A 267,075-nucleotide genomic window follows, 5' to 3' on the forward strand; every position below is an offset into this window, starting at 1 on the left:
GTGCGGCTTGATGGTGGCTGGCTGGTCTCTGGGTCGGGAGTGGGGCTGGAGATATCCTCTTCGGCGGTGCAGGTGGTCCATGAAGATCCATTTTTCTCCAGCACCCACTCCACGAAAGCGGCAAAATCCTCTCGGGGACCGTTCGCTGGTAGGCATGCCTTACACTGCTCGCTCAGTCCGGTGTAGTAGAAATTGGAGAGCAAGCGGTCGGGGGAAGTGGGTAAGGCACGCCAGATCGAGATGGTATGGTCCTCCAGCGAACGGTCCAGTTGCTCCATGCATAGGAGACGGACTGCTGGAATGGCCATTCCGGGAGAGGGAAAAAAAATAAAAAACCAAAAAGAAAGAAAAACGCCGCTAACTAAACTATACTGTTTGGTCTGTGATTCTGTTACAAGTTGGGTGTGTGCTAAACGTAAGACAAAGTGCACGAGGAGGATAGTGATCAAAATGAGGAGTTTACTGGATGACGACGGAGAATACAGACTATACACAACACCACATTAACTTAACAATAGGTTAAGATACAAAAACATTAAGTTACATTCACATTCAGATGCACATTCAGGTTAGGTTACAATACAATCACGGACCAGGAGGAACTAAACAGACAGGGTATTTAAGCACACAGAAGATGATGAGGGAACTGGAGACAGTTGGGGATCAATCAATTAACAAAACAAGAAAAGGAAGAGGACCAAATAAGGAAACAAAAGTTCATTAACGTAACACCAGTCAAAAGAGGCACTTTTTTTTGGTCCCTGTTAGGTATCTGGCAACAGCATTTTACACCAGATGTAGAGATAACTGAGGCAAATTGACATAAATCACATTACAACAGTCAAAGGGCATGATTCATGAATCACTATTTTCATGTCTTTCTTGGAAAAGAACGACTTTAGTTTAGTGATAGCCCTGAGATGTAAAAAGCTGCTCCTGACAGCACCCATTTGCTCTTCAAATAATAGATGTCAAACAAGACTCTGGTCTGAGGTCTGAACATTAGATAAGTGTGATCCTAACTGAATTTGAAAAGCTGAGACAGAGACTATAGGATCAGCACTTTGAGATTGGAATCATTTAGCTGCAAAAAGTTCAAATTAATGGCAAGGGGACCAAGCGATAATTTTAACCCCCTATTTTAGAGATTTACTACTAATCTTTCAAAACATTTATATTTAATGTAACTGCCACAGGTCCAAAGTCACAATTGTCCATTTTTTCTTGGGAACCGTAGTAATTACAGTTTTTTCACCCCACTGAGTAGGTTTACAATGCAAATATATAGATCTGTGAAAAATAGGACAGAATGCTGGATTAAGTCATTAGCAAGTTTTTAACAAGATGGCAGTGATTCCATCAGAACACATTGATTATTTGGTACATAAACACCTTTAAATATAGAACAAACTATCCCAAACAGCAACCAGTGTCAGCCCACATCTGGCCCGCATTGATTTCATGCCGGCCACATGTGGGACGGATCTGGGCCAACACTATGCTGCTGTCTGGGATGTGTGTGGCAACATCTAGTCTTTGATCTGAATTGCATATAATCAGCCATTTCCTCTAATGGTGACTTAAATCTAAAACATTCAGATCATTAGCTCTTTGCTGATTATTACTAGTTATAAGCCTTTTATGTAGGGGTTCCATTTTAGTTACTACTTTCATAGTGTCCCATAATTTCCTGGAATCCCCAAAGTTACATTTTTTTTATTTTTTTCCTAGCCTCCTTCAACAAAATATTTAATTCATTTCGAACTAATTTTCATTCAGTTTTATCTTGGTTGATAAAAGCTAGGTTCTTCCTATTTAAACACTCCTTAATTTCCTTTGTTATATAACTTTTGTTATTAGGAAAAACAGTTAAGAGTTTTCTCCTCAACCACTGTTTCCACACAAAAGTTGTTGTAATATGTTATTGGCACTGTGGCATTCTCAGTGTCCTTTTCATGAAACAGTTCCCAGTCTGTAGAAAGCGAAGCAGCTCTTTAAAACTTCAATACTGTCATCGGACCAAACAGTCTTTGTATGTGCCTTTATCCATTTTAAAAGTGTTCTTTAAGTAGGTTAAACATATCTAAAATCGTATTTCCCTGCCGATATCACATTTTATATACTGTTCATACCCTAGGAGTGAAAGGTCCAGTCTGCAATGACTAAAATCGGTAAGAATGAACATCGGAGATTCAGGAGTAGGCTTAGTACATATAAGCAAAGTGGTAAAACACTTCTTTGGCATTCTGTAACCAACCCCCACACAATACATTTGAGTTTCTGCACTAGAGCTCTCCACATGCTGCTGTGTGTCTCTCTGCTGTCAGGTATGAATCTCTTAAATTCGTCTTTGAGCAATTGATGTTATGTATTTTTCTTAATTGGAACTCAATTTAATTCTGAATTGTCTTAAAATTGATGATGAACATGGAGCTAGACTTCAATTGATCCTGATAAATTAAAGGGATAGTTCACTCTCATATTAAATTTTGGTATGTTTTAGCTTACCTCAAGGACATCCAAGATGTAGGTTTCTTTGTTTCCTCGGTATTTCCCATTTTGATATTTTTAGGTCCAACCGTTCTTGTCTGTGACTCACATAATGGATGTCTATGGTCACCACCTCAAAGAGCATGCACAGAGGAGTCAAAATTAAACAATTCCCCATCATAAGTACACATTGATGACCTAATACACGAAACGAGCGGTTTGTGTAAGAAAACGAACAGTATTTATATCTTTTTTACCTTTTGTACACAACCACGTCCAACTGATCTGAGTTCGCGAGTGCTTCCCGATGTGACGTGCATGCGTGCTCTGGTTTAGTTTGCGCAAGCGCGGAAAGCCCCGGATGTGAACAGTAAATAACAGGATAGTGTAAGAATAAATAAATATCCAAACATTAAAAAAAAGAAAAAAAAATCTAATAAAAACAAATATATAAAACAAAATAAAAATAAAGATTAAAATAAAATGTATTGCACTTTCTAAGGACAGTATCGTCTCAGTTTCATTAATGTATTGCTGAATCATCAGGTATCATTAATTATCTCAGGGCATTTTTCATTGAGCAGGGCTCTTCATTACTATTTAGTTCTTCTGAATGACAATCCTACCTTCCCATTCTGGTGTGTTGGGCTCATGACTGGAGCTTGGTAACGTTACTGGGCCTTGCTCTTCACTGTTAGCAGAAAATTGGACTAGAGGCGGCTGCTGCTGAAGAGCTACAAGAAAAAGTTTGATACATGAGCGGTGGTTTGCAAACAACGTTGTTTTGCAATGTCGCTAGCATCTTGAACTGCTCCTAACTAACGTTACCTTAACGTTAGCTTACTTACCGGCCTCGTCGTCTCCGTTTGTTTTTTTTAAGGAAGAATGTGCTCAGCTTAGAACATTTGGTCGCGTCCGTTTCCAATGCTTTCTTCTTATTTATTCTGGACTTTTCAGCGCCGCATTTGTTTTCTGTTTCTGTCCATTTTCATCTCACTTTTTTTTTTTTTTTGAGCAACTTGCAAGGTGACGTGTTGGGGGCGGGGCCAGGGAGTCAACAAATAATCACGTCATCAATATCTTGCAGGCTGCACTCTGCAAGAAAATATTAAATACAAAGAGTGCAAGTCTCGTGGGTACCCCCGGCCTGCGAGGGGCGATGGGGGTATGTGAAGAGTGAGGCGGGCCGAGAGACGTGGGAACAGAGCGAGGCCGGTGGAGTGATTGGAGATGAGCAACACCTGCTCGACCCACCGGTCTCGAGTCCCACGGAGGAGATGGAAGGATATAAAACAGGAGCGACGACAGTGACGGACGAGAGAGGGCCTGGGTTTTTAGTTGTGTTTGGTTTTTATTTGTGTGCGACAGTCGTCCGCGAGGGGCTGTTGCGCTGTTTTGTGTTTATTTTGTAATTAAAGTTTCTGTTTGATTGTCCGCCGGTTCCCACCTCCTTCTTCCTATAGTTATGGAGTTTTTATCGTTATAGGGTCTTAAATCAACTTATAGGGTTGAAAATCAACAAAGACATTTGTTTCCCACTCCCACACCCCAATTCCATAACAAAAGAGCCATTTAGAATTCCTAAGGGGAGGACACAGAGGTGCTGATAAAGATCATAGCCTATATAAGCCAAGATATGTATAATGGAGGATCTTCTAATTTTTAGTACAGTGGGAAAAGCTGTCGATTGGTCAAGTTGAATGTCTCAGATTAGGTTTTTGGTCACATGGTCAAGAAAGGGATAAACAATAATTGTAACGGTGCTCTGCTTCTTTCTATTTTTGTATACAGAATTAATATAGTGCATAAACTCAGATCAATGAGGTCCCTAACCAGTAAGTTCCAAAAAGAAATACAAACCCTGTGTGAATCCAATATTGGGTAATAATAGTATAATTTATAAGCATTTTAAGTTTCATTTTTGTGTAAGCCAGTAATGTTTGACCGGAAACACCACACATTTAACAAGCTGGGGGAAAAAATTCTGACAAAGAACAAAAATTATGCATTTGGGAAGCTGTTATTACCTGTATAAGCAAAATCAGTAGATTTCAGTGCAATATAATGACAAACAAATCCTCTCTAGGTCAGAATGACTGGAACACAACATGAGGGATCATTTAAAAAGGAGGTGTTTGTCCATGAGAAATCAGAGTTTAAAAATGTATAAAAATGTGGTTAAATTGAAATTATTCTCCAAGGCCACTTTGGACTTAAATTGAGCATCTGTTCTCGATTATGAAGCTGATGTTTATGAACACCACATCTTCTTAAACATCACTGGGAAATTACACAAGAAATCATTGAGCATATTTATTTTCCTTTAATGCTTCTCAGTGATTTTCTACAAACTGTACTCCAGGATCTGAATAAAGAGGCAAAGTTAAACCATACTCTTAATGGTCGTAGTGCTTCGTGGCTGCCCAAATGTTAATAAAAAAAGGGATTTTCTAAAAGCCAACCAGTGTGTCACAAAGTAAATACAAGATTATCAGCTGCCGAGTTGTTTCTTGGCAGATTTTTCTACTGGAACTTTTTTTACAATCTGAATATACTTCTAATATACTTGTCCTTAAATATGTATTTACCTCATATTTACTTTAGATATGTGACTAATTAAAACTGAACACAAAGATTTAATAAAAAAACTTTACTGTCTAAACAATTATGCACCCAAAACAAACAATTTTAAAGTACATTAAAAACAGACAGTGATTCAACACAGGTTCAATGCTGATGCAAAACCCAGACATGAACAGTAAAGGTCTTTTGGAAGCTCTGATGAGTCTCTGAGGTTTTGAACAAAGTATTACACAATCTGCCACAATATTTTAAACTTGCCAGTTCTCAGGCCTAAACATAACTGTTTTCAAATAAAAATGGCCCTTTAAACAATCTGACTAAATTAAAGCCTGTCCAAATGTTCAAAGTCAGTAACAGTAAGGAGATCATTTCAAATACACAAATATGAGGTATGCTGTTCATTAATTAGGAACATCTATACAATTTAAGTATATAAAAAAAAAAACATTTTATATCCTTCAAGTTGTGGTCTTATTCAGATATGCATGAATGTAAAGTCGCATACTCTACATTCCTGGTGACAAATGAAAATAAGCTACTGATCCAGTACAGATGTACTGATCCATACATCTGGAGGTACTAGAATGAGATACTGTACATGATCCTAATACTGTATATAAAAATTTTAACACTGAGAAAAAGCCTTAGTTTGAACTTCATTTTAGGGGAAACTTAAATAATTTACTCAAGACTTATTCCAAATACAGTGGGGAATATATTTATTTGATCCCCTGCTGATTTTCTAAGTTTGCCCATTTACAAATGAAGAATCTGTAATTTTTATTTTTGATGATTTTGGGGGGGGGGGGGGGGGTCTGTAATAGAACTCTACTAGGTTCTCATGCTTGGCGATTCGAAAAACACATTTTTCACATAATTTACATTATTAAAGTACCTTTCTCCCAAGCCAGGCACAAACGGCTTGATTAGTTCTGGGTTTGATGAAGGCCCACCCTCCGAAAAACAAAATAAGTTGTGATTGGTTAGCTGTCCCAGTGCGTTGTGATTGGCGAACAGCTTAGAAACCCACCGATTATTATTATATATATTTCAAAAGTTCATAAATTCAAAATGTACATACTATGCATTGGGTGTCGATTTTAATAGTTACTTTATGTATTATAAAACATGAAGCACTTATTCATTGTCGTCTTCTTGTCTGATGCACTCAACCATAGATATTACAGGTGCATGTCAAATTACAATGTCGTGGAAAAGTTCCTTTGTGGGTTTTTGTTAAATGTGAGCCAAAATCTTTACAATTAAAAGAACCAAAGACTTAAACCACTTCAGTCTGTGTGCATTGAATTGATTTAATACAGAAGTTTCACAATTTGAGTTGAATTACTGAAATGAACTTTTTGACGACATTCTAATTAATTGAGATGCATCCGTATATACGTAGATGCCTCATTAGTGATTGTTTCTATGGACCACTATACGTAACGGCTCAACATCTCTGTGAGATCCTACAGTTTGGAGAATGATGTCAAGTTGACCGTTCAAATATGGCGGTCGCATATATTTGCCTGAAGCCATTAAATGGGGCATCTATACATATCTATGCACTCTACCAAGCGTTCTGACCATGACCTCACCCCTTCCCGATCCCCCCAACCATTTGAGTTTCTGTAGATGGGAATTATTCTAATGGGCCGCTTTGTGACATCACAAAACCCGGAAAACCGCGCTGTAGTCCAGACGAGCCATTCGCTGTAGTTCTTGAAAAGGGATTTTTTTTTTCAAACAAATTATCACCTTTTGGAGTGGACTTTGAAATTTGCAACTTTGTAGATAATTTTTATGTTAAAACATAGCCTACACAATACACACTGTCTAAAATTCAAATAGTGAAAAAGCATAATACTGCCCCTTTAACGGATAGAGACAGAATATCAACCCAAAAATCCATAAAAAAACCACATTATATAAAGGTTAGAAATTGATTTGCATTTCAGTGAGTGAAATAAGTATTTGACCCCCTACCAACCAGCAAGAATTCTGGCTCCCACAGATTGGTTATGTGCCCATGTGGAACACAGATTGGTCCTGCCACTTTAAGAAGTTACTCCTGATGTCAGCTTGTTAGGTGTATATATGGGGTCGCACATCGGACGAGAAGCGCAGCGCCACGCCACATGTAGGACAACTCGAGGTATCACACACCAGACATGCAATTTCTATACGCTGGAGCTCAATATCAAATCAAGTTCTGAGCAGCAAGATGAATGAGATTAAACCTAATTTATTATTATTTTACATATATTATTTTTATTGATAATAGCTGAGTTTTGAACGTTAATTAATTAAAAGAATCTGTAATAAATTAGTCTAGATTATCATTAGCAGATTTCTAGATTGCCATTCATCAATTGTTTTGTATTATTATAAGCAATTTCAACATTTCTAATGCTGTAGCTACTAATACTGATTTGTTTGCTCAATAAAAACAAAGAAGCCACATTTTTGTATACAGTAGGTATGTTTATTTCTTAACGTTTCTAAGGAATGTCACTGAACATTTTACCTCAGATCGAAAATTAGACATTCTTACCTGAAAAACCGATGACAAACACTATCTTTCTTCACGTTTATGACTTCCTTATGTTGTCTTTGAAGAATCTATGGTTGGTCGCATATAATTCTGGATATTTCCCTACGTCGTTGATTAGTTTTTCGTCTTTTGTGGGCCGCTACTCCGCTATTTAAATTACAAGATTGTACATTTGCACAAGGCTGGAATAGGCTACAAGACCATCAGCAAGAAGTTTGGTGAGAAGGAGACAACTGTTGGTGCGAATATTCAGAAATGTAAGAAGTACAAAACAACCATTAATCAGCCTTGGTCTGGAGCTCCATCCAAGATCTTACCTCATGGGGTAAGGATGATCATGAGAAAAAGGTGAGAGATCAGCCTCGGACAACACGGGAGGAGCACGGTAAATGATCTTAAGGCAGTTGGGACCACATTCACCAAGCAAAACATTGGTAACACATTACCAATTAAATGGACTGAAATCCTGCAGCACCCACAAGGTCCCCCTGCTCAAGAAGACACATGTACAGGCCCGTTTAAAGTTTGCCAAAGAACATATAATGATTCAGTGTTTGCTTGGGAGAAAGTGCTGGGGTCAGATGAGACCAAAATTGAGCTCTTTGGGATTAACTTGACTCGCCGTGTTCGGAGGGAGAGAAATGCTTTGGGGCTGTTTTTCTGCTAAGGGAACAGGATGACTTCAACGCATTGGCTGACAAATGGATGGGGCCATTTACTGTAAAATCTTGGAAGAGAACCTCCCTCCCTGAAGATGGGTCTCCCAGCATGACAATGACCCAAAACATACCGCCAAGGCAACAAAGGAGTGGCTCAAGAAGAAACACTGGAGCTGAAACTTTGAGTTGCCAACAACAGCCAAGAAACCTTAAGGATTTAAAGAGGATCTGTAAAAGACCAAACTCTTTCCTGAGATGTGTGCAAACCTGATGACCAACTTCAAAAAACATCTTACCTCTGTGCTTGCCAACAAGGGTTTCTGCACCAAGTACTAAGTCATGTTTTGCTTGGCGAACAAATACTTATTTCTAACATTTATATAATATGTTTTTTTTCTGGATTTTTTTGGTTGGTATTCTGTCTCTATACCTTAAAATAAACTTACCATAAGAATTACAGACCCTTAATTTCTTTGTAAGTGGGCAAACTTACAAAACCAGCGGTGGATTAATAAATATTTTCCCCATTGTATGACTAACAACATCAAGCATAATCAAACACTTCCATGAGTGAGAAACAGCCCACATGCTGCTTCATGCTTCAAGTTCAGTGGTGAGATAGCGACAAAGACCCTTTTTTAATGTAGTCTCCCACATCCATAGAAACATGAAAATGGCTGGAGAGTATATGCGATTACACTCCTCTGGGAAAAAACTGCACAAAATTGATAAAAGTGACATATGATGCTGAACTTTATATTTAACAATAAAAGCAATATGCTACACCATTTTCAGATGACCTTACGATTTTGTAGGTTTATACAACCATTTCCTCACTATAAATTGTTAACTCTTGAAAGATTTTCTCAGTACTTGGACAGATTGATATTGTTCTTGGATGGTGTTCTAAATGTTCTCTGACTCAATGGGGGGAAAAAAGGACAGTCGGCCGAGTCAGTAAAAATTCAAATGGCAATACAATTAAGAACACTATTCTAATCCAGTCCATATTCTGTTTTTAATTCTGTAAATCCCTGAGGTATAAAAGCCTTCAAGACACTAAGGTCTTGAAAGAACATCAAAAAATTTCCTCAGTGTAAAAAAATGAATGCGTCTTTAGTTTTACAAACTTGATGCAACTTAAAACATTTAAATCATGCACAAATGTCTACATGAGTTCTAATCTCACATTCAAATTCACATTCCCACACACTGTTCTACTTAAAAGTCTTATACTCTAGTTAACCACCACTGGCTTGTGATCCACTCACCAGGGTACAGTTGCAGGTATAGTGTTTCGGTCCCACTGATACAGCACCGTGTTTCTTTACTGAAGTGGTTTCAGCTGCACTGGCTGTACCAATGCAGTCTAATGACTTGCCATTCGTCTCTTTTACTACCTGTTAATTTATCCTCAGTGCTACAACACAACTTCTCTCATCATTCCAGGTCCAGTATGCCCTCTGAGAGGGCGTCTATAGCTTTGGAGGCAGCTGAGGAGGAGCTTCTCGGTCCCAAGTCCATGAACATATGAGGGATCTCACTTCCAAAGTACATCTTACTATTAGCTGCTATTGCCTTAAATTTCATCAGCTGGAGATATTCAGGGGTCAGCTTCAGCTGTGAGGAGAGGAGATTCACTTAACAATGAGCACAGTATTGATGGGGTGCAGATGTACTAGAAGCTTACCTTGTTGGCCTCTGCTGCTCTCTGTGCGGTGTAAAACTCTGCATCTGCTTTTGCTTTCTGCCTAGCAAGGAAAGCGCTGTCTATAACATCATAGACACAAATAGGAAAGCAAAATGAACACAACAGAAACCACAGCAACATTCAAAGCTGTGTAATGAGGGATTGTTAAAACCATTTAAACCCATCCTAAGCATCCAATTTCACTCTTATGATTAGGAATACATTAAGGCGATTTGCCGATTAAACCTCAGCATCTCCTATCATTCTACCATTACTCATGTCTGTGACATAATCCTTCAGAAATCATACTAATATATGCTGATTAGGAAACATTTCTTATTGTCAATGTTGAGAATGGTTGTGCTGTTCGCTAATTTTGTGAAAACTGATGCATTATTTTTATGAATTTTTTTATTAAAAAAGTAAATAAAAAAAAAAGAATAATAATAATACAGCATTTATTTCCACAGAATCTTTTTGTAACTTTATAAATGTCTTTACTGTCACTTTTTATCAATTTAATTGCTGAATATCAGTATTTAATTATTTTTAAAAAGGGGTCATTTGATGCGATTTCAAAATGTGCCTTTCTCTTTGAAGTGTTAAAAGATCTTGGTGAATAAAAAAGATCTGTGAAGTTGAAAAGACTAAAGTCTCAAATCCAAAGAAATTTTTTATAAAAGTTACTCGTTTACAACCCTCTAAAATGGCTTGTTCTTACACGTCCCCACATTCGGTCAATCACAGCGTGCTGGATAGCTGGCCAATCCCAGCACACCTCACTTTTCAGAGAGATGAGCCTTGTGAAAACGACATTTCAGAAGGCGGGGAGAAACAATAATGTATGTTACCTTAAACTGCATGAACACATTTCACTACAACAAATACAAAAAATTATGTTCTTTTTAGAAGCATCATATGACCCCTATAAAAGAATCTACTGCACCCAAGCTTTTGAATACGACTTTTGTATGAGATTATAATTTATTTATGAACCAGGTACTGAATAAAATACTATGAGGTAATTTCTTCCAAACATTTACTGTTCATTTTGACAATTCTTTTATATTTTGATAAGTTCAGTGCCCAAATACCCCATATGTTCAATCAAGGCTGTTTTCATTTTCCTGCACTGCTGTCTAGGATTTCAGAGGGCACATAAAAACACATTCACCTACCTTCAATTTCTGAGATCTTTTTCTCTGTTTCTTTTTCCATAACTTTCTGTCCAAATTTTATTTCAGCTACCTGAGCCACCTTCTCTGCCTCTGCACACATTAAAAAAAAACATAGTTTTACTTTTATATAAACTGCAGCTTCATCAAAATCTGACTCACAAGACCAAACCAGCTCCTCAGTCTGAATACTAAGAAGACCATCTTTGTTCACCAATGACAGCCTTTTTCCTCTCGGTCTCTGCTTCTTTCTCTACAACCTTCTGAGTCTGAGCTGCAATCAGTAACTTCGTTCTCTCACTCTCCCTAAGAGAGAGAAAGACACACACACACACATATATAGACACACACAGTAGTGACATATTCTTTTTCAATTAAGTATAAGTATTGACAATTTTCTCACATAACACCAAAATACAGTTTTACAGAAATAGAATGACAAGAATGTAAGCTCTAACCAGGGTCCAAAATTAAAACTCACCATGAACCATATGTGAATACAATGCTACTTGCCAGTTGGCTGGTATCTTTATTAGGAACTACAACATACATTTAGTTGAACTTATGGAAGTGGCAAGTGATTCAAACACACAGAAAAACACAAATGCAGAAAATACAAACTTTTCTAATATATCCTTAACCACATTTTACCTCATTGTTAACTATTATTATCCAATTAGTTGGACATATATGTGTAATATTCCTCAAAGTTAATTACCAAAGCAAACATGGGGGGGGGGGGGGAATGTGGTGAATCACATTTGACAGGGACTGGCTCATTTTTGTAGTACACTAATTTGCAAGATTATGCAAGAAAATAATTATTTGTAATAGAGACAAAATATTTAAACCATGGCCAATAAGAAACATTTATTACCCAGTCCACTGATTGCTTGGAGGTGTTAAGTTAATTTTGGACCCTTGTAGCAAAATCATATCATAAACATCTTTTACACACGAAATGCAAGACGTTCTCATAAACCCACATTAGTTCATAGTTCCTGCGAATGCTTTCTGGAATGTTTGGCTTGGTGACACGGACCGCCTGCTTAGGGAGACGAACAGAAAAAAGATAAAGGAAATTGAAAAGAGATGTGAAAAGACAGACAGACACAAACATTGCTTGTGCTAGTTAACAAAAATCTAATTAGATCTTTGACTTTAACTCTTTCCCCACCTTTGATGAGTTATCTCATCATTTAGAAGACAACGCTTCCCCGCCATTGACAAGTTTTTACGGCTTTTCGTGTTTTCACCCTAATACACTCGGGGGCGCATCTTCTAAACGAGTACAAAAATGTTGATCCAGGAAGTGGTATATGTCTGTTCAAGCTTTGGAGGTAATGATGGAAGCAATTTACTGGATTTATGCTTTGATAATCATACTGAATATTATCCAGGTGCAGTTTTTGACAAAAACTTCAGCTGATTCACTGATTTTCTCAGCTTTTTGCTCAAAATTATGCATTTTTATTAGGGATGGGCGATATACAGTATCGCATGCGATTGTAATGCTCATTTCGTCAGTAAAGCCAGTTCCCTGATTAGTGCTAAATCGCCATCGCCTGCTTTCAAATGGAGAGCCATTTAATAGACAGAACCGTAGAGCACTGACAAGCTACGCAATATCACGTTCATTATCGCAGATGAATCGCCTTCTGGAGTATTACTTCTGGAGTATACTCGATGATACTATACTGGAGTCCATCAAATTTGAATGGAAATCATCAAAAATGCGGGTAGGGAAAGAGTTAAAAAGACAGAGCAATCTTCTCCCAAAAAGACCTTGTTACGCAACATCTTTTTTTTTTTTTGCTGGAAGAGCCATGGGAAAGGAGTTAAAACAGCGGGATGCATGAGTGCACACAAAACCAACATAAGCACTGATCTCAGTGGAAAATGAGTAAATATGGTCAAATACTCCTGATGTGAATAAGCTCAATGTCCATAACGTGAATGACACATTAGGCACAAAAGCTTACATAATTCAGGCCACCAGGAAACGTGAATCAGTTTACTGATGATCTGAGTGTCATCTCAATGAGCTGACGGCTTGCATATTTTTAGTGCTTCCAGAACAATGGAAATGTACTGTCTGCACAGCTAATTATGGGGAAGGCTGTCTTAAGAGTCTTCACTTGAATCTGTAAAAACTTTGTCCAGCACCAAAGGGATTTGGCTGAAGGAAACCTGCCAAACCAAAGCTAAATAAAGAAAGACAAACACATGCACTTATACACAAAGAACTTAAATGCCACATCATATCTTAGGTCTAATGGTTTCCTGAATTTGAAAGAACGCTTAACATATAAACCTGAAGAAAACAGAATGCTGACAAGAATGTAACTCACAGGAATGGAACAGAGAATAGAATGCATAGAATGGAAATCTAAGCTGAGTCCCACCTGAATGATGAGTCCGGGGGCCATGCTGGTGAGATCCTGCTGCAGCGTGAGCTTAAGATTCTCATCTATTTGATCTAATAAACAACAGGCCACTTAAAGAACAACAGGTGAACAAAGAAATGACACACCTAACTTTTTGCATTCTCTTTGCACAACATCAAGTGCATATAAAAAGCACTTGAGAAGCTTATGCCACTAACAACATGTCAAGCATCTTCACATTACCACTAGAGGGCTTTGACTACCCTCACAACATTGTGAAGCACATTCATGGACCAAATCTAATGCTATTATGGTCTCACTCTAAAAAAATTCTCGAAATGTATTTCTACAAATTCAAAGTAATAGCTAAAAGAAGTTATTTGAAGGAGTTATTTTCTGATTCCTAAACTTTTCTTGTTAAGCCAGTGTCTTTACATTTTAGCAGGGACAAATCTGCATAAAATGATTCAAATATTAAGGCACATCACTTACCGAATAGACCTATGTAGACCTCCTGAAGTGTGTGCACACTACAGAACTGATTCAGCTCATGGTGTACCTTGTTGAAAAGCAGAGCCTTGTCGTAGTCGGCAGTGAAGTTTCTCACAATGCCATAAACTGCAGTAGAGTAGACAATGATGTTAAGATAGAGATGAATAGGGCACATAAAATAAATAACAGTCATAGTCTGGGTCGTTGCTAAAAATCATGGGGAGCAGGATAAAACAACTACTGGAGAGCAGGCTATGCCAAAGGGCTCTTAGTGGGCCCTCGCACATTACAGGGCCCAGGGAAATGTTCATCCCTAACAGCCTTTTTAGTGGATCTACAGTACATTATAAATGACAAAATAGTATTTTTACCTGCTGAGGGAACAAGATAGTTTACCACCTCAATGCGATCAAAGTAGATCATCACACCTCCACTGCAAAGCAAAAAAACATGTTGACATATGAATGAGTGTAAAAATCTACTCCAGAAAGCAAAAACGATAAAGGAAATCCACACAGGGTCTCTTCTAAAAACATGTGTCTGAAATGATCTTTAATACAAAACTGACAATCTGTTTCATTGAACGTATCGTAGTTTGCCCTCAACTCTCAAGTGTCTGCTCATAAATTATGTTCTAACTAGGGCTGAAACGACTCGAGTAACTAGATTACAAAAAATGATCGAGGCAAATTCCTCTGCCTCGAAGCCTCTTTTAATTTATTTTAAATCTCACGTCAGGTTCTTTCACAATGATTTTTTTTAATGTGACAACGCGTTTACGTCACCCACAAAGCGGAAGGAGACACAATCACTGCGTCCGAAATCGCATACTGCAAGGAGTCATATGGAATTACATTTGTTTCAATAATAATGAACGAAACTTTATAAAACTGAACGTAACTTTTTCAGAAAATATAAAAAATATGGCATTACAAAAGAAGAAAAAAACTATGAAAAAGAAAAAAAATGAACTCAGTCGCACAAATTTAACAGGCTCTTCAAATATACTTCATTCTTTGTTAAAGTTTTTCAAAGATTTGTTTTCGCTAATCGTGGATTCTGAATTCATTGCCACAGATTTCACTTATGGTTCTCTCGTGGGGGCGGGCTTAACAGTGATCTGCTCTGATTGGATAGTGAGCTTTTGATGGACAGGTGCTCTCTGACCAGGAAGTACAGACGCCACTCAGTGGCGCGCATATTGGAAAGCTCTCGTGATTGTGATTTGTATTACTAAATATGTAAATAATATTTGACCTTCGATCGTCTCAGTCTGTAAAGATGAGCTCTTGTCCTTCAAGGCAGCCTGAAGTAAGCTTGTGTTACTGAATGACAATAATAACCCGCAACAAACTGTTGCACACTGTAACATTAAAAACTTGTATCGATGTTATTGGTTACTTCAGTAACACAAGCTTACTTCAAGCTGCCTTGAAGGACAAGAGGATGAGGAAGATGATGCCGCTCCGTGTCTCCTGAGAGCTCATCTTTACTGAGACGATCGAAGGTCAAATATTATTCATATATTTAGTAACACAAGGCATGACGTATTGCATACAAATCCCAGCGAGAGCTTTTTTTTTCTTTTTCTATTTTTATTGTTATTTATTTATTAATAACGAATAAAAAGAGGGCCAAAATCTAAACAAAATTAAACAAGGAGATCAAAGGCAGAGCAAATTAGACACTGAGATTACATTCAAATAGTTTTCCATTTCTTTTATGGAAACAGAGAAGACAGGTTTTCAGTTGGAGAATTTGCATTTGTGAATGTGAAATTTGTTTAGGATTTTTTTTAATTAATAACAAAACTGTTATTTTCGTTTGTGGGGTCAGAGTCATAAAACCCAAATATAATGTTTTTCATATGTACTGAGATGCCTGGCAAAATCTTACACTTGACAAACACACCAATATCATCCCAAAGTTTCTGAGTGTAGTGACATGACTAAAATAAGTTTCTTCAGAACTCGAACAAAACGAGCATTTAAGATCAATGTCATATTTAAATCTTTGTATACACTTCTTTACAGGGTAGAACCTGTATATGAGCTTAAAATAAATGTCTTTCACTTTGACTGTGAAAAATATTTTTTTGCGGTAGAGACCAGATTTAATCACTGCGAGAGCTTTACAATATGCGCGCCACTGAGTGGCGTCTGTCCCGGTCAGAGAGCACCTATCCATCAAAAGCTCACTATCCAATCAGAGTAGATCACTGTTAAGCCCGCCCCCACACGAGAGGTTTGTGTCAAAACACCAAACCAAAAACTGCGAAACGTATGCGAAATCTGTGGCAATGAATTCAGAATACACGATTAGTGAAAATGAATCTTTGAAAAAGATTAACAAAGAATGAAACATATTTGAAGAGCATGTTAAATTTGTGCGACATAGTTAATTTTTTTTCATTTTCATAGTGTTTTTCTCTAGGTCTCTCACTGTCGTTTGTGCCTACGGGCCGAACGGCAATGCAGAGTACCCAGCCTTCTTGGAGTCACTGGGAGGGGTGCTGGAAAGTGCTTCGACTGGGGACTCCGTCGTTTTACTGGGGGACTTCAACGGCCACGTGGGCAACGACAGTGACACCTGGAGGGGCGTGATTGGGAGGAACGGCCCCCCTGATCTGAACCCGAGCGGTGTTCAGTTATTGGACTTCTGTGCTAGTTACAGCTTGTCCATAAGAACACCATGTTCAAGCATAAGGGTGTCCATCAGTACACGTGGCACCAGGACACCCTAGGCCGTAGGTCGATGATCGACTTTGTGGTCGTTTCATCCGACCTCCGGCCGTATGTCTTGGACACTTGGGTGAAGAGAGGGGCGGAGCTGTCAACCGATCACCACCTGGTGGTGAGTTGGATCCGATGGCGGGAGAGGAAGCTGGACAGACTCGGCAGACCCAAACGTACTGTGAGGGTCTGCTGGGAACGTTTGGCCGAGTCTCATGTCAGAGAGATCTTCAACTCCCACCTCCGGCAGAGCTTCGACCGGATCCCGAGGGAGGCTGGAGATATTGAGTCCGAGTGGACCATGTTCTCCACCTCCATTGTCGAAGCGGCCGCTCGGAGCTGTGGCCGTAAGGTTTCCGGTGCCTGTCGAGGCGGCAATCCCCGAACCCGGTGGTGGACACCGGAAGTAAGGGATGCCGTCAAGCTGAAGAAGGAGTCCTATCGGGCCTGGTTGGCTTGTGGGACTCCAGAGGCAGCTGACAGGTACCGGCAGGCCAAGCGGACTACAGCCCGGGTGGTTGTGGAGGCAAAAACTCGGGCCTGGGAGGAGTTCGGTGAGGCCATGGAGAAGGAGTATCGGTCAGCCTCGAAGAGATTCTGGCAAACCGTCCGGCGCCTCAGGAGAGGGAAGCAGTGCCCTACCAACGCTGTTTACAGTAGAGGTGGGGAGCTGTTGACCTCAACTGGGGATGTCGTTGGACGGTGGAAGGAATACTTCGAGGATCTCCTCAATCCCGCTGTCACGTCTTCCATTGAGGAAGCAGAGGCTGAGGGCTCAGATGTGGACTCGTCCATAACCCAAGCTGAAGTCACCGAGGTAGTCAAGAAACTCCTCGGTGGCAAGGCACCGGGGGTGGATGAGATCCGCCCTGAGTACCTCAAGTCTCTGGATGTTGTGGGGCTGTCTTGGCTGACACGCCTCTGCAGCATCGCGTGGCAGTCGGGGACGGTGCCTCTGGGATGGCAGACCGGGGTGGTGGTCCCTCTTTTTAAGAAGGGGGACCGGAGGGTGTGTTCCAACTACAGGGGGATCACACTTCTCAGCCTCCCTGGGAAAGTCTATGCCAGGGTACTGGAGAGGAGAATCCGGCCGATAGTAGAACCTCGGATTCAGGAGGAACAGTGTGGTTTTCGTCCAGGCCGTGGAACACTGGACCAGCTCTATACCCTCTACAGGGTGCTGGAGGGTTCATGGGAGTATGCCCAACCAGTCCACATGTGCTTTGTGGATTTGGAGAAGGCATTCGACTGTGTCCCTCGCGGCGGCCTGTGGAGGGTTCTCCGGGAGTATGGGGTCCGGGGCCCTTTGCTAAGGGCTATCCGGTCCCTGTACGAACGGAGCAGGAGCTTGGTTCGTATTGCCAGCTGTAAGTCAGACTTGTTCCCGGTGCGTGTTGGACTCCGGCAGGGCTGCCCTTTGTCGCCGGTTCTGTTCATGATTTTTATGGACAGAATTTCTAGGCGCAGCCAGGGGCCGGAGGGGGTCAGGTTTGGTGACAACACGATTTCGTCTCTGCTCTTTGCGGATGATGTTGTCGTGTTGGCCTCATCAGGCCAGGACCTTCAGCATGCACTGGGACGGTTTGCAGCCGAGTGTGAAGCGGATGGGATGAGAATCAGCACCTCCAAATCCGAGGCCATGGTCCTCAGTCGGAAAAGGGTGGCTTGCCCACTTCAGGTTGGTGGAGAGTTCCTGCCTCAAGTGGAGGAGTTTAAGTATCTTGGGGTCTTGTTCACGAGTGAGGGAAGGATGGAACGGGAGATTGACAGACGGATCGGTGCAGCTTCTGCAGTAATGCGGTCGATGTACCGGTCTGTCGTGGTGAAGAAAGAGCTGAGCCGCAAGGCGAAGCTCTCGATTTACCCGTCAATCTACGTTCCTACTCTCACCTATGGTCATGAGCTTTGGGTCATGACCGAAAGGACAAGATCCCGGATACAGGCGGCCGAAATGTGCTTTCTCCGCAGGGTGGCTGGGCGATCCCTTAGAGATAGGGTGAGAAGCTCAGTCACCCGGGAGGAGCTCAGAGTAGAGCCGCTGCTCCTCCACATCGAGAGGGGTCAGCTGAGGTGGCTCGGGCATCTGTTCCGGATGCCTCCTGGACGCCTTCCCGGGAAGGTGTTCCGGGCACATCCCACTGGGAGGAGACCCCGGGGGAGACCTAGGACATGCTGGAGAGACTATGTCTCCCGGCTGGCCTGGGAACGCCTCGGTGTCCCCCCAGAAGAGCTGGCGGAAGTGTCTAGGGAGAGGGAAGTCTGTGGTTCTCTGCTTAGACTGCTGCCCCCGCGACCCGGCCCCGGATAAGCGGTAGAAGATGGATGGATGGATGGATAATCAAAAACAGGTCATTGCACACATCAAATCACGATATGGACTAATATATGTAAATATTAAGCTGGAACAGTCGATTTAAATAGGAATCCTGCATGTTCTTCGTGTCTCTGTTAATGAATGGAGCAGAAGCGCGTCTTCATTCATTAAACACACAGAAGCGCGCGTGACGCTCCGGTGATTTCAGCGTCTTTCCTCTCACTAATACACGTGAACACATGAGGAACATCTCCAGAACTGCAATGAGAGTCACTTCATGAGCATTTGACCGTTTGATTTGCGTAAAACTAGCGTCACATCACATACACAGAACTGTAAAGGTAACGTCAACCCGTCAAAATAAAATTCCGATTAAAGACTATTGTTCAGCAGAATGTACATAGCCTACTACTAAAAAAAATCCAACATTATTTTTTTAAGGTTTAATCACACAACATTTCTTCCATGTTTTATTTTTAATAGTAAATCCCCTTTGTTTACCAAAAAGTTAAGTTAATTTTCAATAATTAAAAGATAAATTAAATTAATGATTTATGTGTTTAATGTGCATCTTAGAAAATGCTTTATTTAAAACTTTATTGTCATTGTTCACAGTACAAGTACATACAGAGAAACAATGGGTAATAATTAAATGTTTATTTTTGATGTATGCATTGCATTCTATGCATTTAAAAAATAAATACAAAAAATTCTAAAAAAGGAAACTTAGTTGTTAATTTTAAGAGACCCAGGAGTCTTATTTTCTCTTGCATAATTAATATTGCACTTTAATTAAAGCAAAAACACATTTTACCCGATTACTCAATTAATCGATGGAATTTTGGTAGAATACTCGATTACTAAAATATTCGATAGCTACAGCCCTAGTTCTAACACAAAGTTGCAAACTTCAGTCTAGGATTCTCCTGACCTGCTGTGTTTACAGTCTTTAAACTTTTGCAAAAAACAAACTCTATATGATGTTGGCTAGACAGAAATGCAGGTAAGAGTTCACCAAACTTGAATTTGGTATGAAGCAACAGAGGAAACCGAATGCCAACACTAATGTAGCTCTCACCATAATTTTGCATGCATCTGAATGGAACACAAAGTCTATTGTGACTGCACTTTATAGAAGATATGATATATGAACAATTTACCTTACCTTGTGCCGCATGGAACATTCTTTACTTCATCTGTTTGTAGGGTTGTCTTTACAAAATGAGAAAGGATGCAATTAGAAAAACTATGAAGTTTAATTATACATATAAAGTCTGTCATTTACCTGTACGGACTTGAATGAAGTAATGAACGGCAGCATCAGATGAAAGCCAGGACCACTGGTGATGGTCAGCAGAGCTCCACCTCTGAGAGAAGAGAAGCACACATCTATAGTACAAAGTAGCATGCACTGCAGCATAAACTTGGTTCTGGAAGCAGATTATTGGAAAATGTTAAGGAACTGACCTGTAGTAAACACCCACATGTCCTTCTTCAATCTTATGAAGAGCAGAAAACACTGCGGCTCCTCCTATGGCGAGGATCACAGAGGCAACAGCTCCCAATGTCATTCTGAACAAGAAAGAAATGTGTTAACCAAAATATGTTAACCTATTAACCCCACCCTCAAGCCATACAAGATGTAGGCCAGATGAGTTTGTTTCTTCATCTGAACAGATTTGGAGAAATTAAGCATGACGTCAACACTGGATCCTCCTCTGCAGTGAATGGGTGCCATCAGAAATAGAGTCTAAACAACAGCAACTACAAAAAAAACTACAATAATCCACAAGTAATCCAAACAACTCCAGTCACCAATTAGCATCTTGTGAAGAAGAAAGTTGCATGTCTGTAATAGATAATTCACCCTTAAGACATTTTAACCTCAAACCATTGCTTTCAGCTAAATATACGAGTTCTCTCTCCAGAATATTACTTTCTCCAGTTAAAAAGTTGTCTTGAAAGTAAAACGCCTTATCTGATTTGATATGATTTATTTCTTACAAACACACAAATTTTGACTACACAAGATGTTAAATAATTTTGTGTACTGGAGTCCTGTAGATAACTTGTGGATAATTGTGATGTTTTTTATCAGCTGGTTGAAACTCTCATTCTTGCGGCACCCATTCACTGAAGAGGATCCATTGGTGAAAAATTGATGTATTGCTCAATTTCTTCAAATTTGTTGCGATGAAGAAATCGCTGAAATCGCATGTCATATTTCAGCAAATTTTCATTTTTGGTTAAACTTATCCTAACATCTCCATAAATGTAAACATTTTAACATGTAAAGTAGCGTGTCAGATTTATTGTTCACTTATTTATCCCAAAACAACTTAATAATAGTTATTAACCATTCTTAATACATGTCATGTTTTACTGTAGTCTGCTGAACTATTCAAAACAACCTGGAGTGGTTGCTGGTCCTTGCCAATTTTCCAGCCTGGTCAATATCTGTTGATGATTAGAAGAACCATTATTTATTTGTGTGCGTGTGTGTGTGTGTGTGTGTGTGTATGTGTATTTGCATTTATTCATTTAGCTGACGCTTTTATCCAAAGCGACTTACAATTGCTATATATGTCAGAGGTCGCACGCCTCTGGAGCAACTAGAGGTTAAGTGTCTTGCTCAGGGACACATTGTGTTTGTTTGTTTTATGGTTAACAGCTAAACAACATTATTAGTGTGAAACCCAGGGAAAAGTACAGTCGTTAGAGCTCATGACAGATTGAGAGAGCATGTGAAACACTGATATTGATGTGACTTTGCTGCTAAGAGGATTGAGAAAACCAAGCACAAAGACCGGCATGCAACTGTCCACTTCATTGACCGTGTAGGCTATTATTTAAAAATATCACAAACGAAAACCTCAGTTTTGTGAACCAGCACTACAGGGTGCATTCCAGGGTTTTAGAGACAGAATAACAAACAGTAACTTTTACACTATTTTTCGTTAAATGCATGACTTGAGTGACCAGAAGTTGCCGCCGGATGACGGTTATATTTTCGCTTCACACAAACTAATCTTTCCAGTTCTGTAAATGTGTTACTGTTATGTCAAAATAACATAATAACACAATAACATTCTCCCGGCGAAAATATGCAATCTTACCGATAGAAAACATGACTTGCTAGCTTAAAGATGTGTATACAGACAAAATACATTAGATAGCCTGTCAACTCCACATCACAACACGGAAAAAAAATACTTTGTGGATGAATACGAACAAACGGAGATGTTACCTAAGTACGTACTGTAACTCCTTCCAGATGGCCGGTAGACACCTGCGATCGATGAGGAAAATACAGCGACGCTCTTCTGCGTCTGACGTCACTACAGTTTAACCTAATTTTCCGCTGTTGTTAGAGCATCACACCGTTAGATGGCGACAAATACCTTTTTATAAAAACAGGATCGGCGCTGACCCTGATTCATTTGCCTTGGTGTTATTTGAATAGTAATTATAAACTGTTGTAGCATTTATTGCAGCTATTTTGAATTTTTATTACAGCTATTTTGAATTTTTATTTCATATTTAGTTTTTTTAATTGTAGTTCTTCAGCGTTTTACTATTTACATTTTACGTTCATTGTTTCCTATATTTACATTTTTATTTCAGCTTTTTTCAGTTATCTGAAATTATATTTAGAAGTTTGAGTTTTAGTTAAAAAATAACAACACTGTTTTGCCTGTAAAGGTAATCACAGAAGGAAATTACAGTAATACAAAGCCACGAATGAGGGCTACAGCAAGCATAATTTTTTTTTTTTTAACTGCAGTTTCCTTTTAAGTTCTGCTGGTCTAAGAAACATCTTGGGAAGCAGAACTACATCTGTAGTTGGTCACCATGCATTCCAAAGATTTATGTTCATCAAATAATTCTATATATGGACACAACCAAACAATACTGATTTTATTTTCAGTGTGAACAAAAGTGTTTATGAGGCTTAATATCAGACACTGTAAAATGTATAACATTTGGATTATATATTTATAATTTCTTTATATTATGAATTACATAACTAGGATGCATAAGAGAATAGGTCTACAAACGTTTACACAAGAACAAACATTTGTGAAAATGAAACGTAAAATAGAAACTTCTTGTATCCTCTAACGGATGCTTCATGCCGTGTCCTTAAGTTTAACTTATTGTTGTTTGTGGTTCAGTGGGATGGCATTGGTTGTTGTAGATGACCATAGATGCTCATCTGGTTGCATCTCATTTCGAGTGTTTCTTAAAGATGGAGATATACTCCTGTACATCATCAGGGGAGCCCAGCACTACAGGAACCCTCTGGTGGATTGAGTCAGGTTTGATGTCTAGAACATTCATGGCTCCTGTTGTTGCCATACCGCCGGCTTGCTCCATGATGAAGGCCATGGGGTTGCACTCATACAACAGCCTCAGCTGGAGCCCAGAAAGAAACATGAAACCAGTGAGATTGTTGCCATAAATACACCACTTTAAAATCAATTTTAAACTCTGTTTCTCCTCACCTTGCCCTTGGGGCTCTTGATATTAGCAGGATACAGGAAAATTCCACCATAGACAAGAGTCCTGTGCACATCAGCTACCATTGAGCCCACATAACGTCCTCCATAGGGCGAACTGCCATCCTGCAGGTCAGAGTGGGAATGTTAAATTCACTGTCAGTGGAAGAGGCTAATTATGATGGAAAAAACAATTTACTGAGCTGCATTTTACAGATTTTATATATAATGTTCTACTGTACATTTAAAAGAGAAAAAAGATTTAATTAAGTCAAAATATGTAACCATACTTGAGTGAAAGTAAAAAAAAAAATAAAAAAAAAATTACATTTAACTTTGAGTACTTTTCACCCTTGAGAAATAATGTTACAAAAAGTATAGATAGATTTGAGTAAAGGCTGCTAAAAAATTCAGCTTTGCTATTACAGGAATAATTTAAATTTCAAATATATTAAAAAAGAACTAGCATTATTAATAATTTTTCACTATTTTTTTGTTGTAATAACATTTAACAATATTACTATATATACTCTATTTTTTGGCCAAATAAATGCAGCCTTGGTGAGAATGAGAGACTTCTTTCAAAAACATTTTTTTTTGTTTTAAATTACCCCAAACTTTTGAACAACAGAGTATGTTAAGTCTTAGAGTTCGGATCTGACTGTACTATGATAGTAACCATAATTGTTATTAAACAGATAGTAGGATGTTTCTCTAGTTTAGACCCTTTAGTGACATATTCTCAAAATCTGGAGCCTCTTACTTCTGGGAATTTCTTCTTTTTCAGATATTCTGTCACATCTGGGTAAAAATGTGCTGCGTAGCCTTCATTCAGACTGTAGATCTTTCCCTTCTTCTTAATCTTCACATCCCGGTCTACAAGTATAAACTCACCAATGGCCTAATGATGGCAGAGGAAAGAATGCACACAGATGAAGATGCAATTCATCTATTTAAAGTTAAATAGGATATAAAGTATGTAACATAATTCTGATTTACAGGATCAAGCATGAAGCAGTTGACACCCTGGCCTGTGGAAAGAACCAGCATGGTAGCACTGCCATAAAGAGCATACCCTGCTGCCACAATCTCTCTGCCACTCCGCAAGGCATCCTTCTCTGAGGGTTCATCATCAGTTTCCTGGAGATCATGTGCACAAACAAACAAAAGCATTTCATTAGTCTTTAGATGACTGTAAAGAGATATGTTTGTATTGCAAATGATATGAAAGCCTTTACTGTACCTTTCTGTAGACTCCAAAAATGGTTCCAATAGAAGCTAAGCAGTCAATGTTTGAAGAGCCATCCAGAGGGTCAAAGCAAACCACGTATTTTCCCTGGGCAAAAAAAAAAAAAAAAAAGTCAGGTAGTTTATTGGCTGTACAGAAATACATCATTACATCTTTACAACATCATTTACTTTTACTTTAATTAATTATTGGTTAAAACAACAACAAAACCAGTGATGCACACACTTACCCTTTTCTCTGGTTCTATGATGATGGCGTGATCATTTTCTTCAGACACCAAAACACAGGATGTAAAGGAGGATTTAATCATGTTTATAACAAGGTCATTAGACAGGACATCCAACTTTTTCACCTGGTCACCTGTAACATTTGTGCTCCCGGCAATTCCATAGCTGAGAAAAAGAAAAAGATAGAACTCGAAACATATTCATGGAGAATTATCTGGTCTATAATATGCTTTCTTCACACAGTGCTGATAACTTAGGAAAGTTGCGACCTTTGCCTCGTATTTCATCAAGAGACAAGGTCTAATCATTGTCTCTGTCTGCAGTGTTTGTTTGCAAAGTTGCTGAAATGAGCAGACGTTACAATAGTACACTGGTGTTTAGTCAATATATATGTTCAAATGTGCAAAAATGATACATCAGAAAAAGCTTTTTGCACAGATGGAAATGAAAGTTTAAACTATTGAAAAATTTCTAATCAACAGACAATAAAACACATTGTATAGTCTGGGAAGTGATTGTGTGGCTGCACATTCAATACCAATAAATAGAGAAAAGTTTCCTCACTTTTTATACTATAAGAAGCGAAAATGACAGAAACGGTCAACAACATTAAAATGGTGGTAAAGATGCATTAGCAGATACTCACAGATTGGCAATGCCAGCTTTTCTGACTGCAGTAGAAATGGCTTTGATGGCCGTGCACATGGAGTTGAGAAGGGTTGTAAGCTCGCCCGTTCCTTTGGCTTTTCTGCCCTCTTCTAAGACAAACCTGGTGAGGGTCACCACATTAGTATCGAATGCACCTCTGTCTGACATGATGACTGACTGCTAAAGTGTGAGTTCCTGTTGATTCCTGTCGGAAAGGATTTATTAGAATTAAGTGTTGATATATGACTGGGTTTAAAGGGGGAGTGATGGTAGTTCAGCCAATTGCAGATAGAGTTAGAAGAGAGGAGTGTTTTTTGCAGATGTATGAATGCAGGTGAGGGCCTGGCCAAAGTCCATAGAGTTTATCAGAGATACCACCCCGAGTGCAGGGGGCCAGTCTCTTCAAAACAATGAAGTGAAGATGATTGTATTAGATTAGCTTATTTGATCTGTAATTGATTGATTAACATTTTGCAATGTAAATCTACTTTATGCAACAAATTGCATCTAGGTCTCTATAAGATCTATGCTTACAAAAAAAGTATACAATAAAATGAATCACTAACTATAGCTATTCTATTCTACAGAGAATTTTGCAACATTAATTCATCTGTTTACCTAAAGACCCATATATGACATAGTTGTACTGACTAATCATTTATCAGTAATGCAGAACCGTCAGCAAAAACAGTTCATGTGCACGAGGTGTCCGGGATCAACGTGTAGTTCAAAGGTAAGTGTGCTTGATTCGGTTCTGAAGGTTAATTGGCCACAAAAGAGTAGGCCAGTGAGATTCTTACGCAAGATTTTACAAACATGCACTAAATAGCTATTCATGATCCTCAATGGTTCATATCTGATCTTTTTAGGTTTTCAGGGCTAAAATGATGGTAGTCTATAATATAGTACAATAATAAACTTAATAATGATAATGATGAAGATGAGAATTCAAAATGATTAAAATAATATTTTACTATAAATAATCAAAAGCACGAGGAAATAGACAAAGAGTTATCACAGCTCTTGATTAATAGTTGAAGTTATGTCCACTGCTTCAAAAAAAGAGAATTTACAAACTATTTCTCTTGTTTTATCTACAAAATAAATATCCCTTTTTTTCTTTTCTTTTTTTTTTTTTTTACTAAATACAGTAACAAAAAAAACAGGATTCAGATCCATCCAGTCTCCGTTGTCGAAATGTTTAATGTCTCTTAAAACCGCCCCTGTACCTTTAAGAGAGTTTTACAGTACTTCCGGGTTAGAGAGCTGAGGGTGGACAAATCCAAAACATTTGTGAGTAACGCATAGATGAAAACGCAACGCGCCATTGGTGCTGGGGTATTTTGGTTTCTACTTATTAATCAGATTTGGCTTTTTAAACCATTCATTTTAATTTAACGTTAGCATACGTGTTCAGCCGTACAAGCAAACGTAAAGATTCTTTAAAAAAATAACAGCTCAGAAAGTGCTTTATTGACCGCCGCCTTCAGTTTATGTTATCTCACACAATTATGTAGCCTGTGCAGTAAATCACACTGGACCGTTAAATAGCCATGTGTTATTTCAGAGCTTCACCAGCTTACACCTGTTATTAAGTGCACTTGTCCTTCTTGCAGTTACAGTTCAATATGAGATGACTGAACCTAGAAATTTACAATTGAACTTAAGTCATTATAAATGCAAAAACAATAATGCATAATGCGTTTGTTTCAGTACAGACAACAACCTAAATGTGTTAAAAGATTTGTTTATTTATTAATATATTATTTTATATATCTTCTTTGATTCCAATGAAAAATATAGTGTGATACAGTATAGTTATGCTTTTTTTTTTTTTTAATCAGAGATTAATTATTTTGTCAGTGCTTTTGCATGGAAAAAAACAGTGTAGTATTAAATTAATATAAAACAGTATTTAAAATGAGATCATGTAATAGTCTAACAAACAAATAGATCTAAAACGTTTATAATACATTGTATACAATACATGCATTGTAGAAAATACCAATACCATCAGAGTTTGTCCTCAGAATAGTTTTTTAATGTCCTTCTCGTGACTTTTACTGAAAATTTACAGTTAAAGGATACAAACAGACAATGTCTTTACAGTTCATATAAATATTGTGAACTTGTTAATGTATTACATGTAGTATTTTTCAAAGAATATGGAAAAATAGCAGATCTACCTTGTGAATCATCATTAGCAGTGCTTATTTGTATTTTAATATATATATATATATATATTCTTTTTATTAATTTTTTATTAATTTTTTCCCCCAGAATGGCCTCCTTTGGTTGGAAACGTAAGGTGGGGGAAAAAGTTTCCAAGACAACAGTGCAGCAGTTTGAGAAGGACTCGGAGCAGGCGGATGATGAGGATGTGGAGAAGGAGGGAGTTGATTGGCTGCATGTCATCAAACGGCGGCGTGAGGTGCTGCTGGAGGATTGTGCTGCTAAGAGCAAGAGGCTAAAAGATGAAGGGATGCTGCTCGCTGAGCAGGGCAGGTAGACTTCTGTTTGTGTGCTTGTTAAATCCAAATGTCTATATCCAGCAGTCTTAACAGAGGGCTAAATATTACAAGTTTGGATGAGCTATTAACCAGCTTATGCTGGGGAATAGCAAAAAGATTGTACAGAAAGAACCAGGTGTCAAACAACATTGCTTCTACTGTTTTTATTTCTTAGTTACAGTCTGAAGCATTATATGTGGTATGAGTCAGAAAGTGAGTCAGTGAGTTGAGATAATGTAAAGATGTTAAATGTTTCCACAGTGTTTTGTGGGTGCTCCGTGGTAATCTACTCTGTGTTCTGGACAAAAATTCCCTTGCATATGTACACGACTGTTTGAAAGTAAGGGTCAGAAAGATGTTTCGAATGAAATTAAAACTTTCATTCAATAATGACACATTAAATTAATCAAAAGTGACTGTAAAGAGATATATAATGTTACTAAACACTTTTATTTCAAATGAATGTTTTTTTTTTACTTTCTATTCATCAAAGAATCATGAAAAAAAAAACTATTAAAGTTTCTTCAAAATAATATGCAGGGCAATGGTTTTCAACAGTATATTTGTAAGTAAAGTTTCTTCAGCACCAACTCAACATATATGATTTCTGAAGGATCATGTGACACTGAAGACTGAAAATTCAGCTTTGCCATTACAGGAATAAATTACATTTTAAAATGTATTAAATTAGAATACAGTTAATTTAATTTAAGGGGGTCACATAATGTTGCTAAAAAGAACATTATGTTGTGTATTTGGTGTATCATGTTTTTATGAGGTTTAAGGTTAAAAAAACATATTATTGTCCACATAATGTACATTATTGTTGCTCCTCTATGCCCCGCCTTTCTGAAATGCGTCGATTTTTACAAAGCTCATTGTTCTGAAAAGTGAGGTGTACGCTGATTGGCCAGCTATCCGGTGTGTTGCGATTGACTGAATTCCTCAAGTACGTGATGGAAATGTTTGACCCCTTAACATACTGTGATCTCCCGGCACAACCAGACAAAATTATGGGTGCATGATAAATATATCGGCCGATAATTAATGCGCTTCTCGTCAGTAAAGCCGCTTTTCTAATCAGCTGTAAATTCCATCAGGTGTGTGATTTCACATAGAGCAGCTGTTACTACAGAGAGTTGTTGTTAACTGACAAATCCATGTTGTAATAAGCTACATGTTGGCCCATGGAAAACCTCTCTCATTTTACCTGATTTTCAGTAAGTCTCTCTTGTTTTTTTCAGTCTGGCTGCGTGTGCCAGCCAAATTCTTTCCAGGAAAAACTGACAGCTGTTTTGCCTTTACGGTTATTCATCTAGTTGTTATTTAAGCAGGTCAATGCATTGGCCAGAAATATGACAAAGCAGTTATTGTCAATGATAGAAACAGAGTTCTTAGAGTCAGCAACAAAGAAGATAAGTGGTGGGTCTTATGGTGTCAATTATAAAAGTGCCACATTCATCCAGCAGATGGGACTGTGGTTTCGCTATGGACTTGCTGCATGTGGATGTCACTTGTTTAACCTGTTTAACCAAACTATGCTGGCTCATACAAACTATTACATGGCTTCAGAAGACTTAAAATTTAGTGCAGAAGTTGTATGGCATATGATACTTTTTATGATGCCCTTTTTGTAATTTTGGAACTTGACAGTAAAGTCAAATTAATAATATATAGATTTCTGGGTTTGCTATGCTTTTAAAAACATTTACTTACAAACAACTATTTACATTATTCATCCTGAATGAAAAATATAAACGGAGCACATTTTAGCAGGGATAAAGCTGTTTATTATATCACTTTTCAAAACAAATATTGTGTTTATTTTCAGTTTTTTATTTATCTGTCTACTTCTTTTGGAATTTAATCTTGTAATGACGTTCATGAAGTAAGCCTGAAACCGGCCGGAGAGGCCTAGACAGGACTTCAGTACAGTATGAAGAAGCTGAAAATTTTAGCACTCAAATGGGACTTTTGATTTTAGCATATCCGTGAAAAGCTCAACCAACGGTCATGAAGCGCAGCCAACCTGAAAGGTGATACACTCCAATTTGCTCTTTTTGCTTTCATTATTTATTTTCAAAGATAATAAGTAATTATTTCATTGTTTAATATACACCCTCTTCTCATGGAGGCAGCATTTCTTATATGAATTAATGTAGCAGGTGTGTCCGTATAAACCTCAGGATGAGCAGTCCATCTCTTTGAGCTGAGTGGGTGTTAGGAAATATGAGATGGAGAGGTAAAAAGGGCTTCTTTCTCAAGTTTTCTCATCCTTTAACCGCTTAACCGGAACAATAAGTCAAATTAGGCCACTTGTTTTCTCAGTGTCCAAAGAAAGGCAATAAAATGTCATAGCCAGCAAGCATTTGAAGAGGATAAGAGAATAGCTTGAACTTACTGGAAGATGGTTTAGAGGCGTGTATTAAACTCAAGCTGCTGTTATTGCAGCCTTACTCTGCAAAGCCTTAACAAGACCAAGAGAGGTCAGGGTGAAGTGTCACTCTTCATTTTTACAACCTTTTATCTCCTTCTTTTCTTCTCCACTCTCTTTGTCTCCGTCCTTGTTTGGATTCCTTTAAGAGCTGTAGTTTGAAATGTTTTTAATGGCATGATTAAGCAGCACTTTGGCTCGAACTGTGTAATAATGTGCCGTGGCTCGTTATGTGATTACCGTAGCTGTATGCCAATATTTTTTGCACCTGCTTTTTCAGAGAAATTAAAGGAAGGCCTGATAGTGTTTGCTAGAAAATGTGATGATGTCTCTAAAGCATTTGTAGCAGCTGGTCTTTGGTGGGTGGTTTAATCTATTTATTGCCAGACCAAGTAAGGTAAATGACAGGGCCACAGGTTTTAGTGTTTATGTATAATTACCGCTTTGGCTCTGTCTTGCTAAAGGACCGGTTGTCCTTGTAGTGTTCTTTGGCTGCAGATTTGGTGACTTGCATTTGGTCTTAACAGTCTTGCAGTTGGGCTCATAAAATTGACTGAAAACAGCAGGTAACCGTATAATTTGTAAATAACCTAATAATTTGGAACAATGCACTTATTATGTTACATTACATTTATTAGGGGTGCACCGATCAAGATCGGTCGATCATTAATGCGCATCTCGTCAGTAAAGCCGGTTCTCTACTCAATGGTAAATTCCATCAGGTGCGTGATTTCACATAGAGCAGCTGTTACTACACAGAGCCGTTGAAAACTGACTGGCTGCAAAAACAAATGCTGATAATGAACGTGGATTTGCGCAGCTAGTCAGTTAACAACAGCTCTGTGTAGTAACCCTAACATTTATAATTACACTGTTGACCCATCCCTTACATCTTAACTTACCCTTAAACCTACTCATACCACCAAACCTGTCCCTAACCTTAAATCATATCCCACCTCAATTGCACTAGAAGTGCAACAGTTTATTTTAAGGTGTCCTTGTTTCACATTAAATATATTACTATTATAATAATGATTAATTATTACATAATTACATGCAAATAACCCTAAGCCGAACCCTAATCCTATTATAGTAAATACATGTAGATAATTAATATTATTCAGTACATAAATGTATAAGTACACTGTAAGAAGGACACATTAAAATAAAGTGTAACCATGTTTTGCAATACAGTATGAACACAGTAAGTACATGGTACACAGTAGTTAAGGCCACCTATGATATGGGACCATTTGCTGTACAATAGTGCAGATGCTACAGCAGGTAATTTGAAGTGACTCTGTCTCATTCTCACAAAAGACTTAAACACCTTTATTACATTAAATCACCTTAGCATTTCACATATTGTAGTCATTATAGCTGGGGTCAGTGATGATGCTTTGTTAAACGATGGTGCGTTTTATTTTTTGGAGAATAAGTGGATTGTGATAAGGAAATTACATGGAGCTGGAGGAAAGTGTGTACAGGTCAACACAGCATTTGAAACTCACTTTGTGTTTTTAAAACTGAAAGGGTGAAAAATATGAGGTCAAGAATCACCACTGCTATCCAACTGTAGTGCCATGCTTAGAAGATGCATTATATTTATTTCTAACCCAATATAACAAGTTAGATCTTTTGCAGCATGGGAGTTTTGAAAGCTGGATTTTCTCAGCAGTTTGCTTACTTTGCCATTTAACCCTGAGACCAATTATTTATCCCAGTATTAACATGACTTTCACTTTGTTTCTTTTACTTTTTGGTGGGGCTTTTCTTTCTTAGAAATTTCCACTCAGATCAAGGATTACAGCCAGTGTTACTGATTATAAACTGCTGATAATGCAACACTTTAACAATTTTAACATGTGAAAATAATTTGGATATGTATTTGATTTTTTTGGCACGTGACTTAAGTGAGCCCCTTTCACACTGCACGTCGGACCCGGCATATTGCCGGAACATTGCCGGGTCGCCCTCTGTGTGAAAGCAACCACGTCCGGGGATTGATTCCGGCATTGAACCTGGGTCGGGGTCCTAGTAACATTGCCGGGTTCAACTCGGGACGAGCGCTGTGTGAACAAAAGCCAGATCTAATGCCGTGTCGAAGTGATGACGCACGTTATCGCGCTACTCTTTTACCAGCTGTTTTGAAGGAAGATCAACGTTCGCAGCGAAAAAATATGTGCAAACTGTAATGAAGCAGAGATCAGTTTGTTCCTCACTTTCCGCGCTGACGCCGAGATCGTTCGCTTCCTTCAGTGAAAGTATAACGTGCCTAACGTTTTCGACTCGTACATTACACGTCACGCTCTGATGTCATGTGTCATAACGGGACCTTTACGGGTTGTGTGTGAAAGCACGCACATATCCCGGGTAATCACTGGCAGTGTGAAAGTGCAAAATCTAGCGACCCGGGAACAATTGCCGGAACACTTTACCCGTGTATTTGCCGGAATGGCAGTGTGAAAGGGGCTGTGGAAACTTAAGTGGAAATTTTTTTTTTTTTTTTATCTCACTCGAAACTCTTAATTATCTATTTGACTTCTCTCTTGGTGTGAATCATAAAATTTAAATTTATGATTCACAGAAGTTGAAGTATTACACAGGTACCATATCTATCTTTCTATCTGTCTATCAATGAATGAATGAAATCTTTATTTCGAACAATTAAAAAAATGACAGCAATGCGTAGAAATATCCTTATAAATAAAAATAAATAAATAAATATAATTTTTTTTAGCATAATAATCAACCTGTTCGAAAAGGGGTAGGTAGGCTTATCAAGACCTACCCCCAGTAACTACCCAAACCAATTCACAATCGAACAAGATAAATCAAACATAACGTTTTAAATAATACAAAAAAATACTAAATTAAAATAATGCTTTATCTTAATATTAAGATGAAGAAAAAAAGCATATACTAAAGCCATTATCAAGCAGCATTTACCACCATGATGAATTATCATTCACCCTCTCCACTTCTATACTTAACAAAAATCAAACTTTTGTACCTTTTTTTAAATTGCAACATATTAACACTTTGTTTGATCGAACTGCTCAGACCATTCCACAAATGCACCCCACAAATCAAAATACACATTATTTTGAGTTTTGTCCGAGTCCTATATTGACTCATATTTAAATACCCTCTCAAGTTATAACCCCCAACCCTATCTGTAAATAACTGTTGTATGTTTCCAGGCTGTTTATTTATTGCTTCATAAATTACTTGAGCGGTCTTAAATTTAACGAGATCATTAAACTTTAGAGTGTGCAATTTTAAATATAGTAAATTAGTATGCTCATGATATCCTACCTTATTTACTATTCTAATTGCTCTTTTTTGTATTGTGCTTAATGTTTGTAAGGCTCTAGATGGCGCAGCCAGACGGGTTGTTAACGTAACTGATGATATTCAGAGAGCTAAACGACTTGGAAGAAGCTGATTGGTCCAATGAGTTTACTGCCCTGCATTTATATGGCTGGCTAGCATTCACTTGAGATTCTTGCAGCACGCTTTCTCTAAAACCCTCCACCTTCCCCAGCTACACCTGTGTAGATCTGCTATGGGTTATTTTATATGCTATTTGTGCAGCAGCAGCAGCATGTCTTAAATACTCATGGCACCGTATTGCCATATGCATTGGCAGTAGCAAGTTCCTGTACTTGCTTGCAGCAGCATCAGTAATCTACAGCAATAACCAACAGCAGCAGCAATTCAGCAGCAGCACCAGCAGCGTAGTAGAACCTTTCATCAAAGTTAACCTAAAACAATAAAACAATAAAATCTCTTTCACAGGAGAGTCCTGGCCAAGAATGGACAGCAGTTACAGTCACAACTTACAAATTGAAACAACAAATGTACAATTTAAAACACTTAAAAACAATTACAAATCAATGAGTCTTCTTCGAATGACCGAATAATAGATTTAAAATTTTCCATAAGCAACAGAGTTTGTAATTTCAATTTCGTTTGGAGTAAATTCCATTCAAATGGAGCTGCGTACATAAAAGCCCTTTTTCCCAGTTCAGTTCTCACAAATGGGACAGAGAGAGTAAAACAATTATCAGATCGGAGGGAATATTTCCCAACACTTTTCTTTTGAATTAGACAACCTAGATATGAAGGCAACACCACCAGAATAGTTTTATAAATGATTAAGTAATAATTAATTTTCCTTCTAATAGACAAAGATGGCCAGGATACTCTATTATACAATATACAATGATGAGTTAAAGGTTTACTATCTGATATAAATCTTAAAGCGCTGTGATAAACAGCATCCAAAGAAGAAAGAAGTTGAGAAGAAGCAAATTGATAAACCACATCACCATAATCGAGTACAGGCAAGAAAGTAGCAGAAACTAACCTCTTCCTTACATTAAATGAAAAACAGAACTTATTTCTAAAATAAAACCCAAGCTTTATTTTTAATTGTTTCGTTAAATTATTTATATGAGACCCAAAAGATAATTTATCATCGATAGTGATACCAAGATATTTATATTCTTTCACTAACTCAATCACATTACCTTGCAAAGTCTGAAGAGGAATAAGATTGTCTACCGCCTTTTTCGAGCTTGAGAATAATATGATTTTAATTTTATCAGCATTCAGAACAAGTTTTAGTGTATGAAGCCGAGACTGAAAAACATCAAATGTCGCTTGAAGTTTAATCAAGGCTTGCTGTTTTGAAGGTGCACCACAATACATAACAGTGTCATCTGCGCCCTAACACGGATCCTTGAGGAACTCCTTTAACAATCTCCAATAGTCCTGAATTTTTGCCCTCAGCCTGAACACATTGGGTTCTATTAATTAAATAATTTTTAAACCAAAAAATAACATGTTTTGATAAGCCAACACTCCTTAATCTATGCAGCAATATCTTATGATCCACTGTGTCAAAAGCCTTTGATAAATCGATAAAAAGAGAAGCACAGTAATCACCTTTATCAACTAATCCAATGATGTCATTTAAAACTTTCATAACGGCTGTAGTGGTACTGTGTTTTTTGCGAAACCCAGATTGATTACTAGATAGAACTTTGTGAGCATTCAAATAACAAGTCACTTGATCAATAATAAAACTTTCTAAAATTTTTGATAGAACACAAAGCTTAGAGATTGGCCTATAATTATCTAGTATAGTAGAGTCTCCCCTTTTAATAAGGGGATAACAAAAGCTGATTTCCAGATTTCAGGAATAACACCAGTATCTAATGAAAGATTAAAAAGATAAGTTAAAGGGGTCGAAATGATATCAGCTGCCATTTTCAAATAGATAGTTTCCACACAGTCAGGGCCTGGAGATTTATTTATATCAAGCGATTTAAGTGCTTTATGGACATCAGTACTCTTGATGTGAACAAAAGAGAACTCTTCCTTTTTAAAACTAGTTTCTGCACTAACAAAGTCATTATTTGAGGGCCAAAGATTGTATGACTCAAATAAAGACCCAGAATCAATAAAATGCTTATTAAAATGGTTAAGTATTTGCTCTTTATCAGAAATGATAGTGGAATCCATATTTATACGTGAAGGAAAATCGGATGATTTTTTTGTTCCCTGCTATATATTTTATATTCTGACAAGAATTTAAGAATTTTAGGATTATTTAAATAGTCATAGTTTTAGCAATAAAGTAGTTGGCTTTAGCATTCCTGATGGCGACTGTACATTTATTTCGAAGCTGTCTGAAACAAATCCAATCAGAATCTACATCAGATTGCCTAGCTTTTGCCCAAGCAATATCCCGCTCACATATAAGAGTAGACAATGCTGTAGAAAACCAGGGGTTATTCCTGCCTTTAACTCTTTTAATTTCTTAATTGGTGCATGCCTATTAAGAACCGAAGTAAGTCCATCATAAGTAAGTAAGTCCATCATAAGTCCAGCACCCCATTACTCTCCTTCCAAGCAGACTCGACATCGGGTATGAGGGAAATCCTTTCCCAGTCATGAGTAGCAAGGTCATGGAGAAAACATTGCTCATTAAAATATTTCAAACACCTTTTTGTAATGATACGTGATTTCTGTTTAGGTAGTTTTGTATCTCTAACTATGGCGACAACACAGTGATCACTAACATCATTTGCAAATACAGAAGCCAATGAATATTTGTGTGGAACATTTGTAAAAATAAGATCAATTAATGTTGACTTTTTATTGTCCTTCAAATTTGGTCTAGTGGGCGTCTCAACTAGCTGAGAGAAGTTAAGAGTATCACAAATTAATTTAAGACCATCAGAAGCTGACTGCAACCAATTTACATTAAAATCACCCAGTATAAGAAGCTCCTTATAATCCAATGATGTCACTGTGTGCATCAGAGATGAAATGGCATCCTTATTAGCTGAAGGAGGTCTATAGCATCCAACTACTGTAAGATGTACAGTTTTAGAAACGATAAGAGTTAAAGCTAATAATTCATATTGTTTAGCCACTGATTCAGAAAGTAATACAGTAGCTTCAAATCTATCCTTGATATAAATTGCTACCCCACCACCTCTTTTTGGCCTATCGGCCCTATGGACAATATAGCCATCGATACCAATAGCTTTGTCCGGAACGGATTTATTAAGCCACGTTTCAGATAATACTATAACGTCAGCATTGGTATTTTTTACCCATATACGCACCATGTCCAACTTAGGAAGCAAGCTTCTCACATTAATATGAATAAAACCCAAACCTGATCTAGATTTGAGATCAGTAGGAACATTAAAAACTGAGGTACTGAGGTATATATATATATATATATATATATATATATATATATATATATATATATATATATATATATATATATATATATATATATATATATATATATATATATATATAGTGAAAGGGTTTGAAACAGTGTGCTTTCATTATACATTAAACAAAACATTGGTAAAACTTTACAATAAGGTTCCATTAGTTAATGTATTAGTTAACATGAACAAACAATGAACAATACATTTAATACAGTATTTATTCATCTTTGTTAATGTTAATGAAAATACAGTCTTCATTGTTAGTTCATGTTAATTCACAGTGCATTAACTAACGTTAACAAGCACAACTTTTGATTTTAATAATGCATTAGTAAATGCTGAAATTAACAATAGCTAAGATTAATCAATGCTGTAGAAGTATTGTTAAAGCATTGTTCATGTAAAGTAGCCGACTAATATTAACTAAAGAAACTTATTAGTGTTATTAGTAGTGTTACCATCATATTACCATATGCAGTTCAGTTTAGGAGAGGTTTTCCTGTTTTGACCATGATGTGAAATCAGCCAAATTACATTAAGTGAAATTAACACCCTATAATCCTTATCTCATTGATGTTCTCATGAACAAAGTGACAAGACAGATGGCTTGTATCTCCTGTCAGTTTTGTTGACCCATGTCAGAGCTTTTCCACTATTAGTGGGACTATTTCCTGGGTGACATTCATTTAGAGTTAAACTTTCCTGCCATACTTTATTAAGTGGGGTGAAATGAGACCATTTGTAAGTTTCCATTGCAGATCTTATTTTACAGATGTCTGTACATCTGTAATTTAAGTTCTGAAAGTGCTAATAGTTCAAAAGTGACAGATTTTGCTACCAAACAACAGATAGTAGGTGACTTTCCATGTCTCGCTGATAAATCTGCTCTTTGTTTTTGATAAACATATTCTGCGATATTAAGACTGAATGTTTATACTTAAGAGAGAAGTGATAAGATGAACACGCTTGACTCTGTGCTTTCTCCATGTCATTTGTCACACGAAAAATTTGTGGTTTCTCAAAACCACACCCAAGCACGCTTTTACACTAACACATGCAGCACATGGCTTGCAATTCGGAAAAGAAAAATGACAGGATGTTTTTTTTTGCAAACACTTTTCTTACTGTTTTACTACACTGTACTACTAATAATGTACAGTAAAATTGTGACAGAGCATATATGTAATTGCAAATTTATTACATACCCGGCTGACCTTTGTTCCCATAACATTACCTGAGGTGTTCCAACATATTATATTATGCTGTTGAACTTAATGTTAAATAGTGTACATTCCATGTATAGTATCAGTAAAACTTTTTGTGCAGTCAGCTAATTTTATGTTACTCTAGTGTGAGGTACTTTTGAAAATATGAACAAGAGTACACCTTTCAACATACCTACGCTACGCCCACTTTTGCAGGTACAGTAACACTATGTACTCTTTCCCTTTCCATAGCTTATGACGTGCTTCACAATCATGTACTTGGAAAATATCTCATAAACCGACTTTGAGGCCTTTTTTTTCTCCCCCTGTGGGCGCATTTATGAATTCCTTCGTAGGAAGCCCTTATCTCACCAATTACCACAGGTCTCTGAAAAGTATCTCATGCTTCCGTTTAATCACTGTATATTATTTGCATGATAAACACAGACATAGCACAGCCTAACGAATCAAAACCATTTTTATGGACTCTTAGAAAACTGGCATGTTTTATTTCTCCAGCTGATGTTTAACACTAGCTTATTTTTTACTAGCTTGCATTGTGTAAATACAGGAGCTGCTTCTGTGAAGAGGAGGTGACTGCTTGGTCTGAAGTATTACAGGAATTTATAAGGGTTTCAAATTCAAAGGCTTCAATTTAATGCGGTGATGAGGTCTGACCCTCATTGCCAGCATTTCTAACAAGTGATATGTTTTGAAATTTGAACTTATCATTTCAAACTTTGTGACGTAGGTACAGTAATTACTTTGGTTTTCTTAGAAGGCTGCATGTTCTGACATAAAGCATTCCAGCACACAATGTACCTGTACATCTGTTTTCAAAACAGCTGATCAATTAACCAGCAAACAATTCTCAATTAACAAGCCTTTTGGGTTTTTTCACAGTGAAAAAAATGCCCTGATCATTTACTGTCAAATTGTCTACGCAAGATCAGTAGTATGCCAAGAATCTGAACACAGCCTAGTGTCAAATAACATTCAGTCTGACTCCTTATTTTGGGAAATCTGACTCCTATTTCCCCAAGAACATTCCTTTGCACCCTAAAACTTTTAAACTTATGATGCAAGTATCTGAAATATTCAAATAGCTCTTAATTGCTCTATAGTTATAGGCTGTAGACTTGTTTTCTTTTGTTTAATGGATAAGAAAGTGACTTTTTTAAACCCCATATTCTGATAAGCTATCAAAACACTTATTATACTCTTTCTTCAGTTAGCATTTTCTGGAGGGAAGGAAAACAAGAAGACTTGCAGTTGCATGTATTAAACCTGTCATCAAAAATCTTGTTTTACCCCATACATACCTCTGCCTGAATAGTCGTGGGGGTCTGTGTGTGCATACATCAATATTCTATAGTATATGATATATTTAGCAAACCAGAAAGCTCTCTGCTTATGCTTAGAAATATGTGTCTTGCCTTGATGATTAGCCACTCAAAATGCATGCTTTCTTTAGTCATCGCAATTGCTTTTTTTGTGTTTACTAAAATTGACTCTAATTACTAAAATTGACTTTTTTTCTGATCCTTACAAGTTAACAGACTCGCTAGAGATGTGTTTCAATCATCCATTGTATGAGTGTGAATTTGATTTTCATTCAGCCCAACAAATATTTGTTGTGCTCTTGGTACGAATAAGACCAGTCGCTGACAATTAGTTTAGCTTTTTTGTTTACTGTAGGTGCTAATCATTTAAATTCCTTTTTTCATTTAAATCCACCTTGCTAAACAGATTTTGCATGCTAGACATTTGGCCTTTGATAACAGTGGTATTATAATGAAGTGATTTAATAAATGTGTGCAGCAGTGTTTGGGTTCTTGTACATTGCATTGATGTGTGTTTAAATATACTGTAGTTGTTATGCGTGTTTGATAATCATTTACAGGAGTATTTTCTGTATATGTGTTTTTTCTGTAGGAACTGGGAGGCATTGAAGAGGTGGGATGAGGCGATTCAGCTCACACCAGACGATGCTGTGCTGTATGAGATGAAGTCACAGGTATAAAAGAAAATTTCATTCACACTATACAGTTTATTTGAATGTAAATGCAAGTCTGCTATAGTGGAATTTACCGCAGATGTAGAGACGCACAGCTGTTATGCTGACACACTATTTTCCTCTCTTCTCTCTTTCTCTCTGGCTGTTATTTTCATTTCCTCCTCCCTAAATTTAACTGGCCAAACACACTCCCTATTTGTGGCTTTATAACAGAACGTTTTGACATCTAGGTTTTTTTTTTCCATATTGTACGGTCTCTCACCGTCTTGTGCTGTTACCACACAAACTGTATCTTACATTGAGAACATAATGGACATACTGTATCTGTCCTTCACTCTGGATGGGATTATTATTCCTTGAGGACACCACTGATTTTAGATAGTGATCTGAAAAGGCAAGCCACATCAACATAAATAAACGATGCCATTTAGCAGATGCTTTCTCATGTCTTAATGTAGGGAAAGCCCCTTTGAGTTTAAGTGTCTTGCACAAGAGCGCAGTGGTGATCTGACAAAGCTGTTACACTATGTCATTTACTCACCAGTTCATGAGTCACATTTGCTTGGGATCAGACATGGGATCCTTCAAGTTAGTAACCTAGATATGTGGTAATCATCTGTCTACCACCTCTGTATTTGTGAGGAAATGCATTAAACACAATGACATTATATAAAATGCACTGTAAAAAATAATTCTGTGGCTTAGTAAATATTACAGAAATTTTTAACTTTATTAACTTAATAAAATCTCTGAATATCGTGTACTTGATTGTTTGAGTTAAACATACCAAAATAATTGAGTAAAAATCCAACAGTTCATTTTATCTAAAATTTACAGATATATTTAAGTTGTTTTCAATAAAATTATTTAGTATTTGACTAACCAATTATTTCTTTATAAAATACTTAATATATTTGTGAAATTTCTATCAAAATATTTGAGAATGTTGAATTAAACTGATCTGTTTCAAGAAACAAAAATATTACTTAATTCAAATCAATATTATTAATATATTTAACACACTCTTAAAATTTGAGTAAGTTTACTCAATTAAAACAATGCACCCCTCCCCCACCCTCTGACGTTACGACAACTCGACGGTTGGTTGAGTCAGTGAGCGCGGGCAGTTTGAACTCTCCAGTCTCCAGACAACAGCTCTCTTCTCAGCGTCGCAGATTTGGTGCATTTCCTCTGTGAAATTCAGGTTTGTGTATGTTTTATTTTATCTATAAAATCTTTACTGTGCTTTAAATAATATTTAGTGCAAAACAACATACAGAGGCGTGATTCGACACCTAAACGAGAGTCGCGCCTGTCTTTTTGCATGATTGAAACGCTTTGCATAAACACATGACTTCATTCCTAATGATAATAAATATAATTATTATCATTTGGATGATAAAATGTCCTCAGAACTGTCACTGTTTGTTTATTGGCAGGTTATGTCAGTCAATCGCAGTATCTATCGGCTGTGAGTGAAACGCAGGACGGCGGTATGAAGTTCAAAGTTCACCCGCAGAGGCGAGTCTGTCTCCGGCACGAGGACCAGCGCTGATCCGGTGGATATTGGGTTGATTTGATTACACTTGAATTAGGCTACCTGAATTTTTAAATATTTAATTTTTACTTATAAAATGTTTGTTAAATGAGTTTAAATGTAGGCAATATTGTATACAGTGTAAAATGTGCTGTATTGCTGTACTCATTGACAATAAAGGCCAATGTCACATATACTGGTGGTTGTGTGGAGTACTATTTTACAAAGGTTTAGAGAAAATAAAAAGTTAATATTACTCATAAATATTGTTTTTAAATGATCAATTATTTCTACTCAATTTTATTTGTTAATGTACCAGATGCAGTTACTCAGATTTACTTAATTTTTTTACTTGCATTTACTCAATTCATACAGTATATTTCATTGATTTCACAGCTTTAAAATTTACTCAATTTTTTTGAGTGTAAAAATGTTTCACCAATAAAATTGAGTAAATAATAGTTAAACTTTTTACAGTGTGTGTTGAAGGAATGCTGTGTTTCTTTTATTACCCTGCCTGACTCATAAAAAATAACTAAAATTATATAATTATATATAATTGTATTTTTGTTGTTCACTGAATGTTTGTTAAAATAATGTCATGAACAGGATCATGGAGTTTGCTTCAGCTGATGGTGGGCTGTTTATAAAAAAAAAAATGTTTACAGATCACATTAATATGTTAACAGCTTGTAATGAAAAGTAAACCCGTTTTATGAATGATGAATGACAGCGTTAAGACCATAAAAGAAAGAAAAGCACTTTGACGACCCTCCAGGCGGGCTGCTCGCTCATCGTTTAACAAGCCAGAGCAACGTCTTCATCCGGTGTACACATGGGAAAATGTTTGTAAGCACCTGCTTTTGTACAAATCAGATGGTGACTGAAACATTTGCATAATGCTCACAGAAAATCATTGATTAAAATCATGGAATAGATCATATTATTGTTAAGATGGCAGAGCTGGTAGAGCAGATGGTGGTTTCAGGTTATGATGAGCCAAAGATGGCCATTAGTTTCAGTCAACAAATGACCTAATCAGCCTTTTTATCTGCTCCATCATTCGTTACCTCATTCATTCATCTTACCTTTTAATATCCTGTCTTTCACTCTTCCTGTCCATTATCCACTTCTAGCATCTCATCTCAGTTTTAGACAATAAAGATGAGAGTCTGCTATCAGGACATTACAGAATCTTGGATCTGGCAGAGGCAGATCGACTCAAAAAATCAGTTTTTCTGTTGAGCATTTTCTTCTCTTTGACATCTTACTTGAAATAAATTTTACACTAAACACAGGGTATTGATAGATTGAAATGTTATGTAATTTATTTGACTTGTTTAGTTCTTTTACTTGTTTAACAGGATCTTAGTTACTATATGTTTTTCAGTTGTAGGCATTTGAAATGATGACCAAGTTCTGTGATTATAAAACAAAGACCAATCTAAGCTTAAGACTTTGATGATTTCAACATATCTGCAGTGTAAGCTCGTCTCAGGAATTGTCTTGGATTGCATCATTTGGATTTCTCCTTTATTTTACTTTACTAGTCTGTGCAGAATTTGCTGAATGGCCCTTAATCTTGACATAGATGTTTGCGTACGTGCTTGCCTTACTCAATCATACTCAAACACATATGTGCTATAGAGCCTGTTCAGTGACTTACAGTGTACAGTGGCCAGTAGTGCACAACGCCACAAAATCACTACAACATAACACTTAGTGTTGTGCTGTCATTGTGTTGTGTTGTTGCTTGTTTCAGTTGTGTTGCATCTTGTTTCCATTGTGTTGTGCTAATTTTGTTGTATTGCAACTTTTTTCCATTGTGTTGCAACTTTTTTCCATTGTGTTTTGCTAATTTTGTTGTATTTCAACTTTTTTCCATTGTGATGCAACTTGTTTCCATTGTGTTAATTGCTTTTTTCTGTTGTGTTGTGACTTGTTTCTCTTGTGTTTAGCTAATTCCATTGTGTTGTCTTGTTTCCATTGTGTTGTGTCTTGTTGTCCTTGTGTTGTGCTAATTTCATTGTGTCTTGTTTCCATTTTGTTGTGCTAATTTCATTGTGTCTTGTTTCCATTTTGTTGTGCTAATTTCGTTGTGTCTTGTTTCCATTTTGTTGTGCTAATTTCGTTGTGTCTTGTTTCCATTTTGTTGTGCTAATTTCGTTGTGTTGTGTCTTGTTTCCATTGTATTGCGACTTGTTTCCGTTGTGTTGTGCTAATTTCAATGTGTTGTGTCTTGTTTCCATTGTGCTGAGCTAATTTCTTTGTGTTGTGACTTGTTTCCTTTGTGTTGTGCTATTTAGTTTTGTTGTGTTGAGCTAATTTTGTTGTTTTGTGCCAAATTCGTTGTGTTGTGTCTTGTTTCCTTTGTATTGCTAATTGTTTCCTTTGTGTTGCGACTTGTTTCCACTGTGTTATGCTTATTTTGTTGTGGCTTGTTTCCATTGTGTTGTGCACTACTGAGCCACTGTATAGCTGTTTACTGAAATGAGTGCACACACAAACACAGTTGTTTGCTCTCTTATTTCACTAACATAGGACAGATTACATCCAGCAGCCATCATTACATCTTGTTACTTAATCTGTTCTTTCTGTCTTAACCCTGTTTTGTCTTTCTCATCTTTCACTGTCTTTTTCTCTAAATTTCCATCCTCTATTATTTCTTACTTTTAAACTTCACTTTCATCACTCTTTATCTTATGTTTGGCACAAGTGTCTTGGCTTTGATGTCTGTGAACGTTGCGGTTGTAGTTTTGTTTTTCATGGCAAAGACGAGTGTGAGTGAAATGACAGGTTGGACTTTAAAACTCCTTTCGACTGATTGATTTACTGATAAAATTTTCGATCAAAGCAACAACAGTCTGTTCATGTTCTCATCTAGCACTCTCATTCAGAGATCTATCACAGACTCGGTATGTGGGTGTTAACTTCAGGAACAGGATAAATCCTAAATCAAATAGTCTTTGCGAAACTGTGAATGTAACAGTGATAGAGCAGGTTTTATAATACAATTGGCTCTCTATTATAGGTCATCAGAATGAATAAAGATATACGTACATGCATAGAAACATTTCTTTGCAAAAAACTGCATCTGGAAAACCTATAAAGTTGTTTTTCTACATGCTATAAAGAGCAAGTCAATAGAAAATGGTATGAAATTAATTAAGGTCATTAAGTTTAATAATAAATAATATTAGTTAAAAATATATAACAAAGCATTGCATTTCTTATTGGTTATGAATGATTGGCAACCATTGCATTCAGTGAAGCTTCATTAGAGGCTGAACATCTGTTGGTCATGTCAGAATGATTTTTTGAGTTGAGTGCACATGAACAACTCCGTAAAGGCATAATTACCAGAAGAAAACTCTGCACTTTCTTTCAAATTGCTATTGATCACAATTACAATACGATATACAAAATATATATTGTATTTCATAGACAATTGTCTATTGTATAAAATGTGCATACTGTTTTTTTTATCTTGTTGCTTGTACTGCCATAGCACCGTGAAAGAATTTCACCATCGTTACACTATGTGTGACAAAGAGGTTTGATTTGATACATTACCATGAATGTTGACTTTATACTTGTAATTGTTGCAGTTGCACCTAATGTGGAGTTTTTTTTCTTCCTGCCAATAATAAAACTGTCCAGGCTGTCCATTTAATTAAAAAAAAAAAAAAAATTACTTGAAATCACATCATATAATTATGACTTCCCAACTCATTAGTGGGAATTTCCCATACGCACTTGAGTGCAGGATAGGTCAGGTATTCATTTCAACACTGGCTGTCCTTATTTACTCCTCCTTGTAGTGACCTTTTCCTGACTGATCACATGATTATATGAGGTGAGTCACCTGAAAAGATTGATCATTGAGTGTGTCTCTCATTAGTAACCTGATCGCATTGAAGTGGCAGGTTGGCTCTGGTCTTGCCCTGATCCATCTAGAAGCAATTTCACAACATGTTGAGTTTGCATAAAGTTTATTTTTAAATCGTCCTTCTCAATTTGTCCTTTCTTCTCTCTCACCGTGTTCCCTGCATCTGCTTACTACACACCTGCTTAGCAGTGGCTCTCACCTCATCGTGAATCTAACATTTTTCAGCCTGCCTGCAAAGATTCAGAGCCAAACCTGCTGGAAACTAAGATTACAGCCCAGTTTTGTCCTTTAACTGCTGTTACTCTGGCAACACCCTGCCCTGTATAAAGCTTGTATTTACTTTGATTGTTGGGCTGACCTGAATTTAAAAGCTTTAAGTAAATAAAACTCCATAATGGAAACATCTGTGATGTAAGAACATCCCTGTGTTACCACGTAGTGGAGTGTTTGCTCACCCGTTGTCATTATATAGTCTCTCTCTTATGGTCCAAGTGGATGCTTTGTGTTGTGATAACACTTTATTGATGTTTAAAATAAAATGTTAAATTACATCAGCTTGGGAACTGTTGTAACTGAGTAAATATGAATAGAGTGGCTCATTCTTGACATTTAATTTGTAGACCAAACCTGGAGGCTAATTAACCATGTTCAGTCTGGAGAAGTTGGTTACCATTGCCAAAAGTAACAGCCAGTCTGAAGATTTTGGCCAGTTGGAGGAGACCGATTTCACAGATGGGCACAAACTCCATTTTTATCTCTATAGTTTCAGACTGTGATCCCATTCATTTGGAGGAGTCCGTTTTAGAGCTCATAATGTTGTGATTTTTCATGCGTCTACTAGCAATGAGGCGCGTTTTCTGTTTGACTTTGTTGTGTTGGAAACAACCGGTAGTCTGGTAGATTGTGATCATCATTCATTTGGTGTATGATTCCCAGTCAGCAAGTGTTTGATGCCTAGGCTTTTAAAGTGCTCCTATTATGCTATTTGAAAGCTTCATAATTTGGTTTTGGGAGTCCCCAAAGTCAAAAAAATTTAATTTTCTTATAATATGCATCTAAATTTGTCTTATTTCTCAGCAACGCTCAAATGATTTATTTAAAGATTCATCTTTCCAAACCCCTCCTTTGCATGAAGACAACTCTGATTGGTCCAGTGACCCAGTCTATTGTGCTTGGTCTGCTGCATACAGTGCATGCTGGAAACGAAGTGTAGTACAGACCCAAGTAGCAATTATGTGAATATGTTAACTTTTGAAGTGTGAACTTAACGGAAAGGGAATTCGAATTTTAAATGACTCAATTAAGCCATTCAGAGTCAACTCCATCTTTTATGAGACAATAACTTACAATTTATGAAAGTAAATTTTTTTTTTTTATTTATTTGAATAACTAAACAATCTATGATGCACTTTCAACTTTACTTTGCAAACTGTTTACATTCACATACCGCTACACACTGCATGAAAGGTTATTTTCAAAAATCTATAATAGGGGATACTTTAAAATCTAGATTTCAGTTTAGATTCAAAATTAGATTTCAAAATTTCAGAATTGAGCCTGGCAACTTCTAACTTTGTGATGTGTAATCCTTAGGTGTTGATCACCCTTCAAGAAGTGTTCCTGGCTGTGCAGTCTGCAGAGATGGCCACCAGACTCCGCCCCCTCTGGTGGGAGGCGTGGCAAACTCTGGGCCGCGCCCAACTAAGTCTTGGCGAAGTAGAACTTGTAAGTAGATTTTATGTAATGAGTTGCAATTACGCCAAAAGTATAGAGTTAAATGGGCACCTTTCGGATCCTACCGTAATAAATAAATAGAACAAGCAAATAATGTTATTTGTGTAAAATGTGCATAAATGTGACATTTAGTCCAAAGATATTTTTTTTTCTTTTTCTTTGATTGAAATTAGAGCGTTCATGCTTTTTTGTTTGTCTATTTTTTATTATTCTATTTTCTATTTATTTTTGTTCCTGTTTGTTTAGTAATGAACATCATTGAACAAATGTTCTCTTTTATTGAATCCTGTCCCACAACATCAGGGCTCTAGGCGACAACCTGTATAGCCTAAATGAAAGCCGACCTTGGGAGTCAATTTATTAGGTGATGAGTGATGAATTTCCACACAGTTTATTCAGCCTTCTGAAGCATCGCTTCCATTTTTAAACTCCAGCATCCCTCCATGTTATGCTATCAGTGTCCTTGTCAGTCAGTATGACGTGAATATGTCAGTATGAGTCCTCTTGCCATTTGTCCATCACACAAATTGAGTGTCATTGTGATGAAATGTGTAGTTCAGTACATCCAAGCCCAGGAGCATGGAAGATTACTTGAAGAGGAACACTGCCACACCTTACATGCCCCGACCTGTGTGTGATTGTGTGCGTTAGACAGACCTGCTTAATGAAAGAAAACCTTGCAGATCCTGCAGTTCTCCAGCTAGTAACTACTTGCGTGTGTGTGTATAGTAATCCAAACACTCATTGCACACACTGAGTTTGACGTCTTGGCTAGAAGTTGAATAAATACTTTACTATTTTGGGCTAAGCATGCCTTGTCAAGTCATTCACCAAAGAGAAAAATAACCTGAGGATGGAGAGGGACTGAAAATGTTGAAATGTTAGGACTAATGTTTACGTTCTGTGATTTTTAATAGGGCTGTAGTTATCTGCAGGATCATGGAACACATTTTCTTAGAACTGCTGAAATGATATTTAACTTTTTATTAAAAGGTTGTTCGCAAAAAGGATAACTATTTTCCCACCCAAAGCTTTAATTCATATCACATGATATTTTTTTCAAGATTTATTCAAACTGTGCCAGTGTTCATTCTCAAATGAACATGTGTAACATCAATAAGAGCTCCTGCGTTTATTTTGCTCACATGTAAATGATTAGTTTTAATACAATTTATGTCTGTTGGGTCAAAGTAGAGTTCATAGTATCAATGTTTATGCATTGTTGAAGCTTTTGGAACCATTGCTGATCATTTGTAATCATTTTAAATGAGGCCTTATTAGCATTTTCTTTATTCTGAATCATAGTATCCGCACGATATTGCATAATTTAACACATTCTTTAAAGAAAAACAACTCATTTTACATTGGGCAATTCATTCCAGCTCGCAAAAGATTAAGATCCAATCAATTTTACCCCATTTTGAGCACATTTTACTGAAAATCATGCGGTTTTCTGGAAATCTCCAGGTCATTCCAAAGGAATGTTCTATAAAGTTTGAGTAATAAATAAAGAGGCTGGAGAAGAAGGCTTTGTTTTTTCCGTCCCCTTAATATTTTAATAAATTCTTAAAAAAAAAAAAAAAAAAACTTCGTCTGGAGTTAAAATTTTTTATTATATGCAGAATTGTTCACAATAAGATCAATAACATGCATTTATAAAATTGATAGGATGAATTACCCTTTCATGCCTACTGTTGTTGTTATAACCACATAAAAATGTCAAGTAACTTTTGCATTTGTACAAAAAAGGAAAAAAGTCATCTTACAGGACTCAGCACTTTTCGGTTTGTACGTTGGTCACTTCTAATGGACGAGGCAAGATTGAATGAGTCTATATCATGACTTCAGCACAACTGTTGAAATCATCTCTGCTAAATCGATCAGGACTCTGGAAGAGGAAGGGTCTCCCGAAGCCATCAGATAGCTTTATTCCTCATTAAAGGTCTCCCTTTTTTCTTTTTTTTTCTTTTCCTTCTTGACAAGGGCTTGAGATTCTTGGTTCCTGCTCACACTGGCTCTGATATTCTTCCTCTCTCTGATACGTGATAGTGTTTCTGTTGAAGAAGTCGACTATTCCTTTTAAGATTGTCAAGTCAATAGGGCAATTATGAAAGTAAAATGGCTTGCTAAATCCTATTTATGAATTCATTATTTTCCCAGGGGATGAAGAGAAAGCAAATGTCGTTCTTTCTCTCCCTTTCATCCTCTCGTCCCCTGGGTAACACGAGCAGGGTGACTGATTCACAGCAGGAACTAGGCTTAGGACCTCATACGGAATTAAATGAACATGTGTTAGATCAGTTCTCCATGGACTGAACGACCTCTTCAACACTCAAGCAGCTGTGATACTGTTTGCACATAAAAGCCATCTTCAGTAAAGAAATATTTAGCTATCTGACGGTCATTTTAATACTTTGGATACCAAATATTGAGTGTAGAATAAATCGGACACATGTAGTTGATGTTTCATTTTTTTTTTGTATGCAATCATGGATGATGTGATTTGTTAGGGCTTATTATAAGTCAAGCTTATTATAAATTGAGCTGAAACCACATGCATGTTTCTTTTTAACTTATTTCTTAAAGTGTTTTTCTGGCTAGAAATGGGAAATGACTTTTGTGTAAATAAAGTTGTTTTAGTACATTTTCATTAGTTCCAGAAGGCTGCTGAGGTTTATTTTATTATGAGAACTAGCAGGGAGTCATGAATGCTCATTTGGTTTGATTGAAACATCTGTTCATGTTAATTTTGGACTGTAAGTTTTGTGCTCATGAAGTGCTATAAAGTCCATGCATGTTATGTTTTAGCAAAACACAGCAGAGGGCAGAACTAGCATTCAGTGTGCCACTGCTTTTGGTCATATCAAACATTTAAGTTCAAATAAAAACATGAACTAATTTAAATGAAACTGGACTTCTTGAGGTAGAAGTTAGACTTAAAGATTAATAATGTTGCAAAAGATTTATATCTCAAATAAATGCTGCCTTTTTGAACTTTCTATTCATTAATGAATTTATTATTAGGGTAGTAAACCATTTTCATGAATGATTTCTGAAGGACCATGTGACAAGACAGCAAAGGCTGCTGAAAATTCAGTTTTGCCTCAGACGAATAAATTACATTTTGAAATATTTCAGATTTCACAATAATAGTGTTTACTGTATTTTTGTTCAAATAACACATTTACAATAATGTTACTTTGGTTAACCTTAACCTAAGAATGATAAATACTTCTAAAGCATTTATTAATTTGATGTGAATTCCCACTTGTTTCATGTTCTCTCTGTATGTTCCAGGCTGTACGGTCCTTCCAACTGGCATTGCACGTGCATCCGTCTGAGCGCCCCCTCTGGGAGGAAGACCTAGGCTGGGCTCTACAGCTCCGGGAGCAGCAAAATGCTCTCCGTGAAAGAGAGAAACAGGAAGAGGAAGCCCGAAGGCTCCTCGTGGAAGCTCCTGAGCTGAAGAGTGATTATGATTTTGAAAGCGATGAAGTGATTGAGGCTTGCACTGCCATGGCTGAAAGACAGAAACAATATGAGGACCTAAAGAAAACAGCGCTTGTTGTGGACACACACGGGGTCACCAAAGAGGTGATTGTCGAAGATGACAGCGAACCCACTTCATCCTCTCAGAGTGTTTTAGTCAAGGCACGGGGACTCTGAATGAAATAGAGGCTAGTTTTGTGTCTCCCCATGTGTATATTGTTTAGATTATGTATGTATTGTTAAGCTTATTTGATAATCCAGGATTCTGTTCGACTGCCTTATAGTGTTTAACAAAGTTACTATTCCCAGTGAATTTGTAAAGTGAGTACCAGATTCCAAGAAGAATCTGAAAATGCTTCTGGATCATTTTCACTCAAACAAGAGCATAAATTCCTTCCTTCTACTGAAGCATTATGTGGTTATTTCATAGTTTTAAGGCAGCTAAGCATCGCCTTTTAAGATTCCAAAATAGCAGAGCAATCCCTTTTTAAAAGGGTCATGATCTGCCTTTTTTAATTATTTTGTACTGTTGTCTGAGGTCGCCTTATAATGTTATAAATATTTTTACATCAAAATCATAATAGTTTAGAAGTAATTGGCTATTTTCTGTCCTGTTCATCACCCCCCGCATAAGAACGCTCTGTTTGAATAGGTTTGACAGATTGTAGACTCGGAAGTTAACACCCACTGATATGATTGGCTAACAGGTCCTTCATAGATGAAAAGTGCTGTCAATTAGGTTAATAACGCATAAATAGTACATATCAAATGATCTGTAATGACAGACAAAGCAATAGTGTTCACATAAAGATCAACAGTCACATTTGTGATCGGCTGGATCGGTTCCAATATAGTCAGCACAGCATCTCTTTTAGTTTTTGTTCCTTGTTTGTAAATCTGCGGTAAAATGAAATGAGGACATCTCACTGACAAGCCATCTTTATTATTTGGTTTCTGCATTTGTCTCTTTCGTTACGTGCGCAAATCGTTGGGCGGATCATGCAGGAGAGGAAAGAGGTCATGCAGGGAGGAATATTAACCATTGACTGCAAGCTTTATTCTAGGATTATATAAGGATTTAATGTGTTCTTTGTGCAGGTAGAATAATGTTCGACAGGTTGCTACAGGTTTATTTATTTTTTTACTTTTACATAAGAATACCTGACATTAACATCTTCATAAAAAACAGTACTCATCCAATATATAATATATTATTGAATATAATATAATGCCTAAAACTACTCGTTCAAAATAAAATTTGCTTTACTCTGTTATTCTGTACCAAGTACCACAGAATTTCAGGTTGATTTTGCCTGACTTACATGTGCATGTGTTTTTGGCTGTTACTGCCGCTGACCCCATTATTTATAGGCATTCATACACTATCCACACTGATACTGTCCAGCTGCATGCGTGGGCTGCAAACTGGGCCATTTACGTCTCTAATGCTTTTTATTTGGCACCTGTGGGACTTGGCGGAAGCTTCCAGCATCCTTCTGCCTCCCGCTAATCCTTTGCTAATTGTTGCTTCATTCAAATAAATGAGGACACTAACGTCTTCGCTAATGATGTTTTAGGGAGATGCCTGAAACTGATGCACTGTGGACTGTGCTAAAGATCGCTTTTGTCAGTTCTCATTAATGTATACGTATGGAATCGGGACAGGTGGCAGTTTGTACGTCACAACAAGTGCACAAATGCATGATGCATGCTGAGAATACTTGCAGTGGAGAGTAGAACTGATTTCCCTTCACAAGCTAATTAAATTATGGGATGTCTACAGTTGGTGAAGGTCTCCAGATCTGTTCCTGCACATTGGTCATCGTGTAAAGATCATATAATGAGACCCCAGTGAATCACTGGACTTTTTTAGTTTGAACTATGAAAGCAAACCGAATATATATAGTTTATATATTTAAGGATGTGGATAAAATATGATGAATACATGAGGTCTAACATGACCTAACCTAACCAGTCATTTATTCTTCTAAAAATATAATGAGCTCTGACCTTTTGAAAAAGTAGATGTAAGGATTGCTGACACATTGGAAACATTACACTTGAAACTACATTATGGGTCTTTTTCCTTTTACAGATCCAATCTATGCTGCGAGTAGGATGAGTGTGCACATGTCTTATGAATAATGGTCTTGTTTTTCAATTATTGACTTGTCCAATCAGTAAATTATTTATAATTTTTGAACAGATCCATTGTGTTCATTGATGTTTTCCAGACATTTTTGCATCTCTGAAGTCATATTTATTTGCATGAATGACAAATCAATATATATATATATAAAAAGGTGTCACAAATGTAATTTAGTTAAAAATGATGGCTTTCTCAAACAATTTCTAAAATATTTTTGATTAGACGTTTGCCTTTGATTTTCAATTAGCGAATTTTATTTTAAACTTTATTCAGTTATCCCTAAAGCTAATTGACAACATCGAATTTTGTAATAATCTGATATATTAAACTGATTTGTAATGCTTGGTAGGACTGGGAACTTTTGATTCATTTAGGTGATTTCAATGATATATAGCTGCTATGCTTAATGTTTTTTAAAGCTTGTTTTAATGTTTAAGAGTGCGACAAGAAATACCTTAAGATTTTTGTTTTCTGTTTTCTATTTGTCTTCATTTCAAGAGTTTATTTCAGCATAAATAGCTGGCCATTGCACATTCTGGAGGGTCACATCGAGGGTAAGAGAAAGACAAGATATGATGAAATGGTGAAAATACACACAGTGATGTTGAATCATTTATATACATGCAGCAGATGATGGTGCTAAGTAAGTTTAAATCATGCTTCATGCTGTTTTGATACACATTAGAATTGTGAAATGAAACAAAAACCATATAACTGCTTCAACATGAGTAGAATCATCTCAAACTTGACCTTCTCATAGAGAAGAAATAACTAGTCAAAAGATTGTCTAAAAAAGACTACAATAAATTAAAGCAAGACAGCGTTCACATTTTAACATCACAAGTATGTACAGATGAACTCAACAGTTCTTCCTCGATGACCACTGACTGATAGTGACAGTTTCACAAGGATTTAAAAGTGCAAAACATAAAACCTTAAAAGACATTCAACATCTTAATAGCTTTTACAATTTCATCTCCATACATTTTACACTTTAAAAGAAACAAAAATGAGCAATAATGTGCTGTATATCATGTGCTCTTACACTGTATGATGAGATTTTGGGTACCGCTATATTTTGTGATGGTGTTACTCTTAGTAAACATGGATGTGAAATTGCTTGGTTAACTCACAGAATATCGTACATATTACACTTAGCTACATCTTATGTAAGTTTGAAATAGTGGATAGTTGTTTATGTAGCAATGGAAATGAAAAGTTTTGGTCACCTTAACATAAGGAAAAGGACATTTTACACCACGAGTTCCAGCGTGAGAAAAGCTAACAAGGCACTCTGGTTACTTGATCTTCTGACCTAGTGGAGATCTCACCAGAATGTCTGCAAAAAGGGAACTTGAAGCAGGGCAGTGGATATTTGCTCACATGGTCGTCCATCAAATCTAATCAAGATTTTCCCGGGTCAATCAAGTCAGTCAATCAGGGCCAAACGGAACTGTGTTCATTTACTACGAATGCCTTTTCTGCAGAAATTCACAAGAACTTACAATAAATTAAATCTAAATTTTTAGAGTTCTGTTTCACTGTTTGGAATATGCAGTCTTCTTTTGAAATGCATTATAAGTTCCAATCAGAAAATGAGGCCAGTTTGCCTCTCCATCCTCATCTGCTCTTACACTCTTTTCAGAACCCCATCATGCTATTTTTTTTTTGTTTTGACCCAGATATATAGCAACATTGTTTTTCCTACTTTAGTAAGCACTTTTTTTCACTTTCTTGCACCAAGTTTAGTCCTTTGGTTAGTCTTTCTCTTAAACTTTTCTCTTCAGTCTCATGAGTTTTTAGGAATTCTTTATTTCATTTTTTGCTCTGAGAAGTTCTGATTCTATTCACAACACTCACATCAAGCTCTTGAAATGTTTTTCACCTCCCGACACATCGTTCTGCTGAACTAAGCAAGTTTTTCAGCATGCATCATATGCTTCTTTCTTGTAAGCTTAAAGTCTCATCTGTAAAGGTCACCTGCAGCAGCTGGTGCTTGGAACACTGGGATTCATTTGTGTTGGAGTGCGTGCATGAATGTGAGTCCGTGCCCGTTTCCATCCCGTTTTCTCCACTGCTGAGCTCTACCACCTGAGAGTCCCGCAGAAGGGTTTGCTCGGTTGAAGTAGAACACGTCCTGCTCTGCACAGAGCCACCGCAGCAGCCCATTTCCTGTCCCACCTCCATGGGATACAGGTACATCTGTGATGTGCTGATCACCTCTGGCAGCTCGGGCAACGCTAGCGACGGAAAATCACGAGACATGACCGATGAGCTGTGGACGCCGTTCCCACAGTGGAACTCCGTAGGGCTATTCCCATGTCTCCTCCCACCGATCCTGCAGAAGAGGCACTTGATCTTTTCCAGAATCTTCTGCACGACTGTCTTTCTCAGCAGAATGTAGATCCAGGGGTCTAGAATGGGGTTAACAGAGGCAATTCGAATGGCCTGAAGGTCTGGGTTCGGCTTTTCTTCAGTCATTACTGTAGAATTATACAGCTCGTTCACAAACACCCGCACCTAAACAGGAAACAAGACATTATCTGTTTACATATCTGTAGTTATCAAACATTGATTTTTGACACAAACCTATTTGATACTGCAGGTGATGATGAGCTCTACCACCATCAAGTTTAGAAAATCTTGACACACACACTGATATCAGATAATGGTTTTCACCTCAGTCTTTCCACTGTGAGTCAACACATAACTGTACAAATCGTAAATACAGATGAAATCCCATTCAATGAACATTTTGCGTACAACATCTCTTATCAGTAGATAACAATCAATAGATGTCTCATGCACTGAGATTGTGACTGTGACAAAATGTTTGACCTTTTTTTAAAATCAGTCAAAAAATTTCAATCTAAGTGCTTACTGAAATTGTACAGTCTGTAAAACTGTATGGTAAAAACCTACCCATGTTGTTTTATATATATATTAAAAAATATATTGTACAACTATAGCCTATATATTGCCCAGTAAATAATATTGTAAATCATACTTTTCAATTTAATTTAAAAATTTACAGTAGATACATTCAGAGGTGGAAAGTAACGAATTACATTTACTCGCGTTACTGTAATTGAGTAGCTTTTTTGTGTACTAATACTTTTTAAAGTAAATTTTTAAATCTGTAATTTTACTTTTACTTAAGTATATTTTGTTTAAAGTATTGTACTTCGCTACATTTTAAAACACATTAATTACTGAGTAAAAAAAAAATCGCTCCCTGGAAACTACGTCAGTAAATAATGGGCAGGAGGGCAAACTGGCGCTAAAATCAGAAGAAAGATGCAGACGGTAGTGGTGGAAATTATGATTCTTTCTAGAGATTCGTTCATTTTCAGTTCGTTCACCAAAATGATTCGTTCAGTGATCATTTCTTGGTATTACACAAAATATGCCAGCAGGTGGCGAAAAAAGAGTGTATTATGTGTTATGTCTTTAGTCAACGAACGTATTCACTTGTTACAAAAACTGATCTGGCTTTATTAAAATGTGTGTATAATCGCATTCAGTATATAAAGTCTAATTAAGTTGTTCAGATGAACAAAGCACAAGGTTTTCTTGCCTAATTAGCATTTTAATTGTTTGGTCAGACAATTTGTATATTATATATTCACATTTTAAATCGGGGATTAAACGTGGAGTTGCTAAATATCAAAACAAGCGTATGTGCACAGTAACTGTAACTGCGCTTTGCATTTTGCGAGATTGACATGCTAAATGGCAGACTAACCCAGTTTACTCATTAATTTTGTTCACAAACGAGATAAGCGATGTACCAGTTAATTTCATTCACGAACGACATGTATCCGTTCATTCAGGTTCACGAATGACATGTGTGCCAGTTCAGTCATTTCATTCACGAACGAGATGTACTAAATCATTCAACTCGTTCACGAACGATAAGATCTCTAGATCTTGTTCAGATTCATATGAAACTCGTTAATTGAAGGGCGTATTCGCTCACTACATTCAACAAATCACATGCTCTGTCACATCTCATACTCAAAGGCTATTGGCTCGAGGTTGTAACTCTTTGACAGGATGAAATGGTTGTTACTCGGTTCACTGAGCTGCGCATGCGCTGCTTATAGCGCCGCACTGCTGTGGAGGGAGTAACTTCAGTGAACGAGAAATATGAGTCAGTGGATTGCGTGAACGAGAACGATTCGTTCACCTAAAAGATTCATTCAAAAAGAACGATTCGTTCACGAACGACACATCACTAGCAGACGGTCAAAACAGGCGTTAGTGGTGCAGACACCGCTGAAAACGAAACCCCGTCATATTCTGAAGTTGAACTCGAAGGAAATGAAGTGAACCCATGGCCATATGTATGCTCTATTATGCAGTGTAAGCTGTACTTGCCTAGGAAGACCAAACTAGCAGCTTATAAAATCTCGACAAGACATCAACCCTTCGCAAGAATGTAGAGGCAAGAGGTTTTGCACAAATTAGCCAAAAAGACAGTGGTGAGGAGTGTGCTATATATATATAGTCTGCGATAATATCATATTTTTTGTTTTAATGATGTGCGCGCATTTATAGTGCGTTCTTTCACTGTGTGATTCAGTCTCCTAAAATGCATTTAGAATGATCACAAAATTGAAGATATAGGGGCATAAAATTAACATATTTATATAATTTCATATATTAAATCAAAATCACACAAAGAATGCCATCTTTTCCTCAAAAAATCATCATGAATATATACATACATATATATAACAGTTCAGTAAACAAGTTAATTAAGAGACTTGCGTTTTAGACACCATATTGCCTTTTTTAGTTCTATTTCTACAACAGAAAATAATTCCAAACACAGTCACCAAAGCACAGTTTTGCGTCTCTGAGCAACGTGACAGTGTTTCGTTCCTGAATGAATCAACCGTTTAAATGATTCGGTTCAATCGCAATGACTCACTTATTAACAGTTACTTGCTGACACATACTGGCCATTTTAATTTCACATTTAAAGTATCATTTTTTAAATAATGAATTTCTTATCATTTCAAATGAGTATTCAACATTTTATGTCTTGAATATAAAAACATTATTCATGCATTTGTAACTGCAGGTTAAATGCATTCTTGTCCTGCACTAAACAGTGTAATACATCTAAATGCCACTTCCAATGAATCTTCTGCATTTCCTCTGCATTAAAAGATGAGTTTGTTGATACTTATTTGCCTGGTAACAGCCCAAATGTTTTATTATTCTAAATAACTGATTCCTTTAATTAAAAACAACTAGTTTGAGATTAATAGACCTATCCCAGGGGTGTCAAACTCAGTTCCTGGAGGGCCGTAGCCCTGCAGAGTTTAGTTCTAACCTTGCTCCAGCACACATATCATGTAGTTTTCAAATAAACCTAAATGATTAGATTAGCTGGATCAGGTGTGTTTAATTAGGGTTAAATCTAAACTGTGCAGGACTGTGGCCCTCCAGGAACTGAGTTTGACACCCTTGGCCTGTCCCATTTTTGACTCCCTCCCACTGTTAAAATGTAACTAAGTAATTTTTACTCTGAGTAAATTTTAAATGAGCTACTTTTTACTTTTACTTGAGTTGATTTTTAGACTGGTACTTTTACTTGTACTTAAGTAAAATTTCATTAATGTAATGGTACTTTTACTTGAGTAGAATATTTTTGTACTCTTTCCACCTCTGGATACATTTATAATGTATGGTATTTTAAAATAGGTATGACGCTGTTTCACATAATTTTATGATTAAAAAACACTCCTCCGTAACATATTTATACTACGTTTAAGTGAACTCGTGGACTTTTATTAGCAAACCATCTTTGCGTTTAGTTTTGTGAGTTTTCCCACAAAATTACATTTAGTGCACCTTCCTCTAAATCAAAGTACGCTGTAATTTCCCGGAGGCCAACAAACCCCACTTACCACTAAAGGAATCGAGCAGATGAGAACGACAATGGACGTGGCTATGAGAAGGATGACCATCTGGATCTCCGCGCCGGCCAGACGCGCGAAACTCCTCCTGCGCCTGATCTCCGCGACTCGCGCCTGGTCCGTCCCCAGCGAGGTCCTGCGGACGAAGCGCTTGTGCATCAAGATGAGAGCCGCGCACACCAGCACGTTACAGAGGACCGTAGCGAGGATGAGGATGGAGCTGAAGCCCGCGTACATGTAAGAGAAAGTGGCGTTCGTGCTATCGTTGCTATGCCAGTCAATGAAACACCAGGTTCCTGGATGCTGTTGCACCACGGATCCCAGTCCCATGCTCGGAAGAGCGCAGAAGAGTGCATTGGACACATAGATCACCGCCAGAGCCAAGCCTGCCACCCGTTGGTCCACGTAGTGGTTGTAAAAATAAGCGTGATTGATGGCGAGGTACCTCTCGACGGACATGGCACAGATAATACTGAGACCTGCCAAGGAGAAGAAGAGTAAAATGAAGCCGGAATACTGACACAGAGGTTTCCCGCCGGGCCAATCTCCCTTCACATAGGTGGCAATGGTGACTGGGCTCGCGAGGAGAGTTCCCAAGAGGTCAGTCACGGCAAGTCCACACACCAGGGTGTAAAAAGTGGTCTCTTTTTGCTCTTTTCGCGACTTTCGAAGCACTACGATAGCAATCACGTTCCCGACCACACCAAATATGAACATAATGACCGGGATGGTGGGGTCATAACCTTTGCCTCGACTCGTGCTCGTTTCGTTCATCTTCACAGAGTGTTTTTTTTCACACGCAGGTTGATGTCCAAATCAAATCATGCGTTCAAGACGCATTGTACGAAACCTTGACTTTCTCAATCGATGTCAAAGATCCCACGATGATACCTTCCACATAGACGTTTCACGCGCCGTTACGCGTCTCCATCATCTCCAAAGCGCGTGTCGGAGTAGGATACATTTGGACTCGCCAGAGTCGGGTACGCATGTAGTCATTCACAAGTCTTAAAGTTCAGTCCTTTGTTTTGCTCGTGAGAGGTGTTTAGTCCACGGTTGCCCTCAGTCTCACTAAAGTGACTTCACAACAAGTTTTTCCTTGAGAGCTTTCTGCCAGCTCCGCCCCTTGCATGCAGTCTTGCTCCATCCTGTCAATGCAAGTTGACACATACATGTCTCTGCATAAAATCATCTACGAGGATAATATTTATCTACACAATTCGCACTCATTGCTCTTTCTTCTTTTCGCCAAAATGATGCCTGAGTCATTTAAAGAAAGTATGTTTTTTGTGTCCCTTCTGAATGTTTTTTAAACGATGCATTTAGCAATTTTTTTGCTTTTATGTCCTACTTTTTTCAGAAGAAAATGGCAATTAAAGCTAGATTTTTATCCTCTCTCTTTTTTTGGTTTGTCTGGTAAAATGGTGTCGACTTCAAGAGTACAACTTAGCATAACTTGACATTAAGGAAGTGCTGCTACCACAATACATGTGTTGAAACACAAATACCACCAAGAGCCTAAAAAGGACAAGTGTTTTGCTAAAAAAAAAAAAAAAAGGCCGTAATAGCAATGAAATTCATGCTTTATTTAAAAAATATATATGATTTTGTAACATAATCATATTTTCAGTCCTCGGCATGATTTAGTCAAATGAAAATGTCTGTCTGTTATTAACATAGTGTTGTGATGAATGTAGCTCCAAAGCCCCAACACCTCATCTTACTCACATGACCATAATCCATTCTTTAAAAAGCAATACAACTGCACATGGTAAGTGCACAAAACAATATGCTTCTGTTATTAAATCCTCAAGATTTACATTCTGGCTTCATACTGAGTTCTTGCCCCGGGGGGGTTAAGTATTGCTATATAATTTATGCATGACATATTCATAACGGGTGGGAGCTGAAAAATATATATAGTGCTATCCATTTTATCTAGTACTTAAATCTTTAATCATTGATGATGAGATTTACACACTTGTTCAAAAAGTTATATTAACAAATCAAGTGAGATTGAAAGGAGTTAGTAAATGATATTTGGTTCTCCTTTTCACCCACTGAAAATATTTTTTAATGATATAGATTAAATATATTTGTCAGTTTTAGTTTCTTTAAGCACTTGCACTTTTTCACACTTCTATGACCTGAATAATTCTGCAAGGTTTTCTGAAGACAGTGACTCACTCAGTGCACAGCCTTTGAAATGTCATTATACTAGTTGTTTCTGGATTTGTTTTTTTCCGCCTTGTGGTGTACCTTGTGCTTACTGACGTCTGATATCTGCTCAAGCTACGCCGTGCATGCAGCAGCTACACACAACACCAATGCATGTATGAGATCTGAAAACAGTGTGGTTTTATGTGAGGTTTATATTTCAGGAAAAATGCATTTATGATGTTACTGTTATGTCACTACAAAGGAAGTGTCTGCCATTAGTACATTATGTACAAGCAAAGTTCACAGAAATGTCACCTAGGAGTTAGCTTGTAGGAATGCACAGGAAATTAAGTGATTACAAGCCCAGATCAAAAAATCTTTATCTAAAGGGTTAAAGAATACACATTCAGTCTGAAAATAGTGCAGAAGTTCACACAGAGTAACATGCACTGGGTAGTATTCTAATAGCATCTCTTTTCAGTTCTGATTTAAAATTTATTTATTGCATTTATTTGAAGTTGCAATTACAAGAATTGCAATCATGAGATAAATTTACAATTATGAGAAATAGAGTCACAACTGACATAAATTAAAATTCATGAGAAATAAAGTAATGATTGCAAGAAATAGTCGTAACTGTGAGACATTTGTGGGAGAAAATCTTAATTTAAGAGAAATAAACTTGCAGTTGTCAAACAAATTGTAAGATATAAAGATGCAATACCTAGTAATAAAGCTTTCTAGGACACATTTTTAAGATTTAAACACACAATTATGAGAAAACAGGTTGCAAGGACCCCCTTTAAAAAAAAACTAATTCATAGGTTGAAATGGATTTCCTTAGATACCAATGGTAAAACAGGTCAAGTGGGGATGACATCAAATAGTCCACATTTATTCTGTTTTTAATTATTGTCTGAGATGATAGATGACCCTCCATCACACATCATGTATTTAACTTTCTGAGCATAAATTCCCACTCACTCCGCTGCGCCTCCAACTGATGTTTAATCTGCAGTTAATGAAAGATAAAACCTCCTAAGCTACAGCTTTTTTGTTGATTGAGCTGTCTGTGTTTGGAAGGGTGGTGCAGCTTACTAAGTGGCTGTATTACATTTTCAATGCTTCTGTGACCAAAGTCAATAAGCATAATTAAAAGTCATTCAGTGAAAGCGGGGTGCGTGATGGGTAAGCTCCACTTAGAACATATTTTGTTACCTTCCCAGAAAATGAGCAGACGTAAGTCAGTTTCTAAAATATATTAACATTATTTCCAATTTGACAGCCATATTAGCAAATATCGAAGTGAGTTTATTTTTTTTATTTTTTTCGAAGACATGATGTTGTTTGTCTAAACAGTTCTTAAACAGCTATCCCATCAGCTCTCAATTAGGATTTCCACAAAAGTCATCTTGGCCCCCCCTGTCCTCAGCTTTTGTCTCCCTTAATATTCATGTTTTTAATATTCATCATGGTTGACTTAATGACCTTATCACATTAAACGTACAGTATGGAATTTTTGGCCACCAGGGGTCACTCAATCAAAATAATAACATGAGACGTACTTTGATGACGTCGGGAAAGAGCGTAGGCTCATGGGAGTTGTTGTTCATTGGAACACGCGCTCTGTCGCTCCCCACATTCCTCACTCATTTTAACTGAGGCAGGCGACACACTGGACGCGTGGCGCAAGCGTCTCAGCTGCATGGCGTGTCAGTTTTTAATTCGGCTCCCATGTTAACAGGTTAAGAGCTTGCAGACTGCCTGTGTGAGCCGCGCGGCTCAGGCGCGGCTCGAGCCACGTGGAAAACGCGCGCATGCTAGAAATAGAACCGACGCCTATTTTTCACGCGACGCGCGCGCGTGTTGGAAGCCTTTCCAGGCAAAATATAATAGGAAAATATGTTTATATGTAATTGTGTACACAAATACATATTAATTCATGACATTTTGATGTTTGAAAGTCTATAGGTTGACATAAATTCAGATATAAATGTAATTTAAAAAATAAATAAATAATTATCGATTTTCAAATATTGCACCTGTCAAACATAGTCTATTTTGCCGTCAATACTGTTGACGGTGTCCTTTATCAGTAGGCTTTATATTTATGTTCAACATGAAGTATAGATATTGTTGTCATGAAGACAAGAGCCTGGTCTGTCAGCGGTCCCCCTTCACCTACAGCAGCAGCAGCCTAGTATTTTGACAATCACGTCTTTTCGAATGGAGAGATATATGAATTATCAGACCCCTATCAAATCAATATTCCATCTAGCTAGTAGTAATATATGTTAAAAAAACATGGTTGCCTTTCGTTAATAATTATAATTACGTTTATACTATGATATCGAACAAGATACTGAACTGCATTTGAAGCTACTTTATCCAGCTAGATATAGAACACATGTAGATTTACATTATACTCTACATGAGAGCTAGTACGTCTGCGTTTTACACAAGACATCATCGTTTCACAAAATATACGGATAGATATAACGTTAGTTAGCTGAATGGATGCATACCTGTTTATTAGAATGCAAGCGAGTTCGGCATCTGTCTGTAGTTTCAGCTTGTCACGAAGCTCTCTCTATCTTGGAATTGCAACTCCAATATTTACCCGTGTCTTGTTTGTTCTCTTGTCCCAAAACCTTCTTGGGTCATTTATTTCACCCGTACGTTTGCGCTTCACAGAACGTGCAGGCAAAGCATAATCATGATCCATAACTAAGTTATTGATTGAGGTATAAATACGAATATAAACAATATAAATATAAAATATAATAGTCTCGATCAAGGCTAGCTACTACTTTTTCTTCTTCATCTCGTCTTTGCTTCTGTTCACCTTTGTATTTGGCGGTTCCGCAGGAAGTTAGATAAACTAGAGGGGTCAAAGTTTGTATGACGCCATAGACGGGCTACAAAACGGAAATAAAGAACCGTGTCTTCTAATTAAACTATAATTTTCTCTGGATTTGAAAGTTCGTGGAAACTTTCGGGATAATGTAAGTACACAACTAAAAAATATATATAACATAGATATAGTGATATCTGCTATTTTTAAAGCAGAAAAATTACATATTGCGCCTTTAACGGTCATTAAAGGAATTCCTTCATTTACACTCAGTATTTCAAAACATCTTCATTTAAGGGTTATAGAAGCATCATTCTGGGGTTTCTCAAGCCTGGTCTCAGTACATTTAACATGTTTCATGATATTAATTAATGGTACACATAGTTGAGCTCAGTCTTTTTTTTTTTGTTTTTTTGTTTTTTTGGTAATATATTCCAACTTATTTTTTAATGTAGGAGTAGGTCAAGGAGTGTCAAATTTAGGAGTGTCAAATCAGTCTGTTATGCCACTTGATATTGTGAACTAATATTTGGTATCATATCATTTTAGTTCATTATTTTAATCATAAACACACCAATTTGTAGCACAAATATTACAAATCTAAATAATTAACTCTAGTAAATAATTAACTGCATTTTCCTTAATGTGAATGTTTTCATGTAAAATTGCATAATACTTGTTGATTTTTGACAAAAGGGTGGGGTGTGTGATTAAATTCAGAAGAAATAAAAAAAAAATTTCAGGGAACTAAAGAGGAAGGAAGCAACTGGGGAAACGAGCAAGTGTTGATGTGTGTGTGTTTTGTGGATCTCAGTCTGTTTGTGAATGTTGGAACGGCTTTGTTTAGTGAAATTTTAAAACAATGTTTTTATGCTGCTTGCCTGGATTGTGCATGCTTACATGCATATGCTTTGGCTTTTTAGAAATTTTGGGTAAATAAAATAAAAGCCAATGAAAAACTGAAGAATTTGAAAATGTACTGTGAATCATCTTACAGAACTATATGATGCAAGTAAAAACAGAATGACCTTAGATGCAAAGATAAAATATAAAAGCATTATGAGCCACATCACTGGAACAGTTTAGATCATGTCCTGTTTTGCTCTCACCCTAGGTGAGACCTGATGTGACCACTTCCTCCACAGTCTATATAATTACAGTCTACATTTATGTATTTGAAAAAGTGATCTTGGTAAACATTGCTTTAAATACACAATACAGGGAAAGATGAAAAAAGGAACTGAGGAACCGTTAACTGACACACACACACACACACACACACACACACACACACACGTTCATGCTCACACAAAGAGCGAGAAAGAGAAAAAGAAAGAGAAAGGGAAAGAGAGTGTTCTGTGTTCGATCCTTTGAAAACTAGAATGCACATGTAGAAGAATAACACCTTCGCTCTAGTCAACTGGAGACTCTGAGGAGTGGAATTTATTGTAAATGTGTGCATTTCTCAGTTCATGTGTGTAAGCAAATGAAGCTTGATTGATGTGCCTCTAGACCCCCCCCCCCCCATACCTCTTCGGAAGAAAAACCACAGTCCGAAATCATGTGTTAACTGGAATCACGTCCTTAGAGGAGATGAGACATGTTCTTTCTCAAGATGTGTAAAAGATTACATTGAGAGGAAAATTACATCTTGAGAGAGTTCTGTTTGTTTTTATTCTATTTTAAGGGGTCACATCATAATTGCTTATCTTTTTTGTAACTTACAATGATTTGGACTAGATTTTTAAAGAAAAGTAAATTGCATAGTATTTCTTCAGTATGGTTTCCTTTCTAAAAACAAATAAATAAATAAAAGAAGAGAACAAGGTTGTTTCTCAATTCTTGACACCAGTCAGTGTTATCACTGAAGTGATATTTATGAAGAATTACCACGCCAGCGTTCACGAAAGAGTCAGACACGTTTTGAGATGAAGCCAAGTCAAATGGCTGTTCACCCTGGGGTGTGTTTCTACTAAATAACTGCTCAGATAAAACATCCGATTACTGGAATTGTCGTTCTGGTTTGGAAAACATTGCGTTTTGCTGTCATGGGATATAGAGCCAGTGTGTTGTCTTAACTGACTGTTTAAAATCCAAGTATAGAGTTTAAAAGAGAGGAAATGAACAGAGTTATGATTTGGCACTAGAGACACGACAAGAGTGAGAATACATATCTCATAAATCATCTGATGTAGTTTGCATGAGCATGAAATTAGCTTTAGCAGAGTCACCATGTGCCATCTATTGAATTAAAATGACATAAAATCACCAATGGGTTTGGTTTTGTTTTTTTTCTATCGATGTGCTCTGTAGAGTCCTCATACCTTATATACGAATGCATATTTGCACTGCATTGACCATTCTCTGCAGATCTCACCTCCTCATACACCATGATTGGTCAATTATGTACAATGTCTGCATGCTATTGATCAAACTACTTTTCATCATTACCTTTAGCAAGTATTTATCCCGATCAGGAAGATATGCCCAGAAAAAAGAGGATGTACAGTATATTCAACCTATCCAATAGACTAGTTCTATTTTCATTAGAAATGCAAATATGGCATTAATAATTGTACATAACAATAATGTACATAACAATTGTGGCTTATTTGTTTCTTTCATTAAAGGTGTGCTGTGGGCAGAATGTGTGCCATCATGTAGGTGCATCACATCAAGTTAGTGTTTTTAGAAAGTCTTGGTTTATTGTGACAGATTTAGTTGTGTTGTTCCCTTCGGCAGGTTGATTTTGCTCCTGTGGTAAAACCCGACAGAAGCCCTCTTTGTATTTCCTCTGTGAAACTGGGGGTAAGTGTTTACAGGGCAAGCCTCAATCTGCCCTCAGTCTCTCATCATTCCATCATCCAAATAAATTAACAAAAAATCCGACTGTCTCTGCCTGAGAAAGAGCTGAGCATAATTTGGCTTGTAGCAGAACAGAGTCAGCTAAAGTGGTTAACAGTTTATAATTAAAGACGATGAAACACTTATCTACTCAACAGTCTGCTGAAAGTATTTCAGTTGTACATCATAAACCTGGTCCAAAATTAACACATGCCAAGTGCTAAATATGAGTAAAAGTGATTTAGGTGAGTAAGGTGAGTAAAGAAATGAGAGGCAATCATTGACTTCACTAAATTCTAAAGCATAATATTTCATTGTACCTTAGGGCCTATAAATACACACACATACAAACATACACATATAGATAGATAGATAGATAGATAGATAGATAGATAGATAGATAGATAGATAGATAGATAGATAGATAGATAGATAGATAGATAGATAGATAGATAGATAGATAGATAGATAGATAGATAGATAGATAGATAGATTCACTCACCATTGTCATTCTGGATTATAAATATCAAGTCAACAAATTTCACTATGCCTCTTGATTTATCTGAGCCAGCTGGAGAGAACGGTACATGAAGTCAACTGATAAAAGACAAATTGGTAGTAATTGTTTGTCTCTTACATTTAGATTAAGATCTGCAGTGAGACACATTGTACTGGGACATTTTCTGTTGCTAATGAAAACATCAGTCTTGCTTGTAGTTAAAAGTGAATTTAGACTCATGGCCAAATTGGCCATACTGTGATCAAGACAGGTTTGAGCACAACCCACTCTCTTTGTGTTCGAGGGAGTGTTCATGCATGCACACTACACTTGTCATCTGTCCAATATTGTGGGCTGCTCAGTGCACATATGTTCAAATACTCTGTGAGTGTCTTTTCTTATCAGTGTTCCACCTCTCTTCTGGTGCAGCTTGTTTCTTCGTGCTTCCCATGCTGTTGGGAGAGGGAGGAAGTCACCAGGGAACTGTTTCAGAGTTAAACGATGCTGGGACTGTGGTATTCAGCCCACATTTAACTCTTTGACCTACATTACCAACCAATGTGCTCGAGTCATGCAATCCAAATCAAAGATACAAAATGACAACAATTCCTAGGGAGGGAGAACGGGAATATATGTATGTGTGTGTGGGCATGAGAGAGATTATTCTCACCGTTCTCAGCAGAGAATCTAGTACCAATTCAAGGAAATGCACTTTATTCTCTGAACTTCACATGCTGTTTGTAGAATGAACACCTTTTGCTCACTCAGAGAAGCTTTACAGAACGTCCCATAGGGATGACTTGGGATTTCAATCATTAGTCCATGTTTCAGTAAAAAGTGTTTATGATGTAGTAAAAACTGAAAGGATATTTTTCTTCCCTCTATGGCGGCTGTAATAAAGCTGTAATAAAAGATATTACAAAGCATTTATACTGATTTACTTGAAAGAAATTATAAAAAAAACAGTAATGTGAATAAAAACTGGACTGAGGCAAAGTTAACTGTTGACTGTAAAAATATTTTTTTTATAGCTGAAAACATGAAATGTGAACTCTACTATGAGCTTAATCATTAGAAATAATCAATAATTTACTTTGGAACAAATGCATGCTCTTACTGATGTCTTTCTCAAAAAACAAAAATTAAAGTTTCATTTAGTTTTATTTATTAAGGTGGGATATCCCTCCATTCCCCCTATGAAAATCATACCCTGTATATATAAATATAAAATATATCTATATCTATATCTAATAATATAAATAAATAAAAAAAAAAAATAAAATAATAATAATAATAATAATAATATATACACACACACACACACACACACACACACACACATATACATATACATATATCTATATGTATCTGATGGTTAGAAGGGTTCATAGGTCAACCATAAAAATCCTCTGCACATCAATATTTTGCGAGCCTAGAGCTAAAAATGAGGCAGAGAACCATACTGCAGTCTAAGTCACTTAATACAGTACATCGTGACAAGAATATACAGTACAAAACTACTCACTTTGGCAGCAATTGTTACAGTATGTCATAAGTATGACAGCTTTGTGGTTTATCAACAATAAACAATGACCGACAACATAATAGCTCATTCTGACAGGCTAGCAGGACAAATTTATTTCAGACATCTGTAAAACAGCATATTACAGAGCATCTGTGTGAGTGGCTGAAGGATAATATTCTATAGGGAGAATTTATAGTTCGACCTCTTGAACAGGTTTCTAACACACTGTCGCACAGGTCTGTTTGGATGTGATTAGATTGCAGAACGCAGAATAAAAAGGAATTGCTGTGAAATTTCAGTTTACAAATAGACACTTTAACATGCATAAAATTAATATTTGTTTCCAGTAATGTTCAATATATCATTAAGCAAGATGGAGATGAAAGGAATAGTATGTAAACATGCCAAATGTAATCAGTTGGAAAAATGATGAAGGGGAAACACCTATAAGCACTTACTAGTAATAAATGACCAGAATATGTTCCATGATAACTTTAAAAACATAAGTGTACATTTTAACAGTAATTCATGTGCTGGATTTAAAACAGGACCATATCTGATATGGTGAGACATGTAATGTATTATGCAATTAAATGCAATGGCCGGTGTAGTATAAATATGAAGAACGGTATGTGCTTTTATGACACTTTACAGATAAGGAACATTATTTGAGAGTGATAACACAAAACAGATGGCATACTGAACTCCTTCATACTGTTAGTGCATCTGTGTTTGTGTATGTTTGAAAAATTGTGTGTTGGTAGCTGTGAGATGAATCCTAATCACCTTTCAGGGGTTTCCCAGGAGTACCTCTGTCTCTGTCGTTAACTGTCCGTTCTTTGCTATTCTCTCCTTCCTTATTTTTTAACTGAATTGCTAATTTTCGCCTATGCATTTGTCTATTAAAACAGCCCTGTGTGATTATATTGTGTTTGTGTATATGTGTATGAGGGAGAAAAACAAAGAAGGAGTAGTAACAAATAGTAGTGCAAATAGTAACAGACTGTCAATTTTTTCTTTTTTAATATATGAACAAATCTTTTGTTTTGCTTCATGCATAATTTTAAGAACTTGGTAAGATCCCCGGCTTTCATAGTTTGTGCTTCGCAGAGAGAACACTCATAAAAGAAATGATGGCTTAAATTATGCCTGTCATCTCTGACTTTCATGTGTGTTTTTAACACAAGCTTAGAACAAGTCTTGACACTTGCCAAGTATTCTCCCCTGGGCAAACCAAAAACAACAGTAATCACCAACTCAACCCCTGGAGAAAATGTGTGTGTGTGTGTGTGTGTATGTATGTGTATTCTGCTTATGATTCTTTGTATGTTTATACTGTGTACTGTTTGTGTGTGAGGAAAGGAGATAGCAAAGGTGGTTATTGGGGGGCTGTAATTGGGTCTGTAAAATACTTTCAAAGACAATACTAGATACTTAAAGGACATCAACAAAAACCAGACTGTCAAGTTGTCTGCTAAAGCTAGCTAAATTTAGCTTAAAGAGACATGAATGATACATTGAGTAACTCACTAAAGAAGCTGCTTGTCACGTTGATGCCTGCGAGTTTTCCAGATATACCTGGAGATTTCGTTGAGTAAAAACTGCTTGAGGACGTTGAACATCAAATACACACAGCTTTCACAAAGATTCTGCATTTCTCGAGGAGCACATTTGCATTAATGCTGACACTATATATGCACATTTATATACATATAGTATTAAATATTTACTCCAAAGCTAAATGGATACTTTTACTAAAACAAATCAAGTTAAAACCAGAGTGTCATTCATTTAATATTAAAATATTTCCTTCTATTCCAGTTTATATTTCGTTGGTGATATTTGGACTGCAGAAATTGTACCCTAAGCTGTAAAATATACATTTACATATGGCATAGTCTTGCATTTTCACCTTTGTTTATTTCACTGGGAATTTTGGAGAGTGTGATTAGCATAGCTTGAACATCTGCAACATAAAATCTGCTGTGTCAGTTTCAGAGATAAGCAGATATGAATGAAATTTAACCACATGAACTGACACAAATAGCTCCTATTGATCTGTTTACTATTTCCACTGCTGACTAGTCATTTAATAACTTTCTGAAAACTCTTCTCTCATATATTCTTCCATTAGTATGCCATATAGGACTGAGTCATCTCTAACAGGAGTGATGGCAGGAATTGCTTTCTGGCCACTGTCTATATTGCTATGATATGCTCACTGGATGAAATCAGAAGAGCATTACTGTGCATTATTAGCACAGTGTTTGCTGAATCATTCAGATTCATATCCATTCAATCAAAAAAGTTTAATAAAACTGTTTATAATCTCTAAACTGATTGACTGCATGGACTGACTGAGTGTTTGCAGTACAGCATGTGTGGACTTGTTACCACTTCACCCAGTGGCAACAAGCTCTCTGCTTATCTAAATAAGAGATAAAGAAATAAACTTTACTAATGCAAGCAAACCACAGTCAGCATCCCATATACCAACCGATTCTCTCTTCTCTCTATTTTCTTTCCTTTTCTCTTATTATATACAATTAAAGAACTTATCTACAAACTGCAGTTTACAGAATCTTGCTGATAACATGTTGTCAGAACTGTCATGCACGTGCATCATCAGATATATTATTCAAACCTGATAAAACCTTCTTTGATAAAATCTTTTTTAGTCATTACTTGAAAAACTTTTTTTTTTTTTTTTTTTTTTAATAATGAATTTAAATGTTGGTTTGGCAGACACTTGATTTGTTGCTGCTGCTTTTGCACTTGTGTGCAAATAGCATCCAGTAGATTTCCATTCTGTAGAACTGGAACTTGTTGATCAAATTACTGCTTACGTAATGTGTCTGTGTGTGTGTGTGTGTGTGTGTGTGTGTGTGTGTGTGTGTGTGTGTGTGTGAGTGCATCTGTGATTCATACTTGTACAATAAGCCCAGATAGACATTAAGAGCTAATATCAAGAGCAGTTTATCTCTCACATCTAGTCTACATATGGGAAACACTCATAGGATTATATTTGAAAAACACTCCAAAATGAGTTTTTAACTTGTTGACTGATTAATCCAAGAAAGATTACTTTCTTTCCCCAAGAAAGAAACTATTCTCAAAGAGCAATTCGTTTAATAGGATGAGATCATATTTCCCAAAGCACATGGTCTCATGATGATTTTAAAGTTGATCAAACACTGTATTTTCCCAAGAGTTCATTATTACCTTATGCTCATATTCAACTCTACTGACATAACCTTCACCTGTAAGCATTAAGCACATGGTAATATGTCTGTGTGTAAGTGTATGTGGAATAACAAGGTCATTGAGCACTAATGAATCCGAGGAAAACTGTGTTATCCTCCATCTGTCTGAACACAACCTCATATCCTGTCCAGCATAGGTGAGCTTCTCGCCCCTAAAGCCCTTTTCCTGCTTGGACCCGTAATTAGCTGCACAATTTTTACTTCACTATTCTCAATTCAACCACAAAACATGTCTGAAAAAAAAAACTGAAGCTCTCTTCACTAAACATTAACAGTGATAATTTTTTTTATTATTATTACAGGACGTGCATCGACAGTCAAACCAAATGGTCAAATTTTACTGCTTCCTCCTGTTAGTAAAAGGTTGCCAACTCCTTTAGCTGTTATCAACCTTGTTCTGAGACAGTAATGATTATTTGAGAGGCGTCACAAAAAAAGTGAAAGAAAGAGAATAATTGGGTTCCTCTTGAGTCCAGACATCTGCTTTTTGCTATCATCAGTTTTCTGTCACATGAAAAACACCAAATTTACTTTGGACTGCAAATATATTACTCACTGGATGATTACTACACAGTTTCCACTGTTGTCATGACAACTATGTTTTTGTAGAGAATTATCACTTAATATTTCTGTCTAGGTATTTCTAATAAGACGTCGGCTTACTTGATGGCTAAAAAAAGAGATTTGTAAGGACATTTGAAGCGGTTTTCGTCTGAAAGGTTTATTAATCTCATTAAAACAAATGTCTTGTTCTAATAATTTTAGATTTTAAGTAAACATTTCAATGATTTAACAGCAGATGTGCATGTTCAATTCTCTTAAGTTGGTTAATGTTCATATAAAATGAAGGTAAACAAATTCAGAAAATTCACACAAGAAACTGGACTTTGAATCAGGGTTATGCACTTTTAATTCACTCAACTGTTGCAGCTATCCTTACATATGACAAAAATTAGCTTTTAAACCATGTACATACAAACCTCATAGAAAATGGATCAGAATAGGTCATAAGTACGCATATTAGGATGAACCTATTGCTTGATCTGGGGTCATGTTGGTTACTGTTGGCATCGCTTGGTGTAGTTTTTGAAACTTCAGCTTTTGGATTCCTATACACTTACATTATATGGACTCACAGAGATGCTTTATTTGTCAAAAAAAAATGTTGTTCATCTGAAGGGAGTCATGTACATATGGCATAAGTGTGAATAAGTGAGTAAAGAATTGTCTTTTTTTATTTTTATTTTAGGATATATGGTACCTAAAAAGCATGTTGTTATTAAGTATAAAAACCAAGTCTCCTTCCACTATAGAAAAGTGAAGCCAAAATCTCCCAAGACGACGCATACCCTGGTTGCAAAATTAAGTCAATATGGCAGGCATATCAATTTAATTTGCAACTTGAGTATGCACAGTAATCTTACCCATGGTATAAATACCTGACTCATACTCAATTTTCACAGCATTTTCATAGCATCTTATTAGATAAACAAACACTTAAGCTTGATATTAAGTGTGTAAAATGACATAAACCTTTGTGAAAATTTTGATTTGAAAAATCTGAAGTTTAAATCGAATTTTTTTGGTTTACATGGAGAGTGCAGAGTTTAAGACCTAAATCAGCCATCGGGGCAACCAAAATGTTTTGGCATCATTTTTCAGTAAATTTGTGCAGAACACTTCATGTAAACCATTGCATCAATGAAAGCTTCTGTGTGTCCACATTCATGCACAGAAGCAGAAAACAGCTGGCAGCCTTATATTTTAGTGCTTCATGAGGTTACAGTTTACAAGCAAAGTTACAGCTGCCATTTTTCAGGACTCAGTCACCTGTGCAGTGGTTCAGTTTGTTTTTCTTGACCTTTGACCTTTTGAAACTTAAATAAAATGTTTAAAATAATATAAGGAAGTCTCACTAGAGGGGGAATATTTTTTGTAAAAATGTCAAATGTTTTCTATCAGCTTGATTGTAATTAGCTGTTTATAAAACATTATACATTATACCTCTATTTAGAATGAGAATGAGTTCCTTTAGTAGAATTGTCTCGCCTGCAGAGGAGTTGGCTATTTGCTGAATGAGACAAAGCACTTCCTGTTATCACTTCTAACTTCCTGTGTGCAAGACTGTCATGGTTCATGAATGCACTGTTTCCTGCTCGTCTCATGTTACGTCATGTTGATTGTTTCATGTGGGTGTTGCAGCTCATTCCACCAGCCTACTTAATGCCCTGTCTTTCGTCTCTTGTTTGTCAGATCGTTGTTTGAGGTCCTCCATGATTCTTGTCTGTGTCCCCTCTGCTCAGCTAATCCATGTGTCTTGTTCCTGTTTGGTCGTTGTGGATTACCAGTCATCTCACGAATCCCTCATCATCACCCACCTGCACACTCAATCACCTTCTCACCAGTCTGTGCTGCCATCGAGGTCCCTGCGTCACCCACCATAAACCCAGCCTGACCATACTTCTCAAATAAAGGATTGTTTACTTGCAACTTGCTTCCTGTCCTTTATGCGATCATGACAGAACGATCTGACCAACCATGGAAGCAGCGAGTAACCCATCGTCGGCGTTGGAAGAGTTACTCAGCGCCAGTGCTCGAAGGATGGACTCCCAGGAATGGAATCTTAACGACACTGGTCGCGCTGTCCAAGCTTTGGTGGGGCAGGTGTCTGAGCTCACCCAGCAATCACAGCTTCTGCGAGCCCCGACTGCGCCACTCACACCTCCCACACCATCGGAGACCCCCTCCCAGCCGGAACCACGCCTTCCAGTTCCGGAAACCTACTCTGGTGAGCCTAATTTCTGTAGAACTTTTCTAACACAATGCTCTATGCGCTTCTCTCTTCAACCCAGGACCTTCTCCAACGAACAAGTGGGCGGCATTATGGGGAACAGCAGTGTGGGAGAATCAAGATCCATGCTGCGCCTCGTTCCAGACACTCGCCACCGATGAAGTGAGTTTTTGATCGGGCCGTCGCCGGGAGAGAGGCGGCTAGGAAGCTAGCCGAATTACGACAAGGAGAGAGATCAGTTTCGGATTTCTCTATCGAGTTCCGCACCCTGGTGGTGGAGTGCCAATGGAACGAGGAGGCGCAGTGGGACATGTTCCTGCATGGGCTGGCTGACCGCGTCCAGAGAGAGATCTACGCCCTGGACCTTCCGACCTCACTCAATGGACTCATTGAGCTGGCACTAAGGGTAGATGCACGACTGACACGAGTGGAACGACGTAACCTACCCAATCCAACACCGAGAGCTCCTATGGATGCCCGGGTCAGCGGCGGGGACGCGGCCAGCCCCTCCTACGATCACGAGTCCATGCAGGTAGGGCAAGCTCGGCTTTCCCGGGAGGAGAAGGAGAGGCGGAGATCCCTGGGCCTGTGCCTCTACTGCGGTGGGAACGGTCATCCCGCCGAGATCTCCGCTGAGAAGACCTCATCATCATCTACGCTCCTCCCGGTAAGACTAAGATGGTCAGCACGATTTCACAACTATCAAGCACTTCTGGACTCCGGGGCTGAGGGTAATTTAATGGACCATGCACTCGCACGCAGACTTCAAATTCCCCTCAGACCCCTCACTCACCAGATCCCGGTTCACGCCCTCACTTATCACTGAAAACATTACCCTCATCACATCAGGCAACCACTCAGAAATCATCTCATGATTCTACATACTAGACTCTCCCCTTGCACCGACAGTTCTTGGTCACCCCTGGCTCCTCCGTCACAACCCCAAAGTGGACTGGCAACTGCATTCCATCCTGGCCTGGAGTAACAAATGTCATGAGTCTTGTCTAGGGTCTGCTTGTCCGTCTGTTTCTATGTCTATGTTTCAGGAGGAAGCAGTGGATTTGTCTAACGTGCCCGCTGAGTACCTCCACCTGAAGGAAGTGTTCAGTAAGTCTCGTGCTGCTTCTCTCCCTCCGCATCGTCCCTATGACTGTGCCATAGATTTACTGTCAGGTAAGTCTCACCTAAAGGCAAATTATATTCACTTTCTGTCCCAGAAAGGGAGGCTATGGAGAAATATATTTCTGATTCTCTAGCTTCGGGGTTCATCCGCCCTTCCTTTTCTCCTACGTGGGCGGGGTTCTTTTTTGTGGGGAAGAAAGACGGGTCGCTGCGACCTTGTATTGATTACCGGGGACTGAACAACATCACGATAAAGAATACATACCCTTTGCCGTTGATGTCTTCAGCCTTCGAGAGGTTGCATGGAGTGTCGATCTTCACAAAATTGGACTTACATAAGGATTATCATTTGGTCCGTATTAGGGAGGTGGATGAATGGAAGACCGCTTTTAACACCCCCAGGGGGCACTTTGAATACTTGGACATGCCCTTTGGGCTGTCCAACTCCCCAGCGGTCTTCCAGGCATTTGTCAATGACGTGCTGTGAGATATGATCGATCAATTCATATATGTCTACCTGGACGACATATTGATATTTTCCTCTTCTCTCCAGGAACACGTGCAGCACGTTCGACGAGTGCTTCAGAGGTTGCTAGAGAATGGGCTTTTTGTCAAGGCGGAGAAATGCGCTTTTCATGCACAGTCTGTTCCGTTTCTTGGGTATATCGTGTCGACTGAGGGAATACGCATGGATCCCGAGAAAGTTAAGGCTGTGGTAGAGTGGCCAAGTCCAGATTCCCGTAAGGCCCTACAGAGGTTTCTGGGGTTCGCCAACTTCTACCGGCGTTTTATTCGCAACTTCAGTCAACTAGCTGCACCTCTGACTGCCTTGACCTCCCCCAAAACTACGTTCAGGTGGTCAGACACAGCCGAGGCTGTGTTTGCCAAACTGAAGGGGTGCTTAGTTTCGGCCCCTATCTTACTCACCCCTGATCCATCACGTCATTTTGTGGTGGAGGTGGATGCGTTGGAGGTGGGGGTAGGTGCGGTGTTATCCCAACATTCTCCCTCAGACAACAAGATGCACCCGTGCGCGTTTTTTTCATATCGATTATCCCCTGTCGAACATAATTATGATATTGGTAACCGAGAATTGTTGGCAGTCAAGATGGCATTGGAAGAATCGCGCCACTGGTTAGAAGGCTCGGGGCTTCCTTTTATAGTATGGACCGACCACAAGAATTTAGAATACATTAGTACTGCCAAAAGGTTGAACTCCAGGCAGGCTCGATGGGCACTGTTTTTTGGACGTTTTGATTTTACTCTCTCGTACCGCCCGGGTTCCAAGAACATCAAACCCGATTCTTTGTCGCGCATTTTTGACCGTTCCGAACGCTCATCTACTCCCGAGTGTATTTTACCTGAGACATTAGTGGTCTCCACACTCACATGGGAGGTCGAATCGAAGGTCAAGATGGCCTTAGAAGGGGTAACGCCTCCGCCCGGGTGCCAACCGAATCGATTATTTGTGCCAGAGGGATTACGGTCCAACGTCATTCAGTGGGGGCATTGTTCTAATGTGGCTTGTCATCCAGGAGTTAACCGTATTAAATTTTTGGTCAAGCAACGATTCTGGTGGCCACTTATGGCTCGCGACATTCACAGTTTTGTTTTGGCTTGCTCGGTTTGTGCCACTGGTAAGACTTCCAATCGACCCCCTGATGGGTTACTTCAATCGCTGCTGGTCCCTTCGAGACCCTGGTCCCATATCGCACTAGATTTTATTACCGCCCTCCCGCCCTCCCAGGGCAACACGGTAGTTTTGACCATGGTGGACCGGTTCTCGAAGGCGGTCCAATTTATTCCCTTGCCCAAATTACCCTCGGCCAAGGAGACAGCATTGACCGTTGTAGATCACGTCTTTCATTTACATGGCCTCCCGACAGACGTGGTCTCCGACAGGGGACCCCAATTTGTGTCAAAATTTTTGAGTGAATTCTGTAGATTACTGGGAGCGACTGTAAGACTGTCCTCAGGGTTTCATCCCCAGAGCAATGGACAAACCGAGAGAGCCAACCAAGATTTGGAAAGGGTGTTGCGATGTTTGGTCTCCAAGAATCCTTCCTCCTGGAGCCAACAACTGTCGATGGTGGAGTACGCCCACAATACATTACCTATACGGGCCTATCTCCGTTTGAGTGTAGTGTAGGATACCAGCCACCCATTTTTCCCAGTCTGGAATCCGAAGTCACGGTCCCCTCCGTTCACGCCTTTGTCCAGAGGTGTCACCACACTTGGACTAGAGCCCGCGAGACTCTACTCCAAGTGGGGGCGCGCACCAAGGCTAAAGCCGACTGCCACCGATCTAGGCCTCCCGTATACGTCGTTGGTCAAAAAGTGTGGCTTTCTACCAAGAACTTTCCTCTCCGTTCCGTCTCTAATAAGCTTGCTCCCAAATTTATTGGCCCGTTCACTGTCACCAAGATCATTAGTCCAGTGGCAGTCCGCCTTAAACTTCCTCCAGCTTACAGGAGAATTCATTCCGCCTTTCATGTATCTAAAATAAAGCCTGTATTTCATTCTTCGATTAATCCGCCTGCCCCGGACCCCGCTGATCATCTTGATCAGTGGCAGCTGCAGCTCATTCCACCAGCCTACTTAATGCCCTGTCTTTCGTCTCTTGTTTGTCGATCGATGTTTGAGGTCCTCCGTGATTCTTGTCTGTGTCCCCTCTGCTCAGCTACTCCTTGTGTCTTGTTCCTCTTCAGTCGTTGTGGATTACCAGTCATCTCACGGATCCCTCATCATCATCCACCTGCACACTCAATCACCTTCTCAACCGTCTGTGCTGCCATCGAGGTCCCTGCGTCACCCACCATCAACCCAGCCTGACCATACTTCTCAAATAAAAAACTTGCTTCCTGTCCTTTATGCGATCGTGACAAAGACAGGGTGAAATATTTAGCCAATGAGAATACAGAAACAACATCTATTCTAGTCCACCAAGGCTCTATGCTAAGCTTGTGTATCAACAAACAAGCTTGAGGCTATATTTCAGCATCTGAGGGCATGAGAAAAGTCTGAAAGTCACAAGGATGGAGTAAATATGTGAAATATATTGAAGCAGAAATGTTAAAGTTTTGCAAAATGTAATTTTGATATCGGAATTTGTACTTAACTGTGGCATAAAATATACTTTTTGTTTTGTTTTGTTTAGTTTTTTATCTCCAAAATGCAATAAATGTTTTTGCATTAGGAATTGGCATCTTCCTCTTATGCGTCATTGGTTATCTAACCCTTCCTCCCTCTTCAGCTCATAATCCTGCAGTGAATCGCAGTGTCACAAAGTAAATCCATCAATTACTTTTTGTGTCCTCAAATGTGCCTAATAAACAATAGACGCAAACTATTGTCAAACCCTTTAAGTCAATTGAATGGCCTGGTGGAAGTAGTCAAAAGGAACAAATAGAAACGTGTGTTTATGTCAGTTTACATGCTTCATTTTAGCAGCTGTTGCAGTGTTTTGCATTTGTGTGATCAGTATCTTCACCCCTTGAAAAGGTGAAAAGTTCTTACAGCCAGGTGAGAATTAGCTATCCATTAGTTATCCATTAAATTAATTAACTACACAAACCAAATAACATTTTATCTCAAAGGCATTGCCCTCCCACAGAGGATCAGTCAAAAGAGGCTGCTGATTTTTTTTCTTTTTTTTAAAAGGACAGTTCACCCAACTTGAGAATTCTCACCCTCATGTTGTTCCAAAGTTGTTCTGAATGATGTCTACGAGCTGTCAAGCTACCCAAAATATATAAAAGTGCAATAACAGTTGTCACAGCTATGGTGAATGAAACACACAAAGAAGACGATGAACAATGTAAATAGTCTAATAATCCACGATAGGGCAAACACAGGATGGACAGGAAGGAACACATGTAGGTTCGTAGTAGAACGTAGTAGATTTTTTCCATTTTGAATGAACTATACTGTACCTTCAACTGAATTTAGTTAAAACTACAGTTCACTGAAGATTCACTCAAAAGATTTATTATCCACCTACTTTAAATGATGTACTTTATCTCAGATTCATGCCTGAATTCTTTCTATTAACTGATTTTATATTTCATTGACCATATTTGATAAATGCAAAGTCATGGATGTTCAAAACAGGATGTTCTACACCACATTCAGCTCAGTGTTTGACAGACATTCGTGACTCTGGACCACAAAACCAGTCATAAGTAGCACAAGTATATTTGTAGCAATAGCTAACAATACATTGAATGGGTCAAAATAATAAATTTTTTCTTGTATGCCAATAATCGTTAGGCTAAAAGGCCATTCTAAAATGTGCAGTTTTATCACACCGCACAATGCCACAGATGTCGTAAGTTTTGAGGGAGTGTGCAATTGGCATACTGACTGCAGGAATGTCCACCAGAGCTGTTGCCCATGAATTAAATGTTAATTTCTCTACCATAAGCCATCTCCAGAGGCATTTCAGAGAATTTGGAAGTACATCCAACCGGCCTCAAAACTGCATACCACATATAACCACACCAGCCCAGGACCTCCACATCCAGCATCTCCACCTCCAAGATCATCTGAGACCAGCCACCAAGACAGCTACTGCAACAATCGGTTTGCATACTTTAAATTATGTACTTTATCTCAGATTCATACCTGAATTCTTTCTATTAACTGAGTTTAGATTTCAAAGACCATATTTGATAAATGCAAAGTCATGGATGTTCAAAACAGGATGTTCTACACCACATTCAGCTCAGTGTTTGACAGACATTCGTGACTCTGGACCACAAAACCAGTCATAAGTAGCACAGGTATATTTGTAGCAATAGCAAACAATACATTTTATATTTCAAATATTATTGTCCTATCCTAACAAACAACATTTCAATGGAAAGCTTATTTATTCAGATTTTAGATGTTGTATAAATCTCAATTTCAAAAATTTAACCTTATGACTGGTTTTGCTGTCTATGGTAACATATCTTTGATATGTACTTTTCAGTATTAACATTCCCTTTGGCAATCGCATGCCACATTAACAATAGCAACAAGTGCAGAGTCCTTTTCCCTTTATGATTTGCTTAAACAAAGATTGATCTGTTTCATGTATACACATTTAGTGAAAGTGAAAGTGAGACCTAATTTAAAGCCTAATATTCACCTAAAACTATGGGATTACTATATGTAATGTAGGGATTAGTACATTCACTTATATTAAATTCTGTAAAGTTACATTAATTTTAATTAATGTTCAGTGAATAATAACGAAAGAGACTGAACAAGAATGTGACTGAGTCATGCTATGCTTTTAAGTGAACTAATGATTTACAATGAACAAAATTATAAACGCAACACTTTTGTTTTTGCCCCCATTTTTCATAAGCTGAACTCGAAGATCAAGACATTTTCTATGTACATGAAAGGCCTATTTCTTTCAAATATCGTTCACAAATCTGTCTAAATCTGTATTAGTGAGCACTTCTCCTTTGCCAAGATAATCTATCCACCTCACAGGTGTGGCATATCAAGATGCTGATTAGACAGCATGGTTATTGCACAGTTGTGCCTTAGGCTGGCCACAAGAAAAGGCCACTCTAAAATGTGCAGTTTTATCACACAGCACAATGCCACAGATGTCGCAAGTTTTGAGGGAGCATGCAATTGGCATGCTGACTGCAGGAATGTCCACCAGAGCTGTTGTCTGTGAATTCAATGTTCATTTCTCTACCATAAGCCATCTCCCAGGACCTCCACATCCAGCATCTTCACCTCCAAGATCTTCTGAGACCAGCCACCCGGACAGCTGCTGCAACAATCGGTTTGCATAACCAAAGAATCTCAATGAAAGCTGCTAAAGCCATCTCAGGGAATCTCATCTGCATGCTTGTCGTCCTCATCTGGGTCTTGACCAGACTGCAGTTCGTTGTCGTAACCGACTTGAGTGGGCAAATACTCAACTTCGATGGCATCTGGCACTTTAGAGAGGTGCTCTCTTCACGGATGAATCCTGGTTTTCACTGTACAGGGCAGATGGCAGACAGCATGTATTGCATCGTGTGGGTGAACGGTTTGCTGATGTCATGGTGGCGGTGGGGGTTATGGTATCGGCAGGCATATGTTATGTACAATGAACATAGGTGCATTTTATTGATGGCATTTGGAATGCACAGAAATACCCTGACGAGATTCTGAGGCCCATTGTTGTGCCATTCATCCACAACCATCACCTCATGTTGCAGCATGATAATGCACGGCCCCATGTTGCAAGGATCTGTACACAATTCCTGGAAGCTGAAAACTTCCCAGTTCTATCATCATCCCATCATCCACATAATCCCAGATGTGTTGCACTGCGTGAGGCAAACGGTGGTCACACCAGATACTGACTGGTTTTCGGACTTGAACCCTGTTTTCTTTCTTAGGAACAGCACATGGGGAGAAATATCTTTGCTTAATAGCCTCTCTCAACTGCATAAATATTAACAAGGACGTGCAGGCCATTAATGTGTGCACATTCACAAAACATCTTGATGGTTAAATATTAAACCCAATGTGTCCAATGCTCTGAGAGAACGCTTAGCCTATGTATACAACTTAAATCAACAGTTGCTGTTTTATCTCTCTGATATATTATAAAATTAATTTATGTTTCCTTGATGCTATGCATAAAATATAAAATATATACTTTAAAGAAAAGTCCAGCAGTAATGTTTTTTTCTAAGACACAATTATAAATGATATGTCATAAACTGAACTTTGGCCTAATTCTGGCTTAACCCAAGCCCTGTTTGTGAAACCAGGCCCATGAGTTTTTAAGATGCTTTGTCTCAGAACATTTTTATGGCACACATAAATTCTAGTAACATTTTTTGTCGTAGTAGTCATTAAATTTGAATTCTTGTTCTCAAGCATCACAAATCTTTATTGTGATGAAGCAACAACAATTAAGAGTAAACTTTGTGAATCTTAGTAGATTCATGTAAAATATAAAATGATATTTGAACTGTGCTAAAAATAAAATAATGGAAACACTTGGTTGGTGGAAGCCATGTCCTTCACTGTAGAAAAATATTTTTTTGAGTCATTCACCAAGTTTTATTGTTTTATCTAGACAAGTTTATTGGTAAAATGTCTTATTTTTTTAGCTCTTTGTCTGTTAGACAACATCTCTGAACAGTCTAGTTCTGAACATATTAGCAGGCAAATGTGCCTGAATCCATTTAATTTGCGTGTAAGATTAATGTCGCTCTGGACAACTGCAAAAAAGTCTGTGTTGTGTGTTCATGGAAAATACAACAAACAATAAACCTAACAAAATGAATGGGAAAACAAACAGCATGTCCAGAGTTTAGGCTCCCTGCATTGAATAGCCTTTGTATGTATACAGTATGTGTGTACCTGTGTTCTTGTGGGATTTTGTTGGTATGTGTCCCAGACTAAGGGGTTTTGAGAATTTACTTTTCATGTGCCTGGAAGCTGCGTTCACACAGCAGAAACACTGGAGGTCTTTGATCCACAGTGTGTGAGATGCCATGGGTCATAAATTACATAATTCTGTGAGTGTGGTTTCTTTGTATGGCTTTGTACTAAACCCATAAAGTTTGGAACAGGCAAGTACTTTAGTTAAGGACTTGCAGTTCTTGACTGGCACTACATGTTAAGCACTTGCATGTGAGTACAATATGTTACAGTAAATGTCATTGTTTTTCCTGATTAAATTTTTTCCTTCATTTAAATATTTTTGAATACAAAGAACTGTAGCTATTATTTGAGAACACAATGGCTTGTAGCTTGGCAATGATTAAATTTTAATCAAAATTTACATAATATAACTCATGGACTGAAAGGAAAAACAGATGTTGTTTAAGACTGCTGAGATGGACCTTTATCGAATTCAGAACTTTCTTTGATGTGTTTTTTTTTTCAAATATGAGGTGCAAAACACATATATAGATTTTGTAATTGTGCTTTGTACAATACTTTTGGTAAAACATTTTCCATCTGAAACATATACAAATATTATGACATTGATTTGATTCAGGTCACCTGTTAAATTCAAATAAAAAGAAAATCATAAATTATTATTTTCATTCTCAAGTCATCTTATCCATGGGTTGTTAAAAATGCATTCTTAACTCAAAATTATGAGTTAACTATTATGAGTAAAACTATTTTTTTCAGGAAAAAAGGCATGAGAGAGAATTACGTATTTACGTATTTATTTAGTACCGTATTTTAGGAGTTCAGCTGTGTTAAGTCAGGATAATATAAACAGAGCGACTCAAGAAAAAAATAATTGTGTATGTGTTTGATTTGGCTGCTATGAATACTTTGGGAATTGAGAGGTAGCACATTTATATACTCTACTCAACTATTTCAGAGCTGTGTTTGGACTAAATGGCAGCTTTGATAGCAGTCCAGAGCATTGGGCATGACCTGCTAGCCTTTGTCTGATATCATGTCATCTGGGAATAATGCTATTCTTCAAAAGCACTTTATCAACCACAGGCATTTGGCCCAGGGAACAGATTACATGAAAGACATAAAAACAACTCACTGATGACCTGAACTCAGACCTCAGAAAATCATTCATCAGGAAGAAATGACCTTTTGAAACATGTTAATGAGATTTCTCTCCTGGGCGTTATTAGACTCCATATTTTAGAGAGGCTAAGAGAAAGATACTCTGCTTTTGATTAGATTTCTATAAGAGTTGTTTTCTTAAAAGCATTGTCCTTTAATTTATGGTTTCATTAATATTTGTAATATTAATATGTTCTATAGTAATCAAGATGCCTATAGCACATCTTCTAAAGGGCTTAAAAAGAGTGATGGGAGGCAAATGATGAAAAGAAGAAAAAGTGTGTCATCAGGTGAAACATAGGTGTGATATCTGACATGGTCTTGGAAATATAAATGTTGACTATAAAGTGCTGCAACTCATTTACACAATAATCAGCTTATCATTTTAAGTTGGCTCCTTTGAAAGAAGCTCTTATTTTGGACAAATTCGGTAAAATGTGATCCTGCTGTGCTAAATGATGCTTTTCTGTGGAAAAACCTCCACAGTTTGCAAACATGAATTCCTTGAGATATTTCTCATCATTAAACATCAAATGAATGGGTTGCAACAGTCTATTGAGCATTTCTATGGTAGTTCCTATTAAAACCTAATTTAAACTAAATTGAAGTTGTTGCAGAGTCATTTGGTAAAGATTCTGTAGTTTATATTTGTGTGATAATTAGCAGTTGCAACACAATAAATCTAAAGCAGAACTCGCTGACAAAGATGCAATAATAAGTAGGCTTGAGAAAAGCAGGGAATGAGGGATGATTAAAAGTAATTGCGAGTCTGCAGATTTAAGCTAATAGAGAATGATTAGAGGAAATGTGTTGCTTGGGTTTAAACACAGGTATGGACAAATCAAACCATATGCACCATTTTTAACTCCACTGTGAAATTGCCTGTTAGAGCTCATCAGTTTTAGATTAATATATATATATATATATATATATATATAATTTTTATTTAATAAAATCAACACACTTTGATTTGATGTTTAAAATAAAAAAAATGCATTCATAAAATGTATTAAATTATGCTAAATGTAAAGGCTTGAGACATTAACGCTCTAACTTTCGAGAGTGTAGATACTTCTTGTTTTCTGTGGGTGGGTGTGTGTGTGGGTGTGTGTGTGTCTACACTTCCCAGTGCCATCTGCAGTGGCTCATTTCAGAGCAGATGCATCAATGAACATAAACATAGACAGCATCCCTGATTAATTTAATTTATAAAGGGAAATAAATATGCCATTGCATACTTTTATGGACGAAAGCATGACTCACTGAGATTGTTAGAAATATTGCTCAGAATTATTAGATAATCTCTTAAATCCAAAATGTCCATATCCAAATATATGGCTATGAGTCAGAGGCAGTGCTGTCTTCTCCAGCTCACATTAATTGATGGAGCGGAGTCAAGATTTCTCCCACAACAGCTGTCATTCATCAGCTTGAATGTGTCAACATGAAATCTACATAATGAAACAAGTTCTTAGTGGAATTTCTTTAAGTTTTTATTTCATTCTACTATTGCTACTACTAAAAATAATTATAAAATAAAATTAATACTAATACTACAAATTAATCAAAGAAAACAAATAATACACTTGATATTAAATGCAATTTCTGATTTGTAGATTACATTTAATATATTACACGTACTGAAAACATTTGCAGTTGGTTCGTAAACGTTTTTTTAATCATTCTGCGTTAATTCAGAAAAGCTGTCAGCAATGATCCTACGCTCATTCACTGAAATAACTCTTCTGAGATATCATATCACAGCCATCTACAGTATGTTGACACAACGTTTAAACTTTCAAAACTGCATCTCAAAAACCTGTGTTCTTTTTCTCTGGAAGTTCTACAATGACTTACATCCGTTTTAAAGCAAATAGAACAGCTCTTGCAACTTTTTGGTTGAGTTAGGACAAAAATCCAATCTGAGATGTATGTAAGAACGTTTTTACGCTGTAGAAAACAGAGGCAGAAGACAGACGTTTAGTGAGATGAAACACACAATGAAAACAAAGAAAAATAAATAATAATTTCAGGAAATAATACAAGAGATTGCATATGCGTGTTTGGCAAGAAATAAAATGCAGCTTGCTCAAGAGAGATTTAGGAACCCTACAACGTGGTATTTTGACCCATGAGATCCTCTGGAGTGTTCCCAAGCGTTCCTGGCAGAGTAGCTGTCCCATGTTGGCCTTCTTGTTGAACAAATACTGTCCAAAAATGCTGTGGTTTCATTGAGTAAGCCAGTGCAACTGATCTTTCTTGGCATTTCCCTTGGCAAACAGATGGGCATTTTGAAGGTATTTATTAGCTAGACACCAGTCTCAAATCCAAAGGATCTAGCAAGCCATCTGTCATAGCTACTGATGCTATTTGCCATGCCAATATACAAGATCTTTAAACTGTTTTTATGATGTGTAAATCGCTTATAAGTCATTGTGCAATGATCTTGCAATTGTTTACCAGATTCTAAGATAGTTGCTAGTTTAGTCTGTGGGTCATAGAGAGGTTTAACATTTTTGAGGGTGAGATGTCTCAGGATTTCCTGATTATCAGAGCATTTAAATTGATTCCATTTGCTGGGTGGAAAAAGAATGAAAAGCGTTGGGTTGGGAAACATCATGCCAGCAACAAAAAGTACAAAAGAAGTTGGGGGGGGGGGGTATATGTGGATGCAGGGGGTGGGGAACAATAATGTACAGAGAGTGTTTCTGAGAAATTAAAGTGTACCAACTTTCTTCCAAACTTTAGTAAGTTAGACAGTCTTTCCCTCGAACAAAGGCCTGTCCATATATTCTACATGCTATCATGAATCAGTGTCAATGATCTCATTATGATTTGGCTTAAATTTTGAATGATTCCCACTCATCCACACATATGAGGTTAACCACAACCAAATCCACATGTAATGTGGCCAATGTTCTCAGCTGTTGAGACCAGTTAGTCTTGTGAGATTTCCCGCTCTTATGCCTATGACTGAACTGTGAGTTGAATGTGTAGTTAGATGTACCTGTGCACAATATTTGTTTGTTTAAGCAGGCTGTGTGTTTTTAGCTGCCATACTGAAAGACACATTGCAAGCCAATATGCTCAGTCCAAAATCAAGCACACTTTATGCTTGGCATAAAGCATTGTGCCAATGTTAACAGAAGCTGACATGGTGCTATTTTCATTTAGCAGTGATGCCTATTAAATCAATCATCTGTTAAGAGCTTAATTCTAGGCAGTTTAACACACTGTTACATGAATAACTGGCAAGATATGTGGTGGTCAGGCAGTACCAGATTGTGATGATAATAAAGAGCAGGTATTGTGTGTCATTTACTGTTAACTGTTTTGATTTGTTTTTGTTTTGTTTTTGTATGTTTCTTTCTTCTGAAAAGGTGTAATTCTTGAAACGTGGTTTGTTCATGGGAATGCATTTGTAAAGTGGCAGCAGATTGTAACTAAGCTTTTCGGTTTAATTGGTAGTCTAATTCTAGCTTTTTAGGGCAGCCAATAAGAAATAATAGCTGATGAAAAGACAATCATTAGTGAGTTGAAGGCATGTTTATGGTAGATTCGACTGAAAATGTGTTGCAAGTCCTTCTTGAATTGAGCTTGTTGATGTGTTCCTCTCACCAGCACATGAAGTCTTTAGTTAGGTCTTCCATATGTTCTGCACAAGCTTTATATTTCAAATGTTTAACAAAACAAACTGCTATATAGAAAGTCTTGTCTTGAGATTATAGAAGAATGACTATGAAAACAGCTGCTTTCCAGCTCAGACTAACTAGTTTGGGAACAGTATGAGTGTATGTGTATGTGTGTGTGTGTGTGTGTGCTGTGTCCAGACCTGCTGATGCTTTGCTTATTAGTAACAAATGTTCTTGTCCCGCTTTGCTAATGGAGCAGCGCTTTGATCCTCAATGTTCTTACAAATTGCTGTATAATTTTGACCTATTTAAAAGCTTTTTGTGGTAAATTTGAGTGATATTCCGCAATATAAACAAAAAAATATTTTGTATGGGTTTTCATGTAATCGAAAGCATGTATTATTTTAATTGATAATTGATAAACCTAAGATGTAAAGCCCTTTGTAAATATAGCCAGCAGAGAACATTTTTAAAACCAGTGTCATGTTGATTGTTCTTACTAATATCTGTCTTATGGATGTTCTGTTCTATGTATTATGAGGGGATACTTTATCACAATCATAATTATACTCATTCATGAGTAACGTGTTGTGGATTTGCTCTTGATGGTGATCAAGTGGAAGTGTGCAGGGCAATAAATCACAGCTGTATGGTTTCTTTTATAAAATGTCTGTAAATGATGCTGAATGTCGTCCAATAGTATAATATATTGGATGTCTTTCAAAAATAACAGAGGGTCAAAAAGTGTTTAAAAGCTTTGTAAATGTTTTGTATAAATGTCTCAGACATCACAGTGATTTACAGCTTTGTTGCTGATATTTGGCACAGGGGCTGCATCTCAAATTTCTGTTTTATGGCTTCATTGACTTAATGTGAATTACAATCATGATTATGATGTGATCCAGTTCCAGAGAACTCCTATACTGTACCAGCATGATAAAGAGCATTAACCAAACCGGAGAACCAAACCCCAGAACCCGGAAGTGTCTCTGCTACCATGACATTTGGTTTGATAGATGGATATAAATGTGAACTGCAGTCATACCACAATTCCTGTCTATTATGATTGTACAAAGGAAATTGCACAATTTCATATGCTGATCAGAGCCAATGCTTACATTCAATTCGTTGTAAAATGTACTGTAAAAATGTAAACTGTCTCCATTCAAGCGTGAGAAGAGATTTGACTGAATATTAAAAAATACAAGGCTTAATAGAGCATACATATGGCCATGGGTTCACTTCATTTCCTTCGAGTTCAACTTCAGAATATGACGGGGTTTCGTTTTCAGCGGTGTCTGCACCACTAACGCCTGTTTTGACCGTCTGCTAGTGATGTGTCGTTCGTGAACGAATCGTTCTTTTTGAATGAATCTTTTAGGTGAACGAATCGTTCTCGTTCACGCAATCCACTGACTCATATTTCTCGTTCACTGAAGTTACTCCCTCCACAGCAGTGCGGCGCTATAAGCAGCGCATGCGCAGCTCAGTGAACCGAGTAACAACCATTTCATCCTGTCAAAGAGTTACAACCTCGAGCCAATAGCCTTTGAGTATGAGATGTGACAGAGCATGTGATTTGTTGAATGTAGTGAGCGAATACGCCCTTCAATTAACGAGTTTCATATGAATCTGAACAAGATCTAGAGATCTTATCGTTCGTGAACGAGTTGAATGATTTAGTACATCTCGTTCGTGAATGAAATGACTGAACTGGCACACATGTCATTCGTGAACCTGAATGAACGGATACATGTCGTTCGTGAATGAAATTAACTGGTACATCGCTTATCTCGTTTGTGAACAAAATTAATGAGAGTAAACTGGGTTAGTCTGCCATTTAGCATGTCAATCTCGCAAAATGCAAAGCGCAGTTACAGTTACTGTGCACATACGCTTGTTTTGATATTTAGCAACTCCACGTTTAATCCCCGATTTAAAATGTGAATATATAATATACAAATTGTCTGACCAAACAATTAAAATGCTAATTAGGCAAGAAAACCTTGTGCTTTGTTCATCTGAACAACTTAATTAGACTTTATATACTGAATGCGATTATACACACATTTTAATAAAGCCAGATCAGTTTTTGTAACAAGTGAATACGTTCGTTGACTAAAGACATAACACATAATACACTCTTTTTTCGCCACCTGCTGGCATATTTTGTGTAATACCAAGAAATGATCACTGAACGAATCAGTGAACGATTCTGAACGAATCATTTTGGTGAACGAACTGAAAATGAACGAATCTCTAGAAAGAATCATAATTTCCACCACTACCGTCTGCATCTTTCTTCTGATTTTAGCGCCAGTTTGCCCTCCTGCCCATTATTTACTGACGTAGTTTCCAGGGAGCGATTTTTTTTTTACTCAGTAATTAATGTGTTTTAAAATGTAGCGAAGTACAATACTTTAAACAAAATATACTTAAGTAAAAGTAAAATTACAGATTTAAAAATTTACTTTAAAAAGTATTAGTACACAAAATAGCTACTCAATTACAGTAACGCGAGTAAATGTAATTCGTTACTTTCCACCTCTGCTTAATGCTATGAGTAACACAAGTATTCTGGGCTAGAGGCAACAAGTCTGTGGTGGCATTTGCTGAGCTCATGTGTTTAAATACTAGAGTCCTTCTCTACTGGAAGCACTTGTAAAATCTTCTGGGACTTCAATTACTGTTAGTGGTAGAAAAACATCTGTCTGCTGTTATCATGAGACCACAGCTTTAGTTACTGGATGCGTAAATGTTGAAGGATCCTTAGATCCTCACGTGAAAATTGTGTGTGTTTTTTTTTTTTTTTTTTTTTTTAATAATCATTTATTTGCATATTCATTTTATAATCATTAGTCATTCACATGATTTATTATTATTTTATCATTCGATTATTTTTAATGTTTATCATTATATCATTCAAGTATTTTTATTGTTTATAAAAAAAACGTTTATTTCTTATTAATTTTTCTTTGCTTGTGCATTTCCTTTGTTGTTCAGTTTCATTCTTGTGGGGTTTCATGAACTGTTTTGTATGTATGAATAACAGATAAGGGGGAATGTTTGTGGAAACCCGAGGTTTATGGGATGTTGCTGTGAAGCAGTTTTGGTATAACAGTACATGTTGAATTTGTGATGGTCAGATGAAGTTTGAACATTGAGTTACATGCAACTAAGATTGTTCAGTAAACTCTGTTTATTGACTCTTTGTCTCCTGCTTCGGCTCTTCTCTGGCTTTTCTCGATCAACTTCTTGACTGACAGAAGACTATTAAGGACTTGTTTTGGGTATTTTTGGATACCAGCCAAGACTTGTTGTTAACAGGTTTTGGGTATCGACAGCTCTGCTGACTAGTTGTTCTGTTACTGGACAAACTGACATTCTTTTCACACGACACATAGGCTACAGTTTTTGGTTTTAGCCTGTCGTAAAGTTGAAAACTGGCTCAAGTTGTGTGGTATGCAGGTGACACAACAGACCTAAAACATGCAAAACGTTTGTAGCTCGACATCGTTTAACATCGAACTACAGTCGGCCTCAGTGTTGTGCGCATGCTCTGAACAAGTTGATGCACAACATTTATTTAATCCTTCAGATATTGAAATAAATGTGTCATGTACACTTGGACAGATGGATGAAGGCTGCAGCTCAACTATGCAAAAGCCTGTAACTCAATTATAAGTTCACATCTAAACATACTCAATGTGAATTCCATTTGACATTATTTAATAAGGTTTAATCAGGCTAAATGGCTTGATTATCACAGAGACAAACACACATTTGAGTGATTATGCCTTGAACATCATCAAATTATTGTAACTTATTATAAAAAAGGAATGAACATAGGTTGTCGAGAAACATTGCAGACAAGATGCATCTGCAATTGCATACTGTCTGAGGCACGTCTTCTGAATGAGTACTTGCATCGCAACCTTCACAACAATAGTATGTTTCTTAAGGAGTATGAATGTAATTCACTTGTACTACAGATGTCAATTGATCTACCACCGTCAGTTGCATTAAATTTGGGCATAGGCTAGTACTCTTTTTTTTTTTTTTGCCTGCTAGATAAAAAAGTATCTTTAAAAGAAATGTAACCAGAGATGTAAAATATTTTTTAGATCATGGGTGGCAAACAGTTTTATATCTTCTACAATGGCAAAAAACTGAATCATCTTTATCTTTTTTTTTTTTCTTTCTTTCTTACATAAGTGTTTTAAGCTTTGGATATTGGGCAATAATGAATAGGCCAGTCATTATTAAAGGAGTCTGGCACTATTTGAAGAGTGATGAAGGTATCATTAGACATACCCATGAGGATTCGCATATTAAAAGATTTAACTAATAGCTAATTTAAAACCGTAGATGAGCTGAAGAGGTGCGTCCTTATCCTCAGTAAAAAGCTCTTTTAAAAGAGCCATAAACTATGACGGATAAATCATGACTCATGACACATCCTTTATACAAAAAAGGCTGTTCATACATGTAGTTAAAGGCACTGTCTACTGACAGAGAAACTGAGTTTGATATGAGGACGGCTCACCATATATTACTATTTTGTAAAGCCTTAATTGCTTGAATATGGACTCATGAGAAGAGACCGTGCACGATAGAATAATAGTGACACCTTGTGGCGTATTGATAAAACGTCCCACCATCCAGAAGACCATACTGTTATGCGTGGCCAGGCAATATTTTGCAGGCAAACGTATTGTCGTGTCATGTTGAACAAATAATAATCTGAAGCCTCTTTGAACTAGACAAGTAGGACCCAGGAGATGACCATGCACAAAATGAACAGCTATAAGAAACTGGTGTTTTTTAATAATGAAACAAATATGTGCACCCGGAATGATCAAACACATTAGGCTTTCTTGTGCTTGTTTTGAACTGACTGATCATTAAGTATTTTTTGTTGCTGTTTGTTTGTTTGTTTTTAGGGCAGGATTTGTAATACTTTAGATGCCGTGAAAAGTACAAATGGAACTAGGAAGTACCGTATAAATCTGCTGCGGCATTGTGTGACACCTCATCAGAACACTAGGGGGAAGCACAACACTGATTACGCTCTGAACAGATCATTTCTGCATGAAAAATATGCATAGTAAAAATATTTTGAAATGTTGCTTCATAATGTTTTTAAAAAATGAACTGGTTTTATCAAAAATCGTATTTATCACAGAAACAACCTAACAACATTTGATTACATCAATTAAAAATAATAAAATTAAGAATCAAATATGTATGTATATGTGTGTGTATACTGTATAATGCTGTTGCTGGTTTTTTTTTTTTTTTTTTAGTTTTTTTGTATAATTTATATATATGTTTAGTTTTAATTGTGTACATCAGTTTGAACTAATAAGAAACAGCCTTTTTCAACTAGATGAAATAAAATGTTTGCTATATTTTATTTGACCTTATTTCAGTTAACATTTATTTTATTTTAAGTAACACGTTTTTTATGGTTTTAGTTTTAGCTACAATAACCCAGATGTGTCCACTTTTCACAGTGTAAATGAATAGTTACATTTGCATAGTTGAACCCAAATCTCTTTTCATCTTTAAAAAAATGTGAAAGGTATTGGATAATGACAGTGATTCAAGATATTAATTATTTTACACCTCTACAATTGCTCTCTAACTGCATATTATATTTTCCATCTTTTACCTTATTTGACCCTTTTAGCTCTTGTTAATATGACAGGCAGACGGTGGCAGACTCCGACAGAGCAAGGCCTCTGTAGAGACAGATCAGTGGGAGGTCCTTCTGACTCATCAAAACAGCACACACTTATTCAGTCCAAAAACCATCAAGCTGCTATACTGTTTTCCTGCTTGCCCTGCAGAGGAAGACAGGCTTTCCTGTAATTTGCTGCTTTTCACAAGTTGACATAATGTCAGGTTTTTTTTTTTTTCACAATAATTACACTTGAGATCATTTTATTTTTAGGTGCATTTGACCACAGTGCTGCCACATGACTGCTAGGATAAGTTGTTGTTGTGTGTGTGCCTTTCACAAAACTCAGAGTGTAACGGGAGCAGGTGGGCATTTGGGTATGTGCTATTACCCTCAGAGTGCCCCCTGCTGAGTCAGTGTCCAGTACACAAAAGGATTTGCCAGACTAAGACTTGTTCTGCTCTTCACTCCTTTGTTAATTCCAAACTAAAAGTTGTTATAGATCCTCATCTAGGAATAACCTGTGTTGGAGCTAACTATGACATTATTTGCCATGTGATGCAAGAAAGTATGTGCGTTTTGTGCAGTAAATGATTTACTGTAACTATCAGTGTGGAATAACTGCTTTAGTGTGGAAGAAATACTTTAAAATTGAAAAAAAAAATGATACAAGACAGTAAATTTGTAAGCATATCTGTGTACTTTTTAGTTAATGTAAAAACTGATCAAACATGACCATATCATATTTTGTTACCGGTCACTCATATGCCAGACTGGGCATTTCCATAGCAATGATGATTGATTCATCTTGTGCCCCATGCAGTTATGGGCTGACTGTGGTCCCATGGCACAGCTACCATGGCAACAAATGTCGTTGTCATGACAGACACCACTTAACATAATTGTTGCTGAAATTATTTCATTCTCTTCCTTCACTCTATTCCGATTTAATTCCCCTTTATTGACTCAAGGAAACAAAATTTCCTAATTCTGTTTCAAATTTGAACTCTCTCTCTCTCTTGACTAGCACCATATACAGAAATACAGAATAATGTGGTTACATATACTTTCAATATTAACACCTAAACAAACAATATTAACATTTCACTTCTTCTTACATATTACATTATGTCACTGTACATCACGCACCCTTCAACAATTTATCATCACATTTAACAAAAACACCTCTGGTTGGTTCACATGTAGTCTTATAAATGATTTATAACGGCTTCCGCTTTTCCAGATGTAATATACTGAATGTTTGATGTGCTGAATCATGCCCCACTTTCAGTGCTCAACTACAGTGACTCACACACAGATGTATCTTACTGAAATATTTACATATGCACATACTGTAGATAACAGGTTCATTTGAAACAGCTGCAGGAAATGCAAAACAAAGGTTAATAAAACTAGGCTGTGATATGACAAATCAAATTCACCATTAGCAATCACAAATGAAAATAACACTGAATAAACGTAAACTTAAGTACAAATACATAAATTGGTGTGTTTATCAATCTTATTTATAGTAGTAACCTGCATATGAGTGCTAAATGCACAAAATCTGCCGCACAGCTCTAGGTGAACCCCAATGACACAGCTGTATTACAGCGCATCCACCTTTAAAATGAGACAGTAAAATATGTGCAATGACTCTGCCTAAAATGACATCATCAAGATGGGACAAGGAGGAACACCCTCTTTTGTATCAGTGGAAAAACAGACGTTAATATAGACAGACGTTAGTTTTCAGAAGCACAGAAAAAATAGGCTATGTTATATATTATTAAATATTTTTTATAGATAACATTTTGTGTACCTGAGAAACATTGTAGTATAAAAGAAGACTAATAACATGAAAACTGAGGGTGACGGTTATATTATATTAAAGTATTTTACAACTGTAATATAATAAATAATGTAATGTAATAAATCCATAACATTTGAAGTGGATCAAAACCTTTCATCAAAGTTGTCTTAAAACCAAAATAATACCGGTTTTGTCTTAGGACAACTTTGAATCTTTTTTTTTGCTTTTTTATCTACATCAAATGTTGACTACTGTGATTTTCACCTGTCAAAAACACAGTAATCATTTATAGTAATCAGTACAGTAATCATTTCAACATGGTGACATTATTTTTAATTTTGCATCATAAATTATGTACAAGATTTAGCCTATAAATGCTTTATAGTTTATATATCATTCTTTCCACGTTATTGAGAATTATGGGGGCATATTTTATGCAAATAATGTCACTAGACTTAAATAGTATTTTCTTTATGATTTTATATATATATATATAAAGAGAGAGAGAGAGAGAGAGAGAGAGAATATATATATATATATATATATATATTCAAAATATAAAGATTATCAATACTTGTAAATATGAATTATGTTGTATTACTGAGATACTTTATAAAGATACTTTATTTCTAAAGAAAAAGGACATAGTCACTGTTTTGAATTGTTTTTCTATTCATTTTAAAATAACTTAATTTGTATAGCTGTTTTATGTTGTCAATACTGAACTTTTATAGATATTGACCCACAATCCACATGTCAAACAAGTTCGTCCAATGTTAATTGTAAATCCTGGGCATCCTTTAATTATGTAACGCTTTTCAAGGTTCCGACTGGTCTCGCGCAGTTTTATGATTTGCTGCATGACATCAGCTGGATGAGAGGAGAGGCAGCAGCGGTTCCTCATCACTATGACACACAGTCTGAGGATATAAAAGCCTGGGCCACTCCTTCTGCTCCCGCTGCACGGCTTCAGACAGCAGCTCACTTCAGGTTGCCGGACAGAGAGCGAGTGTCTGAGAGAATGGCAACGTTAGTTGATTCTGTAGATCCTCCAGCACCCTTCGGAGGTGTCAGCAACATCAAGAACACGGCATCACCCACGGCCTCGACACATCACTTCGATGAGGGCAAATTTTATCTGCTGGTGGTCATCGGGGAGCTGGTCACTGACGAGCATCTGAAGTGTGCCATTGCGGACATTGAGAAAGGTAGCTCAGCTGACACAAATAACGTGCAGTGCTTTAGTGTTATTTATGCCATGAATCTGTTTTAAATTTTGCCTGGACGCGTATGCCTTCTGCGGTTGCTTTTTCATTTTTTTCTTTGGGGTAGAGTAGCCTATAGGTGTTTTGAAAGGGGGGGGGGTGCACACATTTCTGCTGACTGCAAGAAACTTTCCATGCATCATGTTATTGGATTTCTTTGTTGTGAGAATATGTAGGATGGAAACTGTAGCACAGCCCCTCCCTGTTAGTAACTGGCAAGTGCAATGCATGTCTTATCAAAGCCATCGCATCGCGCCACCCCGTTTCCCAAAGACATCATCATCACCATCAGCACCATCAGTGTTTTCGCAGGGCGTGCAGCTCTATCTGATGATCCAGATGTTGTTTTTGGCCATATGACGAACTTTAGTGTCTGACTTGTGGCGTGGGCTAGGATGATTCAGCATGTAGCTATATTTATAGTCTGTCGATCAATAAGGCGTATCGCTTGTTTTGCGGGGTGGGGGGTCGTTATATGGAGCTTCGATCGGCTCTGCAGTCAGGATTTGCACCATCACCTTGGGTTTGCGTAGATTTTTTTGATGTGGCGCGCCAGTTCTTTGTTTCCCTAGCTCGTGCTTTTCTTACTATCTTCTTACCTTGTTTTTTCGATTCATGCGGGAAACACATTAAATAACCACGATAGTTATTTTCAGTAGGCTAAATAATGAATTCAGTTTATCAATGAATGAGTTAATCGTATTGAATAGATAGCTGTATTGTATAACTAGCAAAAGCGGCGTTACATGGCAAGAGCCATAACTTTTGTCCACTTCACTAGACCTACAGACACTGTTGCTGGCTGCGCATCCTGATTTATTTATGTCATCTTATATTCCTCTCACTCCTTTCTAGTACGACACCGGTTTGTAGGCGTGGCACAGTCCGCACTGCAGTCCCTACGGAAAGTCAAAAGGGCCCCTCGTTCCTGCCAAAAAGGGCGTTTCAGTTACTCGTGGTACTCGATTGATTTCCGCGAACCGGTGCTTTTCAGCGGTTTGTAAAAAAAATAATAAAAAAGAATAAAAGAGGAGGAAGAAGATAAAATTGAGTCGGCTGTTTATGTCATAATTATGTCGTGCAAGAAATACTAAAAGTTTTACTGCTGTTTATTGTAATAAAAAAACTACTTTTTCGGTTTTGTATTAATCACTGAAATTAAATCAAACAATACATGTGCAATTGTGTTGTGGAACTTTGTGAGTAAATGAGATCTGACATCTAAATTGTAAACAACAAAATAATCAAGCCAGAAATGGAGGTGACAAAAAGGCAAAGCTTAATATTGGAAATCATAAAGTCACCATCGTAATGTATATTATTATACTTGCCTTGAAGGCATGGACTACACTATGAATTGTGTGTGGTTGAGGAAATATAGCTATGAGTAATATTCTTTTGTGCTCCAATGAGGGGAGTAAGAATCATGCTCATGTTTATCGTGAACCATGTGAACAACCTTCTTAACATTTTACCATTCAGAAACAGATAGCACTTCATTCTAATTTCGAGAAATGTCCGCACAAAAGTTCTCTTTTGGCTAAACATTGATCATAAAGAGAATTAGCAGGGACGTCCAGACTCAGAACATTTCATAGATATTTCCATACATTGATTGACTTCTGGGTGTAAACCAACAGAGCATGCATTTAGTTACGTGAACTTAGTGATACTGGTCTTCAATTCAATACACAGGAAAGATCTGAATCCCAATCTGTTTATGATTTGAATACCTCCCCTTTCAGACTGATCCAGTGTACAGTAAAATATGTTCATGATCTTCATTCACATTTTTCCCTCTGGTTTGCAGGAATCCGTTCATGGGACACAAACCTGATTGATTGCAACCTGGACCTGGAGTTGAAGCTTTTTGTTTCTCGACACTCTGCCAGGTTTTCAGCTGATGTGAGAGGTAGGCTGAACATAATCGGCTCACTTCTTATCCCTTAGCCAGCTCAAAACTCATATGTAGCAATTTATAATAACCTAATATTAAAAATTTAAAACACAGGCGAGCCCAGAGTTTAATAGTGGTACATTAAAGAGCAAGTATATTGTACTGCTTATTTTTTTCCATATAAGAATTAGCATTACCATGACTTAGCAAAATCTCTCATGTTCCAAGGTCATTAAAACAACTAGAAAATCAGCTACAAAAATCTACTTTCTATAAATAAAGACAGGAAGAATTGCAGTGACATCATTTCAGTGTCAAGTAAATCAACTTGTCACGGATGAAAGATGTGTCATTCACTTGGTGCCTGACTCTATATCTACATTACACCTGTTTCTTTCTTCCACAGTACTTTGCTCTGTGACTCTTCTGAACATCCCTATCACAACAGCAATATATTTTGTTACATAACGTCATGCTTCAGCTGTTAAGTAAAAGTGATTCTTATCGGTTTATTAGCACTTAACAATTTTAACATTTAACACGTAACATGTTAGCACCACAATTAACTTATTAGATTCCCTATTTCTTTCTATCATTAACCCTCTTCTATATCTGGAGTCAGATTGTCTTTTACATTCAGATTTTTTTGTGAGTTTGATGAATTCTTTTGATGAAGATAAAAAAGGTTGGTTTAGACGGTCTGCCTGAAGCTCTGTCTGGATCAAACCCTGTCCCTGGTGTCCCCTTCTCTGTCCTTCCTGCACACTCGCTCTGTCTGTCTGCCCCTGGATCTTTCATTTTATCTATTTTCCTCTCTCGTGCTGAATAGCTGCAAGGGATGAAATGCTAGATGGAAGATAATTAGTTAAAAAAAATTAATGACAATGGTTTTGTCTGCTTTTGAACTCAAGGCTTAACGCATAGGGCTTCAAATGCAGTCATCCCTGAACAATAGTACATCATTTTTCACAAAACAGCAAGAAATTGTGGGGGTTTAACCTTAATGTAAATATCTTCCAGAGAGACACTATGTCTGCTAATGTAAGCAGATGATGAGCCAGCACTGACCTTCAATGATTGAAATGTAATCTGTGCTTGAACACACAGACACACACACACACACACACACACTATTGCTTAATAGCACAATAACTTACACTAATCATGACTGTCTCCTTGATTATATAGCCTATGTTAGTACAGGAAGCACTTGAGACAGTTCCGGTATTGCCATTAGGCAGCAAAACTTATTACTTTGTCGAGATCATTAGAATTCACTGGGGAATTCTTATTTACTCATCTGAATGGCTGTCGGAGGAGGACAAAGCATGAATATATCATTGGCTACTAATCCCCCCTTTAGGATAAACGTGACACATGTAGGTGTTGGTTCATTTCCATAATCAGATTTATTGCTCGATGGATGGCTTTAGACCAAGCTTTTTAGAAAATTAACAGAGGAATTTGCATTGTGCCGCTTTTGGCCATTAAGCCTTTTAAGTGCAAAGCCATTAGCTGTCCACCACAGACAAATACCTAGTGGATGTCATGATAATTGCTTTGGCCCACCAACTTCCCCCTCCTTTTTGACAGCAATTCCAATTTTGTAACTTGTTACTTTCAAAGTATTTTAATTTAATTTATCCTTTAATAGTTTTCAGAGTAGAATACAAGAGAGTTGTAGGATAATTATCTGTTGAACTCTCCTATTGAACGCTCAGATTTTCTCGGAGGAAAAGACATAAATGGAGGCAGGGGGAAGGTGGGTTATTACTATTAGCGGGGAGGAGGCATGTGAAGAGCACAGTATGACTTGAGACTCACACACACACATATATACATTTATTTTTTATTATTTATTAGAAGATGTTTTTATTCACAGCAGTGCACGGATAAGGAATAATACAATCGAATTGTCAAAAGAAAAAATATTGGAGTATGCATTTTTTTTTTTTTTTTTACAAAAGTACAAAATTGCAAAAACACAGTTATTCACATTAATCACATGGAAATAGATCAGACAAAATAAGAAAAAACAGAGAGAGAAAAAATGAAGGTACCAACAGGAAATCCTCTATTTTAGATTAACTCCTTTGTACAAAATACCATCCCAATGGCTTTGAAATGCTAGCAACGCAATCAGAATCACTAACAAAAGATGAATTACAGTGTGAAATTTGGTTAAAGAGCTTACAGTAAAAAAAAAGTTGAGGAAGCACTTGAAAGAATGCTTTGAGAAAGAATTATAACAGAGCTAATATAGTGTATGTGAGCCTCAGGAGATAAAAGGAACATGGAGGATCCCTTTGCTTTTGAGGTACTTCAGGGCCTTTAGAGGATAAGCATATGGTACCCAAACTTTGACATTTTCATTGCTTTGAGTCGAGACTGAGGCTTAAAAATGTGCCTGGAGGTTTAAAATTAGATCAGATTCGCACAGCTTCAGTGCAGTATGTAATCAATACTAATGAATCAGCTTCTGTAATGTAATCAATAAGCACTTAACAAATGATTGCACGGTCTACTGTGTATTTGGATACTGTCTGTTCACCTGGAATTCTGTGATAATATTAATATTAACAGTATGACAGATGAACTGAACTGGCAATGTTATACATGTTAGGCCAATTATTATGATATATTATCGTTAAAATAGGTATCTTTCAACAACTTGACAATTTAAAGGAACAGTTCATCCAAACGTTTGTCATTTATGTACCTTTATGGTGTTCAAAACATTCTTTCTTCTGTGAAAAAAAGTGTGAAAATAAAATCTAATGAATATCCAGGAATTTCAATACAGTTTCATAGTAAAGTTATATTGTCCTGGGTGTGTTTGCAATTTATATAGATTTTTTGTACAATTATATAATATATTTGTTTGACATGAGTATAAAACTGAGCATGAAATTATGTCTGATATGCTTTGCTTTGATGTATGGGCTAGAAAGTGATTAATATGCATCACATAAAGCTTTTTCTTCAACGTGATATTTCAAAGAGATTTCTGCTGCAGAAAATGTTTATGTCTGTGTTGTGTTTTTTTTTTATGACACTATGGGACTAAAAGTTTTTCATAGGAACATTGAAAGGACAGGACAGAGATTTGGAGAGGGACAAAGTGAGGAAGAAAGTCGAGTTCATGTTCATGGCACTGCATTTGTGTGGATGCTTGCTTTGTTTGTCTGTTGCGCTGAGTGTCATTAGATCAGGCTACGTGCCCAAAGGGTGTTCAGTCTGTATTAGTATCAGAGACAGTGTGAGTTGAGATCAGGACAGGAGGGGTGAGGACAGGGTTGGGTGAGTGTGGAAGAGCAAAGCTAGTGGAAATTAAACAATACTGTGGCTGACACATCTGCACCCAGAATCAAACTGGAATGGAAGTAGCCCAGCTTTTAGGTGACAATCAAATATGCCTGCTTAGCTTACTAAGAGCTGTAGGTTTATAATTGTTACATATCTACAACATGATATGGTTTGTTTTAAGGTGCCTTAACAAATATTAGACAAGTTCCACCATATGCCCTCTCTCAGACAAAAAAAAATCTGAGCAAATCTGAACATGCATAATGATTCACTTGAAAAGAGGATTTTGGATTTAATGTTTTTTGATGGACAAAAAAGGTGGTCCACCACCTTAATTTTTTTTTTTTTTTTTTTTTTTTTAGTATGGGTATCAGAGACAGATATGATCCAGATTTGATGTCTGTAAGTTGGTGGGGACATTTTATACACTCTTAAAAATTGAGGTGCTTAAAATGTTCTTCATAGCGATGCCATAGAACAACCATCATTTTTGGTTTCACAAAGAACCATCTCTTTCTTACTTTTTTATAATCTAAAGAACTTTCTTTTGCCACAAAGAACCTTTTGTGCAACAGAAAGGTTCTTCAGATGTTAAAAGTTCTTTATGGAACCATTTAGACAAAACGGTTCTTCTATAGCATAATGAATCACCTTTATTTTTAAGAGTGTATGTGATATTTCCAAAAAACTACCTATAGCTCCTTTAAAAGCTATTTGACATGAATGAAAGAGATAGGCCACCAAAAAATGAAAATTCTCTCATTTAACACACACTGATATTGTTTCAAACCTGTATGGCCTTTTTTTTCTGCTGAACACTAAAGGAGATATTTTGAAGAATCATTTGTAACTTATTCAATAGAAGTTTATGGGGTTCAAAACAACAGAAGTGGGGGTGGGCAAAACACTTTGATGTCAGGTATAGAAAATCAAGGTATGGTCATTTCATCATAAAAGCTCCATTTTACTCACCCATGTGGAAAATAGTCGATGGCAGCAGCTACATTTTCTAAGAGCATAGGACAACTCTGCTATCGACCATAGCGTAATTTGTCTGAACTTTAGTTCGCACCACTGATTTTAATCGCATTTTTTCTCTTCACCTCTTCGGAGTTCCTGGCAGCAGTTGTTTTTGTCGCATAAATGGGCTTCCCCCTGGTGTGCGAGTCTGAGTGTGTGCTGGGCAGCTGGAATAGCATTCGTGACACGTTACTGCCACCTCAGCCATTTTAACAGACCTGCTCGGATTTAGAGGAGCAAGGAGAAAATTTATTTGGTTAGAAGAGAATCATTTAATACAGATACACAGATGTCTATGCTCTGAAGAGTATCTGCAGCTAAAGTAGAGCAGCGAGTACTGCAGTGAAATGAATTCAACACCTCAGAACACCCCTGTGGAGGAGAAATGAAGCTACAGTGTGTTCTACATCAGCTCCATTTGCTATGCAGATGTCAATTTCGGCATAGTCAGATGCATTACATTTCTCTATTTCTATTCCATGGCTCCTCCCTTCCATCCTCATACTGATCTTTAAAAAAGCAGATTCTCCCAAAGGAACTCAAGTCCTCAAAAGAGTTTGGCCTATATAAGGATGTGGAATCTCAGATATGCGGTATACCTACTTAAAAATGGTGTGTTCTTGGGGGAGGATGCACATAAAATTAAAATGAAACACTTTCAACACTTTAGTCACTACCCTTAGGGAAAACCTCACACATTCAATGGTTGTTTCCCTGGTTGGTCTACAGTATTTCTCTGAAATGTAATGCATGTATAATATAATAAATATTTTGTGGAGAACTGTCAGAAAAAGCAAAAAAATGCAGGGAAAATAATAGAAGTAACAGATACAGGTACAGTGAAAATGGTGAGATGAGAGAATACGGAAAGGTATGAATTCGGAGTGTTAATGATGACTCAGCAGGTGGGAAACACACTGTAATTACTTACACTGCATGAGAGAGCCACCTGGATTTATGCACACACACACATACAGACTCACACAAACATATTCTTTCCTAATAAGGAGAACAGTTTTTAAAACCCACACAGAACCTACAAAAATATATGTACTAGGATGATGAAAGCAATACAATAAAGATGTTTTTATAGACCTCTCTGAGGTTCACCTTCACTAATAATAATTGCATACAGCTGTGCCTTTTTTCCAACAAAGGTTCTCATGCAAAATTTCCAAATGCATATGCAGTTTTGTCAATGTCACTGAATCCAGATTAGCGTGAATGTGGCTGCAGTTAGTAATTAGAATAATACACCCTGTCAAATCCAGGATGGGATTTGGAGTTTGCAGTTCAAACTCATATATGAACCATGAAATCTGTTTGAGAAAGTTTGCATGCCGGTTTTACACACTTTAGTGAAAGAGACCAGCTATCTGCAATGTAAACTCCCTTGTGCACCAAAGCATGTAATTTATCTACAAAGCTTTTTTACAACTAATTTTGGCTGTGATGTGACCAGGCATGTAAGAGATTGTGGACGGTTTCATGCAAATACATTGTCAGTATAGTCACCTAGTCAAAGGAGCTGTGTGGAGAGGATGTACAGAAAAAAGTTCTCCATTAGCAGAAAATAGGAACACACAGTGGAATACTAGAAGCTTTTTCATGTTCCACCCATGAGGTGATTGAAAGAGAAAGGATGTCAAGTTGCTGAAGGAGGGCAGAGGTTAATTGGATATCTGTGTCAATAAAGCGTATAGATAAATTATGAAGAGAAGGGGAGAGTAGGTGCATGAGTACACACTATGTAATTAAGTGAGACAGATGTCACATAGAAAAACAACCCCCTGACCATCATAACCATTTTAAATAAAAATGTAAAACACAATAAGGCAAATATGCATAACAAAAGGAGCTGAAAGAATGCCAGTGAAAAGGATGACTGGTCTGCAGTAAAATTACAGACCAAATAAACTTACCAAAACTAGTTCTGTCTCTGCCCTTGTGGTTCCTTAAGCAGCAGCATTTGTTTTGTGTTAAGTGTAGACAATTCTTTAAATATATTGATGTATTCATAACATTTGTCGAATCCAGTGTACAACCTGAATTCCGGAAAAGTTGGGACGTTTTTTAAATTTTAATAAAATGAAAACTAAAGGAATTTCAAATCACATGAGCCAATATTTTATTCACAATAGAACATAGATAACATAGCAAATGTTTAAACTGAGAAATTTTACACTTTTATCCACTTAATTAGCTCATTTAAAATTTAATGCCTGCTACAGGTCTCAAAAAAGTTGGCACAGGGGGAAACAAATGGCTAAAAAAGCAAGCAAAAGAAGTTTTGAAAAGATTCAGCTGGGAGAACATCTAGTGATTAATTAAGTTAATTGATATCAGGTCTGTAACATGATTAGCTATAAAAGCTTTGTCTTAGAGAAGCAGAGTCTCTCAGAAGTAAAGATGGGCAGAGGCTCTCCAATCTGTGAAAGACTGCGTAAAAAAATTGTGGAAAACTTTAAAAACAATGTTCCTCAACGACAAATTGCAAAGGCTTTGCAAATCTCATCATCTACAGTGCATAATATCATCAAAAGATTCAGAGAAACTGGAGAAATCTCTGTGCGTAAGGGACAAGGCCGGAGACCTTTATTGGATGCCCGTGGTCTTCGGGCTCTCAGACGACACTGCATCACTCATCGGCATGATTGTGTCAATGACATTACTAAATGGGCCCAGGAATACTTTCAGAAACCACTGTCGGTAAACACAATCCGCCGTGCCATCAGCAGATGCCAACTAAAGCTCTATCATGCAAAAAGGAAGCCATATGTGAACATGGTCCAGAAGCGCCGCCGTGTCCTGTGGGCCAAGGCTCATTAAAAATGGAATATTTCAAAGTGGAATAGTGCATTATGGTCAGACGAGTCCAAATTTGACATTCTTGTTGGAAATCACGGACGCCGTGTCCTCCGGGCTAAAGAGGAGGGAGACCTTCCAGCATGTTATCAGCGTTCAGTTCAAAAGCCAGCATCTCTGATGGTATGGGGGTGCATAGGTGCATACGGTATGGGCAGCTTGCCTGTTTTGGAAGGCTCTGTGAATGCTGAAAGGTATATAAAGGTTTTAGAGCAACATATACTTCCCTCCAAACAACGTCTATTTCAGGGAAGGCCTTGTTTATTTCAGCAGGACAATGCAAAACCACATACTGCAGCTATAACAACAGCATGGCTTCGTTGTAGAAGAGTCCGGGTGCTAACCTGGCCTGCCTGCAGTCCAGATCTTTCACCTATAGAGAACATTTGGCGCATCATTAAACGAAAAATACGTCAAAGATGACCACGAACTCTTCAGCAGCTGGAAATCTATATAAGGCAAGAATGGGACCAAATTCCAACAGCAAAACTCCAGCAACTCATAGCCTCAATGCCCAGACGTCTTCAAACTGTTTTGAAAAGAAAAGGAGATGCTAAACCATGGTCAACATGCCCCGTCCCAACTATTTTGAGACCTGTAGCAGAAATCAAAATTGAAATGAGCTCATTTTGTGCATAAAATTGTAAACTTTCTCAGTTTAAACATTTGCTATGTTATCTATGTTATATTGTGAATAAAATATTGGCTCATGTGATTTGAAAGTCTTTTAGTTTTCATTTTATTAAAATTTAAAAAACGTCCCAACTTTTCCGGAATTCGGGTTGTACAAATACAAACCAAAGCATTTGAAGATCCCCATGTGCAGTTTGTGCACATCACACTGAACATTAGTAACGTGTTATTTTATTTGCAGGACAAAAGATTCTGCATCACAAAAGTAATGTGTTGGAGACGGTAGTGCTCATCAACCCTTCAGATGAAGCTGTTAGCACAGAGGTAAGCACCCTCTTTCTATATTTTAATAAATATATCTAGATGTCTGCCATTTAAACATACTTTTAAAACTATTTTTGTTGTCTGGTTAATACAGAAACAAATATGTGAGGATAAGAATAAACATTACAAACAGACAAACTCACAACGCACAACACGCTGACTGCTGACTTTGACTGCAGTTTGACTCTGCATTAATAATATGATAGAGCACTGCAGGTCTGGCCCTGGCAGACCGCCCAGAATAGTCAATGGCAACAAACTGGGAAAAACTGGCCCTGATAGAGAACAAGAAAGAGAGAGGAAAAGGGACAGAAAGCCAAAGTAATACAATTCAGTAATACTTAAGCTTATAGAAGAGCTTATAGAAACAGATGTACTTCTGTTAGCTGGGTAATTCAGAAATTACATGAAAATAATTTAGGATAACCTTCACATGCTGTGTTGGTTTTGTTCCAACAAATGCAAGCCATCATTAATTAAAGTCATGTCAATGTTTAATGAAGATTATAATATTTTATAAACTTTATGTCTAAACTCAGGTACGTTTGATGGTCTCAGACACAGCCCACCATAAGCTGCTTGTCCTGGCAGGACAGTGTTTTGAAAATACAGGCGAGCTGATTCTCCAGTCAGGCTCCTTTTCTCTCTTCAATTTCATTGACATTTTTACAGATCAAGAGGTGAGTGATTGTCATATTTTGCTTTGGTTTGCTCTATTTACCAGTGCTTAAAAAAAAGAGATTCTCAAACAGCCAACAAATGCTAAAACTCACCATGCACAGTAGAGTTCTACATGGTAATCCAAATTCAAGTAAACTTGTAGGGTGAAATGTTTCAATTCATTTGACTTACAGATTGGAGAGCTTCTAAGTACCATACATCCAGCCAATAAAGCCAGTTTAACTCTTTTCTGTCCGGAACATGGTGACTGGAAAAATTCAAACCTAGACAAACATAACTTGCAGGACTTCATCCATATGAAGCTAAACTCCCCAACCATCCTTCCAGAAATGGAAGGTCTTTCTGAATTCACAGAGTACCTGTCAGAATCTGTAGAAATCCCATCTCCTTTTGACATGCTTGAACCCCCAACTTCAGGAGGGTTCTTAAAATTATCCAAACCATGCTGTTATATTTTCCCTGGTGGACGGGGTGATTCAGCACTGTTTGCGGTTAATGGCTTCAACATGCTGATTAATGGTGGATCCGATAGAAAGTCATGTTTTTGGAAGCTGGTACGACATCTGGACAGAGTGGATTCTGTTCTCCTCACACACATTGGAGATGACAACCTTCCTGGTATCAATAGCATGTTGCGGCGCAAAATAGCAGAACTTGAGGAGGAGCAGTCTCAGGGATCCACAACTAACAGTGACTGGACAAAGAATATGATTTCACCTGATATTGGAGTTATGTTTGTCAACATGCCTCAGAACCTAGGAAACGCTGAACCCAGCTTCAGGATTAGGAAAAATGCTGTGGAGGCATCTCTCACACTGGAGTACCTAAACAAGCTGTCTTTAAAGCCTGAACCTCTGCATAGGAATATTGGGAATACAGTAGAACCAATTATACTTTTCCAGAAAATGGGGGTCGGAAAGCTTGAAATGTTTGTTCTTAACCCAGCAGAGAATAGCAAGGAACTGCAGTACTTCCTGAAAGAATGGACTGGTAGTGATAAAGACAGAGCCCCCATCTTGTTGCCAAATGGAAAAGAATCAGAGCTCCCAATCTCATATTTGTCTTCTATCTCATCACTGATTGTGTGGCATCCTGCTAACCCATCAGAAAAAATCATCCGTGTTCTCTTTCCAGGCAATTCCACTCAGAATAATATTCTCGATGGCCTAGAGAAACTTAAACACTTAGACTTCCTCAAACATCCTGTGATCACACAAAAGGAGCTTAATTCAGATTTCACACCAACGCTGAAACAAGCAAAGATGAAACATAAGACAGATAGTAAAGAGAGCCTGAAGTCCACATCAAAGCCATCCCCAAGCAAAAATCTCCATAAAGAGTCCAAAGAAGAATCCCCTGAAAAACTAAAAACCCTCAGTAAAACTGACTCTTTGAAAACCCTGGAGCCGACACAAAAAATAGAGAAGAAAGAAAAAACACTTGTGAAAAAAGTGAAAACAGGAGACAAGGACAGTAAAAGCAAGATTGAGCAAACACCCAAAGTCGACACTCCAGAGAAAAAGACAGTTGACCTTAAACCAAAAACAATAAAGAAAGAAACAAAGAAATCCGTGGAAAAAAGTGAGGCTGAAAAACCTGCACCCAAGAAAGAAGAAAAGGCCAAGAAAGAAGAGGTGAAGAAGGAAATTAAAAGACGAGTTATTAAGAAAGATTCCCTAATAAAGGAGAGCAGAAAGGATGAAAGGAAAGAAATTCAGAAAGAAGAAAAAGAACCTAAAAAAGATTTTAGAAAAATCGGTGGCTTGAAAAAGAATGCGCCTATCACCCCTGAGGTGAAAAAACCTGCACCTAAACCAAAGGTTGCAGCACGAGGCAAGGGCCCTGGTAGTCCTGCAAAATCCAAAGAGAAGGCTAAGTCCAAGCCCACTAAAAAAGATGCTGAACCAGTGGAAGCACCTTCCATCTCAAGTGCTACTGCTGAAGAACCTGCTGTTGAAGCCAGTGTAACAGATGTTCTTGAGGCAGAGAGGTCACTGATGTCTTCTCCAGAAGACCTCACTAAAGACTTTGAGGCTCTGAAAGCAGAGGAGACTGCTGAAGTTGATGAGACCCTATTACAGACCAAAATAGATGATTCTGATCAAGGAAAGTTGATTAAACATGAAGAAATAACTCCTTGCAAAGAGTCTCCAGAAGCAGCAGAGTCCCTGGATGAAGGAATAGCAACCACAGAAGCTGAGGAGGAATGTGGTGGTACTCCAGGGGATCTAGAACCCAATCAAAAAAGCAATGGTACCAGTGAAAAATTTGAAGATGAAGGAACAGGTTTGGAAGAATCATCTGAGATAGGAGATTATGAAGAAAAGGGAGATACAGAGGAAGTGGATGAGCAAGACAAAGCAATATCTAAGTTAAAAGATGATGCAGAGCAAGACGAGCAGGAAACCAAGGAAGGATCAGATTACAGCGCAGAAGAACCACAATATAAACATGACAAAGAAACTGAGTTGCAGAGTCTTGATGTAACCACACCACCAAAGATCTCTGAACCGGCATCTCCTGCTGTTTCTATTCATGATGAAACACTACCAGCAGGTTTAGAAAGTGAGGGCGCCTCTGATGATGAAAATCGAGATGAGCCTCCAGAAGAATACACAACATCTGGACATACTCAATCTACAATTGAGATCTCAAGTGTTCCGACACCTATGGATGAAATGTCTACACCAAGAGATGTAATGAGTGATGAGACAACCAATGATGAAAGTGATTCTCCTTCCCAAGATTTTGTCAGGTACGGTATGACTACAGATAATGAGAGAAAGACCCTTTCACCTCTTCAAGACCTTCCTGAAATAGATCACTCAAAGAGTTATGCCACTGAGGGGCATGACTATCATGCATCAGCTTCCACCATTTCACCACCATCTTCACTGGAGGAAGACAAATCTGCCAAAGAGTTTTTAGCTAAAGACACATTCTCTTTTGATTCAATCAGGCTCAGTGCTACCAGTACAACTTTGCCTTTTGTCAGGTCACCTTCTGGTGACCAAAATGTGAATGTTGACCATGTTCATGCAGGTGTATCTTCACCAATTGAACTGGGAACCACACTGGCAGGGATGTCAAAAGGAATGGAATCATACAGTCCAGATGAGAAAACCTTAGAGGGCCCTTTATCTCCTCAGTCCTCAGGTCACACACCTTACTACCAATCCCCAGTAGAGGAAAAAGCTGGCACTCTACTACTGGACAAAACACCTGAGTCCCAGGGTCCTATTATTGTTGACATCACAAGTGACAAGGAATACTTTCCCAAAGAGGCTAGTCCTATTGATGAAGCAGTGCCTGTGTTGCCAATGGGTAAGAAGCAATCACCGAGTTATGCATCACATTTATCAACCAATGTTGAGCTTGACCACAAGACCCCAAGCCAGACTGACAATAATGATAAAAAGTTAGCAACTGATGACAGTTCTTCAGTTACATCTGCTACGTCTTTGCCACCGACCAATGTAGAGAGCCTTTCTGATACAAATCCTTTCACAGCATTTAAAGAGGACAGCAAAATGTCCATATCTGAGGGGACCACATCTGATAAGTCTGGCACTCCAGTTGATGAGGTTGTCGCAGAGGACACATTTTCACACATTGCCTCTGCCTCAACAGCATCGCTCGCAACAAGTTCTTTACCAGAACCTACAACAGATGATGTCTCTCCATCACTTCATGCTGAAGTTGGCTCCCCTCATTCCACAGAAGTGGATGACTCCCTATCTGTCTCTGTTGTTCAGACTCCGACCGCAATGCAAGAAGCAGAAGTTTCCCCTTCCAAGGAGGACAGTCCCCGGCCTATGTCGATCTCCCCTGATGTTTCCCCAAAAACGGCAAAATTGAGAATGCCACAACAGGAAACAGAATGCCCTGAGCAGTCTTTGTCAGTTGAGTGTGGACAAGAATCCCCAGAACACTCATTTGCATTAGATTTCAGCAAGCAGTCACCAGATCATCCATCTTTAGGAGGAATGCAGCGTACAGCCACTGAAAATGGCCCAACAGAAGTTGATTACAGCCCCTCAGATGGAACCAGTGTCATAAGAGAACAACACAGACCTGGGGAAGATGGGGAGAAGGCAATGCTTTTCAAAGATTCTGATAGTATCCAAGCTGCTTCAGTTTCCCCATCAGATGCCTCTCTTTCCACCCCATCAGTTACAACACCCTCCCAAATTGGGGAGCCAAAAGAAGATTCTCCAAATTTAGAACATTTCTCAGAGTCTGTTACTCCAAAACAGTCACCCCACAATCACTCCCCTTTATCTTCTGACTCATCTCTTGTTCTAGGTGGACCAAGCACCTCACATGAAGGAACAGATAAAGATAAACCTAGTCCCAGCTCATTTTACAAAGAGATTGGTATGGATAAAATAGAGGACAGACAAAATCTAGAGAAGACTCCTCCACAGACAGGGTCCCCCTCATCCCCTACGGTGTTATCTTGTTTTTCTCCAAAGTCAGAAGAGCTGAAACTTGGCTTAGAGACAAATCCCTTCACAGACTCAAAATCCCCTACCAGTCCCAAAAAGACATCTCCAGCTCAACATTCTCCTAGTTCCAATCAGACAGACATTCAAGAGAAGTTTTCAAGCAGCTCCTCATCATATTCCTACAGCTGTCATTATGGGGAATCTACTCAAATTTGTGATGGTGGGTCCATAGGGCCAGATACCGCAAAAATAAGCCCTTCTCAGCCACAAGCAGTTGTGGACTTGTGTTTGGTGACCTCCTGTGAATACAGACATCCAAAAACAGAGCTTTCTCCATCCTTTATAAACCCAAGTCCTCTTGAGTACTTCATGAATGAGGAACATCCTCTGAAGGAGGAAAAGCCGCTTGCTAAGTCTGGAGGAGGACCACCCCCATCTGGAGGGAAACAGCAGAGCAAGCAGTGTGAGGAAACTCCTCCAACTTCTGTAAGTGAATCAGTGCCCTCTCAAACAGACTCAGATGTTCCTCCTGGCACAGAGGAGTGCCCATCAATAACTGCAGAAGCAAATATTGACTCTGAGGATGACTCAGAAACATTACCAACAGATAGGACTATCACTTATCGTCATGCAGACCCACCTCCAGTCATTCCCAGAGACCCTGCTCCTGCCCCACCTCATCCTGATGCCTGCATGGTGGATCCTGAGGTCCTTAAGGCTGAAGAGGCATCCCAAAAAGATGAAAGAGGAAAGCCAAAAAAGAACATCAGCAGCAAGACTAAGCCATCTGCAACCAAGAGCTTGTCAAAAACAAGTGCCATCAAAGATTCAAAAGTGTCCTCTCCGAAAAAGACTACAGAAGATAAAGATGCCAAAAATGCTACTAATACCTCTGCATCAAGGGGAGTGAAAAGCAGCACTTCAGGTAACTCTAGGTTCATACTCACAGTTTAAAAACATGAAAAATGCATGGATTTACAGTATGTCTACAGTCTATAGCTTTTAACGAGTTATCTTTGCTTTTAATATCAGAGATGTATTGTGTATATTTATATATGTGATCTTTTATTGTTATTAAGGAAGCACTAAGTCCAGCAGTGTCCTCCACTGTCCTAACTGTCCTCCAATGTATATGGACCTAGTTTATATACCAAATCATTGCAACGCTAAGAATGTGGATGCTGAGTTCTTTAAACGGATCCGGTCCTCCTACTATGTAGTCAGTGGTAATGATCCAACAGCACAGGAGCCCAGTAAGGCAGTTCTGGATGCTCTGTTGGAAGGAAAGAGCCAGTGGGGAAATAATGTGCAGGTACCATTATTCTTACAATTCTGATTCATATATATATATATATATATATATATATATATATATATTTATATTTATATATATATATTGCCTGGCATGACTTTGACTTTTTGACTTTGCATATCATACTGATAGGTCACACTGATTCCAACACATGATACAGAAGTTATGAGGGAGTGGTACCAGGAAACCCATGAGAAACAGCAAGACTTGAACATCATGGTTTTGGCGAGCAGCAGCACTGTTGTTATGCAAGATGAGTCTTTCCCTGCATGTAAGATTGAGCTGTGATTGTCATGAACCAGACTTGGTAGAGGTTGGATGGTAGACATTAAATAAATGAAAAACTTAGTACACACATTCACAAAAGTAAATATTTTGGATCACATTCCATTTTATCAATAGAGTAACCAGTAAAAATGTTTCTCTGTAGAATAATCTCTCTAACTTTTGAGGTCTCAGGTGTTGAAAATGCTTGGTTAGTCATTGTTGACCACACAAAGAACAGTTTTTGGTGTGAATCAGACCTCCTGAAACAAACTTAACCACCAGCAGAAGCTAAACTAAACTAAACTAAACTGACTAAATACATACAGTAGTCAGTGGATGAACACCGTACTGAGCAGCTCCAATAAAAATGATAACAAACTACAGATGTATACACTAAGATGATGAATGGAAAACTAAACTAAAAAAAATTACTCCTTAAATTGTATTGTTTACACCAAAGGTTGAGGGATTGTTTTAATGCCTTTAAAACTGAATGTACAGCAAACATAATGCACTTAATATGAGGAAATTAAATGGTATGTACGATCCACGGTGACATAAATATATCATAGGATGCAAATGCTACATTGAATTTCATATTCCAGCCACACTGCGTTGTATAAAATATGATTGTGAAGCTTGCTACTTTTGTGAATAAATGTGAAATAGAACAATTATCTAACCAACTTAAAATGACTTTCTGAGAAAGAAAAATGCCTGAGAAAACGTGACATGCCATAAGTTGTACGTAAAAAATGTTATAGTATAAAAAGAAAAAAAAACATCTCATACCTTTTCTTCCTGGACAAGTAAAGAATTCATTAATTATATTGTCACCATGCATCTTTAGCTTCAAATTTCACAAATTTCACACCAGCCTTTTTTTTTAATATGGCAAACCATTACATTTCTGAACTCCAAAAATTGTTAATCATCAATTTGTACTAGTTCTTATTTGCATTATTTATTTATGTTAATGTTTTTATCTGAGCAATACAGTCATTATATTTATTTGCTTTATTTAATGCTTAAATTATTTATAGCTATAAAGTTTGCTTTTTGGGCAAGTTAATCATGAAAAGTCAAAGTTCAACATTATTGTTTTTCTTTGATAACTATTGTTTTCTTCTCTTACTGCAAATGGGGTTGATTATCCTTTAAACTGAACATTTCACTCAATGTTGAGAGCTCCTCTGTATGCACTGTTCATCCAAATCTTATCCATCAATGATTTTTATTTTCTTAGCTTGTTAATGTTGCCAAGAAGAGCCATCAATATTGTGCTACACTGAAAGTTGAGAAACTGAAAACTTTCCTTTCCTTAGGAATATTTTCTAAAATTGCACTGTACTATAATTATAAATAGTTTAGTGACGGAGTGAGTGGTCGGATGATATGTGCATGTGTAATGTATTATCCTTGACATCTCTCTGTGCTTTCTTTCGCTTAGAGGGGAAACTCACTCTTTACTGCCAACAAATCATCGCAAGGATATGACAAATAAATCATGATTCTAAAAATCATGAACTTGGATCAGGTTTACTGTATCTTAATGTTACTTTTATCAATAACCATACAGTCATGAAAATTTTACCATCTTATTGAAGGTTATCAAAGAGATTTGAACTATAATCATTCATTCCTATGATGCTACCACAGAATACAGATTTTACAGTTTACCAGAATCTACATAAAAGTACAGGATTATGCTATAGGTTGTTCAAATATTTGAAAGCCATAACTGCTTGAAACACTTATACAACACCTCAACAAATTATACTACGCGGGAACTTAGTGCCTATGTGGCACAACCCTTTTCAACAACTCAGTATAACAGTAAACTTCATATGACATTTAACTCAGATCTGGACACTTCTTAATTCCATACTAACAGCAACAATTGTTAACAGATTCTTCTAGCCACATGCTTCAGCCAAGTGCATTGTTGTGCACTGTCGCGAGACATCTGCATTACTAAATACAACACACACATCCAGTCTATCACTCCCCTCTTTCCTCCGACCCACAGTAACACTTCACTTTCTCTCAAAACTTCTCAATCCCTCTGTTTCTCTTCGCTTACCTTCGGGTGCTAGTAAGAATATGTCTGCAGTTGTGTATGAAATATATATCTTGTGAACATGCATCTTTCCTCTTTTCATTCCTAACCCCATATCTAGAGGATAGTCTCCAGTGAAAGTATTACCTTGTGCTCTTTCTGATGTTTGTGTGCGATAACTCTTCCCAAATATGGAGTGTTTGATGTAAATGGAACTACACTTAAAAAGAGGTTAAATTTGTCCACAATAAATAATTTTGTGGAAAATACCCTGTGTTCTTTTTTGTAGAGTATGCTAGCTCACACAGTCCACCAAATGTGGTTGTGTTCTCTGTGTGTGCGTGTGTGGATTTGTGTGCTTGTGGTTGCTCACAGGCATTTCTGAGAGTTTAACATGGCTACAAAACAGGCCTAAACCTTAAGGATGATATGTCTGATTCTGGTTACAAGTCTGGCTCTGACCAAATTTAGGCAAAATACACAGGATTTAGGAAATTCATTTTCTGCATTCAAACTTCTGACCTCAAAACAAAAAGAGTAAAACATTGAGCATAACTTAACTGTAGCTTTTAATTTAAATAAAAGGATAGCAATATTACATGCTTCTGTGCAACAACAAAAACATTAAAAATGTACTTTGGAACATAAGATGCATTGCTGTTATAGTAAATAAAGACTGGTTTGCATTAACATCTATTTGATTGAGGGACCACAGACTGGTCACTGGTCTGGCAGCCTACCATGCCATCACTGCACTTCTGCCATGGAGAACATTAACTAATAATGACTTGGGCACTGCAGGCATTTTTCAAACCCAGACAGAACTGTAGCGGTAAATCAAAATGGAAATGTCTAGCGGCAAAAGTACCAGAGAAATAACATTGGCTGAAGTTCAATGTTAGAAGTCTGGGTCACATCATGCTATTACTTTTATGTATCTGAGCATGATGTCAGCAGATCAATGCAGGTCAGATGGGTCGTGGAACCTAAAGTGACTTTAGAACAACTGTGTGATTTTATGTTAAAGGAGTAAAGGGAGTATAAATTCAATTAAATCAATCTATCTATCTATCTATCTACAGTCGTGGCCAAAAGTTTTGAGAATTAAATAAATATTGGAAATTGGAAAAGTTGCTGCTTAAGTTTTTATAATAGCAATTTGCATATACTCCAGAATGTTATGAAGAGTGATCAGATGAATTGCATAGTCCTTCTTTGCCATGAAAATTAACTTAATCCCAAAAAAACCTTTCCACTGCATTTCATTGCTGTCATTAAAGGACCTGCTGAGATCATTTCAGTAATCGTCTTGTTAACTCAGGTGAGAATGTTGACGAGCACAAGGCTGGAGATCATTATGTCAGGCTGATTGGGTTAGAATGGCAGACTTGATATGTTAAAAGGAGGGTGATGCTTGAAATCATTGTTCTTCCATTGTTAACCATGGTGACCTGCAAAGAAACGCGTGCAGCCATCATTGCGTTGCATAAAAATGGCTTCACAGGCAAGGATATTGTGGCTACTAAGATTGCACCTAAATCAACAATTTATAGGATCATCAAGAACTTCAAGGAAAGAGGTTCAATTCTTGTAAAGGAGGCTTCAGGGCGACCAAGAAAGTCCAGCAAGCCCAGGATCGTCTCCTAAAGAGGATTCAGCTGCGGGATCGGAGTGCCACCAGTGCAGAGCTTGCTCAGGAATGGCAGCAGGCAGGTGTGAGCGCATCTGCACGCACAGTGAGGCAAAGACTTTTGGAAGATGGCCTGGTGTCAAGAAGGGCAGCAAAGAAGCCACTTCTCTCCAAAAAAAACATCAGGGACAGATTGATCTTCTGCAGAAAGTATAGTGAATGGACTGCTGAGGACTGGGGCAAAGTCATATTCTCCGATGAAGCCCCTTTCCGATTATTTGGGGCATCTGGAAAAAGGCTTGTCTGGAGAAGAAAAGGTGAGCTCTACCATCAGTCCTGTGTCATGCCAACAGTAAAGCATCCTGACACCAGGAGGGCCAACACTGCAAATACTGACTCTTTGCATAAATGTCATGTAATTGTCGATAAAAGCCTTTGAAACGTATGAAGTGCTTGTAATTATATTTCAGTACATCACAGAAACAACTGAAACAAAGATTTAAAAGCAGTTTTGCAGCAAACTTTTTGAAAACTAATATTTATGTAATTCTCAAAACTTTTGGCCACAACTGTATCTTGGTTGGATTTTTTTAAAGCAATGTAGTAATTGTAAATCACACATTTTCCATTTCAGTATCATTTAAACTTAAACATAAGAGATACAGGGAAGTGTAGTGTGAGCTTTGTTTATTTTGTTTTTATATTCAAAATGTAAAAATTTGTAAAATAGGCTTTTATTAAAGTTCAGGTTGATTGAGAGTGACAAAAACATTTTCATGAGATTTTAAAGATTCTCACTGAATGCAAGGCAAAATAAAAAATATTTACAATTTAATTAGACTTTTCAATGTGAAATACTGTAGGTATTGACACAACCAACCTATATGTAAAAACTGTAATATTAGCAGTTAAGAATGTATAATTGCTAAACAAGATTATATTCGTTGGGTAATGCTAAAGAAAGAACTACATTTAAACCTGTAATATGGTCACTTACACTATGCTTTTGTTAAAAAAAAAAAAAAGTCACAAGAATGAACAAGAAATATACACTGGTAGAGCTGCAAAGTTGTTGTTGTTTTTTTCAATGGTATTGTAATTTCTCTAATATAAGTGAACACAAGGCAGAAAAAATAAATGATGTCCTGAATTTATGTTATTAGCCATGTTATTCTCATAGCATCTTCTCCACACCTCCATCTTGGATCTCATCAATAATCCAGTGCACTTGAGAGTCAGCCTCCAATTGGACAGAAGACGGTCTCAGCTGAATGGGGTGAGGTGCTGTTGCTAAGGAAACGTTAGTCGAAACGAAGTCCCACCAGGACCACGCAAGGACTCTAAGTATAACATCATCCGTGTTCTATTACTGTCTATCTTTAACATCACACACAAACACACATTTTATATACAAGAATGTAGTACAGGCTTCTATAGTTTTATAAACCAAAGTACTAACTAACCCCTAAATAAGAATGGATTGGGTTTTTTTTTTCTCTTTGTGTCACTTTAAAATAAAGGACGTCTCTGAATTTTCTCCAAAGGGAAGGTGTGTTGGATTAAGCTCACATCTGAGGGCAAATTACTGTCCCTAAAGTATAGCTACACATTAACATGTTTACTTGCAGATCTTTCCTTCCATCTTAAAAAAATATATAATTCCCCACAGCTCGTAAGTCTTTTGAAATATCCCCCTATAAAATGTATGGTCATGTCATACTGTCAGCTCTATATGCTTTACATATACGTCTTTAATTTTTCCTTCGCTTTGCATGTACCTTTGTATACCAGAAAGCATGGAAATTTACACCCATCCGAATGAGTTATCATGCAAGAACACTATGTCCAGCTTAACAGAGAAGATGCCCTTGGCTACAGCGACAAATTCAATCCCTGACAATCCTTTACAGTCATCAATCCCAGAGCCAACTTAAAATAATGCACATCTGGATTTATCTACAACACAAACATCAAAATCTACAGTGTCACATCAAGGATTCTGTGACTTTTTCTGTAATAAATTGCATTTAAATCAAGATTACAATCATCACAGGATGACTCTAGGCATGATGTGACAGTCTCAATACACAAGACATGCAATAATGTAAGATCAAACCTGCTTTTACAAAATTTCCCAACTGAACAATTTGTCACACATGATGTATTGCTCTGGCATATTATTTAGAATAACACTGTCACGCAGCCATTAATGATGACCTTTCAATGCAGAGAAAAGAAGCTGGGCAATTATCCAGCTGATAATTGATCATCCCACATGGAAAAAACCTATTTAAACATATATGTTTCAATATAGGTTTTTAATATATGTGACATATATAAAATTGGCCGTTTCCCTATATTGTATGTACATATATATGAACATATATATACATATATATGAACATATATGCACACATATATTTACACATATATGTACACATATATATGTGCATACATATACCTATATAGGTACATATATGCACGTATATATGCACCTATATGTTCACCTATAATAGTAAAATTAAAATCCATAGCTGCTAGGCAACATAAATAAAAGTCCAAAATGTAGAAATGTACATTATTTATTTACTCAAGATCAATCAAATAGTACAAAACAAAAAATATAGTACAAGAACAAAAATAAGACAAAAAAACCTGCCAGGTAACATAAATAAAAGTCCAAAATATAGAAAAGTACATTATGTATTTACAAGAACAATCAAATAGTACAAGAACAAAAATAAGACAAAAAACTGAACAGAAAAAAAATGTATCTTTATTATTCTTTGAAGGTCTGTCATGACGCGCCTCCTCCTCCTCCCTGTACTATCCAATGACGTTTGATAGGGTGTCCGAGATTTTTTTTTTTTCTTTTCTTTTTTCCGGCGCACACATTTTTTAGCGGATAGGCATTTCCGACCACACGGATCTGGCGTTTTGGAAGAGTGAAACCGATGTTTTGAGACCGGGTCCCATAGTGGATATATTTGAAAAATATTAGTGGAAAAATAATAGTGGAAATATTTGAAGTAACGGGTACTTACGGTTATGGATAGAAATGTAGCGGAGTAAAGAGTACAGTATTTGCCTCTCAAATGTACTTGAGTAAAGTCATGAGTACTCCCCAAAAATGATACTCGAGTAAAGTACAGATCCCTCAAAATTGTACTTAAGTACTGTACTCAAGTAAATGTACTCCGTTACTGTCCGGCTCTGTGTATCATGTTAATATATTGCCATAGTTAATTTCCATAACATGCCAATTACATGTGATACCAATTTCACATGTTCCCACATACATAAGTTCTTGCATAATTTTTTTCCGTTAATTCTTAGTTTTTGCTTTGATAATAGAAAATATGAGCCAGGCATCATGTATGACTACAAAATGACCAGATCCTGCCATTAGCTATATAGAAGACATATCTTGTATGTATAGTGGATATGAAGAAGCAATACCAGAGACCTATATTTCCTATATATGCACATATATGCACCTTAATTTTTCCTATATGTGCATATACACTGCATATAGGTTTCATATATGTGCATATATCCACATATAGGTTCTTTCCATGTGGGATCTCCTGCTCTATGGTTAGAACAGCTGAGCGAGGGAAGCAAAGACACACATTTAGCTTTTTATTTCTTCAGTAATAGCTCTTCTTTTCATTGTGATACAACACAACTACAAGCAGAAAGACAGTGTTAAGTCTAACTAGGGAATCTATGTCTCAAATCAATGTCCTTTTGTCTTCCAGCTATCAGTGCACATATTAAAACAATTAATTGAAACATTTTCAATCAGTGATAGACAAATCTGTTTGTCTTCGTCAAACATGGTATTCGCTTAGTTATTTAATTCGAAAACAGTTCTTTATACATCAAATTAAATCTTATAATAATTATCTCAAAGTAGTGAGTAGTCTGTGGTCCATAGCGCCATCTGCTGATTGTCGTGTCATAGTTAAACTGTGTATATAATGTTAGAGGTTATACTTAGAAGTTGAGATTCTTAGGCTTAATTATTTGTTCTAGTTAATTTATTTACTTAAAAAAATATTATGTTAAGTTTTTATCTATTTGTTTTTCTCTTTATATTTATTTGTATTATTTATGTATTTATTCTTATTTTGGCCTGATTATTTTAGTAGAATATTATTGTGTTTTGTATTCTGGTTGTGTATGTATTTTACTGCTTTGCATTAACCTGAGTCACATATTGTTCTTTTAAACAATATTTCTGCCCTGTGAATGTTATGAGTTATGAGTTAAACAGGGCTGAGTTAAATGGGCTAAAATAAATCTAGTGTTAGACGTAGGGTGTAAATTACCAGTGTAAATCACCAGTAAAAAGAATGCAAAGCGTTTTAAAACATGGAAGAATGTAGTTTGACTTTTAAAAAGTCAAACTACATTCACAATCGAAACACGGTCTTAAAAATAATATGCGTTTCCATACATAATTCTCACTTTGTAAACATACCGGTTGACAGGACAGCGCCACATTGGAATGTTCCATTTCGACCTGAAAAAAGGGGGTGCCGGGGTTAGTAAAATAGTTTTAGTTGTTTGTATTGCTAATAATATATACAATTTATCAAAGTATTTTAAAATCAAGTAAAATAGTTTTAGTTGTTTGTATTGCTAATAATATATACAATTTCTCAAAGTATTTTAAAATCAAGAATAAGTGTTGTTCAAAAATATATCTAAATAATTCTACCTGGTGAGATATTAATTCTTATATTCAGGACTGATAAAAAATGTATACACTCTGACTGCGGCATGAGTTCAGACATGGTGCTTCGAAGAATGAATGCTTGCGCTCCTATTATGCTGATTCTTCCAGAATGTAGTGCTTCGAGGAGCCATTAAATCAAACTGTTTAAAATGTCGACATTGAGGTAATATCCGCATAACTTTGGTATCTGTATGATACTGCTTAACATTTGGGTTCCCTCTCGAGATTTCACGAGACATCAAAGAGACTTTTCTCCATTATGGGCCAATTGTTGTGATGTATGCAAATCATATGCAAATACTGAAGAGCTGAGGCAGTATAAAATGGTGCATGTGACAGTTACATCAGAATGTTCTACTTCACCTGCTGAATTCATTATGGCTACAGTCTGCAAGATCTGCACAGGACCCATAGAGCCGCTGGATCAACATGACCACTGTGTCCCATGCAGAGGCAGCCCTGGACTAGTCCTACTGCAGCATTGAGTGGACTGAGGCTTTCGGCTTATTCTGGGTGGGGCCCACTGCCGCCAGCGTGCCACTGGTGGGCCCTCACTCTCCTGGTGACAGGAGCATTGTCTTGCCGCTCCACCAATCCCAACAGTTGCCCCGTTTTCCTTCTCAGAGAACTGCTTACACCCTACTTCCAACATTTTAGAGTTTGTGTCCTTTCGCCAGGTGCAGGGGGTGACTCAATATCTATCTTGGTCTTGGAGAGGGAGGATTGGGTGGGATCAGAGCCTGATCAACTGGACAGCATGGGGCCCCCAGACCTCGAGGAGGAGCTTATGTGGGTTCTTTTGAAGGCTGTCCAGGAGTTGGAGCTTAACTGGAGTCCTCCAGAGGAGCCTGCCAGGATTAAGCTCCACTCCTGGTATTCCAACTGGAAAGCTGACTTGAGGGCATCAGTCCCCTTCTTCCCCGATGTACACGAGCATCTGGTGAAAATGCGGTCTACATCCCAGTCGTTGCGCATCCACTCTGGCACACAGGCCATCTTATTTATTAGTTCTCTTTCTAGCTTGTACTTATTTGAACAATGTCTAAAACTTGGTATTACAAGCACTTCCGGTGTCTGTTTGCCTCTTTAACAGGAATCGCTTTATGTATCCCCCAATTGTAAGTCACTTTGGATAAAAGCGTCTACAAAATGACTAAATGTAAATGTATAACATTGTACCCAAAAGAGACGGGTGACTCCTGATTGATTCTAGATCTCAGGCCCATCAACAGAGCACTTTTCAAGCGTCCATTTAGGATAATGATGAAACAGATCCTGATGCTAATGTACACTGGGGACTGGTTTGCGCCCGTGGACTTATAGGATGCATACTTTCACATTCATATAGCAATGCATCACAGATGCTTTCTGAGGTTTGCTTTCAAGGGCACAGAATACCAATACTCTGTTCTCCCGTTCGGACTGGCTTTAGCCCCACGCACTTTATCAAAGTGCACTTTCTCCCCTCAGAGTGAGGGGGATGCGCATTCTCAACTATCTGGATAATTGGCTGATTTTAGCTCAGTCCCAGGACACACTGGTCAGCCATGAAGAGACTCTGCTTCGTTACTTGGAGTTCGTTACATGCAGAAGAGCATTCTATAACATATCTGGGGGTGTGCTTCGACTCAGGAGAGATGCAAGCCCGCCACTCTCAGGAGTGCTCCGTGGCGATTTTGTCTTCCCTGCACCATTTTAGACTGGGCAACTCTGTTTACTTGAAGGAATTTCAGAGGTTGCTGGGACTCATAGTGTCTGCTTCAGCAGTATGTCATCTGGGTTTACCACACATACGCCTTCTGCAGTTATGGCTGAAATCTCTTTACATTGACCATTCGTCCAGATTTTGGCAATCTTACCAGCTTTTTGTGTGCTACAGTGGTTGTGTGAAAGGCTGGGCCGTGTCAAAACAGAGATTTTCCCACTATATTGTGGACGCAATCGCAGCTGCTTATTCAAACCAAGGTTTGGAATGCCCTTTGCACATTAGGGCCCACTCAACAAGGGCTATCGCCTCCTCCTGGGCATGGTCGAGAGGTATGTTTATTTAAGATATTTGCTTTGCAGCCAGCTGGTCTTCTCAGAATACCTTTGCCAGGTTTTGCAAGCTGGACGTTCAGTCCTTGGCCAGTCATTTGAAGTGGCGTGAATAGGACAAAGATTGTAAGGGAAGGAGTTCCCATAATGGAGAAAAGTCTCCTTGATGTCTCGTTCCTGCTCTCAGGGAACCAAGGTTACAATAGTAACCAGAAACGTTTTTCAACAATTGCTAAGAAACTAACTTGTTTACAAGTTAAGTAAACATGTTTTAACTTGCTCTTTTTTTGCCAAACGTTATCTCTTATCTGAAGATGTGTTAAAGCTGCAGGATTTTCAGCAGAGGAAACTTGCTGTTGCCCTTCAAGTGTCAAGATCAGAAGGCAGGCATTATTTGGCATGATTTAAATAACTATGTACCACTTCCGGGTGTTTGAATATCATTTTTAATGGTGCACTCGGTCGTACTTGTCTCATTAAAAAAGATTAGTAGAACTTATCAAAAATGTTTACATTTACTCCCACATGAGATTGCATTTAGACTGCAGTCATATCAAAAGCTTTTTTATTTTACATGATAGTGGGTTGCCTCAAAGGAGCTGACATGCTGAGATCGCATGACCAGCTGACTACATTTATCTCATCATCTCTGTTATCAGATAATTTGACTTGTGGAATTAATGAATCATGGCTGGTATTGATGCATGATGCTATTGCAATATTCATGCCTCACATGTCTGCAACTGTCCTATTGTTTAGATCAACATAAACAAAAGGCAATGAGTGCCCCTTTAATTGTCATTTTCTCCTTTACCCTAAATGTAACTTTTTTCCTTTTTTTAATAGGTTATTACTGTGATACGAAAATCTGAAATTGGAGAAAACACAGCTAATTTAAAAGGATGAATTGAAAATACTTCTGTATTTATGTTAGCCTGGTGAAGATGTTTTTATGGCGAGAAATGCTATTTACAGGTAAATCTGCCTCAAAAATGTATGTAGCAAAATGGACACTATTTATATTATAACAAATGTTTGTTTATCCAAAGAGCAAATTCATAGTGATTTAACGGCATTCAGCATAATCTTCATCTGAATATAATTTTTTTACTATTTTATATTTTTTTTGTTTATGTTGGAGATTATTTAGATGTCTGCATAGTTTCTGCACATGGATATGTTTTTGTCAACGCTATCTCACGACCAATTCGTACGTATTTTACGAGGTGGCTTATTCGTATGAATTTGTACAACCTCACTCATATGATTTTATACACTGCTCTCTTTTAATTTCTGTCCATTTCAGGTACCATGAAGAGAATTGTGACATTGGATTTGGGGAATTTAAGTTTGGCCCTCTTTTCATGAGGTTATGCGATGAGCTGGGTTTAGAGGAGCTGGGAGCCAGAACCTGGCTGATCCAGTATGTGAAAATGAACATAGATTTTACACCATGACTATGGACATGAATTGTATTGAGATTTTACATTGTCTTTCCTTGGTTTTTGCATAGGCTCTAAAATGATTCTTTTCAGACTCTACATCCTGAATATATACAGTGTTATATAATTTGACACATTAACAGTAAATCACTTAATTTTCATTTTACCTGATATATGTTGTAGAATGATATTGAGAGAGCCCAGGCATTCTACTCTCAGATAATGAGCACAGAAAGGCGGCTGTTCCAGAACCTAAGGGTAAGTGTGTGTGTGTGTGTGTGTGTGTGTGTGTGTTTGTGTGTGTGTGTGTGTTTGTGTGTGTGTGTGTGTGTGTGTGTGTTTGTGTGTGTGTGTGTCTAAATCAGTCTTTGAAAGAGCTTGCATATGTTAACTGCTCTTTTTTTAGGTTCTCATATTGGCTATGAAAGGATCAATGAAAGAAGCACTCTCTGCCCTTACAACAGCCCTAGGGTCAAAGACTCCAGTGTATGTGAAGAAACCAGAATATATTCTCTCAGGAAGTGGTGAGATATCAGAAACACCAGTCAAGTTTGGACACACCTAGTTTACACCTCATAATTATTACTACACTTAATGGTAATAGTAAAGTCATCAAAACAATCAACTAACACAAATGGAATTATGCAATCATCAATGTTAGCTATGTAAAACAAATCAAAATGCAGACTTGTTATATTTGGAGGTGTACGCTGGTTTGTATTTTAAAAAGTGCAATTAATTGATTTCAAATATGAAATGAGTTAATTTTTTAAAGACATCACAGTTTACACTACCATTCAAAGGTTTGGGGACAGTATGTTCTTTTTTAAAGGGAGTAATACATTGAATCAAAATTTTTATTATAATCGAACAAAATATTTTTGTAAAAAAAATAATAATAATACTAAGCTAAATTCAAGCATATAAAAAACTGTTTTCTTACTTAATTTATATAAAAACATAAATATGGAACATCAGATCCTCAGCTTTTGATACAGAAGCCAAAAACCTATTTAATGGAAAGCAATAATTAGATTAAACCAGGAAAGATTTTAAAGCATGTTTTAATCAGTTGCCTCTCCCATTCTTGTTTCTCTCCCTGTTCCTGTTAATGTATTGAAGAACAAGAGTGTTGGTAGGCTTTGGGAGGGGAAGGTTGAGCAGGTGGTGAGACGGTTAGAGGAGGCCGGCCAGATCACCAAGCAGACCATTGATGATTTCTTGTGTCACACTCCCTCTAGGAGGAGAAGGCCTCTGGGAATATTGGACCATGAAAGAAAAACTAGCCGAAGGATTAGTAGAACTCTGCAGTCCACACTACTGCTAGAGTGAACCCATATGGAGTTCAAGACTCTCAGATTTAGTGTATTATATTACAAAAACAGAAATGTATTCTTGACCTGCACACTCTGAAGATGAAGCCCGTTCAAGCTCTACCTCCTCCTATATTGTGCCATCAACTGTTTCCTTCAGTTGTTGAAATCAAGTAATGAATTGAATCACTTTAATAAAGTGACGTTTTTCTAATTTAAATTTTTTTTTTTACAGTTTTGTATTACTTTTTGAGGAAATATAAGAAATGTGAATAGAGGAGCAGTCATTCCTTCCTTATTTAAGAGTTTTTACTTGTCAACCCTGTTACGTAATCTACTTACAATACTTAAAATGGTAATAAACACACACACACACACACTCACAAAACAGTGTTGATGTGTTTTGTATGTGGTTAAAGTGTCATCCATGCATAAGATGTATAATGTATTGTATGATGTATTTTTAATTAATACTTTGTTACAGGCCCGGCGCCACAAGGGGGCAAAAGGGGGCAATGCCCCCTCAGATATGACTTGTGCCCCCTCTGTTTCATTTTTGTATTCATGGTTAAAAATAAAATGTTCAACCTTTTGAGTTAAATAATAATTGAACCTTATCCCCATGGGATTTAGAATGTTCAGTGTTGTGACTCGTGACATTACTGCCAGATTCAAACGTCTTTCGCGTTGGTTGGCGCTGAGCCAGATACAGACGAGCTCGCTGTCATATATCACAACTATGCGGTGTTTTCAACCTCATAATGTTTATTTTAGATTTCAGACATTTAAATACACATAAGCACTGGTAAAACAGCCTACATTTGGAGTTTGTAAAATACACACTGATGTCTTTGGAAGCAAGTGCTAGTGTCGCGTTGGTTGGCGCTGAGCCAGAGACGGACGAGCTGAGCGCTGTCATATCACAACTATGCAGTGTTTTCAACCTCATAATGTTTATTTTAGATTTCATACATTTAAATAGGCTACACATAAGCACTGGTAAAACAATAGTCTGCATTTGGAGTTTGTGGAAGCAGCAATAACAATCTATTCAAATATAATTAGCTGACGTGTGTTTTTCATATCAGACTAACACAGTGGAAGTAGGCTAACTATAAAGTTTACTCTATTGTTATAAAGGTTTTTCAACGACCAAACACACTCACTTAAACATGTTTAAGAATCGGAATATCAGATAGTTGATGACATGGTAAGTAAGTTTGTGAATATTTCGAATAAAAAAGGAAAAACGAAATGAAGGATAGCCTACATCTGTTATACAGTGTTATTATTGTGGCTGCGGTGTTTCACGTGACAAATATGACGCGTTGCCATGGAAACATTAAGGGGTAATGTTCTAAAATAACTGTCGCCTTGAAAAATCTTACTCTCGGGAGTTAGAATATTTTAAACTTAAGTGTGAAAGGGTTAATTATTCATAATAAATGACGCTGGCTTATCTTTTGTCGACTGTGTGATTTCCTGAAAATACAGTTGTTACTAAGGAGATTCAGTGCCAAATCAAGGAGACTGCAGCTCTACTAAAAAGGTATAGGACATGATCTATCATCATTTCGCTGTTTAAAATTTGCTAGTCTCTGGATAACTTACCTGCAGTTGCATATGGAGTGTTTTAGGGAGCGCTGTATTTAAAAATCTGTCGTTGCAAAGCGAGATCTCAGTGTGTATTAATCATTGATGGTGTAATAAAGTTAAGCCCCCTTAACAATTTCACATGCCCCCTCAGTCGTTTCGTCCTGCAGCCGGGCCTGCTTTGTTAGTATTGATGTTTAAACATGACTGTCCAGAAATTTGACATCAGATTGCTTATATGTGACCCTTCAACACAAAACCAGTCATAAGTAGCATGGGTATATTTGTAGCAATAGCTAACAATACTTAGTATGGGTCAAAATTATTTATTTTTCTGTTATACCAAAAATCAATAGGATATTAATTAAAAATCATGTTCCATTAACATATTTTGTAAATCTCCTACCATAAATATATAAACTCTTATTTTTTAGTTAGTAATATGCATTGATTAGAACTTAATTTGGACAACTTGAAAAGGCAATTTTCTCAATATTTCGATTTTATTCACCCTCAGATTCCAGATTTGTGACAGTTGTGTCTCAGCCAAATATTGTCCTATAACAAACCACACATCAATGGAAAGCTTATTTATTCAGCTTTAGATTTTCAAATAGTTGTATCTGAGCCAAATATTGTCTGATCCTAACAAACCATACATCGATGGAAAGCTTATTTATTCAGCGTTCAGACCGACCCTTATGACTGGTTTTGTGGTTATATATATATATATATATATATATATATATATATATATATATATATATATATATATATATATATATATATATATACATACGTTGTGACAGTTGACATTTGAATAAAAAAATAGGCAAATAAAAGTTAATTAAATTTTGAAATGGATAATCCAATTTTATTTGCGTTTCCATTCATATCTGATAATCAGATTCTCTTTGAGTTAAACAGTCTTAAAGGGACAGTTTACCCAAACATTTTATTCTGACATAATTTACTCATTCTCATGCCCTTCCGAATCTGTCTTCTGTGGAAAACAAAAGAAGATATTTTGAAGAATGTTGGTAATCAAACAGTTTTGGTTACCTTGACTTCCATTGTAAGAAAAAAAAAGAAAAGAAAAAAAGAAACGGGAAAAATAAAAAAAATGTAAAAATGTACCATCCCTTTCGTATTTTATTCAGTAGCACCTTATTTTGTTGTTTTGTAATCATTGTTCACGGATCAATGTCGCCAGTGTAGTGTGAAAATAAAGTAATCGCCCAACGTGGGGCTCGAACCCACGACCCTGAGATTAAGAGTCTCATGCTCTACCGACTGAGCTAGCCGGGCCTGGAACATGCGATATTTATATATTTATAAGTCCCTCCATCGAGCCAGCGATTAGACAGGCGCTAGGACCGGCGGGCAGTGCAGCACAGAGGCTTATCACTGTCGATGTGTGGTGATCCGGACCAGACCAAGTCCATGTATGTACGCTAGCCTAGCGTCACCAGCAACACAACGCCCGCGGATCACGCTCATTTTCACAAGGGTCTATCCACAGTAAACTCTCGCAGAGGCGTCTTCCACATCTTTCGTTCGATAACAGCCGTTCTTAAAGCTGAAGGTCAAGGTGGAGGCCGTTATTTGATGTGAAAGGGTGTAGATCTGCGCGCCTACAGAGAGAGAGAGCGAGACTCCAAGCACACAAGATGGAGTGTCAGTGGAAACCCGACGAGCAGGGACTTCAGCAGATCTTACAGCTGCTCAAGGAATCACAGTCCCCCGACACATCCACGCAACGATCCGTCCAACAAGTATCCTTTACTTCGCTGTTTAACCAGAGAGCTGAAGGGCAGTGAACAAGGGGATGGTGGAGTTTGAGCAGGAGTTGGCCTGTGATTAGCTAAAACGTTACTATGTACTTAAGATCTGAAATGCACTGGGTCAATTAGAGGATATATTTGATCTGTAGATTAGGGTGGTGTCAGTAGGTATCGCTGTCTGTCACTCGGTAAGTGTTTGACTTATAGGGATAACGTTAGTTCACCAAAACCAAACATTTGTTATTATTTACTCACCGTCATGTTATTCCAAACCTGTATGTCTTCGTTAGGAAATAAATTATGATATCTTGGAAACATCTTAGTGTCCGTACAATGGATGTCAACTGGAGTCAATACCGTTTGGTTAATTATTCTTCAAAATATCCACATATGAAAGAATGTCATACCGGTTTGGAACGAAATGAGGGTGAGAAAATGATGACAGAATTGAATTTTTTGGATGAGCTGTCTCTTTAAGCTTTAGATTAGATGGCGGGTCCAGCTGTTGTGTGTCAACTGCCTACAGCACACACAGTCTCTGAGATTATTTATAAACAATTATCTGATCTAATGAACGTTATGATTGTATTCAAAATCTAGACTAAACAGCATTTCTGGGCAGTGCAGGCGCGTTTGAATGAAATGAACATGTTGAATCTTATTTAGGCTGCTCAGTTTGTTATGAGACGCAGATTGTGATTAGACGGAGCTGCAGCTGCAGAGGTGCGAGGATTGTTATCATGGTGTTTCTGACACATAAGCAGATGCAGCTCAGACAAAGACATCTGACATTCGCGATGTTTCAGTCTTTATTCCACAACAGGGAGAGTAAGATGTATCAGTGGGTATGACGCCCCCTTAATCTAGCAAATTATGCATTGTTTTTTGTCCATCATATACAACTGCCTGTGAAAGGAGCAGATGAGAAAATGCTACACGTTTATACCAAAAACATAAAATGGTTAAAAGTACTTTGTCTAAATTTCAGGTGAAATGAATCTCACCACAGATAAGGTATATAAATAGTCAAATTTCATATAGTTTGTTGAATAACCAGTGAATTATTTGCCTAAAGATTAGCTAGTTCCGAACCAGTAGGATTTTCTTTCTTTTTTAGAGATTTGTGGGTTAAGAATGTGCCAGTGGCTATTGAAAGTAACATCTCCAACAATCAAATAATTTCAGTCTTTTAAGAAAATGGGAATAATGTGCTTAAAACTCACATTGGAATGAGACTGCTTGTTATTAAATAGTTTTTTGTAAATGTCCTTTATATTTGTATTTTATTTGTAAGTAAATCATTCACTTACTCCTCAGTGACTCGGTGTACCTCTTCTCTTGCTTTTTTCATAAGACCGTATTTCTGTGGCCCGGAGTTAGTTCTTCTGTGTGCTTTCTACACAGTTCTTTCAAAAGCATATTTATTGAATTATTTTTCCTTTTGTTATAGATTTAGTCTGCAATATTGATGTTTGTGTAGTTTTCAGTTAATAGTGTAGTGAATTCCCTTATGTCCCAAGTGAAGTTTATTTACAATCCTATAAAACCGTTTTCATATTTACATTCATGGATGTTAAATTATATTCACACATCATTTGTGTATTATACGATTGGCGAATGAGACCTGAATGGCTCATATATTCATGAATTCATTGATGTAATCGTCCATCTACTGTAAACGTCAAGCGGTTTGTCCATTAAGTACGTGCGCTGATGCACATTTCCCCTGCTGTTTGCATTATCCTCTGTCTCTGGTCTGTATGCCTTTTCTTAATGTGCACCACAGAAACTTGAGCAGCTCAATCAATACCCGGACTTCAACAACTACCTGATATTTGTGCTCACAAAGCTAAAGACCGAAGGTAAGATGTGCATGTTGCCATTAATTCATTGTATTACACTTGATTTATAATTTTAATTTGAGATGTGGCATATTTAGAATTATTATGGTTATGCGATTTATTCTTTAGGGATTTCTGGGGTCACTTTAATTAGTGTATATAACCCTTTCATTTGTATGGAGTTGCCAGTGGTCGGTCTGCATTGTGGTTCATTGCAGTTTATGAGGTTTGCCATGACAGTTTTGTGTGGTATATTAAGAGAAAATCGTATATTCCAATTACTAGAAGAAATGGATCAGATATGAGGGGAGCATGTTTTCTGAAGCCAGTGGCTGTGTAGCTGCTGTGACTTCAGGTCAGTGGTAATCTGTCAAGTGCACTGGGAGCTTAGCTGCTCTGACCTTTTGAATCTGTGTCCTCGGACAAGCCCCAGGTCACAGAACATGTTTAAAAACAACACTAGTTCATCTACCAATGTTTCTCTCTCCTTTTCCCTGAATAAGCCTGAGGTCCATTTAAAAACGGACGTTTCTTTATTAAGCATCCACCAAATGAGTTCAGAGCTCAACAATAAAAATGATTTTCCAGTGTGTGCTGTAGATTTATTTATTTTAAGCGAATCATTTTTGACTTGATTTTTTTTTCAAACTACATATTTCTATAAGTCTCAAATTTGTCTTACTGATGTATAATACTGTATATGATATAATTTAATCTCTCTCAGTAAGATTTTCCGTTTTATCTGTGGGCTGTGTTTCTTAAAACAACATTTTATTGGTGTCAAATATTGCATTATATTATATAATTATATTATAAAACAGATGGTTCTTTATTAAGCATCCACTAACCTGTGTAAGGCTCAAAAGTAAGGATTTTCTCCCCCTGTGTTGGGCTGTAGATTTATTTATTTGTAATTTTTAGATTTGTATCTTATTTTCAAGCAATTTCTTTTTTTGATTGTTGTCATATTACATAATTTCATCATATTTAAGGTTGTATTACTGTATCATATTTCTGTATAAGTGTGGCATTTTAAATACTTTGACATTTGTAGTCTAATTGTATTTGAGGTACAGCTATTTCTGGTTATCCCTGTGGTTGTTTGATTCTTTCTTTCTTTCCTTTAATGCTGTGTCTTGTGCCCGTGGCTATGTTTTCTACCCAAGCTTTTCATCCTTCCTTTCTCATAGATGAGCCCACTCGGTCTCTCAGTGGTCTCATTTTGAAGAACAACGTTAAGGCCCATTACCAGAACTTCCCAAACGGTGTGTCTGACTTCATCAAAAATGAGTGCCTGCAAAACATTGGAGACTCCTCACCGCTCATTAGAGCCACAGTGGGTGAGTATGGACTGACAAAGCATTTCCTGTCTGGCTCAGAGCTTTTGCCATCATGACAAACAATATTATGCCTTTAGGGTCTGTGTCTGGCTCTGTGTTGTTGCTTTCGATGTAAGATCATTTATTGACTCTATGTTCGAGAATACAGTGTGTTTTTTAAATGAGCCTTTTGTGATTGTGATTAGACTGTAATGAGGAATGGAGTGCTCTGTTTCTGAGGTTACTAGGCATCTCACAAAACACAGCATAATATCGTTTCTCCTTTTTTTGCTTATTTGGTTTGAAATTTGTATTCATTTATTTGAATTAATATTTCCCCACACAGTGATTAATACAGTGAAAAACTGAGTATAGTTTGTCCACATATTATGATGTTTTGATAGAATATGATATCAGATTTTCATAACAGCTGTTTCTGTTTTCTTGTTTCTGGCAGTTGGTTATGTTAACTGCAGTATAGGCTGGTCTGAATGGTGCGTTATTGTCCATATGTTTGTGTTCCTCAGGTATTCTGATCACAACTATAGCCTCTAAAGGGGAGTTACAGAACTGGCCGGAGCTTCTACCTAAACTTTGTTTACTGTTGGACTCAGAGGACTATAATACTTGTGAAGTAAGACACACACACACACTTTCTGATGTCCTTTCTCTCCTCACTCGTGCTTCTTCTCATCAGTCTCACATTATCTCATGTTTCACGCTCTTTGTCCCTCTAAGTGGAGCTGTGAGATGATGCATGTTGCTGACTCATTGTCTAAAACTGTAGTGTAGGCCTAGTTCAAAGCTTCATCATCTGAGCCATCGGCAGTACAATTGAGGTTTGGTGATATATGTGTTGCAACATACCTCCACAGGGAGGTTTCTCTGCATGTCATGATGTAATAAGAACTAACATCTTCAAAGTGTGCTCATTAGGGCTGTCACTTTTGAGAAAAATCGAATTTTAACGGATATCGAATATCATGCAATGTATTCGAATATATTTGAATATCTACATGCCCGCCCCCCGCGCATAAAAACAAAAAAAACACCGTAGCCTAATGGAGATTCAATCACAAATGTATTAACAGTGAGTCATAAACAGGACTATCTGGATTATTATTTTTTTTTACTTAATGTTTGAAACAGCAGGTTATCAACTTAGAATATCAATTTATATGAAGTGCCACTATGCATATCCCACAACATTAGGCTAAATGAAAAAAGAAAACGATTCAGAACAGGCACAAACAATAACGTGATAACTTAAACAGCAGCAGGAGTAAGGCATATAGCGTAGCCCAATTCATTTCTTAATATTGTTTGCAAGAAACCCCAGTCTATCAACTTGATCTGGATTCTCTCTTTTTATTTACAATATTCCGCGCGGTGGAGAACACACGTTCGGAGCGCACAGACGTGCCTTTCTGGCTACTAGTTCTTATTCGCTTGATTTGGTCATGGGCCTACGCTATAAAACGTCTAGTGCGCCCTCTACTGGATAAGATGGCAAAGAATAAAATAAAAAACAAACGGTCTAATCATAGACTGTAAAAAATGCGCTACACATGGCATTTTAAAAATGGATATTTTATTTATAGTTCGATTACGGATATTTCACGTTATGTTCGAATGCATATTCGAATATCGAATAAAAAGTGACAGCCCTAGTGCTCATCAAACTGTCAAACTGGGTTTTTTTAGTATTCATAGTTGATTTAATTGGATTGTTATTTGCCTGGATGTTTGGTTTAAAGTTTAGATGGAGATTTGTTTCATGTAATATCTTAATTTGGATGATTGTTTAATCATCGCAAAATATTTGTAAAGTGATTACAAATCTTGGATCAAAATTGGACTTTATTTTCATAAAACTTTGTTGTTTTCACAACAGTGGAATAAAGTCACAGCTGACGTGCTAATGCCGTTACTGCAATCATTTAAAAAAAAGTTTATGGTCAGTAAAATTGACTGAAAATTATACTTTTTTTTTTTTATTCAGCAAGGAGAAATTACATAATCAAAATAACAGTAAAAACATTTAGTGAAATTACCAAGATTTATATTTCAAATAGATGCTTTTTTACTTTCTATTCATCAGAATTACTGTAATTGAATTTGCTAAAATGTAAATAAGTTCTGTGAGCACGTAAATGTTTATACAAGTTAAAACTCACTGATTTGTCCTTTCATAATTAGGTAATAATATGTATAATTCTGACATAGTGTGGATGTGAATGCACAGATATCCTATTTTTTGCACTGCTAAAATGCTGTATTGACCAGTCAGAAGCTACAAGCAACCTTCTACGGACACCTTGGCAATTGAATCGCCATTGGCTAGTAAATATTTTAGTTTACGAGTCATTTTATATATATATATATATATATATATATATATATATATATATTAAACAATCATATATATAGAAATATATATAAAAATAGAAATATTTGTAAAATGCCGCAGTTTTTTAAATATCTGAAAGGACGCTTTTGACATCAGTCAGTCAAGCTTTATAATAATCAAGTATTATTTAATAATAGAAATAATAATAACTTAAGTAGTTAGAATTAATTATTATCTTATCAATTAATTATTATCTTATCAGTATTTTTTAGTTTTTTACCTTTTTTTTTTACAGAAACACCGAATGACAGAAAAAAAAATGCCACCACTTATGTGTGTACTCTGAAAATGAATGGTTTGTCTTAAAGCTTAAAAAATGAAGAAAACACTAACCACGTTGAGAGAAACGTGCTTGCATGGAATATTTGAAAATGTACCACCTGAGTGTATTTTAGATTTGTAATCGTATGTTAAGTTGAAATGGTTTATATAATGTAAATTTTATGGATGATCCTGAACCTTTTTGTCATGTAAATAGCCATGATACTAACATGGTGTAAAAAACTTAATAAACAAACAAACTAACCACGTTAAACGCCCATGAGTTTAAAAAAAGTGTGCTATAAAACATTATCATTCTTAACGGGATAGTTTTCACCCCAAAATGAAAATTCTGTCAATAATTACTCACCCTCATGTCGTTCCAAATCTGTAATACCCATGTTCTTTTTCAGAACACAAATTAAGATCTTTTTGGCCCTCCATAGACAACAAATTAACTGAAATGTTCCCAGTCCCAGAAACGCAGTAAAGACATCGCAAATAGTCCATGTTGTTCAACCGTAATTTTATGAAGCTACGAGAATACTTTTTTTGTGTAAAGAAAACAAAAATAACTGCTTTATTCAACAATTCTTCTCCTTTGAGTTACCATCTTCTGCCATTAATGAGAATACCACAACAAAGTCCTTACGGGTTTGGAACGACATGAGGATGAGTAATTAATGATAGAATTTTTGTGTGAACTAACCCTTTAATATTATTATTATTATTTTATATATGTACATATGGAAACAAGTTTCACACTCCACGGTCATTATCTACACAGTAACTGTAGCATCCATTTGGATAAATCTGTTTTGCTGATGCAAGCATGTAAAACTCCTTGAGGCCGAGCATCTGGACTCAAGGCTAAGAAGGTGAAGTCTTGGCGTTAGATCAATACATATACATGTGCACACACAAACCTATCTCTGCTTTGATGTTACAAGTTAGGTTTGCATTTTGGATGTTTGGCTGGTAAAATACGGAGCTGATTTGTAAACTTTGTGTTTTTATAAGTTCTACAACTTCCCAGGCAGTGTATTTGTTTGGGTGGAGCAGACATACAGGGCAGTGAACCCTGGTTAACACACTAACACACATCATCTTGAGATGTGCCTTTTATTCAGTAGTTGAGTAAATTCGGTCTCATACACCCACACTAGAACAAAGAAACTGTGAACTCAGAGTGTGTGCAGTACAATGCTCTGCCCTCTGTGACTGTGAGACTCTTGTGCAGGCTTGTTAACACAGATTGAGGTCAGTTATTTTCTACTGTGGAGATCAGATGTGATCACAACTGTTCATAGACATGTCTAGAGATGGTGCACGCTCCCAGACTGCCGCGTCCTTCTCCTATGCACAGCGCTCTTCAGAAGGGTCTTCAGTGAATGTGACCAGTTTAAACCTGCAAATTAAGCTTTATGATTTTGAAATGTTATGACATAAAAAGAGGAATAGATAGGTGTGCTAATCAAATGTAAGTAAATTAGTGCCATTTAACTGTTTAACCGTAAACTGTAATTTCCCCATAAAGGAGGATGTTCCAAATACCAATATACAATGAATTTGTTTTACATTCTCTCAATTCAGATTGTTATTTGATCAAATCATTTATGTAAAAATTATTAAAATGAGAAAACCCTTCAGAAGAGTTTTACGTCCGAATCCCATAGCGTATGTATAATTTTTTTTTAACTACACACTACTGTTTTTGTTTTTTTTACTTTTTATTAGTTTATTTTATTTGTAACTTTAATTCAAACTTTCTGTTCATCATGGAATCCTAAAAAATGGTTTCCAAAAAATCTCTAATTTAATTTGTAAAAATAAAAACACGCATTATTATTGTTTTTACAGTATTTTAAAACGAGTAAATATAGTTTTGGTGTGTTACTGTATTACAAATACTTTTTCTTATTTTTTATGTGTCAAATTATATGGATATTACATTTCTTGGGGTGTGTGTGGAATGTCACACCCTCTTGCGTGTAGTGATTGGCAAATCCTCAGACAGCATGTGGTCTGACTACGTAGAATATGCGTCTATAATTAGTAGGGTGTATGTACCTGAAAAATGCAGTTACATCAAAGTTACTTATGAGGAAACTCTCACACACCCACACTGTGTTTAAATGGCATGCTGAGTAAGAAAATCGTAAGTCAGTCCTCTAGCTCAACTCTTAGTAGCATGCAGAGCGCCAGGCCAGAATCATTACAAGGGGAAGGAGATGGACCACTCATAGATAGATGATTAGGAGAAATGTTAAGGTCCTAATATGAGCATAGTAGGAATGAAATTCTGCCTTAGTAGTTAATTTACCCTAGAATGTACATTTAATTGTATATGTCAGAAAATTACTTTATTTTAATCTAAAGAAAAATGTATAATCCCACTTTTAAAATTGTATTGCTTATTTAAAATACATAATTGACAGTTTAGATAAACACTTTAGGATATTTCAGTCTTTGTCTTTTCAAGTTCAAGTAGATGTGGTTGTATGCCTATTACTTACATTAAAATACATTAACAAGGAGCATTAGCAAGGTTGAACTGATTTGGATTGAAGGAGTACATGACCTATGAACAAGGTCATGAGTTTAATTCTGAAGACACATAAGTGGTAATATAAGCAGCAGACAACCTAGCTCTGTGTGTGTGTGTGTGTGTGTGTGTGTGTTTGTGTGTGTGTTTGTGTGTGTGTGTGTGTGTGTGTGTGTGTGTGTGTGTGTGTGTGTAAAGGGAAAAGCGTCCATGTACCGCTGTGATCCTCTGGTTTGGTTGTGGTATGTGGGTCATCATATTTCTATATGAAGTCTGAACAAGTTTAGAGACATTTCCAGAATGTCAAGGATGTCTCTTTTAGCTTGGCCGTAGAGTGGTTTTCCTCCCTGTAATAAGTTTAATATGCAGGGATGACGTATGTTATCTTGTTTATGTTTAAGATGTTTCTGAACTTTGAATCCTAGTTTATTGCCTTAAAGTGGCCACAGCCCACACTGGCTGATATATGAGCACACTGGTGCGGAAATGCTTGTTAAAGTGATGGTAATTACTAATTTGTTTGTTGTAGTGCTGGTCCTACCAAAGGCCATTGTTTGTTGTGAAATATTTTTTGCTAAATGGTAGTTTTTAAATGAAATTATAATCATGAAATTAATTTTCAAAATTTAATGAAATCCTAGACATGTCTTTGCATTTGTATATTATGGACATATATATTCACAGTTCATATGTTCATTTTTATATATGTATATGTATGTTCATATATATATATATATATATATATATATATATATATATATATATATATATAGATATAGATATGTGTGCGTATATAGATATGTGTGCGTATATATGTGTGTGTGTGTATATATATACATCTAAAATTAGGATTTTTATCAGGCTCCTATATTTATGTTCAGTTATTTCACTTTAATAGCCTGGAAAAGGACCTGCACATTGCAATTAAAGTAAAATGACTCAAAACCTAAGCTTAGGAGCTTGATAAAAATCCTAATTTTAGATGAAAATTTCAGATGGCACTTAGAGGCTTTTGCATCTGAACTCTTCATATATATATATATATATATATATATATATATATATATATATATATATATATATATGATAGATAGATAGTTAGATTAGCCATTGTTATAGTCTGTGATGTTTGGAGGCTTCCTCTGTTATTTTCTCTAAGCTCAAAATGTGCCATTTCCCACCAAGTGCAAGCTGACAGTGGAGACAGTTGCCATAGCAACAGCCGAGCCAGACAGCTTGTTGCCACGGCACCGTTTGTGCTCGTGACCTGATTAGATTCCTTACAGGTGGAATGTCTGTGAGATCAGGAGGAAGCTTGATGTGTTGGGTGGGTCCCTCAGCTGTAGGGGCTGGCTTTGGCATTGTTCTCCATGAGATTCCTTTGGTGATATTTTGTGGCCGTGAATTCTATATTTTCATTACGTTTATTTGGTTAGCACTAGCAATTCTAGGTTTCATGTATTGTGTGTTATGTAGCTATTTGTGCATGTATAAGATCTGCAGAGTTACAAAGCTCAAAGTCCTCCCACAAAAGGATTTATTCAACCTAAAAGAGAAGGCTGATCCAGATCAGTCTAAAACGCCTCATTCAACCAGGCCCCCACATGTCTACATCACGATGTGGAAATATTTGTGTAATGCCACCAAAATGTTCATGCAAAGAAAAAAGGCGTGGTTTCAGGAACCGCAGTAGCATTGATGCAGCCTTATCAGGGAGACGCTGTGTAGTGGTCGATCGATAATTTTTTTGACAGCCGATGCCGATATCTTGGAAAGCATGGGGGCAGATAAAAAGCTGATTATAGGTTTTTTTTTTTTTTTTTTACATAATTAATATTTAAGAAATATGAAATCATTTGACAATGGATTAAAAAATAAATGTGTAAAATAAACAAGTATTTTTCACAAATAAATAAATATTTATTAAAAATATAATTAAAAAGGAAGTAAACACTGTAACCAACAGGGCACTCAGTATTCAAGTGTTATAATGTTTGCCTTTCTCTTACTAATAATATTAAAGCAATTTTTATAATACATTCTGTATATATTAATTCCTTTGTTTGATTTTTAGACCGATTTCTATCCGTATTAGACAGAAAAACTGTTAAAGTCTGCATGAAATCAAATTTACATTATTTACTTCACTAGCCCACATTGCCATTTTCTTGATGTAAACAATTAATCCATGCAAGTTAATCCACTGAAAAAATTGTTTTGCCTTGTTCAAATACCCACACTTGTGCATGTGACAGGAAGTAAGTGTGCAAGAATGTCTAGATCTTAAAAACGCCGAAGCAAAGTGCCCTTAACACACACTAAATCCAGGCTTCGTGTATCCCATCGTGCATCATGTTGTGGAAATTAAATTAAAATTAAATTAAATTTATGCATTTACCAGACGCTTTTATCCAAAGCGACTTACAGTGCATTCAGGCTATCAATTTTTACTTATCATGTGTTCCCGGGGAACCAACCCCCAACCTTGCGCTTGATAGTGCAATGCTCTACGAATTGAGCTACAGGAACACTAAATAAATAAATAAATCATGAGAGGTCATGGAAACCTTTCCAATGTAAGTTAAATATTAATAATAATTAGATATTACATATAATTTGGTAGTAAAACCAAAGTGCTACACGTTTTATTGCTACATAGATTAGTATATATATTTTGTACAACATTTGGAACTGCTTTTTATCACTTAATTAGGAGCACGACAAATTTAAATTGTCATGTTATAGGGACTACTGAACAGACATTTAGAAGTTGATTTCAAAATGCAAAGTATTTAAAATGAAAATAAAGCTATGTAAACATTTTGCATTTTTACAATACTATAAGTGTGTCCCGTCAGGTAATGAAAAGTTGGACACACACTTAGTTTGTGGTCTTCATCCTCACTTGAACACTTGGGCCAGATACAGGAAATACGTTATAGAAGTCCTCAAGTAGTCAAGTGCAAAGACTGCCAGTGTGAGTATTTGGACAAGGCTTTTGTCTTCATAATCTGAACTTTACTTCCGCTCTGGAATGGCATTCCTTTTCTGATGACATCAGTTAGACTGCTTGAGCAGAATATCCTTGAAAACACCCCTCCAACCATTAGATTGTTATGAGTGAGAGACAGAGAGGAGGAGCGCAAACATAAAACCATGCCCTCTGTTCAGTATTCCATTTCAGATGGAAATATGTCACTACACTGAAATAGTCATCAGCAACATCCGGTTCACTCAGACTGTGCAAAGTATATGTAAAAAAAAAAAAAAAAAAAATTTTGTCAATTCCGACTTTGATATTAGGGCTGGGAATCAATTCCAAAAAGAATCGATTCAGAGGTGTTTGGTATTCGATTTCAAATGTGGGAATAATTACCATTAAGGGGACTCGACTCTTCATTCAGAGCTTTTTTCAGTTCAAGGAAACATATCAATGGGAGTCTCTCAAACAGAAGGCTGCATCCTACGAAGGCTGCACATATTTAAATTATTATTATAAATTTTCTAACTGGGACTTTTTACTGTGTACAGTATATAGTTAATATATACAGTGTATATGTGTATTATGTAATGAGCAGTGTTGGGAAGGTTACTTTGGAAATGTAATAGGTTACAGATTACAAGTTACCCTGTTTAAAATGTAATAGTAGTGTAACTTTTTCAATTACTTTATTAAAGTAATGTAACTAATTACTTTTGAGTACTTTTTGATTACTTTTCTAAATTTGTGAAAATTAAAGAATAATAAATAAAAGCATATACATCAACTTACAGTTATCTAATAAGCATGTGACGTATTCTGTGTACTAAACTCCTGAAACATTGGTGTTATTTTGAAACTGCTGTCTCTGTATATGATGATAGTTTTCTCAAAATAAGTAAAATGCACATGAAGTGACACAGAGCAGTTCTAGAAATTATGTTTATGTGCTCGTGTACTCCTATATTGAGGCAGCAGAGGTTGAAAACACTGTGAGCTTCAGTAGGCCTATGTGTAGTAAATGAAACCATGTCTTTGCCATTAATTTACAGGAGGGGCGGACTGGGAAAAAAATTCAGACTGGAAAATTCAAACTCATACAAACAAATTCATGGACAAAACTATTTTTTGTATGGACCTGACATAAAAAAGGTTTAAATCTTTAATTTGGGGACATGCAAAATAATTAAAAGTTTTCTCCTTAACTGCACCTTCACTTCCATTTTTCTCTTCAGTCTCTTTATTTTGCCCTGTTATCCATCTCTCTCATGACTTTAATACTCAAGATTGAACAAAACTATACTTTACAATACAATACCCTACAATACTACAATATCTTTATAGAAAAATCCTAATACTGTACACGAGTCATGTTTTTCCCTTACAAAAATTAACCTTGCTTTTATTAGCCTATATAAAAGTAAAATAGCCTAACCTTTTTTGTTTTTTTGCAAATGGATTTGTATTTATTTTTAAATAAATACATTTGTAAAATAATTTTACATTTTTGGTTATCACAGTTAAACAATAGAAACCATTTTCCCTGGATTTATAGTTAAATATTAAAATGTTAATTTTCGTAAGGGTTGTGTTGTTGTCTGTCGTAGCTCCCCCTAAACCTTTAAAAAAAATCTGATTTTTTTTTCAGCTAAATTCCTACTGTAACATTACAACAGATAATAATGATGTCCTTTATATAGTATTTTGAGTGATGACTGATGAGCAACGTGCTGCTGCTTGATTAAATAAATAAAAAAACAAAGACAAAAAAGCATCTTTACAGATGAAACTGACCTGAAACCCTGAACAGTAGTTTTGCTTCTCTGCTCCAGCAGTCCACTGTATTCTCTCTCTCTCTCTCTCTCTCTCTCTCTCTCTCTCTCTCTCTCGCATTGATTACTCTGAGTCTGATCCAAACCGTTTGGCGGAGGCGCGGAGAGCGCGCGAGTCATGACTAACAATTCATGACTTATTAGAGATTTAATTATCAAATGGCGGATTCGCAAATGATCGCTTTAGTACATTCGGCAGGCAATTATACAATAATGATATTAAATACTGGGGAAAAAATCGGCTGCCAGGCCACCGGGAATTGTCCCGGTTCTCCCGGTGTCCAGTCCGCGCCTGATTTCCACAGACACGCAGAATGTGAAAGTCATATATTGCATTTTTGGGGCTTTATATTCACAGACACTAGTCGATGTCATGTTTTGATTCAAGTGTACTGACCTACTTTTGATTTAGTCATCCAAAATGTGGCATAATCCGTCCGCGTTAGGCATTTCGTTTTTATGACTGGATTCTACGAACCAGACTGTATTTCCGCATCCCGGAAATTATTAGGGCGGTATGTCTCAGAATAGTCAGTGCAATTTGGGAAAGAAATCAGTTAAATCTGTATGTGGGTGTGTGTAAATATTCAAATGTAATCCCCTTTGTAATCGTAAAAAATTTCATAAGTAACTGTAATTTAATTACTCATTTTTTCTTAGTAACTGTAACTAATTACAGTTACAATAATTTTTTAATTAAATTACGTAACGCCGTTACATGTAACTAGTTACTCCCCAACACTGGTAATGAGGCTATGAACCTGTTTAGTAGGCTCATAGCCAGACCTGTATTGCGTACTGAACAAATTACTGACTTACGAAACCCACATTACTGCTGTGACAATTTCAGTTATTACCTTGAGCACTTATATCCTGTCTATTAAAGGTATAGTTTACCTACAGTTGGTTTGTTACAGTTTACAGTCCCCTACAGTATTTCCCATGTTCTGCTTTACGGCTTCCCTTAAATTTCCTACAGCTGTTTTTGTCTGTCTGCTTTGCATTAAATCTGCATGTCACCTGCAGTGTACACAGTACATGAGCCAGCTGTTAGCTTGAGGCAACGCCAAGAGTATTCTACTTGATTTATTCAGCAGCTCTGGCTGCACGTCAAGCCAAAAATAGAAATGGACTGAAGGTTTGAGTGTCACTGTGTGACAGTTACGACTGGTTAGGTCAGTTTGATTGATTGTAATGGAGTATTCTAGATTAAAAATGTGAGGTTGTTCAGTGAGAAGGAGAAATATGTATAATTTGTATGTGTTACATTCCTGATGTGTTTGTCTTTTTAGGGGGCTTTTGGAGCTCTGCAGAAGATCTGTGAGGACTCTGCTGAGATCCTAGACAGTGACATGCTGGACCGACCACTCAACGTTATGATCCCCAAGTTTCTGCAGTTCTTCAAGCACAGTAGCCCCAAGATCAGGTAAGATATATCACAGTGACATGACATACAGCCAAGTATGGTGACCCATACTCAGAATTCATGCATTGCATTTAACCCATCCAAAGTGCACACACACAGCAGTGAACACACACACCCCCCTAGGGAGCAGTTGGGGGTTCGGTGCCTTGCTTAAGGGCACCTCAGTTGTGGTGTTGCCGGCCCGAGACTCAAACCCACACCCACAATCTTAGGGTTAGGAGTCAAACTCTCTAACCACTAGGCCACGACTTCCCCTCACTAAGAGTAATTTTATTTCACGGTAATGATATATATCATGATATAGTTATTTTTGATAAGGTCTTTTGATATCAACATTTTCGATACCATTGAAATTCCATATTTCTTGTCACCAGTGTCAGTATCACAAAAAAGAATACTAAGTGACAATAAGAAGAATAAGACAAGTAAAAAGATTAAATAAGAAACAAATTATAAGCATAGGACAAAAAGTTACATAAGTGATTTAGTCGAGCAGTGACTTTTTTTGTTTTAAGTCAGACAGCAGGAATATTAAACTGCTGTCACTTTAAGAGCTGCACGGATCCACTATACTTTTAAACGTGTTTTCTTTCTCAGTTTTTTGCTTTCACTTATGACCTTAATTACTGTGCTTATGAGGATTCTTACAATATTTTTTTTTGGGGGGGGGGGCATTTTTACACATACAAGTGTGTGTGTGTTTAACTGCTTGAGGCCTGTAAAGTGACAAAAATAACTCCCTTCAGTACCCCCACATTTTATGAGCACCGTCTCTCTGACAGCACTCAGACAGATCACGCTTATAGCGTAATTAGTTCTCTTTCACTGCTGATTGCATTTCAACAGATTAAAAACACTTGTTTTTAAATTGCACTGCTTGAAAATACATGCAAATGATACGTTTTCATGAGCATTTAGCCATCAACGACACCTGAGCGTATAACCACTATTGAGAAGAAAGACCAAAATCTCTACCACTTGACAAATTCCTGCCAGCCAGTCATGTCTACCGGAATATGGCCCTCCCCTAATATCAGATTTTCACTTTGTTTTCCGTTTGCGTGTGTTTTATCTTTTTTTGCCAATGAATCACACTAAAAAAACAAGTGGTGGGAGACGGAGAGAGAGTTTGTTACCATAACTGCACAAAATGAACTCACTATTGATCCGGGCTTCCTGCAGACTGGAGTGGTTAACACCCTGTCTTTTTTCAGATTCCAAAAAAGTTCCAACACTGCATCTTAATTTTTGTCTGTTATCTCCGCCAACATGATTTTGTGTGGCAGTAGTAGCTACACACTGTGTTATTGACGACCTTTTCCGTTTTAGGATGATTGGCGATGCAAAACCATCAGCTTCTGTGGTCCATACAGTTTTTTGTGCTGCACTGTTTACAATATAATCGTATGTGTAGTATTAACATTATGTCCATATTTTATTTTTAAATATCACGGTTATCGTCAATACCAGTATATAGTGACCACCCACTACTGGGTAGATTACTACTTGCTGAGCAGTTGTTCAGACTTGTTTGATATATGTATGGTGCTTGTTGTCTGTTGTAGGTCTCATGCCATTGCCTGTGTGAACCAGTTCATCATCAGCAGAACACAGGCCCTGATGTTGCACATAGATCCTTTCATTGAGGTACCATCTATAAAACCGGCCACCTTAATAGGATATGTTCACCCAAAAATAAAAAAAAATCTGAAAACCCCTGAATTGTGATGTTTGTTTTGAGGAAGTTGTGTCTCTGTTTAGTTCGAGAAATGAAAATGTTTTTTAAATGTATGTAAATGTCTTTGTGCCGCAGAACCTGTTTGCACTGGCAGGTGATGAGGAGCCTGAAGTGAGGAAGAATGTGTGCAGAGCTTTAGTCATGCTCTTGGAAGTCAGATTAGACCGTCTCCTTCCTCACATGCACAACATCATTGAGGTTAGATCACACCATCTGCAACTCCTAATGTAACTCTATTACATGATTTCTGAAAGAAGGAACCTACTTTTCTTGTATTCTATAACTTAGTAAATGTTTTTTTTCTAAATGTGGTCAGATCACAGAGAAGCAAAGTGAAGCAACAGCAGCCTCTTGTGGACTTTTTTATTTTTATTTTATACTAGTTTGGTAAAAGTACGCTCAGTGAGCCTTCATAAAACACAAGCCAAATTAATTTCTACACATAAAAGTATTATGTTACATTCAAGGTATTTATTTATTTTATTTTTTTCTATGAAAATTACTTTTTTTAACATTTTGCACAAAAATATGCTCATGTTTCATGAATAAGGCTTGATGTTTTTATGCTCACAACCCCTTTTCTGTTTTTCAGTACATGTTGCAGAGGACTCAAGATCAGGATGAAAATGTCGCTCTGGAGGCCTGTGAATTTTGGCTCACGCTTGCCGAGCAGCCTGTGTGTAAGGAGGTTCTGTGTGGACACCTGCCTAAGTGAGCATGTGCAAACACACAGTGTCCTTTTGAGTAAAAGAAAAAATGATCAACTGTTGTAGATGCATTTAATTATAATACAGTTCAGCAACAGGACAAAGCTGGATCAGGATCAGTCATGAGTTTGTTTGTTTTTTTCTCACAGACTGATACCCGTTCTTGTGAATGGAATGAAGTACTCTGAGATTGACATAATCCTGTTGAAGGTCAGTTTCTTTATCTGGTTCTAAAGCTTCTTTTTGATGAGTTTTAATATGTCAAACTAAACATAAAAGATAAAGAAGTAAAACATACTAAGTAACAACTGTGATTTGAGTTCATACTCGCAGCAAACATGTGATTTGGTTACAGTGCTCAACCGCATTTACAAAACCCATATTGTCAATTTGTTTACATTTGTCATATGCAAATTAATAGCTTTTTATTTTCCATATCTCAGCCTGTCTTTTAGAGAATCATAAAGTACAGAAAGCATTATTTCAAGAATACATTAGTATTTGAGATTTATTTTGAAAGCATGTGATGCAGAAAAAGATTGCAAAAAATAATAGTCATAGGTTTATGCCAAATAAAAAATAATCTTAATATGTTAATGATCTCCAGGGTGATGTTGAGGAGGATGAAGCAATCCCGGACAATGAGCAGGACATTCGTCCCAGGTTCCATCGCTCACGCACTGTGGCCCAACAACACGAGGGCGGAGACTCCATTGAGGAAGAGGATGATGAAGATGATTTGGATGATGATGAAACCATCTCAGATTGGAACTTGAGTAAGAAACGGTGTTTAAAAATGACAAGTCCTTGACTTCTTTAAAACGGACGTACAGTGAGACATTTGCTGTCTTCTTCATTATTTTTTTCTGGTGTGTGTAGGGAAATGTTCTGCAGCTGCACTAGATGTCCTGGCGAATGTTTTCAGAGATGATTTGCTTTTGCATATTCTTCCTTTACTGAAAGAACTACTGTTCCATCCAGAGTGGCTTGTTAAAGAGTCGGGCATACTTGTACTGGGAGCCATTGCTGAAGGTATTCAAAGATTTCCCATGAATGCATTATAGAATTCATTCACTGCATAAACATTAGGATTCAAAATGGGAAACTTGGATATACCTAACACTACTGTTCAAAAGTTTGCAGTTTTTGTATTTGAAGTTCATAACAGTATTTACTTAAAACAGAAATGTGGTAACATAATTTTCCTAACAAGAGTAACCTAACAAGAGTTTGATAAAAGTTTGATATAATGTTTATGCACCAAAAGCGGAATGAAACATTGCTGCTCATTTGAAGCACTGCAAACAGACCGTTTATCCACTCAGCCCAAAGTTTAAATGGCATGAGCTCACTAGAGCAGATGCGTCAGAGATTGTCTTAATATTCAAAAATGTGAAGTGTTTGTCATGTTTTGACCATAAAGACTAGTTAAAAACCAAATAAATGGTCTTACAATAGTTATTTACTATACTAATAAAAAAAACTCATTACAAACAGTAAAAAAAATTACACTTAGTTAATTAGAATTATAATTTTAATAAATAAGGTGTTTTTTTATATCTTATTTTTTTTTTTTTTTTTTTTTTTTATATGAAAAGTATTTTCTTTCTTTGCTTTAGGCTGCATGCAGGGGATGATCCCCTACTTGCCGGAGTTGATTCCTCATTTGGTGCAGTGTCTGTCTGATAAGAAGGCACTGGTTCGATCCATCACTTGCTGGACTCTAAGCCGCTATGCACACTGGGTTGTTAGCCAGCCCCCTGACATCTACCTCAAACCGCTCATGACTGAACTGCTCAAACGGATACTTGACAGCAACAAGCGTGTCCAAGAGGCCGCTTGCAGGTGAGTATGCGTTGCACTATTTACGTGTATGCATGTCATCTAGTTTAAAGAACATTGTGTTCTCTGAGGTGTCTTCTTAGCTTTTGGCATTTACCTCTTTAAGTCTTTGACTCTCAACTTTTCATCCCACAGTGCCTTTGCTACCCTGGAAGAGGAGGCTTGCACTGAGCTGGTGCCGTACCTTGCTTATATTTTAGACACGTTGGTTTTTGCTTTCGGTAAATACCAGCACAAGAACCTTCTCATCCTCTATGATGCCATCGGGACTCTGGCTGACTCTGTGGGCCACCATCTCAACAAACCAGTAATTGCACAGTCAAATGCACACAAACACTTTGTTTCTCGGGCACACATCTTTATATTACAATAAAGGTAGTATGTTACATGCAAACACACACTGAACTGCCATAGAGTGTTCTAACTGATATTAATCTCACAATATTTATCCTAAAGATAAAAAAATAGCTCTCTATATCACACACACACAAAAATCTGGTTTGGTAATCAATTTTATTTACAATGATCTATTTGTAATTGATTAAACTAATAGCAAAAAATAGAGTAATGTAATTCTAAATCCAACCTTTTTCTTTGTCTGCCATGTTGTTGTTGTTGTTGTTTTTTTAGTAACTGATTGTGTATGTCTAATAAACACATGTATGACTACTGTACGTGTGTGCTCTGTGTGCAGGAATATATTGAGATGCTGATGCCTCCATTGATTCAAAAATGGAACCAGCTGAAGGATGAAGATAAAGACCTTTTTCCCTTACTGGAGGTAGTTATCTAATACTTTCATATTAAGTACCGTTCAAAAAAAATAGGTCCGTAAGATATATATATATATATATATTTTAAGTAAATTAATACTTTTAGCCAGCAAGGATACTTTAAATCGGCCGAAAGTGACTGTAAACACATTTGTACACATTTTTACAAAACATTATATTTTAAATAAATGCTTTCTGTTCATCAAAGAATAAAAAAAATGTATCCAAAAGAACTATTCAGCAGAAGTCACAGGAATTATTAGTAGTGTTCTGAATCCAGCATGTCAATGTGTGTACCCGATTATGATTTAAAACAAGATCTTCATCATCATTCTGTGTTCATTCCTCTTTTAGTGTCTCTCATCTGTGGCCACGGCCCTGCAGAGCGGCTTCCTGCCATACTGTGAACCTGTCTACCAACGCTGTGTCAACCTGGTCCAGAAAACACTCGCCCAGGCCGTGGTGAGGAGCCACACAATTACACACACACCCCCTCATCTCTCTGTAATACTGTCAGAAAATACTTCAAAATACCAGAATTAGGATCAAAACAAAGAGGGTTTTATCCATCATAGTGAATATCACATGATCTCTTTCTCTGTATCACAGCTCCACCAGACTCAGCCTGAGTTTTATGAAGCTCCTGATAAAGATTTCATGATTGTGGCTCTGGATCTGCTCAGCGGGTTAGCAGAGGGTCTTGGAGGGAACATTGAACAGCTAGTTGCCCGTAGCAACATTCTCACTCTTATGTACGAGTGCATGCAGGTAACTATAGTGCATTGTAGCACCAAGTCATGACATATTTAAATCAATATAATAACAAAAGTTATATTTTAATATAATCTATTTCATATTTTAATGTAATGTCTTCAGTGATCCTACAGAAATCATTCTAATATGCTGATTTGCTGCTCAAGAAACATTTCTTATTATTATCATCAGTGTTGAAACCGCTTTTGGATCTGTATCATTGTTTGTTTGTGTCAACCAATTTCACAGTGAGTACTAGCGGCAGCTGTTTACCACTGTATCTTGGTAACGACTGAGGTGGAGAAGACAACATCTTCTCAGTATAAATGTATTTGTCCCTTTGGATTTACCATTTAATCTTTACATGCACAGAACCACATTTGCATTTGCCTGTTGCAGATGAATAGCGAAACCCCCAAAACTATTTATTTGTGGACAAGCAGCTGTGAGAAATATAATGCGACAGTGCTAATCCTTTGAAGACTGTGTTTTCTCAGGATAAAATGCCAGAGGTTCGCCAGAGTTCTTTTGCTCTGCTGGGAGATCTGACCAAAGCCTGCTTCCAGCATGTCAAACCTTGCATCGGTATGCAGTTAAACACACTCGCTGACACTTTCTCAGTTCGATCCATCTCTGTTGTCCATCAGGCACTTTAACCTTTTGTCTGTTTGTTTGTGCAAATCTCTCCTCTTAAGCTAACCTCATGCCTATCCTAGGCACAAACTTGAACCCTGAGTTGATATCAGTCTGCAACAATGCCACATGGGCCATTGGAGAAATATCCATTCAAATGGGTGGGAGTTTCATCATCATCTTCAGTTAGTAATTTCTCTCATTTCATCATAACTTCAAGGTTAAAATGCTACTTATCTCTCTGCCCAGGTTCTGATATGCAGCCATATGTACCGATGGTTTTACAGCAGCTTGTGGAGATCATAAACAGACCCAACACACCCAAGACACTGCTGGAGAATACAGGTACCATCTGAGGGGTGCTAGACCAGGCTGACCCCTCACAAGAGGTTTCCACCCTATCCTTTTCCCAAACTCTCCCGGTCCCCATTCTGCAGTGCTTATTAATCTCCATTCAAACTCCAGGAAGTGGACCTTACAAGGTTTGGTAAAGGATTTTGGATAGTTGTGCACAGTATTCTGGGTAACTGGGTAATGAATAAGAGTAGGGGCAATTGTATGCTCATTTTTTTCTTTATACAAAGTCCATTCCCTCAGCATATCCTGTCTTTAAATATGAATATAACAGACCTTGTAACAGTCCAGCCGTGGTACTGACTGAAGTGGATTAATAAAACCGTGAGTTCCATGTTAGCGAGTAATGAGGTTACAAGCATCAGTCAGTGAGATATTATAAACAATGCCAAATGTAAACCAACCTTGAGAGGAATATTAAGACCTGATGTCTTTGATTTTAACATTTTTACTTGAAGATTTGAACCTTAAATAGTCAAACCCCCCCCCCCCCCCCCCATTTAATTCATAGAAAAAGTCTAAACTCAGATCTAAATCTGTTTTGTGGTGTTTAGATGAATGTATAGCACCTGTACCTCGCAAATTATTCCCCAGTTACACTCCACTCTGATTAGACTGCTCAAATTAATTCTCTAGCCAGAGCCGTAATGGCTGCCGACATTGATTTTCTTTATTTTTAATTTTTTAATGAGGTTGAAGTGTAATGCTCATAACATACTCCCACAGAAACAAGGTTACTTGTAGATGTGTTCCTGTTTGTCGATTTATTTCTGTTGTTTTATTTACTTTTCTTTTTCAATGTGAATGCATATCTGCCAATAGATGTTGAATGTTGTTTAGTTAAGGACGGCTAACGTTTGATGCAGGATTGCTGATAATTAGATTATTCATGTTGCAAAGACTAAGTCCTTTTAAAATTTAGAAGCAAGGCATGTAGCATAGGCAAATCCATACTGACCATTGTAAGTCAGTTATAAGTTTGAGTATTAACACACCACTGTTCAAAAGATTGGGTTGAGCAAGTTAATAAGTTGAGGAAGTGTTAAGTAAATTAATACTTTTATTCAGCAAAAGAATATATTTAATTGATCAAATGTAACAGTAAAGACTTTTTTTACACTATCTTTTACACCTAAGAATGTAAATCTGTATCACGTTTCTACAAAAATATTAAGCACCGCTTAAGTTTTCAACATTGAATGATGATAATATTATATATTGATATAATATATTGATAGATATATTGATTTGGCAGTAATGGCTGCTTAAAAAAAAAGCTTAGGTATAAATTACATTTTAAAATTGAAAACTGTATTGTAATAATGTTGAACAATATTACTGTTTTGTACTGTATTTTTGATCAAATAAAGCATAAGAGACTTCTTGCAATATCTTACACACCTCAAACATTTGAACAGTAGTGTATTTCTTCTTTATAGTGCAGGTTTTACATCATTAGTGTTATGATGTCAAATTCAATTTGTGAGTATTTGATTATCTATTTAATTGCTAATTAATATAACAATGGTGAACAGTGCTTAACTGTTTCAGTCTCTTAGAATCAGCTCATCCTGCACTGAACTGCGCTCTCTAATGAGCCAATCATCTGCTTTCTGCATGTCTCATTGGACTGTTCATAAATGCCTGTCTTTAATGAGAATGTTGCATAGTTCTGTGTCTCTTAAACTTAGGTCTCCCTCCTCTGTGCCTCTTAAGATCCCGGTGGAATCTAGTCCTCTCCATGTAGTTCGCTTGGCGTAATATGCATTTCTTAACAAAACCAAAGAGACCGAAAGAAAGACAAGACTTTTCTGTTCTACTGAAGAAATTTTTGTGAGTTTAAGGGAGAAAATCTTAGAAAACAAGATTGTTTTCTGTAGTCTTCAATCTGTAATCCAGGGATTTGGGGGAAAGGAATATGCACTATTCATATTATGGTCACATACAAACGCTACATGATTCTGGCGAACGTTTCTCTGTAACTCTGAGCCGTAGAGGAGCCGTGTTTTCTAAGACTCCTCCCTTAAACGAGATCTATGTTTTTTTTAGTGTCATATTTTACATTTGACCCTGTAGTCTGGGGCTGTGAAGAGCACTAGTGAAATCTTGTGTTTATTCTCATACACAGATTCTGTTGAGTTCTGTTTCTGAGTTGTCTGTTTGTTTGTTTGTTTGTTTCTTTTTGTTTTCTCCTCCCCCCCCTCATTCGCTCATGTCTTGGTTGGCGTTTGGTGCTGTATAACCGTGATTGCGTTACCTTAGCAATAACAATTGGTCGTCTTGGTTACGTTTGTCCTCAAGAGGTGGCACCCATGCTACAGCAGTTTATAAGACCCTGGTGTGTATTATTCAATCTTTTATTTCATTCATTTCCTCTCTCTGTCTATCTTCTTTTCTCCCTATGGCTCTCTCTCTTTCTTTCTCTCACTCGCTCAGTCTTTCTCCAAACCTTGTCCCAGTGTCCTCGAAAAGGCTCCTGCTTTTCTTCACACCTCACGTTAGTATAGAAACATCCAGAATTTTGTAAACAAAGCATAAATTCCACTAGTATTATATTTGGGTTTTCTTGTGAAAAAGACAAGGCCTGTTCAAGACATCTGAGAGAAGGTATCCCTCTCTTTCGCTCTACCTTTCTCTCTGTTCTGTATGATTCAGTCTAAATCATTGCCAACCATGTGACTAACCCTGTCCCTCTAGGTCTTGTCGTTTAATTTGCCTCAGTAGCACCTTCATGTATTCTCAATTGATTTATTTCAGTTTTCACTTCTGTTTTCGTCTTTTTATTGTCGCTATCTAACTACTAATTGAGTGCATGGGGTAATATCAAATGCTTGCTGGTTTCAGGAAACGGAAGCGCTAGTTAAATGGATAAAATGATGAGAAATGGAAAAGCTTCTTTGAAAAGCATTTCTCCTCCCCATTAGATGCGGAGTCTTTTAGCAGTATGATTCAATCCCAGAATGCCTGTCCCAAAATTTGCACTAGTTTAACAGAATACATGGTGCTATATAGACATTGTATTTGTCTTCTAAAGAATTGATGCAAGTAGGTTACAAAAAGCAGCTAAAGATTACTAAAGAAGGCAGATTGCATATGATTAAGAACCAATAATAATAACAAGAGTAGTATGGGATGGTCAGCAACAAACTGAACTACTTTTCGGTTTCAACAAAAGAATGTTTTGTTTGTAAAGAGACACTCGATTGACCAATCTCTGTGATTTTAAAACGTTTGCTAGTCTCAAGGTGCTCTGAGGTGGTAGTCATGATATTGTGTTGATTATGTGTTTATCCACATGCGAACTAACCGCACAGGCTTGTTATTTGAAAACTGGCTCTTCCCTTCACTAGGTGCACCTCTCTTCGCAATATAAGAGACAATGAAGAAAAAGACTCTGCGTTCAGAGGAATCTGCACCATGATCACGGTCAACCCTGGTGGTGTGGTGCAGGTATGACACGTTATTCTCACTGATGTCTCTCTGAGTGCTTCCACAATTGAAAACCAGCCTCTTTGTTCTCTTTGCCGTTTTTGTAGGACTTTATCTTTTTCTGTGACGCTGTAGCATCCTGGATGAACCCAAAAGATGATCTTCGAGAAATGTTTTACAAGGTAGAGCACTGTATAAAATATTTGATGCGAGTCAAATAGAAGTTGGGAAAGCCTTCGAGATGATTATGGATGCATGCTTTGTACTCAAGTGTGTGTTCCCTGTTAGATCTTGCATGGGTTTAAGAACCAGGTTGGAGACGAGAATTGGAGACACTTTTCTGACCAGTTTCCTCTTCCACTCAAAGAAAGACTTGCAGCCTTCTATGGGGTGTAGATGTTACCTGATTGAAGAGGTACGTTTCCGGGAGATTTTCTAAGCTAGCCAGTCTGTCATGAAGTGTTTATTCATGCTTGCTAAAAATGTGTGTATTTCCTCTACTCAAATTTAGCAAGCATTCACAGTTGTTAAAAGTGTATTATATAAAAGAAAATGTGTTGTGTGCACCGTAACATCGTTCAGAGGTTTGTGGCCAGTAATTACTAATTTACATTAGTAATTTGGTTTCATGAACAAACTTGGCTAATAGTTGGATAATGTTATAATGGTAATAGTAGTAACACTTTTGTTGTTGTTTGAATTGGATTCATAAATGAACAATGAGTGATCATTATTGTAATATGTTACTGATATCTACACTGCCGTTTAAAAGTTTGGGATCAGTAAAAGTCCTAAGGTTTTTTTTTTAGTTTTTTTTTTTAAGTGGAGTCTCTTATACTCATCAAGGCTGTATTTATTTGATCAAAAAATACAGAAAAAACTGTAACAATGTGAAATATTATTACAGTTTCTAATAACGGTTTCCTGTTTTAATATACTTTAAAATATAATTTATTTCTGTGAGGTAGCACTGAATTTTCATCAGCCATTACTCCAGTCTTCAGTGTCACATGATCCTTCAGAAAATATTCTTATATACTGATTGAGATATTTAAAATTCAGCTGTGCTTCAAAGGAATAAATATATTTGAAGGTATACAAAAATTTAAAATTGCTATAATTTTTAACAAAATTACAACTTCTTCTGTATTTTTGATCAAATAGATACAGCCTTAATAAAACAAATAAAGAAAAACATTAGAAACATTAAAAATCATACTGATCCCAAACTTTTGAATGGTTGTTTACACTACTGATACTGTATATGAAAAAAATTCTAATGTGATCTCTTTCTCTCTTGTTCTGCAGCTTATTCACTATGGGAGAGGATGGGAACCTCTAATACCCAGGGCATATTTTGCCCTTTACCTGGGGGGAAGGGTGGTCTAGCAGGGGTGGGAGCCATACGGCCCACTGGACCCCTGTAGACGGGGTGGGAGGGAAGTGTTAGCTGAGGCGCTAGTCGACCACACCTCGCCAAGCCAAACCAAAATAGGGAAGAAAGCTTTTTCATCATGTCATAACAATCAGCCATGAGGGCAAAAAACTAAATACATCGTTAGCGTTCATTCACCAGGGCAATTAATGTAACGGGACATCCAGGGGTAAAATAATAATAATAATAAAACAGCAAATATATGTGTAAACTCTGTAGTGTTGCACTCCTGACATAGGAAAGTGCCTGGAGACAAGCTCTGAAAGCTTCGAAAACACAGGTTTAGTTTATTTTCTGGACTGTATCATTTAGAGGGGTGAGGGTGACGTAAATCTCAACTTGGACGCAAAGCGTAAGTCCTATGCATGGGGTGATGTAGGGTATAGCTCGACTGCATGAAAGTGTGCAGACCGTGTTTTGTGTGCCAACTATGCACAGCAGTAGACGGTAAACATTTAAAGACAGTAAATGCTAAAAACGTACCATATTTTAGGGGTTCCGTCTAAAAGGTAAGACAGCATTACTCTAGAAATGTAAGTCCTCTCATATCATTGATAGTGAAGGGTTTTCATCTGCGAAGATGAGGGAGTAAAAACCTGAATGACTGCATAATTTTATTTTTCATTTTTCTTAATTCATCTTGGTAAATTAAGTTAGCATGCATAAAGCGAGAGGGAAGACTCCAAATTAACACAGTGAATATGTATCTGAACTATTGCTCTGTATGAGGCTTTAATGTTCCTCAGTCTCACTTTCTGATTTCCAGCGTGCTTCACATGGATCCAAACGAGTGAACCCTAAACACACATTTTGTTAATTTTTAAGACATCGGCGATTTCTTTTTGCTTCGTTTGCTCAGAGCATGATTTTGAAGATGCTTGTGATATCTTTTTTTGACCGATCAGGTTAATCTGGATGTTTAGTTGTTTAATTTTGTGCATGTTGGTGGCCCAATGAGCAATCTGTTCTTCTAGCACCCCTTATACAGACTAGTTTAAGTAATGCATTTTTTCCACACATACACAATAGGTGACGTGTTTTCCATCCACGTATTGCTTTTGTGACTTGTTTTATTTAGTTCCGTTACCTCCTGCATGAAGTGTAAAAAACGTCCCGTGTTGTGTATAATCCTGGACAGTTCAGTGCTCGTGGAGGCAGTATTTGTGTCCCTCATGTGAATAGTAGCAAGCCTTAAAATGCCTGAATGTATCCCAGAGTGTGAGGATTTAAGGTATTAAAAAACGTTGTGCTTCAGAGTTGCTATCTCAGACAGACGAGACTGATCTTCATACTCATCTGGAAGCCGGTGAAATGGTTCTTTCATGGATTTAAACCGAAGCAGCTGAGAGGTCAGACGTTTAAGGCTGTAAGAAGATTTTTCAATCTGAATGCCACGGGATACTGTCAGGTGTTTGTGAGTCTGTGTTGTGCTGGTGTATTTCTGCAAGGTGTTTTTATTTTCTTCAGTTTGTCTGTCACATTCCAGCTGTTTTACATTTGTAACCAATAAAAGAGGTCAGATGCTCTTCTGACTGAAAAAAGTGTAAAGAACAAAGAAAGAAACCAGATGTAGGCAGATATTATGAATGTTAAGTGTGTCGTTTTACACTTGTGAATGCTGCTATGTGTTGTAATTTTCTACTTGAATATTTTATGTTGTAGAGACCTCAGGAGGCATGTTTACTGTTTTTTTTTTCTTTACCGTTTTTTTTTTTTTTTGTATGCCTTTCTCCACTGTTCAGGCTCCCGTGTTTCATAATAATAATAATAGAGCAATTCACTGTAATCCATTCGGCTGCTGGTGAATATCCTTTCTAACAGGCATATTTTTGTCACTGTCTCTTTGTAAAAGAATGTAAGAATGTAAAACTTTTTCTTTTCTTTTTTTTTATTCGAGGAGATATCCGATAGTAGACACTCAAATAGGATACTTCATGTGGGGATAAAATGGAAGTAACCTGGCCCTAATATATGTGAACATTCATTATTTATGAAATATAAATGCAGTATATACTGTAATGCCTTGAAATTAAACTTGAGTTTTTGGGGTGGGTGGGGGTATAAATAAGGCCACGAGACTTGGAGATTGCACAGTAATGAATCTAATGGTTTTACGTTTTTAATGGTTTTACTTTTTTGTCTTGTTTTCTTTTTGTGAAGTACAAAATGTCAGTAATCTAAACATTGTGTCCCCACCCCAGACTGCACCAACTGCTGTATAGTTCTATGTGTGGAAATTAAGAAAATGTAACGATGAAGTCAAACTTTGCTCAAAAGCTCCCTTTTCTGGTATGAGAGCAATTTAATTTATAGTGATTTTTTTCCGACTTTTATTTTATAATCTAATTTTGAAGAAAGATTAAAGTACAGAAAGTAATCATTTCTAGGGGCCACCAATATTTTGGATCATGCAAAGAATATATATTGTACTGTAGAAATTTTGTAATGATATTTGTATGACATTGTTATGGACGTGAGTTTGTTTCACTGCTTGGATCTGTGCATTGGTAAGAATAAACCCTTTTCAAAAATCACTGATTACATTGTGTCTGATGAATTTCAAAGGTTTTAAATATAAAGGTATTTCAACAAACTTTGGAAATGCAGACTGATTAAAATACATTTTTTTTAAGACCGATAAATATGTAGACTACCTTTTACATAATTGATCCTTTTAAATGATACTTAGTTTCCAAAAAAAAAAAACAGTAGCTCATGATTACGCTGGTCTTTCAATAACATCCCTTACATAATATTATGAACTGAGCTATTAAGAAACTGAGTTGTACACAGACAGTAAAGGTTGTACAGTGGGACATGAAAATTAGACGATTGCATCATGGGAAATGTTGGCAATTCCCGAAACCGCCAGTGGCGTCACTGAAGTACTGAACAAGTGGAGGGGGTGAAAAACAAGCGAGGAGGACTGGAGGTGGAGTCGTGTTCACAGGGAGGAAAACCCAGCAGAAGAGCAGGGGGGAAAAAGAGAAACACCACCAGACACAATAACATCGGGGGGAGGACGGTGGATTAACTGTGCCAACTGAGGCAATTCAAATTAAGAGAAGCGCCGCTTTGAAGAAGGGAGGACAAGATGATAACGCCCTATTTCCTGGAAAATTTCTGGGTAAGTTAGGTTGCTTATGCTTTGCTATTTTTGTGGGCTATGCGGGTTAAAGACAGCTCGGCTCTACTCGTCTGTCATTCTATAAATTGGTACGATATGCTCAATTTCTGGGGCTATTCTTAATGTTTTGATTCATGCCGGCCGTTGTTGGGATAATACCGGTAAAACCTGGTCAAGGAAAGCACGAGAGCACACTGGCCTCTTGCCCCCCTCACTTTTCTCGGAGAATGCCGTCCAGCCAGACCGGGGATTGGGCCTCATTACATCCATCTGACACAGACAGCCAACTACGTTCCACCTCCGTTCAATCCGATTGGCTATCGATCAACGTCTTGGAACGTTAACGATCCTATCCTGCAACAGCATTGGACGTTACGGCTGTCAATCACAATGCTAGTCTGCTCCAGTTCTTCCGTTAAGTTAGACCGGAGCACAGAATGTCTAATAAAGTTGTTTATATGATTGAATGATGATTCATATATGAGCCATGTAATCATTTCGTTTTGTCAAACATTACTCATTCTCGTGCCATTTCAGGCATGTATTAATTTCTAATTTGCTTTGGCACATAAATGTCCATACAAGGGAAGTCATTGGACACCAACATGGTTTGGTTACCAGCATTCTTCCAAATAACTTATTTTGTGTTCAGCAAAAAGTGAATAACGTGAATGTACATGAGTGACATGATAATGGAATTTTGATTTTCAAGTGCATTATCACTTTAAGTAGAATGAAGGCGTATGCTTTTAGGTGTGTCCATGCACAGTCTATCTTTATTATCGCATGTTTTTCAAATAATTACTATTTTCTCCTTGTACAACAAAAGTTATTGAAGATTTTTGCAGTCATTAGTGCGAATTCATTACCTAAGTGACAGAACAGATAAAGCTTGACACAGTCTTAAAGCATCCCGGAAGATTCCTCTGTTGTCATGTGCAATGTATGACCATAGCTTAACCATTAAACAGCATCCGACTTGACAGAAATGTTGAGCTGAGCCGGGTGACAAAGTGTGCAGTTGGAAGCTGTGACTGTCAAAACCGGAGATGGGGGGAGAGAGATGAGGGATTGCGGAGCTGTGGAGTCTTGTTCTCAATCAGGTCTTTGTGTTGAGGGCTCAGTGAAACAGGGACACCTATGATCAGCTGTGTGCTTGTAATGCAGGGCACAGACATACACACAGAGAGCCACACTTCATCAAGGGAGCTGTCAAGCTCAAGAAAGTAATGCAGGGAAGGTCAGGCTGTCAAAGTAGTCTTGATATTTATTTGCCATGATATAATAATCTCCTGAAATCAGTCTTCTTTGCCCTCCAGTGCCTGACGCCCGCTACCCTAAACCTCCCACAACAAAGGGGTGTTTGAAGGAAACCTCTTAGTCTTGTTTCCTGCAGTCAAACACATCTAACCACAGGTTTCCTCTCTTCACACACCGTGTGAATCTTCTAGAGAGCTTTTGACCTTTGCTGATATTTTAAATTCTCTGTTGGTTTTGTTGGTGGATGTTCAGACTTGTTACAGTCAGAAGACACCTGCTTATGGAAATGTATATCTGGTTGAGTCATACTGCAGATGTTCCATCTTGATGAGAGCTCTTCATGTTTTTAAATGTGTGGTTGTTAATCATTTGTGTAAAACGTCAAAACTGTTATTGATCATATTCACATGCTTGTCATTTTCCGACTACATTTACATTTATTCATTTAGCAGACACTTTTCTCCAAAGCCACTTACAAATTAGGAGTGCCTTACTCAATTTTTTATACAGTCAATGGTTTTTATGGTATGCAATCACTTGCTCGCTTGCTTGTAATAGATTATAAAAAAAAACCTGGATTTGATTCTATGAGTTGTACTCAAATAGATGCAGTCACTCTTGGTAGAATTGGGTGTAAGCAGACTAATGATTGGATAAATCTGGCATACGTCACCAGAGAGAAATCTGATGTTTTCACAGAAGAGTAGGGTTTTATTAAACAATTAAAAGCTTAAATAAATAAAAATAAAAATAAAAAAATGAAGTAAAATAAAAACAATGTATTTAGAAAACAGACTTGGGGAATTTCCATTTTATGCATTTCAATTTACAGGAACAGTTCAACCAAAAATGTAAATTCTGTCATTAATTACTCACCCTCATGTCGTTCCAAACCTGTAAGACAAGACCTTTGTTCATCTTCGGAACACAAATTAAGATATTTTTTATGAAATCCGAGAGCTTCCTGAACCTGCATAGACCGCAATGGAACTGACATGTCTGAGGTCCTGAAATGCAGTAGAGACATTATTAAAATAGTCTTTGTGACATCAGTGGTTCAGCCATAATTTTATGAAGCTACAAGAATACTTTTTGTTTGCAAAGAAAATAGAAATAATGACTTAAATCAACAATTTATCCTCTTCCATGTCAGTCTTCGAGGCATGTTCACGAAAGTACCATGACGCATGCGTATGGCGTTATTTTTGTGCCACAATCCTGAGTGAGTAATTGTATGTTTTGAGCACAGAGAACTATATTTTGCAAGCACATTACATTATATTTTGAACAGAAATTAACAATCGCAAAAAAAAATTTGCTTGAGCAAATAAAAAACGATTCGGTGCTCAATAAATGTATTTGCTTGTTTGCTATTATCCATATTAACGTGTAGTAATAACTCCTCTCACGCAGTTTACTCAGGTGCTCTCTTACAAACTTATTCTCTGTGCTCCTGTCACGTCCCTCTCTCTCTCTCTTTCTCTCAACCTCTTAATTCTGTGAGCGCTCAACTCTTGATACACGCTCGCTCAACTTACAACAGCGTTATAAGTGTGCTACAAAATCAACCAATCGGAAAATTAAAGGTCAATAGTGATTGGCTGTTGGTCTCCAATCAAATCGCTAGTAGAACCAAAGCCCATCATTTCCTATTAAGAATTCAATAATGATAAATGGAAAAATGGCTCGTTTATTCGTTTTTCCGTTTAGTTTAACAAACGGAAAATTTGTTTTTGGCTCTATATCTCACTTTGTCTTTTGGGGTTTACAAATCGGTTTATGGCTTCAATATTTCATGCGCACTTGTGGGCGGCGCTGAAACGCTGCTTTCATCTGATTGGTCGAATCGCTCTGCCTTCAGCACGTCTTTTCATTCTTTCGGCAGGGCAGAATAAGAGTCAGTACGAGTGCGGCACTTTAATGTCTGAAACCACCACTCACTGTTAATTAGAATAATATTTGAAACAGATGTGGCTGGGTACATAATTCATGCTGCTGTGACTTGCAAGTGACCCCTTTAAATTATATCTAGGTTATAGTATTGTATGAATATTGTCCCACTGTAAATACAGTGCAAATAGTTCTGTCTCCTTGGATAAAAGTGAAGTGGAAATCAAAATCATTAATAGACTGAACAGTTCCATAATAATCTGTAACATTTATTACTTTCGTCTTTTAAGTCTTAAGGCACTAGGTATGTGTGTGTGACATTAATAATTAATTGTGAAAATTGATATAGTTAAATTTATCAAATAAATTAGTAATATTAGTTTTATTACATACTAAATTGAATGATGTTTCTCTTCTTAGTATTCTTTGTTGGGCTTGAGAAAGTCAACATATATTTAAACATTATTATTTATTATGAGTAATTGACACCGACTAGAACTTTAATGTTTCACCAAATTCAGCTCAGATCTTCAGACTCGTCTGACTCGCGTTGCTGTATAACTGGTCAGACTTAACTTACCAAAAAATCCTATTGACTTTTGTTATCTGAGCAATGAAGGCCGTAACACTTAATGTCCACTAGAGGGCGGCGACAGGATTTCTGTTTACAATAGTTTAAGTGACAAATATATACATGAATTTCATCTGTACTGCCATTAATATGCCATATCTGTGTACAAGATTAAACTTCACAGCTGTACAACTACTTAAAACTTCCCAATTATGGGCTTTGGTTCCATTAGCGATTTGATTGGAGACCAACAGCCAATCACAAATGACCTTTAATTTTCCGGTTGGTTGATTTTGTGGCACACTTGTAACGCTGTTGTAAGTTGAGCGCGCACAGAATTAAGAGGTTGAGAGAGAGAGAGAGGGACGTGACAGGAGCGCAGAGAATAAGTTTGGGTGATTTCACACCTGCCTCATTTAGTTCGGTTGAATCGTATCAGAGTTCGTTTCCCCCTTTGGTGCGGTTCGTTTGGACAGGTGTGAAAGCAGCAATCGCACTCGGGTGCGCACCAATAGCGGACCAAACAAGCGTACTGAGACCTGCTTGAAGAGGTGGTCTCGGTACGCTTTCAAACGAACTCTGGAGCGGTTCGTTTGTGGTGAGAACGTGATCCGACCTCGAACAGACCCAACTGCAAAAAGTACTGATCATTTTTGGACTAAACCAGCTGCCGTAGTCAGCTGCGTTGTGCATTATGGGATGAGGAAGTGTTTGTTGACAGTTTGAACTTTAGTATGGCAGCTCGTGGACAAACTTGGAGTAGTGAGGAGGTGCGGAGGTGCGGAGCCTCATAGAAATTTGGTCAGATGACTATGAGCATGTCAGAGTTAAGAAGAATTAATGCACGCCTCCGCTTGAATTTACGAGCGATTCCCGCTCGCCGTTTGCAGTGCATTAGAATGTTGTTTTCAAGCCGCATCCGCGCTTCATTATAGAAATGTATTTTTTTGCATATTGTGGTGTATACAAACAATGTAATAGATTATGGCCAGGGACAAAACCAACCCGCGCAGTCGTGTTGTCTCCGTGTTGTTTGCTGGCTTTTCCTCTTATGTTGGAATTTTCCATAGACAGTAAAAGAAATTTTCCCGCACATAAATTCTGACCAATCGAAAAGCAGTTTAGGAAATACATCATGGCCAAAAAAGGAACCAAAAAAGCTGAAAAATGCTACAATGTATAATTTTTTGCCCTTGGTTCGGACCAAATTAATCGAATTAGAGATGTGAAAGCACCCTTTGTGAGAGAGCACCTGAGTAAACTGCGTGAGAGGAGTTATTACTACACGTTACTATGGATAATAGCAAACAAGCAAATACATTTGAGCACGGAATCGTTTTTTCTTTGCTCAAGCGAATTTTTTTATTTTTTTTGTGATTTGTTAATTTCTGTTCAAAATATAATGTAATGTGCTTGCAAAATATAGTTCTCTGTGCTCAAAACATACAATTACTCACTCAGGATTGAGGCACAAAAATAACGCCATACATGCGTGTGCATTTCTCTGCTTGTGAAGACTCACATGAAAGAAAAGAAATCGTTGATTGAAGTCCTTATTTTTGTTTTCTTTGCACTCAAAAAGTATTCTTGTAGCTTCATAAAATTAAGCTTGAATCACTGATGTCACAAAGACTTTTTTTTTTAATGATGTCCTTACTATCTTCTCGGTGGTAGTTGTTTGCTGGTTTTAGGGTGAACCAACCATTTAACTGTAGAGTGCTAAAGCATCTTATTTGTTCTGTCTTGCAGGACAGGACACTGAGTGGTTAAAAAACAACAACATTTTAATATACTCCCTTTTTAACAAATATTGTGTCACTAGAAATCTTTGTCTTTCAGTGCATTTCTATTGACCCACAATGCTGTGTGTCTGTAGGACAGATGTCCCGAGCACGGAGGCAGATCGCCCTGCTTAAACAGGGGGAGTTCCGAAGGTCATGTGAGGGACTCAGAGCTGGGGTGAAAGGGATTTAGCTGAACTTTGACACTGTTGATGTCTAGATGTTTTGCTCTGCTCATTGTTGATTTAACATTCATATGTTTTCTCTCAGACTAGCAGTGTTTTTTAGTAACCGAGGTACTGTAAATCTTAAATGAATTCACTGAGGTTATGTTTGCTCTGCATTTAGGTTACAAACAGCTATTTACTGATTTGATTATCTGAGTCGTCCATGTACAAGGTTATTTTTAACACGTGCAACTGTGCATTGGATTTATGCTTTGCAAAATTGCATTTTATCTGATATTTCTTATCTGAGACTGATAATTCTTATATTGTTACTTTGCACCAAAGATTTTTATTATGTTCGATAATGTTAGATATGATCATTTTTAAAATAAGATAAAAGTCATGTATTATATAATCTATTATAATATTAAATACTTAAATAATAATAATAATGAATTATTTGAACCTTTAAAGAAACTGTATTTCTGTTAGGAAGATCATTTTATTTGGCACTGTGAGTGAAGTTGTTTTATTTCCTAGTCTTCGTCACTCAAGATGCATGTAATGCATACTAATGTAATCACAATTCAGATCTCTGTGCTCTGTTGAACTGATTCAAATGAGAAGCCAGACTGTGTCAGCTATGCCAAATTTAGCATGCTTTGTAATGTTTATGAAACCTTCATGTGTTAGGTTCAGCAGATGGCTGTGGACTAAACCATGCCTTAAACCAGGGCAGGCAGTTAACTTTCCCAGACTGTGTGTTGTCATATCACTGACAAGGACACATTTGCAAAAGCGAATAGATTTAAAGTTATTTTAAAGCAATTATTTAGGGGACAGAGTGTATTGTAATGGTAAAACACGATAAATTGCAGAACTTTGAGATGGTGCCTAAATTTGTGCAAATGATATAAAGAATTACGTGTTTTTGGTTTGATTGTTTCTTTTTACATTTGCATATGCATTATTCAAGTACCACTGTATTTCTAATAAACAAAAAAGAAAAAAAATATATAATAAAGGCCATGGAATATTGAAAGAGATGCAAAACATTATTTAAAACCCCATACAATGTGTAATATCAGAGAACACTAATATAATGCATAAGCAAGAATAAAAAATCCTTAATCACGCCATGAACAAGAAATAAATATAAGTCATGCAGTGCCCTGATGGGACCACTTCCAAAGGCATATTTTGGTTGGCATGATGGATTTACAGTATATGGAGATACAAAAATAGGGTCCCAGACAGCAGATTTGAATGTGCTGTAGACTGAAGTAAAGGCATATGCAGAAGACCATGAGAGAGTAGATTTATGAAGGTGGAATATTTAAAAAATGTAACAACATTTCCAAGTAGGCATTCTTGATATGAGCTTCCAGGAAAGGAGAGTGTGTGTGTGTACGGGTACCTACTTTACAATGTTTTTTTTTGGGTCAAGTTTGTACCCAGAAGTGAGCTAAATCTGACAAAACCTCTTTTGGGGGCATCCTCATTTGTAAATATTGTGTTTAAGAGAAGAAAAGAAATTAAACTTTTTTTTTTAATTCTGAAAATGCAGAATGTTTTCTATTAGGGTTACCATAGGTATTTGGTTTAGGGTGTGTGGGTCATGTTTTCGTATTCATAACTAGCTGTATATAAAAACAGAAGTCAATGGAATGTCCTCATTTCGATAGCTAAGTAAACTGTGTGTGTGTGTGTGTGTGTGTGTGTGGGTTTGCATTCAGGGTCTTTGCATATTTCCATATGTCTCTGTATTGGGAACCTCACCTAGTTTGTGAGCTGCACGAACAAGCACATTCAACTCAAACACACACATGTGTACCTTCATGTCTTATCTTGTGTGTTTTGGCTTTAAATATGAATTCGGTTTAGTTTGACCCGAGCCAAATTGTGGTTTAAACCCCCGCGTAGAAACACAAACATACAGGGAGGCATAACACACAACATCAGAGTCAGTGGACATTTTCCTACCCTACGCTTAAATTAGCAACTTCAAACTGCATGTTTGTTCCTCAACTGCTGTTTGTCTGGTTTATCGTACTTCTCTAAACTTCTCTTTTGCTCACGTCATGGATTAATAACAGGTCACAGATATTTGACATAGTTTTGGCGATGTCATTATGGGTTGTTTTTCAGAGAGTGAATGTGATAATTGTTTGTTCTAAAATATGACTTTTGTTTTGTGACTTTGAAGCAGTTTATGATTGGTTGTCTATCTGTAGCATCCTGGCATGTCATTGTTTTTTTACACTGTTTACATTACACATTACAAGTGTGACTAAGCTGATGTGGAAATTACACAGTATAAACACGAGAGCAGAACTTCATCCTTCCTTATGTTCATGTATTTTTGCGTAGGTAGTGATCATATCAGTTTAACATGCTTTTCTCTGAAATACCCCAATTTCCCCTAATAATAAAAGAAAAACTGGCATTAAAAAGCTGACATGAATAGTTTCCTTTGATGTACGCTACCTGTTAAAAGTAACGATTGAGTAAAATTCTAATATTTTGGTTCAGCAAGTATACATTAAATTGTAAAGACATTTCTAATGGTACACTCAATTTCTGTTTCAAATAGATGCTATTCTTTTGAACTTTAATCAAAGAACCCTGAAAAGAACATGTATTTCAGTTTCATCATATTATTAAGTAGCACCACCATTTTCAGCATTGATGATAATAATAAATATCAGCAAATAATTCCACAATTAGAGTGATTTCTGAAGGATCATGTGGCATGTAAGACTGGAATAATGATGCTGAAAGATTCAGATTCAATGTCACAGGAATAAATAAATTTGTTTACTGTTTACTGTCTTTTTAAACACATAAATGCAGTTTTAGTGAGTGTAAGAGATTTCTTTCGAAAACATTTTTTTTTTAATCTCACACTTTTGAATGCTAGTGCATGACTACAATGATTAGGCCATCCTTAAAAATATTTTGGTTTGCAGTAACAGGATTTTTTTTTAAAAAAAAAAGGTTCGGTAGGTCGGTCTATATTTTTTTTTCAAGTTTCAATGTAAAAAAAAAGTAATTTTTTGTGATGGTGATGACGTCGGTATGAATTTAAACAAATTAGCATATCGTGACGTCACTGACTGGGTCTTCAACCCGTGCCTTCGGGCGCATCATTGCAAACCTCATTTTGATGCAGGCTATATAGACCACAAACACATTTAAATCTTTGTCAAAAACATGTTTATTGCATGAATTTCAGGTGAGAAAAAAAATGAGGTACTGTTTTACTTGCATTCACAGCTACGTATCAATGCAACCTACAAATGAGAGAACGTTTAACTTTGCTTTCTTGGGTTGTCACTTTTGTGAAAAAAATCCTGTTTGATTTTAGTGACGAGTGTTCATTGAATCAATTGTAAAATCGATTATGCATGTCTAAAGTTTTATACGGCAAATAACACCAAATATAGGTAAATCCACGGACAAAAGGCAGGAGGAATGTAAAGATTCAATATATTGGTAAAGACCAATATTTCTGATGATTTATTGGCGTGAAGTTACGCGCAAAATGACAAACAGGAGTGCAACATTTTCGAAAAACAATAAGCAGAGTGGACTGCCATAATGCAAAACATTTACTGCAGGCTTCAACGTGGCTGTGTTTAAGATTAAATTTCAACAACAACAAAAAAATCGCATAGGCGATTTTCTTAGGCTATCAAAAAATATTTTTTTTCGAATATTCGTCGAATTTAAAATAAAAATCCACATTCGAATGCGCATATGAATTTTAGGTGTGCATTAAGGAAGCTGCCTTATGAGCCCCGGTACGTGTTCAGTTCCATCTCGCCGCGCGCACAGCTGTGTCTACACAACTTTCAAAGGCGGACGAGCTCGACACGCAGTATCTGCTTTCTCATCTTTCACCTCGTGTACGCGCACGAGATGCGATGACAATATATGTGTCATTGCATTATAAGGTAATGTTAGCCTATCCAGTTGAAGCCACTTAAAAAAAAATTAAAAATCAATGTGGAGAAGATCTTGTTTACATCAAAACTGAAACCAAGCCGTTCACACAGAACGCATATTTCGCGCATCTCATATTTTTAAATGAAAAAATGTATCCTGTGTGACTGGTTTTCCGCCCTTTTTACTTATTTAACAATGCATGCATACATGATGCTGTTTTGTTTATAGTTCTTTAAGCTTTTAAAATTTTTACTTAATTAATAATAATTGGTTCATAAACATTATTTTAAATATTATGTTTTTTCACAGTCATGTATTCTAATGCTTTGAATAAACATGCAGTAATATTTTGCTCGATGCGCTATCTTGAGCCTCAGAAGAGAAGCAAAAAGCTTTTCTGCACCCTAACTGAAATTATGCATTTAAAATTCGAATACAATTCAAATTTTGATCATAATTAAGTAAAAAATTCGAATTTAGTTTTTCCAGCTATTTTGACAGCCCTAGGCGATTCAAGCCCGAAACTATATGAGACTGAATACCGGCTGAATTCACATTTCTGTTGTAAAAAGAGAAACATTGTGCAGAAGTATTATTTGCTGTTATGCGTGTTTGTCCGAAGCTGCAGTTGCTGTGTGACGCCTGTTCAAAAAAAAAAAAAAAGAAAAGAAAACCTGGACGTGCTCCGAGAAAAGGTCGTTAAAATCATTTTCTTATTTTCGTTTTCGAAACTTGTGTTGGTTGATTCGTGCTTGATTCGTGCAATAGATTTTCGAACATAAAGTGACAGTCGACACGGTCACGGTTTTAGACTAGAGAGGAGAAGGGATGGGAAAAGATCTGGGCACAGTTTTTCCAGAACTTTGTGCCAAGTTAAAGCGGTGTCGAGCTGTTTTAATGAATTTTTTTAGATGTATTATGGTGCCCGAACCCGTATGACTTTGAACAGTGACCGCGAACATTTAGTTTACTGCAGCCGCAGCCATCATTACCAAGCGCGAACCGTTGACTCTGACAGTGAATGAGAGGAGACGAAGCGAACGCACTGGCCACAGTGTGACATCCGTGTAAACACAGATGACGTCAAGGGTTTTTTTTTTAATTAAAGAAGATATCCTTCATTTGTATGTAGGCCAAGGCAATTTATATATTTACAATACTTACTTAAATATAATTAATAGTATTTTATTGCGTTTGTATTAGTTGTTTGAAGAGTAAAAAAATAATTGGTCGGTCTTAACGCAAATTTACAATCGGCAAGTCGGTCGGACTAAAAGCAAAAAAAATAAAAAATTGAGTCGGTGCTAAATTGACAGGGTCGGTCGGGTTACGGCAAACAAGAATATTTTTAAGGATGGCCTTATGGATAGAATTATTATAATTTTTTTTCGTGTCCATCTCTTTGAATCAGTGGTTGAACTCTTGTCATGTGCCAGATTTCTGTATTTTCACAGTTGGCTTTTGAGAAATGCTAATGAAATAGCTTACAATTTAGCTTGTTTTGGTTTGGTTCATTAATCTGATGTATTGACTGTAAATGATTTGCTTGGGTAAAAAGTCTTGGAGAGCATATGATTGATTATATCTGTTGTACCATGCTGGCATGGATGACAGCTGGATTTATAGTCAGTCAGAACAGATGTGCTGAGCAAACACAGCCTTATTATTATTAAAATTAATATGAAATGACCGACATGCACTTTAAATTCCAATCACGTTTTGCCACCCAATAAATGACACAGAAGGACCGAGCATTTGTACATATTTAAAACTATTTGTATCCATTAGTCATCAGCCATAATTTGATGACTATTAAAAAAAACCTTTGGAAGAAGAAGAGAAACACCCTTATCACACCATGTGTGTGTTTGTATTGCATTTATAAGTACTCTCTCTTTTAATGCATGTACATAAAGCAGATGTCTCTATGTATGCCTGCTGGCATTAAAATATGTGTTTCTGTCATTCTAAAATTACAGGAGGTGTCAGGCTTCTTTTCAGATCTGAATTATGCATTAGTTTAGCGCTTGCATTTTTTAAACGCTGATATCAGACACTTGTAGCGTTGGTTACTATGAAACCCTTTACACAATTCAGATCAAGCTTACAGCACTGACTTACAGGCAAAGATACACAAGTATGTCGCGGATGAACATGGTAGACCAGTCTGCTTTAAGGAGTCAGCTAGATGCCATTCAGACCATGACAGCAATGATTGTTGAGAAACCAAAAGTGGTAAACAAATGTCTGCACCAGTGATGACGTGCAGTTCTTGACTTGGACTTCTTAATGTTGATTCTTGTTGTTTCCCTTTTTGAAGGGGAAAAATGTAGTGATGTAGTTTTTAATTCATTTGTATGCTTTCCTTGGCAGGGCGATAAAAACAATGGATTTGATGTACTCTACCACAACATGAAACATGGCCAGATCTCCAGCAAAGAGCTATCAGACTTCATCAGAGAAAGGTAAAACTGTTGGTGTGTTCAGTTGTTGTTCTTGCTGTTTTTAAGGAGATGACAGGAGTTCGTTCAGAGTCTATTCATGACAGCCTGTAATAACGCAGACAGTCACGCTTCCTAAAAATTGTGTTAGCAGTGTTATTTGTGTTAACTGAAACTTAAATCATTAGTATTTATTGAAATAAAGCTATAGATAAAATAAAAATATTACTTGGAAAACTTTAAGCTTTAAAACAATTAGTTTGGCTAACCGTAATAAAATAAGTCTAAGCTGAAGTACTAACTAAACCTTGTTAAAACCAAAACTGACCTAAAAATAAAGGAGTTTTAAAAAATTATAAAAAAAAAAAAACTTGCGAAATTAATACATTAAAAAAACCTTAAAATGTGTTAGTGTTAATAAAATAAAACTGTATATAAGTGAAGTATTATGAAATCTGTTGATCACTAGAATCTTTACAAAAAAATCTTTTTGTAGATTTAACAGCAGAAACCACATCAAACCTGATCTAATCTCATCCCCTGCAAAATGTCGGAAACAGTTTTTGAGATGTTTTTGTACGGAGATGTAAAACATGCACGGTTCTATCAGATCATTCACTTGTGCAAGCGTTGAAGCTCTGCTAGAAATCTTGCTGGTCTCACACAAGCAAGACGTCTGTCAAGGGAGTACAGCTATTCCAGAGGAAACTATTTTAAAACTTCTCTCTTAAAACCTTCCAAATGTTTGCAGGAATGTTGCAGTTCCTCCATAAGCCTCACCATCCATCACACATTTCACCTGCTTTAACGGTCGGTGCTGTGTTAAACGAATGGAAAGAATTCACACTCTGAAAGATTTAAAATGTGCAGAGGTTTTAAACCACCTCATGACCTGTGACTGACAGAGGAATTTTGCAGATTCATAATACCAAGCCATTGGAAATGCTATTTGTGTCATATTTGTGTCAAGTTCTTAGTCTTGATTTATGTCGTTTTGGCAATTGTATTGTGAGTTTTTTTTTTTTCAGAGGATGATGAGTGGTTTGGCCACAAATGAAGCGTGTCTGTCTCCCTCTTCTGGACACGTGTGACATTGTCTCTATCACAGTGAAACTGTGCTCAGGCTAATTTGCTATTATAGATCTTTCTCTTTTGACAGAAAAAAAAGACAAATGACTCTGGGCAAGTGACTGTAGGGATACACTGCAGATCAAATTTTGGACACCGTTTTTACTCGCTTTTCACATTTTAGAATAATAATTAAATTAACCGAACTATGAAATGACACAAGTGACAATTTGGGGATTACATAGTGACCAAAAACCTACAGGCTTCTCTCAGATATCTCAAACTTTTAACTCAGACTTACTCAGGCTTTTTAAATGGTTCTAAATGGGTTCACATGTTTGCTGAGCTCGCACTGCTTTTGTTTCTGCTTGTTGTAAACATTTAAAAACCTTTTTAGTTTTGTGAAATTCATGTGAAGGCACAATTACTAAACTAATTTCAAACAAAGCTCTTTGTTTGCCTGTATGTAGACGTATCAGTGTCAACTTGCATGGAATAACAACACTTTTCTTTTAAATCATCCCATTTTTTTAAATGATTGTTACTGTTGTTTGCAAGTATGTGTAAATGTTTGTGAGAGTAAAATCTAAATGTTGTATAAAGGAATTTCGATTCTAAATAATAATCAGCATTAGATGGCCTGACATTTTTTGGGTTTGATTTATTATTCACGTATGGTTTTCTCACCTTTTGCCACAGAGCCACCATAGAGGAGGCGTATTCAAGATCAATGACCAAACTGGCCAAGACTGCCAGCAACTGCTCTCAGCTAGGGTAAGACTGTATGTGGAGTCCTATGAAATTATAGTTTTATGTAAAGTTTTATTATTTTTCCAAATTAGGTTTTTTTACATTTGAATTTTTCCGTACTCTGTTAAAATCAATTGTATTATTCAAAAAAACAGGTCTAATGAATTGAAATCATGAAACATACACAATTTAACAGCAATTTATTAAAAGTTTAACAAAAAAAAATTTTTTTAAGGCCAAATGGCCCTATTTAAGGTCTTTCTCTAATTCATTTATCTAAATTAATGGAAAACACAATTCTGTGTTTTCCATTAATTTTGTGGATTCCATTTTAATGGTTTCATTAAATTGTTTTTTTATTTAAAAGCATCTCTAATTAATTGATTTTATAAATAAATATAAGTATATTATTTCATTACATGAAATCATTTTTCATTATTTCTTATTTACATTTTTCTTCTAAATAAATTCTGGTAAATAATTCGATTTTTAATAGTTTTATTAATAGTAGTGGTATAGTAATATATTGTCACAGTTTCTTCAAGTTAAACCCAAACTTTTATTTTGACGGGTTGCCGTGAAGACCTCTGTGTTTCTATGTGTATATGATAACTATAGTTTTTCTCACAATAAACGGTAAAATGCTCATGAAATTAGCAGTTCTATCGATTATATTCATGTGTTCACGTGTTCATATATTGAGGAATCAGAAAACACTGCTAGCGTCACGCATGCTTTAGTATGCGTCTGTGACATTCATTCACACAGAGACATGTAGAACATGCAGGATTCATATTTAAATAGTATTTTGCAGCTAAATATTCACAGAACCTAGTTCATATCGCGTTTTAAGTGTACTGACCTACTTTTGTTTTATTCATCTGTGTACATGTACGTGTGGATGTGCACGCGTGAGTCTAAGGGTTCACAAGCCCAGTGGGTTCATTATGAACTTCATTTCAATAATGTATTTATAATGAGCTGGAAAACCCACATCATTTCAACATCTCCTAAGCTTTATCCATGAAAGCCCAAGCTCATTACATGCTAGGAAACAGAATTAATACCCACAGCTGTACACTTACCTGCCTGGAAAATCTTTGAATCTTTATTCTATATAAACTTTATTCTGGCGAGCTTGCTGTACTTTCCCTGCTAATGTGAGACATATTGCCAGTCAGGCGAAACTTCATAAGCTACTTCAAAAAGATCTGCAGGAAGAAAGCAATTAACTCATTGTTATTGCTGTTATGGTCCTGAAATAGCCTTGGTTTGTATAATATCTATTTGCGAAATATGCTATATGCAGTTGTGTAAAATGAAATCTGGTATTTTACTGGCCTGCGGTGCTTTATTCCACAGAACATGAACTTCGCACCCCCCTCACATATCATATTGTCAGTACAGACATTATAGTGTCATTAAACCTTGCACAGAGCCATTTCATTAAAAAACGCAGGACCAGAGGATAAATCTGATATCGAGAGAATAAACACACCTTGGTGTTAAATCACAAATCATGTTTTATTTGTACAATGTGTGTGGAGTATTATGCCTAGAGAAGAAAATGAAACAGCCATTTGTTCTACAGGACGTTTGCGCCGGTGTGGGATGTGTTTAAACAGTCCACCGAAAAACTGGCAGCGTGTCACATGGAGCTTGTCCGCAAACTTCAAGAGCTCATCAAGGAAGTCCAGAAATATGTGGAGGAACAAGCCAAAAATCATAAGAAGGTATGGGAGCTGCCGTCATCTTTGGTGTTTGATTAATATCCATGTAAGTTTGCTCGTAACATGCCGCATAGCGAAGTATGAACCCAATTTCTCAGCTAAATGAGTCTGCGGTACACATGTCATTCCTTAAAAAAGGTCAAAGGTCTGGTATGAAATAAAACCCATATCCATCTTTCATATATACAACATATATAATTGCATATTAATAATAATGGTCTCCTGTACAGAATGTCCCGCTATTGATATGGTCCTCATCCTCCCATTAAAACTTCTAAAAATGAATCTTGTAGTCAGAATAATACTTGTAATATTAATAATTTGTTGATTTATGTCAAAATAAGGTGAGATCTTGAGGATTGTTTTTTTTTTTTTTTTTTGAGAAAATGAAACAAAAATTATTAATGGTGGTATTAGTAATCTCTAGGTAATATTATTATTATTATTATTTATTAATGATTATTGCTTAAATATTTACTTAGAAATGTTTATTATTCAAACTTATGAATGGAGATAAATATATATTTCTTTAAGGTAATTTTGATTTATATTAATAATTAGTATGATTTATATTTGTAATTAAATCATTAATTCTAATAAGATCCCACAAGATTGCTTGTTTTTCAGTCTGTTTGTCTGCACAGCTACAGAAGAAGGGATGAAAAAGTCTCTGGAGTGAACATGTTTTTTTTGCATGTGCGTAGAAACAGTGTTTGATATCTTGCAGCTACACCAGAAGCTCATTTTTAATGCATCAAAGAACATCAGCCAGGTGCTGTGATTAAACAGGAAACAGATTTGCATGAGCTTCTCTGTGTGTACGGTGGTGAGGGGTCTTGGAGTGACAAGACAGGCCAGCTGGGTTTATCTTCTCAGTATTTTTTCTTCGCACGCTTTTTGTTTTGCTTTGCTTTGTAAACTTATGCATATTTGCACATATTAAATATGTGTACAATTTGCACAAACAGAAACCTAATGGCTCTTTTTCAGTCATGGCCTGATTTCTTCAGTATGTTGCATACTTCATATTTCATTGAGCATCTGTTGGTACTTTGTTAAATCAATTCTGAAATATCTGCAAAATGTAATTTGACATTTTAAGCTGTCTGCTGATCCATTTCAGTTTATTTAAATGATGTAGACTTTCTCAAATATCCAAGTTTATCATCATTGTGAAAATGAATGGTTAGCTTACTGTAAATCATATCCAGTCAAAAATGTGGGATTATTAAGATTTTTAATCAAAAACACTAATAGTGTGAAATATTATTTCAGTTTAAAATAACTTTTTAAATATGTTTTAAAATATAATTTATTCCTGTGATTCAAAGCTGAATTTTCAGCATCATAACTCCAGTCTTCAGCAAGGACCAATTAAATTGATGAAAAGTGACAAAAAAGTGTATAATGTAACAAAAGATATCTATTTCACATAAATAATGCTATTTTGAGCTTTCTATTCATCAAATAATCCTGAAAAATATTACACAGGAAAAAAATGCCATTATAAACCATTATTAATGATTAAGCACCAATAATAATTGATCATAACAGAGCAGCAAATCAGCATATTAGAATAATGTCTGAAAGATCATGTGACACTGAGGACAGGAGTAATGATGCTGAAAATTCAGCTTTGATCAAAGCAATTAAATTACATTTGAAAATATATTAAGGTAGAAAACGGCTATTTAAAATTGAAATAATATTTCTCAATATTACTATTACTGCAGCTTTGGTGAGTAGAAGAGACTTATATATATATAAAATTAAGAAATTTAATGACACTTTTCACCTGACTGCATTAATTAAAGGCTGTACTAATAATACAACCATGATTTTTAAATATATTTGAGATAAAGCAGAATGCACAACAGTTACCGGTTGAATGGGTGGCAGCGTCATCCTTGAAGTTAGTTCATTGAGTGGAATATAAATTCTATAAATGAATGGCTTGTGGACAAGCGAGACAATTAGGACTGTGGACCTTCAATTTTTTAAAGATGAGAGTAATACTAAAGCTCTTTCTGGTTTCTCTGGTTTGTAGACAAAGGAGGAGGTGGCGTCCACGCTGGAGTCTGTGCAGAATATTCAGAGTGTGTCACAGGCCTTACAGAAGAGCAAAGAGAACTATGCCAACAAGACACTAGAGCAAGAACGCATGCGCAAAGAGGGGGCCACACAGAGAGACCTGGACAAGGTACGTACACAGACATATACATACTTGAACGGTAGCTTAGAAGTTTTGGATCGGAGTATGCAAAAGCCTCCAAGTATGTCTGACGTTTTTCTTTGAAAGTAGCATTTCTTTCTGTGTTTAGGTTTCTATGTACGTACTGGTACTTTGAATGGGTTGAGGCTGGGATTTAGCGCATTTGAAGTGAAAGTACTTGATGAACATGAACTCAGTATTGTTTTCTCATTTTTGACCAAGGGGGCTTTTAGAGGCTTTTGCATGGGAACTCTTCATATGTAAATTTGTCTCTGTCTGTTTTGTGTTGTTTGTTTGCAGGCTGGACTGAAGGTCAAGAAAGCCACAGAGACCTACAAGTCATATGTGGAGAAATATGCCAATGCAAAGACAGAATTTGAGCAGAGAATGACAGAGACCGCACAGGTGTGACTGTGTGATGAGTACATGAGTGTGTTTGTTGAGGTGGCTAATTGTCTCTGCAGGGTGTGTGTGTGTGTGTGGCATATTTGTATGTTGTTGAGTTATTAGAGCTTTTATCATATCAATTAGAGCTTGATATGGATTAACAATATCAGTATCAGACACTGTGACACATTAAATATAGTAATTATTTATATATTATGTATAAAATATATACACAACCCATGGGCTGGACACACTAAATTCAGTAGCTTTGTGCACTTCCACTTATATCCACTTATTTTTCAGTCCCAAATCAGAGCCACAGAGTCCTCAAACATACAAAAATTTAAGCTTTTTATTGATGTTTCTTTTCATGATCCACACACACTCATGCACAAACACGTTTTTTTCCTTGTGGTCACACATGCTCTGACTTATACTGTCATTATCTTGTTTCCGCTCATCTTTTTCTCCTCTTCCACTTAAATCCTCTAAAACCCTACTGTCAGTCTGAGAGGAGCATAAACAGCAAATCAGGCATGCAGCCATCCTTGACACACACACACACACACATCCCACATACACGCATGCATATTTATTTTCACTGTGTTTGTGCATGTTACACACTTCTTAGCTAGTCAGACCACCCAAATAGGCTAATCGTAGAGTTGTGCCAACAATATAAGAATGGGTCTTAAGTAGAGACACACTCACACACAGGATTGTTGTGGGAAAAGATTCTGTCTGATTAAGTATCATTACCAACATCTGCTTTCAGCTTCACTTTTCAAGACTGACTTAAACTAGTATTATCCATTTTTAAAATGCTTTTGCACCATTTCAGAAAGATAAGTCAATTAAAGGTTGTGTGTTTGTGTACTTTTTACAGAAATTCCAGGGCATTGAAGAGGAACATGTACTGCGTATGCAGGAGATTATCCATTCATACTGTCAGTCTGTGGAAGAGACACACATACAGATAGGAGAGGTAAACAGAGAAATAACACACACAGTCCTTATCCAGTAATCTCAAAACAACTGAAACAGCGATGAAACTCGATGCTGAAAAGGAATGGCAAATCTGAATGAAGTCTATGAGATCTGGCTGTTGTATCATCGTTTAGCTGAAGAGGGCGACAGAGACCCTCAAATGTGCATAAGTCAAATAAGCAGAAATGACCTTCATAACATGAGGCTGTCTAATTAGTCCTTTCTTATCAATCCACAAACCAGTTGCCGCTAATTCAGAGTGATTTATAACATATGCAAACCCTTTTATTCACTGAAATACATTTCCGTGAAGGCAACTGAATTTGCATTTCTACACACCCACAGCAGAACTGTCTCTGTTTGCCATTTTACTGGTTATTGACCACAGAACTGTTGCATGTCCTGGTTTGGGCTTCCTCCTAACCACACACACTCTTGTGTTCAGCTTTGAGCCCGTGGAGTTTTTCTCTGTGGTTATTATGTTTATACTGTTTCTGTTGCATTCATATGAGTTGAATCTACTTTCCTCATGCAACAGTTAGTGTCACTGTTTGTCTCTACATGACATTAGTTTCTATCAAGTTAAAACTAAAAAATAGGACATTTATTTTCAGTTAACAATTACTATGTTTCAAATAATAAATGTTTTTATGGTTTTATCTGTAAACTATTATAACCCTGTTCCAGAGCTGGTCGGTTTGGTTCATGGATAATTTTTTTTTTACTGTGGATTATTTGCACAGCTTTACATGCTGTCAGTCAGCTCCTCTGGTCCACAAACAGGCAAAAAGGACATGGATACTGAATCAAACTGACTAACAATTTATGAAGTGCTGTGTGAAAACACATCAGCTATGAAAGCTAAGCATTGCATCAGCAGTGGAGATGTGTGGAAGACATATTGCATTTGTCACCATCCCTTGAGGCCAGTCAAAGTGATCACCCGGGGAAATAATGTCACTAGTCACATCCTCACTGCGTGCCCTAGCTCTCAACCCTATCCTTTTTTAAAACCTCAAGTCTTGCTTGAATGGGATACAGCTCTAGTGTTGGTAATGTGGTGAAACGCTCAAAGTGAAGGCAGTGATCATAACACATTATGTAGCGCTGATGACCACATGACCAGATTTTAATACAGTGTCACTTTTGATCATGAATTAATGCATTCCGACTGAGTAAAATAATTAATTTATATCCCAAAGATTTTTACTGAATCTTCTGAATCTTTTGAATGGTAGTGCATTTTTGTATATGTATTTTTTTTACACTGCTAGGAGTACAGCAGTTTATGACGTAGGAGTACGTGTCAGAGAGATGTTCACATTTAAAATCTTTGGAGCTTGCATGTATGATGTGCAACATAAATATCTCATTATTTAGCATTCCCTTCATGTTATGACCATATTATCAAATGACATAAAGTCTGCTCTGAAGAGTGAGCAGTCTGTGACCTATTTTGCCCGGTCAAGTGAATTCAATCCCAGATGCTGCCAATTCTAAAACAAAGTCTTGGTACAGTTGTACAGTCAGTGTCACTTAGTCTTTCCTGGCTTTATAAGAGCTTACTGGGCCCCTTTGGTACAATTGGATACGGAATATTCATACATACAGTCTGTGGTAGAAACCCTTTTAATCTTCCTACTGAAGCTAACTTACTCTTTCAGTTACTTTTTAACATGTTAATTTGAACTAAACCAAATGTGTCATATGGTACTTTAAAGGGTAACATAGCATAAACCAAATAAATTTAAAATGTGTTTTTATGGAACCTAAAAAAGATAATTGATGCTTTTCATTCTTTTAGACCAATTATATGTCTACTGCATTAATATACAAATGTGCTTAAGTACTCTCTGCTATGTTGTCGCAATGAACATATTGAATGGGTGCATGTAATGTTTTTGTATATTTTATTATATTTAAGGTCCAAGAAGAGTTTGTGAAAAACATGGAGAACACTTCCGTTGAGAGCCTCATACAGAAACTGGCAGAAAGCAAAGGAACAGGCAAAGAGAGACCAGGTAACACAACTAAATCTCTCACATACGGCATTAACCTCTGGCACTGAAATACTTTGCTCTTGATATTATTAACAAGACTGTTCATGAGTTCATGGCCAACTGACTTAATGAAAATGAGCGTTAGTCTGCACTGTCAACCCACAAATGGAGTATATTTGACTTGACTGCTGTAGCATTGTGAAGTTTACACTGGAGCTCTGACCCTTACAGGGGTTTTCAGCCCTGGTCTCAACAAGCACTGGCCGCCACATGCTAACGCTAGCGTCACATGCTAAGTGGAATGTCAAGCTCGCCCACCTTTACATAAGATTAAGCCACTAGAAATTGATGGAGCTTGACACGGCTACACTTCCCCCTGTGTTCTTGCTATTTTTCCTCACTTATTCCTCCGTGATCTTTCGTTTAACCTCCTGCTTCTCCCTCCTTTCACAGGGTGGAAGTTTTTTCGCATTTCACATAGAGAATATAATTTGGCGTGAAGCTAAAGGGGTGTGGGGTGTAATTAAACCAGTTTAGCCAGCAATTATATTAACGGTTTAAATTATGTACATTAGACACTGGGTTTTGCCTTTTTCTTGGCTTGAAAACTGTTTGGTATCTTAGAATATTTGACCTCTCTTAGGGACATTTCAAATAATTTCCTGTGTTTTTTTTAACATCCTGACACGTTGACATCAGCTTATCCAGTGGCATGAGTTTGAGGCGAGACTATCTTGTTTTGTTTTGGTTTTTGTTTTGTTTTGTTTCGTTGTTTTTTAAAAAATGTTTTGTTTTGTTTTGAAAACAATTATTTTTATTCCAACAATTATTATATTCCACACACAGGTAGCCCAGTTAAATTGTAACTAAATGTATCCACAGGGGTCTAGACTGGAGTTTCAGGCTTTTGGTTGCCCTTCATTTGTTTTGACAGCAAAATTAATTGAGACTAAAACTGTTTTGGTCAACAAAACATTCCTTCCCCCTTATCAAGCTGTTCATTAGGGATTGCGCCGCTGTCAGAGCAATAACCTGTGTGGCACACTGATGAAATCAGAGCAGCCCTAACCAGTATAGAGAGAGAGAGAGGTTGAACAAACTTTGTACCACGGAAACAATCCCGAAGTGACATGCTGGGCTGTAGGGAGGTTGCAAGAGCAGTTCAGTGATATCCAGCTGGGCTGTGAACTGGCTGTCGTCCAGACACGCAAACTCTCCTTGCTGCGCCATCCAAGAGCCCATGCTCAGCATATGCAATTAAAAAAAAAAAAAACATCCTTAGTTAATGCATGACTGCATGTGCCTCTCATATACAAACAGGCATGTCTACGAGCATTCACAAAAGCATATATTTACCTAAATAAACCTTAGACGTTGTTGTTGTTGTTGTCTTAGTAAATGTTACTAGAATTACTAAAGGTCAGCCATAATAACTTTTTTTTTTTTTATATAAAACTAACTTCTTGAACTATTTTGCTTTTCGATGACAATCGAATGAATGATTTTGTTATACTTAGCTAACTTCTCTGGACATTTTCACAGCAATGTTTCCTCAAAGTATTGCTATAAACCCACACACACATAAATACACACATGTTCATGTAAACAAAGCAGTCTGTCTGCTTACACGAGTTTAAACAAAACCTAATACCCTTTTCCAGGTTTAGATGGCATTGTTTTGTCTGATGTTTGGATTTGTGTGCATAAAAATTGTTAGATGGAGCCTGGAAGTGTTGTCATTTGCACGTCCCTCACCTGACATCACCTAATTAGATGAAACTTGTTTTTTTTTTGGTCCAGCAGCTGCATCGAGATCTTGGAGATTAATCTCCATTTTCCGGTTTAGACAAACTTGCTGATTTGTTGTAATAAATATGAAATATTACAGATTTGTGCATCTTTCTAATTTGGCTATTATTAGGAGACAAGGTTGATGACAATTTTAGCTAAATCTGACTTGAAGGTCCTCAGAAGGATAATGTTTGTGTGTGTGTGTTTTGTTTTTGTTTAATATTTTTTTTTCTTTCTAAAAATTCAAAAGTTTTTCTGAAGGTTAGAGTTTGTTTATAAATATTACACAGAATTATTACATAACAACAAAAATAATAATTTGTTGATTTTGTTTTTCTTTTCTTTTGGTTTGTTTTTTGTTGTTTTGTTTTGTAATCTTTTCTTTTGGTTTGGGTTTGGTTTTTGTTGTTTTGTTAATTTTTTTGCAGTTGTTTAATTTGTTTTTTCTTTCTAAAAATTCAAAAGTTTTTCTGAAGGTTAGAGTTTGTTTACACAGAATTATTATATAACAACAAAAATAATAAATGTCTGTGCTATGTCCCTAATAAGACACTGTGTAGTTCAAATGAATCAAATAATTTGATATATTTAATATGATGTCAAATGAAGTGGGTCTTTCATTTTTATGTGTGTGAACTGACAGTACGTGTCATTTAGTTCAGATTGTTTGATCAGAGATGATCTCAAACAAACAAAAACAGAGATCTAAAAAGGTGAAGTGATCTGGTGCAGTAGAGTAGACCAGTCATACTGTATCTACGTCAGCGTGTGTGATGTGTGCCTGTCGTGACTGCTCTGAACAGTGCACATGAGGTCTGCTCGCAGTCACCGTTCTCCAGGGAAACTCTATTGAACCGCTCGAGTTAAATATCACACGCTTTTGTTTTTTCAGGTCAAGGCATTTTCTGTGCAATGAAAATAGCGCCCCGGGCTCTCTTGCTGAGGTCTGGTGGTAGTAAAATGCTATCTTTCGTTTTCTTGGACAAGCATTAGCTTTTACGCGCATTAATACAAAAGAAAACACGCTCTAAAGGGCTCTTAGAGCACTGAGGGGCATCTCTCCTCTCTTTACTGCCAGTCACGAAAGCACAGAATTAATATTTATTTTCGGCTCAGGATATTTATTGAGAATCTATAGCCAAACCAACTGAGGTTAGTAAGATTAAATTAGATTTCCATTTTAATCCTGTTCTGCGTTTTAACTTAACTCTGGAAAAAAAACTTGGCTGACATGTTGGGTCATGACTGCAAAACCCTAAGAAGCGAAATACAGTGAAAATGGCAGAGTTTGTTTGCTTAAATCCCTTCACCCATGTGTCAGTGTGGAAATGGGTCATGTTGAAAGTGTAAAAGCTTGGAGGTAAATATGCAAAATTGATGAGCAAGAAATGAAGCATGCAGTTTGTTGTCTTTTGCAGCAAGTCTGTGTTATATTTTCAGTGTGGGCTAGTGTACAGCATTTGACTGAGTGTTATCAATGCTACACATCATTGTGTTGGATTTATGTGTTTATTTGATTTCTGAGGTTAAAATCAGAAGTGCTTCCAAGCGTGTGTGTGTGTTCATCTATTAGTGTGTGTTGTATGCTGGCTGTGAACTAAATGCTCCAGCTTAAAGGGGAAGTCAGATCGTGCTGATTGTCACCAGACCCTCTGATGACTCTGTAATTTGCTTGCCAAAAAATCTAAACCTACGTGTGTGTGTGTGTGTGTGTGTGTGTTTGTTTGTGTTTGTGTGTCACTGTTTTTGTGGATTCATGTGCATGATTTTGTCATGCTGTAAAAACAAAACAAAAAAGTTTTAATATTAAATATTATACCATATTTAATACCATATCATAATTCTTGATTTAAAGATACTGTAACATGACATCCTTCCAATCATTTGTATTTGTTTGTCTGTTGTCATTACAGGGCCCATTGAATTTGAGGAATGTAATGTCTCAATCGCCACAGAAGGTCTGCATTAATTTTTCTCTCCGTTCCCATTTTTGTTTTTTTTTATAGGAAAAATATAGAATATATAAGTTCTCTTTATATATATCTGATTACATCTCTTTATAAGAATTTACTTAGAATTTTAGTTTTATATACTTTGTGTTCTGTTAAACAGCATAATATCTATTTTAGGGTGTGTTTCAGTATTTTTCTAGATTTGTGATAATCACTGCTTATGTCTGTTTAGGTGCAAAACCCAGAAAAAGGAAAACCTTTGCAATACCAGGCCGACGGAGAGATAAAGACACAGATTCCACGTAAGTGTTGACATTTACTTTTAATGTGATCTCACTTGCTCTTTATGCATTTAAAGAACTAAGCTATTTCCATCAGTAATTTTTAATTCTCAAACTGTTCTTCATAGTATTTTGTGAAATACTTGTTATAATTTTATTTGACAAAACTTGAGATAAGTGAACTCATTTTTGCTATGGAAAGTTTTGTATTTGTGTTAAAATTAAGTATTCTCTAATAAGCTTTTCTCTGTCTTGAATAGTGAATCGGCTGAAGTAGAAGCAGTTGTGAGTATACGCTTTTCTTTTTTTTCTATACAATTAATAATTTTGTTTATTATCATTATTACTGAAGAAAATTATTCATATTTTAAATGCTTTAATACAAATACATTTAATACAATACAAACATTTCATAACATGAAACCTATTTCTTCTGATAAAAGTATGCTCTTTTTTTGTTATTTTGGAGAAACTCCATTTGAGTCGCACCCACAATGCTCCTTTTGTTCGTCCTTCTTTCAGAACGCTTCCAACGGCGCTCCCCCCGGTTTCTACGGTGCTATAGATCTTCATAACGCCGTGAGTGGTGACCTAATGTTGTTGAAGGATTGTCTATAATTCTTACAATGTAAAGTAAAGACAACATAGTGTACATACTTCTTGCGATATTGCTAACAATAGTGTATTTTACCTCTGTCGGACTCTCCTTGTGTTGTGATGTATTGAAGAGTGTGAATCATAGGATTTTCTGTCTGTGATGTGTTCTATGTTTTTCTGCAGAATGTGCCTCAGCTGGACGAGGAGGGCTTCTGTATCCGACCAGAAGTCAACGAGAATGATATCCTTACTCCAGATCCATCTCTTTCATTCTCTCCATCCCTCACACACACACACACACACTTTCATCTCGGCCACAGAAACATTTTCCTTCATTTCTTTCATCGCGTCTTACACAGTGTAAACTCCGAACACTTTTTTTGGCTCGAGAACATAGTGTGATAACTTTCTTTGTTGCACTTTTATCTGAATCTCTGCCAAGTCATTCCTTCCCCTCAGATTCTCTTTGTTTTTCTTTCTTTACCAAAGCTATGTCATCTCTCTGTGCGGATTAGAATATATTCAAATAAAATACACATCTGATCTTCTTAGCCCATGACACTATAGACATTTTCATGCCCCCACAACCATTTTCCTTAACGATTCTGATCACATGCCAAAGAGAACTCCTTTTATTCATCCAGTGACTCAGAAGATGAGGACGAGCCAAGAAAATTCCACGTCCAGATCAAACCCGTGCAGACGAATAACGGCACACACCAGCACAAAGCCAACATCGACGAGCTGAAGGCCTCCATTGGAAACATCATGCTCTCGCCCACCCCTGCCGTAAGAGACGCACGCCTCACACCAGCACACACACTAAGTGTAAAGATCCTCACATACAGACCTTACATTCACATTCATTCATGCACGGCATAATGCAAGCTGCTCTCCCTCTATAAAGGCTGATTGTACACCGTCAGCAAAGAGATTTGTGATTGGTTGATGTCATTTACAGTCATGTTTTCTGCATCCCACACTTCATCTCTTCCCCCAAAAACCTCTGTCGTCCCAGCAGACACTAGAGGGCACTATTTGATTACGATATGTATAGGCGGTGCATGGAGAAGCTTTAAATGCGTCCCCACTTAGTTTTCTCCATCCTGATTTGTGCGCCTACAAGTGCAGTTGTATTTTGCGTGTGTGTTCGTTACGCACCTGTGGTCATTATAAGGATTTAACTAGCTCATTGAAAATTATATTGTGTTGGCCCAATGGACGTTAGAAATTTCCAGCGAGGGAACGAACATGTAATTAATCTCAAGTGTTTGTGTCCGAGTTAGTCACGATGACATAATGGGTGACGTCACAAAATATGATCTCCTATTGTCATTTAATGTTATAAGTGAAGTGTGTGTGTGTGTGTGTGTGTGTGTGTGTGTGCGCGCGCGCGCGCGTGTGCACGTGTACAGTTGTGTGGTCAAGCAGTTCCTCCTGCACACACTGTGAGCCTGTGGACCATCTGGGTGTGTGTGTGTGTGTGTGTGTGTGTGTGTGTGTGCTGTTGGTAAACAAACCCATGCAACTTCCTGCTTGAAATTTCACCACAGGAAGCCTGGAAGGGACTAATGAGTAAGATCACGTAGGTAAAGGCACACACACAGAAACAAAGAAAAAATTTTTAGTTTAGTAGTTTTTTGGGCGACCAATGTCTTGACATGTTCAGAACTAGTCTGTTAAAAATGAACAAAACATCCCTGATTCTTGTGAATGGTTTGCAGCTTTCTTGCTTTTGTATTGAATAAAAGTTATTAATTTTATTCTTTGAGGGTGCATTCAATTGATCAAAAGTAACAGTAAAGACATTAATGTTACAAACGATTTATTTCAGATAAATGCTGTTCTTTTGAACTTTCTCTTTACTGAAGAATCCAAATTCTACAAAAAAAGATGCAGTTTCATCATTAATCATAATAATGAGAAATTTCTCTTGAGCATCAAATTAGCATATTAGAATGATTTATGAAAGAGCACGTGACACTAAAGACTAAAGTGACGGCTGCTAAAAAATTCAGCTTGCATCACATCACACAAATTACAATAGAAAATATAAAAAGTTGATTTTAAATTGTAGTAATATTTCACAATATTTTTGTTCAAATAAATGCAGCCTCCTTTCAATAAACGTTTTGTATTGGCTGATAAACATTAGCCGTGTTATAGAGAGAATAAAAATAAATTGGTTAGGTTAGTTATCAGTAACATTGTTTGTAAATGTGTTTTCTCTTTGTCCAAGATTTCATGTGTCCTACTTCTCAGTTTCACCCTTTTGTGTGTTTACATTCTCTCTCCGCATCCCTCGCTCTTCGTCTCATTGTGATGCTTTGAAATGACAGAGTGATGTATTTCTGCAATAACACATCCTCACAAGTGCCAGCTTGTGTTTTCAGTGAACACAGCCGGGGCGACAGTTTACTTTAGACACCTTCGCTGCCGCCTCTGTTTGCTCTGTTTGAGATGGATTAACACACATCTTTTAGAGAGGCTCTTCATCATTCATTTCACCAGGCTTGAGCTTTCTCTCTTGCCCCAAATGTGCTCCGTAATCACTCAGATTAACCTCTGAAATATTTACACATCTCAAAAACTCTGTTCACCATTTGTCTTTGTGTCTCATATCAGACTTGTGTTTCCTTTCCCTCTCAGTCTCATTTCTTTTCATTGCCCTGTTTGTTTCATTTTTAGGTGGATATGTTTTGTGGTAGTTTTGGTTAAGTCAGGAAATCTAGGTGATGATGACGAATGCCATGTCATCTGTTGTAGATTATTGGTATTACTGAGCTTTCCATTTCCCCTAGTCTTCTGTTGTCTCTCTTTCCCCTTCATGTGTGCTCTCTCTCTTTCATTGGCGGGTGTGTGGCCTGGGTGCTGTAATTGAACCCATTTGCCACTCTCTGCCGATAGGACTAAACCCTGCCTTGCATGTATGTCTGTTTGTATGCATGCGTGTGTGTGTGTTTGTTTCCACAGTTTTTCTTTTTACATTTATGGTCCATACCATGATGTTCTGATGTGTTTCTTTTCATCAAATGCACCAAAAACAAGTGAGTTGTCTTTCCATCCACTCTGACGGAGTCCCGGGCAGAGATGCTGCATATGAGTCACTTAGAATACACAATAAACCAAGCCTTCCCATCTTTGTGCATTTGTTGCCGTTTTGCTAGTTGACTCTTGTTGACATTTCTCAGCCTCAAAACAATCCCGGTAGTGAATTCGGTTGGATTCTCTGCCACTCATTTTCTCGTGTTTAGACTGCCTGCAGAATATTGATGCAGAACTTATGGTTTGAATATGTAATCTCAATAGAGCGGTTCTCTGCTCATTCTTCTTGTGTGCGTGTTTGTGTGTGTCGTCCTGTGAGGCCAATATCTATTGAGCGAATGTGGGGATGAAGCACTTCATGTCTTCTGCTGTTTTCATAACTCCTCTCACGCTCATTAATAAAAGCCTGTTTTCATTTCCAGGTTCATATGAAGAAGAACCAATCCAGTGAGTATTCCTCTCTTTTTTTTATCCTCCCTCCATCCCTCTGTCACTCTGAAGGTTTGGCTCTGGAGAGCGCCTGCCATTTTGACTTCTCTTTTTAGTTTTTCTTGGCCATGACGTTTCTCGTCAAGCCTCCTTCATCTCGCTCTGGTGACCCCTCCAAAGCCAACTCATCCCATGAGAAAATAAACATCATCTCCCATTTTTTCCTCATCTGAGTAGCACAGCATTGCCTCCTTAAGCCATGAGCAAGATTAACTGCTTAATTGTGTGTTTATGTTTTTCTATCCATCATAATTTTACATTTTTCCAGTAAATTGTGGCTTAAACGAACACAGATGCATGCCAGAATGTAGTGTTTACACTGCGGCATGTTCTCACATCAAGAGCGACGATTTCAACCTCCCAGGAAAATTTTACATACTTTAAATCCATAAGACAGTAATTGAGCTTACAGTAGAAATGTTTTGTTATTCTTGCACTGGAACGGCAAACATTTCTTCAAAGAGCGCATTTACCTCAAACCTCTTGCACGTGCTGAAAATGATAAGGTCTGGCAGATCATTTTATCCGATAAGTCCTTTAATCCAATAGATGTGATGTTTTATCTGAAATCACACCAAGATGCTATTTCATGAATCACAAAAGTGTTTTTGGTTCCCATGTTTAATTTCTTTTTACAAACTGTCTAATGTCTATTACAGGTTATGGCCTGTAACTGATAAATGACCAAAAACAAAATGTGATACTATTATGTGTAACTAAATAAATAAAACACTTTTAAAAAAGATGTCGATTTAAAAGCCACAATTGACTATAAACATCGTGACATTATATAGATGTTTATTTTGAGATGTATTAAAGAATACATTTAACAGTTTTATTAAATTATTTAGATTTTTTACAATTGTAATGAGCATTGGATATTGGATATATTAGATATTGCAAAAGGCATTTTAAATAGTAAATCAACTGATGCCATAAAATATATATATATATATATATATATATATATATGGATATATTTCTTATGCGGCACCTGGGCAACTTAAAATAAACTAAAGAATATTCAGTACTGAATGTTATTTTAAATGTGGATCTCACACATACTTACTGTAGGAATGACACGACAACAAACATTCCCTGCTATAAAACCAAAGTCAGGTGAGTTTGCTGAGCATTCCCACACTCTTTTGGTCCCTAGTTGCATTTGTGTTGGTGGGAATGAGGGATTCCGTTGATGCTGAATAACAAAACAAAATGTGCAGTCTAAAAAAATTTATTATTTGTAGCAAAATTACCATTGGTATCTAACTTAATCTGTTGTCTTTTAACACTGTCATTTGTTCTTTGTGTATAATACTCTGTATGTCTTTGGGATTTGATCTCAAATATGTACCATTTAAAATGTACTATGCAGATCATGTATAGCATGTCATTTTAAATGAATGTATTTGATGCTTGACCTGTGATAAATGGGGTTGCAAGAATGTGTCTCATGTCGTACTCAACTTACTACCAGTTTACATGATTCAGAAACACTGTCCTCACTCAACCAAATGACTGCTGCAGTTTATTTTCTTACATTTACAAAGGGATTTCTTTGTTTAATTTAAGGGTTTTCTTTCAACTGCTTCCAGATCCTGAAGCCTGAAGAGTTGCCCCATGACTCATTTGTGTTTTCTCATTGTTTTACAGGTGATGAACTGGTCCGACCCCAGGTACCGCAGACATCCTTTAATGAGTAAGAGAAGCTTTGCTGTTAACCCTGTCACTCTATTTGAAAAACATTGTAACCTGTTATTCACATAAGTCCTGTTTTTTTTTCTTCAAACAGTAGATTAGCCAATAATAACCTGCTGTCTTTGGATCCATTTGTCCCGACCAGCACCAGCTCCAGCTCCAGCTCCTCTGTACCCCACTCATCAGGTAACCCTGTCTGTTGTAATACAACAAATAGACATCATTTATCATTCCAAATCTAAGGTGTTATATCTTACATAAATTCTACAAAAGAGCATATGTGTGTGTGTGTGTATTACACACACACACACACACACACACACAAGTATTTACAAGTAATATTTATAATTAAGACATGTCTCAGGGTCAGCATCTTAATGACAGAGTTCAGCTTGACAGTAATGGAGTCAGAACGTTCTTCATCGACCACACGCACACGCACACACACACACACGCACACTCACACACACACACACACACACTGTATAGACAGACAGTCGTAAGTCATTCACCCCTCCATCCCCCAGCCTCTGGGAGGCTTGTCTTAGGTCTGACCTCCTTCATTATTGATGATGCTTACAGGCTGTTGAAAGTGTCTGGGCTTTTCCAGTCCACAACAGTCTCCTCTAGAGAGCTTGCTCAGGCTGCTGTTGTCACGGAAACCCTCGTATCCCACAGCGACTTCATATATCACTCAGTCTGTCCTCTGCTTTAGTATGAAATCTTTTGTGAATGCCATGGGAAATTTTTGTTGTTGTGGTGGTTCGTTTCTTTGTTTCTAATTTGTGGGTTTGTTTATTTTTTATTATTTTTGTTTTTGTATTTTTTTTTTAATTTTTACATTTTGGAATCTAAAAAATATATCTCCGTTGTTTACTGATACTTGTATATCTTAACACAAACTACGGCATTTACACAAAAATGTGCCCTTGTGTTACAAAGAAAAGCTCCCTGTGTGCCGTGATTCTAGTGTGTGTGCTCCCTCATGCTCTACACGTCTCCCTCTTCTTAGCTCTTGACCTTGATTAGAAGCTTCCATATCTTGGAGAGTGGCACAGTTGATAATAGACTTAACCTAATGTAAATTTTCACAGAATTGACAGTATGTCATACACACAGATTTATTTTTGTGGCTATTTATTATTTTATAAAAATCTTTTTCATTGTATGTTGTAATCCTTAATTTTGTGGGTAAATTCTAGGGCGGATGTTATATTCGTTTGCAAACAAGTGAGCGCTTTTCTTGCTAAGCCAGTCAATGCAGTCACTAAAAAAAGCCAAGCCGTCATTCAAGCTCTGACCTTAGCTGCGAGGGCCAATCGTAATCCAGAGTTAATTGGCACCTTCAGAGGTCAGAGGGTGGAGTTTGGAGCCCCCATGTCACAGACATTGTCAAACATGATCTTGTTATCGGTCTGACCTGGCAAAAGAACAAAAAGAGCAGTGAAGAGGATATAGGACGTGAGTAACATAGCGAGGTATCGCACTTTGCATTTTTCCCTGCTGTGAGCTATTGTGCTATTTAGGTTTTTATTTTTTGGCTTTTGATTAGCGTTGTTTCTTTCATGTGTTATACTGTTTTAATCGAGCCCTATTTATATTGATTTCCTTTTATTTTCTCGTTCTTTGTTTGAATTTGTTCAACGCTTTTTTTGTTTCTCAGACCTGGCTTCTCTCTTCTTAGCATCTTTCCCTCCATCTCTCCCACTACAGTTAAATGATGAGGTCTTTGAAGACCCAGGTAATGCTGTTGCCCATGCTTGCGTTTTGATCATCAGAATAAAACTCTTTCCATAATAGACTCTGACCCTAATTGCTCAAAAATAGGCAAAAATGTGAATGATGATTGGAATGCTTTGCTTAAGCTCACCCCTAATATTTCTAAGAGATGTATCTGTGAATATGAGTATTTTCAACAGAGGCACACATCCTCGTGCTTTTAGGAAAGTTTAAATAAATGTAAAAAAAAAAAAATAAAAAAAAAAGATAAAAGGTCATCATTTACTCAATCCCATGGAAAAAAGAAAGTCATACAGGTTAAAGCTACATACGAGTGAGTTCACAATTTACACACTGACCCAGACCTTTTAACAATGTTATGTGGTTTTAAGTATTTTCAACTCATTTATGTTATTGTGTTTTATTTTATGCATTTGTATTAGTTGTGCCTGACAGAGGTGCATGACGTTTAGCTGGTAGTTTGCTTTCGATCACCAGGTGGTCTTGTTATAGGTTTTTTCTTCTTTAAAATCTTCAAAAAGCACATATTTCAGTAGGATTCTACAATATTCTGACCATTTATTTTTTTACATATTATTTTGATCCACACTTATAGTATTGTTTTATTTTAAAAATGTAATTTATATATTTTATTTTCATTTTTATTACTTTCTTAAAATAATTGTTTACTTATGAGTTACTTTAAATTTGATCTTTTTTATATATAGTTTGATCATTTTCACTTTTGAAACTGCCTCATTTAAAAAGGTCTGTTTTTGTTTTTGTTTAAATTAAGACATTTTTTATGTAGTTATGTAAAATATAGAGCTGTATTCCATATTCAGCTTAGATCTTCTGTGCTTTTTCCTATTTTTTCATTTCCTCCATGTAGCCTTTTCAACATGCCTGTCAGTATGTAGTTTATTTTTTACAATCATGCGTTACTCTTTCTCTCTGATGACCCCTGTAACAGAAGTGGATTTACAGTCGGAGCCCACCTCTCCTTCAGCAGTCAGTCTTGAGATTACAGAGGCTCCTGCTTTTCCCCTTCCCTCTAAACTCCCTCCTCCTGCCGGTCTTGCCAAGCCGTGCACTCCGCCGTTCCCTGTTCTCTCCTCTCCTCTGGAGCTCCCTGATGAGGCTGTCGCTCCCCTCGCCCCTGGCCCAGCTCGAGCTATGAGTGTGCCTCCAGCTCTGCAGGCTGCTCCTAAGGACTATGCTACCCACAAGCCCCCTCTCAGTGCTCCTGTCACTGGTCCAGATGCACTTTCGTCCTGGGCCCAGAGCCAGTGGATTGCCTTTAATGATGCCTTTGTGCCATGTCGTGGACTGTCCCATCAACCAGCAAGGCCTCGGTCAGTGCCCGTTTCTCACCAGCCCAAGCTTTTCTCCAGAGAGCTTGTTGACACATTTGGCAGCTTTGGGAGAGAGGAGAGTGCCCCCTCTCTAAAGGAAGCACCAGCTCGACCCATGCAGGATGGTAATATTGAGGAATGAGAGTTTTAAGCATGTTCAAACACTGTCCCATGGCTACATGACAGTGAGATATGTACTGTGCATTTAACAAACCTAATTTTTTATGTAACTTGTTTTCATTTATTGCAACTGATTTGGTTTTTATTTATTTGCCAAAAGCCCCCGCCACCCCCCTCCCAGTTATAACTTGATTTTAATTTTTTTTTCATTGATTGGTGAAAATGTATATTTTATTTTTGCATTTTCTGCATTAATTATTGATTTAATTAATACAAATGTAACAGACCTGTAAGCCATCATAGTCAGAATTACTGTTTAGCTGGATGCAGTAAAAAAATGTTTGGCCCAAGTTTTGTTTGATTTGTTTTGTTGTATATGGTATATTGTAGTTTTTTTTTGTTTGTTTGTTTTGGTTCACCTACACAAACTAACTCAGTAAAGGTACTCAAATTAATATGAAAATCTATTTATTTTTTGCATTCTCTGCATTGATTATTGATTTGAATAATACATTTTTTTTGCTGGCTACAGTAGGAAAATGTGGCCACCTGCCAAAGCATCTCAATGCAACTATGTCTGCAAGTTTGCTCCGAAATATCATATGCAGCATTTTCTAATTCTAAAACACTATGACTAAGATGGTTTAAAAGGTGCATATGTTTCTTTTCGTTTCTTTACTTGATTTACTTTTTTTATACATATTTTCTGTATTCACTTTATGTTTGTCCATAATTTATATAATTTGTTTATAATGTGACATTGGCCCTTGCATGTGCATTAGGTGTGAACTTTAGATTTCACTGTTAGCTTGTTTTTGTAAGACTGTGTGATGTTAAACCTATTGTAGCAACCTTCTGAATGTTTTTCAGCATTGTTGGGTTTAATCAAGCTCAGAGTGTGCTATTTCCGTATTTTTGAACATCTTGTGGTTCTAACATTTGTGATCATCTCCTTTTATTTATTTTTTGGCACAGTACCTCCAAACAGGCCAACCACTCCCCTGGGCACAGCAACCATTGTCCCGCCTCCAAGACCATTATCTCGGCCCAAACTGCCTGCAAGCAAACTGACGGGCATCAATGAGGCTGTGAGTAAAGAAGATATTCCCTGATTCCACCTAACCCAGGCTATATTATAGAGACTGAAGCCGAATTGAATGCAGTGAATGATTAATCAGTAATTGTTTTTCTACAGGGCCGACCATTCAGCCCTCCCAAGATGACCAACTCCAGCCCTCCTCCCGCTGCTCCTCTGGCTCGTGCCGAGAGCTCCTCCTCTCTCAGCTCCAACACCTCCTTGAGTGCCAGCAACACACCAACTGTCGGTGAGTCTTCAGTTTCACTCATAAATGCACATTAAGGTGAACACACGCTGCCCACACAAAATCTGCATTCACATCATCCGCTTTCACAATAAAATAACAATGAAAATCATATGTATTGGGTTATTTTTATTTCATTTTTTGTGTTTTTTTTTACACTCAGATTCACATCTAAGTAAAGCTAACGTGCACAAATAATGTTCTACACATTTTATTTCATTATATGGTCAACATATGGCTTACCAGATCACTCCATCCTCACCCTTCACTGTTGGGCTGTGCTATCGGCCTATTTTTCTTTCTCTTTTTGGATTCCTTCTTTTCATTTTGAATAAAGAGGACGATTTGTTCGTGGGGAAACTGCCCACATTTGAGAAGAGATGTGAGACTCCTGCAGGTACAGTGGAAAGAACCCAGAAGAACATTTTGTTCTAACTAACTAACAAACTCATGAATGATCATCTGTCCTTGATCAACCAACTGCATTACCCCATCTGCTAAACCACACCTTGTTCCCATTCTGTAACACGCCCTTTGATCTGCGCTGGATTTTCTTGCCTCAAACTAATGTGGATGATCCCTAATCATAAAACTGACTATTGTGCTGCTGTGTTGTATTGTGGCTGAGAATGCTTGGGAGAAATTTCTCAAAGAAGTCTTTTCACTTTACCTGTTGATCTTTCAGTGTTTGTCACTGGAAAGGTTTTAATTGTCTGAGCTCAATCAAAATACTTAAATGTCTTTTCTTTTCTTTTTTTATGTTTTTCTTTTCTTTTCTCTCATAGGGACCTCTCGTGGGCCCAGTCCAGTGACACTGGCTTCCCAGGATGCATTGCCCATTGCAGTAGCATTCACAGAATCAGTTAATGCCTATTTCAAAGGAGCAGATCCCAGCAAGTGAGTTACACATCATCTGCCCTGCAAAGACCATACAGACATCATACAGACTTCTATAGACATTCTGTACATTTGACAAAGAGAGTTGTACAATTGTGATCTCCATGCCTAGGAACATCAAAGGGTAATAAAATCATAACTGATACAAATTTAATTGAAAATGGAAAATGTAAGTGTTAATTATTCATAAGTGAATTGTAATGTATGCTCAGCTCTGAATCATCTGTAAAATGATTTTTAAAAATCCTGATTTTAGGTGTATTGTGAAGATCACAGGAGACATGACCCTGTCCTTCCCCAGCGGCATCATCAAGATTTTCACCTCTACTCCGTCTCCTGCTGTACTCAGCTTCAAACTCTCAAACACGAGCAGATTAGAGCAAATCATGCCCAACCAGCAGTTACTGCACAGGTGAGTTTGTGTTTCTGCTTGTGTTACACTACCATTTGGTCACTATTTTCTTCTTCTTCTTCTTCTTATTATTATTATTATTATATAAAAAAAAAAAAAAGTCATGTCTCTCTGTGAATGAGCTGCGTTGTCATGTACTACATACTCAAGTATGTGCCAGTGTGGCTTATAGTGCCAGGTTTAACAGTGCCTGCTGTCTTACTATCTGAGGACGTGAACAATAAATAATAATTTCATCATTTTATTTGAGGAAACCACGGTCAAAAACGTTGACACTCAAAGCTCTTCAATACAACCCGTCCAAATAAAAGTCTGCTTTTTAACTTGAAGAAATTGACAGAAATTACGATTGTACTATAATGTAGCCTACTTTTAAAATAATAATAATAATAATTTACATAAACATTAGGGAATATAATTTTTTCCCTCATTTTAATTTAGTAAATCTCTGTTGTGCAGCCCTTTGCGAAAACATGAAAGATAAAGGTTTTAAAACATCAATTAAATTGTTAAATTTGTATGCATTTTCATCACCACCATTTTTGATAGTATATTTTTAATTAAATCATTTATCAAATCAAGTACAGAATCCAGAAAATTAAGTCAAACCAGAATTTATGAATTTGTATGAATTATTAATGATAAATATAAGTTATTAAACTAATAATCAATGGTAAAATTTTCTTGTTTTTGATTAATAAATTTTATAAACACATGCTTTCAAACATTGCCCCCCCCCCCAAAAAAAAACCCTGTTTTGATTGTTTAATACCGTATACCGTGAAACCGTAATACCGTGGTATTTTCTGAGACGATTATCATACCGTGAAAATCTCATACCGTTACAACCCTAGTTTCCACAAAAAGCAGCACACCTGTTGATAACTGGCAAAATCAAGAACTGTTTCTTAAGCAGCAAATCGGCTATTCGAATGATTTCTGAAGGATCATGTGACACTGAAGACTCCAGTAATGACTACTGAAAATTCAGCTTTGCCATCACAGGAATAAATAAATATATTTAAATCTTTTTTTCAAAATAGATTTTGAAATATAAAAAGAAAAACTGTTTTTACGGTGTTATTAATCAAATAAATGCAGCCTTGATTGGCATAAGTGACTGATATGTTTTGTATATTTGTAACAGTCTTCTTATTTTCATCATGATTCCACATTGTAGCTCTGTGCTCAAGTGCTCTGGCTAAACTCGCGCTGCTCTCGCTCACCCACATCCTTTTTGCTGTTGTGCGAGTTGGTGCCAGCAGCTCCCAGGCATGACTAATCAAATCAGGAGCGATTTGTGATTTAATAGTTGAGCTGCTGCAGTAGGGTTAGTTGTTCCATGCTGCTACAATGACACGCAGCAGTGAATTATTTAGCTCTTAATAGTGTTTCCTCTGTGTGTGTGACTCCAGTGACTCCTCCCAGACCGAGACAAACACTAAAGACTTTTGGCTGAACATGCCTGCACTGACAGCGTACCTCAGGAAGATCTCTGAGCAGAACCCTACTGCATCCTATTACAACGTGGACATCTTAAAATACCAGGTTTGTAGTTTTTCATTCAGTTATCTTTGGGACAGTTCTCTGTTTGCCTATGAATTCTTTAAAAAACATACAAGTAAAGCATGTTAGTTCTAGCTGTTCCAGTATACTTGCATTTTTACTGTTGATATTTAGTTTCCCCGATTTTTGGTGGGTAAGCAAAGATCATTTGTCCTTCTTTTCTCAGGTATGTTCAAATGGGATTCAGTCAAGTCCTCTGAACCTTGTGGTGTACTGGAAATGCACTCCTAGTACTACAGACCTGCGAGTGGACTACCGATACAACCCAGAGTGCATGCAGTCCCCCGCAGCTCTCACCAATGTACAGGTGTTAGTGCCCGTCAATGGTGGCGTCACAAACATGCAGTCACTTCCCAATGCCATCTGGTGAGTTGGAGGGAGTAGACACGCAAATATACAAACACAATATATCTTGTTATAAAAACTGCTGTATGGACCTAATCACTGTAATATTTAAGTTATATACATAACATACACTAACGTTTAAAGGTTTGGGGTTGGTGATTTTGTTTTATAATGAAGTTCAAACTAAAGAGGCTGCATTTATTTTATAAAAAAATCTGTAAAAACCGTAATATTGTAGAATATTTGTTACATTTTTTACAGTTTTTTTTATTTAATATATTTTTAGATGCAATTTATTCCTGTGACGTCAAAGCTGAATTTTCTGTATCTTAACCCCAGTCACATTTCTTGTCAATGTTGAAAAGAGTTGAGCTGCCTAATATTTTTGTGGCAAACAAGATGCATTTTTCCAGGATTCTTTGTTGCATTTATTTGAAATAAATGTAAACGTCTTTGACCAATTTTTGACCAAAATTTGACCAATTTAATGCACCCTTGCTTAATAAAAGCAATAATTTCTTTCAAAAAAGAAAAAAAATCTTACCGACACCAAACTGTTAAATACACAGCGGTGTATGCATAATCATAGAGTCACTTTAACAATGTGATTGTTACTGTTTTAATTAGGAACGCAGAACAGAGTAAGTCACTATGGAAATTGAGTGATATCTCTGACAAGTCTGAAAATGAAGGTAAGAACAAATATATATATATATATTTTACTTAATAGCAAACTCTCAGCTTGTAAGTGCACAAAAGTATTGTTTCTCATTTCCCCTAGGAATTTTATAGACCAATTAAAATATCAATGCAAAAAGGTCAAAAAAAAATTCAGAAAGCAGACACCACAGTGCATTTTCTACATTGTGTTGTAGAGATTAAAAGATCATCTGGCACAGAGTATTTCGGTGTTGACTATGTTTGTACGTGTCAGGCTCTGGTTCTTTGAGAGCAAAGTTTGAGCTGTCTGATGGCCCCTCCATCCCTGCCACCCTGGCTGTTCAGTTCTTCAGTGAAGGAAGCACTCTGTCTGGTGTAGATATGGAACTGGTCGGCTCTGGTTACCGTCTCTCCCTCAATAAGAAGAGATTTGCCACTGGTAAGACGGACTTTAGACTTCCCCAAAGCAACATTTACACCATCACTAGAAGATGTTCTCAACATATGCACAAGCATGTAGTTTTGTCATTGAAATGAGTTGACCAGAGATGTGTGTTTGTGTACATTTACAGGCCGCTATATGGCTGACTGCTGAGATCTGAGCAGAGGCCTGTCCGCTCTCAAATGCAGGAAAAATCTGGAGGTTGATTTCTGTTCATTCATTAATTCTGTCACTGGTTCGCAATGATATTTATGGAGGATCGTTAGGGGGGATGGAAAAAGAGAGCAGTCTGGGTGAAGGCCTCTCATGCTTCTGTTTCCTCTCCACACTCTGAACGATCCAGTTCCAGTGAAGCACCTTCTGGAGGTTCAAGATTTTTATACTATATTAACGTAGCACTGAATATCAAACACTGTGTACAAAGAAAAATAAAAAAAAAGAAAAGAAAAAATTAGGAATGGCAGGATATTGGCGAATGAAATCATTCATCTTTGATACTTTTCGATCAATTCAGACTTTTATAAAGTCAGAACGGTAGTGTTTGTTATATTTTGATATGTATAGTTAACAATTTGTAATATGAATTATGTGTATAATACAACATATCTTGGCAAAAAAAGGACAAAAAAAAAACTGCACTAACAATCTTTCTGGATATTTGTTGAGCATTCATTTCTCCTCTTGTATTCCCCCTAATGTCAGTCACAATGACAATGAAGAGAACAAAAGGTGGAAAAAAAGGAGAGACACGAGAAAAGCCTCAGCAATAGATCACTTCATTCTCAAGAAAGCCTTACTTCTCGTCTGTGGTCTTTTCCATAAACCAAGCATTGCACATAAGTCTGATAGATTTAACCCCCACCCCCCCACACAATGTTTTCGATGTTTTCCAGATTCATTTTTTTCTTTCAGTTTTATTTTTCCTTATAAATGTGCAAAATTGCATTTATGGATTTTTTTAAAGGAACACTCCATTTTTTCCACTCCCCTAGAGTTAAACAATTGAGTTTTACCATTTTCGAATCCATTCAGCCGATCTCTGGGTCTGGCGGTAGCACTTTTAGCTTAGCTTAGCTTAGCATAAATTATTGAATTTGATTAGATCGTTAGCATCTTGCTCCTATTTAAAACTCGACCCTTCTGTAGTAACATTGTGTACCAAGACCGACGGAAAATGAAAAGTTGCGATTTTCTAGGGTGATATAGCTAAAAACTATATTCTCATTCCAGCGTAATAATCAAGGAACATACCATTGGTGCAGCAGGTGCAGTGATATTACGCAATGCCGGAATGAGAGTATAGTTCCTAACCATATTGGCCTAGAAAATCGCAACTTTTCATTTTCCATTGGTCTTAGTACACCATGTAACTACAGAAGAGTCAAGTTTTAAATAGGAAAAATATAGAAACTCTTTTGTCATTTTTTAGCGAGATGCTAACGGTCTAATAGGATTCAATGATCTATGCTAAGCTAAGCTTAAAGTCCTACAGACCCAGAGATCGGCTGAATGGATTCGAAAATAGTAAAACTCAACTGTATAACTCTGTTATAGTGTTCCTTTTAAAGTTTAGTGCCATTTTCACTTTGTCAAGAAAACCTACTGGTTAGTTGTGTGTCTTGCTTAACAGCAAAAGACAACTTAACACTGACTTCAGTGCCTCTTTTTTGTTACTTGAGATAATTATACAGGACAATTTGCATGTTTTCCCCTTTTTTATATTATGACCTTTCCTCTTCCTAAATTTTTGAAGTGCCAGTTCAGTTCTTTATGCTTCCTGATGGGATACTGAAGGGAAAACACTGCCTAAACGTTAGCCTTTATCCTTCAAACCCCTTCAAAGTGCTTTACCTAAACAGTTCACTGCAAAGGAACGTGCTGTTCCCCTTTTAGACGTCATCCAGGTGTTTTCTGTAATGCCTTATAGATGTGTGCAGAAATGATACCAAAATAACCACAGAAAGTTTTTAAACACCCACCTGACCATTTGAGAAGATCCTTGTTGATAAACAGACCAAAATATTGTGAATATTAGCATATCAAGATGAATTAAAAGCATGCACACTTTTTAGTGTAGTTGATTAACAGCGGACTACCAGTTTGATTAGATTAATGTATTTTTAAGGGTTACGGTGTGTATATGTTTTCACCAAATGTGCCGTCACGTCTGTTTTTGAGTGTTTAATGTTAATAATAATCTGAACACATTAGTTTCTTAAAATTATGCCTTGAATGATCTTTTTTGCTTTGAAGTTTGCCAAATACCAATCAAAAAGCACAATGATGCAATGAGCCAGTGGAAGTTTTAATGTGTGCAGAGTCAAACTGCCACATGAGAGAGATCCTCATTTTGAGATTTTCTTATGTTTTTTTTTTTTTTTTTTTTTTTTTTGCTGGAACCCAGTGGTGAGCATTTACAGTGCTTTAAGGGGCTCTGTCCCCCATACAAGGGCTATTTGCCTTGTCCTCTTAAGAGGACCACATCTCCAAGGGCTACCCCAATCTCAGCGATAGCCAACACCATCTGTACCTTAAAATGAAAAACACTAATAAACACTAAACGCCACCAATGAAGGATGAATCTGAAAACAATGACGTTCTTTAGAATTACGTCTTGTTTTCACCAGGAACTTTTTTTTGTCTCTTCGGTAGCAGCCTAACAGTTTGTGAAGTAACAACATAAAGTTTTTATATTTAAGATCATCACTGTCTTTATGTACTGTCTTAATTCACTTGTATTCACTATAAAATGTGGTGTTGGTGTCAATACAGAGGCAGAAATCAACTTGTGAACATCCTGGTCAGTGTAGCATCCGAATACAATATTGGCTTCTTTAAGTGAATATGAACTAGTTGTGTAGTTAGCGAGCTGGTTCTTGCTGCCTCCACAGCCACGTCAATATTCATAAGTCATTTTGCAGCATTTAAAAAGTTTCTTCTTTTCTTTCATATTTTTCATGTCCACATTCTGTGGCATGGTAAAACATTTTTGACTTTTTTTTTTTTTACCCACCTAATGTCAATTTTTACTAATATTTCTGCCATGTTTCTCTGCTTTATGATGTTCTGTGTCAGTAATAAATGTGTAATATATAAATCTATACAAATATAAGAAATACTACAGAATGCTAACTTGTCCGTCTTCTTTGTTTGCATAGAGCTATTTAGAAATTAAGCTATGTTTCCTTAATCAAAAAACAGCTCAATATCCCATCAGTAATATGGTAACTGTGAAGAAAATGTAAATTTCTTTTGAGAGAATAGTTGTTTTATTTTCTTCACTAATTTCACCAGCCAATATCTCGCAGGTGTACTGCAAAAGTAACATGCGTACATTGCATATATTTACACACTGACCTCTGGAAGACCTTGTTATGTGTATATATATATATATATATATATATATATATATATATATGATTGTTTACTACTAAATAAACTTTCAGTTTATCATACAGAGCAGGTAAATATTCTACTCTGTGCTACAGACACAGATCAGGTTCTGATTTGTAAACGTAACACTGTACCTCATAATTTTGGACTGTGCTTCAGCTATTCAGTATTGTTTCCATGTATTTAAGCATTTTTCATGCACTTGATGGTTGATTTCTACTTGGGGAAAGTATGGATAGATTTAACGATAAAGCAATTCAACATTCAGATGTTTACACAGTCATGCTTCTGAACACATCTGCTGCACTTCCACTGCTCCTTGCAAAGTGAAATAAAACTTACCCACATGTGCTAGCCATCCGGCTTACTTACGCACCTAATGTGTGTGTCTTTTATGTGTTTACATATGTGTCAGGGTTGTAGACCCCTTCATGAACCCTTTCCACAAAAAAAGCCTCTGCGCTTCACAGTTTGATCTACATCAGACCTGCTTAAATCCTGATTACACTACTTGATCTGAATTGAGTTTATGGTTTAGACCCGTTCATACAGTTATTTTCAGTCCTTTAATATCTTCAGTGTTTGTATCACATTCTTTGTTCAAGACCACTTTTTTCAGAGACCACTTCTACAGGCAACATCGTTATGCCACTAGTTGGCAAAAGTCTTTATGAGTGAGCCATGGAAATATTCAGTTAACAAAATAGCACTTGTTTATTCAGGAACCAATCAAAGATGCATCCCAATTTGCATACTTAGGCTCTGTTTTATGCCATTTGTTGCGTAGAGTGGGCCTATTGTTCTCACACTGAAAACTCCATAAAGATGAAGGGCACTTGAGGTGTCCTGATAATGTAGGCCTAGGCCTTATTTAATTGAAAATAAATCGATATATAATTGTGGAAATTTTGGACCCTTAATGTTTTCCTTAGTTACCGGAAGGCTATCAGACTTGGATTTTGGTTAAAAAAAAAAAGGTATACACTCATTAAAGTGATTTTTATACAGTACAGACCAAAAGTTTGGACACACCTTCTCATTCAAAGAGTTTTCTTTATTTTCTTGACTATGAAAATTGTAGAGTCACACTGAAGGCATCAAGGGCTATTTGACCAAGAAGGAGAGTGATGGGGTGCTGCGCCAGATGACCTGGCCTCCACAGTCACCGGACCTGAACCCAATCGAGATGGTTTAGGGGTGAGCTGGACCGCAGACAGAGGGCAAAAGGGCCAACAAGTGCTAAGCATCTCTCTGGGAACTCCTTCAAGACTGTTGGAAGACCATTTCAGGTGACTACCTCTTGAAGCTCATCAAGAGAATGCCAAGAGTGTGCAAAGCAGTAATCAAAGCAAAAGGTGGCTTTTTTGAAGAACCTAGAATATGACATATTTTCAGTTGTTTCTCACTTTTTTGTTATGTAAATAATTCCATATATAATTCCACATGTGTTAATTCATAGTTTTGATGCCTTCAGTGTGAATCTACAATTTTCATAGTCATGAAAATAAAGAAAACTCTTTGAATGAGAAGATGTGTCCAAACTTTTGGTCTGTACTGTACATTAATTTAAAAGTGATTCACACACTCTTTATAGGGGTCTAGTTAGAGGATCCTTAGCAGGGAGTTTGATTGACAGGTGATCTGACCAATCGCAATGTAGAATCTGTCATTTTTGTCTGACAAAAAAATCAGACAGGAGAGTAGATAAACATCGGTGGATTTGAACTTCAGTGTCAAAGTAATCCAGAGTGAAGATATCATGCTCTAGAATGTTAAAGAGTAGAGGGTCTTTCGTCTCTTAGCTAACTGATTTCAAATGTTCTTTGGATGTTGTCACAGGCTATGTTTTTGCATAGACTCTGTGGGGTAATAGAGTTGAGTTATTAAAGAAGGAGAGAGCAGGAGCAGCATCACTTACGTTTATGCTCCATTACAGAATGACATGGCCTTTTGATCCAGCACCCCCCTCTTCAGTATGAGCAAAACCATCTGAGCAAACACACTAGCTGGACCTTCATAACTTAAAAATGTGTTTACTTTTCTCCTCCATCTCACACTATTCCCCTCATTTACTCCTCTTTAATCCTTTGGCTTCTCTTTCTCTCTAACTTTCCACGTTTCCACCCGCACCCATCTACTGACTGTATTCTGTTTATTTTCTCCTCTTCTCCTTTCTGAAAACATCTATCCTACTGTATCATCTCTTTCCCTCTTCCTCCTCTCCTAACCACACCTTATATCATTCTTGATCTGCGTCCACATCTGCCGGCTCCTCCCTCGCTTCAGCCTTTGGTTGGTCTCCCAAAACAACAGTGCATGAGGAGCTCGCTTCAAACCATCTGAAATCCTTCAGGTTCTCCTGACACTCATATTTCACCCTCTAGAATCCATATGTTGAAAGATGTTTTAATAGAAACCTTGTTTTAGTACCACGTCGTCTGTCCAGTGACATCTCTGCATCTCATAATGCTTTCACTACTAATTCTAGGCCCTGTTGACTCGTGGAAATGAATCTGGACATGGTTTGTTTGTGTGTTTGCTTGGCTACAGTTGGGGTACAGTATTGTCCCCAAAAGTGAGGTAATGCTGCAGTCACAATACACTTTCTCTGCTACCTTTAGGCTTTCTGTTGCGCAAACTCAACTCTGACAAAATCTCCATTATCTCTTTGTAAAAATTGCACATTTTCTGATTATTCAATGGAATGGGAAATTGGAAACCAATTTAGATAATCTAAAAATAAAGCTAAATAAACGTGCATGTTTGCAATGTTTGATGCATATAATTGCACACAAAAATGGAAAGCATTTTCTCAGTCTTATCAAATTTATGATAGGCTGGTTTCCTTTCAGGATTATAAATTCATTTAATTGGAACCAAACTCCAGATTAATACAGAGAGCGCTTTTAAGGATGAAATAACTGGATTTGACAAGGTGACTGGCATCAAATTTTTTAAAATACATGAACAGTTTGTTTGAGGTTGATGTTCCATTCTGTTACTTTTCCAAGCTAGTTTGGGTTGGATGGATTTAATGTCTTCATAAATAAAGTGTACAGACAAGAGACTTATGAGGATGTTTGAAGTGGTGCTCACAATTTGAAACGCCAATAAAATAGCCAGAATCATGTCACAAAGCAGAGTGTTCTGAGACAAAATTTAACTGCTTTTGTTTACAGGCTGTCAGAAAAAAAAAATTGTCCATCTTCTGCCTGGATTTTATTTTGATTATTATGATTGGTTCCTCTCAGTTACTCGGCGGCGGCATTTGTTTCTCTCCTTGTTTCTCTCTCCCTCCTACCCTGTCTATGCCTCTCTGCTCTCTGGGTTGAAAGCAGATTGGTGAAAAGGCACGTAAAACTGTTCCTCTATACTGAGCCAAAGAGAAACTGTAGATGAGAGCTCAGAGCAGTGGAAGGATGGAACAATGGGAGGACAGGTTGAAGGGAATGAGAGATGCGAGAGAGAACAGGCTTTCGTGCCTGGCGAGCAAAGCCACGTCATGGGCAATTTGTCACAAGGTCGGGGGCCATGATGGAGAATGGCGACATCTTAACTCCCATGGAGCTGCCCCACAGTGTCTATACTATCAGCCAGCCAAAGATGAGGTAATATTGCCTGCACCAGATCACACCAAAAATGTCTTTGTGTCCGGTATTGCAGATAATCATATCTAATCACATAACGATGAAGTCATTTGTTCAAGTCTGTTAGTGTGAGTTATTGCATGACGCTCTTGAATACTTCATACTTCCAATTGGTCAAATTCAGCATTCAGTTGGCTGATCTTTCCTAATATTTAGTGTTGTTCATAGCAACTTTGTGTCAGACTGAATCTGAAATACTCTTGTTTCATAGAAATGCAACTGATGCCATTTTGCATCTCGACTGTAGAGAAATCACTTCAGAGGACTTCAGTGTTAATATTACTGTAATGTTGCTTCTCGCTTCATGTGTGTTTAAGTACATTGTAATTAACTTTTTTATCTTAGAGTGAGCTGGTAGATAAAAGAATACATTTAGGTAAAATTGTAAAATAATTTACATAAAGTTGATGTGTAGATAAGATTTGATGTCAAATTCTTTTAATCTGAAACTCTGGATTTGTCAGACATTCTAAGGACATTTATTTTTTCACCAGTTGTTTCAAATATATACTACTGTATAAAAGTTTAGGGTCAGTGATATATATGTTTCTTGCGAACCAAATCAGAATGTCAGAATGATTTTTGGCGGCTAAAGATTTCAGATGTGTCATCACAAGATTAAATGAAATTTTATAATTAAAAGAAAACAGGTGTTATAAATGAAACAATGGAGAAGCACAGAACAAAATATGGCTGGTGAAAACAGATGGGTGCAGTAGCTCTCGGCTGATTGGTTGTGGAGGATGTACGTGACTATGTCATGAAGCAACGTGCTGCCTCATTGAAATGAAATGGGTGGTCAAAGTCTGGGAGAGAGGAATAGAAAGAAAGAGTGTGCAATGGAAACCCATTAAGGCCCCTTTTGTGATTGCAGTCGGGCTTTTCCCATTGGAGGACGTGGATACTCATGCAATAGTGTGCAGTCTGGATATTGTGCTGGAAGGAAGAGGGGAGATGAGGTAAATTAGGACAAGAGAGGAATCAAGAGTGAACCGCAGTTGCAAATAATAAAATATTTAATTTGCTGGCTAATCATTTAGAGACGAATGAAGCAATAAGTTAATGCTTTGTTAATAAGATTTAAGATTTGTTAATACAATACTGAGACCATGTAGTCTTCACTAATATTTAATCCAGTGCAGGGTCATATGAAGAAATTCTCTACTGTTGTTTTGTCATCCCATCGAATTTAACTGACTAGTGGCTAGAGAGAATCAATAGGGGGTGATTCAAACAAAGACTTGTCCAAAGCTTTCACGCTGACCATATCTGAGCAGATATCATTTAACCAGACCTTTCCTGCATACACACACACACATACCAGCACACACATTTGTTATTCACATGCATACTATATGCCATGATCACAAAGAGAGAGAGAGAGAGCGAGAGAAAGAGGAAATGTTCTCCTTATAAATATTTGGACTTGGCTTAATTGAAAGAGTGTGTCAGGCCCAAAATCTGGGCCGATTTTAAACATTCTTGTGCTGGAATCTATTCTCTTTATAAATGTCTCTCAGGTGTCTCCTCGAGTTTTTGGGAAAAGTATTAAAACAAAGTTTTTAGCACGAGAAGGTTCTGACATACTGCTTGACCTTCACGAAGAGATGGAGGAATTTAGCACGGTACTCGCAATCATATAAAAAAAATCTTATTTTTTCAACATCTACTGTGATTTAAAACATACTGTTCTCTCCAGTGTCCAGTCCCAGTTTACAAAATAATTCTGGGCAACAATTACTTGCAAGTTCCATATGCTGCTCCACAACAACAGGTAAACAATGGACTGTGAAAAACATGACATGATCTGCAATAAAACATGGCATATGCATTTTGCATACGTGTTAAACAATGACAAATACATTTCATGACTCTGTCTGTTGTTATTGGACATTGAGAGTGGTGGATATATAATTAACTTAGTACCACAGTAAAATGTTACTGTGAGATAAGTGTCATCAAAGTTAAATGACAGTGTTTTTGGTGAACTGGACAATAGTTGCAATTTGCTAGGTTATGCAGTGCTCTGGGTGAAACATTGTTTTGCTAATCAAATCCATTTGGACTCCAGAGAGGGCAGAATTGTTTTGATATTGTCGGACACAAAGCTTTTTATCTCCGTTTTTCTCTCTGTTTTGGCATATTTAGAGACATGCTTTTGTAATTTTACAACATGGTTCCCTTGTGCAAGAAAAGGTTTAGGTTGTGTGCAAAAATGATGATGAAACTTTCATAGTGCATATATATATATATATATATATATATATATATATATATATATATTCTCTAGACTTTGCTCTTTTGATGTTGGTGATACATTAATAGGATAGTTCAACTGAAAGTGAAAATTTTGTGATCATTTACTTTCTTCTGTCGAACACAAAGGAACCTTTAGGTAACAAAAGTTAACTAAGCTTCTGAGCCAATGTCCAAAATAGATACACAATGTTCTTAAAAGATCCTTCAGGCATAGATGAGTGGACCTTAGTCAGACAAGTGTCTAAATCTTAAAGCCACTATACAAAAACAGTGCAGTTCTGGCCAGATGAGACATTACGGCATTCCAGATCTTTGGATGAGCACAACAGAAAGTAGGAATCAAGGGACAAATCCTCTTGCCGAGCCAAGTGATGCAGTACCTGCTGGTGTTTGTAGTACCATCACAAACAGCAACCAGAGTCCCAGTGATGTCCCTGTGAATGTCGTCACTTTGATGCCCGGCCAAGCACCAAGCTCTTCAAACGCTCAGGTGTCAGATGGGGACAAAGCTGGTGCCACGCTCCTGTTCTCCGGAGTCTTCTTGGGCCTGGTTGGCATGGCATTCACGGCTATGGGGTGGACAAATTACAATTTCAGTCACAGCTACGAGTGGACACAGCTTCTGGGGCCAATTCTACTGTCAGTAGGAGGTACATTTGTGCTGATAAGCATCTGCAAGTTCCAAATGCTGTTCTGCCTGAGCTGCAAGCAGAATGATGGAGAGTTAACACCTGAAACAGACCCTCTGCCGCCACTTTCAGGACCATCGTTCATCTTCACTAGATTCAATCAGCCCATTACCTTCCACAGGGCCACGGTGGTCCAGTACATCCCACCACCGTACACCTCTGTAGTACCAGACCAAAGTCTGAGTCCTGTTAATGGTTTGCATTCAAACCACCAGCCATTAGCAGTCACAGTGAACACACCACCACAGTATTACAGCATGTATCCAGTGGAAAACCCTGGTTTTAATTCTGGTGAACATGACAGCGCTACAGCAGAGCAAAGGGAAAACAGGTAATGATTATAATACTGATGATAGTGTGCAATAGATTGATTTAGACACCACGAACACAAGGAGCCTAGAAACAGCATTAATAACAAGAATAACAAAAAAAAAGACTGATCTCTTTATGGTTTTAAGTATCATAAATGATGGGTTTATTAAAGATAATATTGCAAAGAAAACAACTTGAAAGACTAAATAAGAAAACATATTTACTGTAACTGAAAAGGTCAGTTTTGAGCTGTAACATCTATTTTTAAATAGGCATAAACCTCAATGAAATCGTATGTGCAGTGCATAAACTTGTTAAGTATTGAATCATTCATTGTAACAATTCAAACGTAACTAAATATTGTTCAAGCCAATATTTGAATTTAGATTTAAATGTTCATAGAGCAGACCAGGGAGTGTTTAACTAATTATGAGCAGCGCCTGCCTGCATGAGGTAACGCTGGAGGTCCTCAAACTGTGTCAAATTAAGAACGATTTAAGATCAAAGCAGGTTTCTAAACTGCTTTCATTTGAAGCAGATAAATATGTGAATATTTTATCAAAGTTTGAGACTCGAAAAACACAGTTACAGACATAAACAAAACAAAATGTTTCAACACTAAGCGGTCTGCCCAAAATTCTCCTGTAGACTGATTCATTCCGCTTAAATAAAGCAGACAAAGTAGTCAGTCAGGCACCTTTTACCGTTATTATTTGCGCCGAGGGCTGACCAAAATGGATTAATGATACCTTTGCGGGTTTTGTTGCAGGAATCGCGTTGTCTCAGAGGACGAAGAAGAGGAGAAAGAAAGTGCAACCGACAGCGCCTCTTCTCCACCTGCTTACGAGGACATCTACACTCCTGATCAATTAAATACATTTTATTAAGAACTTTTTAAATAAATTTCATTTGTTAACTTAAGGTATCCATTATCGTATTTGTGTTACATAATTTTGCTAAATTAAAATGAGACTCAGAGAATATTAAGTAAGTGTTCATAATTGAAATATAGCCTACAAGACATTTTGCTCATGAGCCTGGGAGAATATATTAAATAATTTCCCACATGTGAAAAATATAGGCTAGTACGATTTCGTTTAGTTTCGATGTTTAAAGATTCTTTTACACGTTACAAATAATGTGAGCGGCTGTCCTCGTGCTCTCGTGTCCTCTTGGGCTCCTGAGAAGTTCATGGCACACGTGAGCGTCCGGTGAGGGCCACATGGGGGCAGAAAGAGTGAGGAAGTACGACAAAATTCCTAATTCACCAGCACTGGGGAAGGTGGTGTATTTTATGCGTGCATTTAAATAACTGAAAGTATGACAAATAAAAAATGTAATCACGTTGTGGTGCAACAGCAGCATAGCAAGTACAGTCTGTAGAAGGTGTTTCAGTTTGACTAGTACATTGAGATGTATTCTATGCGTCTTTTTTGTAGAATCTTTAACAGAAATATTTCATGTCTGTCGTTTTAGGAAATGTGAGACTGTATATTTGTTTTTACATTTTTATTGGTCTATCTTTTTAGCGATTTAAAATATAAAATCGTAGTATCACATGCTATCTACACTTAACAAAAATACCTTACTAGATTTTATTATTCTAAATCAACACAACAATTAAGCCATTAAAAGTAATGTTCGATCAGCGTGATCCAAAAGAGAGAAAAAAAATATTCCATGCTTGCATAATTTATTTTTTTTACCTTGTTTTAGCGTTTAAATTAGGCTATGTTTATAGAAATCGTTAAAACTTGCTGTATTATTTACATAAATTCCTAAAATATATATTTTTAATTCTTTAAATTATTATTTTTTTATTTAATTTAATTTTTATTTTTTATTTATTTTTTTATTTGTATAGAGAAGTGCATAATTAAGTTTTTTACAAAGTAAGTTACAAAGTTTTTTTGTTTTGTTTTTTGTTTTTGTTTTTATGATAAAAAGCTTGTTTGGATGTTTTCTCAATGTAAATTAAACAGTAAAACCTGCTTATTCATAAGATACCAAAGCTATCATTCACTTTTTATATAAAACTAAAATAATTATTATTATTTCAGTTTGCTTTTGCAATACCCTTTATATTTTCTCTGGTTCGGAATAAAAACAGTAACTTCTGTATGATATAACCCTACCCAATAAATTGGTGTTTTTAAATGACTGCAAAGTTAGTTACATAAATGTTAATCTTAAACTTTCATAATGTAAATGACAAACGCGAGTACAAATAAACAATACTCCATAACAACCCTTTTTTAATTAGATTATTTGTGTTTTATTTGGACGCTTTTGTTGAGTGTAAAAGTGATAGAAAGCAAGCACTTCTACAAGTAGTCTATACTTTCTATACAAGAATCACTGAGGTGTTGGAACCGGCAATTTCGCAGTGTGGAGCATGCTTTTAACATTTGCCATCTCTCCCTCAAAGTGTAACAGCATCTGCTCAGCCAAACTTCGTCCAATGGGATTGAAGGTCTATATAGGTCTTGAGCAAGCCATGGGCAATCCAATGTCTAAATTCAAGCTTCGCGATTAAGTTATTTGCTTGTCTTTTGCGAACTAGATGACTTAAATATGGAATTAAAAACTTAAAAAAAAAAAAAATGCCTAAAACGTTTAACACGCTTATCCATTAGTACAGAGTGCATTCATAAATATTTTTAATAATGCATATTTTTGATATTATAAAATTACTCTTTCTTCACACTACCGTTACATTTGTTGCCAAAATGCAACCCTTCATCTGTTCCTAAATGACTGCTTTGGTAAATTCTGAGATTAGCTACTTTTTATTAAAGAAAGAGAACAGTCTGACGAACACAATTTCCGTTCCAGTTCATGTGTTTTTACTTCTGAGCTGACTTTCATCCACCTAATGAAAGTCTTTAAAAATACAATGGAAAAACCTTTTTCTCGCTTTTAAGTCATAACGTCCTCGTGCTGAATTCTTTAAACCTAAAATGTCCAACATTTTAATATCGAAATATTGATTTTATGAGTGGCGCTTGATAGAAAATAATGAATGGATAAACAAATAGGCTAATTATGCAGCATTTGGGGGGGGGGGGGTACAGTTTATGCAATCCCATACTTTCCACCGTTTTCTCAGTGTAGCTAATTTATTCTCATTAAACGCACTCTGCATTTATAGTTACATTATATCAGATTAGCCTATCTATTAAGGCTCAATGCATTAAGTCACTTAACTATTAGGCTACCTATAATATATAAAAAACTATCCTACCTGACGTTAAACAGAACTGCTTCCAAAAATCAGCCGACAAGTGCTTTATAGCCAATACATTTTAAACCGGTGTGCTAGGATTTATGTTGCGCCTTTGTATCGAGACCGCAGTGCAATGTGAATTTCATTAATTTCACTGAGCAGTAAAACACGGGTGGCCGACAAAGCTCATTATTGGAGAGCTTCGCTTTATTTATTACAGAACACGTCTTACATCTGAACTTGTCCAGATGAACGAGGAGGAAAGTGAAAGCATAACCATAAATAGGCTATGTCTCAATTTAGATCGACATATGAAACGGCTTACAGTATCTAACTCACCTTATTGGTTGCAGGCTTTGTTTATACACTTCCTCGTTAAAAGCTAATCAATCTGTGTGAGATTCAGTCTTTACAAAAACGATGGAGTAAAAAGCATCTCTGCACCTATATATTAGGCCAACCGTGAGGAAGATAAGCATTTCCGTTTAGCAGCACTTGTTTGTTTGGCTGCCCCGGATATTAGTCATAATATTATGCTAGCTTATGGGCTTTTTCTTAAATGTAACGGATAATTACTTTGTTTATATACCATTAATATAATACAATTAAAAATTGAGCTTTTACAAAACAAAAACAGCGCAGGTTGCCAGGTGTTTTGAGCCAATCTCCTGAAACTCTGAATCCTAGTGGATCAGTCACTCCTAGCCACGCTTGTAGATTACTTGACTACATCATGTTGGGGGAAAAGATCCACATTGACCTTTTTTCCCCCACAAACAACATAAATTGCAAATATTTAATTATATTACAGATGTACCAATATGGGTTATTTTTATAGGGCTCTTAAAAGCACAAAAATGACTCATATTTGTGTAACACCCTCTCGTGGCAATTCCTAATTGTTTTACGTTTTGGTGCCTAAATCGTGTGAGTTCATCTCATTCGTGATGAGTTCATCTCATTCGTTCGTTTGAAGTTCAGCTTAGGGGTGGAACTTCATGCTTTTTTCCCTTCATTTCCAGTCGTAGGAAATTCACCAAAGCCTTCACTAGCGAGCATTTGACGTTTATGGCCACTTCACGCTGTATATGCGTTTTTATTCATCCATTCATTCATCCATTCATTCATTCATTCATTCATTCATTCATTCATTCATTCATTCATTCATTCATTCATTCATTCCTGTTTGTATTCTGAACTTTTTGCTTCACTGTCAACAATTCAATTAATATACCATATTTCAAACAGAAGTCTTATTCAGTAGGCCTGTGTGTCAAATGGTATGTTGGGAATAACAACCACAATAACAATACTACTAGTACTACTACTACTAAAATAAGTCAGTTCCACACTTTTAGGAGCCCTTAAAAACTTCAGTGGTAAAATATGATATTATATTTGAGATGTAATTCACTTTGAGGAAAAATAAATATTTTCATCAGAAATATTAATCTCTGTAGATAGATAAAACAGTTACTTAACCCATGTACAAGCAGGGTCTAATGGGAGTAAAAACTGTTGGCTTTAATCAAGCAGAGCACCTTTGGGACGAGGTGAATGAGAAGGCAGTCGGTTAGATGTAACCTATATTCTGATTTCATTAAGATGGTGCATCTTTAACCTAATACATATATGCACATGTAATTTACTAAGACTAGAGAGAGCAGAGCATATGTGAAATCCACTGCTAAATATCTGAGTCTGTGGGGAGTGTATTTTGCTAAATGCCAATTTACTGGTGTTACAGTCTGTCATCGTAACTGCGAGATGCCTGTCGTGCTGGTGGTCTGTTCAACACGTGACATACTGCTCAGTAATGCTAAATAGCAAGAAGGGGAGAAGGGGACAAATGGATTCCATGTTTTCAGCCAAACACAGCGGAGCAGACCGAAGGGAGAGAGCTTTGTTGTTTATGAAAAACATGTGAAACCAATCAAATCCAAATTATCCTCCCGCTGTTCATGTTGCTCGCAGAGCCAGCCGCCCCTCTAGAGGTACTGCCACCCAGATAGAGAGAGCATCACTCACACACTCTCTATTGCTCTATGCAGGTTTAAATACTCATATTCTGTATTCTACATACATAGAATCTAACTAATGGCATGCACACTAACACACACACATGCAGTACATGAATGGCTAGTGTATGCACGTGCGATCATATGCATTACCATATGACTGAACGTTAACACACGCAGAGAGTTTGTTTGGGGCGCATCTGACAGTAAAACACCAGGATGATTAGATCAATATGGCAAACAGGAAATGATTCACAGACATTGGAGACTCTCACAGCTCATTTACATAAGCCTCAAACACACACTCTGAGTATATATAAACACAGGCACACAAACGGATCTGCTGAACATATTGTACCACTGCTCATTTACATTGCTTTTCTGAAACAGGAAGGCTGCTATTGAGACAAGTGTCCCCCAACACACACATTATTACATTTTCCCCCCTCAATTTTCTCAATGCAGTGATCGATGAGGGAAGAGTGCTACCTTTTGAGAATCTGAGTTATGATATAGCGAGCATTAAAATGAATGTTTACTGTGCGCAGCCTGTTTGATGTGTGAGTGTGAGGGCCTTAAGTAGCTCTGATGGCAAATCTATCAGCGGTCCCCAGGCCCCCCATTCAAGACTTATTCACTCTGGCCGCCAGTTTCTTTCCACAGCCTGAGAAAGCCATTGACTCATGTGTAACCGTGTCTTCTGGAGCTACTATGGTTCCTCCTCTTCTCACTGTTTTTAATACCGCCCACATCTGGACTTTTACACTTTGGCCTCAGTTACCAAGCAGGTGTTCCACCGATTCAGATAAAGAACACAAGACTGTATAACAGCTTTAGGAATATGAATTATTAAAAAAAAATAAAACATTATTAACAGCTGGACTGTGGGAAACATGATTAAGAGTGGAAAATGTACCGGTTTAAAATGAATGAAAATGTCTTGCTTAGATCAATATCTTCTTTTCATAAAACAATTAGTAATGAAAAGTCATTTGTGGTTAGGAACCTTAGAACTCGTAGGTTTAAAAGTTATGCCAAGGTTTCAAGATCCATTTCACTTTCTTCATAGCAAAGCAGGCTTAATTTTGGTCAGAAAAACTGCCCTCCAGTGTTCAATTCATTACCCCTCAATAAATGTCATAATGTAAAGCACAATGCAATGACCCTTGTGAGCAGTACATGATCACATATATGTTCTGAATGGGATACTGATTGCCAGCTTTAGGCTGTGGTCCAGTAGTAATACTGTATCTGATGGAGAAATCATCTCCCTGTCTTTAATAAAACAGAGAGAGGACTAATGAGGCTCAGATGAAGGCCAAGATGATCTTTGCAGATGTCTGAAAAAAGAACCACAGCCCAATCCAGAGAGCATCAGCGAGATCTCTCTTTTTTTCCCTCCTTTTCTCTCACTTTTTATTGGTGTGCAAACTGTATACAAACAAACACTCACAAGAAAGGACAGTTCCGTAACACTTACATGAAATATTTCCCTTTTTAAATGAAATGGCAAGAGGTGGCATCCTAGCCTCTGCCTCATCCCGTCTCTTCTTCGTCCAGTTCTGCCTGGTCCTCAAACTGGAATAGTTTTGGTGAGGAAATGTAAACAGAAGCAGCATTGGGAGTGCGGATATTTTGAAACCGTATTCCATTGTTTACATTAGTATTTTCCTTCAGGGAAAACTTCTGTCACTGTCAATTTCGCAGGGCGGTCGGCCAATGTTCCGTCAATGCCTCTCTTACATCAGTGCAGCACTTCTATTTATGACTTAATTCAATTTGGATGCAGTATGTCTGCGGTGGGTCTGTCTGTGTGTGCCTACAGAAGGGTTAGAGGGGATGGGGAAAAAAAGGGTTATTTTAGTTTCAAATGTGTATCTATTCACATATGGTCCTTGTTTTGGCCCATATTCCCCAAGATCTCACCGGTGACCTTTGACATTGCTCCTTCAGACTGACATGATTTTGGCTGCCTCGTTCTGAGTTCGGTTTGACCCCATAGGACCTTAAAGTTCAGAGGTCACAGTTGCTGAGCAGCAAATTAACCCAATGCGTCAAACTTTGTGTGACACCATGTTCAAGTGAGATTTTTGGGTAAAAATATTTTCAAACATTTACAGATAATACATTTTTTTCCCCCTCTCATTTCTATTTTTTGTTTCCCCTTTCATCTTTCCTCTACTTTCTCAACTTCTGGGTGCATATAAAGTCTTGCATGAATAACTATTATTTTGTCCTCTCTCTTTTGTTTCAATAATTCACTTTCTTTCCACATTCCTTCGTCCTCTTCCCTCTTCTGCCCCGCAGTCTCTCACTCAACCCCCCCCCAACCGTTTCTCCTTTTCCGTCTTTTTTAAAGACGTTTCAGTTCAGCTGTCACAAATTATGTTCGCCTGCCCAGCTGTCAAAACAGGGGTGTGTTTTTCTCTTTGCACCCGATATACTACCAAAAGAGAGAGACTGGGAGATGGGGGTTATGGGGGGGGGGGGGGGGGGTATAGAAAGAGAGGAAAGGAAGGGGGCTTTAATGTTCATGTTTGGACACAAGCAATTATCTCTAATTATTGTTTTTCTTTTCAGTTTCCCTGTCCTGATGCCGGTCCCAGCCAGACCAACAAGCAATAATCTGGCCTCAGCGGGCCCCATGGTGCAGCTCGTCCGTGGGACTCTCGGGCTTTCATCTCAATGTGAGTCTGGAGTTGATTCAAACACAGAGCGATGGGTGAATTAACCCCAAATCCCTAGCTTTCAATGGGTTTAGCTAAGAGATTATATGTGTTGATGGCAGGCCTTTTATATAAGAGATTATATGTGTTGATGGCAGGCCTTTTATATGTTCTGGGCTTTAAAAGAAACTTCTGCTAGATACTCAGCGCTGTTGTAGTGGGCTAGCCATCCTCAAGCTTTTATTTCTGCCCATGTGTCTTTCTTCTTCTCTTGTCCCTCCCCATCCAAGTGTAAATGTGATCGCTTGTGTTTACATGCATCTTGCAGTTACAGTAAATATATAAAAATTATATTTAAGACTGATTTCCATTCTCAGTATTCCCTTATTATGTAAAGAAGAATTCGGGACATGTATTGAACTCGAAGAGGGCACTATGCCAACCGATCAAAATTACAAAACAGTTTAACAGATTGGTCAGTAAGATGAATCTTATCATAGAAAGTGAGAAGTATGTTTGATTTTTTTAATGCTCACCTATAGGATGCATTGATCTGATTAAAAAGGACAATAAAAACAGTAATATAGTGAAGTATTATTAAAATTTTTACAATAGCATATTTTTAAATGTAATTAATTCCTGTGATGGAGAGTTGAATTTTTTTAGCAGACATGTATTCTTCAGAAACCATTCTAGTTCGCTGATTTGATAAGACAAGAAACATTAATTATTATTATTATTATCAGTGTTAATAATAATAAGAATATTTTTGTGTGTGTGTGGAAAAAGCGATACATTTTGTAAGTCTTTACACTTACTTGCAGTAGTTTATGCTAAAGTGACCTGAAGTAGCACATTTTTGCACAGCTAACATTTGCCATTGCATCATACAAAAAAAGACATTTAATTGTTCAATTATTATTTTTATTTATTGAAAGAGTAAGTAATTTAACGGCATTTATTATAGGCAAATTTCAAATGCAAATCACAAACAAAGAGATTAACTGCAATTATTTTACCCCAGTGACGGTCCAGCTTTTTACCTTCTCATTCGTAATGTAAAATTTAATGTAACTTTTTGACTGTCTTTTCGTTAATCAAAAGAAGAAAAGGACAGCATGAAAGACAAAAGAGAAACAGTCTTCTTGGTGGTCCCAAATTATAACTAGCTTTTCTTTTCTTTTCTTTTTTTCTTTTTTACTGATGAATGCTGTGGAAAAGAATGGTAAATATGAGAAATATTAGACAACTATAACACTGCAGCATATGCTGTCATTTATTCCTTCCAGCTGTAACTAATGACCCACTGAAAGTTGTTCAAACACAATGACCCCAGCTTTTTTTAGTCTCACCTCAAGCTCATGGATTTGATCTCTCTCTCTCTCTCTCTCATAATCTCCTCCTGTAAATGTGTGAGTCTTACTTCATCCACATTCTGAACATTTCACTAAGCATTTTAATGCAGTGTTTTTGGCACAGATCTGTTTTTAATCGTCATCATATAGACTTATTAAAAGAGTCTCTGCTGAAATGTGCTATCTGAGCCTGTCGCTCTCCGTGTAATGAAGAATGGCAGACATGCTGGGTGTGAGAGTGTGTCTTGTTGGGGGCAGATTTGAGAGTCTAGTATTAATGTTGTGAAAGACAAAAAAAGGAGAGTGTGTGTCAGTAAGGCTCCAGTAAAGCTACTGACCTGTGATCTAACTGGAGCCCATGGCCACCTGCGAGCTGTGGTAAAGATGCCACCCTGATTCCACACGCACATCCACACACAAACACAGCAGTGTGTGCTCATTATCTAGATGAAATTTGTTGCACTAAATGACTGATTCTCTATCAGACTTTCTTAATCAGGATCTATAGAGATTAGATTAGCTCCCCTAAATTACAAGGGATGATCTGTGTATGTCACTAGCCCCTCCAATCACTCCCAGCCATAAGCAGCACGACCTCTCACCCATGACCCCTCACCCTTTCTCTGTCTGCATGAGCACACAGTTTAGTGATTACAGCAGCTCAGACCTGTGCTCTTTTGTTGTGAGTATGAGTCTGTGTATGTATATGCAGATATGAATGAGGCTTAGGCTTCTCTTGTGAGGCTGTCACTGGCTGCTTAAGTCAACAAGACCCTCTTAATGGCCTCATCTCCTTCTTTCAATTGTCTGTAAGGAATTTTCTGGTTGTCTTATAACTATAGCCATCGGTTGTTTAAAGCATTTTTACCGTTCAAAAGTTTGAAGGTGGTACAATTTTTTTCAAATATGTTTTTTATTGCAATTTACTGCATTTTAAACATAACCGTTTTCTATTTTAATAGACTTGCCCCCTGCTGATCATGAGCAAATTGACTGTCCCATTCCCCGCCATTTTTTTTTTTTTTGGAGCCCTTATATATCTTCATAGCTGTTCAATCCCACCAACATGTCATTTGAATAAATGTATTAATTTTTTTCTTTACATTTTTTTCAACCAAATATTTTGAGATTATTCGTTTTTAGATAGACATTCATTAATTGTTAGGCTACCAGATAATATTTTGTACAGTACTTCGGGAATGTTCTTTATCTAAGACAAACATCTTTCAAATACATGTTACAAGTCCTGAATAAACCTTTCGTGTATCTTAACTTCTTTGTTAACTTCTTTGTATCTTTTCATCTGTAAATGGACCATAAAAATGAGCATTGTGGGTCTGTTTATGAAAAATGCTCTCTTGGGAAGCCTATCTCTCTACTAAATCTGTACATTTGTACAGATTCGCCGAAAGCATTTTAAGATTAGATAAGGGAGTCCTTTGCTTTCCCTGTCTTTCATTCTCTATCTTGCACACACACACACACACACACACACACACACACACACACACACACACACACACACACACACACACACACACACACACACACACACTTACTTACACAGACAGTTTGCTATTCTAGTGAGGTTTACGTCACAGAATGATGATGAGTGTGTGTCTGCTGTCCACTCTAGCCCTTACAGCAGAGCCCTGCATGTTTTTGAAAGGAGTAAAGGAAAAACATAGAGGTCTGGGTAATTTGGTGACACGGGAGGCCCCTGGCGTTCTGTTATCTGAAGACCACCCATCCGAGTCTTGCCTGGACAAACAGAAGAGCTGACGGGTGTAATATGTAGCAGATGGAGAGATCGGGAGAAAAGGAGAGAGAGTGAGCAGGAGTCATTGGGAGCGAGAGAGAGAGAGAGAGAGAGAGAGAGAGACATCAGAACGGATCCACTATGGTGGTGGTCATTTGGTCATCCAGGTCTCCCATTAGCCACCTGGGCTCAGAGTGTTTAGTCAGCCTAGACTGCGGCTTGGGTTACATGTACATTACTTTGAAAGAGCGTGCCTGTTCTCTCTCACACATGCACACCTTCTCTCCTCCCTATCTTTTCACATATATTTGAACTCATATACAAATTGTTAAGTGAGAATTGTGGTGCATCTAATGTGGGATGGGGAGCATGAAGGTAGGAAAAATAATTAGATTATCATTGTCACAAACGAAAAAGGTATTTGCTGTTAATAGACACATCTTACATTAACAGGAAGAAAAGAACAGATACTGGCCCTATGACGTTATTTCATTTTTATAGCAGTTCAAGTATGCAAATAAATCAAACAAGTTTAGTAGATTCATCCCTTTGTTCTGCATGGCAGATGTTCCAGGATATAAGATTCATCAGATTTTTTTGTTTATCTTCTCTTTTTTTATTAACTATGTGTTTAGGTTTGTGTGTGTATGTGTAGGTGTGTGGGTGTGCGTTTGAAATCTGACATATAGATGATATCCAATGATTCATTCAAATCGAACCAGTTGTAAGGGAGGAACTGAGCTTTAACATGAGTCTAGATAAAATAAAATGATCACAGGCAGAGCTGCCATGGCTGGCCAGGTGACCCAGTTCAGTTACTGTCTGTGTCACATTAGAAAGAGAAAGAAAGATACCTTATACATGTTGCCTTATACAACATTAGGAAGATTAGACCCTTCCTGTCAGAGCAAGCAACCCAACTTCTTGTCCAAGCTCTTGTTCTCTCCAGACTGGACTATTGTAATGCTCTCCTGGCGGGCCTTCCTGCATGTACTGTCAAGCCTCTGCAATTGATCCAGAATGCAGCAGCGAGGGTTGTCTTCAATGAGCCAAAGAAAGCTCACGTTACTCCTCTCCTCATCAGGTTACAATAGCTACCAGTAGCTGCTCGCATCAAATTCAAGGTACTGATGCTTGCCTACAAGACGACCACTGGCACGGCACCAACTTACCTAAACTCATTGGTTAAATCTTATGTGCCCTCCAGAAGTTTGCGCTCTGCAAGTGAACGACACCTTGTGGTGCCATCCCAAAGAAGTTCAAAATCACTCTCACGGACCTTTTCCTGGACTGTCCCCAGCTGGTGGAATGACCTCCCAATCTCAATTCGTACAACTGAGCCTTTACTCATTTTCAAGAAACAGCTAAAGACTCATCTTTTTCGCCTGCACTTAACCAACTAACACTAGCACTTTTCCTTTTCCTGTCTTTTAATAAAAAAAAAAAATAAAAAAAAACCTACCTATGCGTTCTATACTAGACTAACTGAGACTTGTCATGGCACTTGTATACTGTTGTTGTTCTCTTGTTGACCTGACTGCTTCTATTGTTCTCATTTGTAAGTCGCTTTGGATAAAAGCGTCTGCTAAATGATTAAATGTAAATGTAAATGTAAATACCTTTAGGTACTTTCTGGCCTATGCTTTTTAATTGTTTACCTTATTTTACAGTACTAACGTTGAAAGAACTGTATATGGGAAAGGCTGCATTTGTTTGACCAAAAATACAGAAAAATAGTAATATTATGAAATATTATTCAAATGTAAAATAACTCTAATGTATTTCTGTGATGGCAGCACTGTTTTTTCAGACGCCATTATGCTAGCTGTCAATGTCACATGATCTTTCAGAAATCTTTCTTTTAAAGATTTTAGCCGTATTACAGTAGGACAGATCAGAAACGACAGGAAGCAAAGTGAGAGAGAGATAGGGGTCAGGATCGAGAAAGGTCCTCAAGTCGGGATTCGAACTCGGGACACCTGTAGTGTGATGCATTTTTTCATTATCAGTGTTGTAAACAGCTGTGCGGCTTAATATAGATTAAAAGTAAAGTAAAAAGTACATTTTTGATGAATAGAAAGTTTAAAAGAACAACACATTAAACTTTTTTGCCCTTTTACACTGACCAGTTAATCAGTGTTGATGCAGCACTTAGACTGGATGGCATCATCAGGTATTTCCAAACCATTATTATCTCTTGCAGATTATTTATCTAATAGAGGAGAGAGATGCATATTTGAACTGATCAGTCATCAGGAATGGAATGGAAGTTGTCTGTAGCAGCGATGTCACACACTGAGGCTGTATTAAACCTGTGTGCAACTTGCATGGAAAACCTCATGTGGTGGGTTTTAATGACCATCGGCATTTTATTAGTTAGTCATATTATTATATGTTAGGCATATTATTATTAGTCCATATTATCTCAAGTACAGTTTAAACTTTCTGATTGTGATAAGAACAAGGTTATTTAATTGTTTGTTCACAATGCTTTTGTTTTTATTGTTGTTTGTTTGCTGGATACCCACAATAAAGTCTACCATTGGGAATCAGTATTGGGAATCATGGACAGGGACCATGCTGAATGCTACAGTGAAAATAAAACAATTTTACAGATGCTTATATTTTTAATTGATGAAAGTAGATTCATACTGTATTTTTTAGCCTGACTCCACCTCACCTCTCAGCTCTGACTTTCTACTTCTCTGGGGATTTCCAGTCATTCACAAAGGAACCCTGCTGGTTTCCGTAATGGGAGAAGCTGGTCTTTGATGGTCTTGGCTTCACTCTAAACAATGGAGCTGTGGTTTCTCAAAGTATTTCCTCAGGTGAAATGCAGTTCAGTGCCCATCATAAAATTGTTTTAAAATTACCAATCTGTAAACTGTAAGACTATAAACAATAATTGCTTCACAAACACAATCCAGAACAAAAGAACAGTCAGAAAGCAAGCAAAGTCTCTTCAAACAGCTGTCTCCAACCCTGGTTTTAATGAAGAGAGGATTTACTGAAAGGAAAGCTAGTTTGTTTGGCTGGTCAGCACGTACTTGAATACTTTACTGGATGGCGAAGATTAAATTTTTAGATTGTTTGGGGGAAAAATAAATTTAAAGACTAGATTCACAAATGTCTGTGACATGATGAATGAGATCTCATACCCCGGGATATATGCTGTAATGACATCATTATGTCAGCAAAGCTTTAGTGCTTAATTCATTGGAAAATGATTAATGAAAGAAACAAATTATAACCAGCAATTAATAAGTTGGCTATATGACTGAAGATTAAAGGGTTACTCCACCCCAAAATGAATATTTTGTCATTAATCACTTACCCCCATGTCGTTTCAAACCCATAAAAGCTCCGTTCTTCCTTGGAACACAATTTAAGATATTTTGGATGAAAACTTGGAGGCTTGAGAGTGTCCCATAGACTGCCAAGTAAATAAAAGTGTCAAAGTCCATAAAAGGTATGAAAAGTCATCATCAGAATACTCCCATCTGCCATTAGACGTGCAATCCGGGTTATATGAAGTGACGGGAACACTTTTTGTAAGCGAAGAACAAACAGCGCATCCTAGTGGCGTGGAGGACACACAATAGACTGTTGACAAAGGAATTATAGAATAAAGTCTTTATTTTTGTTTTCTGTTCTCACAAAAGGTGTTCCCGTTGCTTCATATAACCCGGATTGCACGTCTGATGGCAGATGGAGTATTCTGATGATGACTTTTCATACCTTTTATGGACCTTGACACTTTTATTTACTTGGCAGTCTTGGGACAGTCTCAAGCCTCCAGGTTTTCATCCAAAATATCTTAAATTGTGTTCCAAAGATGAACAGAGCTTTTACGGGTTTGGAACGAGATGGGGGTAAGTGATTAATGACAAAATATTCATTTTAGGGTGGAGTATCCTTTTAAGAATTTATCTTATTTTTTTATTTTAAAACTAATAATGTATGATAGTGAGAATACTTTGCTGTTTCACACTATAAATCACAGCTTGGCAAAGCAGGGTTGTAGAGTTGTGGAGACCGAATGACCAACAGCTCTGAACTGATGCTCAGCACCTCGTGAAATTGATGAAAGACTCATCTTCACTAAAACACAGGAGCAAATCAGCATGTGTTGCACACATTTTTCTCATTCCTAACCAGATGTCTGTGCCTTAACCTGTCAATGCTAGTCTATGCTTTTTTATTAAAACTGCAAAGCACTGAAGAGCTCCTGAATATATTCCTAATTAGATCATCATGTTTTATTTTGGATGCTAATTCAGGTTGGTTTTGGTAATGAGACAATTTGCCTAATTAAACTTATTTTATTTTTAGTATTGTGGTTACTTTCTTATTTGTCATACATTTTGATTTATTACCCATTATTTCTGTATAGAACCAAGTTCCCCAAAACAACCAATATAAAAAATGTTCATTCATTCTAAAAGAGAAAAATGAACCTTTACTCCTGACTGACTGAAGGCTAAATTTCCCCTGTCACCTGTGATGACCACGGCTTTTGTGCTTCAGGGTCCAAGGCAAATGGGGGTAATTTCTGCTACAGCTCATTACCAATATGTGTTGGAAATGAGAGAGTCCCCCCACTTTCTCATTCAACGCCTTACAGCTGTTGGACCCCACCCAATGGCAAACTCTGACATTAAAGGCTTTCTCTCCAATCTCTCAAACATATTAATCTAAGACTGCTTGTAATCAAAGATAAACCTCAACATCTCATCATGATAAAGCAACTGTTCATTCTTGTATTAGTGATAATGGTTAGATTATGTGGTTATGTCATTACCAAGGTCACTAAATGAAAGAAAGGTTTATAATAATCAATCGAATTCGTCAAATATTCTTTGTATTTAATATGCTGCACTCAAATAAATAATCAAAGAAATAAAAATCCAATTTGTTTGTAAATAAATATTTACTTAGCTGATGGAATATAGCTAGAAACAAATATTACGTCATTGTAACAATTTTTACGAACATAGCCTAAACAAAATAAATTCGCAACGCCTCAAAAAACTGAACTCAGACTATCAAAAAGTCTAAAACAGTGACTATCATTTTATTTGTCTCATAAAAAGCGATGACATTTCTCTTTACAAACAAACATGCAAGTTCTGTCTGAGTTAAAATCAGCATGTTATTGAAACATCACTTTTCCTAAACATCTGGGCTTCATTATTGCTGGATCAGGACATAGCCTTCTCATGATTTTACATAAAAAAGTATGATAACGGATGTCCTCTAGAGTCCCAAAACAGCTGGCGAAATAAAACCTAATAGGCCTACAAGAATATCTGCAACAAGATGCCGCTCTGATGCATGTCGGCTAAAGATATGAGGCCAAAACAATACATTTCTGATAAAATAAGACTTTGCAGGCATTTGACACATTGAGTGATCAATGGGTTGTTACAAAGGGTATGACAACACGTTAACATAGCCCATAGTTTACATAGCCTATATATATTTGTTAATGCATAACAGATAACAGACCTTTTTTATTCCTGTGGTTATTGACTGATGATCTCGGAAGGGCTTTATGTGACGTCACATCACAATAATTTTGACTATATTCACAATATTAGCCTATATATTCAGCTAATTAAAATTTCTCTTCTTGTTGTAGTCGACATTTCTTCTTGACAACCGTGACGCTTTCTAAATGCATACCATACCACTGTGACACCCCTTTCAGCAACATTCAAGGAGCTGAGTGAAGATCCATGAAACCTAAAGCCAAAGTATTCAGGTCTGGATGTTTTGGCAAGGTAACCTCTAGGGCTAATAAACCAAATAGAGGTAAACCGTGCGGTAAAACGGCCGCAATGAAATCCAGGCTAAGAAAACGAATCAGAGTTTACAAGAATCATTTAGTAGTGGAGAACCGTGTAAGACGAAAATGCACAAAACTTTATTGATGACAACAGTGATTATGCGAATGCCTATATAGAGTAGGCCTAAAATGCAAGTGTCCTGCAGGCTATTTGAAAATGTAAACGTTTGAATTACTTAAAAAAATAATACTAATAACTTTATGTTTATGACTTTCCCTGTCTCTAGATTTAGTCTACTCGTTGATTATGTGGCTCATTAAAAAAAAAAAATTAAAGTCATTAAAATTCAGCAGACTGATTATAGACTTTGGCCCTATTGACCACTTTTAACAAACAAGCCTCTATGCAGTACGGTTTTGCATACTATTATCAGTTATCCCAAGAGAGGCGATTTTTCTTCTTTTTACAAAGTCAAAAAGCCGTGGCTTTTCCCTTCGAGCAAAGCCTTTCAACGTGAAGAGCGAACACAGCGCTCGTGGACACGCTCCAGAGAAAACACCCAGCCTAAAAACAACAACGGGGCTCTTTTTAACTTCTTCAGACCACATCTCAATAAAAGCTGAACAAACACAACCTGCCACCGGCGAGCGCGCGGTGTCCAGCGCGCGGCCCCAAAACAGATCGCGCGGGGACGGGGGAGATCTAGACACTAAAAATACTAAAAAATAAAAAATAAAAACCACAGAACAAATAAAAGAGCACCTCACGAGAACAGCGTGATCCGTTTTCGGAGATGGCAATTTAACAAGCTCCTTGGTCATCCGTAGTATAAGCCTACTGAGAGAATAGGAAAACAGCCCAAGTGATTTTTATCAGTGGAATTACCCTGCAACCATCTCAAGCTATTAAACGCGTTTGAAGATAAAGCAACTTTTCTATGCGCTAGACAGGGTAAAATAAATAAGCGCGGGAGTACCTCAGGAGGAATTAAACTACATATAGGCCTATCTTTTATTGTAGTCTCTCCTCAAAGGAAAAGACAAAGTGACCTGAACGTCGGCGTGATGGAACGGGTCTGTGAATGGTTACTATTCAATTTGTATTTCGTTCCCCGCTGGTCACGGAGGCGAGATCAGAGGAGAAAGTGAAAACACATGGCTGAGGTCAGTCAGATCGCAGGACCACCAAGCACTGCATAGAAAAAGAGAACGGGAGAAAGAAGATCAAGATGATGAAGAAAAGCTACCAGGAAGAACTGGTGTGAAGAAACGGTCTTAATAAACATATGCACTCATCGCCTTGGCTCCATTACACACTGTACGGAGGCGAAGACCATCACCAGTTGAACCGTTTCGCCGAGCAGCCGCTTCGTGGCGTTCGTTACTCACGCCAATCAAGGAGCACATGCCTTATACCCTAAGACAAGTTTTGAATTCCTGGAGCCTAATGTGTTTATTTTAAATATCCCAGGGAAATTATTACATCAGCGGCAAACTATGTCCACGGAAACGGGCTGTTCTTTGATGTTTTTAGCAAGCAATGAAACAAGATTTTAATTACATAATAGGCTAACTTTTAAATTGTATTTGCACAATAAACGATGTGGATTAAGCTAGGAAGTATGCGAGGTAGGCCCGGGAAAGTCGGCCATACCTTTACAAATAAACTGCAGGAGCAAAGCAGGCAGAAAGAGAGCAAGAGAATGCTGGTAGGGGGTTATGTCGATGCAATATATACCTCGAAAAGAATAATTAATCAGATTTTTTTTTGTAGAGCTCGTTAGTGTTGGCCCCTGAATGGTCGCATGATAAATGACGGTGTATGGCTCTCTCGACTCTCCTTCACTAATTAGCGCTCTGTGAACTCCGTCGCCTTCGCGCGAACACAAACCAAATTCTATGATCTCAACGATAGTGAAAACATTTCTCTTGGTCTGCCCTTAGAAGTCTGTTGGCAGATCCATATATTTCCAGTGAACCCAGGCTGCCTGTTTCCACGTCAACTCATTTCAACCCAAATGTTACTGTGAGATAGGTCATTTATTTGCTTCTGGATATGAGGCCAAGTAGGCTATATTGCACACCAAGAGACAAACTGAGATCGAAGTCATGAACTGCACGAATCTGTTTAAAGTGTTCCGTTTAAAATTAAGCCACTGCCCTGCACCCCATGATTTTTTTTTTCAATGTTGTATAGAAAAAAAACAAAAAAAACATATAGGCTATATATTGTTGTAGAGGTAAATTAATGGGCCTATTTTATGACTGTAGTGCATAATTCTATCACATAATTCTTTGGAGGGCTTATAAAATATGTCTTTGCTTGTCGGTATCAATTACATCCATGCAGCCAATAGTAAGAGTTTGGGGCGTGACTGCAATAGCAGGATGAACCAGAGGGTGTTTAGCTTGATTGGAAAAAGAAATTCTGGTTTCATTGAGCCCGATCTCATGAAAATGCATATCAATAGCACAAATTATTATTATTATTATTTTATTATTTATTTTATTTATCTATTTTTTGTAGAATTATTATTATTTATTTTATTTATTTTTTTGTATTTTGCATGCTATTTATAAGCAGAAATTGACTTTGGCGTGGATACAATATGCATGTGTTTGACGTGCATGTAATATGTTGTTTTTTCATGCAGATGATACTCACTTTGTTGGAATAGGAGAGCACTACACGCCACACCCCTAAACCTAACCATATCATATGCACGAGTAGGGCTGCACAAGTAGGGCTGCACGATAATGCTTAAACTGATAATCACGATTATTTTGATTACAATTATAATCACGATTATTAATAATAATTATTCTATCTGAAAAGAAAAAAAAACCTGAACCTCGTGAACGAGTCATCATCTGGCTCGTCTCGGTGTTCATCTTCAGTTCTCTTTTCACAGCAGTTCTGTCAGTGTACTGTTTGAGTAAATGAATAACTCCGGGATATTGGTTTGTTTTAACTCAGAGGGAGTGTCAGCCACATTAAAAAAATTAACAGCTTAAGTCATTTGTGGATTAATGCGTATTGGAGACCCGAACCGTTTAAAACGATTCAGTTCGATTTGGTGAACTGGTTCAAAAAGATCCAGTTACATCGAATGATTCGTTCGCAAACCGGATATCACAAACTGCTTTGTTTTGAACTCTGTCTCACAACAGACACGGAAGAGAAGACAATGCTGAATAAAGTCGTAGTTTTTGCTATTTTTGGACCAAAATGTATTTTCGATGCTTCAAAAAATTCTAACTGACCCCCTGATATCACATGGACTACTTTGAAGATGTTTTTCTTACCTTTCTGGACATGGACAGTAGACTGTACACACAGTTTCAATGGAGGGACTCTCGGACTAAATCTAAAATATGTTAAACTGTGTTCCGAAGATAAACGGAGGTCTCACGGGTTTGGAACGACATGAGGGTGATTTATTAATTACATAATTTTGATTGTTGGGTGAACTAACCCTTTAAAGAAAATTCAGAGTTTCCCACTCGTAATTGCGACTTTGTGGTGGCGTTCATGTGCATTTAACTCGTAAATATGATGTATCCGACATGACTTGAACGCTCTGTTATTTCAAGTGATGTTCGTACATGAAGCAAGCTTTGTGTCAGCATCATTACTGACTGTTACATTTATGACAACGTGTCACACAGTTGTTACAGCTGTTGTATTAGAGTCTATGGTTTTTAAGTCGATATTTTGACATTTTTGACGATTAATGCTCTCAAAACTAACCCCAGGCACCCAATGCTTCTAGACTAATGCTTCTTGTCAGACCCAGAGAGAAGTAGACATTCTTAGTTTATCTGTCCTTTACATTAACCAACTAGAATAACTCATCTCTTACACTATTGGATTCCCACTCTACACCTCTTTAGACTGAGCAATTACTCCCCCACCACCCTTTAGTCATTTCATTAGATATTTTAATATTATTTTGAATTAGCATAAAGAAGTCTGGTTGTTTGTAGGTTTATTTATTTATAAATAGGCCAGATAATATTATTTTATTTCATAACACACACACATTTCTTTGATAATTTATTTATTATTATTTTTTTTTTTTACAGAATAGGTCTATCATCATAATGTACCATGAGAAAAAGCTTTGGTATCCTGAGCATCTCTCTCTTTCTCTCTTTCTTTCTGTGGCATTAGTGAAAGTGAGTGAGTGGGAGAATCCCTCTCATAAATCACATTGTGTGCTGTATGATTATAGGAATCCAAGAGTGGTCAGTATGGCAGTTTGTCATCTCTGTGGGGACAGTGTGTGTGTGTGTGTGTGTGTGTGTGTGTGTGTGTGGTCCCCACAGTGTAGTTCAATAGAGATCCAACATAACTACAAATGCAGTTTCCAGTGCTTTGCTTCATGATTAAAAAGAGCAGTTTAGTATTTAAGTATGCAGACAAATACTGCAAACTCTTTAGATATCCTTATGTTATATCTCTGCATCTTTATTATATCTGCATCACATAGAGACACAATCATTCAGGGAGAAAATCTGTAGAAGCTATAAGATGGCCGGAGCTATATCTTCATTTGATGCACAGATGCATTTTTTGTCTGTTTTAGATAGAAAAAGATCCATTCACTCTGTGTGTGTGTGTGTGTGTGCTTGGCTGGGTTGCACTTAACTGAAAATTGCCACAAGTGATTTGAGCTGTCATATTTTTCCTCCCATTGACCAGACCACATGTGTTTTTCATAGACATCACATGACGTGCACCATAAAGGATGTATAACGAGGGCCCTCTGTCAGTGGTAGCTACTCCAGCCCAACATGCAACATGCACTCCACACTCTCCCAGCTATTACTGTGTCACTGAAGGACCACCAACGCTCACTTTCATAACTGTTTCATAACTGTGTGTGTTTGTGTACATACTTGGTGATTATAGTTGCAGGATGCTTTTCATCCACCACATCATTAATCATAACACCCCATCAGTTGCTGGAGTTGTGATAAATATATGCACATGGCCATGTGCACACATACAATAAACTCTTCTCATCCAAAAGATACAGATATTTCCTTCCCACACACACATAGTGTCACACCAGTCATTTGAGCTGTTTGGGAGGTTCCACTTTTACCACCAACACAGAGAGAGCTGAAAACACCCAGATCCACCCACCTGTCATTTTCTCCTGGTAGTCTTACATTACAGCATCTGTGAGGTTGCTCCCAATGCTATGTCACTATTTTAAAAGGATATTACAGCTAATGCTGACTTGTAAATGCCTCGTTTATAATAGGTTAAAAAAGGAATAAATAATGAAGCATCAAGCATTTTCATTTTGGTTAAATCAGTGTGTTTTTTAAAAAAAAACTACTTTTAATCCCATAAATCTATAGGAAACTATGTTCCTGGCTATAGTACAAACTTGCATTTGAAGTGATCAGGTGGTTGTTGTGTGATTTGATTACTAGACTGTTTTGTACGCTTGTGAGGACTGGCAGACTTCCTTTGAACTGAATGCTCTGTCCTCACGTCTCCTTCCTAAACTAGGCATGCCCTGTTTTTGTGAGTGTGCATTTTAAGTCTGGAGCCGATTAACTTGATCGTTTTTATGACATTTTGCTGCATGTGTGGCAGCCATGAGAAATTTTTGGATAGGAACCGAACCCAGTTCTATTTCCCCTGGCCAAATCTCTGTGTGGCATTCATACATATCAAAGCCAATAATAAGGACCTTAACACACATTTGTCCCAGAACATTTTGCCTAGAAATTTGTATATACATGAATGTTTGATTCTATTCTATTCTATTCTATTCTATTCTATTCTATTCTATTCTGCTTGCCAAAACGTGTTGACAGTGTGCTGTCTAGAGCGTGGTCAGATGATAGGTTTGGATGATCATTGTTGGAAACATTGCACCACATAGACTATATGATTTATTGCCTTCACAAAAACACTCTTATGTTTGGACAACCATCCAACCCCTTTAAATGCACTAGCTATTTCCCTAAATTTCCCTATGGCAAGTAGTTTCCACTAATCATAAATCATATTGGTTTTGTTCGTGTGTGGAAAAGAGAGGGGCAAAGAGAATAAAGGTGATTTTTTTTCCAGGTCACTTACTAAAAATGAGTAAGGTAGCTGAGATAGCTGAACGGTTAAGGACCCTGGTTTCTAATACAGAATTTGCAGGTGTAGTCTTAGGTGCGGGTGAGCCAGATGTTGAACTCTTCATGTTATACATCTCATAAAAATGTCCTTAAAAAAAGGTTCCATGAATTACTGGAGTCCGTATAGGTAATGGTCAATGTTGAGTAGATGTCGTCCAACATTGATTACTGCTTGTAAATTACTTAAGATAACAGTCTTTTAATCTATGCAATTAACTTTTAATTATACAAACGAGCATTGTGTATTTATAGTTGTGTGTATGCAGGAGCTGAATGCTTTGTTTATTTATATTAGAGTAAATAATTATGCTCATACCAAATGGGGAGCTCGCAAAATTTTGTTGACTTTTTTGACCAAATATACTTTGCATTAATATGTTTAATGTGTACAAGCATTTATGATGCCTTAATAACGATTATTCATATTTAATAATTTATTATTATTTTTTACATACATAATACCATTCAAAAGTCTCCTATACTGACCAAATGCTGCATTTAGTGGATCAAAAATACAGTAAAATCTGTAATATTGTAAACAAATCTTCTTCTTCTAAATACATTATTCCTTTAATGGCCAAACTGAATTTCCAGCAGCCAGTCTTCAGTGTCACATGATCCTTCAGAAATCAATGATGATTTGATGCCCAAGAAACATTTCTTCTTTTAATATCATACCTGAAAACTTGCTTAAGATTTTTGTGACACCCATGATCCAGGATTTTTTGCTGAATAAAAAGTGCATTATTTATGTGAAATGAAAACACTCCAAATGTATTTTCTGTCACATTTGATCACTTGATCCCCAGTAAAAGTTTTGAACACTAGTGTATATAATATTAATAATATGTGTTTTATGTTTAGTATGCAATACAAGTAAATAAAGGTACATTTAGCCTGAATTTATAACCCAGTAGTGACAGATCATGGCCCTTCAACAGCTAGGGTACACCACCACCCCTAAAGTGCATATGTATGTTCATAAGAGGGAAGAGCCCAAACACTGCTATTAGTGGTGCATCATTTTTCTTTAATTGTTCTTCACATTATGTGTGTGGCTTGTGTAAATGCTACCAGAGACACGCATTCAGGGCAGATTCCCATAGTGATTACGAGGGTCGTAATGCTTTTCCCAGTCATGGAGCTGAATTTGCATGCAGTGTCTCAGATTTGTTGAAAGATATACTGTATTTTCAGTCCCTTGCCAATGTAATGCTCTTTCCCCCCCTCTATCTGTATATCTCTCTCTGGCAGTGAGGGTTCATTGAACAACTGAGAAGACACTCTCCGGTTCAGTGGCTCCAGACTAACAGTGAGTTGGTGGTCTGTTCTGTCTGATCACTTTCTACATACAGATCCCAGGGCACTGGTCCCTTGCTAGATGGATTAGATTAAGCCCCGTAACACAGATCTCAGGGCAGTGAAAATGCTTTGCTTATCAGAAATTGAGAAGAACAGGTTCAGGGTCACTGATCCCAGAACAGAGTTAAGCACTCCTTTGTAAACGCAGATAATGGTGTCAGGGAGCAAGGCCTGATCTCTGTACAGATTCAGCATGGTCACTGCACCTGCCACAAAGACTGACCAGCTTCTGTCTCTTTGGGCACAAGTGTTAATGAGGAAATCTGTCCGTGCGGAGAGAGCGAGAACGCCGGTGAGATCGAGAGAGCGAGACAGAATGTGTGTGGTTTGTGTGTGGGGGGTAAACCCTGAAAAACTGAAAGGCACTGACTGTCTGTGAATAGAAGGATTATCTCATTGCTCTTTAAAGTGGTTGACAAAGGGTTTGTGGTAAAACATTCACATCTCTTGTCAACACTTATTTATCCATCAGGTTCTACTCTTCGATTAAAGGATTAACCTTGCTCTGAGGGTTCATATTCAGAAGATAAAGCTCTTTTTACAGCCACTCAGAGATTACAGTTAGAGTCAGTCACACACATAATTGAGGCATTTATCCAATTTTTAGTAATCAGATATTTTTCTGATTTATGGAGGGGGGAGTAAAACGTTGTTGAAGTTTGAAATCATTGCCAAGAAAGTCTCACACAAGCTGCTCGATGGTTCCCTTGACTTTCCCACGCGGAGACATCAGCACACATTTGGGTGGCAGCCGTACCCCTGTTCCTGTGTGTTCTCATCTTCTGACACAAGTTGTGGCATCTTGTCGCGCACATGTTGGCGTTGCTAAGTGAGCACCACCCAAACAGAGCTTGTGCTGCACAGAATCGGAGAGCCTATTGTTCGCAGCCCAGCTTCAGAGGGTATTCAGCTGCCAAGACATGGAGGGGGTCTGTATGCCACAAAGCATGTGCACACAACTTTAAAACTCATTTTTATGAATTCATAAAATCTCTGAAATGGCTAATTAGCTCAAGACGTTGTAATGGGTTAGCAGCACTAGTGAACACAATGGGTGGGCAGTGATTGACAACTGTAGTGCACATAATAATTTACTGGCTATTATATGATACAAATAACTTGTAGTTGTCTAAAATGACATAAAAAGGAAATTCATACATAGAATGACTTGAATACCCCTCTTTTCTGCTTTAAATTTTTTTAATTAAAATCCATTGATTTATTTTATTAGTTCAGGTTTGGAAAACAGCATGTGACTATACCAAAATATATTTATGAATGAAAGAGGCATGTTTTATGTAAAAAATAAAAAGTACATAAATAAATTAAAACAATTATTATTATTATTATTATTATATAAATTAAATTACAGTTAAATTGTTTAATAAAATAAAATAATAATAATTAAATATTTATAATAATTATTAAATCAAATATTAATAAGGAAAATGTGAATGCAGGGTTTAAGGAAAGTACTTGAATGTTACACAGCATTATATTGACATGTTTTACACTATACTATTATATTTTTCTTTTTATGGATTTATATGAAGCAAATTATAAAGCAAGTATTAAAGCTACACCTCTGTATGCAACTCTGTAAAAATTCCATAACTGCGGTTGTAGGTGTCTGTGATTTGTTACAGGTTAGGCAGGTAAGCAGTGGGTGTCTGGTGTTCTGGAGCAGCTCTGTGTGCCCTCCTCAGCAGGGATTCATTGGGTCTTTGTGTTCTTGTTTTCCCACAAAGGGGCTTCGGCACAAATCCCTCTGGCATGGAGGGGCCATAGTAAAGTAAACAGAGATTTATGTCTTTAACCTTTGGACCCACCAAGTGTTTTTGAGAGAGGTAATCATACACGTTTATGAGTTATGGGTCGACAGGTTAAAAAATGCACAGCATTGTTACCATAGGACTAACCGGGAGTCTGTGATTGGATGATTGGTCTCCAATTACCCAGCGTGCCCTAGTGTTGTAGGAATACTGTCTGCAGGTTAATCCTAGCTTCCTGCTTAACGGAAAGAGCGCGTTAGGAATATTTTCTCCATGAGCAATAGCGAGGAGAGTAGCTGTAACCTGGCCTGTGTTTGATTGTTGCAGTTATGCTATGTTTTGTTTGTATGTTGAGCAATGATGACTCTACGTTTGATGTTCTCCAGAGAATCTTTTAACTCATTTGAAAAGAGGCAGAAGCGGAAAAAGTGAAAGAGAATGAAAACATAACAATTTCGAGACTACATCACTTGAATGCATCACTCGGTCACAGAAGCTAGAGTCTGTTTGAAGTTCTTGTGGTGTGTGTGTCCCATTCAACAGACCCCCTCCTCACTTCCCTTTCCACCCTCCTTGTGTCAGGAAGGTTACAGCGCATACGCTTGTTTTGTGAGACGAATGCATTCGTTCTCTATTGTAATATGAAACACTCCAGGCCCGTCCCCTCCCTAGCTCCCTCTCTCCCTTTCCTTCTTCTCCTATGAATGGAGAGACACAATTAAAAGCACATTAGATCTTTTCAAGTGCTTTTAATTTCATAAGTGAGGGTCCCCGGCTCTGCGCGAGGTAAGGACGCAATATTTAGAGGGGCCCCGGGGAAAGATGGGAAAGAGATATTAACCTCACCAGGGACAGCTCTCAAAGAGGCCACTGATAGCCACGCAGCAGCCCACCCACACCGACACCTGCAGCCTTAAAACCACTCACACACACTCGCACATGTACGCATTCACACATACGTCTTGATGAAGCAGTACGTCAATGGAAGCCGGTTTCCTCACAATGCATCAGTGGGATTTATAGTTCTGTTGACGTTTAAGGAAAGCTGATGAGTATTAGATTGATAGACCTCAGCAGTAATAAACCAGAGAAGTTGCACTACACAGGCCTGTTGCATCGCTGACATAAAGCAGGAGGCTTTCAGGAAAAACATGTGGTTGCAAAATAAATAGCAGTCGGTGCTAATATATGACTTTGATAGAACATAAATATTGTGAATGTCAGATTATTGTCTGGAATTGAGTGTGATGTATGTATAAATGTAATTTTTATGTTAAAGGGGTCATCGGATGCTACATGCACTTTTACAAGCTGTTTGAACTGAAATGTGTGTTGGCAGTGTGTGATCCACCCAGATCCACTCAGTGTTTTATTTGATCTCGTTAAATCATTTCCCCTTTCTCAAATCGAGCCGATCCCAGATGCCCCTCGAGACGGGGCATCACCAAACTCAAACATGTTTCATATTTACGACTCTTGATCGGGTTGCCTCTGACGTGATCTCCACGATAGCCAAAGAGAGCGAGCAAGCGTCACCTACCGCATGTTGCATGCTTCTATAGCTGAAGATTATATATTCAAAGGATTATAAGGCTAAAAATCAGTTGTCTGTGGTCTCCCATGGTTTTAAAATCAGTTAATATTTGAAAATCGTCTAGTGTGCAGCCAGCTTTAGACCTGCCCCTGAGTGAGCTGTCATCAGTTCACCATTGCTTCAGTACAGGAGCAGATGAAGGCAAGAATGTCTCCAAAGCGATTGAGGTGATTTGTTGTTGTATGTAACAATTAACATAGCAGTCGTCATTTACTACATGTTGCCTTTCCTAATAACTTGCTAGTTAACAAGTTTCATGATGAATGTGGCTTATGTTTACCATCTCTCAGAGAGCAGCTCGGAAGAGAGGGGTGGGGCGAGCTCATTTGCATTTAAAGCGGCACACAAGATAACAGCATGCTCTGTTTTGACAGGGTAAAAACTGTGTTGTTTTACACTACCATTGAGAAATTTTAACCAAAATATATTACAGACTTTCATTAAGACCCTAAAGAATCATATTAACTTGTGGAAAATTGGCATCCGATGACCCCTTTAAGCTATTCTTTGCCACTGTTCTCAACACTTGGCTATTCCCAAAAAAACACATTAAATACATTGTGTTTGTGCATCTTATATATATATATGTGCATATATGTGTGTATGCATATATATATATATATATGTGTGTGTGTGTGTGTGTGTGTGTACACACACATGCACACAAAATATAAAATAATTTATTGGTTATCAGTTATAATATATGAAAGTAATTAGTGCTTATAGGCATCGGCATCAATATTGTTTTAATATTGGTGCATCTCTAGAAGGTAAAGAAGTGTAAGTTACTGTTTTATGTCTTAACTGGCTTATTTGTTAGTGCGTGTGTGTGTGTGTGTGTGTGTGTGTGTGTGTGTGTGTGTGTGTGTGTGTGTGTGTGTGTGTGTGTGTGTGTGTGTGTGTGTGTGTGTGTGCGTGTGTGTGTATGTGTTTATGTTGAGCAGAAGCAGAAGGGGCTTCCGGTCCTGATGTAATTTATTTCAGAAATTCCAACCGTAACCCATCTGTGTGTGTGTGTCTCTGTAACGGGATGATATATTGGCTTAATCAAATAGGAAAATATGAGTAACCCAGGTCTTGATTCAATGGCAGCTTGCTTTATTATTGTAGCTTAAGGTGCAGCGTGGCCCTGCCTTCTTTGATCCTGACTTTTTGAGTGTGTGAATATGTGTGTATGTGCATGTGTGTGTTTATTGTTTTAGGTGAGGGTGGTACTCAGTGCTATTGGCTTTGATTACAAAAGGTTTAACCTTCTGAGGAACAGAGGAAAGATATTTAGACTGTTTTCGTTGGGAACATTAACCCTTCATGTGTTTCTCCAAAAAGGAGCGCTTAAGTCTGTGTGTCTGAAATCAGAGACTAGGGAGCCCATTACCAAGATCATTATAAACCCAGTTTTTCTCGGGACACAGAGTTCAATAAGACAGAGTCCCAGTCATTAATCCTGTGTGTGAGAGAAAGTGTTCAAGCGAAAGAAAGTGTACCTAGAGAGCAGCCCCAGGCACAAGCTATGTCATGGCTGCCATTTGCTGCTGATGAAAAATGTAAAACATTTTAACCGGCCATTACTGAGATGCTTTGATGTGCTTTCAATTTGACAAGACCCAGCTGTCATGATTGTTTTGTTTGTTAATAAACATGCAGCCTTCACTTCAGGGTCAAAAAGAAGGCCCTTAACAAAAGCTGAGTGAAGATTAAAAAATAGATTTTAGGAATACAGCACACATCCATTTTTCCTTCACATATATTTAAAATAATAATTCCTTTTTCTTTTTATGACAGCACCCATCTCATTCATTCCACTTAATGCTGTTTGTTGGCAAACTTGTATAATATTGTACTTCTTTTTTTACTATTACAATCAAGGTCAAATTTGGAGGTAGGGCTTTATGGTTTATGTTTTTTTTTTTTTTTTTAAGTATGATTAACCTCATAGAATATGATAAATTTGCCATTTCATATATATTATTCTTAAAAATTGTAACTTATAACTATTACAATCATGGTAAAATTTAGGGGTAGGGCTTTATGGTTAGGTGTGTGTGTGTGTGTGTGTATATATATATATATATACATATATATATATATGTATACATATACGTATATTTAATTCGTAAGCCATTGCATACATGTTATTCATACATATTGTAACTTCTCATCATTAGATTGCACGGATTTTGTTTTGGGTTTCAGTCTATTAATTTTCTTGTATGTTCTGTTACTAAACATGGCCTTGAAGGTACATAAAAAAGCATGGGAAGAGATGGTAAGAAAGAAAACGTTAGAATTGGTGATTCCTTTTAAACTGGAAGAGAGATGAGATGACTCTTGTTGTACAAGTTTGACTAAGCGAGAGGGAATGCTCCCCAGAACTCTCCCTGAACCCAATGTAATTTCATTTCAAAGGATGGGTACATCTGTGATTTACATTAGCCCATGTATGCAGGGTTTGTGATGGTGTTGAAACTTTTTCTCTTGAACCACCTTTTCACCCCCAAATTTGCTACACATTCACCCCTCTGCAAAAACATGATTATCGCTGCAGCGTGAAGCTGGCCACCATCATTCACCCAGCTTAGGCTTTCTTAAGTTAGCAAATCACCAAGAAAATTGGAGAGGTCTGCAAAGTGTTCAGCACTTATGATCCCATCCCAGATCTCTTAAGTGTGTGTGTGGTTGGGGGAACCCCACACCAGTGAACGGTGTTCGTTCTCCGACCGTAACATAAACCAATTTCCAAGAGCAGTTTTCTCCTTCATGGTGTAACTAGGAACAATAATGCATGTTTAAGATACAAGACATTTATCAAGTTTGCTCGAAAAATGTTCTTAAATAGATGAAAACATGTTAAACACACACAGAGAGAGAAAGAGAGCACAGAGTAAGGAAATGTTTTGAAAGCATTCTGAGAGTGTTTTGAATGTGTGTGGCGAACCGTTTTTCTAAATTATATATTAAATATTATCGAATGCTGTGAGGGGATACATACTTTTGAAGAGCATAAAACATGATCTCTAAAACATAAATATCCATGGTGTAAAATTTTGTGTCTGCCTGCCCTTGCACTGAAATTTCTAAATGACATATATAGCACAATATGTGCATTTACATAAAAAATGTAATGCAGCATTTACCCAGAAATTACAATAGCGGACGTTGTGTCATTCATTTATTGAATTAATTAATATAAAAAACTTAAAATTAAAAATAAATAAGCTTTTTTGTGTGTGTGTCATGACCGATGCAGTTTAAGGCTGCTCTGATGCTCCAATTCATTTATACAGAATCAAAGCAGTATCAGAATCACCTGATATTGATCAGACCTGCACATTTTATGCAGCATTGCATTTTTAGCTTGAAGCAAGCACAGAGCTCCTCAGGGCAGCCTCAAATCGCCTTCGTAAAGATGCCTTAAACTGTAAAAAGTAATGAATAATAATGAAAAGAAATGAGTAACTAAAAAAATGTCATTCAGAGGAAAAAAGTTAAAGATCCGCTTATGAAAATAAAAACTACCATGAAAAGGAAATTGGTGAAAAAATGTTAAAGTTATGATAAAAAAAGGAAAAAATTGTTTAAACATAATGAAGTGCAGGTCTATTGTATTTCAAAGTCCAGACTCTGAGGTTCCAATACACAGAGAATCAACATGTTGTCTTTGTGTGTGTGTGTGTGTGTGTGTGTGTTTTGTAGTGTTGGTGTCATTCGGTTTATTGCCACATTTTCTTCCACTATACATACTCAAAGCTACCCAAGCAACTATTGACCCTCTGAAACCAAAGAGGTAGTCTAAAATAAGTGGATCTGGTGCTGTGTGGTTAAACCAAAGACGATTGCCGGCAACAAACCACTGATTTGCACTTTCCAGTTCAAATTGTTGCTTTTTTTGAAGAAACTGATATAAGCACAATTGTATATTTATAGCAAAGAATTTTCAGGCTTTCAGCTTTAGCATTTAGACAGGGACTTTTATGATCATGATAAACATAAATTCAGTAAAATATGTCAAAACGTTTGGCTAGTGAAAGTCACTTAGGAAATTCCAAATGTGAGGTTTCCCTCAGATTGGATTTCCCAGATGTTTTGATTTTATTGCATTTTATATGGTTTGGTTAAAAATTGTTCTGTATGTTTAAAAATGCTTTTTCCTTCATTGTAATTTCCCTGAAAAGAAGGTAAGCCCAACAGTTCTGTTAGCCTGAGCAACCCCTCCCTTCTCATTAGATGTGCCCTTGAGTATGAGTCTTCTCCTCTTGAGTCACACCCTCATGAACACTGATGTATGGTTTCATCTCTTTCCAATTGTGTAAATGTGTGTTTGAGGCAGGAGCAGACAAGTAAAGAAACATTCAAAGTAATCGAGTGTTAGTATCCTGTTTTGCCCTGTGTGTTGGGATACCTCTGTAACTGTTTGTATATGTGGTTGAATGATTAATTTTCTCGTGCTTTGTGAAATGTTTGCACGCCTCCAGTTTTATTCTGAAACCCAAGCTCTTAAGCACATCATCAGTATCTCCCCTCCATTACTGGGCAGATTATTCACAGATTGCCAGAAGTCCTGAATTACTTGAGGTCTCGCGTGAGAAGCAAACAGCCTGATGTTGTTGTTTATCTGCTTTTGTGCTGTATGAGTTTCCTCTGATGTAAACACACACACACACACACACACACAGAGATACACTGTAGACCACTGTATCCAGGATTCTTTCCAGTTTCTGTATAATAATTTGAATCACTGTGGTTTTCCAGTAACACACAGCATAGCCAATGAAACTGATTTACTGTTTTTTACAAAATTGTATCACTTTAGAAATCCTTACTGAAAACAAGAATTTTTTACCACTCTCCATCTGTTTTTCTATTTTGGTACCAGTAATGTGCGTGTATGGTTATCATATCTGCTTGATTTTGTGATAACTGAGCACAATGTGTTCTCGAAAGGTCTTTAAATTCAGTTAATACAGGTTAAAAATCAAAACTTGAATTTTGGTATGCTTAGACGTTTTCAGTGAGAAGCTGAAACTGGTAAATACATTCAAGAGTTTTTTTTTTTTATCCTCAGTATTGTGTGATCAAAATTGGTTCAGAAGAATAGTTTATACTGTTGTTACAGTAATGGTGCAAACATTTAGGTGCTATTGTTGAGAATCCAAGAAATGTAAAAATGTATGCAGTTATTTGTGGCCTATTAGTCTGCAGGGAAAACAAGACTGTAATGTAAAACATATGCAGCCATGACGGTTTACATTATATCTCATGCACCTTTCACACTAGTCACTGTCTCTCTCTCTCTCTCTCTATACTGGCTAAGATACACTTGTGGCTGGCACAATTTCCTCATTGCAGGTTAAAACCTCATTTAAAATCTGGGGTTATGAACTGGCTCAGCACCTTGGCCTGGCAGCTCCCACTAATATGCACTGTACTTTCCAATAACATGATTTATGTGCTTATATTGTATGCAAGTACTTCTCTATCATTGTGTGAGTCGTGGCTTAGTGGTTAGAGAGTTTAACTCCCAACCCTAGGGTTGTGGGTTCGAATCTTGGGCTGGCAATACCATGACTGAGGTGCCCTTGAGCAAGGCACTGAACCCCCAATTGCTCCCCAGGCGCTGCAGCATTAACGGCTGCCCACTGCTCCAGGTGTGTGTTCACAGTGTGTGTGTGTGTTCACTGCTGTGTGTGTGTGAACCCACTTTGGATGGGTTCAATGCAGAGCACACATTCTAAGTATTGGTCACCATACTTGGCTGTATGTCACTTTCACTTTTTTCACTTAAGTAAAGCACAACATTTTAAAGATGATTTTGGGGCATGATTTGCACACTTTATCAGAAAAACAAGACTGAGTCTGACTCTGAAGCTACTCTATGTATGTGGTCTGTAGACAGAGTGTTGAAATGAAACCTCAAATCTCCTCTCCTTTTACCTCTCAAGCATCCACTCAGGGTCTTGATTGAAGTGTTTTGGTTGAAGTCGCGTCAATAGAACCCATACGGCAACGAACGCTGGTTTGAGGACGGCCTCTTGAATGTCCGGACGCCTGAAAAGTTTTGGAGTGAAAGGTTCCTCTGTCTCATTAACGGTGGCCTAGGTGTTAATTGGCGATGGGTTGGTCTGATAGAATAAGTATGTGGGCATAAGTGCTTATTCGACAAGGAGAAAGCGAAAGAGGTGGAGGTGATCTGATGACGGTTAGCTAATCAAAGCACGGAGCCCGCCTTTTGAGAGCGCGAGAGGTTAATTACGCATGTGGAGAAAGTCTGACATCACCTTTCCGAAAGCTTATTCGCTCACTAGAAGTTCAAGTGGCTGCATTTCCTTCGCTCCTGTTAGCCTCTTGAGGGGCTACATATGTAGGCTACATATATATGTGTGTGTGTGTGTGTGTGTGTGTGTGTGTGTGTATATGTATATATATATATATATATATATATATATATATATATATATATATATATATATATATATATATATATAGCCTACATAACTTGTAAATAAACTGTTTATGGAGATGTGCTGAATGGAAGAAACAAAGTCTTCAATAAAACCATTTTAAAACAATTAACTTTAAATGTATGGCTGTAGCTATAAATGTATTTTAACAGATTATGTTATATATGCGTTTCTTGTGCAGATTGCATAGACTATGTAAAGTGTAATATTAAGCTATTGTACAATAATAAATACCGTTTTGATATATATTTGGAAGAGATCAAATGTAAGTGAATTTAATTGGGATTTGTAGGACAACATCGGCGACTTTCTGCAAAGCATTCTTGATCGAAACACACTCGTCATTCAAAGCACCACTCTGGGACTTCGCCACGCAAGTAGTTTCGATCTGTGTGCTGCGAAAACGTCTTGAAATCGGGAAGAAAAATATTATCATAACACCGTTGTGAGAAATATCGTTAAGAGGGGACCTGCTTTTGGTGGACGTTTGAAGAATTTTTCCGCTGGCAGGGCTGACTGGCCTTTCGGGTCAAACTGCTGCGCTTTATCCTTTGACTTAATCCTCAATAGAACATAAATAATAAAGAGACTTTGTTTGCTCAGAAAACATGCCCCCGTAAGAAAGACTTTGTGGTATTTTGAGGGGACTGAATGTAGCCTGTAATGCAATCTAAATTATCCTAAAAATCAGAGAAACAAAAATTCACTTATAGTTTTTTGGGGAAGCAGAAAAAAAATCAGTCAAGTCACATACATGCAAACTTTGGTCTGCACAAATTTAGGCTACAGTATCTCTGTACTCGTAAATAAACAAATAAATAAAGCCTATAGGCTATATATATATATATATATATATATATATATATATATATATATATATATATATATATATATATATATATATATATATGCAAGTCTGTGATTTTATTCAAAAAATATTATTTAATATGACTGAATCAACCTACATTAACAGCTGCTTGCCAATTGCCTGCTATAGTGATGTCACAGATCTGCCATTGCCATTTCTGTTCCTCTTTTTAGAGCTCTGCTCAAATTTGAATCAGTACAGTTCCAGTCAGAATAAAGCTTTGGACCACACGCAGTTTAAAAAGATCTTTCCCCGTTTCATTTCCCCACTAAAGATTTCGGTTGCATGGCGGTCGCTCAGCCAATGTATCCGTGGCCTATCATTTGGATCATTGTTCGGCTTCCACGCCAGAAGTTTAAATGAATACGCACTGTGAAATATAGTTAATATATGGCATGATGGCATCTGCTATTAACATTATCTAGTTACAGTTTACAACTACAATTAGACGACCTGAGATTTTATGGGAGTTATTTATGTCGTCGGATATAATTGGTTTCAGGAACTTATTTGCCATGTGCAGATCACATTTGCACCGAAACATCTGCTGAGCAAAAAGTGAAAAATGAAAAGGAAGGGTTAATCAAACTTTTCAGGCTTGCAATTTGACTTGGATGATAGAGTGAGGTAATTATAACAGAAAAAAGCTTTGTGGAGTTGAAAACGGGAGTTATTTAAGCTTTAGCCTATTGTTAATGAGAGGCGCTGGAAGTGATGTAAGGTTTTGGGCCTGGTTCCGAAGTTATAGGCATCCGCAGCTTTTATGGCGTTCTGGTGGGCCTCCGAGGCGTAAGTGGCTGGCATAGCTAAATCACTCTCGCCTTTCAAGTTGTTGGGGATGTTTGCCAATGTTTCGGTATATTTAGACTGTGCAGAATGACTCGCAATCTCCGGTGAGGCACATTTTTTTTCATCCAGCCTTTTAGAGTTTAGCGACAGGTGGATTCCCTTAATAATGTAGGGCGATCACTAACTAACCTTGGCGTTTCATTTAAATTTGTATACACACATTTTGACACACGCCCACAGACACACTCGGAGGTAAATCTCATAGGAAATACTTTTTTGAATGGCATGGTTGCATTCATTCTGTTCAGTATTCATTGAAAGCTATGAGTGACATAATGATTTTACACAACATATATATATATATATATATATATATATATATAGAGAGAGAGAGAGAGAGAGAGAGAGAGAGAGAGAGAGAGAGAGATCGAATCCATTGTGGAATTAATTCGAATTTTGTTAAAGATTTAAAATATAAAACATAAATTCTATAGGCCTATAAAAGAAAATATTATTACATGCTCTTCAACAACATAAATTTGCATAATATTAAACATCTGAATTATAGTCTATTTGTGGCGCCTTTTCAAAAAGTGTAAAGACGAAAATCCACCCTTAGTGACTTCTGTTTATTGAGGAGATTCGTAGAGATGGAAACCCTGCTAGAAAATGAGAAGGATTTGTTTACATCAGTGGAGATTGTTTTTCATAATCTTCCTTTATTTTTATTACTTGCTGTAATTTAAATGAAGACATGCATTGCTGGTTTTAGGACAATATGCTATATTATTTTGGCAATAGGCTATGTGCGAATTTCCTGCAAATTTCTTTGCCACTAAAATCAGCGATGTTCTGCAATTTAATTATTTCAGCAGCTCATTGAAAATAGAGTTTCTTAGCTTTTTAAGCTGTTGCGGGCGTTTAGGCTCTTATAAAACTATTTGGAGCTTAAACCAGTTATGAATTGTTTGCTGAAACTATTTGCCTTATTATAATCTATTTCTTAAAGCCATTTAAACCACTTCAAGGAGGTCGTGAGGCGTATTTTAAGCAACATTGCCGTTAATTATTTGTTCAGTTAACGGATATAGGCTATATTTGAATGAAAAATATTTTATTTTTATAATTTTAATTGAAATCTAAGACAATTTTTTTCAGGCTTTTGGGAAATGTCACATATAAAATGGGAACACAAACTGTTTAATCATAATCAATATCCTACTCGCTAAAAGTTTAAGAGAATGTATCACTATATGGACGAGACTGTTTTTAAAAATAGTCTAAAACATGTAAACAAATAATAATTTATCGACAGTCTAAAATTTGCAAACATTTAAGATGGTCCCTCACATTTCAAATACATAATTTGATATAAAATAAATTGTTATGCAGTGATGAAGAATGATGAGACAATACAACTGTGTATTTGGAAAAATCTCCACTTTAACTCTAAAGTGCGAAAAGAAAATAAGCAGGTGGCAGAATAGCTGTTTCTGTAATTATATATGATCAGTGAAATTCCTTTTTCCTATTACATAGGCTACATAATTTCTCTCTGCAATCGGCTCGAATTTGCCGTCATGTTTTGGAGAATGTCTCGGGATAGTGTGAGCTCGAAACCAGATGTTAATTCACGTCTCTTTTTGATGCTCAGAATTCGAATGATTTGAAAGAAGTTTGTGACACGGGCATTCTTCTCATATTTCAACTCAGAGAAGAAGGTTATTATGATATCGATTATATGATCTCACCCTCACAGTCACAGACTCAGTAAGTGTTAGAATCAAAGCCGGGTCTGTTAGAGATTCGAAACGTTCACTGAACACATGTCCACAGAAAGTTGTGTGTGTGTGTGTGTGTGTGTGTGTGTGTGTGTGTGTGTGTGTTTGTGTGTATGTGACAGGGATGCGTCTATGGTTGCCTGAGCGTTGTGGAGTTAAAGATCGCTCCTGAACTTCTTTTCACAAGCGTCTGGTTAGGTTAGTGGTCACGACTCCATAATCCTAAGTCTTGTCACAAGGCTACTCGCTTTTTCTGGTCTTTGCCGACAAGTTACAAAAGGTATTCTATATTTTGGTGCTCAGACCAATGAAATTAAACGAATAGCCCATTCAAATATAAAACTAAATATGACAATCAACAGCACTTCTAACGTATTAGAATGTATCTGAATCTCATACAATATATAAGCAATATTGAATGCTCATGTTTATATGTTTATAACATCATTATAAAATGTTGCAGTGAATCGTGCATGTTATTAAAACAATTTAAATATTTTTTAAATAATTAAGTTGGTCACCTAATCAATATTAGATCTAAATAAATATTTAAAATATCCTTTATATTGGAATCTCCCTCGGTCTTATTGGAGATCGTCTCTTGTGAAGATGTGGTCAGTACAGAGGTGTGTCTTGCAGTGCGTGTCTATGCTGTGAAAATAACGAGCGCGTAAATCTGCCTCTGCTAGCCTGAGCACCAGAATCCTGAAATGGCAAATACAACAGACATCTCATTCACGCTTGAACGTAGAGGGGTGGGAGAAAACAGGAAGAATTTCCCTGTGCTGCCTGCAGGCAAAATCTCTGCAAATCCACAACTTTTCAGTTAAAAAGCCCGTCTCTGTACCTGTAAGCCTGGACCGACATTTTTGCTTGGTATGACAATTATAGTAATTTAATTATAGTAGGCTATGCTTAGGTGTCAACTAGGCTACAGTCCAATTTTATTTCAGCGGTACAGCTGCACTTCCCAGACAAATAACTCGCTTTAAGAATAAATTCCAAAATATGATAAAAAACTCAGTGATTTTTTTTTAGCTTAGCAACAATAAGAGAAAAAAAGCTATATCTTCGGAACAGCATAAACAGATTTATTGCACTGTGCTTCGAATTAAGATATCTTTGTTAATAATTACACACCATAGTTTACGGCATAGCCTACATGCATCTGCTCAAAAGAACCAAAAATACAGCGCACCCCCATCCTTTTAATCGCGACCAGATGTGAAGACCGAATAATTGATTTACCGCAATTCAGCTGCCCTAATGCAGACTGAGATGGTTAATTGTGTATTTACTCATTTCTTCGGGAAGTAGCTATAGGCGGCAGGCCCATCTTGACACATGAATATTCCTCTGGGTGAATTACAGCAACTTTTACCATGGTTTACCGTGATGTCTTGCTCCTTCTCTCTTTCTCTCTATCTCCCCAGGCTACCTGTCACAAACATCTGAGCGCCACATGTTAGCCTCCCAACCCGTCTCCTTACGCGAACAATCTTGCCTCGCATCCTTTGCCCCTCCAGGTTTTCTTCCCAACGGATGTTTCGTTCCAGTGACCCCATGCGCGCTCTTTCACACGTCCTCCAGTTTCGGCCGTCTGTGTAAAAATCTGTCTATTTCACAACTAGGCTATCTGTTTAATTATTCTCTCTTTTACAATCACTATATTTTGTACTGACATACTTCAGCAATATTACACGCAAAACAATCACGTCCATACAACTCTTTGAAACTGAAATTGAGCGCACCGGAAGTAACATCTGCGCGCGTCTTTAAACGGAGTTCCCGCTTCTGTATTGGATATATTGCACGCGACCTTGACAAACCCGCAGCGAGGCATGATAAACTGATAGGAAATTCCAGCCCGGTCCACAGGGAGACCATCGGGTGAGCTTTAAGAGTAGGCTAATTCGCCCTTTCGTTTACAAAAGGGAAAATTCTCTAGATTGTAATCGTCAAAATAAGTCTCTATGCTGCTTTAGCTTACACAGATGGCAGTCCCGATATCAGATGAAGTTCAGTAACGGTGTATCTTTACGCTTTGCCAACAGATAAGTCCCCGCTGGTGAAATGTTTGCTTCTGTGTACAATCTGTTTTAATGACATCATAAACGTATCGTGACACCTATAATGAATAGCCATTATAGTGCACAAAGCATGGAGCGCAGTAGTTCAAGGGAATACTTTGGTGTCACGTTGCAAATCCTGGCCAAATAAATTAATTTTCCTTGCCGAACTGTAAACACTCGGCTAGCCAGGGCGGCAGCATCAATAGAAGAAGTGCGCATGGTATATCACAAACATTTTCCCAAACTGCTGCAGACTTCCAGACCAATTAGGGGCATTTTGCTTTGCATGGTGGAGGAAATAGCTCTCCACGCTGCAAAATGTCACAGAAAAGTTCCTGGGGCAAAAGGTTTTTTTTTTTTTTTTTTTTGTGCATGTGAGTGTTAGCGTATCCCAGAAGTTCTAGTTTCCCATAAAAACGAGCACAGAGAGAGTTTGAATTTTTAATTGGATGTTTTCACTGCCTTTGCTTTGAACAGTTTCACCAAACTGAATGGGAGCTGTTGAGGTATGCATTTATACATTACATAGTCCAATCAACGCTTAGCAAAGCCACCTGATTTGCATGTAATAATGAAATGTGAAAATAGTTCTTATTTCAGGCAGATGCCAAACACAAATGGTAACTGGCAGTTCCCTGACCTTATCTCCAGCTCTTTACTCTGGACTTTGAACTTGGATTTGTGCACAATTTGAAACACATATTGGAACATCTGGAGACATTCCTGGCAATTTAACGCCATGTCACGGTTTATTTATTTTGACTTTAATTGTTATTTAAGTTTGTTTATGTGCATTTATCTATCTACTTATGTAGCCCCATCTTGGCTGCTTGGCTGTAAGCGAATCCGTGAGAAAGTGCAGGATTAACCAGATGGGACGTCAGAATGGTAATGCAACTAGTAATATCATCAAATCTCTCTCACCCTTCATTAAAATAATTTAAAGAGTGGCAGTAAGGAAACTGTGGTGCATCTGTTTCGCTCAAGAAAGAAAAACATTTGAGAAATGCAGTTATTCCGGGCCAGTGGCTGCAGCACGTGCGTGAATACTGAGAACATAATTTTCACTTTTTGCCATCAGTAAAGACTGATGAAATGCTTATGAGATCTTCACAGCATATGTTAGAATTGTCCACTCCTCACCCACACAAAATATACATCCCTTTGTTATCATAACCTGTTTTACATTCTTAAAAATAAATGTTCTGTTTATAACCAATAGGATTTTCACTCTGATATCATTAGATAATTTTTGTGGGTTCTGCAAATAACTTTTCTTGTTGATTTATTCCCCCCATGTACTGGTGCTTTAAAGAACCCAGAAAGACTGGTCTGAAGAACCTAAAATGTAATATCAGTAACTTTTTTTTGAATCCCCCAAAAAACATATAAACAACCCAAAAACACTATTGAATCAATATAATTATTGACATGTGGAGAGGGTCCAGCAAATAACTTTTATTTTAATAGTGTATGGAAAACAATGAAAAGTGTTTATAATGGGTCACTAAAATGACCTCCTTTGTTCTTTCATTTTTAAAAGTAACTTCAAATAACTTTATTATACGCCTCTATAATTCTGCAATTCCTCTATGATTTTTTTTTTTTAAATCAGAATCTCTCAGACTATTTAAATACAGCATTTTATGATAGGACGATTGTTTGATTTCTCAATAACCTGATACTATCTTCAGCATGTTTTCCTTAACTAAATTTTAGATTAAATGCAATGAAATCCAAAATGGATATTGCAAAAGTAAAATCTTGTAAAAACTAGTAACTAGTAAAAAGGAGTTGCTACCATTTAAAAAGCAAACATGCCTAAAATGTTAAAAAGTACTCCAAGCAGCGTTATTGTGGTCTTTAGTGACCTTTGTGTTTATCTTGTCGAGATTTAGCTTTAAGATTGTGGACATTTGATGAATATCCATTTGAAACAGATTCCCTAGTCCAAGAATAGATTTTAGGGTTTAATTGTGCCTCAAAAAAAAAAAGACAAACAGCTGTTAAGATTTAGCATAACTTTGTGCCGGGCTTAGCCACTCTGCCATCGTGCAATTGAAATAATTTGCCTGAGGTTAGCTGCTAACTCTGCTGGGGGGGTTCCGTTCTTTTATGCCCAGCCATTTAGTTAATGAACACGGCATTAGGTTCTCTTGTGTTTTCGCATTAGAACATCCGCTCACCTTTCTTTGCTGAGCTGCGAGTTCTCCAAGAGGCTGGTGGTCAGATGAGTATTGGTAATGTTGTGTGACTCACGCCAGCTTCGATGTGCACACATGAGCAGATCTTTTGCAAGAGAGTCTGCTTTTTAAGCGCAATCTCTGTCCAAGTCAATCACCATGCGCAAGGCTGGGCCTAAACTTTAAATGAACAGACCCGAGTGTGTGTGTGTGTGTGTGGGTGTGTTTGAAAGCAGAGAGTATTATTATGAGTGATGAAAAGTGAAATGAGCCTTTGATTGAAGGTTTGATTTTTACATGTGTTATTTGTAGCTGAGTGCATAATAATGTGTGCACATAAGGTCTCCAGTGTTTGCCCATATACAGCTGTGTTGTTGCCCCTACCCTGTACCCCTGCCGCTCACAGCCTTAGTGCTCCATGAAAAAGTTAATCAATATTTTGTCCGACCTTTGACATAACCTCTACAATTCTAACAATGGGATTCTGGGTACACTAAATGGCCATGTGGTTGGCAGGGCGGCGGGACTAATGAGGGAATGTCGTCTCGGTTTTACAGTTCAGGCCGAAAGCGGTCAAGTGGAAAAACGACCCCGGACTGCCTCACGCAAACTTTCAAAGAAGGGGAGCACACAATCCCCACAAGGGCTTTTCTTTCAGTCCGTCACTTCAGCAGCTCACTCTCTGTTTCCCACTCTCTGATCTCTCTATGGTGTCCTATTCATTTTCATCTCTATCTACTCAGACTATCGAGGTCTTTTTTCTTCTTCTTTTTCTGCTTCTCTCACTTCTCTCTCTCGCTCATGCATTCTCTCTCTCTCTCCCTGGCTCTCTCTTTTATATTTGGCCAATTATCAGATTAAAGAACACCCAACACAATCTTTTTTGATATAATGAGTATTCACCCTCCCTTGTGAATCCGTCATTAGAGAGACAGAGCCTGTCACCAGGCCTTCTGTAGTCTGTCTCTTGTAACTGAAGCCTGTTGGCCATCAGTTATGGGTGTTTACAAATGATGGTTTTGTTTTGCTTTATTTTATTAAATAGTTCCAAACAATGGCTGCATTTCTTTTTCAAATCAGCTTGTTAACATTTTTTGACATTTTGAATGTTCCACAAATGGTTTCAGTCAGTTACATTTTGCTCTAATGCATTTATAGGAACACACACACACACACACACACACACACACACAAACTCTCATAAATGGAAAATGACAAGATGAATGCAGATCATCACTTACAATAATATACTAGCCCACACTCCGAATTCCAGATTCAAAACCTTGGGATGTTCAAAACCTTTTTTCTTTTTCTTTCTCAGTCATTATCAATCACTGAGCACCCTCACATGAGCATTGTGTGTCTGTATGAGTATGTGCTTTGAGTATGTGAAAGTGTCCTGTAGCCTGTTGATTTGTCTGTCTACAAGTATCCTTTTCCAGTTGTCTGTTTGACCTTGATTTGGTGAGTGCATCCTAATAATATCTGACCCTGTGAATGGCAGAGTTGCACAGTACAGCAGTATTTCCAGTGTGGCTCGGGATCACAGTTATAGTCACGCAAGCTCTGAAGTGTATTAATGTGTGCTCTCGCACCTCAGCCTGCACTTTCTTTGTGTGCGTGTAAGAACTACATTCTGTCACAATACTTACGGTATCTGGGTCTGACCCCAAGAAATGCTGATTCTGGATGTGATCTCATTGTCGTCTGGCAGAAATTCTAACAGTAAACTCACTCCTGCTTTTCAACACTACTAACAGTTTGAGTTTGGGTTATTATACATTCTTGTAAAGCAAGCATTATATAAAATATTCCAATGTTTTCTACTTTGACAAATATATGCGATGGGCCTAAAAAGTGTTTGCATTCTATTTGACACTTAAAATGTCTGGATTTTCTCAGAACTAAATTCATGGATGTATGAAGGTTCACACAGCTGATTTTTTATTTAATTATTCATTTATTTCTTTTTACCTTGTGACAACATTTATTGGTCCCCATTACTTTTTTTTTTCAATGCAAAAGGTTTGCTGTGGGGGTTAAGGGTAGGGATAGAATACACAGTTTGTACTCTATAAAAATGATTATGTCTATGGAAATTCCCATAAAACACGTAAACTCAATGTGTGTGTGTGTGTGTGTGTGTGTGTGTGTGTGTTCATTCGTGTGTGGTGGATGCCTTCAGAGGTGACAAATGCACACATATACACGCACAAGTTATAGTAAGAAGGAGGTTAGTCAGACATTGAGTGGCTTGTCCTTCCACTAGGTTAAACAGATGTTGGAAAGGATACAGATACACACACACACACACACACACGCTATTATCCATCATTAATTAAAACCCTTCACTACAGTCATAGAAAACTGGAGATTTAAATCGATTCATGTTTGCAAGATGTCAGTGAGGTATGTAAATTCAACATATGAAGCTCTTGTCATATTAGAAATCCAATTTCCTGTTTGACTTCAGGACAGTGTCTGCTGTTGACTGAGCTCTGAGTTGTTGAATCATCCAACCCCAGTATTTTGTTTCCAATCTTGGGGGAAAATTGTGCAAGCATTGCAAGTTATTCACTGTAGGCAAACCTTCAAACCGACATCTGTGTGGAGCAGAGAGTTATTACCAGAGAGTGTTTACCTCTTTCTCCTGCAGCATTTCATTAAAAAAAACTACACAAACCATCCCTGCTTGTTTCTGAATCTCGCTACAAAAATTTGTGGGTGAGGTTAAAGCTGCTATGCTTTTTTTCTTCCTCCATTTGTCTGTGTGTAAGACCTTGGGGGATATCAGAGGTGTAACTCATTAATCCAGATGTTTGTGGAAGTTGGAGCACATTTAAGGAAGTCATACACCCTTTAGGCTCAACAGGTTAAATGTCAAAGGACGCACAGCAGAACCTTTGGAAAAACTGACACGTTGTGTGTGTGCGCAACAGGAATACACTCGCCTTGCTCTCTGTTTAGGAAGAAACCTTCACTTCACAGTGTGAGCTTTATTATACAAGTGGCCGTTTGCTTTGAATCTTTTCGAACAAACTGTGGAGTTAGTCTTTCTGAACTCGGTTTCACTTCGTCCACTCTAAAGTTTTATGACCGTGTGCGAGGGAGAGCATAAACGGGTCACGACCCGGCATGGTACTTTTTCTTTCAGAGGAGAAGATGGAAGACTTTGAGGGTCACAGAAAGCGAATGATCTGCTCATGACTGTGGAGAATGTGCATGTAATCTGCCACTGTGGAAATCAGTCAGACACGGTCTCTCTCTCTAACACACTCCCTCTCTCACTCGTCCTTCTTTCTGCAGGTCCATAAAGCTGTGGTGGGTTGTAATTCGTCCCAGTAGAGAATGCCTTGGAAAAACAAAGTATGAATGTCTCACATTGATTTGGGTCAGGAATGTGTGTGTGTGTGTTCTTCTGCCAGTTTGTTAAGTCATATTGGCAGTATATCATAAAATCGGTAAAGACACTATAGAAAACTATTTGACATTCAGCTAATAAAACTTTCAGTAAGAGAAAAAGAAAAACAACAAGTTTTATTGAAATAACTGACACAGAATCTTGATAGCAAGCCATATGGAAAGATAATCAAATGATATCACCATATTGTGGAAGTGTGAGTCACACATTGTGGTATATGAATCAGATGTGGTTTTATGATTTTTCATTGACCGTCTCTCATAATTGCATGATTGCGTGTTAAAGTTTTTTTTTTCCATAGTTTTAGAGCTCGTCCTCTTCCAGTGTGTCATGATTGCAATGAAATTCTCTCAAACAATCATGCAACTTTACACTTTGTAAACATACATTTTGATTATAAGTCAATCAGACACAGACAGACATGTGAGAATTCATAAAAAATCTTTTTTTTTTAATGTTAGATATTAACATTCATTGGACACTGACAGATTCTTTGAAATATCTTCTTTTGTGTTTCACAATAGATATAAATCATACATTTTGGAACAACATGACGGTGAGTAAATGATGACGGTATTTTCATTTTTTATATACTTTTTTTGTACTCATTCCCATAAATAGACATTGCACAATAAGCCAGACACTGATAAACCTTTGACCTGATGTTCTGTGGGTCAGAAATGCTTTTATGCTCATGTTACGTGCTTGTTTGCACATTTTAAGGTAATTTATTCAGCATAAATAGATCATTCATACATCAATAACAGAGAAATGTAAGTAGAATTCCCCCAAACTTTAATTTAATGGTTACAAAAACTGCGTGTTCACTATGTTTCCTTTGGCACAACTGCTGAGTTTTTGTGTGAGTGTGTGTTTGTGCCTAAATGCGTATGTACTGTCTGTATGTGTCTGCGTGTACAGCTCTATGTCATTCTCAGTGAAGGATTTTCTTGCGCTTTCTCAGCCTAGATGATTTCTTGGATAAAACAACAAACACTCTGGTCAAACAAAGCTGAGAATGTTGTCTTAGGCTCTGGTGAACTATTAGTGAGGGACAAGCATATGTTTTGTGGAACCTGTCAGAAACGCTGTGCAAATATTATTTCAATGCGAAGATGAATAGAGGCATGTACACTGGCAAATAACAGAGGTCCGAATCCACCTAATAAAGAATAATAGATGAATTATCAAAAACAAACACAGGATAGTGGATATAATCTGCATGCAAACAATTGTCGCAAAAGGAACAACATGCTCAGGGAAAGACACATTATTTAATTCGGTAGCCAAGAAACAAACACAAACATGCAGAAAAAGGTCGTTCATTTAACTACACTTTCTCTCTTTCTATATATATATAATTTTTTCAGTTGGCAGGCTGATATTTTGCTCTCATTACTCCTAATTACCTGCCATATTATGTCCTTTGAGATATAGCTTGTGTTATTAAAATAAAAATGAAATGGTAATCCTAGGGCCTGTTTCATAAAAAAGTTAACCAAATAAGCCAGGTTTATTTCAGTTAGTCTTACTTATTTGGAACCAAATCAGCTGATAATAAGTCAGACTAACTGAAATAAACCTGGCTTATTTGGTAAACTTGTTTTATGAAACAAGGTTGACCTTGTCTACAACCTAATATATAACCAATAAACACTTATTTTATTGGGGTGTGTGTAAGTTAATCCAGGTAGTTAAAGTGTGCACAGACGTTGTGTTTTTATGTGCAGTTTTCTTTTGTAATGGACTCTCTTTACACATTGTAAAAAGTCAGTGAACAACTGTTATTTTTTCTTCCTGGTCTGACCCTAAACTTTTAGTGTAGCCCAAATTAGTAATGTTGCTATAGATTGATATAGATAGGTTGGAAAGGTTGATTTAGGTGTTACCACTTTTTTTCTTTTTTGTTATAAATATTTTCACACTACTTTTTTATTATTAATTTCCTAAAGAACTGGCTTTGGCTTTTACTTTTTTTTACAGTATGTTTTGTAGTTTATAGCATATGTTTTCATTAAAACAGATGGTATAAAGCCCTATATGATGGCTTTATTTCAGAAACATGCAGACTTCAAACAAGTGATTAATGAATGAAAATTTGACCAAATAAATATTTGCCATTAGAATAAATCATGTATGAATTAAATGTTATAGATTCCAGTTGTCTTTCTCTGGATGTTTCATAGGGAGACAGAGGGGAGGAATAAAAATGGAATGAAAATGTGAGTGTAGAGGTTTCAAAGAGCTGTGGGTTAAAGAGCAGTGCATTACACAGAGCAGCCGGTGTAATTAATGCTCACCACCCACCAATAGAGCCCTCCAGCCAAAAAGCTGCAGAGAGTAGACTGAATCACAACTGTTGTGTTTCTGTGTGCATTAACTTATATGAGTGTCTGTACAAGTACATTTTTCCCACTCAAGTGTTGTATTGACACTTTTTGATAAAGGTATCATTTTCTTATATAAAAGACTGGTGATATTTGAAATTTTGCATGCAAAGCTGAATTTTCAGCAACATAACTCCAATCTTCAGTGTCAAATGACCATTCAGAAATCATGCTCAAGAAACACTTCGAAAAGAAACAAGAAACAGTTGTGCTGCTTAATATTTCTCTGGAAATCATGAAGCAATATTTCTGGATTGTATGAAGAACAGCTTTTATTTGAAACTGAAATCTTTTGTAACATTGCAGCCTTTACTGTCACTTTTGATCAGTTTAATGCATTGCTAAATAAAATGGATTATTGATTTAATATTATAAAAAATGTAACTGGTAGTGTGTACCATTTATTTATGTTAATCAAAATAGTTTCAGTGTGCGATAGTGACATGCAAATCAAAAGGTGGATTGGTGACTAAATTAATGCATCAGTGAGAGGGATGGAGAGAGAGAAAGAAAGAGGGGTCTTCTATAGCCAGGATATAATTTAAGAGTAGAAATCTGACAGTCACTTTGTTTGGGAAGAAAAAAAGGTTTACAGGACATTGAGAGAAATCAGCAGTCAAGGAAATCTACAGGCCTTCAGCCACACAGCATCTCACATATATATCCAGTTAACCCCCCACCCACAGACTCCACTCCAACCTCCTCCTGCGATCCGTTCAAAATCTACACTCCTCACACACACATTCAAAGACATGCATGCACACTCCGACCACCCCGAAGCGTCAACCTTCAGTCGTCTTGGAGACCCCAACTACCGGCTCAGTTCCAGCCGTGTTGTGACAGGACACAGGAAGCATGTGCTGCCTTGGGAGGAAGTATCAAATCAAACGGCATCTTTTTCTACTTTAGGAGGAGATTCCGCTCCGGTCAGAGGTGCTTTACGCAGACGTTTAAAACGGGCCCTTTGGAAGAGGGGATAAGCAAAAACAAAAGCCTGCATTCATCTGGCCCACATCGGGAAACAAAATGTTATTGCACAGGCTCACTTTTTACCTGAGGGACAGAGAGGGCGAGGGGCCGCAGTCACTGTGAGAGAAAGAGATTGACATTGAGCATAAACCTTTTTTTTTTTTTTTTTTTTCAGATAAAGTAATTTATCAACAAACAAAGACTGGAATCTGTAGGAAGACACTTTCAGCAGACATGGGACAACAAAGTCACAAGCCAAGCAAGGCAGGCAGAATTTGTTTTTGCCACAATGAAATGCAGCAGCTCAGGATACTGCTCTTTCTCCACAAAGATTATGCACAAAATTACTACTTTGAGCTGCTCTTGCAGGATTCCACTTCTGTTTTCCATTCTGTTGAAAAAATAAAACATCTGTTGTATTAATGAACGTGGAAGACTTGCACATGTCATTTAAACCTGTATGACTCCTTTTCTTATGCAGAACCTAAAATAACTGTTTTTGTCCGTGCAGTGAAAAACAACATCGGACCCCATTAAGTTTTATTGCATGGAGAGAATTTTTTTTTTTTTTATTATTATTCTTCAAATTATTTAATTTTTCATTGTATGTACAAAAGAAAACTTGAAAACATCTTGTTTCATGTTTCACAGATGAAAGTCATACAGGTTTAGAATGGCATGAGGGTAAGTAAATAATACAGAATTGTCATCTGCATTTATCAAACAAAGGATCATATCATGATGTATGCTAAATAATGCAGTTAGCTTCCCGTCAAGGACAGAATAATCACTGTGTGCTTTGGCATTTGACTAATGCTGAACATGTTTCGGTTGACCATATAACCTTGGAAATGCTACAAGAAGGCTTTGCACGCTTCTTTCCTATCTCATCCCTCCATCATACTACATAAGCCACTTTGACACTGAGGCACGGGCCTTTACCTTAAACCTTGTGATGCCTTTACTCACTGTGTAGTTTTTGATAACTATCTTGCACATTTTCAAAGCCCAATCTGTTTCAGGGTTTGCAGGGATGTTTTGGTGCTGTTTCCTTTATAATAGCAGAGTGGAACAAAGTTGCTGCTGTGTCAGATAACGACGGTGTGAGTCGAGGAGCCTTGTGTTACACTGTACCTTTCACCGTCACCTGGAGAAATCCGTCAGTGACTGATGAAATTACGGCATCACCCTCGATCAAGAAGAAGGAAGTGGAGAAGGGAGGGAATGTATTGAGTAAGAGGCAGACTGAAAGAGCAAGTCTTCATGGGTGGTTCCCTCTGTTGTCTTTGGTTTAGTTGAATGACTGACAAGGGCGTCATGCAAATGCGAAGTTCAGAGAGCAAGCATAGACAGGAACTCTAAAGGTCTGCTTTCAGTGGCCACACACGTGCACGTGCGCTTTCTTTCACACATACACATTTTTGACAGCCATCCTCAAAATGCTTATTTTACCAACAAAATCTACGATTGGTGGATTTCTTTCTTCTTAAAAAACAAAACAAAAACGAAAATGATGGATGGCCTGTGAAACAGATATTGGACATCTTTAGCTTGGCTTACAAATATTGTGAAAATGTTTGATCGATTAACCTAAAAATATACTTAATGTGGTAGCATTAAGCTAAACATGAACTGTATTCTTTTCAAAGTAAAAAAAAAAACAAAAACATTAGGGTAATACCAACAAGAACACTTTTAAGATTCAAATTAGCTTCTTAAGCTAACAGATGCACATATTCAGTTTTACAGTGACTTTATCATAGAAATGGACTTTATGACTCAATGTTTAGCAAAGACTATTAAAGGGCAAAACCTTAAGCCAGAGAGAGAGAGAGAAAGAGAGAGAGAGAGAGTAGTGGTGAGCCTCTGGTTAACGTCCAGTGCGGTGTGTGGTGTAGATTACCTATGGGTGTCACTGTGATGAATGGCCCGGCATTGCGTGCTAAAATGTTTATGCTCCAGTGGCGTTATTGCGTGTAACTGGCGTCCACAATCAGGCTGTTTGGGGAAATACGATTGAGTCGGTCATTATAGGATACATGAAAGGTAGGGAAGTGTGTCTGTATAAGCCAGATTTGAACAGACAAATAGTAGCAAGTACATATAAAAACACAGAACTAGATTTGGCCCACTGTTCAGTCAGAATGTTTTATTGTACCTTCTATGCCATAAGCATAATTATTTAAAAATGAGACTTTTCAACATAATTCTTTCAAATAAAATTTCAATTAGTGTAATTTATTTAAATACTTATTTATTCCTTTAAAGCAAATAAGGACTAATTAGGTGTCCCAAATCAATGCTGATGATTTAATAGGTGTGTTTATGGAATATTATAGTGATGGACAGTTTTTCTAATCTGGCTTAAACATGCACATGTAGTGACTGATCCTCTTCCAGGCCGTTTAAACCCATCATCTCTAACAAAACAATGTATTTCACAGAAGTACATGTGCTAATATTGCAGATATCTGCTGTGTCTGTCATAATGGCTGTGGATGTTGGTTTACATTTGAAATAAGAAATGTACATTTCAAATGTGTATAGTGATTTGATGTTATGTGCGTTATACATATTTAGCACTGTCAATAAAAAAAAGTGAGCATAAAAACAGTGTAAAGCAAAACCACTGGATTTATTTTCATAACCTCTCCACAGGAATCGTTTCAATGCCATGACAACACCGGCAGCGGGGGCAGATAGGATGATAGGATGGTGAAAATATAGCAATGGACAGTTTTTTAAAGCAAGTACAGAAAAGAGAGAAAGGAGACAATGAAATAGAAGCAGAAAAGGCATAAAGAGAAAGCAGAATTGACAAAAGACAGAAAGAAAGAGAAGAAGAAAAAAGAAAGCATGAAAGGAAGAGAGAAGTAATTGACTGAAGTTGGGTGGCAGAGAGACTAGTGTGTTAGTGGGCTCTCTAACTCTCTCTAATTGGAGCTGTATTCAGACCTGCCTTTAGTTCTCAAACTTGCTAATGGAGCGTAAAACTCACACACACATACACACAAACACACTGTTCGGCTCTATACAGATACAGAGGATAAGTGTTGCTGGGCTACAATGTGAATAGATCAGAAAGGGATGCAACGCCTCCCATGGAGGGCATTCACTGCCTTATTACATCTCTACTTGTAATACCTCTCTTGCTTTTTCATACACATGAACACACATGAATTCTGCTTTTAATGTGGAATCAAACTTGTGAAACGTATTTGCAAAGCTTGTTCCCATTAATTTTGCAGTATTTTGATGTGAAATTCCAGTAAATTTTAATGCAGTGTCTTTGATTTTTGAGTTAACCATTTTATTGTTTACCATGGTTTACAATGTGCTTCTAAACTAAAACAGATTTCACTGTAAAACCTTTTTTTTTTCATTCATACAACCTGAACGTGCTCTGGTAACATCTAAATTAAAAAATATATGTATTATATTAAATTGACTGCATTTGTTTTCACCGAAAGTCTTGTTTTTTAAGATCAAATCAGATTTAATTAGTCTTAGTTAGCATCATGAAATGATATTGTACAATTAAATTGTCTATAAGTTCTGTTACTGTACCACAACCAGTTTACTTTCACTGCAGATGTTATGATGAGCATAGGCTGTAATGTCATTGTGGGATGTGCTTTACCGCGTGTGACAGACATTTAGCTTTTAGACACTTTGTTATAGCTCTAACCCTGATCTCCATGACCTTTAAACCTCACTTGATAATCTTCTAACCAGGGATCTTGGGTCAAACTCAGCATTCCCACACAATCCTAAACACTTGAAAACAAGGAAGAATATTTCCAGGACTTTGATTGTTTCCAGTTTTGTAAACTGCAGTTAGTTTAAGTTTTGTAAACTCCAACCTCTTGGTGTGGTTTCCTGGTCCTACTCACCCAATTTTCTGTTCTTTATATTTAAATTGGTTAAGAATTGTTGATGTAACAACATAAATTATGAGCACCAGTGTTTGTGTATTGTTCTTTGGTCTGATGCTGGCCACAAAGACATTCGCTCACTGTGTAGTGCACTCAATCTTCAACTTCCGTTTTTTTCTTCTTCTTCTTCTTATAGCTTGTCGAAAGAAAATATATGAAGTGGAATTTTTGCTGAATTGCTCTAACTATTATTGTTATTATTATTATTATTGATGATTATGATGATGCATATTTAATTGGTTATTGACAATAGATTTCGAATTAAAATAATACTGGTATAGTAATACTGTTATATATCTTTATATATTTAGAAAAAAAGAACACTTTATCTTCATATTTATTGTCGTTGTGCACAAGCCCTTTCCCTCCGTATATCTGCACCAGTTCTGTACTGTATGGTGAAGCAATTATTCTGTTAGTTTAGAACACAAGACTTATTTTCATGATTTCATGAGCAAGGAAATATCTGCAACATATAGATTCTGCTTCTCCTGCAAATTATTATTAATAATATTTTTTTTATTATGGTTAAATGGCAGTATTTTTTATAACTGTTTTATTGTCATTTTGGTGTTTAATATATTACTATATTTTATTTTAAACATTGATTTCCTATTTTATAATTGTTTTGTAAGCACATGCGTCTGAGATTAGAAGCTGATTCGTTTAAATTGCACAGAAATTGCAGTGGTTTTCGTATTTAAAAGGCCAATGTGGTGAAATCAATGCAATTATTAAAATACGACCATAATACTAGTCTGCTTGAATTTTCAAAGATAATATCAGGTACCATTAGATTCGTATATGTTTATATTACCGTAAATCGTAGTGAAAACATATGAATCAAAAAGGCAATTATGTGAGCACAGCACTGTGTTATTCTCGAAAACAGTTGATCCGTAGGCTATTAATAGGCTACATCACAGGAATATTTTTAAAACAATTCTTTAGATAAATCTATACATAATGCTCCACTTATAAATTGTGTTGATAATGTTATAAGTTTAATACAATTACAAAATATATATATATATATATATATATATATATATAGAGAGAGAGAGAGAGAGAGAGAGAGAGAGAGAGAGAGAGAGAGAGAGAGAGAGAGAGAGAGAGAGAGGTTTTGGGGTTAGTTCAAAGCAGTCCAAATCATAAATAGCCTACGTTACGTAATCTCTAAGTGTCCACTGTCAGTGTAGATTAAGTGTTTTTTCTTTATTACATTTGATGTAGGTGGTAAAAAAAACGTACAAGCACGAAATAATAATAATAATATAAAAAGTACAAAAGCAGCTTGTCATATATCTGCTTTTATAGGCTATATCTTTATTTTTAGTATCCTAAACTTTTTTGTGTTGTAGGCCTAAACGTGCATTGGTGTGTATTGATTCTTCTCCCCATCTTGCCCTCCTCTTTCGGTGTGTGTGTGTGTGTGCAAATACATATGATTCAATTACGCTTGGTATTAATTATAGGCTATATTTAAAATGGGCATCTTGAAGACTGGATTTTTTATTGGTCGGTTTTGAGTTCTACTCGGCAGCATCCCCTTTAGCTTGTCCGCTAGCATTCTGTCTCACACCAGGACGCTCGGATAGTAACCATCTATAATTTATAAAGCTGGCAAGATGAAAACACTATAGTAGAGTTTAGCACGCGATCAGTCCTTGACTTTGCACGAGCTAAAAAAATGTCTGAATGGATGCGCAAAATAAACCCTGGACCTCCCCGAAGCAGTGTAAAAAATAAAGTGGAAGAATTGTAAGTGATGCTACAAATATGTTAATTTTTTATACAGTCTGTTTATGCATGTACTTTTGCTGTTGTTTAATTATTTTACCGTGGTATATTTGCACAGATAAGACAAATATAGACTATTGTTTAAGGAAAATGTGCCTTTTCAATGATTTCATCTATGAGTTCTCACAAGTTGTCTGCATTAATATACAAATAAACAAAGAAGTGCATAAATAAATGGATGTTTGGAGGGTAAAAGAGTATTCACCCTTTCGCGTTTATCTCCAGCCAATGGTTACATCATAGTGGCATTGCACTCTTTGTGTGCACGTGCGCGTGCGAGCGTTTCCTGCTCTATTGGCATACTGAACTGACTCTACTATGCATTTCCTCTGCGTAATCCAGAGAGGCTACTCCTGATTTCCAATAGGGTGACAAAAATCAGACAAATACAACTTTAGAAATAAGACATTTGGTTTTATTTTTCATCAAGATTACCCACGGCTCGTTTTGAACCGCATCCGTGGCGCACTTTGATTGCCCAAAAATATTTTTTCATCTGGATTGGTCTCAAACATTTTCTATTGTGGACTTAATTGTCGTGCCTTTGAAGAAGTTTATCTATAATTACAGGCCATTATCCCGTATAAGCATCCCAGCAGCAGTTAATTATGATGGCAATGGCATTTGGTGAAGTTCAGCAAACTGGCCTCGGCATCTCTACACACATGCACGCGCTCTGTGAAACTGACTGATTTCCTTTTACTATCTCTGGCTCACTCTGTAAATTGAATCCTGGTCCTTACAAATGACAGCAGATGACAAAAAGAAAAAGTGTTAGAGCGGTGCACTCCCATGGACAGGGCCAGCTGGATCAGATCACGCCGATTATCACCGACCTAAGGGCAGGGAAACAGCGCGTTTCTCACCCCAGTGACACTGTGCTGCCGCTGAGTAGCAATTACGGAGATAAATGTGGGAAACAACATATAGAGATATGTAGCCAGGCCATGATGGGGAACCGATCTACATCACCGCTCCTGTTGTCTGTTAGAGAGGAGTGAATAGCCTTTAGTAGTATTCCAACAATAATGTTTTAATTACGGGATTAAAAAAAGTCACATTATCTTCTTAAAAGTAACTTTAAAAGTCACACTGATCGAGTGAAATATGCAGAAACAGATAATTTATTTAACACGAATATTACACAAAGCATAGACTGAATGACAGAATATACTACAATCCATAATATTTTATGACCATATTATAAGGCTTCTTTTTATTTTAGGTACTATTTTATTCTGACTTTTTGGTTGTGTAAAGCCTAATATTTCCTGAACATATTAGCCTATTTCACAATAACTGTGCTCTACCTTATAGGGAATAAATTGCGTTCCATCGTTTTATCACAATAATGTTTCAACTTTGCAGTTTTCATCGATAAATACGTAAGAGTGTCAGTAAACCGAAACCTGGCCGTTTTTCTTCTGAAAAAGGTGGCCACAGTCTTTCTCTCAGGCCTCAGTTGAACTGGACAGCCATAGGCGTATGGGCTACTATCTCTTCCAAATCCATCCTGGAACAATATTCCTGGAGAGTAGAAGTCTTTTACTGACAAAGTTTATCTCGTCATAGCTAAGACAAAATACTCCCGATGCTGCTTGTCATTACAAAACAGCCCTCATGATAACCTTTACATTAGCGTTCAACTGGTCCTCCACTACCCCCCCCCCCTCTCTCTCTCTGTGTGTGTGTGTGTATATCACACAGTCATTTTTCCTCAAGCAGTGCATGACGCTGTCAAATGCTGCAACAGCAAAAAACGGCAATCATTGACCCGCGAACAGAACTGCACAACCTCTTCTTTATTACGTCTAATATATTATTACAAGTATTATCAGGTATTATATATATTAACTTTTATTATCCTTTTAAATTTGTCTTCCTTGACCTTCTCGTAGTTTGTTGTTGTTTTCTTTAATATGATATATGCCTTAAATGGCTCCTGAATGTCATGTTGCAGTTAGTTGTTAGATTGATTGTTGGTTAGAAGTGGCTACATTTATGCATTTGAATCCTGTGCTTGTTGTAGGCCTATTTATTTTTTCAGTATAGCCTCCAAGAGTATCAAGACAACGTGAACACCTGGTTTCAGAGGCAGAATGTAAGTCATATTATCCTATTTGCAGAGCTGGGTAGATTACAAATCTGAACTCGTTACCGGTTCCAAATTGCATGACAAAATTGTAGTAAGCGAAGCCCAATCCATTAGGCCTACATTACACATTTTAAGTAATATAATCAGGCTTTGATTACTTTTGGATTACTTTTGGCCTAACTCGTTTATCACGCCGTGTTTAATAGGTTAATCTTGTGCCATTTTGATATAAGAATACAAAGAGAAAGAAAATATATCCCATTCGTTGTAATTAACAACATGAAGCTCATTAAACATTAGGTTTCTCAAACTGGGGGTTCCCA

General features: G+C 37.1%; 8 protein-coding genes, 1 long non-coding RNA gene and 1 other non-coding gene across 16 annotated transcripts; 6 read left to right on the top strand and 4 right to left on the bottom strand.

Annotated features, from left to right (window-relative positions):
• Positions 1-9,659: 9,659 nt before the first annotated feature.
• LOC132141210 (erlin-2) lies at positions 9,660-22,829 on the bottom strand. Of its 2 annotated transcripts, XM_059550529.1 has the most exons (13): positions 22,324-22,829; positions 21,488-21,533; positions 20,544-20,648; positions 20,362-20,443; positions 20,242-20,288; positions 14,402-14,463; positions 14,031-14,156; positions 13,557-13,630; positions 12,138-12,196; positions 11,366-11,457; positions 11,155-11,244; positions 9,977-10,056; positions 9,660-9,906 (listed from the first exon to the last, which is right to left on the bottom strand). In XM_059550529.1, the coding sequence occupies exons 3-13, from the start codon at positions 20,645-20,647 to the stop codon at positions 9,727-9,729; spliced, it is 996 nt and encodes a 331-aa protein (XP_059406512.1). In that variant the 5' UTR covers position 20,648; positions 21,488-21,533; positions 22,324-22,829; the 3' UTR covers positions 9,660-9,726. The 2 variants fall into 2 exon arrangements, with proteins under 2 accessions (XP_059406512.1, XP_059406511.1); XM_059550528.1 differs by lacking the exon at positions 21,488-21,533.
• A 142-nt stretch (positions 22,830-22,971) lies between these two features.
• LOC132141212 (fructose-1,6-bisphosphatase 1-like) lies at positions 22,972-25,923 on the bottom strand. Its single transcript, XM_059550532.1, has 7 exons — positions 25,698-25,923; positions 25,054-25,216; positions 24,819-24,911; positions 24,575-24,715; positions 24,339-24,476; positions 23,582-23,701; positions 22,972-23,492 (listed from the first exon to the last, which is right to left on the bottom strand). The coding sequence occupies exons 1-7, from the start codon at positions 25,865-25,867 to the stop codon at positions 23,304-23,306; spliced, it is 1,014 nt and encodes a 337-aa protein (XP_059406515.1). The 5' UTR covers positions 25,868-25,923; the 3' UTR covers positions 22,972-23,303.
• Positions 25,924-26,938: 1,015 nt separating this feature from the next.
• LOC132141213 (tetratricopeptide repeat protein 33) lies at positions 26,939-51,681 on the top strand. 3 transcript variants are annotated; one of them, XM_059550535.1, is made up of 5 exons: positions 26,939-26,992; positions 27,980-28,204; positions 40,548-40,629; positions 47,649-47,780; positions 51,087-51,681. In XM_059550535.1, exons 2-5 carry the CDS (start codon positions 27,981-27,983, stop codon positions 51,453-51,455), a joined length of 807 nt encoding a protein of 268 aa, XP_059406518.1. In that variant the 5' UTR covers positions 26,939-26,992; position 27,980; the 3' UTR covers positions 51,456-51,681. The 3 variants fall into 3 exon arrangements, with proteins under 3 accessions (XP_059406518.1, XP_059406517.1, XP_059406516.1); XM_059550534.1 differs by having other exon boundaries at positions 26,961-27,037; XM_059550533.1 differs by lacking the exon at positions 26,939-26,992 and adding an exon at positions 27,100-27,286.
• A 3,428-nt stretch (positions 51,682-55,109) lies between these two features.
• Positions 55,110-60,452, bottom strand: LOC132141214 (prostaglandin E2 receptor EP4 subtype-like). Its single transcript, XM_059550536.1, has 2 exons — positions 59,349-60,452; positions 55,110-55,947 (listed from the first exon to the last, which is right to left on the bottom strand). Exons 1-2 carry the CDS (start codon positions 60,129-60,131, stop codon positions 55,360-55,362), a joined length of 1,371 nt encoding a protein of 456 aa, XP_059406519.1. The 5' UTR covers positions 60,132-60,452; the 3' UTR covers positions 55,110-55,359.
• Positions 60,453-96,971: 36,519 nt separating this feature from the next.
• On the top strand, positions 96,972-116,440 carry LOC132141215 (microtubule-associated protein 1B-like). The gene is made up of 7 exons (XM_059550537.1): positions 96,972-97,304; positions 99,172-99,273; positions 107,324-107,406; positions 107,946-108,086; positions 108,261-113,460; positions 113,615-113,847; positions 113,980-116,440. The coding sequence occupies exons 1-7, from the start codon at positions 97,118-97,120 to the stop codon at positions 114,133-114,135; spliced, it is 6,102 nt and encodes a 2,033-aa protein (XP_059406520.1). The 5' UTR covers positions 96,972-97,117; the 3' UTR covers positions 114,136-116,440.
• A 6,169-nt stretch (positions 116,441-122,609) lies between these two features.
• On the top strand, positions 122,610-126,041 carry LOC132140405 (uncharacterized). 2 transcript variants are annotated; one of them, XR_009433797.1, is made up of 2 exons: positions 122,610-122,710; positions 125,891-126,041. It is a non-coding gene; the product is annotated as an uncharacterized LOC132140405 (long non-coding RNA). The 2 variants fall into 2 exon arrangements; XR_009433796.1 differs by lacking the exon at positions 122,610-122,710 and adding an exon at positions 125,456-125,559.
• Positions 126,042-130,167: 4,126 nt separating this feature from the next.
• On the bottom strand, positions 130,168-130,240 carry trnak-cuu (transfer RNA lysine (anticodon CUU)). Its single transcript has one exon. It is a non-coding gene; the product is annotated as a tRNA-Lys (tRNA).
• A 78-nt stretch (positions 130,241-130,318) lies between these two features.
• Positions 130,319-159,528, top strand: LOC132141216 (transportin-1-like). 3 transcript variants are annotated; one of them, XM_059550538.1, is made up of 24 exons: positions 130,319-130,707; positions 132,503-132,578; positions 133,748-133,897; positions 134,404-134,510; positions 145,197-145,330; positions 146,896-146,977; positions 147,144-147,266; positions 147,661-147,779; positions 147,925-147,985; positions 148,383-148,551; positions 148,655-148,807; positions 149,395-149,620; positions 149,753-149,924; positions 150,312-150,398; positions 150,745-150,852; positions 151,000-151,158; positions 151,626-151,728; positions 151,839-151,937; positions 152,026-152,121; positions 154,393-154,468; positions 155,481-155,580; positions 155,667-155,741; positions 155,848-155,974; positions 156,868-159,528. In XM_059550538.1, exons 1-23 carry the CDS (start codon positions 130,603-130,605, stop codon positions 155,953-155,955), a joined length of 2,688 nt encoding a protein of 895 aa, XP_059406521.1. In that variant the 5' UTR covers positions 130,319-130,602; the 3' UTR covers positions 155,956-155,974; positions 156,868-159,528. The 3 variants fall into 3 exon arrangements, 2 of the variants coding, with proteins under 2 accessions (XP_059406521.1, XP_059406522.1); XM_059550539.1 differs by having other exon boundaries at positions 130,320-130,707; positions 151,641-151,728; XR_009433877.1 differs by lacking the exons at positions 154,393-154,468; positions 155,848-155,974; positions 156,868-159,528.
• A 374-nt stretch (positions 159,529-159,902) lies between these two features.
• Positions 159,903-200,845, top strand: LOC132141218 (F-BAR domain only protein 2-like). The gene is made up of 29 exons (XM_059550540.1): positions 159,903-160,121; positions 172,112-172,203; positions 173,947-174,021; positions 175,589-175,730; positions 177,775-177,927; positions 178,240-178,344; positions 179,213-179,311; positions 181,238-181,334; positions 185,018-185,062; positions 185,289-185,358; positions 185,598-185,622; positions 185,860-185,916; positions 186,118-186,175; positions 186,548-186,723; positions 189,402-189,426; positions 190,543-190,587; positions 191,122-191,167; positions 191,261-191,352; positions 192,830-192,907; positions 193,859-194,365; positions 195,336-195,448; positions 195,556-195,685; positions 196,468-196,579; positions 196,836-196,991; positions 198,407-198,539; positions 198,724-198,923; positions 199,530-199,594; positions 199,837-200,001; positions 200,135-200,845. Exons 1-29 carry the CDS (start codon positions 160,089-160,091, stop codon positions 200,155-200,157), a joined length of 3,117 nt encoding a protein of 1,038 aa, XP_059406523.1. The 5' UTR covers positions 159,903-160,088; the 3' UTR covers positions 200,158-200,845.
• A 7,806-nt stretch (positions 200,846-208,651) lies between these two features.
• On the top strand, positions 208,652-211,291 carry tmem174 (transmembrane protein 174). Its single transcript, XM_059548964.1, has 4 exons — positions 208,652-208,669; positions 208,744-208,818; positions 209,575-210,323; positions 211,074-211,291. Exons 1-4 carry the CDS (start codon positions 208,652-208,654, stop codon positions 211,189-211,191), a joined length of 960 nt encoding a protein of 319 aa, XP_059404947.1. The 3' UTR covers positions 211,192-211,291.
• Positions 211,292-267,075: the final 55,784 nt, after the last annotated feature.

This window comes from Carassius carassius, chromosome 5, assembly GCF_963082965.1.
Source record: "Carassius carassius chromosome 5, fCarCar2.1, whole genome shotgun sequence".
Classification (NCBI taxonomy): domain Eukaryota; kingdom Metazoa; phylum Chordata; class Actinopteri; order Cypriniformes; family Cyprinidae; genus Carassius; species Carassius carassius.

Coding starts and splice junctions, on each gene's coding strand:
- LOC132141210 (XM_059550528.1), bottom strand. CDS start 20,647: ATGACATTGGGAGCTGTTGCCTCTGTGATCCTCGCCATAGGAGGAGCC. Junction 20,289..20,361: donor CTTCATTCAAGTCCGTACAG/GTAAATGACAGA, acceptor CATTTTGTAAAG/ACAACCCTACAAACAGATGA. Junction 11,458..12,137: donor CGCAGGAACTATGAACTAAT/GTGGGTTTATGA, acceptor TCTCTCTCTTAG/GGAGAGTGAGAGAACGAAGT.
- LOC132141212 (XM_059550532.1), bottom strand. CDS start 25,867: ATGTCAGACAGAGGTGCATTCGATACTAATGTGGTGACCCTCACCAGG. Junction 24,477..24,574: donor ACTGCTTCATGCTTGATCCT/GTAAATCAGAAT, acceptor TGCCATCATTAG/GCCATTGGTGAGTTTATACT. Junction 23,702..24,338: donor AAAAGAAGAAATTCCCAGAA/GTAAGAGGCTCC, acceptor TCTGACCTGCAG/GATGGCAGTTCGCCCTATGG.
- LOC132141213 (XM_059550535.1), top strand. CDS start 27,981: ATGGCCTCCTTTGGTTGGAAACGTAAGGTGGGGGAAAAAGTTTCCAAG. Junction 28,205..40,547: donor CTGCTCGCTGAGCAGGGCAG/GTAGACTTCTGT, acceptor TTTTTTCTGTAG/GAACTGGGAGGCATTGAAGA. Junction 40,630..47,648: donor TGTATGAGATGAAGTCACAG/GTATAAAAGAAA, acceptor TGTAATCCTTAG/GTGTTGATCACCCTTCAAGA.
- LOC132141214 (XM_059550536.1), bottom strand. CDS start 60,131: ATGAACGAAACGAGCACGAGTCGAGGCAAAGGTTATGACCCCACCATC. Junction 55,948..59,348: donor TCTGCTCGATTCCTTTAGTG/GTAAGTGGGGTT, acceptor TTTCCTGTTTAG/GTGCGGGTGTTTGTGAACGA.
- LOC132141215 (XM_059550537.1), top strand. CDS start 97,118: ATGGCAACGTTAGTTGATTCTGTAGATCCTCCAGCACCCTTCGGAGGT. Junction 99,274..107,323: donor GTTTTCAGCTGATGTGAGAG/GTAGGCTGAACA, acceptor TTTTATTTGCAG/GACAAAAGATTCTGCATCAC. Junction 108,087..108,260: donor ACATTTTTACAGATCAAGAG/GTGAGTGATTGT, acceptor TTTGACTTACAG/ATTGGAGAGCTTCTAAGTAC.
- LOC132141216 (XM_059550538.1), top strand. CDS start 130,603: ATGGAGTGTCAGTGGAAACCCGACGAGCAGGGACTTCAGCAGATCTTA. Junction 130,708..132,502: donor CGCAACGATCCGTCCAACAA/GTATCCTTTACT, acceptor TGTGCACCACAG/AAACTTGAGCAGCTCAATCA. Junction 155,581..155,666: donor ACCCTGGTGGTGTGGTGCAG/GTATGACACGTT, acceptor CCGTTTTTGTAG/GACTTTATCTTTTTCTGTGA.
- LOC132141218 (XM_059550540.1), top strand. CDS start 160,089: ATGATAACGCCCTATTTCCTGGAAAATTTCTGG. Junction 186,176..186,547: donor ACCAGAAGTCAACGAGAATG/ATATCCTTACTC, acceptor GATTCTGATCAC/ATGCCAAAGAGAACTCCTTT. Junction 198,924..199,529: donor TCACTTCCCAATGCCATCTG/GTGAGTTGGAGG, acceptor TGTTTTAATTAG/GAACGCAGAACAGAGTAAGT.
- tmem174 (XM_059548964.1), top strand. Junction 208,819..209,574: donor ATGCTGCTCCACAACAACAG/GTAAACAATGGA, acceptor ATACAAAAACAG/TGCAGTTCTGGCCAGATGAG. Junction 210,324..211,073: donor GCAGAGCAAAGGGAAAACAG/GTAATGATTATA, acceptor GTTTTGTTGCAG/GAATCGCGTTGTCTCAGAGG.